The following is a 267,278-nucleotide window of genomic DNA, read 5'->3' as shown; positions in this document are numbered from 1 at the left end:
TTAGAGTGTAAGGCAACACTAAGGTCCCCTGCGACTATAGCCATTTATGGTTCCAAAGAGCGTTATACTTAGAAATCTGAATCCTTGGGAGGTAAGATAGAAGCCTCTGGATGGAGGAGGGAGGCATTGTGGGTAGCGCCTGGAGTCAGGGTCTGTCTCCTTTGGGGCCGCTCCACAGCTGAAGTGCTCTGGGGAGGTGTCACTGCACTAGTTTTGTACTGGACACAGTAAGAAGGGCAGAAATTAAATCAGAGCCACTGGAAAGTTAACACTGGAAAGGATTTTTAAGTTTATTAAGCTTTATCCTTCAGGTCAGTATTCTTGCCTCTGAATTAAGGCAATTGATGCCCAGAGAAGTAAATGGACTTAACCACCTCCGAGGTGTGTTGGGAACCACCTCAGAAACTGTGTGAAGCTGAGAATAGCATATAAAGCTTGCCCTGGAGCCAAGGCATATCACCCAATACCAGGAATGAATTCTCTATTGGTATTTTGCAGTTGTTGCTACAATAAACATTATGATGAAAAACAAGAACACAGAAGGTAAGAATCACCAGAGTTGTCTCTGTGTGTGTGTGTGTGTGTGTGTGTGTGTGCACGCACCCATGTGTGTATGTAACCAGCTGATGCAATTCCCATTGGCACAAATTAAGTTTAATTTAGAACTTGAGCTTGCTATGCAGAGGCCAATGTGATACACCCTTCTGTATAGCAGAATGTTTTCTCTAATAAAATAATATTTCTATCAAGACAAGTAACCCTATGGCATTCCAACTTACTCTTTATATCAAATGACTTCCCTGGGAGGTCTGCCTGTAAGGCAGGTGTGAGTTTGTCTGCCTGCGGGCTCTCTGGGGCACTAGCAGCAGAAGCCGCATTTCTACTCTGTATTTCTTAGTTTCCAGGAGCAACGCCCCTGCTCAAGGAGCCTGACAAGCCCCACCAGAAGGGAGATGGCTTTCACACCAGAGAGAAGGCCAAGGACAAGAACACTCCAGCCCAGAACCGGCTGAGTTTGTACCAAAGTGAGCTCATGGGTCATACTGACCCACACTTTCTCTTAACATGGCAGCCACCCAAGCCTGGCTAGTCTTAGGGCTTTGGCATCCATAGCCTATCAGCTGAGGGGAAACCTTTACTATTTCCAGGAGACTCTTTGCCATCATTTGACTGAATTGCACTTCAGGCATCTGGGACCCATGCTTCTGGAAGCAACAGGCATCTGGTGCCACACAGCTCTGCACACAGATCCACATCTACCTTAGCTGGAAATATGATACTCAGTACATATCTACATATAGAAACTCTCAGAAACTACAGGAGAGAAATAGTGTCAGCAAGAACTGTGCAGAAAGAACTGTGTAGAATGAGAAAGAGAAACGTTAGGTCTGCATTCTCTCACTGACTTGTTATGTGACTTGGCCTCCCTGGTCTTACATTTCTGTGTGTCCCTGAAGTTGCTAGAATTGTGCCACATGTGTGTTAAGTTTCCTCTCTGCCCTAGCAATTTGTGGGCCCACAATTCTCAACATACCTATAGCTCCAGTGAAGGTAGGATTTTCCTCTCCAAAACCCCCCTAGAGCCTCAGAAACATATGCAAAGAGCAAGTCTCTGTTTTCCCAGTGAAGAGATACTGCTATGCCCATAATTTTTCCTTACTAAAGATTTCCTGAATAAAAAAAGGACTGGTGGTTATCTAGAATCCTTCTCAAATTTTTAAATGACCAGAGCTATAAAATAACCACCCCCTAACCCAGACAGCTCTAGGTTATATTTTTGCCAAGCAACGTGTCTTCCAAGTTTTTTCTGACTTTAAGTAAACTCAGCAGGGCTTACAAAAGAAAGATGCATAAATGTGGAAACCCACCCCTGTTTTCACACTTTAAGGCCAGCCTACTGGGTTAATTGCTTAGCATGGCTTTCAAGGTCCCCCATGATCTGGTCTCAATCTAATTCACCAAGCATAGTTCCCACCACCTTACCCTTTCCCAACCCCCTGACTGATGCTTCCTCTCTTCTCCCAGAATAGACTCTAGAATCCCATCTCTTCCTTTGTTCCTGATGCCTCTTCCACCTGAAATGACTTAATCCTGTCTTTGAATTGGACCTGGAAGAAACACCAGATTTGATAGGTAGATGTGAGGTATAGGATAGCGAGAAGGTAGACAGAGGGAGTCATTTTGAAGTACAGCTCACCCTTGGACAACATGGGGGTTTACCCAGCCTGGTATGCTTACTCCCCTGTACTGGGTCCCAGGCAGGGAGTCCCTAGGTTCTCTGTAGCAACCCACCTTTCCATCCCACAGCATTTATAAGATTGCTAGCGTTTACTGAGCGCTTAGGGTAGGCCAAGCAGGCACCCTCTTAAAGGTTTGCATTTTATCCTCACATCAACCCTATAAAGTAGGCTTTTGTTTTGCTGCTTTTTATGGGTGAGTCAAATAAGCCTTGAAAGGGTTCAACAACTTGTCCGGGGTCACTTGGCCAGCAGGTGGTAAAGGAGGTATTTGAACCTGGGCAGTGCCTGCTCTCTCAACCACTGTGTCATGTGATAGTAAATGTTGAATAAATGTCAGTCATTATTATATCATCTGGGAGTTGAAATGGGCTTTAAAGGTCATCTAGATCAACTGTGAATCCCAAAGAAAGAATCTTCTCTTCAACCTTGTCTGCATTTACAGCTTCTGCTTAAATTCCTTCTCCTACAGTCAACTGACTACTTCATAACCTGCTTGATTTTGACAAAGCAATGCCTTTCATTAAACTCTTGGTTTCAATGAGGTGAGCCATCTGTTTCCTGTTTTATCCATACAGTGACCTTGGGTTTGCCTTCTAGCTCCATATGAACTAAGTGCTACACCCCACCCCACCCACCCTCTTCATGGCACTCTTTGGACCCTTAAAGGCAGCAGCTATTACAGTCCTTGGGGCTTTCCCAACCTCATCTCAAGCCTCAGAAATGACTTTGTGACTAAACTTTCATTAAATTCAGGATGCTGAAGTTATGGGGTCTCCAGGGAACACTTCCATACCTGTAGCTTCCTGCCATCTTCGAGGTATTAATTCATGAAGACATCTCTGGGGAAAGGCCTCTTGGGCTTCACTTCCACTCCATTCTATCCCCTCTATGCTTTATCCCAAGTCTTTAAAAGACATTTACTTTGAGAAAGCAGCACTTCTCTAGGCACAATAATTTGGGGCTTGAAGACCAGCACAGACTCCAAAGTACAGTTGACCCTTGTCAACGTGGGTTTGACCTGCATGGGTTCATTTACATGCAAATTTTTTTAAAGATTTATTTATTTGAGAGAGAAAGAGAGCAGGCACTGCTCATGGGGCAGGAGGGGAAGGGCGGGACAGAGGGAGAGAATCTTGAGCAGACTCCCCCGTGAGCGCAGAGCCCAATGCAGGGCTCCATCTCAGGACCCTGAGACCATGGCTTGAGCTGAAATCAAGAGTCAGTCGCTTAACCGACTGCGCCACCCAGGCGCCCCACAAATTTTTTTGATAAGTTTAAATACTATACATGTATTTTTTCTTCCTTGTGATTTTATTAAAACATTTTCTCTTTTCTAGTTTACTTTATTGGAAGAATACAGTATGTAATACATATAACATACAAATGTGTTATTTAACTACGTTACCAGAAGTTCTTCTGGTCAACAGTAGTCTATTAGTAGATAAGTTTTGGGGGAGTCAAAAGTTATACATGAATTTTTGACTGGGCAGGGGATCAGCACCCTTAACCCCCATGTTGTCCAAGGGTGAACTGTACTTCAAAATGACTCCCTCTGTCTACCTTCTCACTATCCTATACCTCACATCTACCGATCAAATCTGGTGTTTCTTCCAGGTCCAATTCAAAGCTACCTCCCCTGGAGAGATTTCCCAGATCCTCCTCTGAGGATGTCTCCCTTCTTAATCTTTTTCTTAATCTTTCATTATTTTGGTCATTATTACTTTTTACCTTGTATGAAGAACAAATCCATGTATGATCCTCTGTCTCATTCATCACTGTGGCTAGAGAATGGAGTGTACTGGGTGGATGGTTCTAAAGCACCCGCTTTTTTTTTTTTTAAGTAGGCTCCACACTAGGTGTGGAGCCCAGTGTGGGGCTTGAACTCAAGAGACTAAGACCTGAGCTGAGATCAAGAGTCAGATGCTTAACCACCTGAGCCACCTGAGTGCCCTTAAAAGACCCATATTATGTATATCCCCAGATATGACTCAGACCTCCACCCCAGATTTTTCCAGAGATGCTCCCATCCCTCAGCTGGGAATATTAAAAATGTTGATGGCTCACTGGGAATTGCCCTTCACAGTAGACTCCCCAAGGCCAATGACTGGCTGATTCAAGGATCCAAAGGCCTGCCTCCCTTGCCTGATTTGGGAAAACTCTGAAGGCTATCTCAGTTCCTGAGCTTACTTTAGGATCAGCTGAGCTTCATTTGCAACCATATGGTGTGACAGTATCTTGTCTATCCAATCCTGCCTTCCTCGCCTCCCTATAGGCATAACTCCCAAGCACATTTCCCAGTAAACTGTGCATGCAGCTCTGTCTCTGAGCCTGTTTCCAGGAAATTCAATCTGAGGCACCCTTAGACTCTACACGGGGTCACTGCTGCCCTGCACCTGGTGCATCCCACCTTCTTTAACAAGCCTCAACAAGTAAACACGGATCCAAGGGGATCTGATATAAGACATGAGGTCAAATGCTGCAAGGAAAGGAGCTGCAGGAAGAGCTTCACCGCCCAAGAGGCTCCAGGACTATGAGGACCTAGAACTGCAGACCCCAACAGCCCCTCCATGACTTGGGATGGAGAACAAGGGGAAGATTTAAAGATGTCCACCATGTCATCCTCAGCAGGGGCTACAGAAACTGAAAAGGATAAGGGGAAATAGGGAGAGGAAGATGCAGAGGGAGGGAGGGCAAGTGGAGGGGAAGAAAGAGGAAAGAGAGAGTGTGTGGAATAGTGAAGGACTGGAGAGAGAGGCAAGGGAGCCACGGGAAGAAAGAAAGAGCTGGAGAGAAAAGAAAGAAAGTAGATCATTCTAAAGTAGCCTTTGATTCCTATTGTAACTTCTTTTAAATCTGTGCTCATTTTACATCTTTAGAATATTACTGTCCTTTTTTGTGGCTTGTTTTTTTAGATCCCATTAGGATTGGGCTTATATTTTCCTTTGGCTTAATTTGATTTGTTATCCTATTTGCTCGGATTTCACAGAAATCCATGAAGGTTCAATGTTTTCCAGCAGACAGGTGGCCTGGATTCCCCTCATTCAGATCACACCCTGGATGGAAGTGACTATCCCACAGACAAGCATCAGGAGTGACTCACCCAGACTAAGAAGGAATCCTTCATTTCTTCCACTGCCTCCTTGTGAAGACGAGATGAATTTGGACTACCTTACAACCATTCATTAAACAGAGCCACAGTAAAAAGAAGCATAATCGAAAATGGCATTGAAACTTAATTTATGTTTTTACTGACATCTTTCCGAGAGAGGCCCAATGGGGAATTACATTGTATAACATGAAACAGAGTATCCTAAACTTCCTTGCCACCATCCACTTCCCACTTATCATAGCAGCTATTCCTCTAAAACATTTTTTTTTCCCTCCCAAACTACACAGAAACCCATCCCTTGCTGGCTTTCCTAAGGACCTCTCCCCCCGCAAAAAAACTTGTTGACTTACTAATTCTCCCCACCCTTTACTTCTGTTGCACAACTAAGGCAAGGGGTAGGAGGGAGGAGCAGGGCAGAGCTGTCTCAGGAAACCAAGCCCTTGAGTGCCCTGCACCCAGGGTCTGGTTTTCTGTCTGGCTGATTTTACGTCTTGTACCAGAAGAAATTAGCACAGACTCTCCTTCTATTTTCCTCCCACCTGGGGAACTGCCGCAGCGGTAGATGTGGTGTCTTAGAGGTGGGGAGTTTTCATGGCCTGGAGAGAGGAATTGGGTAGACGAATGTCAAATCTGCTCCCTGGCATCATTATGACCCTCCTCGAGGTAGTTTCACAGGTCAAAGTGAAAAGTTCGTCATTTTAAGCCCCTCCACATCTCACTTGGTGGGAAACTTCCCAGGCACTGACAAATGGTGCATCAGCATCCTTAATTCCCAGGGCTGTGGCAATCGTGTCCTATCTGAGACAGCCGTAGTTTACAAGGGGCAGTCGGCTGGCAGCAGGAAGGGTAGACTGAAATGAGAAACAGCAGAGTGGCCATCAGAAGGGCATGGCTGCAGTCCATTCCAGGTAGGACACAGCAGGAAGCACAGTAGTTTAAGAGCATGCGCTTTGGAATCAGAGACAAGGCTGAAATCAGGGCTCCGCTGCTTACCAGGAGTGTAGCTTTGAAAAGATTTGTAACCTCCGAAGACTTGTTTCCTCATTTGGCTGATTTGGGATGGGGACGAGATAATGGTCCCTGCCCCCCAGGCTACTGGTAAGGATGAATGAGATAAATACTGTGGACACTTGAAAGATGCGGCGGTTAGAGGCATCAATGGCTGTGCAGTCAAAAATCCACATGTAACTTTTGACTCCCCAAAACTTAACTACTCATAGCCTATTGTTGATTGGAAGCCTCACCGATAACATTAACAGTCAATTAACGCATATTTGGTATGTTACATGTATTCTATACTGCATGTATCCTGACAATAATGTAAGGTAGAGAAAAGAAAATGCTATGAAGAAAATCATAAGGAAGAGAAAATACATTTACAGTACTGTAGTGTATTTATATATATAAAAATATATCTGTACATAAGTGGACCCACACAGTTCAAACCCATGTCACTCAAGGGGGTCCACTGCATATGGAAGTTTTACATTTACCTTTAAAACCTTGATCTGAAACGAGTAGTGGGTAGAAAAAGGGAGAGCTGTCTTCAGGGTAAATGTCAACATAAGCACAGTAATCCAGATCTAAGCTTTGGGCAGAGAGACAGCAGAATCGACCCAGGTTCCCAGAGGAAGGCTGGGCAAGCAGCAATAGATCTGTGACTTCTCCAGACTATAGCAAATGAAAGTCTGCATCCTCTCTGGAAGAAAGAATCCTGAATTCAGATGGGGGATGGACTGAAGAGAAGATTGCAAAGCACTGCCCTCAGGGAATGGGTTTCCACTTGGCCCTCAAGGCCATCAGGGACCAGGCCTGGAAGGCTGCAATCCCATGAAAGAATCCTGGATGAGGCAGATGTAGCTGCTCCCTGTGCTCTGATCCTGGGCAACTGACCTCAATGTCTCCTTCTAAGGCAGCCCCACCGGCCAAAACTTGGACTACCCAGCCTCTTCTATACAGCTAACTGGTACAGAAGTACGCGTTAGCTTGGGGTCAGGCTTTATTTTCTGTTGCTATGTTTTTTCTTCTTTTTTGGAAATGTTGCCAGTGATTCATATAGTTTCATTCCAGAAGACCTGGATTCAAGCATTAGGATGTAAGTGGACATCTGGCATGATTCAACCTTGCCTTTAGGTCTGCTTATAATTAGGAAAAGATACAACTATGTGGTAGGTATGTGGATGGGCTTCCATTTCTATATAAGTTGGTACACATATATTAATTCACGTGACAGATCTCACACTGACGGCCAACTTAGATCTCAGTCCGGTATTATTCTCCTGTATGTTCATTCCTTGTTGTTATTGTTGTTACCCTGTAACTTGAATATTGTTTAATATGTTGTAAGACATTGTAGAGTTTCTCTCAAGCTGTTAAAAATGGTAATGTACAAATGTGAATAGACACTTATCTATAATATGGGTAAGTTTTGTTTCGCCTATAATAGATGTTTATAAAAACAAGTGAGGGGACAATTGGTTTTTTTGTTTCCTTTTATTTTCCTCCCTCCCCCCCCCCCCGCCTTTTTTTGCTTGCACAGGTTGCACTATTGAAAAATTGAGATTGTATAAACCTGGTCAAAATCTCCAAGATACCACAGTCTTTTAGATGTCTAATAAAAAGTTATTATACTAAAAATAAAAAAGTCTCAGTCCGATATTATATGAAAATGCATTAGGTGTTTATATGACAAAGACTTGATGCTATGGTCCACATGGGTCCATCTCCCCAGGGCATTATGTCCAAGATGCATACTACAAGAGCCAAATAAGTAATTATAGAAGAATTTTATTCACTTGCTTTTCCGAAAGGAGACAGAAGTGATCAAAGTCACAAGCTATAGCAGATGCCTCCCATTTCTGTTTCTTCCCTCTACTTCCTCCCTTCCGTATCCTCTAGCCCTTGCTACCCTCACTTGCTACCCCTACTTCCCCCCACGTTGCCCTCCTGCAGCCACTGTGGCTTCATCTTGCTTACCTCCCATCCCTCTAGCTTTCTCCCTAGGTGGCTTCTCTCTGCCCTAAAATCCTTCTTGACCCATTCTTACAAAAGGCTAGAAACTGGTCTGGCAATGTCAAGTTTAGGGTGTGAAGGGTAGGGAAAGCATGGGGGAGAGGCAAAGATGGTGTTCTCTTCCATGGGGCAAGAGAGAAATATATGGATAATCCCTGATTAATATTAATTTTCATGGAGTGCCTGGGTGGTTCAATTGGTTAAGTGTCTGCCTTCGGCTCAGGTCATGATCACAGGGCCCTTCTCAGCCGAGAGTCTGCTTCTCCCTCTCCCTCTGCCCCTCTCCCCACTCATGCACTCTTTCTCTCTCTCTCAGATAAATAAACAAAATCTTTAAAATATATATATATTAATTTTCACAACAGAGTCATATGTCTGTAAATGATAGATATACATACAAATTTATTTTATTCAGTGCCCTGTAAAGCATTATTAAAATAATGAAAATAAAAATTAATTTGTGCCCTTTCCTGAAAAAGAGTTTAAAGTGGCTTTCAGAGATGCACAAAATATAACAATATGTTCTACATTTTAAAATAGCCAAAAATATGTGACAAAATAATACATGCATTTCTCTTTGACCCAGCAATTCCATGTTTAGGAATCTGTGTCTTAAATATACTGGGAAAAATTGAAAATAAGGTACACAAAAACTCTTTATTGCAATGTTATTTGTAGCCGCCAAAGATTGAAAACAACGTAAATCCCTATTTATAAGGTACTAGATGAATAAAATATGGAATATTGCCCAATGGTGGATGTTGAACGAAGGAAGGAGGATTATCTCCATAAGCTGCTGCAAAGTAATTTCCAGGATAGACTCTTTAAAAACAGGAAGGAAAAAGAAAAAAAACCAAGAGCAGACTGCATATAGAATTTGCTGCCTTTGATCTAAGGATGAGAGATAAATATTTGCATGTATTAAAAATTGGAAGGATAAATAAAAAACCAAAAAGAAAATCTTCCTATCAAAGAAGGAGGGAACACAATGGATCAATCACGAAAAGAAAGGCAACAAGACATTATGTACCTCCGGATGTCATGGTCTACTAACTGTACAACACTAACTATGGAATATTTATCAAAAAAGTTAAACCCAAATCCAATCTGGCTTCCAGATAGTCTAGAGGAACTACAGGGTAAGAGGGAGTATCTCAAAAAGCACCACAGGACGCTATCGGCAAAATCCAAAATGGGGAAAATTTGAAAATGTGAAAAACAAGACACATTTTTCTTTTCCAAATACATAAATGGCAAAGGAAAAATAAGAGGAAGGGGGACTATTATAAATTAAAAGAGATTTGAGATCTACAACCAAATGTGATATGTAGACCTTCTTCGGATACTGGATGAATCAAATAGACTATAAAAAGTCATATTTGTTTATTTATTTATTTACTTACTTAATTTTTTTTTTTTTGATCTTGTGAGCAGGGGGAGGGGGGCAGCGAAAGAGAGAATCTTAAGCAGGCTCCATGCCCAGTGCAGAGCCCGACATGGGGCTCAATCCGACCCTGAGATCATGACCTGAGCCAAAATCAAGAGTCAGATGCTTAACTGACTGAGCCATCCAGGCACCCCTAAAAAGACATATTTAAGATAACATGGAAAATTTGATTACAGACTGACTTAGCTAATTCTGAGGGATTATTAATAATTTTTTTAGATGTGATAATGTCATTGTGGATTTTTAAGAACTTGCCCAACCAGGGGTGGGGGGTGGGAAATGGGTAAAACAGGTGATGGGGATTAAAGAGTACACTTATCATGATAAGCACTGAGTAATGTGTAGAACTGTTGAATCACTATATTGTTGAATCAGTAGATACCTCATACTAATATAACACTGTATGTTAACTGTATTGGAATTAAAATTAAAAAATCAAAAAATCAAAAAAAAGAACTTGTGCAAGTTTTTTAGAGACACACTCTGAAGTATATAAGGGTGAAAAGGCATGATATTTAGGACTTGCTTCAAAATCCCCCAGCCATGAACAAAAAAATAAATAAATAAAAGGAATCAACGAGTAATGTCTTCATAACTTTAGTCTGGGGGATAGATACATGGAGGCTTATTGTGCCGTTCTCTCCACTTTAAAGTATGTTAGAAATTTCATACTAAAAATCTTAAATCAGTGAAAACAAAAGCAGAGGGTAAGTAAGAGAAAGACCGTAACTAAGATGGATCCAGAACTAAAGTTCGTGCACAAAGGAATTCCATATACTCTTACACACGTGTTGCCAGAGTGGCCACAGGACTGGTAGCCACCAATGTGAAAAAGGAAACAGGAGTAGCAAGAAGGTTCTCAGCATCTATACAGCAAAAACAAACAAGACTTTCAGGTACAGTGCCTTCCTGATGCCGAGTCCTAAGCAAAACCTCTCCTATGGGCCTTCATTAGAGAGCCACTGAGAGATGCCCTGAAAAGCACCGTCCTCAACAACACGTTCAAAACAAACCCAGGAAGGCTTCCCTGGGGCCGTGACTGACCTCCCGGGTCTGCTCCTCACCATTGAGCTCTCTTAGTTCTATGAGACTCTGCCCCTCAAAAACGCGTAGGGCTCAGGTGATGGTAGCAGTGTAAGATGGATCAACGGCTCCTTTCCCTCCATTTGCTCTGAAATGCTCTGGACCAGGGATTGCTCTCTGTGCTCCCCCACTGGGGGGAGCTCCTTGAAGAGCCTGTCATTGGTCCTCTGCACGTCCTCTGAAGGAATACATGAGGACTCCCTTACCACGGGGCCCCTGCAAGGGCTCAGCTGCTCCGTGCTATTGATGTTACAGTGGGTTCCAAACTGAGCTCTGGTGCAAATAGGTTGAACATGCTCCTTACCTCAGGTAACTTGTCCAGCCAGATTGTCTATTTTTAAAAAGAAAATTAAGATTCTACCTGTCACTACGGAATTCAAATCGAAATGGACACGTTTTCACCAAACTTGGATGGCATGTTTGGAATCAGCTGATCTGAATTAGAAGCTGAGTGGTCTATCTAAAAGTCACAAAGGGCCCTGAGTGACAGGGAGAAGAAACAGTCATCCTTCAGGGTAGCTGAAGCAGGAGTACAGTGAAAGACCATGATGAATATTAATCTGGAGAAGCATGCCATGCATGCAAAGACTATGGCACGGAAGGCAGTAGCTTCACTCAAAACGACAGCAGCAATGTGGGAGCAAGGATCTATTTATTTCGGGATGACGCTGGAGAAGGCAGCTGGAGCCAAACGCTTCACTTCCTGAATATGACCTCCCTGTCCACACCATCCTTTGACTCCTTCACTGCTTCCTTAGACAAGGAAATTGGCGTCCTGGCAGGTAAAGTGACCAGCCAATGTTCTAGAGCCACTACAAGGCAAAACTGGGATGCAGTCCCTGTTCCCCCGACTCTAAGCACAAAACCCTGCCTGAAACCGAGACGGTTCTGGAAAGAGAGGGCATGAGAAGCAATAAAAGTCAGGAGGGGGAGAAAGGCTGTACAAGGCAGAAGAGGTTGAAGGGCATCCTATACTCTGTCAACTCCCAAGCTATGAAAAAGCCTCAGCAGCATTCCCCGGGGATCGCGATCAGGGATGCTTCCAGAAGGGGTAGGAAAAGGGCCACAGATAAGAGTAGCACAAGGCTACTCCAACTCCCTAAGTTGGACCCAATGATGTCACCTACCTTGTCCACTTTTTCCCATATCAGTCCTGAATCCACCTGCCATTGGCATTCTGCTGGGATGGATAGGCTGAGGCAGCTGAGGGCTTGGCACTCTAATTTATCTGCCACCCTAGAATCCATCCAGAGCATTCCCATCCTCTAGAGTTGACTGAGGGCTCTGGACAGTGTATACCGGAGACAAACTATGAGGGGATAATCAGCAGTCTCTGCCACAGTCCCTGCGTGAGATCCCAGGTCATCCTCACTCCAATAAGATTTTAGATGCAGCTACACATGTATAATTGAACGATGCACTTAGAAATCCCTAGCCTGTTGCATTTATTTAGAGAATTGGGCACAAATAGAGTCAAAAGCCTTCATTATTTCCAGGGGCCACTTGTGTATTATGACCTTGCATCAACTAAATACAGTTTGGTCATTCTCAGCTTCAACAACTAAAAAGAAAATGGCTATTTATGTGATGGTTAATTTTTTTGTTAATTATTTAAGTGACAGTTAACTTACCCCAATGGTTAACTGAATATCTAAATATTTGGTCAAACATTATTCTGGGGGTTTCTGTGACACATAACTGACTGAACCACCCAGGCGCCCCTCTGAATGCCATTTGGATGAAAATCTACAAACATTTCAGTAACTACACTGGTCAGCTAAGCCTTATTCCAAAACATATTAAAGCAGTTTCTAAGAATAATATTTCAATAAATAAACAGAAGAAAAGTTTACATCAAATAGGTGAGATAATGTGGTCAAAAAGAAATTAAGAATGAAAAGATGAAACAAATCTGAATGTTATTAAATTTCTATTTTAAAAAGGAAATCACGCACAAAATCGCAGCCATTGGTACTCTCTCCTGAGCCAAGCCAACACTCTGGATGATCCTGCGTACCTGGTTAGTACTCGGTCTGCTAATGGTGCATAATCTTGGCGGGCTTTGTGTTTCTACTTAACTTTTAAGCCATTTAGAGGCAAAACAGATTCCTTTAAAACTTTTCAGTGATTTCCTCCCAGCAAACCACAGAGGCATTTTTAAAACTCTTTTGGGGGGGGACCTACCTTTAGTGTTGGCAGATATAAATTCAAAAGGCAGGGAGCCCCCTGAAATATTAATCAATCTTTAGTAAGCTCAGCTTCCTGTGAGCATGGATTGCATTTCTTGAAAACTTTTTGACTGTTTGAACTCACAATTTCTACATCTCCCCTCCCTGTTCTTAATGCAGTCTTTCCCAACCAAGCTTCCATTGCATCACCCTTACTAAGATCATTCTTGCCAAGGTCACCAGTGACTCCCATTCTGGAAAAACCCATGGTCAATTCTCAATTCTCATTTTACTTGGCTTCTCAATAGCATTTTTTGGCAGTTTATTACTTTCCTTCTTTAACTTTTTTTTTTTTAAGATTTATTTATTTGAGAGAGAGAGAGCACACATAAGCGAACTCTAGTGGGAAGGGCAGAGAGAGAAGAGAGAATCTCAAGCAGACTCCTCACTGAGCTTGGAGCTCTACACAGGGCTCGATCTCATGACCCTGAGATCACGACCTGAGCCGAAACCAAGAGTCAGACACTTAACTGACGGTGCCACCCAAGTGCCCCTTAAAGTATTTTAAAAAATAGTCTTCTGAGATGCTAAACCCTCTCGGTTTCCCTTCCACCACACTGGCCACTCCTGCTATTTCCTTTGCTGGCCCCACTTCCTCCTCCAGCTGTCTAAATGGTGAGTGTCCCAGAGCCCAGGCCTCAGCCTTCTCTTCTACCCTCACTCCTTATGCAATCTCATTCCGTTCCATTTCTCCCACGATGACTCCCAGATGGATACCTCTGCCCCCAATCTCACTGCAAGACTTAGGTACCACTGTCCACGGGACCTGCCCACTCGGACGTGCAATAAGCATCTCAAAGTTCATACGCCCCACTAGACCTAAAGATGCACCCCTCCCCTGACTACTCTGACCTCCACCCCTCCACTGCCAGCTAAGGCCAAACCAGGAGTCCTCCTGGACTCCTATTTCCCTCATTCCACATCCACATGTCCTGGAGGCTCTGTCATCAAACTACAGCCTGAATGTGACCACTTCTCACAATCTTCACCATTTCACCCAGTCCAAAACTATCCCATTTCCAGCTGGAATTTTTGCAATAGTTTTCTATCTTACCACCTTGCTTCTACTTTCATCCCCTTAGAATCAATTTTTCTGCCCGGCGGCCAGAGTGATCATTTCAAAATATAAATTAGATCATATCACTCAAACTCTCCAGTGGATTTCCATCCCTCTCAGAGGAGAGTCCAATTTTCTCACCACACCTACCATGTCCTGCCATCTCTCCATCTCACCTCCTGCAGTTCCCAAGTCTTTCTCCTCTGCTCTCATCACACCCACCTCCTCACTGTGCTTCAAACACACCAAGCTCTTCCCCACCTCAACACTTCTGCCCTTACTCCTCCCTTTACCTGTGCTCTTCCCCCGGACCTTCACAGAGCTTGCTTTGTTACTTCATGCCCATCTGGGCCTGTCACCGGCTCTGAGTGGCTCTCCATGGGCCCGTCCCTTACCCTCCATTTCTTTCCCATTCATTTGTCTCCTTTTTAGTACTTCTCCCTAACTGGCAGTATATTGCAATAGTTATTTCATCATTTACTTATTGGATTCATTCAGTTTTGTAATCTAGTGTCTAGAACAATCTGGGACTCAGCAAACATCAGGTAAACAAAAGAATGAAATACCCATTGAAATGAACTTCCCCAGCCTGTTTTCAAAGGAGGACTTGATGCCTGAATAATAATATTGTATAAGATATTCTTTTAAAAAAAACATTCTTTTGGGCCTTCTGAACCCCTCCAACTCTATCTTGACGAACCTATCTACACCAAATTCCTTTCTGTCCTGGTGACCCAAACCTCAAGTAGGAGCTCACCTTGGTGCAGGTTAGAAAAAAAAAAAAAGTTTCTCCCTCGTTAGAGCTCTTTGCAGCTGAGTCGCGTGCTCTCCCCAGCCCCTAGGTGTAATTTGAGCAGCTGGCCTGATGAAACTCCAGCTGGTTTTTGCAGCCCTTTGTTTCCATTTCAAGGAGTGAGAAAGGATACACCTGATGATGTTGTTATGGTGGCAGTAAGGCACCAGGGGGCAGCAAATCCAGTTCTTAAGTTTTAAAGGCGAAACAGGTGTTCTGACACCTACAATTTGTTGTTCAACAGATAGGATAAATGTCAGCACGTGCATACAATGGGTGCTAGGCAGCAATGAAAACGAATGACCTACAAGCAGAACACGGATGAATCTTACAAACATGATACTTTGTGAAGGATGCAAGACACGGAAGAATATATATGGTATGATTCCATGTACTTAACATTCAAAAATGGGCAAAACCAAACTATATTGTTTAGGAAGCATACATGGGCGGTCCAGCTGTAAAGAAAATCAAAGAAATGATAGCCACAAAAGTGAGACTCCGAGGACAGGTGCCCGTGGTCAGAGTAGCCCACACTGGAGGCTACCAGTCCTGGCGATAATCTGTTTTTTCACCTCCGCAGGAGTTACACTGGTGCCCAATTCATAACTATTTACTAAGCTTTACCTTAGTGGCTTGTGCCTTCTTTGAACATATGTTTACATTTCCTATTAAAGGTGTTTTCAATGAAAAGAAAGGGAAAGAACGTTAGGAAAGTGAGCAAAAAGAGAGAGATGCACAGAGACAGGGCAGAAATGTAAGGTCCAAGAGATAAAGTAGCAAAGAGAAGATTGGTTCGATAGGAAGAGAAGAGAGATGCTGAGAAGGGGGATGAAAGAGAGAAAGAGCGAGAGATGGGAAGAAAGAGAAAGAACCAGGGAAGTCCAGAAAGAAATGTTTAAAGGAAGACATGTGAGGGAGAATAAGGAAGTAATGAAGGTGAGGAGGAGAGAGGAGAATAAAGAAAGAGATCAAAGATGAAGGCAGAAACAGACAGTGAAGAGGGTTACAGACAGAAAAACGGAAAAGATGCAGAGAGTTATGGGGAGGACCATTCAAACAGGAAATCCAGAAGGACAGGGGACATGCACTCTGGCCAGGTTAGGGGTTGGCGGTGGCCCCAGGACCTCAGGGAGGCTCCACCTTGCAGTGGACAGCAACCAGAATATGATAATGGCCTGGAAAGATGCCAGGAGACCTCAGTGTCAGGAAGACTTCTTCATCTGTCTCATAGGCGGCTGTGAAAAGCAGGGCCAGGGCCCAAGCAGGAATGATGATCTTCGATATCCATCAAAAGTATAGACTCAAGACTTCAAAGTGCCCATCTTACTGGGAAGTTTTATGTAAACTCTACCAGGACTCTCTCCTTGCCTATTTTCAGGTTTTGTCTGTAACTTCCCTCCACCTCTCCCCCATCCCTGCTCACAGGAGTCCCGGGCCTCAGTGAGCATGTTGGACACACTGCTGATACCATAGAGACACTCATGGTCTCCAAGTTGGGGTAACAGGTGGGACAGCCTAGGGCACTTCCCATCCTACTGCTCAGAGAAAGACGTTCACTCAAAATTATACCATGAGTAGGTAAATTGATCAGTTAAGCAGGGACTTCAGTTACCCTTCTCAGCACCTTATCACTGCTTGCTTTTTCAGCAACAAAGATTTCTAAGGTTTGGAAAAATTCAAGTGTTATCAGGAAATGGAGTCTAAGAATGCCATTTTTACTTCTGATCTAACCCTGCCTCCTCTCCTTAGCCAACCGTGCCTTTCCCACATAGGGAATTTAACTAAAGGCACAATTCTGGAGACCCAAATCCCAAATCTGATTTGTTTTGAGAGGCCTTTCTCCTAGAGGAATCTAATTATAATTCTAGCTAAAATTCAAACCTTGGCTTCAGTCACCAAAGAACAGATTGGTCAAGGAGTGAGAGCAGAGGTGCTCCCAGGGGAGACAGCCCATGTGTTCTCTAGGGCCATCTGGAGCTTTGTGAGGAGCCAGATGAGGACGTGCTGCCCTGAGCAGGAAGTGGGGCTTCCGTTGGAACCAGAAGTGTGAGAAACTGGAACCCAACTACCATCCGCTGAGGCGGGCACATGGGACCTGGGTCTGCCAAGGTGTCCTGGCCAAGATGCTCTTTGGGGTCCACACTTTTAGCACCCCTTCCACTCAAACTTCATAGAAACACAGAAAGGTATATAAGGATCAAGTCATCATCTGTAACAGCCCTGGGCCACAAGGAATGATGTCGTCAGTGGAGCAGAAACTTGAAGACATTTTTTTTCAGGGGATGGTGTGGCTAAGATGAGATTGAGAAACATCTTGATCAACGAGTCAGCTGGAAAAAGGCTTGTTCATAAATGCTAGAGAAAAATGAGTGAGTGGGAGTCCTGCCAGCATCTGCAAAGCCACCAAGGAGAGCGGGGCAGCTGGGGGAAGGGCAGGCCCTGGGCAGCTGGGGTCTGGCAGGGAAAGATGAAATAGAACAAAGTCGTGGCAAGCAACAAACTACTCACTGCAAAAGTGGTTGTAAAACACTGTAGGTTATATAATAATTCTTGAGAGATAACGTACACAATGCAAAAAAAATTAATAATCTGTATAACGGAACAACCGCAGGTGAGCTTTACTGAGTAACCATATACAAATTCTACGCTAGGGGCTTTATGTGCATTATCTCATTCAATCCTGATACAACACCTGTACAATATAGCAGATCCCAGATTTATATCCATTTAAAGGATAAAGAAGCCGAGGCTTAAAGAGAACTTGACCAGAATTAGATGGCACCAAAATGTTACCCAGGCTGGTCTGACCCTGAAGCCCAGGCTTTAAATCACTACAGGATGTTTCCTCTCATGTGATTCCAGTGAAAACTAAAGAGTCTGGGACATGGGCAGAGTTCTGTGCTAGGAGACCTGTGTTTTATGAACTACCCTGACTCAAACGCACCATGTGATATTGTTCTTGGTTTTCCCACATGAAAACGTGGTGTGATTAGAGCACATGGTCTTTAAAATCCCTTCCAGCTCAGTTTGTGAAATTGACCCCTGGAGATTCTTTCTCCAGGAGTGACATTGCAGGTTTTTGTTTTGTCGTGTTGCTTTTTTAAAGGTTCACAGTTGATGGATGATGACAAACAAGAAAGTGCTATGAGATCCTGATCACAGATAATTCTCACTTTGGTATTTTTCATTCAGGACAATTAAACACAATGATGTGTGTAAAGCACCTGAATTACTGTAGTCACTTAATGATTTTTTTTGTTTTGCGTTCTGATGCCAACAATAAACTAAGCTTCAGAAAAACTCACGTTGTTTTACACACCTTTGTATCCTTCCCACCTAACACATGCCCTGGCATATAACTTGTTTGTTGTGTGTGCTCAAATGAACTGTACAAAGACTATCAGAGAGAGGAAGATATGGAATTCTTGGAAGCAAAGAAGATAGACACAGGAAAAGAGAAATGGAGATAAGAAAGAAACAAAAGCAAGGAAATAAAACTAAAAAGAAAAAAATGGAAGAAGAGGATCGATGTGGAGGGAGGAGAAAGAGAAAGTGAAGAACATCCCTTGGTGACAATTGGGCAATTCAGGCCAGCACCTGCTACTCAGCAGTGAGACTGGCGTTCCATGGACCTTACAAGGCATAAGCTGCCAGGCTGAGGCTTCTGGCTGAGACATGGCACTACAGTGAGTGATGGGGCAGGAGGCAACTTTGAGAAGGATCATAGGGGTGTGTTGTGGACTGAAGAGCTCATAACCATCTATCACCTTTGGGGACTTAATAAAAACCCTCTTGAGCCTAGCCTACTTTCTTCAAGCTTCATTTAATTTCAGCACCTTATTCCTAGGCAATAAACTCTGCTTGTCACAACCATACCATCATACTGCTGGGGCACCAGAGATCTCAGCCCTGGCTCCCTTGAGCATATTGTGAAATACAAGCTTAGTGAAGGCTCAGGGGCCATCCCATTGGATAGAGAAGTTTGCTTCAAGATACAGTGCAAGTAGGTTGGATTGATTAATGAATGTATCACCTAACCAGTCCCTTTCACACCCTTTCTGCTGTATACCTGGACGTTATATCCTCCCAAGGGAACGCTTGGGAGCCCACTGCCTTGATGAACTAAACATGGTGCTGATGTCAGAACCTCTACCTTGAATTAGTGGATATCTGGGCAAATTGTAAATGGGCTACACTAACTCATTAAAAGCAATGAGCATGGAAAATGGGGGGAAAGCTTAGACAGAACAACTTGATGACTCAGTGACATCAGGTGGGGTAGGACCATTCTGAGTACAACTATTTGTCATGTGTCCTGGGAAATGGGGGTCGAGTAGAAGATGGAATGAAAATAAAAACATTATTTCACTAGTCATGCTGTTAAATGCTGAGGCACAGCATCATAGTCATGGTATCCAATGACCAAATGTAGCACACAGGGAGAGGGGCCCTCTCCCCCATGGAATGCCATAGAGCTTTGGTACATGAGAGCTTCACTGCGTGAAGTCCCAGTGGTAGCCATGCTACCCAGGAGAACAGCAGCAATGCCCAGTGGGTCAAAATGGTACCTAATGGGAAATGGGGTTCCTGAGAAAAGGTAGTAGTGTCCAGAAGAAAGCAAGTAGCAAAGGCATCCAGCAATGAGGATAGTGTGCAGCTGAAGAGTGGCAATGCAGAATCATGAATTTAATGAAAGGAACACAACTACATGAATGTCAGCAGAGCATGTGATTGGCAGCTAGAGCAATGTCCCACAGTAGAGAACCAGGACAGAAACAGGAAAACACAGCTGCCCTGACAACTCCCAGAGATGATTGTTGGCAAGTAGTTCCTTTATTAAAATGATACCGGAATCCCCAAAATGGCCAGAGGGAGAAGAACCTGCTCTTTGGGAGACACAGTGGACCCTGCCTATGGTTATCATTCCTTGAGATCCGCCATCTGCGTTGGTCAGGAGCTAGCAGCCAACTCGCAACCATGAGGAAAAGGCCAAAAGCATCACATGACTGCTTACCCCGATGTGACTGAGCCTTGACTTCCCTCCAGACTTTTGTGAGAACATTAACTCCAGTTTCTTCAAGCCCGTGGTGGACTAGTTTATGTTACAATTAAAAACATGCTGTTTCCACCCTGGAAAATAACTGAAAGGAATTATACCTTAGAACATATAACTCCAACATATACCCTCTCTCAGAGAACACAAACCCCAACCCATCTTCATTCTTCTTTTTATTGGGCCCTCTGTCAGCTACTGACCTTGTTGGTGTTGGTGGCCATCTATTACCAATCACCCCAAAATACCTCAAGCATAAGACTCCCTGGAGTTCAGATCCAAAAGACAGGGAGCTAAAATAAAAGTGAAGTAGACCTACATTCCAGGGATAATTTGTTGAGGGAGGGTGGGAATTTGGTTATTTATTTATTTATTTATTTCATAAAGAGGAGAGAGACATGCACAGCTTCCATCACCCATAGAGAGGGAGCAGTTGAAAACACAGAATTCCAAGGGAGTGAATGATGGTATTAGATAAAGGGATTTTTTTTTTTTTTTTTTTTTTTTGGAACAGGAGAACAAGTTCTTTGTCCTAGAAAAAAAGGAAGTGATAACAAAGTTTCAGATGTGCAGGCAGGACACTAAAGGAGTTAAGTTGAAGAGAAAGTTCTACGAAAAGGGAGGATGGAGGTTTGGGGAGAAGTAATGATTTTTGGAAAGACCTTTGTTGGGAATGGAGGAGTAGCCGGTTGGGAAAGGGTGAGGAGGCCACCAGCAGGACTTGCCCCAAGCTTCCATATAATCAAATTAGACTTCTGCTTTGAAATGGCAGCAGTCTGAATACTTGCTTTTACTTCCACTCCCTTCCCACACCACAAAAAACAAAACAAAATAACTTTTTTAAATACGAAAATCCATAAGCACAGAAAAAATGGGAAGTGAGACTACAGATGTCAGGAGAATTTTTTTTTTTTAAGATTTTGTTTATTTATTTGAGAGGGAGAGAGAGAGAGAGAGAGAGCACAAGAGCAAGCAGAGGGAGAAGCAGACTCCCAGCCGAGCAGGGAGCCTGATGCGGGGCTCAATCCCAGAACCCTGGGATCATGACCTGAGTCGAATGTGGACACTTAACCAACTGAGCCACCCAGGCACCCCACATCAGGAGAATTTAATACAGTTCGGGGAAAACAGAGTTAGTTGGATGAATATTCAAAGAAATTAAATTGTCTGGAGGTAAAACTGGAAGTAAAAAGCCTGCAGATAAAAGCAGAATGCCTCACTCACCTGAGGAATCAGCACCACCTGGAAGGTTGTCAGAAGTGCAAATACTTTAGTCCCACCACAAACCTACCACATAAGAGTCTCTGGGGGTGGGGCCCAGATATCTGTGATTCAAAAAGTTTTTCAGGTGAGGTTTATACATGCTGAGTCTGAAAAACATTGCAATAAGCAGGGTGTTAAAGCCCAGAGGCTGAGGAATTGTAAGCATCTGCTATCTCTGAGGACAGGGCTTCAGAGGCTACACCCCAAAAGACTAGCTGAAAGTCTGTTTGAAGAGGGGTTAGAACCCCAGGTTTTTTCTTTCTGTTCAAGCAGCCAGATGACCATACAAACAAGAGGTTTGCTTTTGGAAGATGATGTAGCAGGTGGACTTGAAGCAGATGGACCATAAATGGCCAGGAGTAAGAATGAGTCCACACACTCCAAACAGGGAGATTATAGAAAAGCCTGTTTATTAAAGTGGCTTCTTCTGCCTCTTGGCTTTCAAAACATTGGAAATCAAGATTAGCATTCCCTCCCTGCCCAAGCAGGAGATGGGAGAATTCATCTATAGGTAAACTGAGTAGCCTACAGACACTTACATGATGGGGTAACCCCCCCACCCCAAAACGATTGGGTCTCTTGCAGCCCATCCACCCTGCAGTGAAGCCCATCACCCTACAAGCCCCACCAAGGCACTTCCAGTTGGCATGGTAGTGCTCTTTTAAATGTAAAGAAGCAGCCAAAGATCACAAGACATTTGAAGAAAGAATATAATGATAATGTAACATTGTATGTCAATGGTACTTCAATTTTAAAAAAAGAATAATGCCAAAGACACAAAAGCAGACCAAAAAGAAAAAAGAAAAAAGAAAAGAAAAGGAATGCTAAGGAAAGACAGATAGTGCAGGAAGCAGAAAAAATAAGCCTCAAAACTATAATCATTGTAGAGGCTGCTTTTAGGCAACCGTCTTGAGCCATGGAAACCTGAGTAGGGTCAAAGGGCTGAACACACACAGGCCCATTAAGGGACCCACCTCAAAATAGCCATAGGCCCCCGCTGACCAATGGGCTACTTAAAACCAGGTAGAGGTACCAAATGAAGGAAAATTTCATAAGTTCCCATACCACCTCACTCCCCCACTTAACTATAGCCCCACACCACCTCCTCCTGGCAGACAGTCTGTCTTTTGCTGTCCTGCTGGCTGATCCCTTGCCGTGTATTCAAGGAACTTCTATCTCCTTTGCTCTGCCTTGGGTGAATCCTTTCACTGTCTGTGCTGCCGGCTTCCGCACAATCAGGTCATCCCACAATTAATGACCTCTGAAAGCTCAGAAAAGATGTTGCATACGTGAAACATGAAAACTATAAAAAGAGTACTCAGAAGAAAAAGAAGAGTTGTTAGAAATTTTAAGTCATTAGGTGAAATTAAAATTGCAAGAAAAGAATTGAAAGGTAAAGTTGAGATTTCTAAGAAATCAGAACAATAGCAACAAAAAAGCAAAGAGAACATAGAAAAAACAAAGAAATCAGAAGATCAATCCAAAAGATTCCATTTCTTGAGGAAACTCCATACTGCTTTTCATATCAGCTATATCACCAACAGTATGCAAGGGCTCTAATTTCTCACCAATACTTGTTGCCTTTTGTTTTTTTGTTTTGTTTTGTTTTTTTTATAATAGCCATCCCGATAGGCTTAAGATAGTATCACATAGCATTTTTTAAAGATTTTATTTATTTATTTATTTGAGACAGAGAGAGAGAGCGAGAAAGAGAGAGAGGTGGGAGGGGCAGAAGGAGAAGGAGAAGCAGACTCTCCACTGAGTGTGGAGCCCGATGTGGGGCTCGATCCCAGGACCCTGAGATCATGACCCAAGCCAAAGGTGGACACTTAACCTACTGAGCCACCCAGGTACCCCAGTATCACATTGCATTTTTAATTTGCATTTCCCTAATGATTAATGATGTTAAACTTTTTTAAAAAATATATTTGTTGGCCAACTTATGTTTTCTTTGGTAAAATATGGATTTAAGCTCTCAGCCTATTTTTAATCAGATTATTAGGGGCATTTTGCTAATTAGCTGTAGGAGTTACTTATATATATTGAAGAGTTACCTACCATATGATTCACCAGTCCCACTTCTGAATATTTATTCTAAAGAATTGAAATCAGGACCTCAAAGACATACTAGCACTCCTATGTTCACCACCACACTATTCACAACAGCCAAGAAATGGAAATGACCTTAAAGTCCATTGGTGAATGAATGAATAAAGAAAATGTGGTGTATACGCACAATGAAATACAACTCAACCTTAAAAAAGATGGAAAATCTGCAATATGTGACAACATGGATGAACCTTGAGAACATTATGCTAAGCGAAATAAGCCAGTTACAGAATAACAAATACTGCATGATTCCACTTATTTGAAGTATCTAAAATAGTCAAATTCACAGAATCAAAGAGTGGAATGGTGGTTGCCAGGAGCTGGGGAGGAGGAAATGGGGAGATACTAATCAAAAGGCATAAAGTTTCAGTTAAGCAAGATGAATAAGCTCTAGTGTTCTAATGTTAAGTGTTCTTACCACAGTAAAATAAATTTAATCCAAGAGAGTCAATATCTGATTAATAAAAGTTCCCAAAAGAGAAAGTTATAAAAAGAAATAATTTCCCAGAACTGAAAAATATGAATTTCTTAATTTAAGTGATCCACCAAATTGTGGTTCGTTAACTCTAAAAAGAACCACAATAAGACATTATTATGAAATTTCAGAACAGCTTATAATAAAGAAAAGATAATAAAATTTCCCAGAGATGGGAAAAGGAAGTTACAGACACAAGTTCAAGAATCAGATACGCATCAAATTTCTCCACAACAGCTCTAGAAGTTAGCAGATGGAGTAAGGCCTTCAACATTCTGAGATAAAATTATTTCCAACCTAGACGTCTATACCCAGCCAATATTCTAATTAAAATGAGGGAAGAATAGAGATATTTTCTGACATATAATGTCTCAGAATACTGTTTTCCTCTTCTGCATTCATGCTTAGCAAACTACTGGTGGAGGTGTTTTACACCAAAATAAGAGAATAAATCAAGAATAGATAAGAACAAATCAAAGAGGAAGGCCCGAGCACATAGGAAACAGAGGATCTGACGCAGAAGAAATAGGAAGAGAATTCTTAGTTTGATGACACCGGGAAATCTATTGCCCTAAGAAGCAGCCAAGGAAGATTCTGAAGAGGAGAAATCTCTTCGGGACAAGCAGATTGTGGGGCTTTGCTTCCCATGTCGGAATCTAAAATGTCTTTGTATGGTTTCATTTCAGGTATTTTCAGGAGGTAGGAAATGTTGAAGTCCATTACTGGAAGAAGATTTGGGCTACATCAAGTTCATTTCTGAGGACAGGGGATTTTTAGGGGGCTCACAAAGGAGATGGGAGCTAGGGAGACAACAAAGGTTGAGATAACATGTGTCACACAAGGGAGAGGGGACCTGGGAAAAATCATCCTTTATCTCTTTAGGCTATAACTAGAACTATGTATCTGGTTAGAAGGGCTCATTGTTAGGACAAAGGTCAAAGAAGATTCACCATACTAGATATTCAAAAGGTAATATCCAGTAAGATAAATATTCACCTCTGGAAAATCTCTCTGGCCACATTTCCCCCACATACCGCTGTCTCTGCCTGCATCAAAACAAGTCTCCATCAAGTTCTCGTGGCTGGAAGCTGGAAACTGCAATTGACAAAACTCCAACAAAGTAAGAATTTAGTTAGAAGACCTCTGGCTTGAAGATGGGGCTTGAGGTTTCCATTTCTTCCTTTTCTTGGAAATCATCCTAAAGCAACCAGCAGAACAAGAAGCAGAAATGCAAACTCTTCCTTCCAAGAAACAGGGAGATTGCTGAAACATCTAGTCACAAAACTGGAGAAAGTAGGAAGGGTTAGGAAAAGCACTGGAAATACGTGAAGAATATGGCAGAAAGTGGAAAGGGGGCTACAGAGCCCAGAAAGAGAGCATCAAGTACATTTTCAAAGGGTAAGAGCACACTCCGCAAAACCGAAATCTTTTGTTTATTAACTGAGGGATATAGTGCGCACACAATGGCAGGTTCCCTGGCCCCCGCTTTTGATGTGAAAAGTGGAGGAGGCAAGGTTGAATTATACAGACAAGACATAATTTTACCTAAGAGTCTACCCAGGTGGTTGCGGGAGAAGAGAGACTTGCAAAGTGAAAAGCCATATAGCAGCCATTTTCTATTACTGGGGAGAATAAAAGCCTGTCAAAACTCATACCTAAAACTCAGCTTCAAAAGAAAATATCTGCTCACTTAAAACACAGGTGTGGCCCCACCTCCACGTGAACCTCCCGCAAATATCTGCATAGGAAAAACTTACCACGGACTCAAAAATAAGGTTACCAATAGGAACTGCAAAAGATCTGTGCAAAGATCCTATAAAAACAAACATATTCTGTTTGTTTATCATTTATGATAAATGTTATATATATATATAAATGTTTAACATTTATCAGGAAAAAAATAGTTGCTTTGAACAACTTGAAAATTATTTAATTTTTAAAAATCCTGTAAAAGAAGATTTGATTTGCAAAACTGAAAGGACACACCATGACACAGGACAGAGGGATACACACACATACCGTCACAAAGCTACTAAACTTCAAAGGCAAAGAATCCCTCCGGGAGCTATGCAAAAATGTTAAGTCATTTACAAGGAAAAAAAAATAAGGCTGACCTCAGATTTCCCTAAGGCAAATTCCCATACCAAACAATAGTGGAGCAATGTTTATAATGCCCTCAAGAAGATAAATTGTAACCAAGGAATATTTTACTCACTCAAAATGCCATTCAAGTATAAAGGCAAGAAATGAACACTTTGAATATCTGATGAGCCCTTCTTGTAGAAAACACTGGAAGATGAAGTTGCCTCAGCCAAGAAATAAATGAAAAAATCACAGGTTTAGCACTGAGATTGAAGATACTTTGCTGTTACATGAAGATAGAGCAAATGCGGGGATTATGGTAACAATGCGGAAAGAAAATATAGCCATGTCGAAAACCGACCTCTGTGCTTCTGAGCTGAAATAGGTTATTGCCAGGCAAAGGAGGCTGCAGCAGGCTAATGCCTGCAAGATTGCAAGCCCGCCTGGGGTAAACAGGCTGAGGGGTTTTACAGGAAAAAGCAGGATCTGAGTGGTTTCAGTAGGAAGCTGGTAGTGCTGCTGGCAGAGTCTGCCATGTCTTCAAAGGTGGTCTCAGTGTCCTTACTAAGTTAATACACTGAGGTCAGCAAGATGTCAATATCAATACCAAGTTCCTGGAACAAAGGATTTTCTACAGAAAAACAGGTGAAGGAGAAGGAGAGGCTTCAAGAATGTGGAAGAGAAAAATGTGTTCAGTTTAAAGTCAAGCCTTGCTGAAGCACAAGAGTGTCCATCTTAATTTCCGTCCATCTTTACGGTTCTATAGTGTATAATTCTTACCATATGGAAAGGACATACCTAGCAGATTTGAGAAAAGAATTTGGAGAATAAGTAGGTACTAATGAACACTGAATTCACTCATCCTTTATAGTCAGGGGTCAAAAGATATCGTTGGAAGCTGAGAAATCAAGTAAAAATAATGGAAATTTATTTAGCAATACAAAGGTAAATGCTAAGAAAGATAGCAATTAAAATTGAATGGAGGCATGAGGGGGAAGAGAAAGGAAATATACTAATTTGTAACTGCACACAGTGGGGAGTTAATAGATTCTGTCTAAACAGATGAAAGATTAAAAGTTTTATCCTAAGTTATGTTTATAACTGTACTCTTTAGATCAATGATAAATACTTCCAAAGTATTAGACTACACATGCACACTCAAAAAAGAGTACAAAACTTACTGCATAGTAGATAGTAAAACCAAAAACATAAGATAGAATAGGATCATAGAATTAACCTAAACATATCACTGATAGCCAGTGGTGTGCTAGCAAATGCTTAACAACTGTCCTTGGGAAAACAAAACACCCTAACTTGTAGCTTTTGCTGATTTCCATGGTGTGCGTACTCCTACTATTACTGATGGGAGAGTCTGCACTGTGTGAATGGAGGTCTTTGTCCTTGGATTCCCCATGAGAAGATTTTCGTGGGGATCCACGCTGGAATAAAGACAGCCAGAAGGAAAGTAGCAACCACAAAGCAGGTTATTAAAGCGAAAGTACATTCTCCAGGTTGGAAAAAAACAGGGCTGGCTCTACTCCCAGTCTAGGAACTCCAAATGAATTGGGATTGGGTATTTGTTGCATCTCTCTGGGCCAAGAGGAGCTGTGACATACAGTGGGATGGTCTCTGATAGAGGCTGCTTCCCATCATTTGGGGGACTCTTCCCACAGGTTGGGAGGGGAGTTGTTGACCCTACAAGGTTTGCACCTGAACCATCATGGCAGCCTTTCTCCATGGGGGGTGGGGACGGGCTGGTACCCAAAATGTAAATGCATTATAATGAGCCTAGGGGTTACCCTGGGGCAGAAGTAGAAGAGGAGCATGCATGCTCTGCACCTGGGGCTCTTGATCTGTCAGCGCCAGTGTCTTGGAAGCCACAAGGTCAGGATGTTGTGCACCTGGGCTTCCATTGTGTAACCTATTTACCACTGTCCTAGCCTCCAGCTCAGGTCTCGATCATTCCCCTTCAAGGACTTAGGTCGGCCTCAGGGTGTTCCTTCCACCGCTCTTGTCTAGCTTCTACCTAAAACTCCCATGGCCAATTTCGAGCTACAGATCTGATACCACTTAATGTGGAGTTAGAAACTTGTGAGTTGGTATGAGAGGCTCCAGCACACCACGGCTGATCGCAGTAAATTTAAATCTGCTAAGAAGACTTTCATATCAGATTACAAAGCAGAACCAACTTAATATTGTATACAGGAGATCTTAAAAAAAAAATGGGGTTTGAAACTGAAAATAAAATGGTGGGAAATGTATACTAGGCAAAGACAAAAACACCAACAGGGAGAGAGATCACTATCATATCATATAAGATGAATTTAAAGAAAATGGTATCAAACGAGATGTCTCAGAGTGCTTTATGATGACAAGGTGTACAAATAAATGGAAAAATAATAATTATGAATATCTGTGCACCAAGTAACATTACATCAATATCCATAAATAAAAATTGCAGGAGTTATTAGGAGAAATAGATTAAAAATGCATGAGTAAAGGGATGCCTGGCTGGCTCAGTCAGTTAAGCATCCAACTCTTGATTTTGGCTCAGGTCATGATCTCAGGGTCGTGGGACCAAGCCCGAGGCTCTGTGCTGGGCATGGAGCCTGATTAAGATTGTCTCTCTCCCTCCACCCCTCCCATCACGTGTGCACTCGTGCACTCCCTCTCTTAAAAAAAAAAAAAAAAAAATGCATTAGTAAAAAGAGACTTTATTAATCTCAGTTTAGGATCTCTAAGTGAATAAATATAAAGAAAGATGTAGAAGTAGCTTAATAATGTATTCTTATATTTTATATCAAATTAAACTTCTTGGAAAAAATACACCTCACCTTCTTTCCAAGAAACCACAAAAAGAAAGAGTCATGAAAATTGATTACATATTAGACCTCAAGAAAACATCAAGGAACTTTTTAAATAAATACTACAGACAGCAATCTCTGATGACAAAGAATAAAAACCATATGTTTATAATAAAATTTGAAAACAAAATTCTCCTACCACCTGGGAATTTTATTTTTATAATTTTTAAACAATTCTTGAGTCAAACAGGAATTCAAAACTAAAATTGCTGAATGTATTAAAACGAATAATTATCACATTTCATATCAGAATCCATGGGCTATAACTATGGCAGTGTTCAGAAGAAATTGTACACACTAATTACATTAATAAAAGAAAAATAATTTTATTTTTAAAATTTTTAAAAATTTTTTTAAAGATTTTTATTTATTTGACAGAGAGAGAGTCAGTGAGAGAGAGAACACAAGCAGGGGGAGTGGGAGAGGGAGCCCAATGCAGGAATCGATCCCAGAACCCTGGAATCATGATCCGAGCAGAAGGCAGATGCTCAAAAACTGAGCCACCCAGGTGCCCCTGAAAAAAGAATTTTAAAAATTGAAATAAGCATCCAACTTTAGAAGTTAGAAAAAAAGCAATAAAATAAATAGAAGGAAAGTAGAGGAATAATAAAGGAAAAAGTAGATATTTTGAATTATGAATTTGAAATCAGGAAAAAAAAGTCAGAGTATTTTTTAAAGGTCCCAAAATTGGGCTTTGCAGGGCAGGTAGGAAGCAATAAAATATCATATGATTTCACTCCTATGTGGAATTTAAGAAACAAAATGAACAAGCAAAGGGGAAAAAATAAGAGAGAGAGAAAGTAAGAAATAGACTCTTAATTACAGAGAACAATCTGATGGTTATCGGGGGAGGGATGGGTTAAATAGGGAATGGGGATTAAGGAATGTACTTGTCATGATGAGCACAGGGTGATGTATGGAAGTGTTGAATCACTATATTGTACACCTGAAACTATATAACACTATGCTAACTAAATGGAATTAAAATAAAAACTTTTAAAAAAGGAAAAAATTTTTTTAAAGATTTTATTTGTTTATTTGACAGAGAGAGAGTGTGTAAGAGCAGAGGGGAGGAGCAGAGGGAGAGGGAGAAGCAGGCTCCCTGCTGAGCAAGGAGCCCCATGTGGGACTCGATCCCAGGACCCTGGGATCATGACCTGAGCCGAAGGCAGACGCTTAACCAACTGAGCCACCCAGGAAAGGAAAAATACAATTATATAAAATGAGATATAATTTTGATTTAATTGAGATATAATTGAGAGGAAATCAGTGCAGACATTGTGAATCTGACACATAAGAGAATACTTTGATAAACTCTATGCAACTAAATTTGAAAACCTGGATGAAATATATAATGTTCCAATAAAAATAATTTTATTAAAATGTAACTCACCAAAATTGGTATAAATAGATCAGTTACTATGGAATTTATGTATGTATGTATGTATGTATGTATGTATGTATATATGTATGTATTTTCAAGAAAAGAGGCAGAGGGAGAGAGAGAATTCTAAGCAGGCTCCATGCCCAGTGCAGAGCCCAAAACAGGGTTCAATCTCACTGCCTGGAAATCATGACCTGAGCAGAAATCAAGAGTCGGACACTTAGCTGCCTGAGCCACCCAGGCGCCCCACTATGGAATATATTTAAAATTTATCAAAGACGTATGTTCTGCAAAATACTATGTCCAAACAGTTTCACATGGGACTTTTTAACCTGAAAAAGCAGGTGATCCCAATGTTATCTGTACTGTTCTAGAGTATAAAAAAAGAGGGGGTTTCCATTTTGGAACTATTTGCCCCCAAAAAAGACAGCATAGAGGAAAAAAAAAAAAACAACTCTAGAATAAGCTCATGCATGAATACAGACATAAATTCTAAATTAAAAAGTAGCAAACAAAGCAACATATTAAGAGCCAAATATGATATGACCAAACATGGTTCATTCTAGGAGTAAAAGACAGATTCAATATTGGAAAATCTGTTTAAATAAATTGCCATATCAGATTTCAATATATAAATATATTACCATTCCCTTAGACACTGACAAGTGTTAGAAAAAATTCAATACCTGTTCTGTTAAAACTTTTAAACTGTAAGCAGTAGGTACATCAGTAACATGATAAAACATATTTATCTCAATCTCCAAACCAACATTTATACTAAATGAAGATAGAACAAAAATCAATGGCATTCCTATACACCAACAACAAGACAGAAGAGAGACAAATCAAGGAGTCGATCCCATTTACAACTGCACCCCAAACCATAAGAAGCTTAGGAATAAATTTAACCAAAGAGGCAAAGGATCTGTACTCAGAAAACTATAAAATACTCAGGAAAGAAATTGAAGAAGACACAAAGAAATGGAAAAACGTTCCATGCTCATGGATTGGAAGAACAAACATTGTGAAGATGTCAATGCTACCTAGAGCCATCTACACATTCAATGCAATCCCCATCAAAATACCATCCACTTTCTTCAGAGAAATGGAACAAATAATCCCAAAATTTGTATGGAACCAGAAGAGACCCCGAATAGCCAGAGGAATATTGAAAAAGAAAAGCAAAGCTGGCGGTATCACAATTCCGGACTTCAAGCTCTATTACAAAGCTGTCGTCATCAAGACATTACAGTACTGGCACAAAAACAGACACATAGATCAATGGAACAGAATCAAGAGCCCAGAAATGGACCCTCAACTCTATGGTCAACTCATCTTTGACAAAGCGGGAAAGAATGTCCAATGGAAAAAAGACAGTCTCTTCAACAAATGGTGTTGGGAAAATTGGACAGCCACCTGCAGAAGAATGAACCTGGACCATTTCCTTACAGCACACACAAAAATAGACTCCAAATGGTTGAAAGACCTAAACGTGAGACAGGAGTCCATCAAAATCCTAAAGGAGAACACAGGCAGCAACCTCTTCGACCTCAGCTGCAGCAACTTCTTCCTAGAAACATCGCCAAAGGCAAGGGAAGCCAGGGCAAAAATGAACTATTGGGATTTCATCAAGATCAAAAGCTTTTGCACAGCAAAAGAAACAGTCCACAAAACCAAAAGACAACCGACAGAATGGGAGAAAATATTTGCAAAGGACATCTCAGATAAAGGGCTAGTATCCAAAATCTATAAAGAACTTATCAAACTCAACACCCAAAGAACAAATGATCCAATCAAGAAATGGGCAGAAGACATGAACAGACCTTTTTCCAAAGAAGACATCCAAATGGCCAACAGACACATGAAAAAGTGCTCAACATCGCTCAGCATCAGGGAAATCCAAATTAAAACCTCAATGAGATACCACCTCACACCCGTCAGAATGGCTAAAATTAACAAGTCAGGAAACGACAGATGTTGGTGGGGATGTGGAGAAAGGGGAACCCTCCTACACTGTTGGTGGGAATGCAAGCTGGTGCAACCACTCTGGAAAACAGTATGGAGGTCCCTCAAACAGTTGAAAATAGAGCTACCATACGATCCAGTAATTGTACCACTGGGTATTTACCCCAAAGATACAAATGTAGGGATCCGAAGGGGTACGTACACCCCAATGTTTATAGCAGCAATGTCCACAATAGTCAAACTGTGGAAAGAGCCAAGATGTCCATTGACAGATGAATGGATAAAGAAGAGGTGGTATATATACACAATGGAATATTATGCAGCCATCAAAAGGAATGAGATCTTGCCATTTGCAATGACGTGGATGGAACTGGAGGGTGTTATGCTGAGTGAAATAAGTCAATCAGAGAAAGACATATATCATATGACCTCACTGATATGAGGAATTCTTAATCTCAGGAAACAAACTGAGGGTTGCTGGAGTGGTGGGGGGGTGGGAGGGATGGGGTGGCTGGGTGATAGACATTGGGGAGGGTATGTGCTATGGTGAGCACTGTGAATTGTACAAGACTGATGAATCACGGATCTGTACTTCTGAAACAAATAATGCAATATATGTTAAGAAAAAAGAAAAAGAACAAGATAGCAGGAGGGGAAGAATGAAGGGGAGTAAGTTGGAGGGGGAGACAAACCATGAGAGACGACGGACTCTGAAAAACAAACTGAGGGTTCTAGAGGGGAGGGGGGTGGGGGGATGGGTTAGCCTGGTGATGGGTATTAAAGAGGGCACATTCTGCATGGAGCACTGGGTGTTATGCACAAACAATGAATCATGGAACACTACATCAAAAACTAATGATGTAATGTATGGTGATTAACATAACAATAAAAAATTATTAAAAAAATAATTGAAGATAGATTAGAAACATCCTCATTAAAATCAATAAGATACAAATGTAAATACAATAGCACTGGATAAAATTTCATCTTACAAGCTGTACAACAGTATATCAGGGTAACAATGGAAAGAAATACAAGTTAAGTATTTTATTGTATTATCTTGAGTAATTATATTTTTTGAGAAGAACCAATGACACAGTGAGAGATGTCCAAAAATAAACTGCAGTCAATCTAATTTTCATTACTATGTACGAATGCATCCCAAAAGAAAATGCATGATAATGAAGTTTGGCTGTTCACCTATTTAAGTGTTTAAGGGATTCAAAGATGATAGATTATCTGAAACTAATACAATGTTACATGCCAATTATATCTCAATTAAAAAATAAACATTTTTACGTGATTCATGTTGCTATAATAATTCCATATATATCCCTTTTAATGATTGCATAAAATAACATTCAGAGAAGATACCTAAAATGTTACATTTTGGGAATAAGGATAAGGATATTTAAGTTCATTAGTATAAATAATGCTATAGGAGCGCCTGGGTGGCTCAGTCGGTTAAGTGTCTGACTCTTGATTTTGGCTCAGGTCATGATCTCAAGGTTGTGAGATCGAGCCCCAAGTCAGGCTTCATGCTCAAAGTTAAAAAAAAAAAAAAAAAAAGATGGTGGAAGTCTAGCTGCTGCTGGAGTGATTGCACAACCATAAACAAACAAACAAAAAATGAATGCTAAGTCTCACACCTTAAACAAAAATTAGCTCAAACAGGTCAGAAACTTGAATGAAACTATAAAACTTTTAGAAAAAAGTAGAAAATCTTCAAGATCTAGGCTGGGCAAAGAGTTTTAGACTTAACACAAAACACCACCCATAAAAGATAAAATCATTAAATTGGACATTAACAAAGTTAAAAAATTTGCTCTCTGAAAGACTATTAAGAAGATAAAAAGACAGGCTACAGAATGGGACAAAATATTTACGAAACACATACCTGACAAGGAACTAATATTTAGGATATATAAACAAATCTCGGCAGAGTTAAAATAGGGAGAGTTTGGTAAAAGGATAAAAACATTCAGTTATGAGATGTATAAGGTCTGAGAATCTAAAGTGTAACACGTGTCTCTAGTTGATAACATTGTGTTGTATCACTGGCATATGCTACGCATAGAACTTAGATGTTCTCACACACACAAAAGGTAAATATGTGATGGATGCATTTACTGGAAGGGGGAATCTTTCACAATGTATACATATGTTAAATCATCACATTATACACTTTATCTTACAATTTTATTTGTCAGTTATACCATAGTAAAGCTGGGGGGGTGTCCAAACAGTAAAACAAAAACAAAACAAAACAAAACAAAACAAAAAATCGCACACAATCCAATAAAGAGACATTTCACTGAAGAGGATACATGGATTGCAAATGAGCACATGAAAAGATGTTCAATGTCATTAGCCAATTGGGAAATATTAAGAACTTAAAATGACAATGAGATATCACTAAATACCTACCAGAATAACTAAAATAAAAAATAGTGGCAGCACCAAATGCTGGAGAGGATTTGGAGAAATTGGTTCACTCATAACTTGTTGGTGGGCATACAAAATGGTACAGAAGCTTGGCAGTTTCTGAAAAACTGAACATGCAACTGCCATGCAACCCAGCAAATTGCATTTCTGGGCATTTATTCCAGCAAAATGAAGAATCCCAGTCACACAGAAACCTATACACAAAAGTTGACAGCAATTTTATTCATAAAAGCCCAATACTGGAATCTGTCCAGATGTCCTTCAGTAAGTGAATAGTTAAACTGTGGTATATCCGTCATGAAATACTACTCAGCAAGAAAAAGGTGCAAACTACTGATGTAGGAAACAACTGGGATTAATCTCCAGAGAATTATGCTGAGTAAAAAATGCCATTTTCAAAAGGTTACATACCAACTGCTTCCATTTATATTACAATCCTGAAATGAGATTTCCCCCAAAATTATAGAAATAGAAAACAGATTAATAGTTATCAGGGATTAAGAATGGGGTGGGGACAGGTGGAAAGTGGGTATACTATTAAGGGGCAATGTGAGGGCTTCTACTGGTGATGGAATGTTCTGTATCTTTTTTTTTTTAAAGATTTTATTTATTTATTTGACAGAGACACAGCGAGAGAGGGAACACAAGCAGGGGGAGTGGGAGAGGGAGAAGCAGGCTTCCCACCTAGCAGGGAGCCCGATGCGGGGCTCAATCCCAGGACCCTGGGATCATGACCTGAGCCGAAGGCAGATGCTTAACGACTGAGCCACCCAGGCGCCCCAGAATGTTCTGTATCTTGACTACATCAATCTCACTATCCTAGTTGTGATATTATAGTGTAGTTTTATAAAATATGACCTTTGGGGAAAACTGGGTAAATGGCACAGATCTCTGCATTATTTCTTATAACTACTCGTGAATGTACATTTATCTCAAAATCCAAAATTTAATTTTTAAAAATTTGATACAGAATATTTTTCCCCTCGATAATTACTGACAATGGATATAGTGGAGTTGTTCATGTTTGATGCACACATTATTTCAAGAAAAAAAATTTTTAAAAACATCATATTCCAATGTCATTACTTGAATGTCAGCTGCAGTTGGGTAGTAATATGTAGCATCAATTGTTTGCATTATTCTTCAAGTCACCAAGACTCTAAAAAAATCACAACCAATGAGCCTTCTAGAATACAGTATTATGAATTTCCTTAAATGATATTTTTAAATCTCACATTAACAAGGAATAAGAGTTTGGATATTGTAGCCTGCACACAGAAATCAGAGAGGTCTGTAAAGAAAACTGTTTTTAAAATATTCACTACTTGAGGGGCACCTGGGTGGCTCAGTCGGTTAAGCCCCCGACTCTTGATTTCGGCTCAGGTCATGACCTCAGGGTGGTGGGATCCAGCCCCACATAGGGTTCCACGCTCAGTGGAGTCTGCTTGAGATTCTCCTCCCTCTGCTCCTCCCCCAGCTCATGCACCCTCTCTCTCTCTCTAAATTAAATAAATAAAATCTTTAAAAAAATATTAAAGGGCGCCTGGGTGGCTCAGTTGGTTAAGCGACTGCCTTTGGCTCAGGTCATGATCCTGAAGTCCCTGAATCAAGTCCCGCATCAGGTTCCCTGATCGGCAGGGAGTCTGCTTCTCGCTCTGACCCTTCCCCCTCTCATGTGCTCTCTCTCTCACTCTCTCTCAAATAAATAAATAAAATCTTTTTAAAAATTTTTAAAAAATAAATAAATAATAAAAATATATTAAAAAGTCACTATTTAAATATGTTTGCTATTTGAAATGGCTGGGGAATGCTTGTTTCCATCAAAGAAGTAAAAAATGTAAATACTGTGAAATTGACATATATTTCAAATGCATTTGAAAGTTAAAGTCCTTCTTAAACAGATAATTACTGACAGTGGATATAGCAGAGTTGATAATTACTGACAATGGATATAGCGGAAGAAAATAAAATCAATCTCCCTAAAATGAAAGAATTACGGTGGTATTTATCAAGAAATTTGTATTGCATTAACCCCATTTACCAACATCTTTCAAAAATTTCTATCTTTGCATGAATTAAATAACATAGGCTTAAAGACAGATTTGGAAATATACTGACACTGACTATGATGGTTATATTTAAAGATCTCTGTGATTAATCCGTTTGTGATTATGTAAAACAGCATCAGGATAATGTAGGTAGGTCAGATACCCGTTTCACTGTTGCATGATTTAATCCGTGTGAAGAGGAAACGTTTTAGATCTAATTCAAACTTTTACATCCACTTATTTGGAAAGAAGGTACACTTTTATAATAGTACCTCCAACTATATATTTGTTTTGAAACAGATTTCAATTGCAGTTACTGCAAAGGTGAACAAGAGGTAAACTGCTAATCTGTAATGGATTTGACATTCCTTTCAATTTAGAACTAAATTAACACAGATGTTGCATTAATAGGAATCGTATTAATTTATCAATACTGTTTTCAAATAAAGTGAGTCGTTTAAAGTTTAGTTGCGTAAGAAATCCGTTTTACGAAATTGGCATCTTGACTCGGGGCTGTAAGTAAATTGAGAGCAAGGAAGAAACGGAGCTAAGAGGGCACCCGCGCGCTCTGGGAGCCCGGCAGTTGTTCGTGGAAAGGGCGACCCCTGGAGGCCATGGCCGTTCCTCGCTCGTTGGCCCACTGGTCTCTGGCCCGCACCTGCCAAGGAAAGCGAATCTTTTTCTCGTTTATCCAACATGAGTATGACGCCAAGCTGCGTGCCAAGCGCCAGGAGCGTACCGCGGCAAGACAGAGTACTAAGGAAGAGTAGGGATGCGAAAGCCGGCGCAGGTACGAGCCATCCCGGAATCCGCCCAAACCCACAGCCGACCCCAGGTTCGGCTAGGAGCTTGGCGCGGCGCGCGGCCGGGGGCAGGGCTTGCCGCCCGGGGGCGGGACCTGTCGCCCGGGGAAACCACTGGTGGGCAGCGCGCGCGCGGCCAGGCCCGGGTTTCCGTTGAGCGACTGCCGGTAGACGCCCTGAACGGTTGCCTCCCCACGGACGCCAGTGGCGGGAAAGGGGTCTCTGAGGCTCCGGGCACCGAGGTCCCTGCGAATGCGACCAGGGGCAGTGGCGAGTCCCCGGTCGCCCTTTTCGACGCTGCGGCGGGCTGCAGCGACAGTGGCTATGGTTCGGGTTGGTTGCGACCGGCCCGGGTGGGCCTCGGGGCCCGGTGACCGACCGGTCTTTGCCCGCCCCAGTCCCCTACAGCTGGAGGTGGGCGTCTCCCCCCCTGGGGGAGAGGCGGAAGTGCGGGCGCGGGTATGCAAAGTCCCCTCCCCTCGCCTCGGCCCGGTCCGCAGCCCGAAGCCGGGCCGCCGCTCCCACCAGCTCCCACGGAGGGAGCTCCCGGAATTCCCTCCCTGGCAGCGCCTGTTTGTGGCTTGGAGAGGGGAAAGTTGACTCTGAAGTAGCCTCGAAGGGACTCCTGCTCAGGCCTGGAGTCACGTTGCAGGTGTCAGTCTGTTGTTACCCAACTTGGGGTCCCAGAAGCTTGACCTTACGAATACCCGGGATACTCAGTGGTTTAATCAGCAAAGGCAAGTCTTACGCACCTCCTTGATCCCCTCACTACTTTTTCCCGGAGGGTTCTCACTGGCCTCAATACCTCTTCCTCAGTGAATTCTTTTTTTTTTTTTTAAGATTGAGAGAGACAGAATGAGAGATAGCACGAGAGGGAAGAGGGTCAGAGGGAGAAGCAGACTCCCTGCTGAGCAGGGAGCCCGATGTGGGACTCGATCCCAGGACTCCAGGATCATGACCCGAGCCGAAGGCAGTCGCTCAACCAACCGAGCCACCCAGGCGCCCCCTCAGTGAATTCTAGTACACATGATTTTGGAGTCTCCTTTAAGGTTCAGGTGCTCAGGGACAGACTAGGTAATGTCACCGCTTGCTTCCTCCAGGGACAGAAGCCTCTACTGGCACCAGCTTCACAGAGGTCCAGCCCGTGCAGTCACAAAAGGCTCCATGCTCAGAAGGAGGGCCTTGCACTTGTTTAAATGATCTGCAGTCACAGTTCGAAGTTCTTAATTTTTTTTTAAAGATTTTATTTATTTATTTGATACAGAGAGAGATAGAGAGAGAGAGCGCGCGCAAGCGGGGAGAGAGGGAGAGGGAGAAGCAGGCTTCCCGATGAGCAGGGAGCCGGACACGGGGCTGGATCCCAGGACCCTGGGATCACGCCCTGAGCTGAAGGCAGACGCTTAACCAACTGAGCCACCCAGGTGCCCCGAAAGGCCCCATATTTTCTCTTGTCCACTGGGCCCAACTCTCATCTTTTCCTGAAGGCCTTTGATAAAATTCAATTATATAAAATACAGTTAAAAGGGATTCTTCTCTAGACCACTCAGTAGCTACTAAGACATCAAGAGACAGAGGAGGGATGATTCTATTGACTAAACTTACAGTTGTTGGAATCATGAGACCTTTCTGATCCAGTGCTCACCCCCCCACCCCTCATATTTCAGGGCCTTTGAAGAATATGCAGAATGTGAAAGTACCACACTTCTGAAGGCAACAATGTTTAGTACCTTGCCCAAGGATAGAAGCAGGTGAGAAATCAGCTGTATTAATGGGTGCTCTGGGATTACTTTCACAGATGTCCTCGAAAGGCTGGTGCAGGTGTGGTGGGGATGGGGGAGGACACTTCAGGAAGGAAGCTGAGAGGCTCTATAGCTGTGCTGTCCAGTACCATAGCCACAAACTACAAGTGGCTATTATGCACTTAAAATGAGGCAAGTCTAAAATAAGATGTGCTTCACTCATCATCTGGAAAATGCAAATCAACACTATAATCAACAAAACACCTCGCACCTGTCAGAATGGCTAAAATCAACAACACAAGAAACAACAGGTGTTGGTGAGGCTGTGCAGAAAGGGGAACCCTCTTGCATTGTTGGTGGGAACGCAAACTGGTGCAGCCATGATAGAAAACAGTATGGAGTTGCGCAAAAAGTTAAAAGTAGAATTACCCTATGACCCAGCAATTGCACTATTAGGTATTTACCCAAAGAATACAAAAATACTAATTCAAAGGGATACATACACCCCAGTGTTTATAGCAGTTTTATCTACAATAGCCAAATTATGTAAACACCCCAGGGTCCATCGACTGATGAATGTATAAGGAAGATGTGGTGTGTGTGTGTATACACACACACACACACACACACACACACACAATGGGATACTACTCAGCGATAAAAAAGTACAAAATTTTACCATTTGCAATGACATGGATGGAGCTAGAGAGTATTATGCTAAGTGAAATAAGTCAGAGAAAGACAAATACCATATGATTTCACTCACATGTGGAATTTAAGAAACAAAACAAATGAGCAAAGGGGGCGGGGAAAGGAGGCAAACCAAGAAACAGACTCGAGAACAAACTGCTGGTTACCAAAGCGGAGGTGGGTGGGGGAATGGGTGAAACAGGTGATGGGGATTAAAGAGGGCACTTGTGATGAGCACCACGTAATGTACGGAAGTGTTGAATCACTATATTATACACCTGAAACTAATATTACACTGTAGATTAACTGGAATTTAAATACAAACTTAAAAATATAGATGTTAACAGGAGTCTTTAAAAAAATAAAGATGTGCTATAAGTGTAAAATGGACACCAGATCACTAGATTTAATGTCTTGTTTCTTAAAGTAAAATATTCTATTTTTATGTTGATTACATGCTGAAATAATATTTTGAATATATTGAGTTAAATAAAATATGTTAAAATTAATTTCACCTGTTCCTTTTTATCTTTCAATGTGAATACTAGAAATTTTATATATGTTGTTCACATTATGTTTCTTTTGGAGAGCACTCTTCTAAAGATTTCAGAGTATTGAAAACGACTTAAAATGTTCAGAAAAATTGCTTCTCCCCAAAAAACTCACATTGCCCTTCCTCTCCCAAAGAATATGCCTGTGTAGTCGAGAACTGCAGAATTATTATAGTCACTTGTACAGGAAAGTCTCAAACTTCTGTCCACTCTTGCCACTGGAACCAATTCAGATGCTGGCAGAACTGTTTCTACTGCTTTGTCTGTTTGTCTTGTTTTGTAGAAGTAAACTATAGAGAATGCAGAGAAGGGCAGGAAGAAGTAAGCAAGGGAAGGTCACTGCACCAGCCTTAGCTCTACAGTATTATATTGTTACAAATTGTGGGATTACAGCAGCCGTGGCCTGACTCCTCCTTGTCAGTCATGCCACCTTAGAAAAATAATTAGCTTTGGTGAAGAAATTGCCTGGTGCACTGGTCTGAAGTATAGGTAGAAGCAGAAAATTATCTGTATTTAAGTTCTCACTTGAGCAGCCTCCTTCAGTTATGGAAAATACAAGACACTGGGTGGACTCCAGTATCTTCAGTGTTTTGAATGTCTCTTAAAAGCAATGTGGTAAGTGAAGATGTCAGCTCTAAATCAATGTGTATTGGAAGCTAGTCCTAACCCAGTCCTCCTAGAGCCTCTAGTGCTCTGGAAAGTGGCCCTAGTGTGGGAATGTGAGTGAGGCGGGAGGAGGGGGTGGGGAGGACTGGTGCCTTGGAGGGAATAACTTGGAATTCTGGACTTCCTGCAATTTCCAGTAGGTTGAAGCTCAAGCATTTCTCCTGGCACCTAATAAGACATATATCAAATCAGTGTACACTAAGAAGAGCTAGTTTGATCTTGTCATGATCTTGACTTTAGGCAGTGAAGGCATCTTGACCTGTAGTCTTTCTTGTTAGAAGTTTTTAAACTACAAATTCAATGTCTTTAGTAGACATAGAACTCTTCAGGTTATGTATTTAAGTGAGTCTTAGTCATTTGTGTCTTGAAAGGAGTTTGTGTATTTCATCTAAGTTTCAAATTTATGGGCATGCAGTTGTTTGTGATATTGTCATACTCTTTTAACGTCCAAGACCTGTAGTGATGGCCCCTTTTTCATTTCATTGCTTTGGTACTTTGTCTTTTTCTCTTTTTTATCAGTCAGGCTACAACAATCTGGTACTGTTGACATTTTGGGCTGAATAATTATTTATTGTACAGGGTTCACCTTTCTAGGATGTAGGATGTCCAGCAACATTCCTGGCCTTTATACCCACTAGATGCCAGTAGCACTGTATCTTTATCCCTACCCCCACCCCAACTGTAACAATCAAAAATGTCTCAACATTGCCAAATGTCTCCTGAGAGGCAGAATTACTTACTCCTGGTTGAGAACCACTGCGTTAGGCTACCAATTATCTTTTGGAGCAATTAAAAAAAAAATAAGAACAACTATATCTTTTGTACTTTACTTTCATTTTAACTATTTCTGGAAATCTTCATTTCTTTGTGTAGATGCCAGTTCTGTTTAGTATCATGTTCTTTCTGTTGAAGGAAGTTGTTTTGACCCTTATTTTAGTGCAGGTCTGTTGATAATAAATTTTCTTGGTTTTGTTTGTTTTTTGGTTTTTTGTCTGTCTTTTGAAGTCTACTTTTCCATCATATCTGAAAGATATATTCCCCAGGGCACAATATTCTGCATTAACAGTATTTTTCCTTTAGTGTTTTATAGTTATTACTCCACTGTATTCTAAGTTGCATAGTTTCTAAGTCAGCTGTAATTCTTTGTTTCTCTGTACTGTATCTTTTTCTCTGTGGCTACCTTCAAGATTTTCTCTTTAACTTTGACTTTTCAGCAGTTTGAATACAATATGTGGGAGTGTGTATTTTTTGGTGTTTTTTCTGCTTGGGAATCTGAGCTTCTTGTACGTGGTTTGGTATAATTTATTATTTTTGGAAGATTCAGCCATTCTTCAAATGTTTCTTCTGTTATCTCTCTCTCCTTCTTAAATTCCAAATACACTTTTATTACACTGTTTGATATTTCCTACAACACTTGAACACTTACTTGGATTTTCTTGCCACTTTTTTATCTTTGTATTTTAGTTGGGTAATTTCTATTATAGAGCTTCAATTCATGCTTTCCAAGTTCATGCTGTACCAAATGTACTGACTGGCTTTTTGAAGGTATTCTTCATCTCTGTTACTGTGTTTTCTGTTAGCATTTCCATCTGACATAGTTTCTATCTCTACTGAAATTTTCTATCTGATCATTCCTGTTATCCACCTTTAATATGTGTGATTAATATATTAATTAATGCTATTTTAAATCCCTCTCATAGTTCCAACACTTAGGTTATCTCTGAGCCTCATTCTGTTGGTTGATCTCTCTCTTAACAATGGGTTGTTTATCTTTTTCTTTTTTTATGTGTCTCATAATTTTCTATCCAGTGCTAGGCATCTTGTATAAAACAGTAGAAATTAAGATAATGTATGAGTCAAATAAGCATGTTTCTTCTTCTGCTAGGTCAGTAATGTGGAGTGTTGAATTAGTCAGTAGTAGAGCTCGGTTTGGGTTTTATTGTTCTCCCTTCAGTACACCATTGATTTCAATTTCCTGTGGTGTTACCTTATACTTAAAGTGTGGGCTGGAATGCTGCAGGGATTTTCTCAATATTCCTTTTCCACTCTCAGCTTCTAGCCTTCCTTTCAACCTGCACCAAAAGGGCCTCTCTCCATGCCTTTGCCTTTCCCTCTGCTTGTAACCTGCTGCTTGATAGCTTGGTGGTAGTGGGAACCAGAGGACCAGTCATCTTGGTCCAGGCTCTCTTAAGCAAGCCTTATATGTTTGGGCCTTCAAAGTGGGGCTTCCTCAGTCCCTCAGTCTCCCTATGCCAGACAAAATTCTACCTTGCATCTTTGATGAGTCTTGAGAAGATGAGTCTTCTGATTCCTGTAATCGTATTGACATGAGATCTTGGGCCCAAGACCATTTCCTGTCCCTCCTTTCCCAGGGACAGAAGCTCTTTGTCCTCGCTCACTGCTACTCTTACCCAATATCAAGGGCCCTTTACCTGAGCCCTGGAGGCAACAGAGTCTGCTGCCCCTTTCCCAGTGGCTTGAAGCTATCATTCATAGGAAAGGGATGGCAGGACTTGGGCGTTTTCCACAGTGGGAGCTTACTCTCCTCCAGCAAGGCCTTGCCCTCCAAGGGTGGTGCTCTGTGGTATCTTCCTTGTCCCCACTTTTTCTCATCAGCACCCAGTGAGAAGATGGAGAAGAGGCTGTAAGTGGAAACAAGCTCCTTTGTGGTCTGAGGCTCTCAGGGATCATAAACTTTCATCCTTTTCCCCAGTTGGCCTTTAGCAATTTGTTAACAATTTTAGCTGAATTCTTAGCACCTTGTATGGTACTTGATGTCTCTTCTTCAGTGCTCACATCCTATCTTCTTGGTGGGGGCCAGTCTTTCCTTGGAGCTCAGGCTACTTGCTTGGTCTATGACCCTTGCTAGGAGGTCCAACCATCCCAATTTGTGTGGTACTGAGGAGTTTCCCAAGACATGGGACTTACAGAACTAAAATGAGGAAAAGTCCAGTTGTTTACCCTAACCTCAGCTCTCCAACAGGTTTAAGGAAAGATTTTCTATAGTTTTTCTAGTTGTTTAGGTAAGAGTGATGTTCTTTCTAGGTCTCTGCATCCTAGGTAGAAGCCAAATTAGTGAAATACACATGTTGAATGTGAACAAAAATTGTTCTTGAGATAGTAAAAAGCCATATTGGGTAAACATCTGTTTCTTACTAAGGCAGACGGATTTTTGTGAAATTTTCCCTAAAATAGAGAATAAGCGAAATTAGTTTAGTCTCTGCCATTCTTTTGTCTGTCAACAACAGATTTATCCTATTATCTAAATAAACTCCAGCTGAAGAGGTAGATTCTCACCTATTCTTCCTATAACTCTACTCAACATTCAGCTAGCACTAGATTTGGATTTTACTTCCAGCAGGTGAGTAGCTCCTGTAGATTTTTTAGTGAAACCAAAAAAAAAAAAAAAAAGTCTTGATCCCCTTTTGTGGAGGAGGAATAAGGCTGAGTACAGCAATAGGCTTTCAAAAGAATAGTGACCACCTTTGGGTAAATGTGTATGTATGTGTACACATGTGTGTATAATTTTGCTATCAACTGTCTGGAAACATACTTGATTTACATTGCCATTGGTGGTATATCTGGTCTTGTGGTTTTTATTTCAGATATCAAGGGAGCCGGGGAGTGTTTGTGACCCCTCCAGCCAGCACTAATGGTAATAAGGTAGGCAGCCTCAAGGCAATGCTTTAGATTTTGTGTGATGATGAAGGCTCTTTCATTTGCTCAGTTATTCCTTGGAGTATCCAAGAGAAATACTTACAGCTGTTCAAGGAGCTTGTAGGCTGTATATATGATATCTTCCTATTAAAATTGTCAATAGTTTGATTAGTATAAGAAATATGGCACAGAAATCTTAAGGCCAGGAGCATGTATAATCTCAACAGCTGTGGGGTTTATATGGCAGTGGATATCATAGCTAAGATGTATAGTGTTTATCATGTGTCAAGCATTGTCCTAAGAGTTTTACATCTATCAACATATTGAATCCTCACACATAGAAACTTCATAACAATCCAGGGGCACCTGGGTGGCTCAGTCAGTTAAGTGTCTGCCTTCAGCTCAGGTCATGACCCCAAGATCCTGGGATCGACGTCCGTGTTGGGCTCCCTGCTCAGTGGGGAGCCTGCTTCTCCCTCTCCCTCTGCCATTCCCCGTGCTTGTGCTCTCTTGCTCTCTCAAATAAAATCTTAAAAAAAAAGAAAAGAAGCTTCATAACAATCCTAGGACATTAGGTATTATTATCTACATATTACAGATTAGGAAAATGAGGAATGAAGAAGTTTGGTAATGTGTTCAGGTCACACTGAACAAATGATGACTTAAGCTCATGTAGTCTGTTCCCAGAGTTCTTTTAACCACTATGACAAAGACAAAGAAGAGGTCAAGATTTCAGCTTTCAGGAGGGTATATAGTAGTGTGGGAGCTGTGTATAGGTCGACAAAAAAACCTTTCAAATAACATTTTGATTTTAGGTTATGTACCAAGCAGAGATGTATGGAAAGCTAAAAGAGGACATGCTAAGGAGGAGGATTCAAAAAATGATAAAGTGATGTTTCGTACTCACTACAAGTCAACAAAGTATGAATTACACCGACAGGTGTGGTCGAATATTTGATTTAAACTTCACGTAATACAGATAACCCAGTACTGGGGAAATGCTGCAAAAACAACTTGCAGGAAGATCTCTACTTCTCTTCAGGAGATACTTGGATACTTGCCGTTTCAAAATTGAAGATGACTTAGATGCTACTTGCCATATGGAAGAAATTGAGGCTGTGAAAAGTTTTATCAGTTCCACTTATGATTAAGTGACTGAGAATAAAACCAGTGAATGGTAGGTAAAAGAACTTTGGTTTAAAGGTGACGACATGGACCTTATCAACTCACATGAAGCACAGTGAGATTCACAAATGACTAGAAAATTCCATAACCCTCCAAACCAATCCTTGTAATCAGAGGACACCCAGGGGAGCAGGGCAGTCGACAGGTACATCCACAACTTTGGTGAAGTCTGTTGGCAGGGACTCTGACTTTCTCGAAAAAGTAGGATGCTTTGAGGGCTTGTGATTGGTTTTTCAGGTCAAGTGATTATTATAAGAAAATATTGTTTATGACTAGGGATGGGATGAAATCTTTAACCTAACCTAAGAGCAAATCACCAAAATCCTCTCTATACCTACTGGATGACCTACATGACTTTATACAGCTCTTAATAGGCACTCATTGACATGTGAATTTGATATTCTCATGGAGGCAAAAATAATCTGAGAGTAAGATGAGAGTACTCAGATTGTATTGAAAGGTATAATAATGTGGAAATTCTGTAGGATGTTTTCTTAAAGCTGATTTTGACCAGGGACGAAAATGTTTAGAGTGTTGGTAATCTAGTATAGCTGATAGCCCTTAATAAAAGGATGTTATATTTGCTTTAATATAGTACTTGTCCTCCAGACAAGTGAAAGAATTTAACAACCTCAGCTACATTATGATAATCTGGAGTTTTCTACTCAAAAGAATTGAGTGAGGATGTACTTTTGAAGGGCCAATTCAGTACTTAAGGCATTGTCAACAATGAGTAGAAAGGGGAGCACTGTTCTACTAGGATCAGCTCTACTCCAAAACTGTGGTTATGCCTCTCTCTCTCTCTCTCTCTTTTTTTTTTTTAATGAGTATTACTTTCTAAATTGAAATGATCCCACAAAACACTTGGTTTGAGGCTTGGTGAAGGATGCCTTGTAGATAACAGATGCAGAGGACATTGGATTGGAGTGTTTAGTGAATGTGGCTACTCAGGTCTCCCCAGCCGTTACTGGGACAGGTGTTTAGGCTGGTGACACTCAGGTTCTGCCTGCCCAGGATGGAGAAGCTTTCCAAGCCTCTAATATCCCCAACTACATTGTCCCAAAATTCTAGTATATTACATGGTTACAAAAACTGCCTTTCACAAGCCAGATCATCTGGATCTCTAACCTTCAGGATCCAGGAATGATCCTTGCTAAGCTACCAACATTATCTTGCTACATTGCCTACAGTTGATATAATAATGACTAGGCATCTTACACAGTCATATTTTGATGTTGTAAGAAAGAGGAAGTTGTGAGGGGCATATGAATTCAGGTCTGCAATGGTCAGAGGTATAGTGGGAGTTAAGCAGAGCACTCTGGTCAGTTCTTACCACATAAATGGGCAGGTATGTCTGGGTGTTGAAGGTGTTTGTGACCACTCTCATGGTACTTATGGGCCTAACAAAACTCAACTGCATGTTTTTTCCATGGTCTCAGTAGTTTGCCACACCTGGCTTTGGGAACCATTTGGTTGTTCAGATTCCTGTCTGGAACATCACAAGGCCTAGACAGCCACTGACTAGTTGCCAGAGTCGGAAACTCTGCTGTTATAATTGTTTCCTCACAGAGTAATGGTGAGGGCTTGTGTAATAGGATATGTTGGTGCTATGAATCAAAAATGGCAAGTATTAACTTGTGTAACAGTTGTAACAAAAAGTATTTTGTATAAATATAAGAAACCTGAGTAGGAACTTAAAAGTGCAATCTGCACTGATCAACTTAATTTGGTGCCTCTCAACCTTTTTTTTTTTTTCATAGTTCCCCTTCCCACAAAGAGATTTTCTCTTAAAGTGTTCACAGATTTAAGGCCAAATGATGAATATTGCTTTTCCCCCATAGGTGAGGATTAATAAAAAGAGTAGGAAGGATCTTACTGTTACTACAGGCAGTACTAGGTATTTTGTTTTCAGGTTGTATTTGGAGAGAAGCAAGCATCTTTGCCTCTTTAGAGTAGGAAGTTCAGACTGGTAAAAGGTAGTATCTTCTCTCTTTTTTTTAACTTAGGGGAAAAATTAAAGTAACTTTTTACATTGGGCACTTTTTCTTGTTAAAAGTTTAAGGTGATGGTTGTTTATTTTTGCAGGTATTTTTACAAAGAACTAAGATTATAAGCAGTGTCATATATCTGGGTTTTTTAAACAACTTTTTAAACAGGGTTTTTAGAAACTTAGACTAAATTATTCTTGTCTTGAGTTTTAAAGCTATTTAATTTTGTGAGCTAATTACATTAGGAACTAAAGTGAAGTAGGTAATGGCTTGGAACTTTGCCACCTTTTACACTTTCTACTTTGGGAGTTGATTATAAATGAGGGTGGTGGGATGAAGGTGGATAGAATTAGTGCAGTGGCATTGGACTTCGATAATTGAATGGAAAAAGGACAGCCATTGATCTCATCATGCTTTAAAATATAAACCTATAACTTAATTATTACACTGTGTAACCACCGCTGAGATCAAGAAAGAGAAGATTGCCAGCCTTCCGCATGTTGCTTCCAAATTACAACCCTTCTCCCCATAGGTAACCACTATTCTGACCTGTAGAGTAATTCCTTTTTTTATAGCAGTGTTCCTCATCTGGCATGAGCATCATCTGGGAACTTGTTAGAAATGCAAATTCTTGGGCCCTTCCCGAGACCTAACACACTTATACATTTTTGTGTGGGGGATGAATATTTATGTAATTAAAGTCTACAGCAGTGATTCTCAAGCTTTAGCATGTATGAGAATGACTTGGATGGCCTATTAAAACGGAGGTGCTGGGGCCTACACCTAGAGTTTTTGATGATCTCTTTCTGGTTGTCTCTGGTTGTCTGTTTTATTCACTGATTCTAATTTTCTTATGTGCTGGGCATGTTTGACTCTGTGCAAGTCATTGCACTTGAAATGTTACTTTGCTGGAATAACTGTGAGGCCTATAATGCAAGTACTTTGCTCCAAAGAGTGTTTGCATTTGCTTCTGCCAGGCACCTGGGGGCACTATCAGTCTGGGAACGCCTGTTCAAAGTTTGATTTTTTCTGGACAACTCCAGGGATTCTTACTTATGTTTTAATTCTCTTTAGATTATCCCAGTTCTTGTTCCCTTCACTCTGAGATCCCGGAACCCAGATTGTTGTAGGGGAAAGCCTCGTATCAGATTCCCCAACTCGTTGGGATCCAGAGTTTGTCCCTTTCTGTACCCTGAAAGGCCATGAAAATGGAGGGTCTGAGTGTCTGGGATTAGCTAGTACTCTCAGGTAGAAAGTGGCTTCTGGCTTGTTCACCTCTCTAGATTCTTGACTTCTCTTTACTTTTGGCCTGGTAATTCCTTACTATTCTGTAATCTCTTTGACGCTTTTGAAAAGATTATTTTAAATATATTTTATCCAGTTTTTATAGTCGTTTTCAGTTACAGGACTGATGTGAACAACCTGAACCACCTTTACCAGAAGGGAAATCTGGGAAATAAATTATTAATGCATAGGATTTTTTCAAAATACTGTGGTTTTTCAAAACATTAAAACATCTATGGATATATATATCCTTAAAAAACTTTTGTTTTTAGCTTACAGCTTCTCCCAGACATGGGACACACAAGATGGTTTTGGTATAAGAACTCTCCTTATGGAAAGATTCCCAGGGTTGCATATTTATGACCTTTAACCACTCCAAAAGGCTCTGATATTTCTGGTGGGTTCCAAGGAATGCTTACCACAACTTCAGAAAGCCTGACAAAATGCGGAGATGTGCCTAGTACAGGATCCATTTGCAGTTTATGGGTTTATTTTTGCCTGTAGCTCTAACCAGTCTGGACACACCAGATTTAGGAAGCATAGATGGCTTACACTTTTATCCCTAAGGTGGTTTCTGTCTGGGATAACATGTGGAATGCCCCAAACTTTATTTACTGTCAAGTTCTAAGCACTTGATAGATGATATTTTAACCACCTCCTTCTCTCCCCCAAAAGTGTGTCATATCATCTTTTTTTCCTGTTTGACGCCTGTCATGTTGCTCCCTTGAGATAGGCAAGATTCTCAAAGAGAAAATACCCCTTCCCAACCCGTTGCTGACGAATCAGAATACATTCTTTCCAGATAGGAATGATTCTGTTATATTTATCTTTAGATATCTTTTGAAGGGGACTGGAGATGGAAGACACTAATGCTACACACGTGCATTTGGAAGGTAAACTGGTAGGCTTTCCAGATGTCAGAGATTGTTAGTAATATGGTGAGACACTTTATCTTGAATACTCTCACTGATGCTTGATGATTAGGATGCGTAGCAATCCGTGTAGGCTAGGTTTGGGGCAGGAACGAACGGACTCTGAGAGCTATTTGTAGAGTCCCCTAAGGATACTTGACAGTCATGAAGGTCAGGACCCCCTGAAGGTGGTGAGGGTTAGTTGTAGTGGAGCACACAACCTCTTTAAGTTGTGTGTCGGGATAGATGCCAGAATTTAATCCTGATGGTAGCAAGCGTGAGCGTATCTCACATATAGGCTATCACCCAACTAGTTAGAGCAGAGAATGCCTTAAGGCAGTAGAGCACATGCTGCTCCCCAGTACCTTTCTCTGCCTTTCTTTTCCCTCCCTGAGATGTGCCCAAAATCTATGCATAGGCTTATGGTACTAATGCAGGATGGGAGTCCCACCAGGTCAGAGGGACACTGAGTCTCCTCAGTCTGTGTTTTTCTTTATCAGTTTAGAGGATGATGTCATCGATATCTAAATCAGTAAACCTGGATTCTTGTTACCCTGTTGCTGGACCTAAAGTTCATGTTTTGTGTATAGACTTTCAAACTGTACCCCAGTACGTAGGAACTCTCCAGTTCAGAGCTACAAATAATGGGCATGTGTGTGGGAGGTGGGTGCTTTCCGTATAACACAGGGGCTTTCCAACCGTGAGATTTCTCAAGTTACAATACTTAAAAAGTCATGACCCAGCACAATCCACCCCTTAGTTGATAACTTTTATATGGGCCAACACATTGATCTCCAGACCAATATGATGCCATCATTTATTATTTTCACACAATTCATCCCTTAAAAATAGAAATAGTGCTGTCACAAATAATAAACTTCCTTATTATAATTCCTACTTTACTAAAAGGTGTGGAGAACTAGGACCACATGAAGTCCACTCAGTTGTTGTTTTGTGTTGTTTTTAAAGATTTTATTTATTTGACAGAGAGAGAGACACAGTGAGAGCAGAAACACAAGCAGGGGGAGTGGGAGAGGGGGAAGCAGGCTTCCCGTGGAGCAGGGAGCCTGATGCAGAGCTCAATCCCAGGACCCTGGGATCATGACCTGAGCCGAAGGCAGACGCTTAACGACTGAGCCACCCAGGCGCCACCGAGACCACCGTATATCTTATGGCTACAGTTTCTTCAGCATTATTGTTGCATAGCTGGTCACCTATAGCTGTGTCACAGATCTTTGAAGTAGCCCTGAACTTTGGAAATTATATACTCCATTCTGTTCCTGAGTATATAATTCCAATAGGGATTTGTGGGAGCTATTTAATGACTCCCAGTGATGGGATAGTTAGTTCCAAGTAGCATCTCCCCCTGTATTCCTCAGGCAGCCATTGGTGTACATGCAGCCCTCATATCCAGTAAGTGGGAGAATTAGGAGTAGACCTGCACTTTTTCCCAAAACCAAGTCCAATTTTTGGTACTTGATATGGGTATTATAATATAGGACTGTTATGAGCATCCTTGATATCTGGTGCTGGTGTCTAATCCCTTTAGCTCAGACTCAGAGAAAACATATTTAGATAGGGTGGGACTATGCCTTAGGACAACAGGAGCCAGGGAGTCTCAGGGTTTGGGAATGGATCATCTCTCTCATGGGTCCAGTTAAATGATCAGGTACGATCAACCCTGTTCCAAGTGATAGAGATTTGATAAGTATAATGTTCACGAACCCCACATATATTTTCTCTCTTAACTGCGGTAGAGCCTTCCATTTATTATTACTTTTAAGCTTAGTCTTTGCATAGGCTATCCAAGTTCTGGATTTTGCCTGGCTTTTTACTCAGTACCATGATTTCCCATCCCTCAATTGTTCTAGAATAAAGTATGTATCTCCAACCATTGGGATATGTATTTTTCTGTATCTGAAGCCTCTACACTAATCAGATAACTTGGCATAGAGCCAAATAAGCAATTTAATATTTTCCTGAGAAAAGTCAATTACCACGGGTGTTATGAATCACCTGAGATGTCTAGGGCAATGACCGTGATCATTCCTTCAAGGTAAAACTATGGCCGATGTTTTTTGTACTAAAATGAGGACTGTTGGCTTATTGGCTGTAACCTTATTTGAACTGGTATTATAGTTAGCCCTTCCATAATTAATCTTCAGTGTCTTCAGTGCAGGTAGCAGAGACCTCTTTGAGTTTCTTTCAAAAAGTTTCCATGCAGAGTTACCTCCAGCTATAGCAATATGTGATTGGCATTGAAATTTTGGGCAATACCTGGTCAGAGCTCCAAGCCAAAGAGTCCCCAGAAGAGAGCACTCTACTCACCTTCCTCACTGGGAACTAATACCTGGAATAGTACAATACACATCTTTGTATTACTGAACTTCTTTGTCTTACTACAATAAAGTTTTCTTTGAGAAGACTTTCAAATGAGGATGACTCCCAGAACGTGGCCAATACAACCACTGTTCTCAAGGGAGGAGATGGTAGACTCATTGGTTTGGCAGCAACTCAGTCCAGTTCTTCCCCTGCATCTTTCCAAGTTTGTTTCTGAAGTGGTTGGAGCCAAGTAGCCACCGTAGAAATTGTTATAGAAGGGATGGTGAAGTCCTATACAAAGAATAGAACAGGGTCAGCTAGATGCTTTCTATAGGTGGCTAAAGTCATCATTCAGTCAACCTAGGATGAACTGTGATCGGTAGCTTAAGGTTCTTTTTTGTGTGAGGAGAAAAGGAGAGGATGGGGCAGAGATAGTAGAGTGTATCTTCCCTATTTTATTATCCATTCAGTATTTTCAGGCCTGTTATCTCTGTTAGCCTATAGACTCCTGCAAGGTTACTTGTGACTTGGTGTTCATGAAACATTTGTGTCTCAACCACACCCCACTCTGTACCCCACCTTCCATACCCACAGGTCTGTTACTTGCACATAAAGCCTCCTGTTCCCAAGTGTTCTCAGTAGAGGAAGTGTCCTTATTTGGGGTCATGGGCCTCCTCTTTAGGGGCATTTGTCTCAGGACTGTCTGCAGTTTGGATATAGGTTTGAAGGGCAGACAGTATGGTTGACAAACTCTATTATTTCTCTTGGTGTTTCCTTACCATGACCATTTATGGGTTGCCCATCAATTTTGGGCTTTTTTTCAGTCTTATCTTTTAATAGCTAGACCAATAGGTCTTTCTACTGAGAACCTCCTTTTTACATTTCCCCCCATTTTCTTCTGTTATTTTGGGAGCTGAAGTTCTCAGAAGTCTTCCTCAGCCATCTTTTCCAAAATTGTGCATAGGAAAGACTGCTAGTTATCTACCCCTCTATTCATTCTTCTTTTCTTCTTTATTAACAGAGCCCTGATTTGCATGGAGCGTATTTGCAATGCGCTCAGCTAAAAAAAAATGACATTGTCCATCCTCCGCTACCAATAAGGATGACACAGTGTGACACAGCTCTTGTCAATGAGGGGTAACTGAATGTGTTGAGAGGGGTTTCTAGTAAAGATCCTTAAAAGGGGGTAACTTCAGGGACATGTGCCCTTTTGCTCTTCTTTCTTCACCTTCTTCCTGCCTGTTTTCTTAGAGGAGATGTTGTACATAGAACAGTCATCTTGCTGCAATATGACCATGTGAGAAAAGCCAAGTGAGGAGCCTGGGTTACATCTGAAAAGGCTGGGTTATTAACAGGGAGGATAGGCGCTGTGTGTGAAGTCACACTGCATAATTTTTGCACACTCTCACCACCCCTGCCACCTTAGGTTGTAAAAACATCCCTTTGTCACCCAGATCCAGACTACTCCTATATCTCTAACACTGTTTACAGTAAGACTGTGCAGCTACTGGTTACTCTCACCATCTGAGACATATTTTTTAATACCTAAATCCTTTAAAAATAGCTGTTGGTACCTCTTTGCCTCAAGTTCAAAACTTGACATTTCTTGTGAATGAAAGGCCTAAGATCCTCCAGTGGAGTATGGTATACAATTTGAAAACAATTCAGTTGACAGCAAGTTAGTTACCCTTGACAATTAGATTTTAAAAATTAATATCCACAGAAACTGGCTTTTAAAATGGTAGTAATATAAATGTACCATGAGATGGTTTTATAACACATTACCCATTTTAAATGTATAGATCCATATTTTAAGTTTTGTGGAAGTGAATTACTCTCTTTTTAGATTCCTTTTTATTTTCAGCCAGTCATTCTAGCTTTGTATTATTTGTAATAGTAAAACATTGGAACAGGTTTAAGACCTACAAATATTAAGGGTTATTGCAACAACTTAACAAAGTTCCAAAACAGTTGTGTATTAGTTAATTGTGGTCACAAAATAGAATCTACAAGTGCCTCAGTTTACAGAAAGATCATTTCTGTATGTACATATATATAATATCAAGCTGTTACTGTTTTTTTTCCTAGATAAATGGGATAGATAATATAGTCTGAGTGTTCTATTTAATTTTTCTGTAATGAGCTGATGTTAACTTTTTCTGCATAAGAATAATTTTTTAAAAATGAAAAGACGTCCTTTTGATGGCCATTGAACAAGAGAAACAGAAGAGTGTTGCTGAGAAATGCAGAGCATTCAGGAACAGCAGGGGCCAAGGGATGCCTGCTTTTGCTGCTCAGACACCACAGCCGACAGCCCAGACTGCTCCAAGCTCATGAACTGCCCCTGAGCTGCTTGTAGGACCTGCGGGGACACGAGCCCTGGCTGTGACGCCAGAGATGCTCTCTCTTGTCTGCCTTTACTTCCTCGTGGTGCCTTGCCCCATCCCATGTTAACGTGTCTTTCCGATACTTAAAAAGTGTGCTTTCATTTATTCAAGAAACACTAGAATTGGGGTTATATGCCAAACCCCTGAGTAATGCTGAGACCATCCCAGTGAAGCCAAACAGACCTCCATGGAATTAGTGTATAGTAGGGGGATGGACGCAAACCAGATCATCCCAATGTATAGAATGGGATAATGGCTATGAAAGAATAGGCTGCTGGGAGGTTGAGTTACTGGACAAGTGGGGAGACCCTCGTTACCTTGTGCATTCAGAACTCCCACCTAAGCTCAGAACTGTCGGAGGGGAAAGTGCAGGTATGTGACAGTTAACGGTGAGGGGAACAGGTATCCTGGGCAGAGGAAACAGCATGTGTGAGGACCTCCAGATGCTGTGAACCTTATTGCCCCAGTGAAGGGAGCGAGAGGACGGTGGCCCCAGTAGAGAAAGTGAGGAGGATGGGTAGATGAGTTTGCAGAGGTGAGTAGAGGCCAAATCACACGGGACTTTGTAAATTAGGATAGGATTTTGTCTTTTTTCCTAAGCAGTCACACCATTGAAAGGTTTTGAGCTGAAAAATACCTGAATCAGGTTAGTTTTCACACTGGCTGTGGTCCCAGAAATGGCTTGGAGGAAGAGACCAGCAAGGGATTGGAAAGAACAATGATCAGGAAAGGGCCGGTCATTTCTATAGCTACTCTATTTAAATGAGGCGATTGCAGAATCTGGCCAAGTGTTTGTAACCTTGACTGACCACTAGTTAGCATTCTCTGCTCTTGAAATGGCTGCCCCTCTGCTTCGCTCCTCCCTGTATGGGTTCCCACGTTTGCCATAGACAAACTTTTGGACAGTGGTCATGTCTGAGTTATGAGGTAAATTCTTTGCTCTTCCCATAGTATTGAAGCCACAGCTATGAAAACAAGTAATAAATAATGGGTGCTTACTAGGAGCCACGCCCTGTAATAGACACTGGCATATGGAGTGAGTAAAGGGTCCCTTCTCTCGTGGAACTTACTGGACTGGGAGCAAATATTAAATCTTGCAAGTATGATTACAAACTGTGAGATGATCATGTCAACTTGTCTTGTTAGCCACTAACAGAAATCTTAAGGTAGCACTCTTCATGGCTCCCCGACCCAGGGCTGCCTGGTATAATTGTGCATTTGGAGTGTTGCACAGAGATGCCTGGCCAAGGGAGCTAACAGGGTTGAAAACTCTGCCAGAATTTCCCTTGTCAACCCAAACCCTTGTGCAAGGCTACAGCTGCCCAGAGGAAAGAAAGGTACCTTGTTCTTTTGTACCAAAGTGTCCTAGAGGTCAGCACGCTCTTCCTCTCATATTAGAAGGGAATTCCTACTCTCAAGATGGAATGACAGGCTCTAGCTTGTAAACATGTAGCTGCCTTGAGCACAGAAATGTATCTGAGGTGAATGTCATAAGCATGAGTGGGTGCCATTATAAGCTAAGAAAGAATGGAGTCTAAAGAAGGCCTAGGACATAGATATTTTTTAGGACCTAATTTTTTAAAACCAATCCTGCATCGGCAAGACTTGGATCAGTGTTACACAGAGCTAAGACAAGTGGGGAAAGACAACCTAGTGGCGGGACCGTGGAGGAAATAGCTGGTGGTACATCAGGAGGGTAGTTGTACGGGGTGATGGACTGTGTGCTCATCACACTGGGGGAAGTTGTGGGAGAGGAAAGGGGACCTATCTATAAAATCATGTATTGGGGGGCACCTGGGTGGCTCAGTTGGTTAAGCATCTGCCTTCAGCTCAGGTCATGATCCCAGGGTCCTGGGATCAGGTCCCACATCAGGCTCCCCTTGCTCTGTGGGGAGCCTGCTTCTCCCTCTGCCTCTGCCTGCCACTCCCCCTGCTTGTGCTCTCTCCCTCTGCCAAATAAATAAATAAAATCTTTTAAAAAATCATGTGTTGGTTTCTGTTTGCTGAGCCTGGCTAATTAAACGAAGCTTCACTCCCCTAATATTAACATTTTGGTCTCAGTTTTGAAATCATAGACTCTCAGCTTATGGGAGTGGTTCTGCATCTGGGAAGAATCCTGCTGGAATAAACCCAGAAACAAAAAGCAAAGGACGAGAAGCCAGGTATTCTGGAGTCTTGGCTCTTCCTAATAGTTGTATGATCTTGGACAGGTGGAGCAAACCTCTCTGAGTCTTAATTGTTTCATCTGAAAATAGGAGGCTGCCTTCCTTGCTGGGTTATAAGCCTCAAAAGATACTGAGATAAAACTTTGTAAACTAAAAGCATACTTTTTGTCATGAAATGCCAAGTTTCAAAGTTTCAGAGGCCTGACCCTGAGCTGGGTTGAGCTGCCTGGGTTGGCTGAGCCTCTGCCTTGGAGTGGTCCATTTCTGAGGACGGGTCTGGGCTCATCTGTCTTCTGGCTGTGTCAAGGGTTTGGGTTACACTCTAGCATTGATGCCTGAAAAAATTTTGTCATACAGACCCAAGACAATAGTTTATTTCCTGATTCAGGCAGGTTATGTTCTGACCATTGGACATCTGTCTCCTAATGGAATCTGGGGTCAGTTGAGATCTTTTTTCCTTTAATGGGGACTGTAGAATCAAGGTAACTCTCAGGCACCAGCACCACCCTTAACAGATGCATTAGAGACCCCTCGCCCCTTGGTTGCTAGTTTGTTGGGCATTGCAACCCACACAGGACTGGTTCACTGCTCCTCAGGCTCAGTCCCTCACTTGCCCTCCCTCTAACAGATACTTTGAGTTAGTGATGATCATAGAAAACAGTGGCAAAGGTAAGTAGAAGCGTCTACATCAGCCTTTTATCCCCCTCTCTGGTGGTCATTACTGAAACAATAGCAGCCAAAATGAAGTTTGATCCCTCTAACTTCTCACTAGAGCAAGAACCCTAAAAGGCATTTCAGTGCACCTTCCCACATGCACAGGAAGATTGCTTTCCCCTCTTTCCAAGTTGTTAAGATGGAATATAATGTTCAATCCATGCCCATCCATAAGGATGTTGAGTTCAGTTTGTGTGAGGATACTATGAAGGTCAGCAAATTGGCCAGGTGGTCCAGGTGAGAGGAAACGTGTCATCCACTATGAACAAGTACAGCAGAAGGCTAATAACACCACTGTGCATGTGGTTATTCATGTAGCAAGGTGGTTATCACCAGGCCAAAACTACAAAAAGATCCTTGAAAGCAAAGCCAAACAGAAGGAAAATATCTCAGTGGTCTTTGTGAAAACCCACAGGGAGGTTTCTTTGTCTTCACACCAAAAATGATTTTGATTCTCATGAATGACAGCTTTATTTCATGGAAATCTTGATCTTGTAACAGATCAAGTTCCCCATTTTCATGGGCTGCTCTGATCCCCAGAGCACACATATGACAGAAAAATATGCAAAAGATGTGAACAGATCACACACACAGCAAAAGATATAAAAATAGCCTATAAACATAGGAAAAGATATCCAGTCTTACTCAGAGAAATGAAAATTAAAATCACAAATACCATTTCTCACCTTTCAGATTGGGAAGAATTGCATCGTATAATATTCTGATGCAAAGTTATGAGGAGACTGCTAACCCTCATATGTTGTGGGTAAAAATGCAAACCAGTAAAATCATTGTGGAGGAAATTTGACAGTGTTTAACAAAATGACATAATCATTTACCTTTTGAGCCAGCAATTTCACTTCTGGGAATGTACCCACTTGTGGGAATCTATATCTCCAGCAATATGACAATATGTGTCATGAGAATATTCACTGTGGCCCTGTTTGTAATTGCAATACTGAGAACAACCTATCAGCTCAGGAAATTTAAAATGACTATGATTAATATGCTAAGGGCCCTAAGGGGTAAAATAGCATGCAAGAAGAGATGGGCAATGTAAGCAGAGAGATGGAAATCCTAAGAAAGAACCAAAAAGAAATACTTGCAATCAAAAACACTGTAACAGAAATGAAAAAAAACAAAACAAAACCTTTGGTGGGCTTATTAGTAGACTGGACACAGATGAAGAATCCCTGAGCTTGAGAATATACCAATAGAAATCTCCCAAAACTGCAAAGCAAAGAGAACAAAAACTGAAAAAAGCAGAATAGAATATCCAAGGACTGTGTGATAGTACAAAAGTTGTAACATACATATAATGCACATGTCAGAAGGAGAAAAGAGAAAGGAACAGAAGGAATATATGAAACATTAATGACAGAATTTCCCCCAAATAAGTGTCAGGCACTAACCACAGATCCACAAAGTCTAGAGAATACCAAGTAGGATAAATTTTTAAAACCTACTCTACCTTGGCATATCATTTTAAATTACAGAAAATCAAAGATAAAAAATCCTGAAAGAAGCCAGAAGACAATCTACAAAATTGCAACTTTTCTTGAACTCACTAGATAGTTAAGGTTACAGGACAGCTGGTTATTCTAACTCTAATGAAATACAGGAGTCTCTAAAAAGAGACCAGACACAAACACTGACTCACTTATAGAAAAGCACAGGAAGAATATGGGGTCAGATCATAAGCAGGGAAGAAGGTTTCAGCTAACACGTTTATCCAGTTGCTAAGGTCTGAATGTGAATGTGGGATAATCTGAGAGAACAGGATCCCGAGAAGAGAATCTGAGAGATAATCTGAGAGAACAGAAATAAGGGATTTCATACTTGCAGGCTTTTCTCGATGGACCCCCACAAGGTATTCATTCACAAAGAAGTCTCGTTGGAAGTGCAGGGGGCTAGAGGAGAAAGTATCCTTGTGGTACAGGCCTGGAGGAGGGGAGCAGTCTCTGTTGCAGGAAAGGCAGGAAGCCTTGTCTGGAAATGCAAAACCGCTGGGCCAAGGGCAGCATCCCTATGACTCTCAGAGCATAGGTGAAGACTGATTATGGCTGGGAGGAGCAGGAAGAAAAAAAGTCCTCATGGGCTCAGACCAACAAAGGTCTCCTACTGCTGGGGGAGGACAGGGTCACTGAGGTCTCAGAGGCGTAGGGCCTGCCTAAGACTGAGGTGGGACCAAGGCATCCTGCCCCAACTAGGCAACCAAGCACCGGTTGTAAGAAGCATTTGCCATCTACCTCTAGGGGAGGAGCAAGAGGGTGGAGAGACATCCTTGGAAATGCAGGCAAAGGCAAACAGTCAAGGCCTAAAGCTAGGAGTGGAACAGGAACATTGAGAAAAAGGTAAACCTGTCCCAGCATAAGTACAGGGGAACACTAGAATTGGAAGCCATTGGTGAACTGAAACTAAATATAGAAAACAAAACAAAACAAAACAAAACCAAGGAGTGCCTGGGTGGCTCAGTCGGTTAAGCGTCTGCCTTCAGCTCAGGTCATGATCCTGGAGTGCTGGGATTGAGCCCCACATTGGGCTCTGCACTCAACTGGGGAGCCTGCTTCTCCCTCTCCCTTGGCCCCTCCCCACTCATTTTTTCTCTCTCTAAATTGACTCACCCTCCCACAATACTTACGGCCTAGCAGAAGAAGAGTGCCCAATTCCAGGCATAAATACTATTTACCTCAGTCATTACTGTCCTACACATAATGTCTGCCTTTCAACCAAAATAAAAAATACACACAAAAAGGGGAAGATATAAAAATATAATCCATTGTCAGCCAGAGTAAGCAGCAGAACCAGACTATATGATTCACATGTTGGAATTATAACTTAAATAATATGGTGAAGACTCTAGTGGAAAAGGTGGAAAACGTGTGAATGGGGGGGGGAGTTTTAGCAGAGAGATGGAAACTATAAAAAAGCATCAAATAGAAATAATATAACAGACAAAATATATATTACATTTATGGTAAAAATATAGCAAACAAGGAATAGAAGAAAGCTATTTCTTCTGTGATAAAGATATCTACAGAGAACCTACAGCATCATACTTAACCAGTGAAAGATTGACTGCTTTGCTGATAAGTCAGAAATGAAGTAAGGATGTTTACTCCCAAAACCCTATTCAACATCAAACTGAGTTCAATAAGATAAGAAAAAGTGACTTTATACATATTGAAAAGAAAGAAATAAAAACTGTTTCTATTCACAGATGAATGATTTTCTATATAGAAAACCCCCAAATTCTACAAAACAGATACTGGGACTCATAAGTGAAGGTATCAAACCACAAGATACATGGTCAATATAAAAAATCAATTAAGTTCTATATCATAAAAGTCAGTGATTAGAAATGTAATTTTTTAAAATAGTACCATTTATAAATAATACACTATACATGAAATATTTGAGTATAAATCTAACAAAATATGTGTAGGACTGTATGCTGGAAACTACAAAACAGATGAAAGAAAGCAAAGCCCTAAGTAAATGGAGATAGATTGGAAACCTCAATGTTGCTAAATGTCATTGCTCTCCAAATTGACCTAAAGATTAAACACAATTCTAATCAGAAACATGATACTTGTTATATATAGACAAGTAGATTGTAAAATTTATATGGAAGTGCACAGGACCTAGAATACCCAGAACAATTCTGAAAAACAACAGTGTTGAAGCACTTGTATTTCCTGATTTTGATACTTACTGGGAAGCCACAGTAATTAAGCCACAGTGGGCTCAGTGAAAAAACAGACACGTAGAGGGCAGGAATAAGATAGCTTTATTAGCTTATTCTGGAGTTGAAAATTTCAGATTCATCTTTTCAGCTTTCTGGTAGATCCTTTCAGTTTGTAGATTGGTGTTTCTTTTATTTCTTCAGGTATAGCTGTTCCATATTTTATATTTCTTCTTTAAGGACTCCAAGTTTACCCATGTTGCTTTGCTTGTCTTCTGTGTCAACGGTTTCCTTCCTGCCCCTTTTTACTTTGCTGTTTCATTTAATGTCTTGGCTGTTTGCTTGTATTTCTTTAGTGCCACTTACTAAATTTACATTTGAGCCTGTTCTGCCTTGGGTGCTGTAGCGGGTCGAGTGGTGGCCCCCCCCCCCCCCCAAAAAAGATAGGTCCACTCAAAGACTGTCAATGTGACTTTTTTGGGAAAGGAGTTTTTGCAGTTGTAATAATGGTATAGATTTCGAGATGAGATCATCGCAGATGACCTGGGTGGGCTCTAATTCCAATGGCAAGTGTCCTTAGAAAAGAAAAGGGGAGCAAACATAGAAAAGAAGAGAATGTGAAGTCGGAGGCAGAGATGACAGTGATGCAGTTACAAACCAAAAAGCCCAGGGATTGCTGGCAGCCACCAGAAGCGAGGACAGAGCTCCAGAAGGAACCTGCCTTGCTGACATCTTGATGGCAGACTTCCAACCTCTAGAATGGCCAGAGAATCCATTTCTGCTGCTTCCAGTCACCCAGCCTGTGGTGATTTGTTCGGGCAGCCCTAGGAAACTAACACACTTAACTTCTTAAAATTGACTCTTCAGGGCCTCTTCAGTGGCTCAGTCGGTTAAGCATCTGACTCTAGATTTTGGTTCAGGTCATGATCTCAGGGTCGTGAGATCCAGCCCTGCGTCCAGCCCCACACTGGGCTCTGCACTGGGCGTGAAGCCTGCTTAAGACTCCTTCTCCCTCTGCCCCTCCCCACCCACTCTTTCTCCAAAAAAAAAAAAAAAAGAAAAGAAAAGAAAAATTTACTCTTCAATCCTGAGATGATTTTTCTTTTGTTCTATTTATTTCTTGAGTTCAAGCAACTCTCTTAATTTCTTCCCGTTCTTTTTCCAAATCCTTTTATGTTTTTAATTTCTGATTATAGGCAGGTTTTTTTTATTAATTTTTTATTGTTATGTTAATCACCATATATTACATCATTAGTTTTTGGTGCAGTGTTCCATGATTCATTGTTTGTTCATAACACCCAGTGCTCCATGCAGAACGTGCCCTCCTCAATACCCATCACCAGGCTAACCCATCCCCCTACCCCCCTCCCCTCTAGAACCCTCAGTTTGTTTTTCAGAGTCCATCATCTCTCATGGTTCGTCTCCCCCTCTGACATACTCCCTTTTTCTTCCTCTCCTGTTATCTTCTTCTTTTTCTTTTTTCTTAAAATATGTTGCGTTATTTGTTTCAGAAGTACAGAACTGTGATTCAACAGTCTTGCACAATTCACAGCGTTCACCGTAGCACATACCCTCCCCAATGTCTATCACCCAGCCACCCCATCCCTCCCACCCCAACCACTCCAGTAACACTCAGTTTCTTTCCTGAGATTAAGAATTCCTCATATCAGTGAGGTCATGTGATACATGTCTTTCTCTGATTGACTTATTTCACTCAGCATAACACCCTCCAGTTCCATCCACGTCGTTGCAAATGGCAAGATCTCATTCCTTTTGATGGCTGCATAATATTCCATTGTGTATATATACCACCTCTTCTTTATCCATTCATCTGTCGATGGGCATCTTGGCTCTTTCCACAGTTTGGCTATGGTGGACATTGCTGCTATAAACATTGGGGTACACGTACCCCTTTGGGTCCCTACATTTGTATCTTTGTGGTAAATACCCAGTAGTGCAATTGCTGGATCGAACGGTAGCTCTAATTTCAACTGTTTGAGGAACCTCCATACTGTTTTCCAGAGAGGTTGCACCAGCTTGCATTCCCACCAACAGTGTAGGAGGGTTCCCCTTTCTCCACATCCCCGCCAACATCTGTCGTTCCCTGACTTGTTAATTTTAGCCATTCTGACGGGTGTGAGGTGGTATCTCATTGAGGTTTTGATTTGGATTTCCCTGATGCCAAGCGATGTTGAGCACTTTTTCATGTGCCTGTTGGCCATTTGGATGTCTTCTTTGGAGAAATGTCTGTTCATGTCTTCTGCCCATTTCTTGATTGGATTATTTGTTCTTTGGGTGTTGAGTTTGATAAGTTCTTTATAGATTTTGGATACTAGCCCTTTATCTGATATGTCATTTGCAAATATTTTCTCCCATTCTGTCGGTTGTCTTTTGGTTTTGTGGACTGTTTCTTTTGCTGTGCAAAAGCTTTTTATCTTGATGAAATCCCAATAGTTCATTTTTGCCCTGGCTTCCGGTGCCTTTGGCGATGTTTCTAGGAAGAAGTTGCTGCGGCTAAGGTCGAAAAGGTTGCTACCTGTGTTCTCCTTTAGGATTTTGATGGACTCCTGTCTCACGTTTAGGTCTTTCAACCATTTGGAGTCTATTTTTGTGTGTGGTGTAAGGAAATGGTCCAGTTTCATTCTTCTGCATGTGGCTGTCCAATTTTCCCAACACCATTTGTTGAAGAGACTGTCTCTTTTCCATTGGACATTCTTTCCTGCTTTGTCAAAGATAAGTTGACCATAGAGTTGAGGGTCCATTTCTGGGCTCTCGATTCTGTTCCATTGATCGATGTCTCTGTTTTTGTGCCAGTACCATACTGTCTTGATGATGACAGCTTTGTAATAGAGCTGGAAGTCCGGAATTGTGATGCCGCCAGCTTTGCTTTTCTTTTTCAGTATTCCTCTGGCTATTCTGGGTCTCTTCTGGTTCCATATAAATTTTAGGATTATTTGTTCCATTTCTTTGAAAAAAGTGGATGGTATTTTGATGGGGATTGCATTGAATGTGTAGATTGCTCTAGGTAGCATTGACATCTTCACAATGTTGATTCTCCCAATCCATGAGCATGGAACGTTTTTCCATTTCTTTGTGTCTTCTTCAATTTCTTTCATGAGTATTTTATAGTTTTCTGAGTACAGATCCTTTGCCTCTTTGGTTAGATTTATTCCTAGGTATCTTATGGTTTTGGGTGCAATTGTAAATGGGATCGACTCCTTGATTTGTCTCTCTTCTGTCTTGTTGTTGGTGTATAGGAATGCCACTGATTTCTGTGCATTGATTTTATATCCTGCTACTTTACTGAATTCCTGTATGAGTTCTAGCAGTTTTGGGGTGGAGTCTTTTGGGTTTTCCACATACAGTATCATATCATCTGCAAAGAGTGAGAGTTTGACTTCCTCTTTGCCGATTTGGATGCCTTTGATTTCTTTTTGTTGTCTGATTGCTGTGGCTAGGACTTCTAATACTATGTTGAATAGCAGTGGTGAGAGTGGACATCCCTGCCGCGTTCCTGACCTTAGGGGAAAAGCTCTCAGCCTTTCCCCATTGAGAATGATATTCGCTGTAGGTTTTTCATAGATGGCTTTTATGATATTGAGGTATGTACCCTCTATCCCTATACTCTGAAGAGTTTTGATCAAGAAAGGATGTTGTACTTTGTCAAATGCTTTTTCTGCATCTATTGAGAGGATCATATGATTCTTGCTCTTTCTTTTGTTAATGTATTGTATCACGTTGATTGATTTGCGGATGTTGAACCAGCCTTGCAGCCCAGGAATAAATCCCACTTGGTCCTGGTGAATAATCCTTTTAATGTACTGTTGGATCCTATTGGCTAGTATTTTGGTGAGAATTTTTACATCCATGTTCATCAAGGATATTGGTCTGTAATTCTCTTTTTTGATGGGGTCTTTGTCTGGTTTTGGGATCAAGGTAATGCTGGCCTCATAAAATGAGTTTGGAAGTTTCCCTTCCATTTCTATTTTTTGGAACAGTTTCAGGAGAATAGGTATTAATTCTTCTTGAAATGTCTGATAGAATTCCCCTGGGAAGCCATCTGGCCCTGGGCTTTTGTTTCTTGGGAGATTTTTGATGACTGTTTCAATTTCCTTAGTGGTTATAGGTCTGTTCAGGTTTTCTATTTCTTCCTGGTTCAATTTTGGTAGTTGATACCTCTCTAGGAATGCACCCATTTCTTCCAGGTTATCTAATTTGCTGGCATAGAGTTGCTCATAATATGTTCTTATAATTGTTTGTATTTCTTTGGTGTTGGTTGTGACCTCTCCTCTTTCATTCATGATTTTGTTGATTTGGGTCATTTCTCTTTTCTTTTTGATCAGTCTGGCCAGGGGTTTATCAATCTTGTTAATTCTTTCAAAGAACCAGCTCCTAGTTTCGTTGATCTGTTCTACTGTTCTTTTGGTTTCTAGTTCATTGATTTCTGCTCTGATCTTTATTATTTCTCTTCTCCTGCTGGGTTTAGGCTTTATTTGCTGTTCTTTCTCCAGCTCCTTTAGGTGTAGGGTTAGGTTGTGTATTTGAGACCTTTCTTGTTTCTTGAGAAAGGCTTGTATTGCTATATACTTTCCTCTCAGGACTGCCTTTGCTGTATCCCAAAGATTTTGAACAGTTGTGTTTTCATTTTCATTGGTTTCCATGAATTTTTTTAATTCTTCTTTAATTTCTTGGTTGACCCATTCATTCTTTAGTAGGATGCTCTTTAGCCTCCATGTATTTGAGTTCTTTCCGACTTTCCTCTTGTGATTGACTTCTAGTTTCAAAGCATTGTGGTCTGAAAATATGCAGGGAATGATCCCAATCTTTTGGTACTGATTGAGACCTGATTTGTGACCTAGGATGTGATCAATTCTGGAGAATGTTCCATGGGCACTAGAGAAGAATGTGTATTCCTTTGCTTTGGGATGGAATGTTCTAAATATGTCTGTGAAGTCCATTTGGTCCAGTGTGTCACTTAAAGTCTTTATTTCCTTGTTGATCTTTTGCTTAGATGATCTGTCCATTTCAGTCAGGGGGGTGTTAAAGTCCCCCAATTTATTGTATTGTTGTCAATGTGTTTCTTTGCTTTTGTTATTAATTGCCTTATATAATTGGCTGCTCCCATGTTCGGGGCATAGATATTTACAATTGTTAGATCTTCTTGTTGGATAGACCCTTTAAGTAGGATATAGTGTCCTTCTTCATCTCTTATTACAGTCTTTGTTTTAAAATCTAGTTTGTCTGATATAAGGATTGCCACCCCAGCTTTCTTTTGGTGTCCATTAGCATGGTAAATGGTTTTCCACCCCCTCACTTTCAATCTGGGGGTGTCTTTGGGTCTAAAATGAGTCTCTTGCAGACAGCATATGGATGGGTCTTGTTTTTTAATCCAATCTGATAGCCTGTGTCTTTTGATTGGGGCATTTAGCCCATTTACATTCAGGGTAACTATTGAAAGGTATGAATTTAGTGCCATTGTATTACCTGTAAGGTGACTGTTAACTGTCTGTTGTCTGTGTTCGTTTCTGCTCTTTGCTGCTTTTAGGTTCTCTCTTTGCTTAGAGGACCCCTCTCAATATTTCTTGGAGGGCTGGTTTCGTGTTTGCAAATTCCTTTAGTTTTTGTTTGTTCTGGAAGCTTTTTATCTCTCCTTCTATTTTCAATGATAGCCTAGCTGGATATAGTATTCTTGGCTGCATATTTTTCTCGTTTAGTGCTCTGAAGATATCTTGCCAGTCCTTTCTGGCCTGCCAGGTCTCTGTGGATAGGTCTGTTGCCAATCTAATGTTTCTACCATTGTAGGTTACATATCTCTTCTCCCGAGCTGCTTTCAGGATTTTCTCTTTGTCTCTGAGACTCGTAAGTTTTACTATTAGATGTCGGGGTGTTGACCTATTATTATTGATTTTGAGAGGGGTTCTCTGTGCCTCCTGGATTTTAATGCCTGTTTCCTTCCTCACATTAGGGAAGTTCTCTGCTATAATTTGCTCCAATATACCTTCTGCCCCTCTCTCTCTCTCTTCTTCTTCTGGGATCCCAATTATTCTAATGTTGTTTCGTCTTATCGTATCACTTATCTCTCGAATTCTGCCCTCGTGATCCTGTAGTTGTTTCTCTCTCTTTTTCTCAGCCTCTTTATTTTCCATCATTTGGTCTTCTATATCGCTGATTCTCTCTTCTGCCTCATTTATCCTAGCATTTAGTGCCCCCATTTTTGATTGCACCTCATCAATAGCCTTTTTGATTTCGATTTGGTTAGATTTTAGTTCTTTTATTTCTCCAGAAAGGGTTTCTCTAATAACTTCCATGCTTTTTTCAAGCCCAGCTAGTATCTTTAAAGTCATGATTCTGAACTCTAGGTCCGACATCATACTAATGTCCGTATTGAGTAGGTCCCTGGCTGACGGTACTACCTCTTGTTCTTTTTGCTGAGGTGATTTCTTTCGTCTTGTCATTTTGTCCAGAGGAGAATAGATGAATGAGAGAACAAAATGCTAACAGGTTTACAACGTCCCCAGCAAATATACTGTATACAAATCAGAAAAGACCTGAAACCAGGGGAAAAGAAAGGGAAAGAAAGAAAAAAGAAAGAGAAAAAGAAAAAAAAAAAAGAGAAAAAAAAAGATAAAAACAAAAACAAAACAATACAAAAAAGGCAGAATGTGATCAAATATGATCAGGCTAGTGCATAGATCAGTGCCACACACTAGATTTTGGGCGTATTTTGGTCTGTTAGAAAAAAGTGCCTCCTAAAATTTTAAAGGAAGAAAGACATATATGTACAAAATAAGGGTTGATACAATGAAGGGATGGAAGATGACTGTAAAGATGAAAATTATAAAAGATTTTATAAAAGGACTTGGTAAGATAAGTTGTTTGAAAAAAGAAAGAAGATTTAAGAAAAAAAAAAAGGAAAAGGGAGAGAATGTGATCAGGCAGGAGACTAGAACAAAGCCATACACTAGTGATTTAGGGTATATTTTGATCTGTTAGAAGAAACTGTACCTCAAAATTTTAAAGAGAGAACAACTTATATATATATGCCAAAAATAAGGGTAACTACTATGAAGGGATAAAATATGACTCTAAAAATGAAAAATAAAAAATGTTTTGTTTTTTTTAAAAAAAGGGATTTATAAGATATTGGTTGAAAAAGGGAAAAAGAAAAATAAAAAAAAAACAGTCAACAAAAATTAACTTTGATGAAATAATGAATCATGGTAAAAAAAAAAAAAAAAAAGCCATGAATCTATGTGCAGTATTCCCCTAGCGCTGGAGTTCTCCTATTCTCCTTGATCGATCAACTTGGTCTTGGCTTGCTGGCTGTTTGTGTTGATCTTCTGGGGGAGGGGCCTGTTGCTGTGGTTCCCAAATGTCTTTGCCGGAGGCGGAATTGCCCCGCCCTTGTCAGTCCGGGCTAAGGAAGCTGCTCCGGTTTGCTCTCAGGAGCTTTTGTTCCCTGCAAGCTCTCGGTACAGCTTTGGAGGACCAGGGCAGAAATGGTGGCCTCCCAATCTCCACTCGGAGGAGCTGAGAACTCGGGGCCCCGCTCCTCAGTGCACCCCCAGAGAAAAGCAGTCACTCCCGTGTCCCCGGTCTCCAGCCGCACTCCGTGCTCACCCGGCCTGTGACCGAGCGTTTCTATCTCTGGCACCCGACCCCGTGTGGAGTCTCCAAACCCAGCAGATCCCTGCAGTGCGTTCCCGCACCGCTCCTCCCCGGGAAGGAAGGGGAGTCTCCCCGGATCTGCTGCTTGTTGGGTCCCTGCTGGGGGAGCCGTGCCCCGACTGGGCCGCGGATCACAGTTTATGGCAACCCCGAGCTGAGAGCCTGCGACTCTGCTCCGTATCTGCAGCCGGCTTCCCTGCTCTGATACCTGGGAGCTCTGGCGCACTCAGGCACCCCCGGTCTCTCTGTGACCCCCAAGGGTCCTGAGACCACACTGTCCCGGGAGGATTCCACCCCCCGCTTAGCCACTGCAGCGACGTCCCTCCGCCGAGCCAACTTCTAAAAGGTCCGATTTTGTGCTCCGCGGCTCTATCACTTGCCAGAAGCGGCCGGCGGAGGCCCCCTCCCCCACCGTCTATCCTCCCGAATATCGCCTCGGATTCACTTCTCCGCACGCCCTACCTTCCAGTAAGTGGTCGCTTCTCTGTTCAGAGAGTTTTTGCTACTCTCCTGTTCGATCTCCTGTTGAGTTCGTAGGTGTTCAGAATGGTTTGATCCCTATTCAGCTGAATTCCTGAGACCAGACGAAATCTAGGTCTCCTACTCCTCCGCCATGTTGCTCCGCCTCCTATAGGCAGTTTTTTATATCTCCAAGTACTTTTTGAGGTTATTTAGTTTGGTCTTTTCTTCTGCTTCATGGCTGTTTTATGTTGTTTGGATTTGTTTGTTTTGTTTGTTTTCTATCTCCCTTGGAATGGTGGAGGATTTTATCACTTGAGATGTATTAATTCTCTTTTTCTTTACCTTTAAGTGAATTTGCATAGATTTATTTCATTTTCTTCAATTCTTTTTGTGGATTTGGGGTGGTTTACAAGAATCTGGGTTTAACGGTGCCTTCTTCTGTCAATATGTGGCAAAGTACAGCTTTTTAATGTTTGTTTTTGGTGGTTAGGGAGAGATTGTCTTCCATGTGAAATCCAAGCCTGTGGTGTGCGCTGAAGAATATAAACTTTTATCTTAAGGCCCTCACCTTTCCAATTCTGTGTGGTTGAAACGTATTGCCTTTCTCAGGAGGAGCTTCCAAAAGCATACAGCATTCTTGCATTACCCCAAGTGCTCACCTCACATTTCCTTATACGGGACACTTTCTTGGAACCATCCCCACCTTCACTCCCTGCTTCCCTCTCTCTTTCTAGAAACCACTGTTTTGGTATTTCCCACAAAAACAAGAAAATGTAAACCAAGAAGGAACAGTTAGGGGCAGCAGAGAGGAATAGAATTCAAAGAGCAGAGAAGGGCAAAGGGAGTTCCTGAGAGGAAGATGAAATGAAGTCCCAGGACAGTATTGTTTAGTGTAGGATTAGAAATTGCCAGCTCTGGAGGGGCGGTTCCCCCACAGGCCCCCCTCAAAACATGAAGGTAGTATCTAATATTTATAAGTAAATATATTGAGAAAAGTTTTATAGTTCTGTCAGAATCGGGGGATAAACTAGTGATACTACAAAAGAACACTAAGCAAGCAACAACAACAAATGTGAGGCGCCTGGGTGGCTCAGTTGGGTAAGGATCCGACTCTTGATCTCAGCTCAGGTCCTGATCGCAGGGTTGTGAGTTCAAGCCTTGCATTGGGCTCCACACTGGACATGGAGCCTACTTAAAACAAACAAACAACAACAAAAAAAATTAACTCTGGCATAGGAAGAATTTAAAAGAAAGAAAATGTAACCATGAAATATGGCTCACCTAATAACATTTATATAACAAAAAAATGCAATTATTGAATATTGATTTAACCAAACATGGTACTATTAGTATTATATCAGGAGTGGGATCCAGAAGTATGTATGGGTGAAGGGTGAGTTGTAAGATAGCTAAGTTTTCATCTTCCATTGTAGAAAATAAATTTTTTAAAGATTTTATTTATTCATCTGAGAGAGAGAGAGAGAGAGAGAGCTAGAGAGAGAGCATGAACAGTGGGGAGAGGGAGAAGCAGGCTCCCCGCTGACATGGGGCTCCATTCCAGGACCCTGGGATCACAACCCAAGCCGAAGGCAGACACCCAACCAACTGAGCCACCCAGGCGCCCCTGTAGAAAATAATTTCTAAACTGAAAAATAAAAATTAGGATCAAGCTTAGGAAGCACTGATGTCACATTCTTCTGCCTCTGTCCTCCATACTAGGTACCTTTACTCACATACCTAAGCTCCCTTGAAGGCAAATTCCCCTCCACCTTCTCTACATCACACTGTACTCTTAAGAGTCAAATCAGGTCCCATGTTCTTCTGAAAGTCACCCCCGTTTGCTTGAACAGAAGTGGGCCCTGAGCTCTCATAGTCATAATTTATTACACTTTTCTGGCACCTCATATTTTGTTTTATATTATTAGATAGCAATGATTTGGAACTTGCAGCAAATGCTGAGCCCTCAGAGGAGGCAGGGGAATAATAAACATTCAATAGGTACAGACATCCAAGAGAGGAAACAGCATCTTACTTACTATACTTACTATACTCACTTGCCTACTTACTATAGAGTGAGGGATGGGAACAAAAAGGGGCTGGCAAGGGCTGGGGAGCAGAGGAATAAGGCCAAGGTGTTTCGCATTACCCCTTCAAAATAAGTTTCCTAGAAGAGGCCTTGAAACAGACATGGAGAGAGGAGTAAGCAAGAGTAAATGTTTGAGATATTTGTGTCTTTGCTCTCTGGTTTTTTTCCTCCAGCCTAACAAGGGTTCTGGAGGAAATTACTAAAGAATCTCAGCTACTGTGTTAACCTAATTCATTCCCCCAGAGCCTTCTGTGTGCCAGTCACTACTGATAGCCCCACCAGATGTCATGGTGATGCCCTTGTTAATACAATAATTGGAGTCACAAGTTTACTTCCTCTCCATAAATCTACTCCGTCTGACCTCATCCAGCCACTCCATCTCACTCATGATCTCTTGATTTTCTGCGTATTTCTTTCTGGATCACTGTGGAGTAGACAGAAGGGGGCCCTGCCCGGATGCCCTCAGAGTCCTTTTACCACTGGGTCTCCATCCCCCAGCTTCTGCATGCTTGGCAGTGAACAGCCAGCACCTATGACCTTCACAGGCTTTCTCTCCTAGGCAGTGGGGCTGCCCATCCTTACTGAGAGCGGGAGGTGCCTGGGTGTTCTACATCTACCTTCAACCCGCCCCCCCGCCCCACACACACACAGCTTCTTTGTTGTGAAACGAACAGGTGAACAAACTGAGGAGCCAGTTACTCCCAGAGTTATCTACAATTCAGGTTGAAGGTGGCCCTTCGCCAGAAATTGCAGCCTTGCTTAGCCTCTTCGCTGTCCTGCTTCTGCCACTTCCTTACTAGTTCCCTCCTTAACAAGTCACTAGCACCTGAATCCTTGACTCACGGAGAATCCAATTTAAGACAGTTGGTACAGAAGTGGTCCTAGGAAGCATACTCTAAGGATGAGATTCTGGAGTTGGATCATATACTGGCCAGAAGAAAATGACTCCGTGCTCGTGGTCTAGGCCCTGACCCCTGTAGCATTTGCAGTTACTAACACTTTCACCTGGGGTTAACTCGGGCAGTACACAGGTAGAAGGGAATGTGTTAGCTTATTCATTCTCTTCAGCATTTGACAGGTAAAAGGTAAACCATAATTATGACTACCCCAGAATTTGCTGTCACTGGGCATCCTTGATACATTAAAGAAAGGCCTGCCACCTGCAGCATAGAATTATATACCACTAAAACAAAGACAATAAACAGCTCCTAGCATGGTACTGAGCCCTGATAGAGACAGAGGACCCGCTCTTAGGAAATTAAGTAACTCTGGGACCAGAGCTGCCTATCTTGAGCTGAGAGTTGTCAGAATTACCAAGCCGTAATGTTGGGTAGGCCCAGCAACAAGCCATTGTGTGACATAAGTGGTACGTTCTGGGATGTTGCTGGAGCTGGTACAGAGGACACAAATAATCTGTGAAGAAAGTCAGCTCAGTTTTACTCATTACTCATCACCAGTACACCAATAACTTCTCTGCTAACAACTATGGTATCATGGGGGAGTTCCTCTGATCAGCCAACAAAGGAGGAAAATAACCAGGTCTGATTCATGGATGGACTGAGTATGTTGGTTTAAGCCCCAAATCAACCATGGACCATGTGTTAATCCAAACTCAAGGGGGCCCTGAGAGACAGTGGTAAGGAAAAATTCCCCAAATGGACAGAGTTTGGACATTGCATCTGGTCATCTACCTTATATGGAGAGAGAAGTGGCCTGTGGTAAGGATATGTACATAGAGAGATTCATGGACAGCAGTGAATGGCTTGGCTGATTGGCAAGGGGCCTAGAAGGAGAAAGATGGGAAAATCAGGAATAAAGCAGTCTGGAGAGGAAGCACAGATGAACCTATAAGAGTGGGCTCAAAATGTGAGCGTCTTTGTACCACATGTTTCATGCCCACCAGTAAGCATCCCTGCAAGAGAGGCATACCACAAGCTGGACAGAGTGACTCTTCCAATGGATGTCAGTTTGCCTCATTCTTGGCCATATCCATGTTTGTACAATAGGTTCATGAACAAAGCAGCCATGAAGGCAGTGGTAAAGACACACTACTTATGGGCCCATAGCTCCCTTTCACGCAGGTGGACCTAACTGCTGGCATTGCTAAATGTCTGACTTTTCAGAAACAGAAACCAACACTGAGTCCAAATATAGTGCTAGCTCTCAAGAACAATGAGTCAACTTAGTGAAAAGTTGATTACACTGGACCCTGTCCACTCTGAAACGGGAAGCGTTTTTCTTGATTGGGTTTGATGTATATTCCAGGAATGGACTTGCCTTTCCTGCCCCCAGGCCTCAGTTCACTAGCCAAGGGCCCAGAGAGCATCTGATTTACCAGCATGAAATACTGCATAACAATCCTCTGAATGTATGTCCATGGGCACAAAACTGTAGGATCCATTAGTCCTACCACATACTGTATCATCCAGAGGCTGCTGACCTAATAGAGTATTGAATTGGCCTCTTAAAGGCGTGGCTGAAGTGGCAGCTTGGAGAGGATACCCTGTGAGGATTGGAGTCTGTGTAATCATTGGGTAGAACATAGGAGTCTGGCAGTCGACTGGTAGAAGTAGGAAATGACCCCCATTACCATCACTCCCCCTTAAAGAATGTGTACTTCTTGTTCCTGCAGACTTAGGCTCTGTGGGTCTAAAGGTCCTGATTCCCAGGGGAGGTATGCTCCACCAGGGAATATATTAAGCATCCCATTAAACTTAAAGCTATGGCTACCGTCTGGTTATTGCCAGTAAACCAAAAGATACATAAATGAGTTGCCGTACTATCAGGGGAATTGACTCTGAGGAGGTAGAACTATGCTTCATAATGAAGGTGGGGAGGAATATGTTTGGTGTTCAGGTGGCTCATTGGGATATCCCTTGGTACTCCCATGGCCAGGATTAAGTGTGAATGGGTAGCTTCAGAGCCATGGCCTAATAAAGGCATGGTAACCAGGAGCTCAGAACCCCGAGGTTGAAGGTCTGGGTCATCTCACCAGGCTAGCCACCTAGACTACAAGAAGTGGTAGCTGAGGGCAAGGGTGGAATCTAGAACAGGAAGCAGCAGAGAAAAATGACAAATATTACTTACAGTCTCAAGACTAACTGCAGTAGTGAGGGCTGTGGCTTCTTAACACAATCTCATAAGCTTTCCCCCCAAAACTTTCACATCCTTGCCAATACCACTTGTTAGTTCTAACGTTTTTGATGAGAGCTTTTCTAGCTTTTGTGACTTTGACTTGCATTTCCCTGATGATTAGTGATGTTGAGCGCTTTTTTACGTACATATTCTTGGCCATTTGTATGTTTTCTTTGGAAAAATATCTATTTAGTTGCTTTTCCCTCTGACCATTTTTTAATTGGATTGTTGGTTTGCTATTGATTTATATGAGTTCTTTATATATTTTGGATTTTTAAGTCCTTATCAGACACAGGATTTGTAAATATTTTCTCCATTCTGTAGGTTGCCTCTTCATTTTGTTGTTTCTTTGCTATGCAGAAGCTTTTTGGTTCAATGTATTTCTATTTGTTTGTTTTTGCTTTTGTTGCTTGTGGTTTTGGTGTCATCTCCAAAAAATCATTGCCAAGACCAGTGTTAAAGATATTATTCATGTGAATTTTTTTCCTATGAGTTTTGTGGTTTCAGTTCTTATGTTTAATTTAAATCTGTGGTCCATTTCGAGTTAATTTTTGTGAATGGTGTAAGGTAGGGCTCCAATTTCATTCTTCTACATGTGGTTATCCAGTTTTCCCTGCTCCATTTATTGAAGAAACTATCCTCTCCCCACTGTATATCTTCTAGGCAGCACATAGTTGGGTCTCGTCTTTTTATCCATCCACCACCTGATGTCTTTTGATTGAAGAATTCAATCCATTTACCTTTAGAGTAATTATTGATAGTAAAGACTAATGTCATTGTATTCTTTTCTAGCTGTTCTGTAGTTTCTTTGTCCCTCTCTTCATTTCTAGCTGTGTTCCTTTATGAATTTATGATTTTCCTTAGTGGTATGCTCTGATTTTCTGCCCTTTATCTTCTGTGATTCTACTATAGGTTTTTGTTTTGCGGTTACTGTGAGGAACCACACTGGCAAATCCATGTTTGGTTCTTTTTTGTGTTTTCTATCTCTTTGCCGAACTTCTTATTTTGTTTTTGTATTGTCTTCCTGATATCATGAAATTGTTTATCTGTGTTCTCTTTCAGCTCTCTGAGAATTTTTAGAACAATTATTTTGAATTCTTGGTCAGACAATTCTTGAATCTCCATTCTTTGGGACCAGTGACTAGTGGCTTACTGTATTCCTTTAGTGGAGTCATGTTTCCTTTATTCTTAAGGATTCCTGAAGCCCGATGTAGGTGTCTGTACATTGGAAGAAGCACAGACTTTAGGGACAGCCTTTGGTAAGGGAAGACTTTCACTTGCAGGTGGGGGCGTGCTGGAGTACGCTGTGTCCCCAGGTCTAGTAGTGCAGGGCTCCAGCTATGGGAGCGTGTGGCAATACCAGGTCCTGGGGGAGGCATAACGTCTCTTCAGCTCAGGCCACCAGAGTCCCTAGCATCAACAACTCTGTGTCCTTGGTGAGGACCCGGAGGAGGGTTCGTAATGGCTGCAACAGCTGTTGTGATCTTCAGCGGCACCTCCAGGTTCAGCAGCTGGGGGCCAGAGCTGGTGGTGTGCACACACTCAGCTGTGGGGGCCAGCTGCAGGTGTCTCGGTAATGGCAGGAGCCAGTTGCAGACATACATATCCAGGGCAGGCAGCAAGGGCTGGGGACAACCACAGGCTCATGGCAGCTACGGAGGCCCTAGATGTCAACATGATTTTCTGTTGTGCAGCCTCCTACTGCATGTGTGTACTTCAGTGGAGGCTGGGGACAGGGGTCGGGCCGGGGTATGCAGATACACAGTTGGAGGGGCTAGCTCCAGCTTAGTACAGTGGTGCAGGCCAGTGACAGAACACACGGCCTGATCTGGGCCCATAAGCAGCAGTGGCGTTCCTGGCCAGCAGCATGCTTTCCCATGGCTGCACAGTCTCTGTGGGTGTGCACACTGCAGTAAAGGCTGGTGATGGCTGGCTGGTGAGCAGCATGCAAGGCAACAGTTGGAGAGTCTGGCCCTGAGTGCACACATAGCAGTGGCGGCGGCGGAGGGGTGTGTGTGTGTGTGTGTGTGTGTGTGTGGTCAGCCATGAAGATCTAGGCTGGTATTTTGCTGTGATGCAGCCACAGAGGCCCAAGCTGGCTGCCAGTGTGGTTCCCAGGCTCTGGCAGGGGCAGGGAGGGGGCGGTGATGGAGCAGGAGGGACTCAGGCAGCTGGCATCAGCGAACCCAAATACCCGTAGGGCGAAAGGCGGTGAAATATGCAGGGGTCTGGCAGCTGAACCGGCCATTGGCTCTTTCTTTGGTGGTGAAAGCGGCTGGGTCTGTCTGTGGAGCGGGTCACTGTGAGCCACACTTGCTCCTGCTGCATGGCTGCTATCCATAGCCACTGCTTTCCTTTTTGTTCCTGGCCATCGCCGTGCAGCTCAGTTTTGCCTGTCTGGTGGGGTGAAACTGAAGCGGGTCTTTTCTCTGGTACCTTGAAAGGATGAAGAAGCTGGTTGTTCAGCCTGCTTTTCCTTTCCTGACCAGAGGAGCGCTCTCTAGCTGGGAAGTTCCCCGTTGGCACTGAGCACGCGGGGAGGCGGGGCCATGCAGGCAGAATGAAGTTGCCTTCCTTCTCGTGCAGTTATGCTCAGGTTTTTGTCGTCGTTGTTGTTCCACTGTGTTGCTAACATTTCTTGTTGGTCCCCAGAGCTGGTTGGTTTTTTTTTTTTTTTTTTTTCATAGCTAACTGTCTAATTTTGATCTTCATGTGGGGACATGAGCTGTGGTCTCCTATGTCACCATTTTGGTGATGTCACTCTCCTTGTCATTATCATTGTCATTATAATCTTTGTAACTTCATCATATGGCACCAGGACTGGGCATAATGTATATACATTAGTATTTGTCAGTTGGGTAAATGGATGGATGGATGGATGGACGGACGGACGGATGGACGGACAGGGGAAGAAATTTATTTAAACAAATATTTTTTAAAAATTCTAAAAGAAGAGGGTGCAAAGAGATAGCTGGCAGGATTAGTGGGCACTAGATTGAAAGAGTTTATAAAGAACTTCAGGTCTGAACTAGAGAGTCTGTGCTGAGTTGGGCAATACTAGAAACTTCAGTGTAAGGATACACTTAGAAAGTGTTCCTACTCTTGAGTGGCCTGGCAGTGTTGGTGTCCTCCCAGCTGGTAAACATGGAACACTGCTATGTGGCTTCTGATGGAATTTACCATGGTCTGATAGGAAATAACTCACATGAGCGAGACTGAAGGGAAAAAAGCTGAGACTAGTAACTGCTGGCCAAGTAGAGCAGACAGTGAGATCAGCATGGCCGCCACGGGCCAAACCACTAACTCCCCTCTCTTGGTCAGTAAGCACTGCCTGGAGCATTAGAATCACCACCTACGGTTGGATTATTTTAGTATAAAAGTGGCTACTCGGGGTTTCTCTGTGTTTTTACTTTCATCTAGAACTCTCGGTTGAATACTGCTTTATTACTTAATTCCTGGGACCACACACTCTCCCTGCGCAGTACGTTCCAGGAACAGGAGGTTTCCTCTTTGGGAAATAGGGATTCGTGTAAAGACCTAGCGGATATTTCCCTCTTGATCTCCTTCCACAGAGATTCAAAAGGGCTCACAGCCTTTGTCTCAACATGAGCGGCAGAATTTAAGACTTCCAGCCATTTTCATGTCTGTGCCTGAGATTGATCCTTTCCATTCATCCAGTCACGCTCCGATAGACTTTTGGCAAGTGGGTTTCAGAGTGTCCCAGTGAAGAAATTTATGTAACTTTTCCCCACCTGTTTTCAGGCTCCTTCAGTCTTTCTTTGGGAAGAGGGAAAAATAAACATCTGAGGCAGCACAGTGAGAGCTTTGGGCAATGCCAGGGCCTGAGGCTACCGTTCTGGCCCTGTTGGTTCAGCTGCGCAGGCCCACCTGTAGGCTGCCCCAGAGCAGAGAGGTTGTCCCACACCTCATCACCACAGAAAGACAGACCGGATCTCATGTCTGGAAAGAGGGGGTCTCTTCTGTAGCTAAAGACTTGAAAAAGTTCAGTGACTCCAAATAACCACACTAGTGCGCAGCCCCCACTATCTTGCTGTCCCCGGTCCCCTTCCCGGCTGACCTAGGTATGCACCTCACACCCTCCACAAGGACCTCTCTATCAGAGGCTGTTCTTGTTTCCCCAAACCTTGCTTCATGCCTTGACCTTGGCCCTTTCACTGAAGCTCCAGCTCCCTCAAATCTCGGCCCAAATAGGACAGTGAGGCGTTGGTCTGAAGTGGACCTTTGTGGCAGCCATCACTTTCCTCATCTTGTTTCTTCTATGAACACTGGTGCCAGGCACCAGCCATTCTTGCTGCCTCTCCTTACCACCATACTCACTGCTGTGCATGCCACACTGGGTTTTCAATTTCCTATAGGTATTGCAGGGAATCTGAACTTAGAGTGTTTTCTCATACCAGCACCACAGTCCTCTCGTTCTAATTCCATAACAGAGCAATAGAACAATCCGTGTCCCTTTCCCCTCCTGTTGTGACCCCTTGAACTTGAGCCAGGCCTGATAAGCCTAGAAAGACAGACTGCTCCCCCAGGCCTGGGCCTGTGGGAGCAATTTGTATGACCGTATAAAATAATTCATGGTTAGCCCAGCAAGAGTCCACTTTCAAAATTATGTTTGGCTGGCAGATGTTGGGCCTTCACTGCTTTAGGGAAAGGGGAACTTGAACTAAAAGGCGAAGAAAGACATAGAAGGTAATCTTGGGATTTGGAGTTTTCAAGGGTCCAGATATGGGATTAGGGTGCTTTAAGGGATTTTTTAGGAGAAATTTTAATTGTGTGTGCTTTTTGCCTTCTATACTAACTTTTGAACCTTACAACTAGATAGGAATGTGATTCTACCGTGCAGTTTTAGAAAGAAAAACATTTTTATTCCTAGAATTTTATACTGAGGCAATTTGTTTTTCATGAAAACAGAAAGACATTTTCAGATATGTAAGGACTTGTGTATCCTTGAAACAAGTTTTTGAAGATGTACTGCAACAGAATGATAAATGGAGCAAAGAAAGAGCATCAAGATTGGGGATATTACTGTATAAAATAATTTTTGCTGAGTAATTAATCAATTTAAAATAGAAATGTTCCTTAAAATACATTGTAACTCTGGTTCTTAAACTGAATGATGTCATCAAAAATTATTCTCCAAACAATAATATTCTGAATCTGAAATCCTAATTTTTAAAATTTTATTTAAATTCAATCAATTAACATATAATGTATTATTTGTTTCACAGGTAGAGTTCAGTGATTCATCAGTCTTATATAATACCCAGTGCTCATTACATCAAATGCCCTCCTTAATGCCCATCACCCAGTTACCCCATCCCCCCACCCACCTCACCTCCAGCAACCGACCCTCAGTTTGTTTCCTATAGTTAAGAGTCTCTTATGGTTTGTCTCCCTCTCTGATTTCATCTTATTTTATTTTTCCCTCCCTTCCTCTATGATCCTCTGTTTTGTTTCTTAAATTCCATATGTGAGTGAAATCATATGATAATTGTCCTTCTCTGATTGACTTATTTCTTTTTTTTTTTTAAAGATTTTATTTATTTATTTGAGAAAGAGAGAATGAGAGATAGAGAGCATGAGAGGGAAGAGGGTGAGAGGGAGAAGCAGACTCCCTGCTGAACAGGGAGCCCGATGTGGGACTCGATCCTGGGACTCCAGGATCATGACCTGAGCCGAAGGCAGTCGTTTAACCAACTGAGCCACCCAGGCACCCTTGATTGACTTATTTCACTTAGCATAATACCCTCTAGTTCCATCCACATCATTGCAAATGGTAAGATTTCATTTTTTTTTTGATGGCTGAGTAATATTCTATTGTGTATATATACCACATCTTTTCTTTTAAGATGTTATTTATTTATTTGACAGAGAGAGACATATCAAGAGAGGGAACACAAGCAGGGAGAGTGGGAGAGGGAGAAGCAGGCTTCCTGCCAAGCAGGGAGCTCCAGTGTGGGGCTCAGTCCCGGAACCCTGGGATCACAACCCGAACCGAAGGCAGACACTTAACAACTGAGCCACCCCGGTGCCCCTATACCACATCTTCTTTATCCATTCATCTGTCAATGGACATCTGGGCTCTTTCTATAGTTTGGCTATTATGGACATTGCTGCCATAAACATTGAGGTGCAGGTGCCCTACATTTGTATCTTTGGGGTAAATACCTAGTAGTGCAATTGTTGGGGTGTAGGGCTAAAATCCTAATGTTAACAAAGATTAAGGATAGGGAATAGAGAATAAAAGTTTGTCAAGCTTATCTTATTTATATAGAAATATAAGATGTTTCATTTCTGGCTCTGACAAGGAGTGAAATATGGGTTAAAGTGCTTTTGCAAAACTTTGAGTAGAATGAAATATAGGATATGTACTACACTATATCAAATGTATATTATATAAAGCTCTGAAAAAAGATAAAAGGAAAAACCTATATAATAAAAAGAGAAAACAAAAGAAATAGTTGGAAGTATAAAAACAGAATGAAAGAAGGTGACAGTTAAAGATAACAATCATGGTACATTAAAATGAGTTTAAATTAAATTAAAATCTCCCTACTAAAAGGCTAACATTCTGGGGCACCCGGGTTGCTCAATTGGTTAAGCATCTGACTTCGGCTCAGGTCATGATCTCAGCGTTCTGGGATTGAGCCCCGCATCAGGCTCCACGCTTAGTGGGGAGTCTGCTTCTCCCTCTCCCTCTGCCCCTTCCCCTGCTCCTGTTCTCTCTCTCTCTCTCTCTCAAATATAATCTTAAAAAAATAAAAAGAAAAAAAATAAAAAGCTAACATTCTAAGTTGGAAAACAAAATCTAATAATGTGTTGGTTTTAAGAAACACACTTAAAACCAAATGAGACCCCAAAAAAACCCTTATAAGCAAAAGGATGGTCATGAGTATAGCAGATCTTTTTAACAAAAGGCACTGGGGCAACCGGATGTCCACATACCCCAAAAAATGAAGTTGGACTCCTTGCCTTGTACCTACCCCAGAACTAATTTAAAATGGATCATCGACCTAAATGTGAGAAATAAAGCTATAAAGCTCTTAGAAAAAAAAAATGGAAATAAATCTTAATGACCTTAGGTTAGGCAGTTTTATTAGATATGATACCAAAAGCACAAGAAACAAAAGAAAAATAAGCTTTATAAAAATCAAAAATTTGTGTGCTTTAAATGATACCGTTAAGAAAGTGAAAGATAGACCACAGAATGGGAGAAATATTGGCAAATCATATATCCAACAAGGGACTTGTATCCAGAATTATATAAAGAACTCTAAAAAAGCTCAATTATAAAAAGACAGATTAACCCATTTTTTTTAATGGGCAAAAGTTCTGAATAGATATTTCTCCAAAAAGATATACAAATAGCTGATAAGCACTTGAATAGATACACGGGGTGATGTCATCTAGATGGCAGCACAGGTCATTCCTTATTTCAGTCTCCCTCACAAGAAGACCAAGTAGCAACTATTCATAGACAAGACACTATTGTGAAAATCCCAGAACCCAGGGATGAGAATGGGGCACTCTCTGGGGCCACAGAGACCAAAAAGGACCACCACATTAGAAGGGTTAGAAGAGTTGGGGTGCTTAGGTGGCTCAGTCGGTTGTGTGTCTGACTCTTGCTTTTGGCTGAGATCATGATCTCTCGGTCATGGGATCAAGCGCTGCATCAGGCAGCGCAGAGTCTGCTTCAGATTCTCTCTCCCTCTCTCTCCTTTCAGCTCATGCTCTCTCTCTCTCTCAAATAAGTAAAATCTTTTTTAAAAAATCTTTTAAAAAGAAGGTAAGAAGAGCCTTACCCTTCACTGTAAATCATTACCCCTCCCCCAGCTGGTACCATGCTACACTGAATGGGTGCCACTGGGTCTCTGATTTCTGCAGTGGGCAACGAGAGCCCAAGGTGGACATCTACCTCCCCCAGCATTATGGGATGCTTCCCAGGGGGTCCACTTGGAGTCCACCTCTAGGGGATCACTGGGGAAATCTGCAGAGCTCAATCACCAGGTATCAGATAGAGGTGAAGAAGGGGACGGAGCCTACCACCGCCAGTGCTCAGGTCTTGATGGATCTCATTTCTGCTTGCAGCAGCACTCAAACAGAGATCCTAGCCAGTGGCTCTGCCCATCTATCTTCAGAACCAGGTTGGTGGCCCTGTTTGGCCAGGGAGCTCAGTTGACTGTTCTGCCTGATTTGAGTCCCCATTCGAGGCCATACTGACTGTGGAGCCTGTTCTGTTCTGCCGGGGTGGGTGGGGAAACAGATTTGCTGCCCCACTCAGCTGCTGAGCACAGCCTCCAGTCTCACCTATCCAGGAAGCCTTGCTGAAGAACTGGGGCAACTATAGAGCTCATCCTCCAAATCTGATTGGGCAGGGAGCCAAGCCAGCCACCCTGTCCAGCTATTAAGCATAGCCTCTGACCCTGCATAACCAGGGAGCCTGAACAGTGACCCTGAGCAGGCTCAGAGCCCAGCCTGTGGTCCTGCCAAGCCATGGAGCCCAGACTTACAGTCCCAGCCAGCAGCAGACTCCAGCCTCTGGCCCTGCCTGATTGCTGAACACAACCTGCAGCCTTACACAGGCAGGAAGCCCAGATGGTGAATAGACTGGATCACAGAGTGATATCGGGCAGCTCAGCCTGATGAAGGAACCCAGGCAGCAGCTCTGGCTGACCACAGAGCACAGTCTCTTGCCCTACCAGCGGCAGGATGTAGCTGGAGGCCCCTCCCAACTACAGAACCCGGCCAGCAACCTTGCTTTCACATGGCTGGCAAGTCTCTGTTGGCTGTTGACAAGAGGCCTCCATTCTCAGGACTTCTCCACAGGACTGCTGGAGTGTCCTTCTGACGTGATGGTTGGCTTGTCCTAGAGCAAGTGATCCAAATGAGCGCAAGGTGGAAGCCACCATGTCTTTGTGACCTAACCTCAGAAGTAATACAGTCATTTCCTCAGTATCCTACGGGTAACACAGATCAGCACTCTTCAGTGTGGGAAGGGATTTCCTAAGGACATGAATACAAGGAGGTGAGGGTCATTGGGGGTCATTTTGAAGCCTGGCTATGACAGTCTGCCTGATTGATCCTAACTCTGCCACATGCACAATAAATTCACTGCTTCCAGATCCTTCTTGCTCCCCCCACGCCACACGTGCATCCCTCTACCGGATCGGTGGAGCACAGCTGCAGCCTGCCAGGTCACAGGTTCTAGTCTACAGCCCTGACTGATCACAAAGCACAGTCTGGGGCCCTGTCCAGAGTCCGCCTGAATGCAGAGGAGAGCCAGCAGAACCATCCTATCAGGGGGCACAGCCTGATAGCACAACCAACCAGGAGAGATCATGGAGTCTGGCCTGTAGTGCTGCCCCACCACAGAGTCCAATCAGTGACACCACCCTGCCAGGGTGAGACCGCAGAGCCCAGCCAGTGGCACCACCCCTGACGTCAGAGCCGTGTAAGAGAACCGTCTTGGAAGGAGACCGGTGAGCCCCCAGTTAAGCCCTCAGATGGCTGTAGCCCTGGCTGCCATCTTAACTGCAATCTGTGAGAGACCCCAAGCCAGAAGCAACTAGCTAAGCTACTCCCCAATTCCCGACTCATGGGCACCGTGTGAATAAATGTTTACTGTTGTTTTAAGTTGCTAACCTTTGAGCCATTTGTTAGATAGCTAATATAACTAATAACACATCTTCGTTTTCTAGGTTTTTACTAATTTCTATGGAGAAACAGAAAGGAATAACAAAACAATAAACCAGAAAAAGTCACAAAGTTTCTAGCAATCTAATAGTGCTGCCTTTGGTTTATTCCCTGGGCTGTCTTTTCTGATTTTCTAAGACTATTCCAGAAGTTCCTCTAAGATGATTCTGAGAGTCTTCTAGCCACAATTTCTGAGAGAAGACTACTTATCCTACCTATTGCCCACCTCTGAAGGTAGTCAGAGATGATGACATATGCTTATATGTGCAGTTATTTGGGGGGGGGGAACAAGTGTAAAGAAACTGCATGTCCAATTCTAAGGAAAATTGTATAAATTACAACACATTTTTACGGTAGAATATCATGCGCCCATTACAAAGCATAATTACAAAGAGATCCTTACTGTTCTGGAGACACTTTTATGATGTATTTTTAAATTTAAAAAAAGCAGGATGTGATCTTATATGTATGCATATTTTGTGTGTGTGTATGTGTGTGGATATATATGTTTATACTGTATTTTATAAATAGAATTGGGAACTGCTAGCGGGGGTTATTTTTGGATGATAGGATGCAGCTGACCTTTTCCCCTACATGCTTTTGACAGTGAATATGTACTACTATTATAATCAGAAAAAGCGCTTACAGAAAAAAGGGGGGATCCTGCCCGTCCCTCAAGAGTGTCACCCATTAAGATTACCCAAATCTGTGTCAAAATCAATCTTTTTCTATAACTTCGTTATTGTTCCTTTCTGTGTACGATCCCATTTCTTCTTATTTGCATTTGCATGGCATCTTTCCCCTATGCAGTTATAAATGCATGCCCAACCACAGAAGTGTACCACCTAGGTTTAGCACTCCGGATGGTGGCCTCACTGCTCTCTCCTGAGCATGGCACTGCACATAGGCGGGGCAGGCCCGTTCTCCCAGGCTCTGTGGTTCTTTTGTCACTGTCTCCCAGTACCACTCAGTGGAGGTGCGCCCTGTGGACTCACTGGACTGAACAGAAGTCCTCTTCCCATTAGAAACTTGTTGTCCGGTCAATCCTGAAAAGGACTGGCTGGTGGCATAAATGCATCGGATGGTGGGATTTTGTGGGCACCGATAAGGCCTTTTCCTCTTTCCTGCCACTGATGTCATTATCCCAGCCCACAGGGATGAATGTTCTGGGCTGGAAAAGTGGAAAGTGACCCTGGGGCAATAAGGCACTCCCTGTCACATCACCGCTCGTCCGGAAAGGCTGCCCTGAGGCTCACAAGGCAAGAGGAAACCAGGGCCACACCAGAGGCCAGAAGCTAGGAGTAGGTGGGGGCGGCAGTCGGGGAGTCCAGGTGCACCCCTCCCCCTGCCTGCTCCCGGCTCCAGAACCAGTACCGGTGTGGGTGTGGGCTCAGCACATTGTCAGGGTGCGAAGTCTTCTGTAAGAACAAAGGGCCTAAGAGTTGGGCTTTGCTCAGTGAGGAGAGCTACTGGTGAGGTATATGTGGGGGTGGCAGACGAATCTCTCACTCGAATGGCCTTTCCCTTTGTGGCCTGGCTCTCGCAAGTGGCTGGTGAGCTAAGGAGGAGCCAGGGCCCCATTCTTTCTCCCTCATGCCCAACATAAACAAAAAAGTAGCGGATTAACTAGAGCCGGAAGTCAAGGAAAGGCAGCGTGAGGAGGCTGCAGAAGTTCCCCTCCAGACGCAGATAGAGGGGTGCAGCCCACCTCGCTCACCAGCTGAGAGGACCTTACAGAGATTTAGGGCCACTGTAAATGTGGCCAACACAAATCTCAGTTCCCAAACTGGCTGAAATCTATTTTTCCGTCACTTCTATTCTGGGTTGCCTCTCCCCTGGGATCCAGACAAAATCCAATGTCCGCTGACAGGGCATTCCATCTGAGTTCCAGGGGCTGACAGCACTAAAGCACTGGGTGCTGGCGTCGGAAGGAAATACAAGCATTCCTCGTTTTGCTGTGCTTCACTTTATTGCACTTTGTGGATGCTGCATTTTTAAAGAAGTGAAGGTTTGTGGCAACCCTGCGTCAAGCAAGTCTCTTGGCACTTTTCCCAACAGCATTTGCTCACTTCCTGTCTCTGGGTCACATTTTAGTAATTCTCGCCACATTTCAAAGTTTTTCATGATTATATTTGAAATCCTGCAATTTCATGATAAAACCTGAATGGATGAGGAGTTGCTTCTCATGGAGGAGCAAAGAAAGTGGTTGCTTGAGACGGAATCCACTCCTGGTGAAAAGGCAGTGAAAATTGTAGAAATGACAACAAAGCCTTTAGAATATTACATCAACTTAGTCAATAAAGCGGCGGCAGCTTTACAGAGGATTGACTCCAAATTTGAAAGAAGTTCTGCTGTGGGTAAAATGTATCAAACAAGATTGCATGCTACAGAGAAACTGTTCCTGAAAGGAAGAGTCAATAGATGTGGCAAACTTCATGGCTTTTTTTTTTTTTTTCTTTTTCTTTCTTGAGGAAGGGAGGGGGGGAGGGAGAGGGAGAGAATCTTAAGTAGACTCTGTGCTGAGCATGAGTGCAGAGCCTGATGTGGGGCTCGATCCCACAACCCTGAGATCATGACTAGAGCCGAAATCAAGAGTCAGATACTTAACCGACTGAGCCGCGCAAGTGCCCCACATCGTTGTCTTATTTTAAGAAATTGTGCAGCCACCCCAACCTTCAGCCACCACCACCCTGACCAGTCAGCAGCCAGAAACATCCAGGCAAGACCCTCCACTTATGACTCACTGAAAGCTGATGACAGATAGCATTTTTTAGCAGGAAGATATTTTTTGATTAAGGTATATGCATGGTTTTTGTAGACACAATGCTATTGCACACTTAAATAGACTACAGTGTAGTGTAGTGTGGTGTAGGGGGACATATTTAAGTCATAATGGGAGGCACACAGCTCACAGAGAAAAGGAATTCTCCTTTCTCTCCTATTCCTGCTTCTCGGGATTTTTATCCAAATATTTTGGCTGTTCCCTTGGGATATCATTCCCTTAAGGGTTTTTAGGCTTTTGGAAACCAAGGTAAAAAGACCTTCCTTCCGTTCGCTTTCTGCCCTACTGCATCCCTTCCCTGAGGTGTTGGACAAACAACTTAGTCATTTGAATCTAAGCAAGAGCAAAAGGAAGAAAAACCAATCGGTCAATATCTCAAAGATGCTACCTGCCACATAAGTGACCATTCTTCTTCCTGGAGTACTGCGGAGAAGCTAGCAGGTAGCAGGGGAGGATTAGTGGCTTTGGGATTCCAGTTGTGTCTTCCTTGGAGATAAAAGTTGAGAAGGGAACAGTCATTCCCTTAGCAAGTAAGAAGAGAGGGAGCAGCTTTTTAAAAACACATTTATTTTAAAATTTTACATCATCTTTGGGTAATTCAGAATTCGATTAGGCATGTTTCAGACACTTCTGAGATCGAGGTCTCCAAACCAAGGTGGATAGCTTATGTGACTGAAGGATTGGGGGATCTCATGATATGGGATGAAGAGATGGCTACTGACAAAGACACAGCCCCCTTGGGACGGGGACTTTCCTGCAGCACTCAATCACCATTTTTATATTATCTGTTGCAAATATGAAACCTCTCACCAGACCAACAATAATATCCCTGTCTTATTTGCATTTTACTAGTTTCCATATAGAGAGAACACAGAATTAAAGTTCTGTAGACCCAGAATCACACTTAAATTAATCTGATCCCTTATATTAATAATAACAATTAAAAGCTAGCAACTACCCAGTGTAGTTTCAGTGTCCACACCAACGCCTATCTCCTGCTGGTGGAATGCCGCCTTCCTCTCAATGTGTGTGATTCAAAGATTGCAATGAGTGTGTCAAATCAGAACCTAAAGCAAGCTGGGAATTCATAGGCCCAGATCAGTGGAAAAGATTCCCTCCACACAGCAGGAAGCAACCCAAGTGCTTGGCCCATTCCCAAGCAGAAAGGCCAGAGCTGCAAGGAGTGGGCGCGGGGTTGGGGGGGGACACTTTTGCACCTGCACTCTCCATTGCCTCGGATGATTTCCTGGATGTTCCAGGCAGGGTAGTTGTTGTCTCCCAGTAGCATAGTTAATTCCCTGATGACAGGACCCCGTCTCTGGCCTCCCTCAAGGCAAGATCCTGCCCAGGTGTGAGCGTGGAACAGGTCCTTAGTAAAGGGAGGAAGGCAGGGAGCGAGGGAGGGGAGGAAGGAGAGAGAGGGAGGAAGGAAACCACCATGTACTGAGCACCTGCTATGGGCCAAGTACAGAACCAGGACAGGTGTTTCATGTAACCCTTACAACAGCCCTGTGAGGTAGGATTATCACCCCCATTTTACAGATGTGGAAACAGAGTCTCAGGAAAATTTGCTCATGGGGGCATGACTAGTATATACGGGAACATCAGCCCTCCCCGGGGCTCCTGCTACTGCCTATATAAGCCAAGGGTTTGGCAGCACATGAGCACTCCAGCTCCCAGACGACTGGTCTAGAGCTCAAGCTTAAGAGGCCCTTGAGCACATGGACCTAGGAGCCCTGGCTCTACAGCATTATTTTGTGACCTTGAGTGAATCCTTTATCTTCTCCTCACCAGGGCCCAGACCAGTCCAGTGTGGTTCTCCACTGGAGAAGGGGGGGTAGCAAAACTACCCAGGAAGCATGTTTGTACACCACAGGGGGAGGGCCTCTGTCTGGAGACTCTGATATTGCACCCTTGCTGGAGGGGTGGAGGCCATGGCCGTCTGAGAAACCTTGTGAGAATCAGTTATGATCTCTAAGGTTCTGACTTCTGAGAGCAACTTTAAATTCTAGGGAACCACATCCCCACTCCCTGAGAGACATTCCGCAAAAGGCCCATGAAGGTGAAAGAAATCATCGGATCAGGATACTTTTAAAGTACAAAATGCTTAAAAGTAATTTGAAAGAGGGAAAAAATCTACTGCTTTAAAGGGGAAAACAAGAATGGCAGCTAGGAGGGGGTGGGGCGGGCATTAACAGGGAAGCAGTGGACAAGGTGTGCGAACCCAGCTGCAGCCAAGGGTCCGGCCAGGCCGAGCACGGACAAATCTGGTTTTTGGCATCTGGCTTGCCAGGTGTCTGCCACGGGGCTGTGCTCAGACAGGGGAAGTGGTTTCCTTAGAAAATAATGAGCCTCGAAGTTCAGGCAGACCTTAGAAAATAAATATGGGCAATAAAGGCAGAAAGGAAAACACAATTCAGATGACTCAAACGTCTGCTTGACATGTTTCTCCAATCCTCTAAAATCTCCACAGCGCAGCTCAGCGAAGCCCTCTCCAACCCACAGATACAGCAAATGCGTGGCCCCTCCGAGCATGCAAGCCCACAGCACGGCAACTCAGCCTCTCCACCAACCCCCACCCCCACCCCCCCCGCTGGCTGTGAACTGAGTGCACTGAATCTTCCATCTCTCTCCCACTGAACTGTGAGCAACCAGAGGATGGAGACCGTGCCCTTTTGTGGCTCTCTTCTCCATATGGAGAGGATGTGGGTTCATCAAGACCCTTTGCGCATAAGCACCCAGGCTAAGGACCCGCCAAACCAGCTAGAGTGATTGGAATGCCACGTCTCTCAGGGGCATGGACCTTGGGACCAACTTTGTTCTGGAGGAATCAAGCATGTTTCCTACGCCCCACACCACTTACTGGCTCCCCAGAGCCACCCTATATGCGGGCACAATCATAATTTGGGAGAATTTCTTTCATACATGAAATCAGTGTCTAGGTGCAGATTTCGAGCAATAGAGAGTACTGGTTTGTGAGAATAACATCATTCTGATGGGGAAAACAGCCCAGCTTTGGCAGCCCTGGTGGGAAAGGTGATGTGGAAAGAATGCTAGGTGTGTGTGTATGTGTGTGTGGCGGGAGGCTTTGGGCTCGCACACCTCTGCAACTACGGGGTAGGCTGGACCTGGCTGGACCTGGCTGCTTGCTGTTGGGACTCCTGCAGCCTGAGGCTTTTCTTGACAGAAGGCCCACCGTGCAGGCTGGATTGTTCAGGAACGTGATCTGCCCAGACTTGGTGGAGAAGGGCTAGGGGACCTGACCAGGGAGCCCATGTTCAGCAGCGAATTCTCCGGAAGCCAGGCAGTGTAGCTTTTCCCAGCAGGTAAATGTCCTCGTCTGTGCCTTGGTTGAGGTGCTTCACCAGATTCTTCTCAAAGAGGAGTGGGTGGTAGGCGCCCATTGTGCAGGCACTGTCAAAGAACTTCTGGTAGTAGTAGCACACGTCGGTCTTGCGCTTGGATGGGAGGAACTCGTAAATATCCACTTGGTCACATAGCGTCATCATGATGATGATACCTGAAGAGGAGAGCAGAGGTAAGTTCTCCGGACAACCTACCCCCGCACCCTGGAGTTCTGCCCTCGTGAGTCCAGCAGCTCAGGAACCCAAATCTGGGGAGAGGTCTATCTGGAGTTTCTATTTATTACCGTGATTCCCAATCTGAGCCTGGCCAGTAAGCCAGTCCAGCAGGCTGTTCCTCGGGGTGTGAGGCTGCTGAGCCCTGTGCATCTGTGAACCCCCAGCACCTAGGTCAGGGGCTGATGCATGGCAGCTTCTCCCTAAACACTAGAGGACTGAAGGGCTCCATCCATCGGTCACTGGGTTCATCAGTGTGAATAAGCTAAATGAAGAGAGAGGACAAGATGACTCAGGAGATAGTACCATCACATGTACATAGTACTTTCTAGCACTTTTATATCCTGCAGGAGCCTTGCAGATGGCGCTGACTGGTAGTTGTTGTTTCTTACAGTGCTTAGGAGAAACAGTGTGGGCAGGGAGACTGTCCTTCCCTCAGCCGGGAGGAGGGCGGTCAGCGGGAGGAGCCTGCCTGCTCTGTGTTGATGGGCTCTGCTAGTTCTGGCAGGAGACGGAGCAGAGGCAGTGAGACCAGGTTGGTGTTCTCAGGGAGGCGGCACAGAACTCTGTGCTGGAGACACAGGGGCAGTGTGTCAACAACCCCCAACAAGAGGCAGGAGACTCCTGCGATACCCACACCTGTCCCCACCTGGCTCAAGCACCTCAAGCAGGATATGTCCCTCTCTGGGCCTCAGGTTCTCCATCTGCCCCAAGGGGTGATCCACCCACTCCTCCTACCACCCAGGCTGTTGCTAGGATACAATCAGATCATGGTTCTCAGACCCCTTCTGACAACCATAAATATAGGGAAAGTTGAGGATGAAGCAGTCCTCACTAAGAGCTGAAACTGTAAACTGCTAGCAGCAACTTTGTTCCAGAGAAATTGGATATGGGAAGAGCCCTCTCTGGCTACCCCTGGTCCAGTGGGGGAGACAACGCACCTCTGCAACTCAACTGGTGAAGGCTCGACAGAAGTGGCTTCTAGAAATTTCAGGAGGGAGCACTTCCTATGGGAGAGGTCCCAAGTAAACCTCCTGGTGGCACTGGTGTGGGGCCCGGCAGGGGCCATGGCCATGAGGGATGGGCGAGGGGAGGGCTGGTGGGAACGGGACAATAGGGCGGTGGGAAAGTGCTCCCCAGGATGTTTTTCCAACTATTCCTGCTCCAAAGGGCTCCGGGAAGAGCCCCAAATGCACACATACAAAAGCTGAAGGAAAAGGTACGAAGACTTGCTACTGAGATGGCCCCCATCCCTTTCTCTACGGAGTGCCCCTGACAGTAAACACTCACTTGTTCATGCACTCAGGGGGCAGTTACCACAGGGCTATCCTGTGCCGCACCCAGAAGATTGCACTAAGAGACTCTTTACAATAGAGAACCGAGGGTTGCAGGAGGGGAGGTGGGTGGGGGATGGGCTAGATGAGGGATGGGCATTAAGGAGGGCACTTGATGTGATGAGCCCTGGGTGCTGTATGTAAGTGATGAATCATCAAATTCTACTCCTGACACCAATATTATACCATATATTAACTAACTAGAATTTAAATAAAAATTTGAAAAAATATATAAAATTTAAAAAGAAAGAAGAAGAAGAAGAATGCAATAAACTCAGTCCCCATCCTGAGGGAGTTTGCATCCCAGGAGGAGGGAGCTTCCCTTCCATGTGTTCAAGAAGAAAGTCCGAAGCCAGCATTCAGGACCCTCTGGACTCAGGCCCCAGCCCAACTACACCTGCTCCCTCAGCTCCATTCATGACCCTCAAACCCAGGAAAGCTTTGCCACTCATTCTTCTCTCAGGGCCAGGACTAGGGTACTCACTGGGTTCAACAGATTTTTGAAATTCTGAATAAAGTATTATTGATTCTTGCTTTGTCCTCAGATGCCAGTATGGCTCAGCATAACATTATCACTGATCCTATCTTTACTTAAAATTTTGATACTTCATTCAGGATAAAATCTTGCATTAATTGTGGTTTTTAAAAGATATTGTATTAATATTATTTAGCTTGTTACTGAAGTTTTTGGTGTCCCCTTAAATGGTGCACCTGAGGAAAGTGCCTCCCTTGCCTCATCTTCCAAATCCCAGCCCTGCTCTTCCTGTTTTCCTGCCCCCTCCCCAAGCCAAATCTGCCCCTCACCCAGGCCTGGCCCAATGCCACTCCTCCACTGAGCTCTCTGACAGCACCCCAGAAGGGGTGCTCTTTCCTGGCACAACCGGGTGGCTGCGCCCTCCTGGCTTCGGACACCTGACTGAACTCCCCCACCAAACACCCTAAAGGAGAAGGAGTCTATCTTATTGATCTCTGGATCTTAGCTAGAACTTGGCACAGCGTAGAAATACAGCCAAAACCTGGCAATTGTTTGGTGAACAAAGGAATGAAAGAATGAACGAAAGCCCATTCTCTAATCTCTTCTAGAAACAAACACTAGAGGTCTTTCCCTAGATACGGACTCACCAAGCATCCCAGAGGATGGGGGGTTGGGCTGAATCTCCTCTGGGGAGACTTCCTGAATGATGTCCCACAGCTCCCAAGGCATCTGGGGCTTGAGGATGTAAAAGGGCTGGTCGGGATGCAGCTTTCGGTAGCTCTTATAGTTCTCGAAGAAACTGTAGTCGGGGCTCTGGTACCACTGAAAGAGAAGGAAACGGTCTTCTCAAGGAAAGGGACGTGCCTCGGAGCCCCTTCCTCAGAGCAGGTTCCAGACTTCTCCATGTCACTGCTCTCACTTACTAGCAGAGGGGACCCAGCATGTGGCCTATGCTCACAGGGAATTTTGAGCTTGGTGACCCTGGTACAGCTTCAGACTTCAGGATCATGGACTCTGGGAATGCTATCAGAGCTCAAAGGGGCCCTTGGCACCATCTAATCCCACCTCCCATTTTTAAAGGGCTGAGACCTGGGGCACAGCTTGCCACATCTATGGGCTGGGAGCCCCTGTCCTGCCCCAGGCACGCTTGAGTTCTAAGTGAGCTGTTCTAAAACCGTGGAGGCGGAGGTGGCGAGGGTGCCAGCGATCACCAGAGCCTGTCAGCTCTTGGTGGGTCTGACTTCAGAAGCCAGCATCCCCAGGGCGGTGCGCTCCATCCTTCGGCCCTGACGCCGTGCTCCTGAGGCACTGCAGCCCCATCAGGGAGAGGCCGGCTGACATGCATGACAAACAGCAAGAGCGCCATTCCGGAGAGGCCTTGAAGCAAGCAGGCCTGAGACTCCCGTCCCCTTCCTGAAAGAGAGCCCTCCGCTTGGCAGACCAAGTTCTGGGACAGGCGACTTCCCCTCTCCGCATTCTAGTCTCCTCACCTGTAAAGGGCAAGGGCCATGCCTCTACCTACTTCCCTATGTTGTTATGAGTGAAATGGGAAGAATTCTGGAAACCGGAAGTAGGTCAAGCATGATGATTCTGTCCTAGGAATGAGTGGCACTGTCTATTCCTGCTGATCTGCCTCAGAAATAATTGTATGAGATGGACACAACCCCACCCCAGGCGGTGAGAAATCCAGCCACTGTTACTCCTGCCCCATACCATCATTAGGAGAGAAAAACATGGCCCTGCGGGGCAGAGCACAGAGGGCACTGGTATCAGACAGGAATACTTCTGCGCTGCTAGTCTGGATGAAGTGTGTTCCCTCAAACAGAAAGAGCCAGTCCTCACGGGTGGCCCAGGTCGGCCATGACGTTCAAAACCCAGGAACTCGGGAACGTCCATAGGCAAACAGAAGACTCGTTCCCTATTTCCCGTGGACACCCACTTACCTTTGGGATATCTGAATGGTAAACAGATGGGTCCCACACAATTAGGATTCCCTCGTTGTACAGACTGTCTTTGAGGAAGCGCCCTTCAGTGGTGACCAGCTGCAGGAAGAAACAGACAAACTGTCACCCGGATGTTGACATGTAAACGTTCTTCATGGAGTAATAACTGACAGGTGGCAAGTACCACCCGAGGTGCTTCATTTCAGTGATCCATGAGATGAGCTGTCAGATGTTCACCTTAAAAAGCACATGTTGCCCAGGGGGAAACTGAGAGAAATAAATGGCAGAAACGAAATCAAGAACTGCTTGAAAATAAAAGCAAGAATCACAATAATCGCTCCCCGCCTCGACCCCTCACCATCACGAGGTGGAGACGTAATATCAGTATCACTGTTATATCTCAAGAACAACTAGGTACATCCCAGAGAACAGCAACTTGCCACGAGCCTCTGAGCTACCCCACCCCCTCACGCCTCCCCCAAAGGCAGGAAGGCCCTGGAAGCCTGAACAATACAATCCCACTTTCTCAGGATATCTTTGAGACATGAACTATTAGCGGTGGGCCCACCATGGCTGGGGATCATTTGGTTGTACCGGGTGCTAAGGAGTCCCCAGGGAGTCACAGGGTGCCAGCGTGAATACGGCCATGAGATGAGTGAGGTAAACCTTTCTGTTTACCTCAACACATGGCCATCTAAAATAAAGATTCCCTGAAATAAAAATTTCCCAGCCTCTCTTACAGCTAAGTCTGGCCACGTGATAAAATTCTGGCCAAGGGTGTGTGAGCAAGTGTGACTTCCAGGAAGTGTCCTTAGAGGCAGAGTCATGCCTTTCCTTGTTCATTCCTCCCTCCTGCTGGCTGAAAGTGGATGTGATGGGTGGAGCTGGAGCCGTCATCTTGGACCATGAAGTTGAAGTCACATGATTGAACGGCAAATGCACAAAGTAGTAGGAGCCCCGGGTTCCTGACACACTGGAACACCATAGCAGCTCTGGAATGTCCACCCTTGGACTTCTTTTACATGAGATAGAAATACATTTTTATCTTGTTAACCTTGTGTTGAGGGGTGGGCAGAGTGTTGCTGTCACTAACAGCCGAACCTAATTCTACTTAGTACCATGAGGAGCTTGTCTGGGAATTGCAGGTTGTCCAGTGCAGCTAGGATACAGAGGGAGAGCTAGAAGGTGTTAGAAAAATGTAGGCAGGGGCCATGCCAGGGAGCTTAGAGTTTTTTCAGTAGGTTATGGGGCCGGTGACCGCTTTTAAGTGAGAAGGATATAAACTGACCAGAGTTCTGGAATCTCTCGAGTTTGAGAGAAAGGGAGGCCAGGAAGAAGCTGCCGTTGCAGCCTAAGAAATGATGGAGAAGGAACGAAGCTCAGGGGCTCCCACTGTCAGCTGTAGACCTGCAGACTCACTGGGTGTTGAGAGGGAAGCAAAGGGGGTTAAAGGTGACTCCTAGACCTCGGGCCATTTCCTAAAATGAGAATGTGGAAAGAAAAGCAACTGGCATGTGCCTGTGGGGGTGAGGTGGGGATGTGAAGTTCAAGGTTGAGACAACTGGCCTGAAGGCCCACAGCTGAGGGGCCACAGGATCGAGGAGCGTCCTCGGACGTTAAGTGCGATCCTCTGTCCGTGGGCAGCACTGGAACCCCCGGCAGAGGCATTCAGTGCTGCAGTCCAAAGAAAGAGTGGGCATCCCGGCAGATGGGGCTTTGCAGGACAGACACGATGGAGCTGGGGACAGGGAGGCCCAGGGAGCGGTGCGCACCCTTCCGAGACAGAATTCTACAACTTTGTTCCCTATTCCTACTCCACTCCATGCCCCTCAGAGCAGCTGGTATATTGAGAGCCTGAGTTTTTTCTTGAGCCATGCTTCTTTCTCCACAGAGTACCGATGCCGAGCGATGTTTGTGCACTTGAGAGAATTAGAGATAACTGGAATTTTTAAAACATCTCCTGCTCCTCTCCAGTCATCTGCTTAGTATAGAAGAAGGAGGCCAGTGGCAGCGAGCTCTGCTAAGACTTTCCCAGCATCTGTGGTTTCACAGGCCTCAGAAATCCCAAGAGAGCTGCTCAAAAGTCTTCTCCTTTCTGACAACGGAGAACAACAATGATAGTACCAGATGCCATCTGATGATGTTTATTCCAAGCCAGGTACGTTCATACATTATCTCAGCTCATCTTTGCAACCGCTCCAGGGGGGAATTATGAATATGCTCATCTTATAAATAAGGCAATGAACTCAGAGATGCTAAGAAACTCACCCAAGCCATACGGCTAGTAAGCAGGGGGTCTGAACTGGAGCCCCCTTCTGTCTGACTCCAGAGTCCGCACCTCTGACCTACGTCGTGCACTGCCTCCCACAAAGTGGGCAGGGTGGGTCAGCCGTGGGTCTCGGGAGGAGATGCCAAAGAAAGCGGTTGATGAGGGAGACAGACATGTCATGAGAATGTTGCTTCTTGTCTGAGTCATAGCAAGTCATGGCTGGAAGATCCTCGAGGGGCTGGACCCAAGTCTGTCATTTTCAGATGCGTAAACTGAGGTCCACAGAGAAGAGAGACTTATCCCAGGCTTCCGAGTGAGCTTGAGACAGAGCCAGAACCAGAGTCTAGAGGTTGGCTCCTCCCCAGTGTTCTTTGTTACCCCCCCAGGGCTGTATTCCAAAACCACCAAGGCATTTGAGTGAGCACCCTAGTGGGGCCTGGGTCACCCTCGGTTCTCACCATACATGGTGGGGAAGTGGCTGTTCACTCGAGCTACTTGATGAAGCAAATGACAAAGCATGAAACTGAGAAGAGGTGAAGGCAAGGGCTAGTTTATCCCGAGGTGGAAGAGAAAGTGACCACAGCTGGGACCTGTGCGGGGACAGGGGAGAAGCTAGCAAGCACCCCTTGAGCTTAAATGGACACGGCTCTGAACTTTCCAGACTCATTCTGGTGGCCCTTACGTGAGATGTAAAGATTTCCTCAAACACAAGAGAGCCTCAAAACTGCTTGGGGAAGTGTGGCAGTGCTCTGCGTCTGACTCGCTCTGTGGTCTTAGGAGGGTTGCTTGCCCTCTCCAGGCTAATGTGCCTCATTTATAGGACAGAACCGCCCTGAAAGGCCCAGCTTGCGCGGCCAGCCATGCCTGGACAGCATCTCCATCTGCCATTTTCCCCAACTTTAGCACAAGGCACTGGGGAGAGATCAAGGTCTTCTCAAATGCCCCTGTACTTAACCTCGTGCAGAGTCTTCGCTGAGATCAGGGCAGATCCCAGGAGCCTCGTGATGAGGAAAGTCGGTCATTGCCACGGCACCTGAGCCACAAGGAACCCCTGCCAGGAAAAGGCTACACCAGGGAGATGGGGTGGTGCTGTTATATAAACCTGTTTATAAAGTCATCTCTCCAGTCACAAAGCAAGAAATGCTCACAGCAGAAAGAAAAGACAAGAATATACACATCTGTATATATATATATATATATATATATATGTATAAGAATAAGAAAACAACCATCAATCATTGCATTTGTCAGATATCGCCTGTATGAATATGTTGGTCTTTTTTCTTCCCAAATCTTTTTTTCCCTCTCAGTTATGGGCTGAACTGTGCCCCCCTTCCCCCCTACCAAAATTCCTATGTTGAAACCCTAACCCCCTATGTGATTATATTGGAGATAGGGCCTTCAGTGAGATAATTAAGGTTAAATGAGGTCACAAGGATGGGTACCTAATATGATAAGATTGCTATCTTTATAAGAAAAGGAAGAGACACCAAAGATCTCTCTCTCTTTTCCATCTTTCACACGGAAAGGCCATGTGAAGATGCAGAGAGAAGGTGGCCATCCACAGGCCAGGAAGAGAGCCCTTATCAGAAACCAACCTTGATGGCACCTTGATCTTGTACCTCTGGCCTCCAGAATTGTGAGAAAATAAATCTCTGTTGTATAAGCCACCCCATCTGTGGTATTTTGTATTTTGTTATGGCAGGCATAGGAAACTAATATACCCCACGTGTGTGTTTGTGTGTGTAGATACTGGTAACTCTAGAGTCTAGACTTAGTTGCTTTGTTAAACTCACACAACATTCAAAGTCTATGTCTTCCCATTTATCCCTCACAATATTCCCCAGCTCCGAACAGGGCATGAAAAGGAAGCTCTAAGAAGTTACCTAACAAGCCCAGGATCACACAGCGAGGAAGGGACAGAGCTAGGATACAAATCAAGGCCTGTCTGATCTCTTCCCACTGTACCAGACAACCTTCATTCAAAACAGTAAGGGATGACGAAAGAGTCTGTGTTCTAGTGCCAGACTTTGCCAGAGTTACAAGGCTAGTTAGTGCTATAGGAAGACAAACAAGGGGTGGTCGAGGTCCTGAGTAGATATGAAAAATGAAGGCCGGGCCACGGTAAACCAGACCTGGACAGGATGCAGGTGCTCTAACTGAGAGAAGGGCACCTCAAGTGGAAAGCCACCACAAACCCCAAATCAGAGGGGCCTATAATTCTACCCGGCCTCCCAGGAAGTCATCAAAAGAACGATGAAGTGTAAGAAGAAGTAGTGTTGGAAACTGCTTAAATGTCCAAGCAGAAGAGGTTACGAGAATGATCTATGAAACTTAGCTACCAAGGAGTACCATGCAGCTATGACAAAGAAGGAGGAAGATCTCTACGAGCTGATAGGGAGTAATTTCGAGAAGATACTGGGGGAAAACAGTGCAAAAGAGCATATAGAGCCCACTGAACTACATTCTGTGTGAGAAACAAGGGGAATTGAGAAAGCATATGTACATCTATTTATCTTTTATTTATTTATTTATTTATTTATTTAACTGACAGAGAGAGAGAGAGAGAGAGACAGCTAGAGAAAGAACACAAGCAGGAGGAGTGGGAGAGGGAGAAACAGGCTTCCCGCCAAGCAGGGAGCCTGATGCGGGGCTCAATCCCAGGACCCCAGGATCACGACCCGAGCTGAAGGCAGCCGCTTAACCAACTGAGGCACCCAGGTGCCCCGTACATCTATTTATCGTGACTGACACAAATACAGAAGGACAAATCAGAACACAGTGCAGGTGGCTACCTACCAAGGGTGGCGATGGAATCGGGTGGCAGGAATTTAGGAGGGAGTTAACACTTCTCTGGGTATGCCTTTCTGGATAGTTTTGAATTTGGGAAACATGTTAATATTCTGCATAATTTAAAAAGAAGAAGGAAAAGAAAACCCGAAAACTGAAACAAAATGGATACAACTGAATTTCAAATGAATTCAACAATCTCAGTGGAGAGAAACAGAAGGACGAATCCAGGTAACTTAGGGATACATTATGTGACTACATAACCTCAGTCTCGGGCAGGGTGTTGGGGAAAACTGCAAACCCAACCTCAACTCTCTCTGGTGGGCTTGCTGTATGGAGAGATGTGCAAAGCAATTTCAAACTATCTTAGGGGTATTACCAATGCGAGCAAATAAATAAACGGATGAAGGTGTTAGAAGCAGGATTCTCACTGTGAGAGAAGGGGGAATGCAAATACAGAATGGGGAAGGCAAGGGATACCTCATGTGGACAGACTGAACTCGGTCGGGGCCTGTCATTTCTAAAACAGGCATATCTGCATGTATATGCATGTGTCTACGCACGCACGCAGGCATATGTATGTATATAGTAAGTACTCGAATGCACGTGTACATGTACTGTGTGTGGACAGGTATACACATGTGCATATACATGCTCTATTTCTTAGCTCTCCCTACTGTAAGGGCCAAGAAGCAAAGATACCTCAGTAGGCATGAACCACCTAGCACCCAGATCTTGGTTTCTAATATCAACTTTTATTTAAAAGAGCCAAGACTCCTTGGAAAAAATGACATATCCCAGAGCTAAGGGAGGTTAGCATGAGGAAATAAAACTTTCCTCGGTATCTCAGTGCTCCTGCAAAAAGGCCTGGACTCCTACTAAACTCTTCATATACCATCAGAATAAACTCTGTAGCTATTTGTCTAGTTAATTGCTCTGCTCTGGTTCAAAACCTAATGAAACTTCTCTTACCTCCCCAAGAAGCCAAATGGTTATAGCCCAGACGACATCTCAAGGTTAATATAGAGATATGCTAAGAGGCCAGGAAGGCTGGTGCAGGAGGAAAGGAGCCCAGGAACTTACAGACATCTCTAGTATCACATCTGAGTGTGTTTATATTCTAAAGGGCTGGAGTAAGAAGGGGGCCCTTTTAGAAGGGGTAGAGGACAGCCACCTCCTGCCTTTATAAGAGGTGTGTGTGTCATGGAGGAGGGGGGATCACTTACTTTTTGTCCCTTGCCTATGGGGTATCTGGCTAGGCATGTAGGATAATTGATATGGCTCTCAGGGCATTGCCCTGGGAGGAGGAGCTTGGGCAAAGAGGGACTAGCACATTCATTATCTACTGTAAAGTATTAAATAAGAAATAGGTCTCTGATCCAGAACACTGTGTATACATACGTTCGGATAAAACTAATAAAGATGAAACATTTAAAATGTGACAGATAAGAAAAAAATTAACTGGAATATCCTGTTATGCCAGTAGATACCAGAGTGTTAAAAAAAAAAAAAATGATGAGAGCCAGCATCAAGGAACTCCCACTGGCCAAGTGTAAGACAATTTGAACGCCAAAGTAATTCAGAACAGTGATGAATTACAAACCATTGAAGAAACAGGAATCCATGAGTTCTTACCAATAATAAATGGAGAAAGAAAGGAGGGGAGGGTGGGAGGAAATAAATGGAGGAGGAGAAGGAAGGGCTCTCGCTCACAGTAGAACTCTGAGCGCCAGCCCAATGACGCAGAGCAGGGGGAGCTATAGTGAGAAGACCACCATTTTGTAACCATCCTAGTAAAGACTGGTTCAGGCAAAAATGAGCCAGGAGTGCTAAATATAGGAGGAGATTTTGATGAGGAGCAGAACAGTGGCACAGTGTTAAAGTGTTCACCCACAGACTATAAGGGAAAGATAATAACTATAAAAGTGGAGAAATCAGACAATACTTTATCCAGGTGATCAAAATTAAAATCAGCTGAGGGGCAGACAGACATTGGAGGCCTCCTGATGTGATGCTCTTAGGAGGACCCAACATCCCAGCCAGGAAGGTATGAACTGAATTTCATATTGGGTAAGCATCGGACAAACCCCGAATTATGTATTTTTTTTGAAGGACTTTATTCTTCAAAAATGCCAGTGCCTTAAAAGACAAAGAAAGGCTATGGAAATATTCCAGATGAAAGGAGACGAGACGGGCACAACAACTAAATGCACTACCTGATCCTGGACTAGATCTTGTACGGAAAGAAAAAAAAAATATATGCCATAAAAGATATTATTAGGTCAGTTAGCAAGCACATCCTTCTCACATGCAAAATAGATTAATTCCACCCAACCTCCCCGATGTCTCAATTCATTCCAGCATCAACTCTAAAGTCGGAAGTCTTAAGTCTCATGTGAATATTGTCTAAAGCAGGTAAGAGTGAGACAGTTCATCCTAAAGCAAAACTCTTCTCCAGCTGTGAACCTATGAAACCAGAAAAGCTGTGTACTTCCGAAATAGAGTGGTGGGATGGCATAGGATAGGCATTCCCATTCCAAAAGGGAGAAATCGGAAGGAAGAGAGAGGTGACAGGTCCCGAGAAAGTCCAAAACCTAGAAAAGTAAATACCACTAGATGTTAAGGCTTGAAAAGAATCCTCTTTGTTTCAGTGCTGTGCCCTCTGGACCCACGGGGGTAGTGGTCCCACCTCTGCGGCTCTGGCAGGCCGCAGTCACACCCCCAAGGCCCTGAGCAGCTACCATCCAGCCTATTAAAACCAAGGCCCGCCTCCCACCTTTGAAACCAAGGATGCAACCTTGGTGATTTCTGAATCACCTTTGGGGTCATGCTTTTCCTGTCGTGAAGAACAACACCCAGTCATAGCCCAAGAGCTCTATAGCCCTGTCCTATGGGACCTAAGAGGCATACAGCCTTCCCCTACTTTGTCCTGTATCCTTCCCCTTCAGCTCAAGCTCACAGCGCTTCTGCTGGGAAGGCTGAGTAGGTCTGTGGTTCACACCGTTGCTGATCTCCTTATCAAATGGCTTTTGGGGCCACCCCTTCATTTTCTCTTCAGAACAAGCTTTCTCATTTTTTTGCCATAGAGATAAGCCGAGAATTTTCCAGATCTTTAGTTCTGTTTCCTTTTCGCTAAACAATTCCTTTTTAATTCATTTGTCTCTTCTCACATCTCAATGCAGTCAGGAGAAACCAAGCCAGTCCTTCAACACTTTGCTTAGAAATCACCTCACGTAAATCATCCAATTTCTTTGCTCACAAGTTCTACCTCCCACAGAACAATAGAACTCAGTTCAGCCAAAATCTCTGTCACTTTATAACAAAGATCACTCTCCATTGTTCAAGAACATGTTCCTCATTTCCATCTGAGACCCCACCAGAAGGGCCTTTGTTATCCATGTTTCCGCCGACATTCTGTTCACAATTATTTACATATTCTCTAAAAAGACAGAAGCTCTCTTTCCAGCTCTCCTCTACTCTTTTTGAGCCCTCACCAGAATTTCCCTTAGCGTCTATATTTCTAGCATGTCCTTCAAGACTCCAGCTTCTACCAATTACCCAGTTCCAAAGTCACTCCACATGGTTAGGTTTTTATCATAGTAAAACTCCTCCTCTCAGAACCCAAAAATCTTAGCTCAGGCTGCTATGACAAAATACCATAGACTGGGTGGCTTAAACGACAGACATTTACTTCTTACGGTTCTGGAGGCTGAATAAGTCCAAGGTCAAGGTGCCCGCACATTTGGTTCCTGGTGAGGGTGCTCGTCTTGGCTTGTAGATGGCCGCCTTCCTCACATAGCAGACATCATGGGGGGACTCACACTCAAGACCTCATCTAACTATATTTATCTCCCAAAGACCCCATTTCCAAATACAATCACATTGAAGGTTAGAGCTTCAACATATGAATTGGGGCTGGGGGTGGGGACATAAATTTTCTGCCCATAATAAGTATTTAGGAATTAATGTCTACAATATATACAACTTGCTCTCAAATGAAAAAATATTACAAAGAATGAACAGAGCAGATAATACAGCAATGGGGTAAAATGAAAAAATAGTAAGTGCATCTGGATAAAGCATATACGGGCATTCTTCGTATTAGACATTATTGCAACTTTTCTGAAAGTATTAAAGTATTTCCAAATAACAAGCTCAAAAAAATTTTTTAAAGAGTTTGGAGGCAGTCCGTCCACTGAGTGAGCAGAAGTTTCTCTAGATATTCAACATTTATTGCACATTTACTATGCAATGGGCACTGGTCCTGGCACATGGGCGTATGAGTGAACAAAACAGACGAACACACCTCCTCTCGGAGACCAGACGTCATGGTGGCAGAGCCAGGCAAAAAGTGAGATGGGCAACTAGGATGATGGGAGTGAGAGATGTGCACGGGGATGGTGCCGGCAGAGAGCCAGGGAGGAGCCTAGCCCAGCTGTGAGGAGGCCTTCGTCCTGCCCTGGGCCTGCCATGACCCTCTGGGCATTGTGTGGGCCATCTTCTCTTCCCAGGCCTGGGTTGTGTCGCTTGGAAAATGAAATGACCCGAGGAGACCCTGGGCTCCGCAAGGGCAGGGAGCATGTCTGTCTCTGTTTTACTGCTGTTGTGGGCTGCTCAATTCCAGCTCCCTACATAGAGGCTGGCACAGGGCAGGTGACTAAATAAGAACTTCTGGAATGAATTCATGGCTTGTTGATCTTCAAAGTCCTTTCAAGCTCTGTGAATTCCAGTACTGCTTGAATCACCACAAAGGATGTCCTATCACATCAGACATCACGTCAGATTCTACAGACATTAAAAGGATAATGAGGGAAATAAGTAAATCTTTTACAAAAAGATAATGAGGGAGTATTATGAACAAGTTATGCCAATAAATTCAATGACTTAGAAGAAATGAACAAATTCCTTGAAGGACACAAATTTCCAAAGCTCGGTCAGAAAGGAACAGGTAACACGAACAGCCCTAAATCTATTAAAGAAATTGAATTTGTAGCTAAAAAACTTCCCACCAGGTAAATTATAGGCCTAGAAGGCTTTACTGGCAACTCTACCAAACATTCAGAAAAAGAGAAATACCAATTCTATAGAAACTCTTCCAGAAAATTGGCAAACCAACCTCCATCCAAATCCCACCTCTCTCTCGTCCTTTCTGCCCTCCCCTGAGCAAGTCACTCAGACTCTGTGAACCTTGGTGTCCTCACAGAAAGTGGTGCTTGGTAATCACACCTCACAGCATTGTCCTAGAGGTCCCGTAGGATAAGATACGTATGGGCCTCAGACAGAAGAAGTATTGAACAAGTGGCACCAGCTATGGTCTCAGGATAAGCCCCAGGGAGTGATCTGAGAATGTGCCGGTTGAAGTCCAATCAGGACACCCTGTTTGCCATGCACGGGACGTGGGCTTTCTCTCCCCGACCTGGAAGAGAGCTTCTTAGGTAAACCTACGTGGCCTTAAATGAAATCTTTGCGGGATGGAGATTTACCTCTTCACTCACCACCTGGAAGAGATGCCTAAGAAGGGGGTATAGCCTCCCAAACCCAAGAGATTTTTTAGGGCTCCATGCTCCCTCTTCTCGATTGCTGCCACCTACCAATCTGGAGGTCATACCCACTCTTTCCGAAGTCACGCTCTCCAGCCCCAAAGTGGTCCGCACGGCCTGGAAATCCTGCTCCGTTCCTCTGGCTGGCTCCTTCCTCTGCTCCCCTCACGCCAAACCTTCTTTGCTCAAACCTCCTCTACAGAAACCCCTCTTCCCCTCAGCCTCCTGACGAAACGCCTCCCTTTCTCTACATCCTACTCTGCGGAGAAAACAGCAGCCCTTCCATCCTTCCACTACAAACGGCCTCCAGCACACCTTTCCTAGCCTTCCTCCCTTCTGACTCCCTCCCGTGGGGCTTGATCCTTGGTGCGGCTTTGGATCAATCCCTCCTCCCCATCACTTACTTATTGTCCCTTCTCTTCAGTATATTCAGTTTCTCCATCGACTGGTTTCTCCTCATTGACTTAAAAAAAAATGTTATGGTGGTAAAACACGCATAACAGAAAATGTACCATATCCACCATTTTGAAGTGTACAGCTCAGTGGCATTAAGTACATTCATGCTGTTATACAACCATCACCACCATACCCATACATGTCCAGAACCTCTTCATCTACCCAAACTGGAGCTCTCTAACCATTAAATGATAATTCCTCACCACCCCCAGGCCCCAGAAACCACTGTTCTACTTTTCTGTCTACGAATCGGACTCCTCCAGGAACCTCAGGTAAGTACACCCGTACAGTATGTGCCCTCTTGTGACTGTCTTCCCACTGACTTTTAAACGTACTCAATTCTCTCCAATCTAAAAAAAAATGAAAAGAACAGAAAAGGGCCCTGGGACCCTCGACTCTCTATGGCTCTTGCCCTACTGCTCTTCTGCCCTTCAGAGCTAGCCTTCTTGAAAGAACTATCTGCACTGGCCTTCCCCACGCACTCTTCGCCCTACGCCCCGGTGTGGCTTCTGGCTTCGCAGCTCTCCCAGGCAGCTGCTGCTGAAGGTCACGGGTGGCCTCCCTCTTGCCGAAGAGAGAACAGTGCTTTTCGGCCTCACCTCGGTGCTGACTACCCCCCTCTTCCTGTGTTTGTTACCCAAAGCCCCTGCGTAGAATTTCTGTCTACACGCTGTCCCTCATGCTCTCATTCGGCCCCGCCATCTCATTGCCTCACAGATACAGACGACTGGCAAATTCTGCCCTCCAGCCCAGAGCTCTCCACGGAACTCCAGCCCCCTCTGTACAGCTGCCTACTTGACATCTCTTCACAGGTATCCACGGGGCAGCTCAGATCAACGCTATCCAGAACCCCAGTTTTTATCCCGCCCTCCGTCTGACCCTAGCCCGCACAAGCCAAAACGTCTTCAAGCACTTGCAATCCCAGGGACTCCTGCCGGCCAGCCACATGAGCCAGCAACCCAGTAGCACCGGCGGCCCCTCTCCCTTCACCCCTCGCCGCAGCCCCGCGAACGCCTCTGGACCACACACGCCAAATAGCTCTCAAATGCAGTCCGTTCTCACATTCACCCTCATTTCTCGTCTGCAGCAACTGCCAGTCTTTCCCTGCAAGAGCTTCCTAACTGTGTCTCTCCGTGGGCCACAGGGCGGATGCCAGCAACGTTTGCAGAGTGCAAGTCTGATCGTGCCACAGAGAATATCCCCTGACCATGGCGCCAGGACGTGGCTCCCCCTTACCTTCAGCCTCTGTGTTCACCACAATCCCCCCCACCCCGTGCACCCCCCTGCCCCCGGGGCCCTGGCCTGCCCCCTCCCACACGTGGCCTCACCTAGGCTGTTGTCTCTTCAGGAGAGACCCTAGCCCGTCTCATCCTCCACGCCTACACGGCTGTCTCATCTCCTCAAGGCTCCTGACGTCCCTGACATGGGCTCTGGGAGCACCTTGATCCTGTCCTTTGTAGTTCTCCGTTGCAACTCTCTATCTCTCTGCGTGAGGATTGATTGTGGCCGTAGGCGGTGAGCCACGAAGGGGCCCAGCCTGCCGGGCTCCCCACTGTATCCCCCAAACCCATCTCAGTGTCGGCCCACATGAACGTAAGAACAGCTATCCTCCATGACGTACGTGCCGGGTTCTAGCTGCTCTGCATGGTCTTCTCGCTCATTCCTCCTAACAACCTTGTGCTGTGGAGAAGGTACTGCTATTCTCCCCTCTCCACACATGAACAAATGGAGGCATAAGTAACTGATGCAAGATCATTTAGCCATTAAGAGGCAGAGCCAGGGTTTCAACCCTAGGCAGGCTTACTGCAGATCTATGTACTGACTACCACATTCTACTCGGTCCTGTCCATATTTGTGAAAGGGGTGGAGGGAGGGAGGCAAAGGTGGATTCAGGAACCACAGAAGTAGAGGTTACACTGTAGCACTTCCTGAGGTGCTCTCCAGCTCCAGGATTTCTCTGGGGCACGAAAAGGAAAAGGAGAAAGAAGGGAAAGCTCATCCCACCTCCTCTGCCTGATTTTCTAGACTTGCCAGAGTCCAAGCAGCCACGAAGCTCCAGCCTCATCTCCCTCTATAGGGCAACACAAATCCATCCCCACCCCCACACCGGCCATACCTGTTTGGATGTCCCCCTCATTTCCCATGAGTCTCTGTCCTGCCAATACCACTTCTTAGAATGCCTCCCTATTACTATTTCTCCAAATCCCGCCCATATCTCAAAGTCTAGCTCTGGTGCCATGTCCTCCAGAGAGTCTCTTGCTGACCAATCTATTTCTTTTAATCTGCCCTCTTATAGTTTATAATAAAAGTAATATAAAAGCCCAAAATATAAGGTTGAATAATAAATAGCAATTGAAAGCACACAGAGTCCACTGAGGATATTACAATGACAGAAAGTGCTATCATTATCAAGGGATTTGAGAAAGAACAGAAAACAAGATGGCATCCACTTGCAAAGAAGTTAAGTTGATCAATCCAAGTTCCTTCATACAAAGGTTCCTAGGACTGTGGGCCTCAGATGGAAAGTGGGCCATGCAAGAAGCAGCTTCGGCCCAGCTGGTGAGTTCCTGAGGGGCAGGCAGTGAAGAGATCTGAGAGAAACAGAAGTGGAGCCTTATGGCAGAGGAGTGGAGAAATGCGGGTGTATTGGAACAGTACTGAAAGGGCACTTAGGATCACTCCCAGGATGTGCTCCATGCCCGTGGAGTCCTAGGCAATGTACAGAGATTACACATTGACATAAAAACACCTGAGGTTTATGTGTTTACACAGAAAACAATAAACCTCGGTGGTCATGAGTGAGGTGAATGGCTTTGCAGACCTCTCACGCTAGTTTTGATATATGTGTCATCCAGTTTTGTTTTTGTTTTTTACCACTAATTAAAATCTATTAACAGAACTTTGTGGCAAGAGTATTCCTCAAGTCCCCATTAGTTCTGAGAAATCAGCGTGTACTACCTGGAAATACTTCAGGAAACTAATTCTCTAGGGCAATTCATGAGGCAATACGTGAATCCGAGCGCCATGTAACACATCATCATCTAGTGATGATGTGTTACAATACTTGTATACTATTTTACAGCTTATCAAACACGCCCACATTCATTGCTTCTCTTACTTTCCCCAGCATTCCTCACTCTGATATTCTCTGCCATGCTGTCCCTCACGCAATAGTCCAGATAAAACCTGGCAGCTATGGGGACAGCAGAACTCTCCTTTCTTGGGGCACTGGACACCTCTGTTAATGCCACCTAATGCCACAGGGGCTTTATCACGAACACGTCCCCAGGTTGGGTCTTGGACTCCAGGACTCAGGAAGGTCATGGGACTTAATTAACTTGGCGGCTCTGATGTGTTTCCAGCAGGTGGGGTCTACATTAGAGCCCACACTGTGGTCCTTCTCTCACTCCAGATCTGCACAGAAGAAATTTTACCTGAGAGTTCATCAGGCGAATGGTGGTTTTCGTGCCCACATCTTGTTGGAAACTGGCTGTGGGCGCCCCATTAAACCTCAGGACTGCATCATGATCATCTATAAACCACAAGGAAACAGAAAAGAGGTGATGAGCACCAGCAACATGCAGGAACAGAGGAAGGTCTGGAGGGAGAGAGGGCAGGAAGAAGGGGAGGGGCAAGAGAATCATACTTCCCAGTCTCTATCCCATCATGGTCCCCATCGGAGGGGAAAGGGTCATATTTGTACGGGGCAATCTGGCAGTTTGTAGACAGATGACCCACTGTCCGCCTGGCCCCTGCAGAAGCTAACGAGGCTCATATTGGGCATCCCTGAAATCCCTTCCCATGACTCCAGTGTGCCTTAGCACAGCAGAGAGGTGCCCGGGGCTGGTGTGCTGCCTCACGTGGAATAGCAATCCCAGCCACCAAACGAGCAGCCCAAATATTCTCTCGGTATTACCAGTAGGTCATACTTCCATCCCCGTCAGGAAAAGGAAGAAGCGACCATAAGCTCAGTGTCACCCACAAGTGCAATGTCCCCACAGCACTCGGAGAAGCTTGCAGTGCTCAGCAAATGGGAGGGATTTACTATGGTTTCCAAGACAACTCCCTAAGTGTACCATTAGGAACCTGAGGCCCAGGAAGGGTCACAAGCCCGGGTGCTGACAGAGGTAGAAAAGGAGGTCATAGATCAAAACTGAATCCCACATTTTCTGTCGAAAAAGAAGAACTCTTTGTCAGAAACAATGTCCTAAATCCAGGCAAGATCAAACAGACCATGTTTTTAAAAATCCATTTACTCCCTGGCTCTAGGTCCCTGTCCCGTAGCTGTTTCAGCAGAGTTTGAAAGACTTGGAGTAGTTTCTTTATGTGGCACTGACCAATCTTCTGGGGGAGAGAACTAATGACTTTTAAGATCTAGCTCAACCTTGAGCCAATGTCCTAGGAGCTCATCCCAACCTGACTTGATCAAGCAAGTTTGAGGCTCACCACTGACATCTGCACAAGGTTTGGAGGTCAGCCCAATTTTCTGTTGTTCTAGTTCCCTCCCTGTGGGAAATTTATTTGGGGTGGCTCAATTCAAGATGATCTGAAAAAAGAATACTCACAGAATTAAGGGATGAAAGCCTCCCTCTTTATTTCATTTCTAACATAGGTTTTGAACCTCAGGAATCTAGACATATCTAATCTAGTCACAAAAATAACCCTATCTCAATCCTAGGGCAAATTTCATCAAGATGGTTTGAAAATTATATGAGATGTGCAGAGTCCAAACTTTATCAGCTTACAGGGCAGGCACCCTGAACTTCAAAGAGGGCAGAAGGCACACCTTTACACAACTCAGATTGCAACACGTTTGTCAGTATCGGTCACTGGCTTCAAAAGTAACCCAGCAGTAATCACACCAGAAATGCAGATCCATCAGAAACGTCCCTCGGTCAGCTTCCCCATTTCACAGGTGAGCAAATTATTAGTGTGGGCATCCCAGGACCACCACATGACAAAGTCAGATGGAGTCACTAAGAATCAAAGTCACTGAATAAAAGGACTATTTACAATGTTGTAGGTAGGATTTCAAGAAATCAACAAGGAACGGCCAATACCCCGGGGTCGGTTGCAGAAGTGGCCCCTACTACCCCCCACATCTGATGTGGCCAGAAGAGCAGGGGCCCTGAACTGAAGATGGCCACCTGTCGGGAGTGGTGGCCCTGAGGGGAACACGGCTCCTGCTAACGTCCAGCCGGCAAGAAGGGAATCAATACCCCATCCGCTCTTTCGTCCCTCCCTCTGACTTCTCGGCCTGAGGGAAGAGAGAGAGAGAGAGAGAGAGAGAGCAGGCCTCAGACAGAGAGGCTGCTTGAAAGGGGCTAAACTTTGAGCCGAGGGAAAGTAGCAGCCCATGGGTATTCTGCAAGGAGAGAGCTGGGGGGGACAAACACCCCGACTTCACTCTCCTCCTTCTCAGTTTTGGAGCAGCACTTCTGTTGTCTGGCCCCACATAAAAGCCAGAGGGCCAGGAAGCCCAGTTCACACGGTCCCAGATTCAATCTCCCAGGGCACAGAGTCCAACAGAAAAGGGAGGAGCGTGGGTTTGTAGGCATAACGGAGAACACCCAGCACAGGAGGCTGACGATCCCTCCTTGGTATTGACCATAAGAAAAGAAAATGCTTTTGTTCACTAAACAAATACTGATTAAGCCCCTCCTCCCCATCAGGCACAGTTCTAGGTGCCAGAGACAATGGCCGTGAACAAGAAAGACAAGGTCCTTGCTCTCAGAGATTTTGCAATCTACAGCAAGGAGCAAGCCAATAAATACAACCACCGACACTTGAGGTAATGACAGACTGTGGCTGATGCTATGGCACAAATAAACTAAGCGGTGTGACAGAGATGCTGAGGGAATGTCCTCTGGAGAGAGTGACGATTCAGGACACACCTCGGAGCTGAACCCAAAGGAGGGCCGAGCATGGGAAGGGTTCAGGGAAGTATATTCCAGCCAGAGGATGCGGCACTGTCGGGACCCCAACGGCAATAAGGACCCGGCTGGAGACAAGTGAGTGAGGGCAAGAAAAAGAAAAGACGTAGCTACAAAAGCTGGCAGGAACCAGGCCACACAGGCTGTGGAGGCCAGGTATGAAGTTTGGACTTTATTCTAAGAAAGAAAAGAATCAGTCGAAGAAGAAAACTTTCAAACAGGCCACTAAGTTCAGAAAGAAAGAGGAGAGCATCCTTGTTGGCCAAACTGTCCTTTGCTATTGAAGGCGGAAGAAGTTCTGAAATCAAATGGGCCTCCAGGAAATCACCAGGAGAAATCCACAGCTCCCAGGAGCCTGGCAAACGAGCCTTTGCAAGGGGAAGGCTGCAGAAAACAGGGGCCACCACTTCGGTTGAACTTAGAATTAGAGGACAGGAAAAGACACAAATTAGAAAATGCAGAAATAAATGCACCATGATAGGCACAGGACATAACTGCATGCCTAGATTACTCAACAGAATTGGCTCCTTAGTGAATTCATCAATACACCAAAACCCACTGCCTCTGGGTATAGTAACTCTAAATAGCTGGAAATTGTTATGAAAGAAATTTTATCACAATTTAGACCAAGTTTTTTTTACATTTTCAAAGTAGCTTAATGAATCATATAATCATATTTGGAAGGCTATATTCTGGTCCTGGTTAGGTAAACTCGATATAATATAGATCCGGGCCGGGAAATTATGGCCTGAAGGCCAAATCTGGCCTATTCTCTGTTTTTGTAAACAAAGTTTTACCGGAACATAGCCAGGCCCATTCATTTACTATGGTCTAGTTTGCTTTTGCATGAAGACGGCCGAGCTGAGGAGCTGTGAGAGACACTGTATGGCCTCAAAACCACAAATATTTGCTGCCTGGCCCTTCACAGGAAATGTTCGCTGACCCCTGATATAAACAATCATACTTTCTGAGCTCCACAACCCAAGGATGTCTTCTCAGTCCTCACTCTGCACAAGAACTCCATCTGCCCCAAATCTGCCCAAACTCCACTCCGCTTGCCTTCCATCATATAGCAAACACCTGCTTCTCCCTGGGCCTTCTCACTGGCCTTCTGAATGTCTCCGCCTTCCCTGTGCTTTACCCTGTCTATTAAATGTACACTTTCCCCAGCCTTTCTCCTCAGCCCTCTCTCCTGGACTGCACCTGTCACCTCGGGACAAATGATTCCTCAATTTCATCTCCTCCTGCCTGACCCTTCCCTGGAATCAAATACCCAACTGCATAGATATCTACTCAGGGAAATCCACAAATACTTGAGATTCAGCACCTCCGACACAGCACCTGTACTCCTCCAGAAGCATGCTCCCCTGTAATATGAGATCGCCTGCTTCCAGGCTAGAAACCCTGGCTCCCGCCTGTCACTCAAGGTCATTTCTAGTTAGACACCAATTTCTGTCTCTTCTCAAATCAAACTCGTTCTTTCCACCACCACGATCACCGCTCAAACAGGCCTGGCACTTCTCACCCGGAAGTGGCAGTAATCTCTAATAAGAGATTACATAGCGGTCCCCATAGACAAGGGGGTTCAGAGAAATGAGAAATCTCTCCAAAACACACATGATCCTATCACTTGCTCGCTCAAAACCCTTCTAGGACTCCTGGCTTAAAGAATGAAACCCAAAGTCTTGATTGTGACCGTCCACATTCTGTAGGAGCTGACCCCTGCCTACCTTTCTGGCCTTAGTCAGCCCCCTTCACCCTGCAGGGTCCCACACACTCTGCACTTTTCCCCCACGCAGGCTTTGCTTCTTGCTTTTGCCTCAACTCCGAATGCGCTTCTCCTTCCCTGTAGGAGAGCAAGCAAGCAAGAATATCATGGGATTTTTTTTTAACCTGACAAGGGATTCATCACACCAGAAATTTTATTATAAAGCCATAACCACAGGCGCAAGAACAGAGGGGATGAGCATGTGGGCCTTGGAGTCGAAAGCCCCAGTTTCAAGTCCTAGTCCACTATTTACCAGCTGTATGATCTCTGAGACTCAACACTTAGCTCGCCAGTTCACTGGGAACAATAATCGTCCCCATATCACAGAATTCCTGGGAGGATTCAAAGGCAAGGCACGCTAGGCTCACAGCAGGTGCACGGTAAGCATTACTCCTGTCGGTCATAATGTTTTTCAAATACACTACTGTTTGACCTGAAAACTCAAACCAATCTAAGATACCTTACGGGTACATGTATCAAAAATAATTGAAAATGGCCGTGCCCACCGCTGGCTGGCTTGAGAGACTGCTGGAGACACAGTACATTATTACAATCCCTCCAGTAAACAGTTTTGCAGTGGACAAAAAAGAGCCACAAAACTTATCTTACTTTGGTCTAGCCCCACAGCTGTGGATATTTCCCCTTTAGGCAGTTAAGTCATCTGCGCAAAAACCCTGTTAGCAGTACAGCTTTAAGAGCAAACAACTTAAAGCCATCCAATATGCTCAATAGTCAGCAATAAGCGGGACAAATTCCAGGTATAGTGGAAAGGCCGTGCGCCTGGGATGCTGCCTGATAGTCCCAGGCCTTCAGCAAAGGGCCTTCCCCGTCTCTTTCCCCTTTGTATTCTAAGCTCCTGCTCCATAAGGTTGAAAGCTCCATGAATGAATACAAGAATGAATGAATTCCTTAAAACATCTGTTGGACTAAATGCCCAGGGGAATGCCCTATTGAAAGGGCAGAACACCAGAAGTCCAACATGCAATGTTCATTACATCTCAAGAGCAAAGTCTTTCTAGGGAAATACATACTTGAAATTCTAACTGTAGTCTAGAGAAAAAGATTATTTTACTGTGTATGTACATCACTCCAAACTTTCATGGAGTGCATCAAGACTGTAGTTCCGATTCATAGAAGTATCAGGCTCTGCTGGAAACCGTAACCCAGTTCTGGCCAGGCTGTCAGTGATGAGTTTACAGGAAGAAGAGGATCCGCTAGCACCTGGGATATTCGAAACATTACTGTTATAGAGCAAAAATCAGGAAGAAAGAAAGGAATTTAGTTCCATTACGAGTGAACAAAAACTAGTCACACTGAGCTTCTAGAAAACAAAGTCCAAAAGAAACCAAAAAGGCAAAAGCAAAAGTTGGAGTGGGGCCAGTTATCTTGGCAGCCTTTATTAGTGAGTGCTGCCTATTTGGGAAGGCACAGAATGTGATCTCACCACTTCTTCCTGCTCCAGAGAATCCAATTTGGGTCCTCTCTCCTGTTCTTCCTTTGAGAGCCTGTGGTTGGTTTCAGACCATTTTTCCTGGCAGTCACAGGAAGGGAATAAAACAGGAGACGTATGACCTTACCTGCTCCAATACCTTCCAGAGCCTGCGAGAAGAGCAAGGCTTTCTGTGCTCTCCTTCCTTTAGCTTGATTCATTTCACAATAATGGAAAACACATTCTCTCAAAATAAGGATACTAGGGAGCCCTAAGCCCAAAGCCCTAAGCTTTGTGTTGTACACATGTTTACAAACATGTGTACACTCCTACAGAATGTGGACGGTCACAATCAAGACTTTGGGTTTCATTCTTTAAGCCAGGAGTCCTAGAAGGGTTTTGAGCGAGCAAGTGATGGGATCATGTGTGTTTTGGAGAGATTTCTCATTTCTCTGAACCCCCTTGTCTATGGGGACTGCTATGTAATCTCTTATTAGAGATTACTGCCACTTCCATCTTTGTTAACTGTGAAGGATTTAAAAAAAAAGCAAGTTGATATATTCTGACCAGTGACTTTTAGCCTTTTTTGGGTCACAGACACCTCTGAGAATAATCGACTGGAAGCTATGGACTTTTTCTCTGGAAAAATGTACAGACTGACTTACCGCACACACACGCACACTGTATGCACACCTAATCCACAGGGATTTTGCACACAGCTTTAGGGATTCGTGAACCCCCTAAAGTTGGTCCACAGTCCCCACGTTAAGAATTCCTACTCTAATTAATGATCCTCAAACAGAAAGCCTGAAAATTATTCAGGTAGTTGAAGCCAAGAGACACAATTAATCCTCAACTAGCCAGTAAAATTACAGAGTTTAAGGACCAGAAGAGACAGGAGAAATCGGTGCTTCTATTATTTTTAAAAGTCAGTTTCCAGTGTGGTGCCTACGGGTAGTGGCAGAACTCACTTTTCCAACAATATCTTCTGTAGAACAGCACTATTCTTTTTCAAAGATTTTGTTTATTCATTTGAGACACAGAGATACAGAGAGAGAGCACGAGCAGGGGGAGAGGGAGAAGCAGGCTCCCGGCTGAGCAGGGAGCCCGATATGGGGCTCGATCCCAGGATCCCGGGATCACGACCCGAGCTGAAGGCAGACACTTAACCATCTGAGCCACCCAGGCGCCCCAGAAGAGCACTATTTAAAACAGAGAAAAGCAAAGCTGTTCTCACTGATAAAGATGCCGGGAGCCTGGATGGATCCCCACCCGTTCGGCTGCCCCCAGGGTACCTCTCAGTCACGTGAGAAGCCTGCAAAACACTGAGGTGGGCCCACTGTGCTAGGTCACAAGCGCTACTTGGGCCGCTCCTTTCCAGTCCCAACCACACACCCGGCCCCAGAGGAGCAGCGCTAACACCCCAGAACCCACCTATTTCTCGGCCCAGCTGGGAGGACTTCAGCGATCCGGCTGATGAGACAACAGCACACCTGCCCCATGGCCCAGCCTTGGTCCTGATGTTCTCCTTGGGCAGGAAACCCTCCCATTCAGAGGTGTTGAAGGGAAAATCTGTGGCCTCTACCATGGAGACATTCACATGGTCCCGGAGGTGGCAGTGCAGGGCCTCTGCGCTGAACTTGACACCTGGCCCTGGCCCCTTATAGGACACTTTGTACTTGTTCATATTCAGATAATTCCTCCAGATCTTCTGCAGCCTGGGGATGAGGTTTTTGGAAGAGCTGTCCTTGTTCCATACCTGGAAGGAGACCTCAGGCTTGGCCTTGGCTGGGCCCCGGGGACTGCTGAGGGCCTGGCGGCCCCTGGGGGACTTCTGGGTGCTGCTCAAAGTCACAGCCTGTTTCTCCAGACCTCTCAACAGCTGGAATTCCTTTGTTTCCAACTTAAGGGAATCATAGTAACTCCCTTTCTTCTTCTCCTTCCACACGCAGATGACTGCAAACAGGAGAAAGGCCAGCACGCAGCAGCTGAACTTTTTCTTCAGGTTGGTGTGAATCATAATGAAAGATGTGTTCAGAGCAGCCACTCTGTTCTGAGCAGAAAACAAGCCTAGAAAAGGTAGGATGAGGCAAAAAAAAAAAAAAAAAAAAAAAAAAAAAACACCAAAAACCAAAAACCAAAAAAACCCGATATGAACAAAATCTAAAAGCAGTGACAGGCAAGAGGTGGGGTGATGAGCTGGGCAATGGAGTCAGAGTGAGGAGACTCACTTCCAGCCTTTGGTCTACCTCCCACCAGGCCTGCAGCCTGCAACAACTTGAAGTAAACATTCCGCCTCAGTTTGGGCTTTGAATGTAGACAGCAGTCCTCCGACGCTCCCCTTTTCCTCTCCGAGCCATGAACACTTTCTGTATTCTCCTGCCGTTCCTTTTTACACCCTGACTCTTAGTTTTGTGTTGTCTTGCTGTAGCTCCCTGACTGCACCCTGAGCTTGGTGAGGTCAGGAACCATAGCTTACACACCGCTGGACTCCTGGGGCCCTATGCTGTGTGTTCAATGAACACATGCATGCTTGAAAAACTAGGAGAACACTAGGAGGAAAAAGAAGAGCAGGATGACTGGTCTACCTCGCAAGAATCCAAACTGCCTACCATCCTAAGGGGCCCTGCATCCTTTTAAAATTGCCAGACCTCTGTCCACAGACAGTGCCATAGACCTGTGGCGCATCTCTCTAAGGGCTGTGATGTTGGACTCCTGCTTGAGAAGAAAACCAATGGTTAGCTTACAGCATAACACCCGGCTTCACAGAGTACCCTGCAAGAGCACTATCAAGTGGCAGGAAGCTGCCTCACCTTGTGGTAAAGGAGAGGAAATCTTGGTAAGACAGCAGACACGTGACAAATTAAGGAGATAAAAGCAAAGATGCATCAAGTATGTAAGGGGTTATTTCACCTAATTTCTCCATAGACCAGGGCCCCGCTACGCACAGCTCCAGCCGGCACCATGTATGTACGTGATAGTCTAGTAGGAAGGGCATCCCCCGAGCTGTGCAGAGAGGCCTGACCACCACTAGCCAGGAAGGTGTTACAATCTCCGTATCTATAGATTAGTGGCCTAAGGCTCTGAGAGGTTAAGAGAAGTGCCTAGGATCACAAAGCTGAGTAAATGATAGCACTAAAGTTCAAATCCAAGAGCACTTGATTCCATAATCCATGTCCTTTTCAGCATAAGCATGCACAGAACTGCTGACCGTCCTGGCAAAAGGATTTTTTTACAAAAATAGAGCCTCATAGTCCCCTTTATATCTGGGTAAAGCCCTACTTTGTTTTCCCAGAATTTATTGCATAACTGAATGGAAGATGGAAGTACTTTGAACTCAAACAATGTCTGTATCTTCTGGAAAACATTAAATTCTTTCTTAATAATTGGGTTTATTTACCTTAGTGAGTCTAAGCAATCACCCCTGGGGTTTTGCCAACCCACTAGGGATCCATAGTTCCTTCCTATGGAGCCCAGTGCTAAGGATATCCGGGACAAGGGGTAAAAGTACTGGACTAGGGATTCACGAAACCTGGGTCTCCCCCCATTCGTGGTGACTTTGGACAAGTCACTAAACCTGTCTCTACCTAGGTTTTCTGCAGAATAATCTCTCTCTCACTCACGGAGTGCTGGGATGACCAGCAGAAATGGTATTTGAACTAAGTCATTCCAAAGGCACAGGAAGTGTTCTGAACAGAGACCAGAGAGTAACCCCTTTGGCTGGAGGTCATGTGGAGGCAGTGTGGGACAGGGAGAGATGGCAGAGTGGAACACTGGCCATGACTCATCAACCCGAGCTCACGTCCTCATCTGAGACTCTTTAATGTAAGTGACATCCAGACCATTCCTGGAATCTATGGGCAGACCAAATCGTGCTTCTTACCACCCCGGACTTCAGGAACGGGTGGCTCTGGGGAGAATGGGCGCTTGCCTTGAGCTGCAGAATGTGGGAAGTGACAGAATGTACACAGAGGGAGAAAAATTCGGACGTGTGGTCATGAAATGGGGGAGGGGGGTTTGTGGCAGGTCAGAAAACTGATCCCATGGCTATGAGAGCTAAAGAACTCAAGAAGAAGGGAATGGAGCATTTAAGAAGTGCCTACAATATGGTAGGCACTTTAGCTGCAATGTCGGATTTCGTATTCACTGCAACACTATGGCATAGTATCCACAGCCCCACTGGAGAAAATGAAAACACTGAGGCTTAGCAGAGTTACAGGGCTTCCCCAAGGTCAACAGGTCAGTCAGTGCCAGAACCAGATTCCAACCCAGGTCTGTCTGACTCTAAAAGTTCATGGTCTTTCCACTAAAAGACAGGCATCTGTATTAAAAGACAGTGAAAAGTCAGCATTGACCAAACAGGACTCAGAAATGAGGGGCTCTGCAGGAACAAGTCAATCAGCCGGGCAATCCCAGAAAAACCCCCTTGGCCATGGGCATGCCCCAGCCCTCACCCTCGGGCACTGTTTTCCCCTCAGGCGGCCCCTTCACAGTAACAGCCTTACGAGACCCAGAACACCCCTGTCATGTAAGCAGAGCAAATTGTATTGGCTCCATTTATAGTTGAAAAAACTCAGGTTTTATATCTATCGATTTATTACTTATTTATATGATCTCCAAAGTTGCACAAGTGATTTGGAAGTGGTGCAGTTCAGAGTCGGGACTTAACTTTTCTGGTATATGCGTGAAATGAGACAGGAGGTAAGGAGGCGGGACCCGATTCACCGTGTAAGAACTAAGGCTCGGAAGGGGATGGTGGTCACCTTCCTGGCAGCACCTATACTCCAAGGTTGAGGGTCCCAGAAAAGAAAAGCTCTTCCAGAGAGCCCTGAACAAGAGTCCTGCCACCTTAAGACAGCCTTAGCCTTCAAGGTCATGGCCCTGGCACACTCATCTGAAAGCTCACCTTGGGGCTCCCCAGGTGTCCTGACACCACCCTCTGTTAAGGCTACAAGTCCACTCTCTGGCTGGAGCTTCTGCTCATAGACAACAGAGAGCTCCAAGACCCTTTATCCCCTCTCCAACTTCTCTAAAGAGACAGGGACTGAGGTGGTTCCCTCTAAGCAGCCCGAACAGAAGGAAGGGAGTAGTAAATTTTTCTCCCCTAATTCTTTGGGAAAACATATCAAGCTTTGGATTTTCCAGATGTCTTAGCCTCTGGGCCTTTGCACTGCTGTCGTCTCTCCCTTGTCCACTTGCCTGGCAAACAGACAGGGTTAACTTTCTGCTTCCGGCCTCCCATGGAGCACCCGCTCCTCCTTCATTTCTAGTGTTTAGCAATGCTCGCTTTTCCTGCTGACCCTGCTAGAGGGGACCTCCTCCTGGCTCATGCCTGAAACCCCAGCATCCAGCACAGTCCCCAAAATTGACTGGGTTTTCAATAAAGCATTACTGAACTGATGCGACTGTATCAATAAATCCTTACTACCCCCACTGGATTTCTAGAAGAATCCAGTCCCACCTACATTGTCACCTATAAAGAAAAAGCCAACCCTGAAGCAACAGAAAGAAAATTTCAAAGTAAGGTTCCTGCCCTGGTTTACTCATCACTACATGCCCAGTACCAAAGGCAGGGCTTGGAACAAAGTAGGTGCTCAAAAAGGGTGGACTGAATCACAGAATAACTTCAAATCTCACACTTCCCATTTATAGACACAGCGAAACCACCTATCCCCACCCCTCACTGAATCAGAACCAAATACATGAAGACAATAGTGAAGCTGTAGTCAGACCTCGAGACGCTGACTCCTGGCCAGCACACTCTACCGCCCCATTTTTTAATTAGGAATGTACCCTTTCGCTGCCCCCATAGCCCATGCCTCCAGGTATTCCTTACCTGCTTTTGGCTAATCCCCCTGGGGCTGCAGGCCCTTCAGGTCCTTAGGAACCAGTGCTAGTCTCCATGGGAGGAATGTTTGCTTTATTGGGTCTAGAGGCCAAGGCTCATTTTTCTCCGGATGATCGAAAAACATCTGCAAAGGCCAAAAAAAAAAAAAAAAAAACAAAGAAGAGGTAAGAGCTGGTTTCCAGCAGGGGCAGGGTTAAAGATTAACAAGGCAGACAGGCCCCTCTGCAAGTTTCCTGGCCTCCACTACAGCTCAATCCAGGAAGCCTGGAGAGCTCATAAAAAGAAACACAGAGACAAGAGCCCATTATAGGTGCTGTGCTCAGGGTCGTGAATAGCAGAGAAGGCATAGAAATAGCCTGATACTAGATAAGAACATGCTAGAAGGATAAAGCAGGCACCACAGACCAATCTAGGAAGAAAGGATTGTTCGGTCACTGGTTACACAAATAGTAATTTGGGGAGAGAAGATTCAGATCACCCCTGAATACACTCTAGACAATTATTTATTATCAAAGAACACTTTATGATATGTGAAATTTCAATCAGTATAATGCTAACTGGAAAAAAATAAGTTGCCAAAGTTGTATAGAGTTGTATATAATATTCTAATCAAATCCAAAAATTTTTTTCTTCAATGTACATGTAAAAAAGAGAAAGGACTAGAAACAAAACAAAATAAGGTAAGCCTGGATGGTAAAATAATGAATGTTTTCATGTTTTACAGTTTCTTGTATATTCCAAAATTTCTAAAATGTATATGCATTACTCTTGGTGTTAGAAAAAAGATTATAAAAATATAATTTTAGAAAGCTGAAAACAGAATTCTATGTTTGTCAGCTCTTCTGATGGAATGTAGAAAAATAGTAAAAGAAAACTTCGATAGAGTCACTTGCAAGAAAACTCCCACTTGTCTCCAAGAAAATGATGTAATTAAAAGGACAAAAAGAGTCCAGCTGCACAAAGGGTAAAGAGAGTCAAAGCTTCTCAAAATAAACAGGCCCCTCGTGAATGGACAAATCACAACATTGAAAACATAAGTAACTGGCATATAAAATTATGGTGAATCTTGAGAGAAGCCCAAATAGGACAACTGGCATGTTAAGATGCCAGTTTATAGAATTTACCTGAGGCAGCAGTTTTCAAAATGATAATACTCATTACTGCCCTGGTTATAATACAATTGGTATATTTTGAGAGAGCAAGTAGAAATTAACTTAACCTTTTTAGAAAGTAACCAGGTCAAAGAATTAAGAGCTTTTGACTTGCAGGAAATAAGACAATAAATAATTGAAAGGAGAAAAACAGGATGTATCTCGGTGTCTTTGCAGGTAGAGGACTCCCAACCTTTCACAGTTGTGGTGGGGTTTGGAGGAGGGTCAGCGGGATAAAGAATGAGTTTTATAAAGCCACATGCACATGCACGAAGAAAAATAGTTTTCAGCTGGGAGATCTCTAATGGTGAAAACCTACGGCTAACAACTAAGGCCTCAGCAAAAGGGAAATAGTTAAACTAGGGTACATCCACCTGATAGAGAGAATACACACACACACACACACACACACACACATATAACAATATTAATTAATTTAAAATATATAAGGTAATAACATATATCAATAATTGTGTGTGAATTTATGTAGCAATCGGGGGGAAAATTCTTCAAATATTAAAACAAAAAGAGTGCAACAGAGAACGTTATCTGTGCATACATCATTGTGACGAAAAGTTACTCAAGTCCAAATATCTAGAAAAAATGTATGTGATAGAGACCTGAAAACAGTTGAGGAACAAGCTGAGAGAGGACTTCTCATCTCTCAGTCTGACTTCCTTTATTGTGCTCCTTATGTTAGTGGAGTAATGAAGGCGAAACTGTTAGGGACAATATTGAAAATACCTTGTGTATCAACTCCATACCCGCTGTCGGGCTGGTCTCCAAGGCTGTCCTAAGAGATGCAGCATTCACAGAGCGCAGAGGAAGCCACGGTGGCCACAGCTGGCTCCCTCCCACGACCGAGGGAGAGGCCCCCGCCCGGCAGGCCTGGGGCTCAGACTGGCGGGTGGGCAGGTGTGGGCAGGCCCTAGGCCTGTCTGACAGGGCAAAAGTGAGAGGTGTCGTGGTGATCTTTGTCAAAAACTCAGGGCTCTCCTCATCCATTCAAAGCACTAGCTCCCAGGCAGACTCCCGGGAGAGTCCGAAAATATCTCTGACAGCCCTACCCTTTGCCCTGTCATGGATGTTGCCTTTGTGGCATGAGTTTGCAATTACGTGGGCATTCATATTATTATTTGGTTACCATCTGCCTCCTCTACTAAAAATGGAAACTCTTTCCATAAAAAAGCTTGTCAGCCTTCTTCGCTACTATCTGCAGGGCCTAGAGGAGTATATGGCAGGTGGCAGATAATAATTGTTTGTGGAGTGAATGAAGGATCAGCAGCTCTTAAGAGGTCTGTGCTTTCCTCAGGCATCACTGATGGAAAAGGTTCTTTCTTGGCACCCTCATAAGGAACACCGCGGGAAGCCCGCTGCTCTGTAGATGACGCCTCTTGTTTATGCTGGTTCGCATCCCCCAGTAAGTAAGCTGCTGGGGCGTGCGACTTTGGTTTGAGTTCAGTGCCCAGATAGCAGAGGAGTGCAGCTAACGCAGATCTTCCTCCCCCTACCAATCACATCTGCTCAGAACAACCTGCCCTCCTAGGAGATAGCAACCACTCCCTGCTCTTGATTTCTAAAAACCGACGAGCTGAAAGAAAGTAGCACAACTGTTGATGTACATCTATGGTAGGTGATGAGAGTCTTCCAGAAACAGTCACTGCTGCTCATGAGATTGCAGCCCTGGTGAACTTCAACCCACTGCAGAAGTTATAACAGAGTCCTCAATCCTCCAGGTGAGAAACTTGAGCAGTCATGACCATAACAGCTACCGTTTATTTAGCACTAGCTATGTGCTCAGCACTGACTAGCTTCAGGGTTGAGGGTCAGAGCTCTGGGATTAGACAGATCGGGGCAAGAGTCCAAACTGTCTCTCACCAGTTACATGACCTCCCGCAAGCTACTCAATCCTCTAAGACTCAGCTTCTTTATGTGTAAAATGGGAATAATAATAAAAGAGCCACACTCGTAGGACTGTTTAAATAATCAAGTAAGGTAATACACCCAAAGGGATCACAACAGGGCTTGTGACAAAAATTATACGCATCATTTCATTTGCTTCTCACCAGGCCCTACCCTGTGTGTACCATTACTGTCCCAAATTACAAATAGGGAAACTAAAATAGGGAAGAGGAGTGACTTTCTCAGCATTAACTCAGTTATGGCACTCCAGATGCCCTGTGCTCTTTCATCTTTTGCTGCCCTGCAAGGAAATTCCTCCCGACGAAAGGTTCTTTCCTACCCTGTTCACATGGGGTCACACCCACTCAGCACCTGCACCGTCCCCAGCACCAGCTCAAGTGCCCCTGGGCTCGGCTCTGAACACTTTCTTGACTCCACGGAGGTCAGCACGACCCCATTGTGCCCGTTCTGGCTCTCGGGACACTATGTGACACTTATCTGCTTGCAGATGGGATATCCCACCCAGACTGACGGTTCCTTTCAGGTTTATTTCTGGCCGCTCTACATCTAGCCAGGTTCTAAGCCAGAAGAGGGACATGCTCGGTCACGTCTGAATGACAGAATGAAGCTAGCTCTGATACCACTGCCCCATCCCCCATATCCTTCAACTGCTACACCCACACTCACTCACACACCCATCACCTTTGGTTGCTAGAATCCCCTTGGCAGCCCTGTCGCTGCAGATGTTCATTTTGTCTATTGGGTACACTGAGTGACAAGGGATTTATCATCTCCCGGGGGCACACAGAGCTATGTGAACAGCTCTGCCCCTTAGAAGGTCTTAAAATGAAGAGAAATCCCTCCCCCCTGCCCTGTAAAAATAAATCCAGTGGGTTAAGCGCTGAGACACGAAGAGCCTGTGCTCAGTGCCGAGAACCTCACGTGCACCAACTCATTTCATCCTCGCACAACCCCGTGCAAACGCCGCCGCCTGCTACCTGCCTTGGTGAAGTCATTTCCCCTCCACCAGGACACTCTTCTTCATTCCTTGAATATCTTCACACCTGGCTCACTATAATCCTCCGCACACTATTTCTGCCCCGTCTTTGGGGATATCAACATCCACATTCAGAACCATTCCAGTCCCCTGGTCTCTCAGTTCTTTGTTCTCCTCTACTCCAAAAATGGCGACTTTAGCCACTCACCCCCAACGTCGTATCTCTGATCTTATCATTTTCAAAAAATAACTCCACAGTCTTGATTTCAGGCACCACCACCCTCAATCACCGCTCCTATCTTTGTAGTTTAGCCCGACTAGTACCGACCTCCAACTATCTTCCTGTGGTTGCTCCTACCACCTTCTCACTGTCTCCCACTTCCTTCATGTCCTCACTTCCCTTCCTACCCAGCTTCAACTCCATGGTCGGTCATTCAGTTGGCCTCTCTCAACACACAATGTTGGATAAATCCCAATCCTGGTTAAATCCAACTCTCTGTCCTCCCCTACACCTGCAAGTATACAGCTGCATGGCTAAAGAAATCACAAAATAATACTTAGGGATTTCACTTCAAGTTCATGATCACTAACTGCAAGCAGCTCCTTCATGCTTTCTAGAAATCACATGTTACTTTTCTGGTCAATTCACCCGCCAGTTTCCTAGAGGACTATCTGACTTTCTCCCCGTGAAAAGTCCCCTCATCATCCCCTTCCCTTGATGAACTTGCTACTTATTCATATGGAAAAAGGAAGCTATCAGAATAGAATTACCACACACACAACATACCTTTGTACCACAGCTACTCATCATACTTGCATTCATGCCCAAATGACCTCTTGTTGCTACGGATGAATTGGCTGCACCCAACACATGGAATACCCAACATTTGTTCATCTAGGTCCTGTATACTCTTGTCTACTTAAGGATATTCTTCTACAAAATCTCCCCTTTTTCTTCTGCATCATATGTAGCCCTCTTTCAAAGATCATGCTTATCAGCACACAGACAAGCTATTGTTTTTCCTATCTTAAACACACACACACACACACACACACACATACACACACACACACACAACACCTCTCTTAAGGCAGACACCACCTGACCCTGATCAGTCTTAGCCTCACTAAGAGTGGGACACCTAAACAGTATGTGCCTTCTGATGTGCGGCGACATGAAGCATACAGCACCACCTCTGAAAAATTCTCACCTGAAATGTTTAATCTGTATATAATTAAGACTTTATGTGTAATCCCAGTTTTTAGAAAACACAGGAGAAAGAAGAACAAGTTACAGGACACCACAGAGAAGTTATAAGACAAATCCAGAAAGCAGGGCACTCTACAGAACAACTGATCTAGTTTCAACAGGTCAATGGGCAGGAAAAACAAATGGCTTCAAAGACAAAAATATCACATGCAATGTGCAGACTTTGCTTGAACCCTGATTTGAACAACACACCACTGGGGATAAATGGGGATATTTGCATATAGATTTGGTATTATATGATACTAAGAAATCATTATTAATTTTGTTAGGTATAACAATAAGTCTTATTACATAATCTGGTTATGTTGGTTTTTGGTGGTAGTTTTTTTTTTTTTTTTTTTTTTTTAAGTCCCATGCAGGTGAAGTGGTTAGAGATGAAATCTACTTTAGCACACTTCGGCCAAAACATAGATGAAGCAAATATGAAAAAATGCAATGTCATATAAAAAAACATGTTCAAATTAAGCTATGTAAGGAATAAAGAGTGATTTGCAGACTCTTTTTGGACAATATCATTTGGGAGTGGGCAGAGTTTGAAAGAGCTTGAGAAGAAAGTATAGGAGACAATTTTTCTGTTTTGCTGAAGGAATTCGCTGCAAAAGATACAGGACTTTACAGCAGTCACAGATTTAGCCATGGCACGAGTTCTAAGGAAGTTTCATTTCCCTGTCCCTCCTGCGCAACTTCTTGACCTCATCTTAACTCCCAGCTCCTGCATTCTTTCCTTTGCAGTAAAACTCCTTGAAAGAACTGTGTGCAGTCAGTGTTTCCAATTTCCCTCTTCCCATTTGCACTGGAATGCACCCCAACAAGCCTCTCCCATCTCTAGGAAACTGCTCTTTTTCAAGCTCACCAAAGACCTTCATGACTCCCGTGTTGCTAAATAAATGGTCAGTGCTCGGTCTTCATCTTGCTCAGCTCATCAGCAGTATTTTACCAAGTTGGTCATTTCCTCCTTCTGGCTTCCAAAACCCACACTCACTCTCCTAGTTTTTCTCCACCTTCCTGGTCATCCCTCAGTAGTCTCCATTGCTCATTCCTCCTCATCTCCCCCATCTCTGTGCACCAAAGTGACCCTAGATTCTATCCTCTGTTCTATCGACACTCGTTTACTGGTTGTGAGCACCCTGGGTGGTCTGCTTCCCTCCACCCAGCCTGTCATTTGCACTCAGTACATGTTTGCCGACAGGTACTGAAATGAGTTGAGAAAGCAGGTTCTGTCCGTGAGTTTCTATGGAAAGGACCTTCTTAAGAATTTAAAAACAGGGCGCCTGGGTGGCTCAGTCATTAAGCGTCTGCCTTCGGCTCAGGTCATGATCCCAGGGTCCTGGGATCGAGCCCCGCATCGGGCTCCCTGCTCAGCGGTAAGCCAGCTTCTCCCTCTCCCACTCCCCCTGCTTGTGTTCCTTCTCTTGCTGTGTCTCCCTCTGTCAAATAAATAAAATCTTAAAAAAAAAAAAAAGAATTTAGGGCCACTGGGTGGCTCAGTTGGTTAAGCGACTGCCTTCGGCTCAGGTCATGATCCTGGAGTCCCGGGATCGAGTCCCACATCGGGCTCCCTGCTCGGCAGGGCGTCAGCTTCTCCCTCTGACCCTCTTCCCTCTCGTGCTCTCTATCTCTCATTCTCTCTCTCTCAAATAAATAAATAAAATCTTTACAAAAAATAAAAAAATGAAAAAATATAAATAAATTATTTAATTAATGAGAAGTTAAAAACAGCAACAACAACAAAAAAAGCCGGCTGGGGATGGGGGTGTAGACTAAAACACTGCACTCACTTGACCATCTCTCTAACCTCTATTATCCGTGAGTGGAAGCAGCATTGCACAGAGCATTCATTGGTGGTCAGACTGAGTACATCGCGATGACCGAGTGACTCGTTGAACTGCAGATTCCTGACTTCTCCCTCAGTTGTTCTGACCCAAGCAGTCTGGGACGGGGCTCAGAGAGGGGCATTTAGCAAGCATCCAAGTGACACTGATGTAAGTGGTCCCCCCTGCACACCACGCTCTGGGAAACGGGGCACCATTCCTCAAAGCGAGATCTGCAGTTTGGGGCTAGTTTGAGAAAGCTTTCTCAAGATCCGGCATGAGAAGAGGACAGATAGCAAATGTAATCCTCTTTTACACTAATTTGAAAGAGTAATTTTATGCCTATTGAATCTAACAATCACTTTAAAAATAAGGCTTATATTTTAAATGTCCTTCATTTCACTATTCCAATAAATCCTTTTCATTGTATTTTAGAAACTACTGATGTGTGACAGGTTGTGGGGGGAAAACCTGATTCTTCATGGACAGTTTGCGAAGCCCTGGCTTTGGAGAAAGAGTTCAATGCTCTGTCATCTCAAAACCCCAGATTCAAATTCTGGCTTTTCTATCTGTCCATTAGAGGAGGATAGGCCAGTTCGTCAACTTCTATAAGCCTGGTGTCTTCATCTGTAAAGGATGGATAATAATACCTTAAAATTTGCCCCTGCAGGGTTGTGGTGACAATTTAATGATAGACTTTATCACTTCGTTGCAGCTAATAATTAGTGAGCTTTTACCGTGTGCTAAGTGCTTTCCATATGGTAAAGCTCCTGTAATTTGGCAAAGCTCCTTTAATTCCTGCAGCAACGAGTGCCTGAGGCAGATTCTGCTATCAGCCACTTCCACAGTCCCCAGCGAGGTGATCCAGGCTGCTGACTCACTCCCAGCCCTTAGCTCCTGAGTTCTATCAGCGGGAGCCAGCATAGGTCAAAAAATTAATAGTTATGTCAAATATTTCCGACAAGCCACAATTTTGCTCAAGTTAGAAACATGTTAAGCAACAGGAAACCAACTTGTAGTTGATCAACCTGCAGAGAGAGTGAAAGGAAGCCAGGAGAGATTTCAGTGTCTAGGGGTAGCTGGGTTTGCCAGTGTTTACCTGAGGGCAAGCCCAGCCTCTGAGCTAATGGTAAGGGAGAGGGAAATCCTGCCCAGATCAAAGCCCTGAAGATAAAGGGGCTTTCATTCCTGCTTGCCCCAACTGTTCCAGACCCAGGCTGCAAAAACTCTCTTAACAGAGATTAGATCTTTTCCCAGCCAGGCAGGCACTGATGGAGAAGGAAGGCCTGAGTACATTTCCCTGAGGTTTTCGAAAAGCATGAGGACAGAACTCGGTGGGGGGTACTGAGTCCCCGCCACAGATGGTGCAGCTGCTCTGTGGTTTCTGACCAGAGCCAGCCACTCCAAACAGATGAGGAGAGCTCTGAACTCAGGATGAACAGAGCCACAGCAAAGGGAAGTCATGGGCCATTTGCTACTGTCTTCAACCTTGTGCCTTCCATGGTTGTATATTTGTAGAAATATTTGCCTTCCCATTTGACAGGTATCTGGCTGAAAGGAGGCACTTCGCACCCTACCGGCTTCCTCCCTGGCTGATGCCCACTGCCCAGTACAAGCACTCAGAGCCCCAGCCCGAGCCGGTATCTTGCCCAGTCTTACCACACCATGAACCACCGTGCACTCCACTCCACCAGTCAGAGTTGAGCCAAGAAAGAAGGAGCAGAAAAGCCTATAAGGCGGGTTGAACAAGCACTGCACGCCTCCCAAGCAACAGGCCCACCCCTTTTTTCTTCAACCCACACCCAGCAGAGAAGCAGAGAGAACAGAAAATGGGCCTCCCTCCTCCTCAGGAAGTGGGACTGTTTCACCTCCTCTTAATATTTAAAAAAGAATGATGTTTATATGATAGCAGTTTTTACACATACAAATAGGTATAGGGAGTAACACAATGAACTTGATTTCAGAACCCAGCTCCAAAGAGTACCAACAACTTGCCAACTTGATGTGTTCCCCTCCCCCTCTTCCTTCTCTGGTGTAATTAAAAAAAGCAAATGTCAGCCCTCGAATCCGTCTCCATCACCAGCTCTTCTCCATTGGTGTTCCATGAGAAAATGAAGCCCTGATGTCCTACGACATCCATTTATGTCATAAATGAACTTACCTCGATGGCATCCAGGACGGTATTAGCTATGTGCCATCCTTGGGGGACGTGGGACCAGAGGCCCTCAAATAATTTTCTTTGGAGCTTAATTCTCTATAATATGCCACACACACCCTGGGTTCTGCCAAAAAATACATGAGGATATATATAGAACCACGGTGCCATTAATACCCAATCCACGTTCCAATTTTTACCAGTTCTCCCAAAATTTACACGAAATTCCTTAAATGAGGATCCAAACATTTTGTGTGGATGATATACCACTCTCAACTTTCTTTTAATTTATAGTAGTTCCCCACACCCTTATTTTCCTTTTTTTAGGACATATATTTGTGGAAGAAATGAAGTCGTCTGACCCATGGAATGTGCCTCGTACTGAATCTGGTGGAGGATCTCCTTATGGTATTGTTTAACTTACTCCTCTCTGCTCTAGTGTTTCCTGTAAATGGAGTGTGAGATTTCAAGGCTTATTGAGATTCCGTGGTTTCAAGTGTAATGGTTCTCCCAAGTTTTTTATATGTAGGAGGGTCTAAGTCCTGGTTGTCTAGGGGAGTTCAGGGTAAGGGACATGAGCAGAGAGGCCTGAGCTCCTCCACTTTGCAGCAGTCCCAGAGTCCGTGAGAACAACATGCACAAATACTTAAGAGAGAGGGGCTCATTCATGCTTCCAGTGCTTATTGCCTACCGCTATCCAACCGCAGATATGGCCGTGCAGAAATCAGCCAGAAATCCCACACCCCCCAGAACTTGCCTTCCAGTGAGGGCAACAGTGAAAGAGTAAAACAAAATAAATATGTACGTGATGCTTTGCGGATGGATAACTGCCATGCGGAAAATTAAAGCAGGGAAGATGGAATAGGGACAGCCAGGGTGTATGAGGGCAGGGAGATCAGTGTTAAATTGGATGGTCCAAAAGCTTCACTGAGAAAAAGGCATTTGAGCAAAGACTAGAGGGAGGTGAAAGAGGGGTCACACAGATTTCTGAAAGAAGGCGAATCCAGGTGAACGGAACAGCAAAATCCCTGGGCAGGGGCAGGAATGACCTGTTTCAAGAACAGCATGGAGGCCAGAAACAGAGGAGGTGAAGAGAAGGGTAGCAGCCGATGAGGCCAGGAAGCGTTGGGAGCCAGATCACCTAGGGCCTTTGACTGGTGTAGGAGTCTAGCTTTCACTCCGAAGAAGGCTTGGCTGACTTAGGTTTGAAAGGGATCATTCTGGCTACTGTGCCGAGAATCAAGAGCTGTACATAGCAGGGGGCAGGAAGTTAAAAAAAAAAAAAGAAGAAGAAGACTTTTCGAAAGGTTATTGCAACAATCCAGGTTAAAAAGGCCACGAGCCATCTACTAAGCTCCTTCCTGGGTGCTAGCAGTTTAGAAATGTTACCAAACTGAATCCTTACCAGCACCCTATGGGGTGGGCTATTAAGAATCCTCTTTTATAAACAAAAAGGAAGCTCTAAGAGTTTAAGCCATTTGCTCAAGATGTCATTGCCAATGGTCAAACTAGATGATTCTAACCCCCCAAACTGCTCGTGCGACCCAACATATGTCTCTCTACTCAGGGCCCTTCAAAGGGCTCCTAAGAGCCTGGCTGCTTTCAACTGCCATGGCTGGTCACCATCTTGGGCCTTCTGGCGACACATCTTTACTCTGCCCTGATCACCATCTCCTTAACCCCTCAGTGTGCAAACCTCATCCTCCTCTGTACCTTAGAAACTAAATTTTCTGTCCCTAGAGACCCTGAATCCCTACTGCCCCCAGAGGGTACCTTAGTGAACCACAATGCCTCTGAGAAGCAGTCCAATTGTCCTGGCTTCCAGAAGCCTTCACCTTGATGGGCTCCCCTTTCTTCACTTGTGCCGCCTGGGCTGCCACTTAATCTCATAATGACTCCCCTTCCTGTTTCTCCTGTCAAGGATGGCTGGCTGCCCCACCAAAACTGTGATCCTTCTGCCATTACAGAGTTGTGGCTGAAAGTGGCGGCCCAGCCAGGGATTACATTTTCCAGGAAGTGCACATGCACGCACATACACACCCTGCATCTAGGTGAGACCAGTGGACTACGAAAAGTGAGCAAAAATACCAAGTGCAGCTAGCATTACCCCAACAGAGCTTCTTAGTAGAGACTTCCTGAATTTTTATTTCTACTATCTAGGAACAACAGCAGAATTCTCAGCAATATATTCTTCCATCATCCACACAGATCTCTCCTCACATCAGCACTTCCCTAGCAGAGGGAAGTAACAGGAGCTCCCCTTAATGTAGTCAAAGCCAGAGGTTCCTGAATTCTTCCACACCAAGGACACCTTGTATTTGTTTCCTCCTGCTATGATTGCCAGGTTTTAAAAGATGCTATCAGCCAAAGTTAATTAAGAATTTGAGTTCTTGTTTGTTATCAAATGAACAGAGATACTGCTGCCAATAAGAGATTCTGATCAGCATGAGATTGTCATTGTTATCACAATCAGTTGGTAAAATTCCAGCATGATACAAAGAAACTGGATAATTTCCTCGGTCTGTATGGGGTTTTTCGTTTTTTTGTTTTTTGTTTTTTTTTAAATAAATGTGCTTCTGCTCTCTGGCTTTTTGAAATACTCCAAGCGTCTGGTGGGTCTCTGGAGACCCTGGGCAAGGAATTCTGGTTTGTATGGCCCGAAACTTACCCCCAGTAAAATCATACCTTTCTGATCCCAGCTGGCCTCCTGAAAAACAGGTTTCACTGGTTGGCTAGATATGTAGGGTGCTTAAAAAAACTACCCACAACTGCCCCCAACTAGGCAGAATTAAGGCATTCTTATCTGGAAGCATCTGGCCCCCAAGTGTGTAAAGCTCAGGAGCACAGCAATATCAAACCAGAATTTTATTTACAGCAGATCAAACAGATACAGGTGCCCCACCATCCTCTCAGGGCCCAGCAGCTGAAGCAGGTGGCAGTTACCTCAGAAAGACACCCCCTCCCCACCTCCGGGACTGAAGAGTAGACCTGTTACAACCCAGCAGAGGAACTAGGGGGTCCAGGATTCTCGCTGAAGAGCAGAGGAGGACCAAATGACAACACAAGAGGGAAAGAGTTCTACCGAAAGGCCACAGATTAAGAATTTTCTCTTAAATCCTGATAATGAGGGTCTGATGACCTACATCTTTTCGTCAGAACCAGTTGAACTGTGTCTTTAATGAGAACAAGGATATCGGCTCATGTTGTCTTAAACATAATTTTCTCCAGGAATTCCTGGGCCAGAGATCGTGCCAAGGACTGTTTGTTTTCCCCTTCCATCTTGATTTTTACCTGACTGGACCGGAGGATGTCAGGCCAGAGTTCTTGATATTTCCCAAAGGTCAAAGTCACTGCCGTGAGCTGCCACTCCTTAAGGCCACTGAAGTGGCAACTGTTTACCTTGCTCACCTAAGCAAATTGATCTCTTTCCTAGGTCCAGCCCAAGGCCAGCTGGCCCACCATACAAAGAGAAAAGGGAAGAGAATGTAGAGGAGAAGGGGTTTGATCGAGACTGTCCTCAGAGGAGCACCCTACCCCTTTACGGTCCCATAACCATAAAGGACAGTGTAGGTGAAAGGAACCACGGGGGCACTCGGTATTTCTCTATATTACCTGGGCCTTAACATCACCTAGGAAGCATCTAAAAATATAGATGCCCCACACTGCCCTCGGTAGATTCTGATTTAATTGCTCCAGACCAATAAACAATAGAGTCATTGAAGAATGTGAAGTGGGAGAGAGCCATGTTGGCTCAGCCGAGGGTGAACGTGGGTGGTGGGTCAACAACATGGCCTCAAGCACATGAAGTCCTTGCTTATCACAGGCTCCTCCACTACCCGGGAGTCCGCTGCCCCTTCATGGCCCGGAGTTCCGGAGGAGGTGGCAGGGCCTTGGCCTCAGTCCAGGTCTTTGAGAATTTCAGGCCAGACCGTTGTCAGTTCTGGGCCACCAGCTCCAAGGGGAGATGTGAATAATTCACATCTGTTATGAGGTCAGGGGGAGTCAGGACTACCAGAGAGAGCGCTAACTGCCCTTGCCTCAACGTGCGTCTTTCACCTTTCTTTCCCCTCAGCTGTGATCCTGACTTCAGTCACCAGATGACACAGGCAGCAATGTGACTGAAGATTAATCTTGTGGGCGCAGGACTGTGCTCCATTCAGGGCAGTCCCAGACAAGGGCTCGCACTCAACTTGCACTCCTGGAGGAATGGTCCTTCTCCCTAGAGGACAAGGGCTGGTTTTCTGAAGTTTTCTACATTCACTTCCCTCCCCACCACCCATACACAAAGACCACTTTATATCTGCACCTAGCTGGTGCTTAATGGAGCATGCTGACCAGTGGAAGGCTTGGTTATTTTTCTTCAGGGGCCAGATCCACAGATCTCAGCACTCACTAGTTCATCACACCCTCAACCCTCCCTACTCGTCATTCCCTCCCTTCATTTCAGGGATCCCAGGGCATACCCATTCCCGGCCCATTTCCACAGAGGAAGCTTCCTAGACTCTCCAGGATGGAGCGCTCCTCCTGTGTGGGGCTCCACCGCGCTCCTGACCTAAGTGAATGTTGTCTTATAGGCTCCTCCAGGTGCTGTGGAAGGAGTCGAATCTTATTCTTCCAATTGGATGGGGCTCTATGGGGATAGAGTTCACCAACACGCTTTCTGCTGCTTCAGTACTGCCAGGCACAAGGTATACAAGTGGTACGCAATATCAGACTGGGGCCCACCGCCAGGGCTTATAATATGTGTGTTGGGTGGGGGAAAGGTGGTTAATTTTTAAATAGGGCAATGATTTCAGACTTGAACCGAAATCATCAATGAACATGAAGTGCCTACTGGGTGTGTATCCCCGCACAGAGAGAGAGAGAGAGAGGGAGAGTGAAGTCACCGTGGCTCCTTCTGGGGGCTTCCTATGTGCCAGGTGCTGTACTAAACCTGAACACAGAAGAGTTCATTCAACCCTAACTGCCATCCTCTGAGGTTGGCATGGTTATCACTTCCATTTCCCAGAGAAGGAAGCTGAATTTTAAAGAGGTTGAAGGGCTTTGACTAGTAAATGGAAGGGCCAAAACTGGAATCCAGCACTGTCTGACTCAAAAGACCATGGTATTAAAGACTGTATTCCAGTGGTCATCTTGTTTGGCCTGTGACTCTCTCGGCCACAGGCGTGCCCACCCAACCCCGGAAGCAAATGACTTCAGTTATGAGGAAATCAGTAGTGTTGAGTTCAAAGCCCAGTGCACACTTAGGATGCTAGATACTTGATATGGTGAATTGGATCTTTCAGCAGCCCTGGATGGTTGCTGTTATTACAGTGGACCTTTGGCATTTACGGAGTCAACATTTGAAATTGTAACTATTGGAGAACAACCCCAAAGTTCCTAAACATAAAACAAGCTGATTTTGCTCATGAATAAAGATAAAGTATGTGCACAGAAAGCTGGCCAGAGCCAGTCCCTTAGTATGTGAGAGAGCTCATCCCCAGGCCATGACCCAGGGCACAGGGGCGTGGGCTCTGTGCCCTCCATGCACTAGAAGGTGATACAAGTAACTCCTTGTGAACTACAGTTCCCAAAGAAATAAGGCTGCTAGTCCATGTGAAGGAAAGTTTATACTCCATGATGAATTTCTGGTAACAGATTTATAAATGCCTATAGCCCTATATTCATGAAATCAGTTAAGAGACAGAAATCATTTAAATTGTTCAATTATGCATGACTGCATATGCGGGAGAAATTTTGTGCTCTGGTAGCATGTGCATCAGTCCCTTATCTGTCAGATGAAAATGAATGCCTCACCTTAGGGATGTTGTCAATAAATGAGAACTTGGTCACAATGATGAAGAGGATGCTGATTAAGAATTCTCAAAGATCTCTTGGGGCACCTGGGTGGCTCAGTCAGTTGAGCATCCGACTCTTGATTTCAGCTCAGGGCATGATCTGAGGATGGTGGGATCAAGCCCCGAGTCGGGCTCCACACTCAGCACCAAGTCTGCTTGAGATTCCCTCTCCCTCTCTTTGTGCCACACCCCCACCCCACTCTCTGTCTCTAAATAAATAAATATCTTTTTTAAAAAAAGAGAATTCTCAAAGATCTCAACAGAACACCCTCATGAATATCGAGTCTACTGTTGCAACACTTTATAGAAGAGGCACGTGAGGCTGAGAAAGTTATGTAACCTGCCCGGGGAATGTTTGGCCCTAAACCCTGTGAGCTTTCCTCCCTACAGCCCATTGGCAAGACAGCAAAAAAGTTGTCAACCGCCGCATGTTGACCCAATCAACGAATGCGACTTAGGAGGATGGAGGGGAAAGGAGGGGTGTGGGGGAAGGGAGAGAGCTGTACCTGGGCTCCCCACCGTCCCTCCCATCCACCCTACCCCCACCTCCCTGACCACTGCTGCTCTGGATGTGGCAAAGCTGTGAGCTTACCTTCGGACCACATCTATTCAGATCAATTAATTCAACCAAGATGACGGTAACTCTGAGCTTAGAACAGTAGGCCCACAGTAACTGCCACTCCCCTGCTCTCTAGACGCTAAGTCTTAAATACCATGAGAAATCAGACAAGGACCCAAATACCTAATGCACTCTTTACTTTGTCTGTCTCCCCCCACCCCCAACACACATACACACAGCCCCAGATAGTGAGCACCTGAACCAGCTAGTTACCTCAATGTTGCCAGGGCCAAGGTCAATGCCTGTGGCTTGACTTCATGTGCCAAAAGAGTGAACATGTTCTTCTGGCAAAGAAGGGGCTCAAGAATCTTAGCCCAGGAGTAGGGACCTACATCCCAGCTGGGATCAAAGCGTCCATAGATGGGGAAAGCCTGGAGGATAGGAGAGAAACAGCATGGAGGTGGGCGAGGGCAGGGCACCAGGGCACAGAGAGAGGGTCAAGTCAGCCCAAGCAGGTGCGCGAAGCTGAGCAGCAGGAGGGGACCCTGAAAGGGAGAATGGGGCCTCAGCCTGTGGCACTGTGAGTTGCTGTGGAAGAGTCTGGCGATTATCAGGCACATAGTAGAGAGCAGATAAGCTTCAGAGCAGGGGAGGGAAGTGATGAGCGAGCAGGGACTGTCCAAGGTCAGCAGGAGGAGGGTCACAACACCCCCCTCCACTCCCTGAAAGTAAGCAGCCAACAAACTAGTAACAGCAGCTGCCTCTTGGCCACCTACCACATGCCACATCTGAGGCCAAATACCTGCTGAATCTTCAAAATAACCCCCCAAGGCAGGTAATTGTTGAACGCAGAAACTGAGCCTCAGAGAGGCTGCGAGACGTGCCCACAAGCATCCTACTCGTAGAAGGCAGAGCCAGGACCTCAACTCAGATTTGACTCAAGGCCCACCGGCCAGGAAAACCTGGGTGCAGCCCCCAGTGCAGATGGGACGAGGACCAAGCCTGAGATGAGGAAGACACTCAGATGGGACCTGATTTGGGAGGGTGGTGCCAAATTTCATCGGAACCCAGCTTTGCAGTCAAACGAATCTAGACTTGGATCCCAGCTGCATTACTCATCCCTGTGGGATCTCAGGCAAACGTGGTATGAGCGCTCCAGGTCTCAGGGTCCTCCTTTGTAAAATGTATGCAAAACCACCTACCTCCCAGGACTGCTGTAAGGGTTGGAAGTAAGGACCATGCTTAATAACTGGTGGCTTGTAGACCTGCACCCGGGCAGGAGCAGGGGAGGGGGCACAGGACGGGGCAGCCTGGCTTCCCTGTTGTGGGTGGAGGAAGTCTTCATTTGCGAGAGGAGATGAACTTCCTGGGAGTGTCATGAATCAATATTTGTCTTTTGGCTGAATGCAGGACCTCGATGTTCATCTCGACAAAGCCGACATCTGCCGCTTTCAGTGTTAACTCCTTCAAACACTGCCGCACAGCCAAGAGAAGCAGAAGTGGGGACCCTCGGGAAGCCAGAGCCAAGGGAGTGGTACGAGGAAGGCTGAACTCCTGGAAAACTCTGAAACCAGGTCCCAGCCTAGTGGCCCCTAGCTGTCCACCCAAATCACTGCGTGTCCTTGCAAGGCACGTATCCTCTGGAGCCTCTGTTTGCTCACAAGAAAAGGAGCTGAACAATCCTTACTTCACAGGGCTACAGTGAAGCCCAAGGGAGAAAACAGAGGAGAAGGAACTTTCCAGCACACAGATGAAACTATTATTTTAACTCTAAGACCATGTGTCACTTCATCACCTCTATAAAGCCATTGGAAATAAAGCTTATAGGTAAAGCACCTGCCCATTTCAGAGAGGAAAAAGAAACACTGTTTAAGGAACATCTACTTGAGACACTCAAGATTTCTTCTTAAATTAAAGCATCCTTCGATTATGAACGGAGGTGACTTATAACTGTTAGAAGAACCACTTCTCTGTGATCGTACACATGAAACATAAAGCTATTCAATGCCCACAGGTTTGTGCCCCCAGAGCCCTCTGCAGACCCCACGGTGTGGGGGGGGGGTGACGGGAGCGGGGAGGGGGGCGGGGAAGTTCTGCTCTCATTCCCATGGAGCAGAGGGCGCTGCCCGGGGCAGGAAAACCCAGTAGAGCCCAATTCTCACAAGAAAGCCTGCTGTCCTTTCTCTGGATTTTCCCTCAATTCAGAAAATGGTCCAAACTCACTCTCCATCCCAACCTTACCCTTAGGTCTCTTGCAGCTGCACTGGGCCCTGAGAAGAAAACAGGAAGTCAGTGAAGTGGTCCCAGGGCGAAACCAGGGGAGGCGGGGAGCCCTGAGGTCTGGGCACCCAACCTTGATTTCAGGAGAAATACTTCTCTGCCCACTCAACAGCATCCGTGCTCTGAGCTGAGTGTGGTAGGGTGTTCTGGCCTTCTTGCTTGGTGTTGAAATAACCTAAAGGGTTCTCATCAACTCCCCACCTCCCACCAATCAAAAGCTGTAAATAGAGAAGGAATATGTTGGGTTCTCTCTTAGTCCGCGAGCCAGAGTCTTCTTTTCTGTTTCAGCTGGTCTCACCTTTCTGGAAGGGATATGTGTGTGTGTGTGTGTGTGTGTGTGTGTGTGTGTGTGTGTGTGTGTGTGTTTAGTAAGAACAAGCCCAATTTAGGGGCTCTGGGCCTAGGTATAGAGAAACAGTGTGAGGAAGATGAAGGACCAGGGAGGGGGCAGGGAGTTGAGGCGAAGACCCTCCACTTGGCTGGCTCGCCCCGGAAAGATCACGTTCCAGGTCTGATTTCTGCTCCAAAGAATAAGATGAGACACTGCTAAACACATCCACCTGAGGTTCACCCCAAGTTCTGAACCAAGCAAGGCAATGTGCATTTCCACTGACCCAGATAAATACGATTAGCAGTCAGTCAGAATTCCTGCCTCCAAGCTCACCCAACTCCCCAGCATGGACTTCCTGGCTTACGATAACTGCCTCCATCTCCCAGCCATGACTCAAAGACAAGGGAGACTGCAAAGAACGAAAGGTAAAGAGACAGTGACTCAAACAGGAGCAGCAATTCCTGCAGGGGCCTTCCCTGTGGCGGGGGGGGGGGGGGACCCCAGTTCTGAGCATGGGACAGCAGCAGGTCCTTTTATCATATCCCAATCCTCAGCTTCCTAAGGACAATGACAGCTCCCATCTCCCGATGGGCACAGGGCGCCAGGCTGGCCCCTGTGAATCTCTAGCACCTTGCCTTCATGGAGCCTGGCAGCCTGCTCTAGGTCTTCCCTGAAGACATCTGAGCCACAGAGAGGCTGAGGTTGTAGAGCCAGCAGCCAGTAAGGGACAGAGCCAGGATGAGAACCCAGGGCTCCTTGTGTCTAGTCTCCTCTTACCTTCAAAGTGGGGAATGAAGAAAGGGCAACAAGTGTCTTCTTTTTTTCTACTCTCCTCCCCTGCTCCCTCCCTGAAAGGATAGGAACCAATTCAGTGTCAGGCTGGGGAATTCAATGTCACTGGAAACCAAAGAAAGACACATGAAAACAGTAAGCTACCACCTTCCCCCCCGCCTCTATCAAATTAATAGAGGCTGCAAATATATATGACATAGAGCTGCTCCTGGCAGCTCTTATAAACCTCTTGTATGGAAACCACATACAATATCTCCTCTGAAGGACGATTTGGCAAAATGTGTCAAAGCATCAAAATATCCATTCTCTTTTAACTCAGTAGTCACATCTGAAAAAGTTAATAATCAGAGATGCTGTCAAAGACTGTAGTTCCAACTCTGCCCACAGGTAACCTGAAACAACCTCAATTTACAACAATAGAGGAAGACCTAAATGTTATGGAATGTCCACAGGATGGGATATGATTAAATCATTAAAAATCACATCCATGAAGATTTCTTAAAGCTTTTTAATGAACAATTGCATACATATAGAAAACTACGGAAAGTAGTAAATGGAACCATCAAGTACCCGTTACCCAGCATCTGCAATGATCAATTTATGGCCAATTTGGGGGTTTTTTTGTTTTGTTTTCTAACGTTTACTTATTTATTTGAGAGAGAGAGCATGAGCATGAGTTGCGAGAGGGAGAGACTCTTCAAGCAGACTCCCCACTGAGCGCGGAGCCTGCCACAGGGCTCGATCTCATGACCCATGAGATCTTGACCTGAGCCAAAACCAAGAGTCGGGCGCTTAACCGACTGAGCCACCCAGGTGCCCCAATTTATGGCCACTCTTATCTCATCCATATCCACCGAGTACCCCACCTTGGGTTTTGGAAGCAAATCGCAGACACCACAGCACTGCATCCATGAGTATGTCAGTACGTATTTCTAAAATGTACTTGTTTTAAAAACAACTAAAATATCATTATCAAGCCTAATAAAACTTTCAGTAATTAAGGTTTCTAAACAAAAAAAGTGTTTATAATACAATGTGAATTGATAAAGAATATTATAAAACCATATATGCTATAATCTTTGTTGAAAGAAAGAGAGGGGGAGGGAGGGAAGAGAAAAAGAAATGCTATTCATAGAGAAAATAACTTGAAGGAACCATATCCAAAATGCTGCCAGTAGTATACAGTTATCCCTGTGTCGTGGCGTTAGAGAGGATTTTTGGTTACTTTTGTATCTTTGTCTAGTTTCACTAACAGGCATCTATGGTGTTAGATACCTACTTATCATTTCTCTTATTCTTCTTTCATTCAAGTTCAAAGTTTCCCACTGGTATCATTTCCCTTCAGCCTGAAAAACTTCTGTTAGCAGTGAAGAGCAGGGCTGCTAGAAATGAAGTTTCTGGAGTTTCCTTCACCTGAGATCTTTATTTTTCCTTCACTCCTAAAAGATATTTTTTCTGGATATAAAATTCTGAGTTGATAGGTCTTTTCTTCCAGTACTTTCAAGATGTTATTCCACTGTCCCTGGCCCACATGGCCAGAAATGAGAAGTCTGCAGTTGTTTTAATAGGTTTGCCTATTAAATAGGAAATGTGTCTTATTTCCCCGGCTGCCCTCATATTTTTTCACCTTCTGGGCTGGGACTCCAATAACATGAATTTTCAATTTGTTGATGTTGTCCCATGGTATTCTAAGATGCTGTTCATCTTTTCCCAATAAAAAAAATGTACATTTACAAATATAAAATACTGCATAATTTCTATTGATCTATTTTCAAGTTCATGGATTTTTTTCTTCCTCTGTCATCTCTTTTCTGTCACTAAGCCCATACAATGAATTTATTACTTCAGATGTCATCTTTTCAGTTCTAAAATTTTCATTGGGTTATTTTTGTATAGTTTCTATTTTTCTGCTGATAATTTCTATCTTTCCATTCATTTCAAGAGTGAAGAATGGTTATAACAGCTACTGTACTTCTGTCTCGTAATTCCACCATCTGAGTCATCTCAGGGTTAGCACCTATTATGGTCTTTTCCCTTGAGTATTATTCAGATTTTCCTGGCTCTTTTTATACTGAGAAAATTTGGATTGTATCCTGGACTTCTGAATAATATATTATGAGACTGAATCCTGCTAAAATTCTCTGGAAAAAAAAGTTGATATTTTTGTTTATTTATTTAATGGGCAATTAACCCACTTAGGTTCAGATTGAAAATTCTGCCTCATCTTTTGCGACTGGTGGCTTTGCTGCCAGTTTGGGTTTCAAATGCTTCGCTAGGCTAATTGGGTCTGCCTGTCACATAGGCAACTCAGGGCTCATTCAGGACCTGGGTAGTGTTAATGTCATAGTCAAGTACTCCAAACTTTTGCTGTGCTTCTTTGCACCTATTCCATGCATGCACACCTTGGAGCAGGCCCATGACTTATACCAATCCATGCACAGAGTGAATGGGGCCCTTTTTCCAGCTCTGTTCTCTCAGGGATTTCCTCCCACTCCCTGGTGGCTCCTTTGCCGGGTTCTTCGGGCTGGAAAGATGGGGCTGTCTCAGAGTTTTAGGCTCCCACACCATCGTGCAATCCCACATGACAAAGGCCATTGTGGGTCATCGTCCAAGTTCCGGGTCCAGTATCCTGTCCGTGTACTCTCAGGGCTCTCATGTAGTCGCTTTTGCATTCTGTCCAGTTTTTTAGTTGTAAACAGAGGGAGGTTATAGTTGGATTACATCATCTTAGCTGGTACTGCTGCCCTTCCTTCTCAGCAATTTTTACCTCTCAAAATTTCACTCATCTCTCCAAAGCTCCATTAAAATACCATTTCCTTCCAAGAAGGTGTCCTTCTTCTCCTAGCTAGAAAACCTTTCCTCTTCCTCTATCTTAGCGAAGATTCAGATTTGGCAATATTGAGACTCAAAGCCAAATCTTTTCAGGACCATCTTTGTTCAAAGATCTGGGTTCAGGGACATGGCTGGAATGAAATCAAACCCAACCAAGAAGCCTCATGGTGGTCAGGAGAATAGGTTTCGCCTAAAACCCAGCTTTGCTAATGGCTGGATGTGTGACTTTAGGCAGGTCACTTAATTCTATGTATCTCAGTTTCCTCATCTATGGAATGGAAATAACAATACCACAGAGAATTGTTGTGAAGATTAATTAGGTTAATAGTTAGAAAGCACCTAGAATAATGCCATACTGTAGGTGTAAGAGATTATCACTCTCTCACAGGTTCCCATAACTTTGCACAGCAGATGAGGTAACCCTCCACAGGGAAAAAGAAAGAACAGACAGAACGAGTTCTAGCTCCACCTCTTACTATGCCCTGAAAGGGACTGTAATTATTTTGGTAAATGCTTAAAAGAGCACAATTTGTGTGCCTGGGTGAATCTTCTAAGAAGCCGCATGGCAGAATGAAAGGATAATTGCCTAAGGCGGGTTAGGAGATCTGGCTTCCAGAACTGGGTCTCCCTTGGGTCTGGCTTTTCTGTTCTAAATCACAACTACATAGGGTGGTGACTGGTTTATCTGCACATGGCTGACAAAGTCAACCTTTGTAAAAGGCAAATGGAATTGGGTCATTTCTTAATTTGCCCTCCAATGCCTTCCTGATACACACATAATAAAGTGCAAATTTTTCAGACTATTGCCGCAGAGCTTTTGTGATTTTTATTGCTGTTGTCATTATCTGTAACCTCACCTTCTGCAACTCCCTCACAGCCCTCACATTCCAACTGGACTAAACTAAAGTTCACCGGTCCCACCTCACCATTTCCCCTTCGCCCCACTGCTGTCAGCCTTGAGCTCAAATACTTCTCCCTGCCCTCTTGTCAAATATGTTAAATGCCTCCTTTTTTATGCCAACTCCTCAAGGACTTCCGAGAGGTTTCCCCACTGCTTGGTTTGGCCCTCCCTCCCTTGTGTACTAGAGCTCTCCGTACACACTCTGGTAGCACTTTCCAGTAGATGGCAATCACTTATTTTATAGGTCCTTCTCTCCCTCACTGCACCAGTGTTTATCAAAAATACGTATTTTACATGAGTTGGTCTCAAAATCAATTCAGAGCATCACTACCAGCTTTTTAAAAAATAGAATAAATTGTGTGTGTGTGTGTGAGAGGGAGAGAGAGAGAGAAAGTTCTATTTTTCTGGAGAACTCTAACACATTGATATAGCCTCAATGCATTCTCAGTCAAAATCCCCACCGTTATTTTGTAGACACTGAGAAGCTAAGTCTAATATTTATAAGGAAATCCAAAGGACCTAGAATAGCAAAAGCAATCTTACATGAACAAAGTTAAAGGACTTACATTACCAAACTTATTATAAAAACCACAGTAATTGAGACAATGTGTTATTGGTGTAAGGACAGACAACTAAATCAAGGAAAAAAACACAAAATCCCCTAAATGGGCCCAGACATATATAGTAACAATTTTTTCAGCGATACCAATGAAATTCAATGGAGAAAGGAAAATCTTCTTAATAAATTGTTCTGAAATGTCTGGATATTTATGCAGGAAAAAAAAGTGACCTTCGACCTCTACTTCACTTTAGCCATACAATTGATTTGAGAAGGATCTTGGACCGATATGTGTAAGTTTAAACGATAACACTTCCAGAAGCAAATATAGGAGAGTATCTTCATGAACCTGGAGCAGACAAAGATACCTTAGGGCACAAAAGGCACTAAATAACAAAAGGAAAAATAATGGTTAAGTAGAGGTTCATCACATTTAAAGTCTAATTTGTTTGAAAGTGGCCCCGACAACTAACCTGAGTTCTTACTGTGAAAAAGACAAAAGAGGCCCAGAAACAACCATCTCAGGACAACACGTACCCAAGATGTTCCAGGGCCTCACACAAGGGTAACAGCATCATATTTCACCAGTGCGGTAGGCCCAGAGTTAAGAAGCATTTAAGAGAACAAGATAAGGTCTTTGTCACTGGAAGATCAGAGTGTCGCTAGGAGATAAGACTCACTCAGGACGTACAGTGCTACTGAACTATGCAATTCTGACCTGTAATCTACAATAACTCAGACAAAGAAGAGAACAGGCTGGGGTGCAGGAGACACCTTGAGGATATGAAACAGAAGGGAACTGAGAAAGCATCTCATTGCTTCTCCCCATCCCATTTTTAGAGATGAGAAAACAGGCCCACTGGCATAGAGGAGGCCATATCACTAGTCTACAACAGAGCCAAACTGGAACTCAGATTTCTTAGCTCCTGCTCAAATTCTCCTCTTTTCACTGTGTCATGCTGCTGACTTCAGTAGGTGGCCAGGCTTCATGGGAGATGTCGGGGATTTGCATTAGTCCTTAAATGTGAGGATTTGAGACACTATCTGTGAAGCTCCCGGTACAACGCCCTGCATACAGTTAGGTGTTCAGTAGAGAATACTGTTGTTACATTAGATTGGACTTCCCAGATGAGCAGTGACAAAGCAGAAGGCCCCACAGCCAACATTTCTAGGCAAAGCGCATTTCACCCCGAGATTAGTCCTACACCTGCCCGGCACCCCTTTCCACCAGTTACTGCTGCTCAAGGAAAGCCAGCAAGGATCGCTCTGGCTCTTCTCTAACTCACACGGCATGAGGACTGAAGAAGGAAACACCCATCCTTTCTGTGATATGCCCAGAGTTCAGATCTTGCCCAAGAAACAGGAAGGCTAACACATTGGACACGAACACACCACAGAAGCAGCCTCACCCCGAATCTTTGGCCCAGGTCAATGGCACAGATGGGAACTGGTAAGATGCTGAAAAGAAGAGGCTGCTTAGGGATGAGAACTAGCTGGGATGAAGGAACAAACCAATGCCTCACAAGCTGTAAGGCCGCATAAGCAAAGGGAAGTCCTAGGTTTTTCCAAACAAACACTACTGCATTCATTTGTCCTCTGCCCAAGCAGAAAACGGCACTTGGCCTTCCGCTTGCCTTACTTTGCAAATCCACCTGCCATTGTCAATACACACACCTTCTAGCATCACGGGCAGATTTTTGCAAGTTCATGCATTCAGCCAACAAATACTTACAGAGGGCTACGCTGTTCGGGCCCGGTGGTAGGTGACATGGATCCAACAGGGACTGGGGCCCAGTACCAGGTAATAAGGATCCAACGGTGACTCAGGCTCAGGGCTGGGTGACAAGGGTAAGAACAAGACAAGGATGACTATAGCAGGGCTCTGCCTCCGAGGGAGAAAGACGGTGAGAAAGAGTCACAGCTGCACAGCAGGCTACCGGGAGGGGAGGCCAGCCACCCAGTCCGGATGGCTCGGGGAGGTTGCCTGGGGGAGACATCTCAACTCAGACAGGAAGATAAGGAGGAATTAGACAGACAGGAGCAGGGGATGGGTGGCCTGTGCTCAAGTGCCCCTTTGGTCATGCCTTTGCATTTCCTAAAGAACGTGCCTCTTACTTTTTCATCCAGACCAATTTCATCTGAGCGTAATGAAACACTCGGTACCTTCCATAAACCTGACAGCTTCTTTTGATGCCAACCGTGGGGAGAAGCCACTAAATTACTAAGTATATGAAGTGTCCCTCTGTCTTTGTGAAATTAGGTACTTGCTAACCTTAAAAACAAGATTTTATTAAAACCTGTTAAAAGCTTCAGGGACGTGAAATGTTGCTTTCCTCCTACCTACAACGTAGACATAAAAACGCACCAGAACAACAAACATGGTCAAAATCTCAGAGCTCATTACCACAGACCAGAAGAAGAGGATAAAGCTCCCCCTTCTGCGGGGCAGAAAATAAAAATTTAAAAAACAATGTTTTTCTCTGGGCTCCTTGGAGGCAGGGGCTTTTATGTGCCGAGCTCTGTGCTATACATCATTTCACTAAAACCCCCGAACACCTCTGTGAGGCAGGTTCTATCATCCCATTTTACACAGCAAGTGGCTCAAGAAGAGAAAGGTTAAGGGATTTGCCCAAAGTAGGCATCTAGAAAGTGTTGGGACTGAGATTCGAACCCACATTTACAAGCTTCAGTGAGTACTAATTATGAGCCAAGCACTGCTCTTAGTTTTTCTCAAGGATTAACACATTTCACGCTCCTGGCAACCTTATAGGGAGACTGCCGTTGTCCCCATTTTAGATGAAAAATGAGTCCATGAGAGATTAAATAACATGCCCACCCCCACACATCTCTCTGCCTCCAAAGCCTGCAACAGATCCACATGCAGTAGGGAGGTGTGGAGGGAAACAGGAAGGTCAGCCCTTTGCTGTGGGCTACATCCAGTTCAGGATGGAGCTCCATTCTCTTTTTCTTCCCTTCTGGGAAACTGAGGCTGAATTTTGGGGAGTGCTGTGTCCCGACGTGAAGGTGGTGGGTACTGGGGCTTGGCCCTCACCATCAGTCCACAAAGGAAAACTGTTTCACCATCTGACCTCGAGGAAGGCCCGCCAGCACTGATGGTGGCCTCGCCTATCCCTCTGGACAGTGATGTCAGTGGTGTTCCAAGAGGCATGTGAGGAAGTCAGGACACACAAACACTTGGCACATGTCTACCTTTGTTAAATTTGGCAAAACTTTGAGGAAATTTTCATACTCGGTGCTCGTGATTTTGTGGCAAAAATGGTGTGGAAACATGTGCTGTCCACCTTGAACTTGTACAGTGCTGTCTGTCAAGTATATCGCAATAAAACTGGTAGGAAAAAAGACAGAAGCAATATTTCAGAACAACCAACCCGTTTAAAAATGTTTGCAGCTTTCTGGCCTAGAATTCAAATGATAGGTTATTTACCGTAAAGAAAGAGTTTTAGGGGCACCTGGGTGGTACAGTCGGTTAAGGGTCTGACTCCTGGTTGCAGCTCACATCATGATCTTAGGGTCATGGGAGCAAGCCCTGTGTAGGGCTCCAAGCTTAGCGTGAGTCTGCTTGGGATTCTCTCTCTCCTTCTCCCTCTGCCCCTCCTGTTTGTACTCAAACTCTCTCTCTCTCAAATAAATAAATAAATGAATAAATAAATAAATTTTTAAAGAAAGTTTTAAGTTTAAATTATAATTATTATTTATAAACACAATTATATTTCATTACATTACATTTAAGTGCAATTAAATTATATTTAAATGTAATTAAAATAATTCATAAATATATTTATAAATCTTAATGATCAGATTGTATAATCTAATTACAAAAGATAGAAACCTAGGCATGAGGTTGCAGGCTAGAGCATTAACAATCTCAATATCCAGCCATAGAAACAGGCAAATTATACATAGAATTCAGTGATATCCTGAGGCCATTAACATACCACACACATTATAAAGACAGAAAAATGTTTATGGTAAAGGGAGAAACAAAATAAACTCCATCCACGCTAAAATTATAATTATAGTAAAAACCTTTTTTTTTCCCCCCACAAATGGAAAAATGGATGATGGCAAGGGAACACTGTGAAATGAACACTAATATGCCAGAATGTCAGGAATTAAAAAGTGTGTCGTTACTGCTGTTGTAATGTTTGTGGCTAAAACAAGAAAAACAAACTTAGAACCCACTTGATTGCCCACAAGGCAGGCACATGGCCCTCCTAACTCAGTGTCCCCTCCGTTAGACTATCGTAGTCTTCCAGGAAAGGCACAGAACTCAGATAAAACACAGGCTCCCCTGCCTTAGCCCAGGGAGGGCAAACACATTTGCTTGGCATTTCACAACCTGGCCCTCCTGAGCTCTCTCTGCGAGTTATAACCTGAGCCTTCCCGTAACAGGCTCGCCACGTAGGGAAAGGAGTCCCTCAACTTCCGCTCTTGGCGTTTGAAGACGACCGTTCCCTTTACTCTCCTGTGAGCCTTCAGCCATCTCCTCAGAAGCAAGTCTAACAATGGTTTGGAAATTGGCTACCCCTGCTCTGGCCCACCCCCCCCCCTTGTCCACCGCACACAATACTATCAACACCAGCAGCAAGGCAAACCCTCCGGGGTAATATCACCACATCAAGACCATTGCTCATTTCCACCTATTCAATTCCATCATCCTTCCAGGCTCAGATCAAGCACAGGGGGAAGAGGAGGGACAGACCTGGGTCACAGCCCAGCTCTCACTTTCCAGCTTTGTGACCCCAGGCAAGTTACATAACCTCTCTGGGCTCATTTCCTCAGCCCTTAGGTGGTACTGTAATTGTTGTAATATACGAGAAATCAGCAAAACACAACTTCTCCTGGTACAGGAGTCACAAGGCACACGTGCTATGGAGCCCTAGCAGGGTGACTAAGCCATACTGAGATGCATCGTACATGTGAACTATACGGAAAAACAGAATGTAAGAGTGTTGGATTGATAACTTTTATGTCGGTTGCATAATAAAGTAAATAATATTTTGTAGATATTGAGTTAAATAAAATATATTAAAGTAAACTTCATCTTTTAATTTTACTTTTGTAATGTGACTATTACCCAATTTAAAATTACATATATGGCCCACGTTTGTGGCTTGCTCTCCATTTCCACTGAACACGGTTAACTGTTCGATGTAAGTCCTTTCTCCTCCCCATTCACTGGCCACACAGAGGCTCATGCCCAGCATCGTTTAAAGTCATTTGTCACATCTATGGTTCCAGGTTGAGTCCTTTCTCCTTCCCAGGCTCCAGGTTACCAACCTGAGACAGGTGACAAAAAGTAGAAAGGAAACCAGCTTTAGCATCAGAAAACTGAGCCCCAGTCCTGGCTCTACCATTACTAATTAAGTAGCCCTCAGCATGCCATTTCACTCCACGGGGCCACAGTTTTGTCATTTACAAAACGGAGGGTAATGATATCATGTTCATGGCATGAGAGAATGCAAGTGGAAGGCACTAGATAAACCGTCAAGGACTGCAGAGGTCAGGATTAAGTAGTACAATCTGCACAGCAGGAAGGGGGCTGCCGCCCAGCCCGCCTCCTCTGGTATTCTCTGCCTACCATTTTATACTATCACTTCACTATTTTCCATGTCTCCTGTCTCTAAAAACAAGTCTCCCTGAGAGCCCGCCTCCTCCTTCTCACAAGTCCCCCAGCATAACCAAAGCAGAGTGCGAACAGGCAGATCCCCTCAAACCTCCACACAAACGGAGTGTGCCCTGTGTCCCAGGCATTAGGTGTGGTGGTGGGGATGGCCTTGCAAGAAACCTGACAATACAGTATGGACCGTGCTTGTAATGGAGGAATCGAGTAAGTATAAGTGCACCAGGGACCAAGAGCAGGGTGCCCCTTACCTGGGAGAAACAGAGAAGCATGGTGGCAGGCAGACGTAGGAAATGGCCAACAGGAAGGACTCTTTCTGACATGCGCAAAACAGAAGGGGCTGAAAGCATGAATGAGCATGGAAGGCTATGGCATTTAATCCAAAGTAAACATCGGCATATGTCGAACAATGGGCCGCCTAACAATATCGATCTTATCATGAGAGGCCCCTGGGTTAAGAGGTCCTTTCAGCACATGGAACACGATGGCCTTTCTGACTTTGCTACTTCAGCTTCTCCCAGCTCGCCCCACAGGCCCCCTGGGGACGTATGTAATCCGCTGTTACAGGCTGAACTACCACCTGTGGCAACGGCATAAACTTCAGCTTTGTGCACTGAGGCTTGTGAGAGCAAAAGCCCCTGTCTCAAAACATCCTGTTCCTATTTTTAGCCAGGAAATATACCTCCTCACCATCTACCTACCTCCTCCCGGGGCCAACAAGTGTGAAAAGCACAAACCTACACCATCCTGTGGGGGGCAAGGGGGGCTTCTCTATGTCAGTTTGGTATTCAAATATTTCAAGAAGAAAATAATCTCAAGTCACATTTTCATTCAAGAATAAAAAGACAAAAGATCAGGAAGTGGGTGATTCTAAGAGGGAATGGTTGAGCAATGAGAGGAGATAGGGCCCATGAGGAGGTGGTCTCAGCGGCCTTGGTGTCCACCTCTGCTTGTATGGATAGTGGGGCCACACCTTACCAACGGCTAGTTACAAAACCAGTGCCAGGCCCTAATTCCTCCTCCCTCAGGAAACTACTGATTACAAGCATTTTAGGAATTTAAAAAATCATATCAACCTATTGCAATGTAAGGACTGTATTTGGATCCTGATTTGAATAAACAAACTGCTTTTTTTTTTTTTTAAGTAATCTCTACACCTAACGCGGGGCTCGAACTCATGACCCTGGGATTAAGAGTTGCAGGCTCTACCTACTGAGCCAGCCAGATGCCCCAAAAGAATCCCAAGGGATCTTTTAAACATACACTGAAACATGTATTTAATACAGATAAAATGAAAAAATCAACAGCTGAATTAGAAGTCAGGTAAAATAAGATCTTATTTTGTGTGGATAATCCCACGCAGTAAATGAAAGTTAAATGAAAAGTCCTCTTACTTTGAATCACCCATAAAATAAAACACATGGTTATAACAAAACACTGCTTATACAACCCCGAATGCTCACACAGAAGTTCATTCACTGAACCTAACAACACAGCAGGGTTATCATCCTGCCCCAGAGCAGATGACAATTTTTTTCCTCTGGGTAACAGAAGAAGTAATTATCTTGAGTTTAGCTCCACGTAGCGTGAGAAAGACAAACACCGGGATCAGACCCTGTACAAAGATGCTCACTCCTCGGAGACCAAGGGAAAGTCGGATTCACGGCTCTCGCCCTGCCCTGGTACGGGTCTTAGATTTATATGACTGAGTGGCTATCAGAACAGTGGGCATGATTTCAATTATTCTTTCTCTCTGACTCTCTCCCTTTTTTTTTAAAGATTTTTTTTATGTATTTATTCATGAGAGACAGAGGGAGAGAGAGGGAGAGAGAGAGAGAGAGAGAGAGAGAGAGAGAAGCAGAGGGAGAAGCAGGCTCCCAAGGAGCAGGGAGCCCGATGTGGGACTCGATCCCAGGACCCTGGGATCATGACCTGAGCCGAAGGCAGACGCTTAACCATCTGAGCCACCCAGGCGCCCTGACTCTCTCCCTTTTTAAAAATGTGCTAAGTGGACAGAGTTACACTGACATGCTGGTATGTTGCTTCTCTGAGGTTGCTTCTGGTGTCAGAGTCACTATTTAGGAAAAGAAGATAATCACCTCTGAACACATAGAAATATAGGGACAGTAAGAAGCATGCGGTGTTCAGGTGACACAGACAGCCCTTGGGGAGGCGGCATAGCCATGTCGTCCTATATGTAGCCACATGGCAAGCAGAGAGCCTATTATCATGTCACGATCATCATTATGTATCACTGAAGCCCCATTCTACGCTAGGTGCTTTCCATTTTATCTTCAGTCTTCTGAAAAACTCTGTGGGTTATTTTACAGGTGAGGAAGCTGAAGCTCAGAGTGAGTGATTTCCCAAAGGCCACACAGCAAAAAGGGGACATAACCAAGATTCTAGTCCTGCTTCCAAGCCTAGCCCTTTCTAGCATGGTGATACCCCTGCACACACATGAGGCCTTTGAGCACAGCTCTTTAACTAGACCCCTTTATTTTCTAAAATGTTTTAAAAGGAAAAAACAAAAACAGAAGCAAAATCCTGTTGTCAAACTGAAAAGCCGAGAAAACGCACTCTGTGATCCATGAGATGACTTCTGCACATTTACAGCCCTGTTTAGTCTCACTTCCGATTTCTTTGGCTGCCATTATGTCCTCCCTTGGATCCATCTGACACACTGAAGAGAACAGAACAGGAAATAACTCTTTTGTTTGGAATGATAGAAATTCAGGTGATCCCAGAATCCCCCCAACCTCAAAAGAAGATGTCCCTTATGACAATTTTTTTTCTTTAAACTTCAAACCCATTGGGTTGTCATGGCAACTTAATAACTGAGTCAGACTGGCCATTCATGAAAGTGAACTGACAAAGGACGTGCTCTGTCCAAAGGCCAGCCACGCAGTGACTTAGGCACCCCACAGGGAATTTGACCCCGGAATAGATCCCTTTGTGAACTTGCTACTGCAATTCTTCATGCAACAGTTTATCAAGTGCCTACAAAGGGAGATGCCCATCCCAGGCTAAGGGCTGTGGGGCACATGGACACCCAAGTCAGACTGCCAACCCATAGGTAGCTCCAGGCATCAGGGGGAGTGGGTATGGGCTCAAACAGCCATCTGCTATCACAGGAGCCTATCCTTTGCCATCCTCAAGAGATTAGAGGGATGGGTGGTTCTGGAGAGTTTAGTAAAGGATATGTCTCACAAGTGCTGACCGGCAATCAGAATCCTCTAACAGAGAATAATAGTGGACTGTGGGTGACTTAAGGGCAAGGAACATGTCTAATTTGCCTGTATATTTTCACAAAAGTAGGCCCCAGATATTTGTTTTGGGTTTCTCCAATCGTGGTCAGGTACTATATTTACCATGTTGAAAGATATTTAGGGTTGAATACTGAAACTGTTCTCAGGTGTCATGACAGATTCCGAAAGGCTACTTGAGGAACTAGATTCCTGCCCTCAGAATTGATTTGGCCATATCAGGGGTCAGCTGGAGATGAGGGAGATGATAGAATGATACCCACAAGGCCTCTCAAAGGGTGGGAACCACTGATATCCTAAAAGATCATGGACAGGCCACCCTCTGTCTTCAGAAGGGAGGGGAGGTGGCTGGGTGTGGAAGCCCCCTCTGGCTTCTATTGTGAGCAGAGGCCAAGCTCTATGACTCAGTGGAACTCATTTCTGCCCATAAACTCAATGCCCCCCACCCCTGGGAGCAGTGGAATCATGGGAGCAAAAGCAGTTAAGATGAATATGGATCATCACAGAAGGCATCAGGGCAGCTCATACCCCTGCCCAGTACAGGATGAGGCCATCAGGCAAGTAACTCATGCTTCTAAGGGACCCCAGTCACAAGAACACACACCTTCACAGGTGAGAAGGGGAAGACTGAGGAGGCCTGGGGAGGCCTGAGGAGATAATCCTAGGTCTCTATCAGGCCACCCAGGGAGGAGTCACAGGTGTTCTTTGACTTAACGTGTGAGAAGAACCAGTAAGTCTGATGTAAAGAGCATGTTGAATATGAGGGAATTTTGTACAGGTGCCAAAGTCTCCCTGACCCCCAGTCTGAGTTAGGAGCCCCTCCCTTGTGTCCCTACAGCACCCCTCTCACGGCTTCTGTATCCATCTTCTCGGCTAGGGTGTGACCTTCCAGAGCACAGAAACCATCTGAGACTTTTCTGCCACACTGCTAGGTCCAGACTGGGTCCTAGGCAATGACTTCTACATACTTTGAATGCATGAACTGTGAATGAGGTACCTATAGGAGAATCACACTCCGCCCAAGAGAAAATAAAGGCCTGACCTGACTGAAAAGCCAAATCAAAACAAGTCCAGAAGAGGGCAACCAACTAGATCCTACCTGCCTCTCCCATACTATAAACTAACAGTTTCGATGGAAATGTCTAGATCACACACACACAAAAAAAAAGAGAGAGAGAGAATTAGTCAGTTACCACTAGGTGCATAGGGTAGGAGCCTGGCATGAAGATTCATACCAGTACTGTGAAACTCTGTCCAGCTCTTTGCAGAGGACCTAAAAGCAGGGGCAGAGAAGGTGGGGAGGCAGGCAACCATGACAGGAAGTGATGGAGAACTCACTGGGCCAAGTATGTGAGTCAGCTGGTTCCAGATAAAGTCAGAACCTGGTGTGTATTATTGGAATTTTTAGAGGAAAGCAGGAAACACCAAGCTGTGGGAAAGGATTGCAATGGTTTAAGAGAGAGGGACTTGGTTCTTCATTCCAAGTAGCCACTCACGGGGTAGTTGAATACAGTGGTCAGTCCTGATGCCAAACAATACATCATTATAGGGGCGCTGGGATGGCTCAGTGGGCTGGGTGGTTGACTCGATTTTAGCTCAGGTCATGATCTCAGGGACCTGGGATAGAGCCCCATGTTGGGTTCCATGCTCAGTGTGGAGTCTGCTTGAGATTCTCTCTCTCTCTCTCTCTCTCCCCCTTTGCCCCCCCACTCTTTCTCTCTCTCTCTCTCTCTCTCAAATAAATAAAGAAATCTTTAAAAAAAAAATACATCATCCTAAATATCAACACCACTGACCGAATGTGAATTATGTGTCAGGTGCTGTGTGAGGCAGTTTGTCTCTCTCCAATTATCATTATGACCCTGCAAGGTAAATTCAAGTCACCTACCTTTATAGATGAGTACCTTTACAGGAAGAGCTAAGCCCCTTGCCCAAGGTCATGCATGCAGCTAGAACAAGGCTAGAATTCAAACCCAACTCCAAAGCCGATGTTTGCAGCACAAGAAGAAAGATCACCCCTACAAATAAGGGTAGAGAAGGGAAGGTTTCCTATGAAGAAATAAGGTTGGACCTGGAAGGATGTGTAGGATGTGGACAGCTGGAACAGTGCTGGAAGGACATCCAGGAGGTCCTGACGGTCCCTGAGATCCCGTGAGAGAAGATGCTCAAATTCAAGTGCCCTGCAGTCATGCTACTATTTTTCAAATAGTAAATGCTACCCGATGGGCACTTTGGGGTTCTAATTTTTATTCATCACAGAGAAAGTCAAATACATACAGGAAGATTTCGGTCATTAGCTCTTCATCAAAGGCTCAAGCGTTCTACACTGCTTCCTCCCATCAAATCACCAACACTGTTACAAACACAGCATACGGGGTGGCCTACAGCACAACATCACAGTCAAAAATGACCTTAGTGGACAGTCAGGTGGTCAACCTGCCCCCTAATGAACGAACAAACTGCCCCCTCAACAGCAACAAAAAATGACCGGCCAGCCAGCATCTTCTTTCATACTTGTAATTTTGAAAATCTCTTCTTCCAAGGCAGCCCAGCCACAGACAGCCAAATATTAATTCTGAAAAACTTTTTACTTACATTGGGCTGCACTCCTCCCCGCACCTCTTACCTTCCACCTGCTTGTTCTAATTCTATTCTCTAGAGGAAAACACATGTCTGTTCTTTTTTTCATAGGGAAATCCTTTAAGACTTTTATACTCCCCTAAACTTTCCCTTGTTCAGGTTAAAGATTCTCCTTCTTTGAACCATTCCTTCAATAATATGGCCTCTGAACTCTGAACCTTTCCACTTACCCACCTCGGGGCCCACTCTCTTTTGTCCACATCACCCTGAACAGAAATAAACACAGTTTCCAGGTGTGGCCTGACTAGTATAGAATAGGAAACTGACTACACCTCTAAAATGTAAATATTAAGAATTTCTAGTTAGTTTTTAGCAGTCTCATGCTAATGACCCTCAGTTGAGCGCCACTGAAATCAAGCTCATTAGCCTTTTTTCCAAGTCCTCCTCTCCAGCCACACCCAGTTGGGCTGCCTTACTTGTGCCATCAGTATTTGGAGCTCACACACGATCCTCCATTTACCCTGGTGCCTTCTTTCTTTCTACAGTTAGCTCCTCTCCTAGCCTGTGAAGCTTATCCAGAACTTTGTGGCACATACAACATTTGCTACCACAAATGATGGCTATAAATCATCAATAAATCAGCAAGCCCTCTCTATGTATTCCGCTAAATCTTGGGTTAGAGTTGAAGACAGGCACTATCCTCCTGATATCAATTAGCATTCATTAGTGATGGCCACAGAAGCAGTACCTCTGAGCCAACTGAAACATCATGCAATCTACGTCTTCCATCTTGTTCCTGAGAATAAAAGCCGCCAGTTATTGAGGATACAAAGATGCTTATTGTCGGGTAGAAGAGTTCTAAAGTTAACTATCATCATAATGAACATGTCTTTTGATATGATCTCACATGTCTGCCCTTGAGGGGATACTTGGGATGGTCTTTAAAATGGAGGTTATGGGACCGTACACAAGTTTCATGGTGCAGACACCACAAAGAACAGCTAAACTAAGGTACAAGAGGTTGTGCGGGACTGCCAACTGGGAAAGATGTTATCTTTTGTAACAAGACATTATAGATAGAGAGAAGCTACAGTGCTTTCCAATATGAGCCCTAAATTGAAGAGTCTAAAGTTGTGGAACTCTATGCCTCATGTCTCAGAGTGAGAAGCAGCAGAGGGCTAAATGTATTTAATAATTAATAATTTCCTTAAGTATCATAGTTTTCACTTATCAAGTACTACCATATGCGATGCGTCTACATAGAACATTTCAGTTATTGCCTGATGCTCATGGTTCAAAATTATGCCTTTTGAAAATTTAAATTCTATTTCTCTCTCCCTTAATTTTTCCCATTCTCTAGAAGACAAGACTGCCAATAGCACTTCAGCAAAAATATTTATGAGTTTTCTCAGGGCCCTGGTAATTCATTCAGTCGACTCACCACCCCTTTGCTAAGTATTTCTCAAGATTTTCCTGAGAATAAGACACTGGGCCGGGCACTAGGGACTCTGGCTGACTTCAAGCTGCTCCATTTCTTACATTGGTCTCTTTTTAGCCATAGGCTTCAATTTTCTTTCCCTGGGGCTCGTTCTATCCTCTCTCCCCTTTGTTGGCTGTGAGACCTTGGGTAGGTTACGAAAAATAATGATTTAATGCCCTTCACCTAATGAGGATGGATGTAAGGTGCACAAGGGGCTAGCATAGCTCCAGGCACATAGGATATTTAATAAATATTAGGGATTTTTTTCTTTCTTTCAGTCTTTCCTATGCAGCCTGCCAATCTGTCTCTTTTCAGAGAAGACAGAAGTTAAAGAGGAGTCAAATCGTTCTCCTCTCTCCCAGGACATCTCTGAACTTTAGGTCATTTGCCACCACTAGGGAATTAAGCTGGCATGCTTTGCATGTCACATTTTTAAAAGGAAAAAGAAGAAGAAAAGAAGAAGGAGGAGGAGGAGGAGGAGGAGGAGAAGAAGAAGAAAAAAGACTTTGGTTCTGGATATATTTCTTTTTTTTTAAATTTTTTATTGTTATGTTAATCACCATACATTACATCATTAGTTCTTGATGTAGTGTTCCATGATTCATTGTTTGTGCATAACACCCAGTGCTCCACGCAGAACGTGCCCTCTTTAATACCCATCACCAGGCTAACCCATCCCCCCACCCCCCTCCCCTCTAGAACCCTCAGTTTGTTTTTCAGAGTCCATCGTCTCTCATGGTTCGTCTCCCCCTCTGACTTACTCCCCTTCATTCTTCCCCTCCTGCTATCTTCTTCTTTTTCTTTTTTCTTAACATATGTTGCATTATTTGTTTCAGAAGTACAGATCTGTGATTCAACAGTCTCGCACAATTCACAGCGCTCACCATAGCACATACCCTCCCCAATGTCTGTCACCCAGCCACCCCATCCCTCCCACCCCCCACCACTCCAGCAACCCTCAGTTTGTTTCCTGAGATTAAGAATTCCTCATATCAGTGAGGTCATATGATACGTGTCTTTCTCTGATTGACTTATTTCACTCAGCATAACACCCTCCAGTTCTATCCACGTCCTTGCAAATGGCAAGATCTCATTCCTTTTGATGGCTGCATAATATTCCACTGTGTATATATACCACATCTTCTTTATCCATTCATCGGTCGATGGACATCTTGGCTCTTTCCACGGTTTGGCTATTGTGGACATTGCTGCTATAAACATCGGGGTGCACGTACCCCTTCGGATCCCTACATTTGTATCTTTGGGGTAAATACCCAGTAGTGCAATTGCTGGATTGTATGGTAGCTCTATTTTCAACTGTTTGAGGAACCTCCATACTGTTTTCCAGAGTGGTTGCACCAGCTTGCATTCCCACCAACAGTGTAGGAGGGTTGCCCTTTCTCCGCATCCCCGCCGACATCTGTCGTTTCCTGACTTGTTAATTTTAGCCATTCTGAATGGTGTGAGGTGGCATCTCATTGAGGTTTTGATTTGGATTTCCCTGATGCCGAGCGATGTTGAGCAGGTTCTGGATATATTTCAAGTCATGGTTCCTTTCCTGACACTATTCTTTTTATGAAATCCAAAGGAAGCAAGCTCAGAACACTGAAATCCAGAGAGGCAGCACAACTTGGTGTGAGATGAAGCTGGTTCAATGCCAGGCTCCGACCAACAGTCAACAGATCTTTCTGCCCCGCCCCCCGGTCAACCCTTTGTTCCACTTATTTCCCTGGCATTACCATCAGCTTTGGTCTGAGCGTTTGAGTCCACCTCCCCTCCACACTCAAATTCATATGTTGAAATCTTAACCCCCAGAGGCATAGGTATTAGGAGGCCATGAGGTCATGAGGGTGGAGCCTTCATGAATGGGATTACTGCTCTTATAAGAGAGGGCCCCAGAGAGCTCCCAGTGCCCCTTCCACCATGCGAGAACACGGTGAGAAGGCGCCAGCTCCAAACCAGGAAGTGAGCTTTCACTGGAATGTCACCATGCTGGCATCTTGACAGCCTCCAGAGCTGTGAAGAATAAGTTTCTGTTGTCCAAGCCACCCAGTCTGGTATTTGGTTACAGCAGCCTGAATGGACGAAGACACCATCATATCCTTTACATGCATGTGGAACTGCTTACCAACTTGTCATTCTCATCATTCAAATGCGTCACCTGAAGATTTACCTCTTAGAAACATGGCACCTGAGCCATAAACAAACCCAACATATAACCAAAGAGAGCCGCTCGAAGTGCTAAGGAGGGTGTAGCTTCAGGGAGAGAAATGCCACAAGCCAACAGTCAGTGGGTCAAAAAGCAATCTCCCTACATTAGACATTCCTGTTATTTTGTTGTTGCTGCTGATGCAGGGACTGGTCATAGTTCATATTGTATTCAATGAATATTTACTGTGGACCCACTGTGGGCCAGGCAGGGTGCTGGGGGGCTGGATTGAGTAGCAGCTCCTTGGCAAGGACAAGATATAATTTGCACTATGTTCTGTCTGTCAGTCTGGATATTATTAGCTTACTGTGTGTCACTTCCTCACTCAAGTACCCACCCACACCCCAAAGATCGTGTTTTGCAGCTAAAAACAAGTCCTTCAAACAAATCACTTCCTCAAACAGCCATTTAATCTCTCCTTCCTCATAGCAGGGCTTTCTGAGTTACTTACACTTTCCCACTTTCCACTTGTTGCTCACATAATTGAACTTGGTGCACATCATTCCGCTGAAACTGCATTTCTAATTGTGAAATCTGAAGGTTCCTCTCCAGTGCCTACCTTGTGAGGCCTCTCCGGGTCTCCTTCTTCAAACTCCCTCCTTCTAAAGTCTAATAGGCATACTTCCCATTTCCCTCCTCCCTTTCCATCTCAGCCTCCTCTGGTGAGCAGCTTCCAGAGCAGCGCTGAAATGCCCACATCCCCAGGGATCCAGCTTCAGCAGGGCCTCCACTCACTCTATACCCCCTTACACACAGACGATTCCTGCATCCATGTGGCCAGCCCCCTCTGGCATCACCCTCGAACTCCAGACCACATCTTTTTAAAAACCATTTTTAAACTGAACACCTGCACAGAAACTTTGCACTCTACAGTTACTCATTTTCTTAAATGCATGAGCCACTATGTCCTCAGCAAAAATCTTAGTGCCTTAGGACAGAGCAGTGAATAAACCAGATGAAGATCACTGCCCTTAGAGGGCAGAGTGAAGCACCAAAAAAACCCATAAATGCAAAAAATTATTTAGTATCTTAAAGGATACTAAGTGCTATGGGAAACGAAGCAGAGCAGAGCATGGGAACGGGAGGATCAGAAGTGTGGGGCTGAGGCAAGTTTCCATTTTAAAGAGGTCAGAGTAGGCCTCATTGAGAAGAGAACATTCCAGCAAAGAATTACAGGTAGTGAAGGAGTGAGCCCCTCAGTATCTCAGGAAGACCATTTGAGGCAGAGCCCCAAGGCAGGAGTACATGGGTGTGTACTGGCCAGAAGACAAGGTACAAGGGGAAGGAGATCCCAGAGGGACACAGACACTCCCACCCCTCAGGTGGAGGGGTGGTGGAAGAGATCAGCTGGTGCCTAACAGGTCATGCTAAGGACCGTGGCTGTTATTCTAAGCAAAAGTGAGAGGCACTGCAAGGGTTTGGCAAAAAAAGCAACCTGATCTGACTCCATGTTGCCAGGACTGCTCAGGCTGCCATGTGGGGATAGGGAGAGGGGTCAAAGGTAAAAGCAGGTAGACCATCAGGAGATCCCTGGAGAGATCCCAGTGCCAGACGCCCATAGCTTGGAGCGGAAAGTTGCAGTGGAGGTGGTGAGAAGGAATACATTTCAGGTGTGCTCTGAAACTCAAGTCTGATGGATTTGATGTGAGTGGGAGAGAAAGGTCAAGGGTCATGCCAAGGTTTGGGGCGCAAGCAGCTGGAAGGATGGTACTACTCTGAGTAGAAAATGGGAGAGGAAAGAAGAGCAGAAGTTCGGTTTGGGGTATCCTGAGTTTGAGATCAGACCGTCAAGTAGAGTGCAAATAGGCGGCCCGAGGCGGAGTCAGAGGGCAGGAGAAAGGTCCAGGCTGGAGATATAAATTTGGGAGCAATGGGCACTGAGGGCCCTTTGGAGGTTCTGGAGCAGTTGGTTGAGTTGTTCTAGGGTGTCTGCTCTGAAGCAAGAGTTCCTGGGTTTAAACCAGACTCTAGCACTTTTCAGCTGTGTGATCTTCAACAAGCCACTCAACTGCTCTGAGCATGTCTCCTCACCTATAAAATGGAGAAAATGAAAGTACCTACCTCTTCGGGGGCTTTATGGGTGAAAAACAGAGCAATTCATGTTAACTAGCGCCCCCCTCTCCCGCCACACACGCACACACACGCACAGTAATCAGCACGCAAGCTACGTTAGCAGTTATAACCCTCCTCACTCTCTTCGGCTTTTACTATCTCCCTAAGCCCAGGATCTTCGACTTTTCCTTCTTTCTTACCCCTTATTCAACCCATTCCTCTCCCCAAGTGCTCCCGGATCACTTGCCCATCCTGGTGCCTCACTGCCCCTAGAACAAGCCCTTAAACGTTCTATTTCTATTCTCAACATGCTTCTTAAATCGGTCTCCATCTCTCTTTTCTCATTATTTCTCATCTGAGCTCCCAATAAATTTTACTTAACCTCAATTATAGCTCAAATCAAATTAAAATATAGTTTTAGTTTGCTTCTGTGTCTCTTTTCCCTTAAAACTGTAAGCATTTCAACCACTAAGTCATAATTAGCTCCATATCCCTAGTTCCTTCTGTCCAGGGCACAGACCATGGTAAGTATCTAATAAACATCAGTTGATCAAGTGAAAAAAAACAATTTCATTGGCTGCTATTACCTGCTAAACACTGAAATGAAAATACAATCATCACTAACTCCCCATAGACTGCAATCCCTGCCCGTAAGGAGTTTTGAGAGACAAACTTAGCACACCTGAGGCTGAATAAATGCAATGAGACCACTATAATAAGAAGGCAAGCGGTATAATATGGACTTTATTTATATAAGGCACTCCAAGAAAAAGACACCACCTTGGCTAGATTAGAAATGAAGACAGAGACTATTATTGGAATGGCTGGCTATAGCCAGAAGCTTTCAAAAAGGAAAGAGGGGAGCAGGGTTTTTATTTTTTTTTATTTTTTTTTAAAGATTTTATTTATGTATTTGACACAGAGAGAGAGACAGTGAGAGAGGGAACACAAGCAGGGGGAGCGGGAGAGGGAGAGGCAGGCTCCCCGCAGAGCAGGGAGCCTGATGCGGGGCTCGATCCCAGGACCCTGGGATCATGACCTGAGCCGAAGGCAGACGCGTAATGACTGAGCCACTCAGGTGCCCCGGGAGCAGGGTTTTTAAATAGAAGGTGGGGAAGTGAGGCTGGTCACTCGGGGCCTTGTCAGTGGTCAGAGAGATAACAGAAGAGCAAAAGGGCAGTGCATGAGAGCACACACCTCAAGATGGAGGCCAAAGAATCTTCGGGAAGAAAAGATGTCCAATAGGCAGTCATAAAGGGGAGTGTGGTGAAAGACCCTCCATCTTGACAGGAGTATGCACGTGATATAGAGCCAAAAAGTACAATCTGTTCAAGAAAAACAGAGCTTGAGTTGGAGAGAGCCCTCAAATTCCCTCACCTCTCTTGGGGGATTTTTGTGTCTCTAACACAACAGATCCATATACTAGAAATGCAATTTCCTTGTGTTTGGCCGACAGAGATGGGGGCCCAGATGGTCTCCTTATCCAGGTTAATACCGGTATCCCTTGTCTCAAGCTCCAGGTTGATTCAATGATACACAGCTCATGCTCCCTTCTTCCTACTTCATCTTCCAGTTGTCGTCATTCATGAGCAGTCAGATTCCTGGCCCTCAACATCCTTGCCCCAGAGCCCAGCAGTGTGCACACACACACTCCCCAACAACCCCGGCAGTGATGGAGCCTCCTGGAGGGTCATGAGGGACCGGAAATCTCTCTCTGTTGCCATCACCAAGATATGACTAGAGGAAGGTCACGGTTATCCCCATTCATAAAGGTTAGCAATGCCTTCAAATGTGAACGCAGGGATCAGCCATCCCTTTGATGCACTCTGAATGTAGCTTTGTGCTCTATTACCAGTGAGGGCAACCAATCCCTAACTTACCTCCTCATGTAGAGAAGCTAATCTTCCTATCATTCCAATGAGACAGAAATGGTGTAGGCATAATAAGTTCTAATTTGTGAGTCACACAGACATAGGTCTGAAGTCCTAGCCCATCGCTTATTAACTCTGTCACCTAGGGCAACTCAGCTGAATTCTCGGAGTCTTGCTTATTCATCTGTAAAACAGGGACAGAGTTACCTATATCACAGGGCTGCTGCACAGATTAAATGAAAAAAGATATATAAACCACCAATACACAACCAGTGTTCAAAGCTATTACCATGGCTCTTAGAAATGAAAGTATCCAATGCAATTATTCGGTGGGTTTCCATCAACTTTTAGCAGGGTCTTATAGATGCTCTTGGTCTCTAGGAAAGTGGTTGTTGAGTTTTGTCATCGAAGCTGAGGTTGAAAACAGGGTAGAGGTCAAGCTTTTCTCCAGGCTCTGATGGGATAATATTCCCTATGTTCTATAATTTAGATGCCCACAAGATGGGCCTTAAGAACTTAAAACCAAAGGCAAGACCCAGACATATGGAGAAGAGATAGACATCAGTTCACCATCAAACCCTAGGGAAAATGAAGTATTCTCTGTCCTCACAGCAGGGGACTGAGAGTCTGGAGACTCAAAAGCTACAGTAGAAACTGCAGCACAGGTTTCCCGGGGCACAAAGCAGGGAGTGATGGTCCCAAGATACCTACTCACTCTGGCCTCTGCCATCCCTGCCTTCCTGCTTTACCTCCCGGAGTTGGGATCCATCCGGAATTTGCATAGCTGCACCACCCCACCTCCACTGGAATATTAACATGCCAAAGCCAGGAACAACTCCTCAGTGCATGCGGGCACAGGGCAGATGCTGACCAGGCACCGGGTCCTCAAAGAGCGGACCTCTCGACGAGCACACTTGACACATGGTGTCACCGATTGCTTGAACACGAATAGGGACCTTTGAAGGCAGCTCATTCCATTTGCAGATGGTTTGGAGTTCAGAGGTTTAGAATGTAGACTCCCTGATCCAGAATCTACTTCCCTTACCTTCTATCTTTAAGATCTAGTTGTAGGACTAGTGAGCTTTTAAAAGATAAGAAGCTCAGGGGGCGGAGCAACATGGCAGAGGAGTAGGAGACCTGGATTTCGTCTGGTCTCAGGAATTCAGCTGAATAGGGATCAAACCATTCTGAACACCTACGAACTCAACAGGAGATCGAAGAGAAGAATAGCAACAACTCTCTGAACAGAGAAGCGACCACTTACTGGAAGGTAGGTCGTGCGGAGAAGTGAATCCGAGGCGATATTCGGGAGGATAGACGGCGGGGGAGGGGGCCTCCGTCGGCCGCTTCTGGCAAGTGATAGAGCCGCGGAGCACAAAATCGGAACTTTTAGAAGTCGGCTCCGATGAGGGACATCGCTCCAGTGGCTAAGCGGGGGGTGGAACCCTCCTGGGACAGTGTGGTCTCAGGACCCTCGGGGTCACAGAAAGACCGGGGGTGCCTGAGTGCGGCAGAGCTCCCAGGTATCAGCGCGGGGAAGCCGGTTGCAGAGACGGAGCCGAGGCGCGGGCTCTCAGCTCGGGGTTGCCATAAACTGTGATCCGCAGCCCAGTCGGGCCACTGCTCCTCCAGCAGGGACCCAACAAGCGGCAGAGCCGGGGAGACTCCCCTTCCTCCCCCGGGAGGAGCGGCGCGGGAGCGCACCGCAGGGATCTGGTGGGTTTGGAGACTCCACACGGAGTCGGGTGGAAGAGATAGAAACCCTCGGTCACAGGCCAGGTGAGCACGGAGTGCGGCCGGAGACCGGGGACACGGGAGTGACTGCTTTTCGCTGGGGGCGCACTGAGGAGCGGGGCCCCGAGTTCTCAGCTCCTCTGGGCGGAGATTAGGAGGCCACCATTTTCACTCTCGTCCTCCAAAGCTGTACCGAGAGCTTGCAGGGAACAAAAGCACCTGAGAGCAAACCCGAGCAGATTCCTTAGCCCGGATGACAAGGATGGGGCAATTCCGCCCCCCGCAAAGACATTTTGGAAACCACGGTAACAGGCCCCTACCCCAGAAAATCAGCGCGAACAGCCAGCAAGCCAAGACCAAGTTTACCGATCAAGGAGAACAGGAGAACTCCAGCGCTAGGGGAATACTGCACATAGAATTCATGGCTTTTTTACCATGATTCATTAGTTTTTCAAAGTTAATTTTTTTAACGGCTTTTTCTTTTTTGAATTTTCTTTTTCCCTTTTTCAACCTACATCTTATCAATCCCTTTTTAAAAAAAACTTTTTTTATTTTTCATTTTTAGAATCATATTTTATCCCTTCATAGTAGTTACCCTTATTTTTGGCATATATATATAGTTGTTCTCTCTTTAAAATTTTGAGATACAGTTTCTTCTAACAGATCAAAATATACCCTAAATCACTAGTGTATGGCTTTGTTCTAGTCTCCTGCCTGATCACATTCTCTCCCTTTTATTTTTCTTTTCTTCTTTGTTTTTAAATCTTCTTCTTTCTTTTTTCAAACAACTTCTTATCTTATCAATTCCTTTTATAAAATCTTTTATAATTTTCATCTTTACATTCATCTTCCATCCCTTCATTGTATCAACCCTTATTTTGTACATATATAAGTCTTTCTTCCTTTAAAATATTAGGAGGCACTTTCTTCTAACAGACCAAAATACGCCCAAAATCTAGTGTGTGGCACTGATCTATGCACTAGCCTGATCATATTTGATCATATTCTATTTTTTTTGTTTGGTCTGTTTTTGTTTGTTTTTATCTTTTTCTTTTTCTTTTTTCTCTTTCTTTTTTCTTTCTTTCCCTTTCCTTTCCCCTGGTTTCAGGTCTTTTCTGATTTGTATAGAGTATATTCGCTGGGGACGTTGTTAACCTGTTAGCATTTTCTCCTCTCATTCATCTAGTCTCCTCTGGACAAAATGACAAGACGAAAGAAATCACGTCAGCAAAAAGAACAAGAGGTAGTACCCTCTGCCAGGGGCATACTCAGTATGGACATTAGTACGATGTCGGACCTAGAGTTCAGAATCATGACTTTAACAATACTAGCTGGGCTTGAAAAAAGCATGGAAGTTATTAGAGAAACCCTTTCTGGAGAAATAAAAGAACTAGAATCTAACCAAGTCAAAATCAAAAAGGCTATTGATGAGGTGCAATCAAAAATGGGGGCACTAACTGCTACAATAAATGAGGCAGAAGAGAGAATCAGCGATATAGAAGACAAAATGATGGAAAATAAAGAGGCTGAGAAAAAGAGAGATAAACAACTACAGGATCACGAGGGCAGAATTCGAGAGATAAGCGATACGATAAGACGAAACAACATTAGAATAATTGGGATCCCAGAAGAAGAAGAAAGAGAGAGGAGAGGCAGAAGGTATATTGGAGCAAATAATAGCAGAGAACTTCCCTAACGTGGGGAAGGAAACAGGCATCAAAATCCAGGAGGCACAGAGAACCCCTCTCAAAATCAATAAAAATAGGTCAACACCCTGACATCTAATAGTAAAACTTACGAGTCTCAGAGACAAAGAGAAAATCCTGAAAGCAGCTCGGGAGAAGATATGTAACCTATAATGGTAGAAACATTAGACTGGCAACAGACCTATCCACAGAGACCTGGCAGGCCAAAAAGGACTGGCATGATATCTTCAGAGCACTAAACGAGAAAAATATGCAGCCAAGAATACTATATCCAGCTAGGCTGTCATTGAAAATAGAAGGAGAGATAAAAAGCTTCCAGGACAAACAAAAACTAAAGGAATTTGCAGACATGAAACCAGCCCTCCAAGAAATATTGAAAGGGGTCCTCTAAGCAAAGAGAGAGCCTAAAAGCAGCATAGATCAGAAAGGAACACACACAATATACAGTAACAGTCACCTTACAGGCAATACAATGGCACTAAATTCATACCTTTCAATAGTTACCCTGAATGTAAATGGGCTCAATGCCCCAATCAAAAGACACAAGCTATCAGATTGGATTAAAAAACAAGAACCATCAATATGCTGTCTGCAAGAGACTCATTTTAGACCCAAAGACACCCCCAGATTGAAAGTGAGGGGGTGGAAAACCATTTACCATGCTAATGGACACCAAAAGAAAGCTGGGGTGGCAATCCTTATATCAGACAAATTAGATTTTAAAACAAAGACTGGAATAAGAGATGAAGAAGGACACTATACCCTACTTAAAGGGTCTATCCAACAAGAAGATCTAACAATTGTAAATATCTATGTCCCTAACATGGGAGCAGCCAATTATATAAGGCAATTAATAACAAAAGCAAAGAAACACATTGACAACAATACAATAATAGTGGGGGACTTTAACACCCCCCTGACTGAAATGGACAGATCATCTAAGCAAAAGATCAACAAGGAAATAAAGACTTTAAGTGACACACTGGACCAAATGGACTTCACAGACATATTCAGAACATTCCATCCCAAAGCAATGCAATACACATTCTTCTCTAGTGCCCATGGAACATTATCCAGAATTGATCACATCCTAGGTCACAAATCAGGTCTCAACCACTACCAAAAGATTGGGATTATTCCCTGCAGATTTTCAGACCACAATGCTTTGAAACTAGAACTCAATCACAAGAGGAAAGTCGGAAAGAACTCAAATACATGGAGGCTAAAGAGCATCCTACTAAAGAATGAATGGATCAACCAGGAAATAAAAGAAGAATTTAAAAAATTCATGGAAACCAATGAAAATGAAAACACAACTGTTCAAAATCTTTGGGATACAGCAAAGGCAGTCCTGAGAGGAAAGTATATAGCAATACAAGCCTTTCTCAAGAAACAAGAGAGGTCTCAAATACACAAACTAACCCTACACCTAAAGGAGCTGGAGAAAGAACAGCAAATAAAGCCTACACCCAGCAGGAGAAGAGAAATCATAAAGATCAGAGCAGAAATCAATGAAATAGAAACCAAAAGAACAGCAGAACAGATCAACGGAACTAGGAGCTGGTTCTTTGAAAGAATTAACAAGATTGATAAACCCCTGGCCAGAATGATCAAAAAGAAAAGAGAAATGACCCAAATCAACAAAATCATGAATGAAAGGGGAGAGATCACAACCAACACCAAAGAAATACAAACAATTATAAGAACATATTATGAGCAACTCTATGCCAGCAAATTAGATAACCGGGAAGAAATGGGTGCATTCCTAGAGATGTATCAACTACCAAAATTGAACCAGGAAGAAATAGAACACCTGAACAGACCTATAACCACTAAGGAAATTGAAACAGTCATCAAAAATCTCCCAAGAAACAAAAGCCCAGGGCCAGATGGCTTCCCAGGGGAATTCTATCAGACATTTCAAGAAGAATTAATACCTATTCTCCTGAAACTGTTCCAAAAAATAGAAATGGAAGGAAAACTTCCAAACTCATTTTAAGAGGCCACCATTACCTTGATCCCTAAACCAGACAAAGACCCCATCAAAAAGGAGAATTACAGACCAATATCCTTGATGAACATGGATGCAAAAATTCTCACCAAAATACTAGCCAATAGGATCCAACAGTACATTAAGAGGATTATTCACCATGACCAAGTGGGATTTATCCCTGGGCTGCAAGGTTGGTTCAACATCCGCAAATCAATCAACGTGATACAATATATTAACAAAGGAAAGAACCAGAATCATACGATCCTCTCAATAGATGCAGAAGAAGCATTTGACAAAGTACAGCATCCTTTCTTGATCAAAACTCTTCAGAGTATAGGGATAGAGGGTACATACCTCAATATCATAAAAGCCATCTATGAAAAACCTACAGCGAATATCATTCTCAATGGGGAAAAGCTGAGAGCTTTTCCCCTAAGGTCAGGAACGCGGCAGGGATGTCCACTCTCACCACTGCTGTTCAACATAGTATTAGAAGTCCTAGCCACAGCAATCAGACAACAAAAAGAAATCAAAGCATCCAAATCGGCAAAGAGGAAGTGAAACTCTCACTCTTTGCAGATGATGTGATACTGTATGTGGAAAACCCAAAAGACTCCACCCCAAAACTGCTAAAACTCATACAGGAATTCAGTCAAGTAGCAGGATGTAAAATCAATGCACAGAAATCAGTGGCATTCCTATACAGCAACAAGACAGAAGAGAGACAAATCAAGGAGTCGATCCCATTTACAATTGCACCCCAAACCATAAGATACCTAGGAATAAATTTAACCAAAGAGGCAAAGGATCTGTACTCAGAAAACTATAAAATACTCATGAAAGAAATTGAAGAAGACACAAAGAAATGGAAAAACATTCCATGCTTATGGATTGGAAGAACAAACATTGTGAAGAAGTCAATGCTACCTAGAGCCATCTACACATTCAATGCAATCCCCATCAAAATACCATCCACTTTTTTCAAAGAAATGGAACAAATAATCCTAAAATTTGTATGGAACCAGAAGACACCCCGAATAGCCAGAGGAATATTGAAAAAGAAAAGCAAAGCTGGCGGCATCACAATTCCGGACTTCCAGCTCTATTACAAAGCTGTCATCAGCAAGACAGTATGGTACTGGCACAAAAACAGACACATAGATCAGTGGAACAGAATAGAGAGCCCAGAAATGGACCCTCAACTCTATGGTCAACTCATCTTTGACAAAGCAGGAAAGAATGTCCAATGGAAAAAAGATAGTCTCTTCAACAAATGGTGTTGGGAAAATTGGACAGCCACATGCAGAAGAATGAAACTGGACCATTTCCTTACACCACACACAAAAATAGACTCCAAATGGTTGAAAGACCTAAACGTGAGACAGGAGTCCATCAACATCCTAAAGGAGAACACAGGTAGCAACCTCTTCGACCTCAGCCGCAGCAACTTCTTCCTAGAAACATTGCCAAAGGCAAGGGAAGCAAGGGCAAAAATGAACTATTGGGATTTCATCAAGATCAAAAGCTTTTGCACAGCAAAAGAAACAGTCCACAAAACCAAAAGACAACCGACAGAATGGGAGAAAATATTTGCAAATGACATATCAGATAAAGGGCTAGTATCCAAAATCTATAAAGAACTTATGAAACTCAACACCCAAAGAACAAATAATCCAATCAAGAAATGGGCAGAAGACAGGAACAGACATTTTTCCAAAGACATCCAAATGGCCAACAGACACATGAAAAAGTGCTCAACATCGCTGGGCATCAGGGAAATCCAAATCAAAACCTCAATGAGATACCACCTCACACCCGTCAGAATGGCTAAAATTAACAAGTCAGGAAACGACAGATGTTGGCGGGGATGCGGAGAAAGGGCAACACTCCTACACTGTTGGTGGGAATGCAAGCTGGTGCAACCACTCTGGAAAACAGTATGGAGGTTCCTCAAACAGTTGAAAATAGAGCTACCATACGATCCAGCAATTGCACTACTGGGTATTTACCACAAAGATACAATTGTAGGGATCCAAAGGGGTACGTGCACCCCGATGTTTATAGCAGCAATGTCCACAATAGCCAAACTGTGGAAAGAGCCAAGATGTCCATCGACCGATGAATGGATAAAGAAGATGTGGTATATATACACAATGGAATATTATGCTGCTATCAAAAGGAATCAGATCTTGCCATTTGCCACGACGTGGATGGAACTGGAGGGTGTTATGCTGAGTGAAATAAGTCAATCAGAGAAAGACGTGTATCATATGACCTCACTGATATGAGGAATTCTTTTTTTTTTTTTTTTTTTTTTTTTTTTTTTTTTGAGGAATTCTTAATCTCAGGAAACAAACTGAGGGTTGCTGGAGTGGTGGGGGGGTGGGAGGGATGGGGTGGCTGAGTGACAGACACTGGGGAGTGTATGTGCCATGGTGAGTGCTGTGAATTGTGCAAGACTGTTGAATCACAGATCTGTACTTCTGAAACAAATAATGTAATATATGTTAAGAAAAAAAAGAAGAAGATAGCAGGAGGGGAAGAATGAAGGGGAGTAAGTCAGAGGGGGAGACGAACCATGAGAGAGGATGGACTCTGAAAAACAAACTGAGGGTTCTAGAGGGGAGGGGGGTGGGGAATGGGTTAGCCTGGTGATGGGTATTAAAGAGGGCACGTTCTGCGTGGAGCACTGGGTGTTATGCACAAACAATGAATCATGGAACACTACATCAAGAACTAATGATATAATATATGGTGATTAGCATAACAATAAAAAGGGGGGGGGAAGATGAGAAGCTCGGGCACCTGGGTGGCTCAATTGGTTAAGCCACTGCCTTCGGTTCAGGTCATGATCCTGGAGTCCCGGGATCAATCCCTGCTCAGCCGGCAGTCTGCTTCTCCCTCTGACCATCTTCCCTCTCATGCTCCCTATCTCTCATTCTCTCTCTCTCAAATAAATAAATAAAATCTTTAAAAAAAAAAAGATGAGAATCTCTTCACAGTAGTATATCCTTTCCGTCAATTCATGTCGTAATACTCACAGCCAATACGTATCGAGGGCCAACCAGGTGGCACACCTTACAGGCAGGAAAGTGCACTACTATGTTCCCTAACTTGCCAGATCCTAACATCATCCTGGGTACTTGTTACCAACTCTGCTCCCCAGCCGCAACCCCGCCCCCCCCCAAAAAAAGCAGGCTGCCTCAAAATCTAATACACAGCCTGGGAACTGCGTCTTCAACAAGAGCCCCAGGTGATCCTTAGGATCGCGCAGACTGGAGACTGGTGACATAGTAGATCAGGTAGGACCGGGTGTAGGACACCCAGGTCCACTGATTCTATCATTTCCTCACTATGGGACCTTGGGCAGCTTGTGGAGCCTCTCTGAACCTCAGTTAAGGATCTGTGATTTCAGAATGATAAGAGCATATACCTGCAGGATAACTCAGAGGAATAAATAGATGTCTTAGCACACAGCCTCCCCGTTGTGGCATCATCACTCGTCCTAATAACCCTGTAAAATCACATCCCTAATGGACCTAGAGGATATAATACTAAGTGAAATAAGTCAGTCGGAGAAAGAAAAATATCATATGATCTCACTCATGTGTGGAATTTAAGAAACAGAACAAATGAACAAAGAAAAAAGAAACCAAGAAACAGAATCTTAACTATAGAGAACAAACTGATGGTTAACAGGGTGGGGGTGGGTGGGAGAATGGGAGAAATAGGTGATGGGGATTAGGAGTACACTGATCCTGTTGAGCACTGAGTCATGTAGACAACTGTTGAATCACTATATTGTAAACCTGAAACTAATAACACTGTATGTTAACAATACTGGAAATAAATTTTTTAAAAAAATTAAAAATTAAATAAAAACAGCAACCCTAGTATTTTTGCTCAGTGCTACACAATCTGCAGTTGAAGTTTCTGAGACCAGGATTTAAACTCAAATCTTACCGTGGGTAAAGGCCTAAGTTCCTACAGCCAGCAGTAGGGGAAGGAGGAATTAAACAGGGGGGAGGCCTAGGGCCACAGAATGACCTCCATATCCAGGTCTGGCTCCAAATTCTTGCCTGGACCCGGCTCATACTGCATCCTCAGGAGCAGCCATCAGGCAGGAGCTCTGGCCAGCAAGATGCCCCCAGCATCACAGTAAGGAAACAAAGTTTGCCTTGTACTTTCTTCTGCCTCTGATCCTGCTCCTCTCCTGAGTACCACCCCCATTCCTCTTCCTTGGGGGATCATCCAGAATCCCCACTTCTGCTCCAGGTCTGCACCCAGCCCAGCCCTAGGGAGCTCCCCTCCTGGGAGGCAGGCTGGGTGTACAGTTGGAGAGGCTGGCCTGGGGAACAGGGTAGGCTGTGTTTCATTCCACAACTTCGAAGCCTGGTGATGTCTCTTCACCCTGGGAGGCCCCCTCTCTGCTGCAGGGCTCATTTGCAATAGTGCTCTTAGCACAGTACCTGGCTCACCCGTCAACTCATCAATAGCACCCGATCCTTGGCCCATCACCTCCCACTGCGACCTTGTACTTAAAGTGGAGCCACCTGTGATTCACACATTAGCACATAGTTCATTAATGAGCCCCCATTCATTTGTTCACACAAATATGCACCAAATATAGGTGCTACAGAGATAAACAGGGTCCAGCCCCTCCCCCTGGAGCCTTAGAGGAAGAGAAAGACCCATAAAATGATGGGTGTAAATCCATGTAAGGCATTCAGAACTAAAGCCTGGGGTGGTACCAACTCCATTAGGAGTTGATAATGTTCCTCCTGGGTTCCGAAGGATGAATAGGAGTTTAACAGGCACAAAAAGGCATACCCAACAGAGAGAATGGTAGTCCAAAGGCTTAGCCATGGAAGAAGGCCCACTGTAGTCAAGGAATGGTGAGAAGCTATGAGGGATGAGGGTGCATGAGGGCTTGCAGTGATGGAAAATGGGATTCAGCGTCTGCTCCAGATGTAGTGTTTCTAGCCCCAATTCATCCTGCAAGAAACTGGGACTGGTAGAGGTTTCCTAAGCGAGCAAGGAATGTTATGATTTTCTCTAAACTCAGTGTTGAGCAACTGGTCCTAAAAAGGGCTTTGATGGGATGTGAAGAGGAGCCATTTCAGTTGAGAGAGGAAAAGGTGCCAGAGACCATCTTTCCTCACCCCTGTGACCTCCGGTCCACCAACCGCTGACCTGGCGGGTCCCAAACTCTAGTCAAGTCCCCACGGGAACACCAAGCTCCAGAAATCGGATTTCCATGTTTACAGAGTGATGGGAAGAGAGGGTAGGAAACACGGTTGGGACCAGCTGCAAGGGTAACCTGCAGGTGAGCCGGAGAGATGTCAGTTTGCGTCTGGTGGCTCACAGCGTCCTGAAAGGAGCCTGACAGACCTGGGTTCTGATCCCACCCTGCACCCCTTACTGCCTGCATGACCTCGGGTTATGCATTTGATCTCTCCCAGGCTGTTTTCTCATCCATTAAATGGAGAGCCACCCCACCTCAAAGACTGTTCTGAGGGTTTGTTTCAAGTGGCCAGCATGGTGTCCTCTGTGAGGAACGAGGGACCTCTAGATATTACTGAACTGATTAACGGCCTCACTTTTATCTTGTGGAGGAAGGAGACGTCCGACGAAAAGACTTCAAATAGAACGGGCCCCACGGAGCACAGGATGGAATCAGCCCCCACCCCCACCCCCCCAGACACGCGCTGGGCTGTGGTGAATTCCCAGGGGAGGCCCTAATCGGTCCCTTCCAAGTTGCTTTCTGCCCCTCCTTGGCTGTTCGCAGTTTCTGTCCGAGCAGATCGCATTTCCCACCTGAGCCAGCGGCCCCGAGGCCTGTGGCCCGTGCAGCCGGACGGCTCCGCAGGCTCACATGACAAGCTGGCAGGGCGCGGCTGTTCCTGGCAAGGACATGAATAATACAGGCCTTTTTCCGCAAACTCTGACAAACATTCTGAAGTGACAAGTAAAAACGCTGGATCCAAATTCTCACCGGGGCTGAGGGCAGAAGAGGCCAAAACAACTCGCCTTTATCAGGTCTCAATCATGGAAGTGAATCAGAGCTCTGCTGGGGGAGTGGGGGCCAAAGGAAACTACTGGTGATAAATGCCAAGAAATGCAAGGAAATCTCGGGGGGGGGGGGGCGGGGGGCTAGGGTGGGGAGTGGTTAAGCTCCTTGCAGAACAAACCGCCTATACTGCCTGAAGGCCATGTCGGTGGAATGTTCCAGAATCCCAGGGGCACAGAGAAAGGAGCCCATGTGACTTGCTGGCTAGGGAGTGAATGGGGCCATGATTTCATCTCCACAACAGCCGGAAATCACTGCGACCACCACAGGCAGCCCAGAGAGCCCTGTGACAGGAGACCTTATGAAGAGCCGGCCCACGGCCCCTTCCGAGCAGGGGTACAAGTGGGGTGGGGCTTAACAGGATTCTGTCTCCTTCGTCTGTACTACAGCAGCACCAAAACCAGGGCCAGTAGCAAGGCTTGGTTAGTCTGAATGACTGAAGAAAGACGTGGTGTGGAGAAAGAACACAGGCTTTGGACGCAGGAGCGCCTGTCAGTAACTCTGCGGATTTAAGCAAGTTCTCTCTGAGCCTCAGTCCCTTCGTCAGGCAAATGGGGTGATGACATGTACTTGGAAAGGTTCTTAAAGAATTAAAATAATGAATGTAAAAGCCCCTTAAAATGGTGCTTGGTAGGTAGCAGGCACTCAATAAAGTGACTTCTCAGACTAGTCTTCAAATATCTTGAGACCTTCAGTATCAACTCTTCCTAATTCTTATGGAGGCAGGGGGAGACTGGGAGGAGTCAAAAGAGAATGTAAAACGGAAGATGATGAACCAAAGGAAAGTACAGGGAGACCTCTAATGTCACACCTGCCTGTGTGGCCTTGGAAAGTCACATATTTCTGTGGATCTCAGAACTTTCTACGGGTCTCAGAACTTCCTGTGGTAAGATGGGGCTAGAGTTGATCGGTGCTCTTCAAACTGTGCTTCAGGAACCCTAGAGAGTCCGTGGAGACCCTGAGGGGCTGTCTTGGGGGTGGGGAGGAGAGAGACACGCAGGCCCTCACACAGCTTCAGGAAGCTTCCCATGGAAGGCTTCCTTCTGAAGAAACAGTTCCGCACCCTATCCTGAGCCCGTTGAAAATCAATGCTTTGTCTAACATCACCAGTGTCCTCCCAAAGACCAGTTCTCTCCAGGAACCTAGTCCAGGGCTAAGGTAAGGTAAGGGAGGTATCTAGAGTGCAAAATTTAAGGGGGCCCGCACCCTCGGGGTCATGTGAGTACAGGGTTGGCATCTGAGTGTGCCTCCTTAAGTTCGGCACCTGACGCACCTGGCTTGCCTGGCCACTACCAGCCCTGAGTCCCCAGCCCTTCTTCAGTGCCCGTCTTTGGCATTTGGCACTTCCCTCTCTGGAAATTTCTCACCATTACCTTCTATGGCACTGCCTTCTGCAGGTGATGTTCTGCTTTCCGGCTCCTCTCCTTCCTCCTGGGCAAGAAGAATGGGATAGAGAAGTGGAGGGGGGAAAAGCATGGAGAAGACAGTGTGGGGAGGGGCTGTCGGGTCTGGTTGTGAAAAAGCGGAGTGTGAGGGGTTAGTTGAAGTGCAAGAGGCAGGTGGGCAAGGTAGAGAAGCAGCCGGGACAGGGAGATGTTCTCCTCTCCCCTGACAGAATCTTCTTTCCCATCCACTTCTTCCTTCCTCGCCCCACTGGCCGGGCCAAAGTCAGGTCCACATCACCTGATATTAGGTCCCTCCCAGTAGCCTGCTGAACCATACCTGCTTCCCATCTTTCTCGACATGCAAGACTATGCCCCAAGTCCAGCTCTGAACAATTATGCCCCTCCTTGGAGACAAAAGATGGCATCTTCCATGTTTGCTCCACTAAGCCCAAATTCCTCACTCGCATCCCACCCCCAAGCCTCCAAACAACACTCCACCACATGCAAATGCGCCCCTAAGCCATGGATGACCAAATGCACCACTGCTCCCTGAATTCACCTGAGCCCCCTGCCCTGACTTTGATCCTGCTCTTTTCTTCCTCCAGGAACCCTCCCCGCTCACCCCAATTCCCCCAGTGGAATCTTTGCAATGAAAACAGCACACGTCCTCTCCTCTCTTTGCAGGTCCTGCATCCAGACTTCCCAAAGCCTAGAGCTGTTTGCAGATGTTGGAGAGTACACTTTCCTCCTTCTGCTCAGCCAGTATTTTCAATATGTCAATATTGCAAAAGCAAGGCCCTTGCCTTGTTCTCAGTGACGAGCCACGGGGTGGAAAGCAAACACCCGGCCTGCTGAGATCCACGCCTGAGACAGGCTACACCGAACAGTGCGCCTTCAACCACAGGAGAACTGCCCTCTCCACCATTTCTCTCTTCCGCTTTGCACCTAGCCCAGCTGCGGGCTCCAGCGGGCACTCCGTAAATACTAATTGAATTAATTAATGAGATCCTCCTGCTGGGAGCACAGAACTAACTCCAGAAAAAGTAATTACGGAATGATTTCCATACAAAAATAATTTTCTTGCCTTTTCCATGTGAAGATGAACGACCCCTCCAATGATAAAAAAAAATGTTCTAAAGCTGGATTGTGATGATGGTGGCATAACTCAGTACATGAACTACAAGTCCCTGCATTTACACTTAAAGGAACTTAATTTCATGAAATATAAATTGTACCTCAGTAAAGTTGTTTTAAAAAACTGTGTGATTTCATGGTGGCATACTCCATTTGGCTGAGGAATAAGCTGAGTCACGAGCACACTTAACAATGACATGTAACCCAGCCTGTAAGTTGTGGCTCTGAGCTCAGCGTTAGTCCCCATGGGTCAGCAGCAGCTGTCCATGTTTGGGTCTGGGGAACGTCCCAGAATAGTGTGACTTGTCGGGGTGGGGAGAACACCAGGGTGGCCAGGGTTCAGGTCAGTCGACAATCAGGACACCGTGTCAAGTGAACTGATCCTACAGAACATTCCACATGGGCCTCTTGAGTGGATCAAGCTAAAGAATCTGACCCAGATCAGAATCGCTCCCCTGAGGAAGTGTCCTCCGGCCTCAGCCTGTGGCTCACTCACACGGTATCCGTGAGCTTCCTCCACAGCAAATCCACGGTTCATGATGTCACACTCAACTGGGCTATTATTTAATTAATATTTGTCTCTCTCTGTAGACCATATGCTATGTGAGGTCAAGGATCCAGCTCTTAGGCTCCCGGGGCCTATTACAGAAGCAAGCGCATGGTAGAGGGTCATGAAAGAGTTGACTGAGGGGTGCCTGGGTGGCTCAGATGGCTAAGCGTCTGACTTCAGCTCAGGTCATGATCTCGGGGTCCTGGGATCGAGCCCTGCATCGGGCTTCCTGCTCTGCTGGGAGCCTGCCTCTCCCTCTGCCTCTCCCTCTGCTGCTCCCCCTGCTCGTGCTCTTACTCTCTGTCAAATAAATAAATAAAATAAAATAAAATAAAAAAAAGAGTTGACTGAATGCTGAAGGAGTGAGTGGACCCTCTTCACCGACTAAATTAAGACAAGGGACACACACCCATTTTCTTTCAGGGTAGCACGCCAGGCAGCTGGATATTTAAGATTGGAAAGGGCCCCATGGAGAGGAGAAGAGGGAACCAACGTTCTCCAGGGCAATTCACAACACTGCCCCCACGTAGCCTCACCACAATCTAGACACTAGATATGGTTATTGTCCTATTTATGGGTGGAAAGGGAGATTTTGCAAGCAGAAACCAGATCTGCCAGGCCAGAAAGGCCAAGCTCTTTCCCAGTCATCCCAGTCGCTTCAGTGCAAGCTCCAGGTTATCACGGCACAGGCAGGTGGTTGAGCGTCTGAGGGCCAGTGAGGTGGCCCACGCCATCTTCCTCCAGCCTTTGCCTGCAGTGTGCGTGAGCCAGGTCTGGGTGCACAGCAGGTTCATGGAACAGAATCATGTCTCCACAAGACTGTGGTGCAGAGCCTGAGCCTCACTCACACCTGGACAGCAGCCCATGCTCTGTGCAGGCCTCCAAGGAACTCCCCTTTTCCCCTGGGAAAGCACTTCCCAGCTATTCCATTTCCCACCGCCACATCACGAAGAGCTGACGCCTCAGAGAACACCCACGGCATGCGTTCCTCCTCCCTCTCGTTCCCAAGGGGAGAGCCTGAGCCTGAAGTTTCGGACAGCAAGGTGCGTACCACACAAGGAGCTACCTGCCATCACAGAGATGGTATAACACAATGAAGGTGAGGATGGACTTGGGTGTCCATCCGGGTTGAAGTCCCAACTTACTCACCACGTACTAGCTGTGACACCTCCCGGGCCCTAGTTTCCTCATTTGTCAAGTGGGGTATTAATAGTCTTAACTCTTAGGGTTGCTGTGGGCATTAAATGAGTTCCTACGTAAAAAGCACTCGGTACCTGGCACAGAATAAATGCTATAGAATTGTTAGCTACCATGATGATTTTTCCCAGCACATTAAAGCTGCCCCTCTGTCTGTAAGTGAAGGAACAGAAGATGCTGAGCATAAGGAAGGCCTGAGGCGATGGCAGATTCCCTTGGCATTTCAGGCCTCCAAACACTGAGAAAATAGCCATCCTGGCCTAAGTCCAGAGGCTTCTTTATCTCAGCTGCCAGTAAGGACAGATGTTTGCATACTGGCACCAGGGAGGGACAGGGTGGAGAGAGAGAACTTACCCCACAGCAGAGTAAAAAAAACAACAAAAATCAACACTCACAGGTTGTTTGCTCATCTGTGGTAAAAAACAAACAAAACAAACAAACAAAAAACTTCCTTGGAAAAATACGCAGCTCTAGAAAATACCACTTTCCTGGAGCCACCCAGGACAATGAAGAAGGATCTCCTAGAACTAGCTCATTAGGTCAAAGGACAAAGAAGTCAGACTTCAGGGCAGCTCCAGAAATGAAGGAGGGGGTTATCAGCACAAGGTCCTCCTGCTTCTCACATTTAAAAGGCTGGGGTCTAGATTCATACAGCCAGACCTGAAGGTGCACAAAGGGTAAGAGTCACACAACCAGCCATCAGAGAAATGCAAATTAAGACCATAATGAGACACCACTGCCCACCTATAAGAACAGCTAACATGAACATATGACCGTACCAAATGCTGGCAAGGAGGTGGACAAAGTGGATCTCTCCCACTCCCACTTCTGGTGGGAGTGCTAAATGGTACAGCCACTCTAAAAAACAATTTGGCAGTTCCTTAAAAAATTAAAACTATGCTTGCCATACAACTCAGCAATTGCACGGCTGGGCATTTATCCCGGAAAAACAAAACTTTATGTCTACACAAAAACCTGTACAAAATTGTTTGTGGCAGCTTTATTTGTAATAGTCAGAAACTGGAAACGACCAAAACGTCCTTCAAAAAAGGTCAGTGATGAAACTAGTGCATCTATCCCATGAAATGCCACTCAGCAACAAAAAAGAGCAAACTACTGATAAATTCAACTACCTGGATGGATCTGAAGTGTATGATGATGACTGAAAACAAGCCAGTCTCTGAAGGGTGCATATCGTAGGTCTCTATTTACAGAACATTCTCAAAAGGACAAAATTATAGAGATGCAACACAGACGGGAGGGGCCGCAGCAGTGTGACCATGAAAGGGTGGCAGGAGGGAGATCTTTCTGGTGATGGACCAGTCTACCTCAGGATCACAGTAGTGGTTCTGCTAATCCACCCATGTGAGAAAATGACATAGAAACATACACACATTGTACCAATCTCACATTCCTGGTTTTGATACTGTATTATAATTATGTAAGATGAAGCCATTGGAACAAACTAAACGAAGGATGCACTGGACATCTCTGTACTATCTTTGCAAGTCCCAGTGAATCTGCAATTGTTTCAAAATAAAACATGAAAAAAGAGAGGTGCACAGGCTACCGGCAGGGCAGCTGGGCTTCCAGCCCACATCCTTCTCCAAAATCGTAGTCCTCCAATTAGATAAGTATAATTTCACATGCAGCATGATATTTCATACTGCCATGCCTCTGCACGTACAAACTTCTACCCAGACTGCCCTCCCTCCACCTAGCTAACTTTTCATTTCCTTTACAGCCCAATTCACATACCTTCACCTCCTAGAAGCTTCCCTGACATCCTGTGCTAAGATTACTGATCTTTCAGCGTGTCTGGGTGGCACAGTTGATTGAGTGTCCGACTCTTGGTTTTGGCTCAGGTCATGATCTCACAGTTCTGAGATCGAGTCCCACATCTGGCTCCATGCACAGAGTCTGCTTGGGATTCTCTCTGCCTTTGCCCTTCCCCCTCCATGCTCTCTAGTGCACACTCTCTCTCAAATAAATAAATCTTAAAAAAAAAAAATTACTTATCATTCTTTGTACTTCCCTGTACATACGTTCTCAACTGAATTGTGATTATTAGTTTATGTATCTCACCACACGCAAGCCTCGGAATTGGAAAATATATTTTCAAACTTCTCCAACAAAGGACTTGTTTGTAGAGTATACAAAGAACCCAACTCAATCATAAGAAGATAAACAAATCTTATTCTTTAAATGAGCATTTCTTTAAGGAAATGCAAATAAAATCACAAGATATCACCACAGACCTACTAAAATAGCTAAAATGTATAAGACTTACCATACCAAGTGCTGGCAAGGAAATGGAGCAATAGGAACTCTCATGGAGTAATGTAAAATGGTACAACCACTCTAGAAAACAATTTGGCAACTTTTTTTTTTTTAAAGATTTTATTTATTTATTTGACAGAGAGATAGAGCCAGAGAGCACAAGTGGAGGGAATGGCAGAGGCAGAGGGAGAAGCAGGCTCCCCACCCAGCAAGGAGCCCTACGCGGGGCCCGATCCCAGGACCCTGGGATCATGACCTGAGCCAAAGGCAGACGCTTAACCATCTGAGCCACCTGGGTGCCCCAATTTGGCAGCTTCTTAAAATGTGAAACGTACACCTACCGTAGGACCCAGCCATTGTACTCTTAGGGGTTGGGGCGGGAAAAAGAGTTCACAGGTCCCCCCCAAAATTTTTTTAACAAATGCTTGCATTGGCTTTATTTTAATAGCCAAAAATTGGGAACCACCCAAACGTCTGTTAGTAGATAAATGGATAAACAGATAGTGGTTTTTCCTTACAGTAGGGTGCTATTCAGCAATAAAGTAATGAGCTATTCATACACACAACATGGATGAATGTCAGATAATTAAGGAGTATTCTTGTTGTGATGAGCACCAGGTTCACGTATGGAAGTGTTGAATCACTGTATTGTACACCTGAAACTAATAATACACTGTATGTTAACTAACTGGAATTTAAATAAAAACTTTTAAAAAATAAAAATAATAAAACCTTTAAAAAATTGTGCTGAGAGTAAGAAGAGCATGTGCTGTGTTATGCTATTTATATAAAGTTCTAGAAAAATGCAAACTAATCTATAGTGATAGAAAGCAGGTTATGGTTTGCCTGGGAATGGGAGGCAGGCTGGGAGGAGGGAGGGATAAGGCAAAGGAGGAAACTTTGGGGGGTAATGGTTATGTTCATGAACTTGACTGTAGGGAGAATTTCATGAGTGTATACATATGTCAGAACTCATCAAGCTGTGAGGTTTCAATATGTTGTCTGTCAATTAGACCTCAGTAGAGCTGTATGAAAAAAAAAGAAAAGAATGGGCACCATTCATCAGGCATCTACTTTGTGGGAAGAGCATTATATAAATAATTATTAATCTTCACTCAAGGTAGGGGTTACTCAGCCCATCTTACATATGAGGAAACTGAGTCAGAAAGGCCAGGTAGTCACGCTACTACGGCCAAACGAGGCTCAAACCCAGTTCAAATGTCCTCAAAGCTGGGGCACTTGTCTCTGTATTGTGAGGTCTTCCAACAATGGTGAACTTCCAGTAAGAAGCCAGAAATGATGCCCCCTGGCTTCAACAAGACCTCTAGGATGTGAACAGAGGAGGATGAAGGGCTGGCAACATTGAGATGCCAGGGGATCTGTGGCATCATTGAAAGGACACCCTCTCCCTTCTGGGCTGCCATTGCCACAAATTCCTCCAAGGCCCAAACCCAGCCCATCACAGGTTTTGGGCCAGACAGGCCAAGGCAGGAAGTGGGCTGTACCTGTCTCTGGAACATCCTTCCCTGGGCAGCTAGAGTGGCTGGGTGGGCAGGACCCTGGTCAGACACTCAGGAGAACAGACTCCATTTCCACTTGTCATAGACAAGGCCCTTCCCCTTTCTGGGCCTCCATTTCCTTAGATGGAAGACGTGAAGGCCAACCAACCAGCTTTCCAAGGACCTCTTTCAGCCCCGATTCACATTCCAAGCACCCTGCTGAAGTGAGCTTTTCCTCCTCCTGACGTTGATAAGGGCCAGAGAGGAAAAGGCTTCTTGATTATCTACAAAACTGTCCACCCCGCTCCCCCACCCCCAACCCCAGCTTCACAGTCAAAGACACTTGGCAGTGCCAAACCAAATCTTTCCCTCTGCCACTCTGCCTCCTCCCCCCAGCCCTACCTTCTGCAATAATCTTCCAAAGACCCCGGCCCGCTATTGCTGCTTTGCTCCCTCATTAGCAGGGTGAGCCCTTGGACACACAGACAATTTCTCCCTTTAGAATTCTTGGAGACGATGTATGGTTATGGGCTCATATATGTCGTATACAGTCACGATGTAGGAGCGTTCCTCCCCTTGTCCCTTGTTGTGCCTGTATGCTCAAGGCCGAGCCAGAATCTCTTGCCCAAACAGGCCAGGATATGTGGCTCGGTACACAATCTCTGTGAAGCTGAATTAAATCCCTCTTGCCAGAGGAATAATCACTTACCCAAACATGGAGGAAAACCAAACAGATCCATCTCAGTATGTTCCCCTGGCAAGAGCACCAGGAGTCCAGAGGCTAAGAAGGCCTCTGCTTCCAGATGACTCAGAGACCTGGGGCCAACAGCACCCCAACTCACCTCCCGGGGTGTCACATGAGTGGAGGGGACTATGCTAAAGAACTCTACGGACCTCCCAGCTCTGACGCTATCTTACTGTAGACTGAAGAGTCCTCGGGGTCTGAAAGGAACAGTGTGGCCTTTTGTGAAGCCCCAAGCACTGCCACCGCAGCTGTTCACAGAGCGGCAGAGATGGAATGAGGTACCCCAAGGGAAGGGACTCCGCTTGTTAGAACTGCATTTGGGAACCCCCGCCCATGTAGGCACCGACTTGCTGCAAAGAGCACCCACTAATTCTGAGAAGCTGTGGAGTCCCAGCCAGGCTCAGCTTACATCTCGGTTGCTTGTGGACTCTGCCATCTTGGTCAAGTCTCTTTACCTCTGCGAGAGACTCCATTTCCACATTGGCCTCGTGAGAACAGAAAAACCTACCCTGTTAGGTCATTGCCGAGTTCAGTGAGATCCCACAAACAGAGCACGAAGCACGGTGCCTAGAGCCATGACTAAGCCTTCCCTACCCTTCCCTGCCCTTCCTCATACACATACCTAAAAGTCCTCAGAATTAAATCTGCCCAGCTGGTTTCACTGACCTGGAAAACAAAACCCCTGAAGAGGAAGGGGTCTTAATTCCAAGCACACCAGGGGACCACTGCATGAATTGCATGGGGGCTGGGGCAGCAGCTACTGGGGTGGGGTCTGAGAAGGGTAGAGGCAGGGCTGGCCCTGGAGACCATCCACCATGTCCTCTTGCCAGTCACATACAAGGGCTCAGTGGTCAGGAGGCTTCCTGAGCAGTGCTGCATTCCACCAGCCTCCTTCTCTGCCTCCCCAGGAGCAAGTACCTTCCCCCTCAGCCACGAACAGTCACCAGCAGTGTGACCTGGCTTCTTAAAATGAGGGTGTAGGACCAAATGGCCCCTCTAGTCCTTTCCACCTTTTTAAATTTTTCTGAACTACAATTCTACAAGGTGAACTGATGCTTAACTGATAGCCCCAGCTTCTCCCCATCCCCTCCTCCAGGATGCATGAAGGGGGCGAGGGGGGCAGGGAACCCAAAAGTTCTGAAAGTAGAGGGGGAAGGGCCGAGGCTAGGGCTCCATTATGCTAATTTAATTAGCTCTAATCTGCCCACAGCGGGGCCTTGAAGAAAGAGGCTTTTGTTTAAATTTCACATTTGGCAGGAAGTGCTCCTTCTCCTCCCCCCTCCCACCCCCCAGTGGAGTTTAAGAGTCAAAAGCTCTAATTTCAGTCCTGGCTCTCACATCTAGCAGCGCTGGGGCTTCCTTTTCACACTTCTTTGACGACTCCTTGATTTTTCCAGGAAGGAAATATGTCCCAGATGTCTGTCAGTAAAAGGAGAGTTTTTATCTACCCTTATAAAAGGGCGTCAGTAATTCACAGATTCCCCAAGAAGCGAGCGACAAGGCAGGGAAAGGCCAGCGGACTTCCCTCCACTGATAAACCAAAGGTTTACCAATCAACTAAACCCCCTCCCATGGGCAGGGAGCTTCACGACTATCTTACAGGATAATAAGAACAGAAATCTCCCTCTTGTTCATACATCCAACCAATGCTTACTGAGTACCTACTCTTCCCAGGAGAGGAGGGAGAAGGGTGTGTGTGGGGGCGGGGGGAGTGACTTGCTTCATGCCTCCCAGCCTGATGGTGGCACAGCAAGCCTGTAATCTGAATCTCCAAAACCAAAAGGCCCTGGTTTGTAGCACTGGCTAATTTCCGCGCTGTAAACTTCCCCACCATGGCCAATTTCCGGCTATCAACAACGTTTAACAAGCAGTTTGCAAAATTCCTGAATATTTAAAAATCAGCTCTCTGAAAGCCTCCGGACTAGAAGCGAATTCTCCTGGCTCCTAATTGAGTGTTCTTTCTGCCTCACCCCTCTACCTCCTGGCAGGAGGAGTCAATGTGCTATGGGGGCTGAAAGAGGAACCTTCATGAAACCTACCTGAAGGATTGTTAACAGTGGTTGGATTTCAGGCATATTTTATTTTCTTCCACGTCCGCATTTTCCCAAATATCTTATGAGCACATATTACCTTTACAATCAGAACTTACCTGGGTAATAAGTCATTTTTTAGTGAGCTGAGTGGAATGCTTTGCTATCACCTCCCCACATAATTTCTGTCTTTCTGTCACCCTTGGGCATGAGAGAGAAAGAGAGAATTTCCTAGGAGCCCAACTTCCCTGGCAGAACAGAGCAGGTGCACCTAAGTTCAGCCGTACACCTGAATCTAGTGCAGTCTTACATGGAGGACAAATTCGTGCCCTTTGGAGTTCAAATTTCACTAGCAATCGAGAAAATACAACTTCCTGTCCAAAAGCCATGCTCTAAAAAATCAAAGGCTCTCCAGCCATCAAATGACCTTGCCCCCCAATGCGCAGAGGTGGAAGCAGATGGTTTGACTGTATCAGAAACAACTGCTCCTTCTCCCTGAGGCTTAGAGAAAGAGGTTTCCCCAGATGAGGAGGACTTCCGCCCTCTTAGATGCCCCCAAGCTGGGATTCAAGCGGTCTTACCTCAGTGCTGGGACACAGGCCTGGCACCCGGGCTTGGGCCCGCTCAAGGAGGCCAGTTCATTTCAGCTGGGCTCCAGGATCTCACTGCTCCTCCCTCTCTGCACAACAGGCTCTATGTTGCCTGCAGAGAGGAGAAAAAAATAAATAAATAAATAAATAAACCGCAGGCACACAAAGAAAAGTTGCAGACGGAGCACCAGAAGCGCGTGTATGTTAACACATGCAGGAGGGTTAGTACCCTTCCTCCTCCCACGCCCCGCCCTGGTCACTCCTGACCCTTTGGAGCCCCTTCCAGAATGACAGCCCCACCTGAGAGAGCCGGGCCGCTTTCCCAGGGCTCAAACCACCCATCTGTTCGCCCAGACCTACCCCTCCTGCAGCAGCACAATTTCAGTGAGCTGTAGGTGAAGCAAAGCAAACTCTACCACAGTCCCTTAGTCCCGTGCTCCTCGCTGTTATTAGTAAGGAAAGCAAGAGAAAGAAAACTACAGTTGTGGCCCCAAGTTTCGTGTTTAGATAAGGCTTATGGATAGCTGGTTTCAATCAACCAATATATCATCACACTTGCCCCGTCTCCCTGTGACCGATAGTATAGTGTGTGTAATGTTACAAATGTGAATTCAACTCCTGATTTATTTTGAGAGAATTTTTAACGGAAACTAAGTTTCCAACCCCTATATTGTTATAGCTGCCTGGGTGGATGGCATTTGTTTTTCAAGTAACTGTTGGTCTTCCGAATGTCAAAGAAATTTATGTCCCATCTAGAAATTTTAGAAAATAGAGTTCAGTAAGAAGGAAAAAAATTACCTATTCTTCTCTCTCCAGGATAACTACAGATAACACACCCTTCCTGGTTTTATTTGGTGATCTGGAGTTTTTACAAAGATGCAAGAAAGCGAGGCATGGCTTAGTGCAATGTTATCATCGGTCTTCTGCAGGGGCTACGGAACCTGTCCCTCAGTGGCCAGACCAGAACTGTCACCCCACCCCCAAGGGCTGGCCGTTACCAGTGTTTTTTTGTTAACTACAAATAGTCCGTAAAACTAAATCTTGGGGGAAATCCATGGTTATTTCCTTAAGACCCAGTCAAAGAGTTTCCAAATGTCTCAGGCTTGGCCTGCTGCCTCCAGGACTTCTGTGCTATATAAACTGCTCCAGGCACTGGCGAGAGGTGCCCCAGTGCTCCAGGCCTGGCCTCCCCTCCCTCCCCTCTGCCCAGCCCCTCCCTCACCCACATCCTCGCTCACCACATGTAACATTTCCAATGCAAATGAGCACCCAGTGCCAGCAGTCTGGGTCATCAATTGTTGTGTTCCCATTCAGCTCAGCCCAAGTCGAAGACCTGACGATTAAACGAGCTCCCCTAATCAAGCTTAGGGAGGGGGTGTGTGAGAAGGAACTGGAAGGAGGAAAAGGTGAGAAATGCCCGGCGGAACAGAGAGGCGTGGTAACACACAAGTGTGGTGTCCAGGAGGAAGAGACTCTGAGAAGCCATGAGAAACAACAGTCAGGCCACGAGAGTGCAGACCCCAAGAGGAAGTACCACCAGATGAAAGCGGAAGTGAAGTGAGCCACTGAGGGTATGGAAATGTCAAGGTCTTGCAAGGATTCAGGGTGAGCAGAACAAAGGACAAAGGCATCAGGTGACACGAGAAAATTAAAAGCCACTTGCTGCATTTGGGCACTTTGCCTCTGTCTATAATTAATGCCGATAAAACACCAGGGGCCAAATACACGGTGCAGAGACTGGGTCGGGCTGGGAAGAGATCTCTACATGAAATGCAGCCGAGCTGGGGCCCACCTGGGAGCCTGCCCGTAACCAGCCTTCCCCAGGGAACAGGACCAAGGTGCTCCCAGGGTTGGGGGACTAGGGCACCGCTGACTCACCGGAGGGAGGCTTCCTCTCTCCATCTCTCTCTAGCTAGCCTCTCTTTTCCCTCCTTTGGCTCCAGGCCAAACCTTCAGTGAGACATGGGTAGTTCTCCACATAATCTGTCTAAACAGACTTCATGGATTTCTGTGGCCCTGTGACCCAGGCAAAGACCCTGGGAAGCCAAGCCTCATGCCCCTTCCCAGCTGACCAGCCCCCCTGCCTCTCCACCCCATGCACCCTACACTCCAGCCACAGCAATCTGCAGACCACTGAGGGAATGTGGGGTTCCATCCGTGCTTTTTAAAGCCTTTGGCAGATGGCTTGCAGACCTCCAATATCGCTCAAATAGGCAAGTCATTCTACCTGTCTCCCTGCTACCCAACCATATTCACACCTGGGCCTCCCCTGATGGACAAAGGGTGGAACTTGGACTTAAAAGCAACTCACCTAAATAAGGGAGCTGGACCAATCAGATACTTTCAAAATTGCAACTATGAAAAAAGACTACAGCCAGCTAGTGGTGGACCCTCAACCTTCAAGGGAAGGTAGTAGGGGTGTTAGGAGAAGTGAATGCCATGCACAAGATCAAGTGATGGGGCCACGGGGCCCTGAAGAAGGAGAGGAAGCTGGCCCACAAAGAGAACAGGGCAGAGGTCCAGGGAGAGGCAGACAGGAAACTGTGCAGTCCCAGAGAGAGCAGATGCTTGGTGATGTTCTAGAAACTGCAAAGCTCATCTGTACTTCCTCCTTTTTATTCCTATAAGCATCCCCTGAATCCCTTCCAGAAACCCCTGAAGAGCTAGGTTTAGAGCGGCTCTGGGGTCCCAGCAGCTCCAGCTCACTGAAGTCTTCCAGGGCGGGGACTGAGAGCAGAGGTGCTCCCCCACCATCACCCAGTGCGCGGCTCTGTGCTTGGGCTCTGGCCATCCATTGTGGCTGCTCAAAAGCCCTTTTTTTTTTTTTTTAACTTCCTTCCCAAGTTTATGGCTAGATTTTTGACAGATGAGGCAACTTGATGGGATAGACTTGGATTGCAAGTACAACTTGTACTTTGCAGAAACATGAGAAATAAACAATAACAGAGCAGTAATAACAGACAGTAGATTTTTCTGTTTTACAGTTTTGCTATTAAGTGGCTTATACTTACTCCTCCTATCACCAGACCAGTGTGACCCATTCAGCGGACCACAGAGGCCCCTTGCATTCCCTTGCCCCTGAGCCACCTATATACTCATGGGCTTCCTTGCAGTTTTAATACAGCACCCACTGAATTGATGGCCCCCTGTAAGCTGTAGGTGTTCTGCTCCCCGACCTCCCTCCAATTCCACAAGGGTCACTGGCTTGACATCTAGATTTGGCTTCACCACTTGTTCTCCTGTGGCCTAACCAGCCTATGTTCTACTCCATGCCTTCCTCATGCTTGGGGCCTGTTCTCTGCCCCATCACTTCCTGCCCTCACTCCTGCCTGCACTATTCCCTCACCTGAGAGCCCCTGGCAGCTCCTAGCTAAGGTCCTCCATCAGCCCCCAAAGCATCAGAAGAAGATTCTAAGGAAGAAAGCAGACAAATGAGAGGCTGCCTTGGCCTCATTAACGCCCTCACACCTCATGTAGGTGTTTCCTTCAGATATACAAGGTGTGGGCGCTGACCACAGACCAGAGCCAGGATTTAGAGAGCCCACCAAGAACCAAAGAACCCAAAGAAGTTCATAGAATGAGCCAAGCACATACACCATAAGAATTTCATGGCCCGGGGCGCCTGGGTGGCTCAGTCGTTAAGCGTCTGCCTTCGGCTCAGGTCATGGTCCCAGGGTCCTGGGATCCAGCCCCGCATCGGGCTCCCTGCTCGGCGGGAAGCCTGCTTCTCCCTCTCCCACTCCGCCTGCTTGTGTTCCCTCTCTCGCTGTCTCTCTCTCTCTGTCAAATAAATAAATAAAATCTTAAAAAAAAAAAAATTTCATGGCCCAGCATCCCCTGATGTAAGCGTCCCCCAAACAAGGACCATTACTGATGGACTTGGTTTTGAGTCAGAGAATGGGTCAGCCTCTCCCAGGGGTAGGGTTCGGGCCCCAGGGCCCTGGCTTAGATGAAGGATCGCCATAAGGCGTACAGGAGCCTTGGGGTAAAAGATAACCCTGTTAACCCTGATTCCATTATTCCACATTATCTGGAATGTGAGCGGCTGCTCTGATTGTTTGGATATGGAAGCTAAATTAGCTAAGAGCTTTTATCGATCCTTGTACATAAAATTTTCCAGGGTCTGGGTCTCTACAAATTTGCTGAGCTCTACAGTCAGATCAGAAGACACTGCACCCAAAATACAATGAGAATTTCTGCTAAAATCAGAAGACTTCCTGGATTATTTCTGCCTTCCCCTTCCTTCCGAGCTCTTGTTCCTTCTGGAAGGTTCATCTGTAGGGCCCAGACCCAACATTATAGGGCTTCTATACCAGACCAAGGGCTAACCACAATGTTCCTTTATTTTTTTTTTTTAATTTAAATGTTTTTGGCAACTACTGTGTGCCAGGCACTTACTTTACTAAATTATTCATTTATTCCTCACACAATCCTATGAGGCAAGGAGTGTTTTCTCCATTTTCAGATGAGGAAAAGGGCTTAAGTAACTAGCCGGGGCCCAAAGCTGGGAAGAGATGAAGCCCGAATTCTACCCACTGGCCTGCCTCCCCAAGGCTTTCTTCCCTCAGTGTTAGGACAGAGCTCCACCAAGCTCTCTCAACAAAAGCCAGAATTAAGGAGGAGTTCAACACTGAATACTTGGGCTCTGACAAGAAAGGAAATGGTGTAAAGAATTTATTTCCAGAGAACCAGAAAAAGGAAGTTCTTCTGCCACTGCCGTATGCAAAACCCCAAAGAAGGGAGCTCCTGCTCATTTCTTTCACTGTGTTGTTTAACATGTTGTCGGCGGCAAACAATCCCTCAGTTTTGACTGTGCCTATTCGAGCTGCCAATCTGGATATACGTGGAGACACACAGGCCCTTTCTATAGTCAGAACCATACACATGACTTCAGGCCTTGCCCCGCTCCTGCAGACTCCTAATCCCCGCTGCCCAAATGCAACAACTTTTAGCTCTTTGATCTAATTCTAGAAGGATCCCCGTGTATCTAAATAGCATACTTACATGGCCTTTTGTTTTCAATATTAGATATTATTCATTACTTCCTATTGTGGAAAATGAGAATTTAGCTTGCTTTTACCACCATCCCACGTACCTCTTCTACTTCTCCTAATATAAACCTTTTTTTTATTATTAAGTCAACACTAGATGTTACATTATTATGACCAGATAAATGATTGTTCACAGCCAAGCTCTGTGGTGTGCTCTGGTTCATTCCTTTCCTGTATATTCCTTCATTGTCCTTTCTGGAGTCCATTAGTGTCTCTCTTGTTTATTTGTTTAATCTTCTACACACCTATCACTAATTTAGCCCTCACTTTGCCAACTTTTCTTTTTTTTCTTGAATCTCTCCCTTCTGGAATCTTCGGTCCTCCTACTCCAACCTGAGCTGATTGTTCTCCAGGCTTAAAGGAAAACTCCTTTTCTTCTGTCTTAATTTACCACCCTAATTTTGAAGGAAAATATCTAGAGTCGCTTCCTCAGAAAGGATGTACGGGAATTACAATTGAGATTTCTTATATTGGAAAATGCCATCATTCTTCCCTCACGTTTGATTAATAATTTGTCTGAATATAAATTCTCAGTTGGAAATAAATCCCTCTCACAACTTTAAAGGTAGGGCTCCATTGCCTTCTAGTTTCCAGTGCTGCCATAGAATCAGATTTCTATTCTTCTATGTGATCAGTTTAGGATTTTTTTTTCATGTCTTCAAGCTTTGCTTCTGGTTTGTGTGGGGTTTTTTCCACAATGATGTGCTTTGATGTGTGTCTTTTTTCATTCATAGCACTGGGCATTCAAGTGAGTTTTTTCATCTAGAAGCCTATGTTCCTCAGTTCTCAAAATTTTCCTTGTATTATCTCTTTGATAACTCTTCCGCTCCATTGTCTCTATTCCCCTTTTTCTGTATGTCCTCCTATTCAGATGTCGAACTTCTTAGAATGATCCTTTCTTATTTTTCCTTGCATAGCCACCCCCCCCTTTTTTTTTTGGTTTCTAACCTTTCTCCAAGGCTTCTTCAACTTTATATTCAAAACCCTCTACTGATTCATTGATTTCTATCATACTTTTTAATTTCCAAGGGTTCTTTCTTATCCTCTGAATACTCCTTTTGTTGCACACTGTCTTTATTTTATTACTGTGCTATCTTGTCTTGTGTCCAGGACACCAGTAATTACAGTTTTTGTGAAGTTTGCTTCTCTCCCCAGCACTGTCTCTATTTCTTGAGAGTTTCTTTTTATGTGATTGTCTTTTGTTTCTTTTTGGTTTCTGTGTTTTATGTTTCAAACTTTTCTCAAGTATCTGGAGATACTGAGCAGTCTTTTTACATTTAGAAGTGAGACCCTAAAAGCCGACCAGAAACTCCATGTACATGGGCAGAGTTGCTGGTCCAGTGGCTTACCAGAGGAGGGTTGAGGGTAATCACTCCATTTTATTTGAAGAACTCTCTAAAGGCTAGTGAAGCAAAAGCAAAAATGAACTTTTGGGACGTCATCAAGATAAAAAGCTTCTGCACAGCAAAGGAAACAGTCAACAAAACAAAGAGGCAACCCACAGAGTGGGAGAAGATATTTGCAAATGACACTACAGACAAAGCGCTGATTTCCAAGATCTATAAAGAACTTCTCAAACTCAACACCCAAAACCAAATAATCAAGTCAAAACATGGGCAGAACACATGAGCAGACACTTCTCCAAAGAAGACATACAAATGGCTAACAGACACCTGAAAAAATGTTCATCATCCTTAGCCATCAGGGAAATTCAAACCAAAACCACATTGAGATACCACCTTACACCAGTTAGAATGGCCAAAATTGACAAGGCAAGAAACAACAAATGTTGGAGAGGGTGTGGAGAAAAAGGAACCTTCTTACACTGCTGGTGGGAATGCAAGCTGGTACAGCCACTTTGGAAAACAGTGTGGAGGTGCCTCAGAAAATTAAAAATAGAGCTACCCTATGACCCAGCAATTGCACTACTGGGTATTTATCCCAAAGACACAGATGTAGTGAAAAGAAGGGCCATATGCACCCCCATGTTCATAGCGGCAATGTCCACAATAGCCAAACTGTGGAAGGAGCCGAGATGCCCTTCAGCAGATGAATGGATAAAGAAGATGTGGTCCGTATATACAAGGGAATATCACTCAGCCAACAGAAAGGATGAATACCCAACTTTTACATCAACACGGATGGGACTGGAGGAGATTATGCTAAGGGAAATAAGTCAAGCAGAGAAAGTCAATTATCATATGGTTTCACTTATTTGTGGAACATAAGGAATAGTATGGAGGACATTAGGAGAAGGAAGGGAAAAATGAAGGGGGGAAATCGGAGGGAGAGATGAACCATGAGAGATGATGGACTCTGAAAAACAAACTGAGGGTTCTAGAGGGGAGGGGGGTGAGGGGATGGGTTAGCCCGGTGATGGGTATTAAGGAGGGCACATACTGCATGGAGCACTGGGTGTTATAAGGAAACAATGGATTGTGGATCACTACATCAAAAACTAATGATGTATTGTATGGTGACTAACATAACATAATAAAATTAAATTAAATTAAAAGAAAAAAAGAAAGGAGAAAGAAAGAAAGAAAGAAAGAAAGAAAGAAAGAAAGAAAGAAAGAAAGAAAGAAAGAAAGAAAGAAAGAAAGAAAGAGAAAAAAAGAAAGAAAGAAAAAGAACTCTAAATATCAATATCTGTAGGCCTTTTCTCTTGGACTATTAAGTTTATGCAGAAAGACCCCTCTAATGTCGTGAATAGAGAAAGGGGGAGATAACCCTAGCTTCTAGCACTGTGGTAACCACAAAAAAGGAAGATGGGGAGACAGTTTCACTGTCCAATATATAGACTTTTATTCATTCCCTGTTTTAGAAAGGTTTCTCGCACTCGCCCTTCTCAGGTTGGCCTGCTGTGTGCCTGATCTTAATCGGGTCTTAAATTTGAGTTTGTTCCTGGAAAGATCCTTAGAAGAAGTTTTAGTTACCAGGAAAATTAAAAAAAAAACAAAAACAAAACCAAAAAAAAAAAAAAACTTGTTTTCCAGGCATAGTTTCAAAGGCCAGACATTTAGGAAAGCATTAACACAGGTCCATAATCACTTATCAGGCATCTCCGAGGCCTGCTAAGTGTCAGAATTCAGAATGCTTTCATATTTTGGAAAAGTGGTATGCGGCCTACACACTATATTGCCTAACACCTGCAGCTGGGGCAGGGCAGCTCTTCATAATGAGAGCGAGTAATATTTCTGCCGCAGAACAAATGCATGTTTATGCTAAGTAGGTTACAGATTTATAAATAGCGTCACATTAGTCCGGGACAGGTTTTGCCACCAAACAGGTTAAAAATAAAACTTGGTTTTTACAGATTTTTGGATTTGGAAACTGTAGATCAGATATAGTGTGTGCGTTTCGTATGCACCTCCTACACCTCCAGTCACACTTGGGGCATATTCACAGGGATTTTGTCACTCTGTGGGTCTGCCTGCTTGCAATGAGAGGTGGAAAAAAATGAGGCAAGTTGGAATGGGGGCGGTTAGGGGAGGCCAGGCTCAAGAGGGAGAGCGTCTAGTCGCTTGGAAAGTGTGCGTCCTGGTTCTATCCTAGCAAGCCCTGTTACTTTGAAAAAGCTACTTAACTTCCCTGAGCCTCGGTGTCCTCATCTATAAACGTTGGGTAATTCCAACTTATTCTGAAGTGTTTATGTGAGGATTAACTTAAATTCAGCCAACAACTATGTATTTTGCCCACTATTCCTAAGGCATTGCTCTGGGTCCTAGGAAAATAATTACGAACAAAAGAGATCAAAGTCCCCGCCCTCATAGAAACAACTTCCCAGTGAGAAGAGACACAGAGTAAATACGCCAGGTGGCCATATATGCCACCGAAGAACAACAGGCAGGATAAAGGGGGAAGAGTCAGCGGGATGCAGATTATCTTATATATAAGATGGTCAGAACAACCTTTCAAATAAGGTGACGGTTAGTTAGAAACCTGAATTCAGGAGGGCGCCTGGGAGCCTCAGTCGTTGGGCGTCTGCCTTCGGCTCAGGTCATGATCCCAGGGTCCTGGGATCGAGCCCCGCATCGGGCTCCCTGCTCAGCGGGAAGCCTGCTTCTCCCTCTCCCGCTCCCCCTGCTTGTGTTCCCTCGCTGTGTCTCTCTCTGTCAAATAAATAAATAAAATCTTAAAAAAAAAGAAAGAAAGAAAGAAAGAAAGAAAGAAACCTGAATTCAGGAAAAGAAAGGGAACACAAGGAGAGTGTATGAAGGAAGGGTGTTCCAACTGAGTGGAACAGCAGTGCAAAGGCTCTGAGTAAAAAATAAAAAAGAAATGTGATTTATGTTTAAGGGACATGAAGTAATACAGAATAAAGGGACAGAAAATTATAGGAGCTGAAGTCTATGAGGTCCTGAGGACCGAATCCTGCAGAACCTTGTAGACCCTTCAAAGAACTTTGGCTCTAAGTGAAATGGGGAGCCCTTGTTGGTTTCTGAACAGAAAAATGACATCATACTACATCTTTTAACGTGATCAATCTAGTTGCTGTTTTGAGGAGACCACAGGAGCAGGAATGTAAGTAGAAGACCCAGTTATGAAGCTATTCTAAAAATTAAAAGCAGAGATTGATCTGTCCTTGACCAGCATGAATTTAGTGGATCAAACAAGTAGTCAGTTCCTTGATTTACTTTACAAGTGCAGCTGAGATGGTTTGCTGATAGCCTGGATGCAGCATGAGAAAAGGAGAGTCAAGAGTGACTCCATAGTCTGAAGCCCCAGCAACTGGAAAGATGAAGCTGTCTTCTCCTAAAGTGGGGAATGGAGGTTTTCGAGGTAAAAGCAGTTCAGTCTTGGACTTGTCATCATTGCGATGTTTATTTGACACCCAAGGAAATGCGGTAACTGAATATAAGAGTATGGCATTCAGGGAAAGGTCTGTGATAGAGCTATAACTTGAGGGTTGTTGACATATGGATGGTAGGAGATCACCAGGGAGTGAGGAGACAGAGAAGAGGTCAAGTCCAAGGGCTGCTCCCTGAGGTGCTCCAAAGTGAACAAGTGAAGATGAGCTAACAAAAGAAACTGAGGAGAAGCCAGTGACAGAAGACGAGAACCAAAGGGTGTGCTATTCCAGAAGCCAAGAGAAAACACTTTGTCAAGAGAAATGGAAGAACCAACCAATCAAACGCTGCTGATAAATCAAGAGAGGGACTGAGATTTGACCATTGGGATTGACAACATGGAGGTCACTGGTGAACCTGACAGGTGTGGTTTTTGTGGAGTGATGGAGGCAAAGTACTCATTCGACTGGGCTTAAGTCAGGAGAGAAGAGGAATTACAGGGAGCAAATGATTCTTTCAAGGAACAAAGAAATGAGGCAGCAGCTAGCGGGGTAGATGAGGTCAGGGGAAGAAGTGCATGTGCATATGCGTGTGGGTGCGTTTCAGTGGGAGAAAAACAACAGCCACAGATAGACAGATGGGGCAGGCAGATGGGAATGGGCCAGCAGAGAGAGAGAAACATTGGAAAGAGAAGGGAATATTGCTGGAGTCATGTCCTTAATTAAGTAAGGGAATAGGACACAGCACACAAGTGGAGGGGTCGGTCTTAAATAGGAGCAGAAAGAATTCATCATCCACAGTAACAGGCAGAAAGTAGAATTTATGGGCGTACATTTGGTGGCGGAAAGAAGGTGTGAAAGTTCTCTGATTGCCATTACTTTCTCAGGTAAGTGGGAAACAAGGTTCTGAAAGTAAGGATGGGAGGTTTGAAGACCGAGAAAGAGGTATGAACGGTCACCTAGATCAGAGAAAATGGCAGTGGTTCTCAGCCAAGACTGCCCATTGGAATCAACAGCCGAGCTTTAAAAAAGGGTTGAGATGTCCAGGTCCACTCCATGAAGACTCTGAATTCATTCGTTCTAGGTGGCATTCAGGTTGCAGTACCTTTTATGATCTCCCCCAGGTAATGCTAATGGAAGCCAGAGTTGAGAACCACTGGACCCAGGGAATGGAGAAAGATGGCCTGACAATGCCCAAGTCCACTTAAGGATCATGATGGTGAATTAGAGCGGGAGCCATCAGGACAGCGGTCTGCTTCTCTACCGTGGCATTCAGCTGGGGGCAGCAGGCGTGGTTGGGGGGAGTGAGCTGGAGGTAATCAGGGTTATGTGAGATCCCTGTAAGGTGCACACCATAAGAGTCCAGTAAATGAAAGCTGTTACGTTTATTTTTATCACCAGCAAAGTGAAGTAAACTATCCTTGTAGCAAACATCAAATATAATTTTGTTTTTATCTCATCCAAATGATTCACTCAATTTGTATCTATCACGGGTTTTGAAGTCATTTGCAAGTAACTAAAATCACAAATGTCTATCCCGAAATGTTAATGTTAAGGAGGTGCCCTGTGGTTCTTTGCTTGTGACCCTGAGCACTGGCATTCACCAGTCACCCCTCCCACCCAGCCTCTCCGAGTCTCAACGTGACAACAGTTTTGCGCCAAAGTTTTGTGAAGCCTGCATTTCAGGGGTTCCATATTTGTAATTCCTGTCTGGTGATCTGTGCTACTCCCTCTGGGAAGGTCCACCCTTGATCCTAGCCCTGAACCTGGAGAGATCTCTGTGGTGATAGGTGCCATCTCAACACCCCCTCCCCGAGCCAGTCTTGGCTAGGACCCTGTCCATGTCTACCCAACTGCTGGAAAAAGACTGCATACTCTATCCTGAGCCTAAACTGTGTGAACTCGAATGCCAGCAGGGGATAGAAGCCCTGTGGGCTCCCCTGCAGGTCCCCCACTGTCCCCTATTGTCAGCTCCTGCTGGCCCTTATCAGTGGATCTCATGCCAAATCCCGGGTGTGAACTGCCTTCTACCCTACCCTAACTGCCCAGGCAACCCCTCCCCAACCCCCCGTGGGGATCTCACCTGGTCCTCTCTGGGCCCGCCCGGCCCCTGCCTTTTGCTCCATCAGCAACATGTGCAGCTCCCATGCATCTGCATCCTGACTGTACCCCCACCTCTCCTCCTAGACAGAGGCTCCTCCAGGAAGGGGCTGGACCTCACGTAGCTTCCGATCCACAGTGCCTAGCAGAGTGCCAGGCCCATGGCCAATAACTGAAAATCACTATGACATTAAAAATAACCACCACTTATTATCACTAATTACATGCTGGTACTAGGTTAAGCACTACCCAGGACTCACACCAATGCTGTCAGGTAGCAATGATTAATACAGATTACAGATGAGAAACTGAGGGTCAGAGAAGGTGAGTTCCTGAGTTCAGACAGTGAAGTAAGTGGCCAGAAGAAGAAGAAGAAAAAGAAGAAGTAGAGGCATATCTGGAATTAAATCCGAGTTTATCTGGCTGCACAGCATGTGGTGTTTTTCACAACATGACAGGGTTTTCTGAGAAAGAGGACCCTGCAGATGGTAATGGGGAAGCCAGGGAGTTGCCTCCCAGCCCCCACTCTGGGTGCCACCTGGACAGTCCCGGAGACAAGAGCAGTACTCTCCAAGTGCAGAAGCATGTCCCTGGGAAGTGCCTTTCATCCATCTCCTCCTTACCTGATCTTTGCTCTCCTCTGGATTTATAGGCCAGAATGAAATGTTCATTGTGTAGAGCAAAAAAGGAACCACCACAAGCCCTCTGGCAGGAAGCGTCTTCTGGGGATTTATTCCCTACACTGTCATTAACCACCCCCAGCTCAGGCCCCGGGCCAGCATCCTCGCAACACCAGACAATTGACAAAGGCTGTCTGCTTGGATAAATGAGGGTCCAACACAACTGCTTTTGTCAGAGCTCCCTCAATGCCCTGCCCCCTTCTTACCTGGGACAAATTCCTATGACCCTGGTTCCCAACAGGATAAGAAAAAGAAGAGCAAGGTCCTAAACATGACTCCACCTGCCCTAGGGCTCAGCTCCACGGATCAGCCCAGAGAACATTTGCTATTTCATCTTGCTGCTTGGGTCTCACTTCCGAGGCCAGAAGTGACCGGTGAAAAAGGACTGCCCTGAGCGTCCCCCACCTGGGCTCCTGCATCTCCCACTGTGCTCTCACACCTTGACCTTCCCTAGAAAGCACCTGCTCAAGCTCACTGGGGTTGACTGCATCCTGGTCTCAGGGGGCAGAGGGCAAGCCCAGGGAGGGCTGGGCACCGTGCTGGGCCTGGGCTGTGCTGAGAGCCCAGTCAGCATCCTGCCATCCAGGGGGCCACTGTCTAACATAGCTGACTTCACGTAACAACAGGAGTACAGTGTCCGAGATGAAAGGTCTTCTCTTTGCTGAAGGTGCCAGCAATTGAAGGGGCCCATCCTGAACTAGCGGAGTTAAAAAGCCTGTGTCAACATAGTCGAGAGACAAGTAGGATGAAGAAATTGGTTTCTTCAGCAGTAACGAGTAGCTTCGTTCTCTCTAAAACCACCCATCACCCTCCACACAACGCACACAACAGGACTTTTGGACACCACCCCCACCCCCCACCGCCCCCAGTGGCACGGTAGGCCCCACTCCAGAACCTCAAACAATCCCAATCCTTCCTGGGGCAAAATGTGAGTTGCCTTAGGCCACACTAGCTCAGTCCTGAGGTCTGGCTACCAGCCCACCCTGATGTATTGTGTTGGAGACCAATTTCTCTGAGGCCAGGGCCCTGCCTTGTTCTCATCAGCACTCCTGAAAAGTAAAGCCTGCTCCAGAGGCCCCTGGCATCTCTGCCCCTCCTGTCCCTTTTCCAGACCACAAGCCTCTACCAGGCGGACCTGGCAGGGCCTGCTCACTTGGCAGCTGCGACATTCCGTCCCGTGGCCTGGCGTGTCTGGGACACCCTCCTCTGCCCTGGATAACTCACCACGCTGTTCACAGCTGCCCCGCCTCGCTCAGCTCTGGCCCAGACTTTGCCAGCAACCAGGAAGGCAGGCAGGAGACCCAGACAGAGGACCTGCCTCCCTCCCTCTCTACCGCCTCCCCTCATAGCCCCCAGCTGCTTGTCTGAGTCAGGAGAGCGCAGCTTCTTGCCTGGTGACCAAGTGGTTTGGGGCAAGACTGCAGGGAACATGTCCGTGACTGTGGGAGTTTTTATGGACACCTGTGGGTGCTCGAACAGATGTCTCTAAGTTCTCAGAAGGGCAAGGGGTGTGCCCACAATAACAAACCGTTCTGTGTGGCTCTTTTATTCTTTGTCATCTTTTCACATCTATGATCTCATTTGAACATGAAAACAAATCTGAGGGTAGGCAGCCCCACAACTATTATCCCCTTTTATGGATAAGGAAATTAGTGTTAGGACTAAGTACCTTGAGGCTACAAACAACTACCGTCTGGGCCATAATTAGGCTCTTATATTTACCTGAAATTTACATGGAAAAGAGATTTATTTATATTTCATAAGTCTCCATGTAGGTAAAATATATGAAGTATAGTTATCTAGAAAGTCTTTAACTATAAAAAATATTTTTTATATTTATTTTTATTTTTATATTTTATGTTGCACAAAGGTGGCCGCTTCTGGTCTTCTGTGCACCACAAATGATAGCGTGGTAGAAAAACCAGGGGCTTTGGCATGCAGGCAGCTCAGGGGGTTCAAGCCACAGTCTCCTATTGTGCAACTGCAGGCAAATAAATCTCTCTCTCTTAACCTCAAGTTTCTCCATCTGTACCATAGGGATAATTATGCCCATTCTCTAATAGGGCTGCTGGGCAGCCTAGAGATACGGTCCGTCATACCTGGCACGCCGGGCCAGGGATGCTCTTCCCCCATTCTCCACCCATCAGAACTCTCCATTCTTCAGCATCCAGTTCAAACTCTATCTCCTTGGTGAAACATTCCTCTTCAACCTCTGGGCCCCGCCACCCACTGAGTCATCTGGTTTACAGTGTCTCATTCTGCCTAGAGTTCATTGTTCATGTAACCGACTCGCGAACTTCCCCGTGAAAACACAATGTCCTCTTCATCCATTGCATCTGCCCCTGCTCCCCAACCCTGAGCATCAGTATTCAACAATACCTTTTTTTTAAGATTTTATTTATTTGAGAGAGATAGAGAGAGAGAGAGGGAGGGAGGGAACGTGAGGGGGGGGCAGACAGAGAGGGACAAGCAGACTCTGTGCTGAGCAGGGAGCCCCACACGGGGTTCTATGTCAAGACCCTGAGATCATGACCTGAGCTGCCACCAAGGGTCGGACCCTTAACCGACTGAGCCACCCAGGTGCCCCAACAATACCTTTTGATAGCCTAACACAAAATTATACAGAACTAAAAGCCACCCAAGATCCCACTATCCAGAAAAAAAAAATAGATTAATATCACTCCTTACATGTCTCTACATTGACATGTGGATAGAAGCGTGGAGGAGGGCAGCATGCATGAAACAAGGATGGCTGAAATGCTTGATAAAATAGCTATTTTTTTTATTTTTAAATTGTATTTTATTTCCATTCTACAGAAAAGGAAAATTTTAAAAAAGCTGGACTTCTCATAAATGTTTCTCCACCAAAACAGATATTATTTCCTTAAAGATCCTTCCAAGTTCAAGAAAAGAATGAGTTGAAATGTTGGAGCCATGACTTTGTCTCTTTAGACAGTCTGAGAGCGGGAAGGTTAGCACACAGGCGTGCTCCGCAACCTCCCCCAGCCATCCACTTCCCGCACTTCCTTGCTACTTCTCACATTCAATTCCTTAGCCTTCCTGCCAACCCTTGCTTCACTTCTCTCTATTTGAGTAGATTAAGGGCTCACACGCTCTCTTTCTCTAAAATAAATAAATAAATAATCTTTTCTTTTTTTTTTTTAAAGGAGGGGGCTCACAAAATGACCCTTAACCATGCATGCCTTCCTAAGTGCACTTGGGATCCATCCTTTTCATCAGCAAGTAGGTTTTCCCAAGAAGTGCTCCTATATGCTATATTCCCTGAGTTCTTGCACACATGAGAACTGGCCACCTGCCTTATCCTGGGGGAGTGAGTTACTTCAGGGCAGAAGTTTTCAGTGACACTGCCTTTCCCTCAGAGCCCTGTGAATATTTCTTCTCCATGTTCTCAAGTTTTCTCCTGTTGCTGATCAAGCCTGAGGCCAACAGGACTTTCTGCTCTGCACATAGACAAATGGGTCCCAATATCCATTTTCCAAGACCTTCCTGAAACCAGAGTTTTCAGAGGGGGCCCAGCCCCCCAGCTGGAGATGTTCTCCCAGCCGCCTTTACACTCAGGTGTGTCCACGTTTTGGTCAACAGACCACGAGCAGAAGTGACGTGTGTCTCTGCAGATGCCCCAGTTACCGTTCTGAGAGATCACCTCCGGAGGACTTTTAGATCTCTGATTTTCTCTGATTAATTTCCTTATTGTTCTCGGCATATGCTGTGATTCTCCTCAAGCCTTCCCTCTCGAACAATTTAGTTTTTTTAGTAACTTTTCCATAGTGATGTCTGTATCGTCATTTGTTTCCTTATTCTTTATTTCATTCCATAGTTTGATCATCTTGTCTCTGAGCTCTCCATTGGTTACTTTTCAAAAAACTTTACTTGAATGCTTGAATGGATACTGTCTCTCCAACCCAAGAGCCAACTCCAAGCCAGAAATTAGCTTGGGAGATGGGGAGAATAGGCCAATGGGATCCCATTTTTCACTGCGAGAGACAGAATAATTTTACTCATAGGTCATCTGTGAGTCATCCATCTTCCTGATCCTACTCATTCTTAAAGGAACAGCTCAAGACCCACCTGTTCCAGACTCTTCCAGCCCAGACTGATTGCTCCTTCTCCAGTCCCCAACGGTTTATTGGAACTAAACATTCACAGGTAATGCTTGGGCTACAAAGTGAACCTGGAACTTTTGAGAAAGGGCATGAATCTTCATCTCCCTTTTCGTATATGGTTAGGCACATAAAGGTTTTCTTTGAAGACTTCTGGAGTACTGATTTTCTGAATGAAAAGGAGGGCAAAAACTAGAACCAATACTCAGAGGAAGGCTTCAACACCAGCCCCACTAGTCCCAATTTAACTATATGTTGGAAAACACTATGACGCAGGTGGAAGGAAGAAGATTCAGCAGGATATTATCCTTAAAAGATCAAAAGAGAAGGAACAAGCACCTTAGCCAGCAAGCGAGACCTTCCCAGCCTGCCTCTGCAGGCACTGTCATGGGAGCTGAGTAGGCCTACATTCAAGGACAAGCACCTCAATTTGTCCCCTAGTGCTGAACCTCCTTCAGCCTTTGATTCCTCACCTACTAGATGGGGATGATAATGGTACATATCCCACATAGGGAAGTTACGAAAATTATAGGTAATGCAGGTAATGGTCCAGCCCCGTCCCCACCACTTCCTGACCTCCGCGCTCGTTTCCAGAAACACCAACCTGCTAGTGGTTCCCCCCACATGCAGCGAGCCATGTTTTACCCCACACTTTTGCTCCCTCACCCCTTCTCCTTCAAGTGCCCTTTCCTTGGAGGCTAACGGCTCCTGCCCTCCAAGACCCAGCTTTAGGTGTCACCTGCCCCGGAAAGCTTTCTCAAACTCCCTACACCTTCTTCCCCACTTCATGACATTTATCACACAGTATCGCAACTAACATCTGCATGCCCTCCTCCAACTGAAGAACAGAACTATGGGAATGTTGGGGTCTCTGTTCTAAAAATGCACATTGTACACAGGCTACAGTGGACATTCAAAGTTTGTTGAATGAACGAACAAAGCAAGGGCTCTAAGAGGAAGAGGGTGACACAGGAAGTCTGTCTGCCGCTGACCTCCAAGGCCCTGCTCGTTACACTGAATGCGTGTGTGCGTGTTATCTACAACATGTGCCCTTTATGTAAATATTCCTAATGCCTTGCACAATGACTAGCACATAATCGGCACTCAATAACTATTTGATGAATAAATTAATGTATAATAAATTCCAAAAGAGAAGAAACTGTTTGAGAGCCTAGAACCACAGGTGCAAGGTAAGCCCTTCACCGTGCCTATACCGAGTTGCATTTACAAGCTAAAGGCATGTGAGGGAGCCAAGCAGTGGTAACCCCCAATCTGTGGCCATACTCACCACCAGTGGGTTTATGCCCAGTCATAACAAGATAATGAGTCAGGTGGATATCCCAGCTTTAAAGGGCAAGCAAAAAGTTTTTTAAAAGGGCAAACCAGGATTGACACAAACTCTTACCAAAAAGGGGAATGAGAAAATGCTATCCACACATGACTCTCCCATGAATTCTTTCCTTCATATGTTCTCAGGGGAAAGATAGAAAACTTCCATCGGTCCCTCTAGGGAGAAATTCGGCCAAGCCCCCAGTGAAACTCGGAATTGAACCACTGTCTCAGACTCAAAGGACTTAGAATTATTAGCAGTGGAAAAACCTGTAACGTAACACAGAGAAAAAGCTACGCCCCATACCAGGCTCTGTCCTTAGCAGCAGTGGAATTTTGGGTGAGTCTCTATCCTTCTCTGAAGCTCAGTTTTCTCATCTGCAAAATGGAGCTAATGATACCAAGACACGGAGTGTCGCTATGAGGACTGGATGAGAAAACATACACAGTGCTTCATCAGGGCCAGGAGCACAGCAAAATCCCAGAACACGGTAAACTTGCTACGCTGCCCTCACCAAGACTCAACTAACACTTAAGTCCAAGAGGCTCTTCCTCATCCTCAGGAAAGAAAGGGACAAGCATTAAATATAAATATGGTGGATGCTGTCAACTCTAGCCCGGAGGACCTTCAAGAGGTTGCAAAGGGTAGTGTGTTGCTAAAATTAAAGCCGAATGACATCTCATCACTGTGCTAGGGAAACCAGGAGATGGATGCAGATTTAGAAAGACTGTAATGAAAAAAAAATTTACAATCATCCTCCTGGGACATGTAGTTCTTTTCTGGTTGCCAGATTTCCTGGTCATCTAAAGTGTATGTGATATATTTATTACTGTGGAAATAATTTGTGAATATAAAGTCAAGTAGGCTGAAGCCAAGGACAGAACGGGAGGAGGGTTGCCAAGATCCAGGGGAAACAATGGTTAAGCCTCCTTTGAAAGCGTCCATTTGTTTTCCACCTTTACAAAGCAGGTGAGAGCTGCTCCGGTTACGTCCCCTATAACGTGCCCCAACCCCGCAGTCCTACTTTGCCTCGTTCTGCTACCCGCCCCAGGGTCATTGACTCCCAAGGTCGGAAGGGGCCTTCTTTGCAGGCATTTGGGTCAACCGGGTCTGCAAAGCAGGAATCTTCTGATGGCAGACAAGTTCACGGGCAACGTTTGCGTGAATGCTCCACCCCGCCCCCCGACAGGGAGTTCGCTGCCCTGTGACATAGCTTGTTCCATGGTTGGACAGCTCTGCTGAGTAAGCTGTTCCTTATCTGCCATGCCACCATGTCTCCCCCAACCTATGTTGGTTCTCCCTTCCACGGCAACCACCCAGGGGGCTTCTGATCCTTTCTCCACGTGAAGAAGGTGCCTCTTCTTATTCCCTGCAGGCTAGAAAGCCCAGTTTCCGCATTCATCCCACTTTCAATAGGGTGGCTTAAGCTTCTGTCTTCCAAGTAGCCCCTCTCTGGGTGTGCTGCATTTTACCATGATCTGTATTGGAGCCAGCGAAACAGAACACTCCAGATGGGTCTGATCAGGCAGAGCCGAGGAGCACTGGGGTACTCCCTCCTCCAAGCCTGATACCAAATACTCCTCTCCTTCCCTTCTCCCTCCTCCATCCCTCTCTCTCCAGTTCCAGGCCTCCCCCTGGGTCTCTCCTGGGGGCGGCGGGGGGGGGGGGGGGGGGGGGGGGGGGGGCGGTCCTGGGAACAGAAACAAACTTGGAGGGGCCGGTGCCGGGGACAGTGCAAGGAGGAGGAGAAGGTGATGACGCAGCTCAGTGTCTTGCCCTTGCAGCCTCGGGCACCCAAGCAGGCAGGCTTCTCCAAAAATAACCTTGTCCAAACAGTCAGCCTCTTAGTAATTTCCCAGGAGCCCTTTGTTCCAGCTTTCCAGGGTGTGGTCCTCAGTGTCCCTGTGCCCATCCCTTCCCTCGCCACCCTTCCCAGAGCTTAATGAGTTGGCTTAAACTGACATTTACAACCATTGTTCCATATGTCAAGGGTCTAAATACACTTCAAAATATATTTTTATGGAACATTTTTATGGTTAAATAAACATCATCGTATGGAGTGTAATGCAGCTACGAGAAAAATATCTGCATACACTGATAGGGAAAGAGCTCCAATACGTACAGTAAAGTGAAAAATGCAGGTTTGCAAAGGGGCAGTTATAATGGAATTTATTTACTGAGGTTTTTTTTTAAGACTTCCATTTATTTATTTGAGAGAGAAAGAGAAATCATGCATGAGAGCGCGAGCACAAGCGGGGAGAGCGGCAGGCAGAGGGAGAGGGAGAAGCAGGCTCCCCGCTGAGCAGGGAGCCTGACGTGGGGCTCGATCCCAGGACCTTGGGATCATGACCTGAGCCGAAGGCAGACGCCCAACGACTGAACCACCCAGGCTCCCCTATTTACTGAATTTTTAGAATGTATCTGCATATAACCATGGAATACACACATAAATGTATATACCAAAGGGGCTGAAGGACCCACAAAGTGCAAACAGATCCCACTTCAGAGAGAAGTGGGATCAAGGAAAATGGCAAAAAGTGAGGGGGTTCATTTTTTACCCTGTTTGAATACTGAAACAGATTTCATTTACTACGTGTATAGAGAAACCCCCTGACCCTGGGTCTACATGTCCCCCTTTGTCATTGATCATCTCAGAGCTGGAAGGGGCCTGGAGAGCTAAGAGTTGGGTCCCTGAGGTGGGGTGCCCAGGGTGGCATGCATCTTGCCTAACACACAGCTAGCTAGCGACAGCTGGAGACCACAAGGCATAGTGCTGACAGAGTGGGACCCCCAGAGGATTAAAGAGAGGGCTTCAACTTAATTACTAAAACAAACCAACTTTCTTCTTTCAGTTGAGTCAGAAATCCCTACTTGGGTGAACAGCCAGAGAGAAGAAACCAAGCTCACGGAGCCTGGAGGGAACGGGGTCTCAGGCAGGGCCTGTCTCTCGGCACAGCTAGAAGACACCCTCCCTTCTCTGGGCCTCCTTGCCCTCATCTACAAATCAGAGGGAAAGGCTAAGTAAGAGGGGACGAGGCGAGATTCACGGGCACGGGGTGACCTGTGGGCCAGGTGCCCATCTGAGCAAGCAGCCCGTTCTCAGAATGAGACGGGCAGCAACACTCCCTGAACGCCTCCTGGGCGGTGGGGCTGTCGTCTGGGGCCTTAAATCCATACGGAAACTCTGCCTCTCAGGAAGGGAAGGCTGGAGTCCAGCCTGACTCGGGTCCACCTAACATCGCGCTGCTTGGGCTAGCACGTGGATGACCTCATTCAATACTTGGCCAAACTTTTACAAATGTGCTCAAAAGCATACCACTGGTAAAGGGTGGGAACATTCTGCAAAATGAAGGCTCCTGACTCTAAATTCAGTGCTCCTTCTAACCTGTCAGTTTGGGATGCAGCAGAGCCTCCTCACTTGAGTAGTAACACTTCAGACGTTCTCTGGTTGGCTCCCTCTCCCTCTGACACAAACACACACACACACACACACACACACACACACACACACACACTGTCTCATAACAGTGACAACAGAGACAGGCTCCAAGAGCAGGACCACTCAATGTCTCAGATATGCATCATGCTAATAAGATGTCTGGGATATGCTTCCAAGTTATCTGGGGCAGACTGTGGGGCTATAGGTCAGCGATGAATTTTGATAATTGTTGAAGATAAGTGATTGTTCACAGGGCTTCATTACACTAGTCTTTCTACTTTTGTATGTTTGAAATTGTCCTTAAGAAGACTTTTTGGGGGTTTAGTGGGTTAAGCATCCGACTCTTGACCTCACCTCAGGTCTTGATCTCAGGGTCATGAGTTCACACCCCGCACTGGGCTCCACACCGGGCAGCCTACTTAAAAAAAGAAGAAGAAGAAGGGGGAGGAGGAGAAGGAGAAGGGGGAAAAGACTTTTTTTATAATGCGTCATGCAAGTGGATCGTTTCCCTCTCAATTTGTCACCTGGCAGGTAGTCCCATTTTAATGAATTTTCTGCTCCCCTCAGCACAGAAAGCCATACAATGGTCTGCTATCATTTTAAGAAAAAATATTAGAGCCAAAGTTTCTGCATGTTGTGAAAAATCTCAATTATAACAATAATAACTCACTTACTGAGTGCTGCCTATATACCTGTCACTGCACTGGACCCTTTAGCTATGATTCCATGTAATCCTTACAATGGCCCAGTGAAGTAAGGGCTTTGCTACCCATTTTATAGAGAAGGAAACTGAAGTTCACTGAGCTTAAACTAGCTTGTCCACCTGTGATAAATGATGAGCAAGAATTCAAATCCTTCATCACAAGAAAAAAAAATTCTGTATATGTGGTGATGGATTATTTTTTAAGATTTTTTAATTTATTTATGAGAAAGAGAGAGCACACGTGCAAAGGAAGGAGCAGAGGGAGTGAGACAAGCAGACTCCATGCCCAGCATGGAACCTGACGTGGGGTTCCATCTCACGACCCAAGATCATGACCTGATCCGAAACCAAGAGTCAGATGCTTAACTAGACATTGTGGTGATCATTTCACAATATACACAAATGTCCAAATCACTAAATTGTACACCTGAAACTAATATAATGTTGTATATCAATTATACCTCGGTAAAAACTAATCAAATCCTCAATTACTTGTGCTCTTAATTTCTACTGCTCCCACAATATGTAATACTTCAGTACTTTAAGACTTTATATGTAATTGGGACTAAATCTATGAGGGTTTTTTTTTTAAGATTTTATTTATTTATTTGAGAGAAAGAGATAGCAACAGAGATAGTGAGAGAGAGCATGAGCGGGCAGAGAGAGGAAGAAGCAGACTCCCTGCTGAGCAGGGAGCCCGACGCGGGACTCGATCCCGGGACTCCAGGATCATGACCTGAGCTGAAGGCAGTCGCTTAACCAACTGAGCCACCCAGGCGCCTCTGGACCATGAGCTTCTTTAAAGCTGAACTCTTCTCAGGGCGCCTGGGTGGCTCAGTTGGTTAAGCGACTGCCTTCGGCTCAGGTCATGATCCTGGAGTCCCGGGATCGAGTCCCGCGTCGGGCTCCCTGCTCAGCAGGGAGTCTGCTTCTCCCTCTGACCCTCTTCCCTCTCGTGCTCTCTCTCATTCTCTCTCTGTCAAATAAATAAATAAAATCTTAAAAAAAAAAGATTAAAAAAAGCTGAACTCTTCTCATACATCTTTGGTTTAGCATGGGCACTCAAATATGTGAGGACTGAATTAGGAAATGACTAAGGAGTTGCTGACTTAATACCTGCAGAAACTGTTCAAGTTGTTGGAGGTTACAAGAGCAGGACGAGAACCCAAGGTCACATGTAGGACACTTGCCCCTTCACCTTATACTTTAAACTTTTTCTAAAATAAAAAAATTACATAAAAATGGCTGGAGTTCGAGGGCACCTGGATGGCTCAGTAGGTTAAGCATCTGACTCTTGGTTTCCGCACAGGTCATGATCTGAGTGTCATAAATGGAGACCTGTGTCAGGCTCCGTGCTGGGCGTGAAGCCTGCTTAAGATTCTCTCGCTCTCTCTCCCCCTCCACCCTCATGTGACTGTGGTCTCTCTCTCTTAAAAAAAAAAAAAAAAAAAAATCGCTGGAGTTTGAACACTTGAGGCAGGTTGGGCTAGGGAGAAGATGCTGGAGGCTCCTTCCTCTACAGGCCCTCACTGAAATATCACTGGAATGATCAGATCCCATGGGTCACGTGACCTGGGACGTGGGGAGCAGCTGATACGGGTGATAAATGAAAGAGGCAGCTTTAATGCTGATGTAGACCATGACATGTATATCTGAGAAGGTTATGCAAGAAAGGCAAGAGATAACTGTACATACAGCATGTTCTCAACCATTTAGAGAAAACAAATCCATTGAAAAGAAAAAAAAAAAAAAACAGTGGGAAAATTGCCAAATGTTAACAGTGGTTACCTTTGAATGATGGAATATTTTTCTGTTTCTCTATACTTTTTTGTACTTTCCAAATTATCCTCAATGGGCATACTTGATTTTTATAATCAGAACAATAAACAAAATTTATTTTTTTAAAGATATTATTTATTCATGAGAGACAGACAGACAGAGAGAGGGAGGGAGGCAGAGGGAGAAGCAGGCTCCCCAAGGGGCAGGGAGCCCAATGCGGGACTCGATCCAGGACCCTGGGATCATGACCTGAGCCGAAGGCAGACACTTAACCATCTGAGCCACCCAGGTGCCCCGAATAAATAAAATTTAAATCACCAAACGGATTCTGAAGGCTACCCTGAACCCTACCCATTACCCTAGTAATGACTTTGAAACTGCATTGCTTACAATGTCACTGTTACAGATAAGACTATTAAAAAGTCCATCTATTGGAACCAGAATGCTATCATGTCATTTCAGTATACATGCATACAAACAAGAATAAGGTGTTTTTCCCCAACTCAGTTTTTGGTTTGATTCATAACCCACCCCCACACCCCCACAGGTCAATATTGAGATAAATTAGATCTATTTTCGGTGGGTTTCTGAGGACAATTTCTAAAGGGAGATCCAAACATGTTTTGAGCAAGGGTGATAGGGCAAAGAACGGATCTGCTTCTTTGTTACTCCAGGTCAGCATAGGACCCCACCCCGAGCCTGCCTGCTCGTCGGTAAACATGGAATGAATAGAATGGGATCACTTTAGACCGCATAACTTGGGCATGAAGGTTATGGTTTTGCTTTTTATTTGTTTTTTTACTAGGTTTATTTACCTTAGAATCACACGTTCTTCACAACTTTACAATTTGGCAGACGTTCACACTTCTTTGCTCACTAGATAGGGTCTCCCAAGCCTGCCAAGAGCTCTGAGCAGTCATTAGCCTGTGTCACGTGACTTGATACCCAAAACAAGTCCAGGAGACACATACCCATTCTTCCCCTCACAATATACAATCCTATCCTCAAGGAACCCAGGAGAGAAGGGTTGACTCAACCCCGCTCCTCTGATTCCAAGGCCTAAGCATCTTCCATCCCACTAGTACAGCCTGTGCAGAGACTGGGCAGGAAGGACTTTCACTGTACAAGGGAGGAAACTACAGCCAAGGAAGATAAGTAGCACAAAAAGCTAAGTGGGGTCTCTGTCTTCCGACTTCTTGCTGCCTTTTGCTTTATGAGGATACTCAAAGCAGCTCCCTACTGGGCAAGCAAGCAATAGACTGGGGAACATGGAGGAGGCCAGGACAAGGGGAAAGTAAACCATTTAGTAGACACTAAGGAAAACTGATCCCTGATGATGACTGTTAATGCTCCTTACCATAGCGACCATTGGGATCCATGGCTTTGTTTAATAACCGACACCTATTTAAATCCCTAAGGAATTCATTCTCCGACTTAAAGGGTGTTGTTATAACAACCATCATAACTTTGACTTTACTCTGGGGTACCAACAACAACTCTTTTATGCAAAAGGAGACACTAAAAGCAGACACCTGGCTGCATGTCTCTGGGCCTCAGTTTTCCCATCTGGAAAAGAAAAGGGTCTGGCCGGGGGGATTTCAGAAGTTCCTTATAAGGCGGGCATCCTGATAAAACTTTACTCAAGTGCCCTGTGGCAAGACCACAAAAATGAAACCCTCTAGAACCCCTAGGAAAAGAAACAAGTGTAGCCAGGAGATAACAGGGACGGGAGGAAACAGCACACTAGCTTTGGGGAAACCCAGACCTGAAGTGTTTTTTTGGTTTTCCAACTTCTCCTCTGCCAAACATAAAAATAGGCAGCTGCTTCCGTGGAACTCTCAAAAAGAATTTAATTAAATAAAATCAATGAAAACAATGCTTTGTTCTCCCACAAGTGGCTCAGGAGTAGCCCCCTTAGAGACACTCTCTTCCCTGCGGGGCCAATGTCAACAGCCCAATGCTTGGGCCCAAACAAAGGCCTCCTGGCACAGGGATGAGAGGCAAAACATCTAAGTCCCCACAGTTGGCCCTATTCCAGTCTGAGGGGAAAAGGGCAGCAATGAGAGAAAAATAACTAAGCTTATGAAAGGCTAGGAGAAGAGTCAAGAACGACTAAATCTGTCTTTTCTCAAATGAATAAAGAGCTCTTGAAAGGGATAATGGAAGGGTGCTGCCTTCAATCTGAATTACTTTCTTTGTTTAACTCTGTTCTGCCTATGGTCACGGACTTTTACACCAACCCCAGAATCCTGGTTTCGCCTCTGGTTGCTGGCAAGGCCTGGGGGCAGCGTGCGAGTTGAGAGACCCGGACTCAAATCCTCTCTCTTTCCGATGTCACTTGGTTTCAACTCGGAGAAGTGGCTGCACCTTCCAGGTCTCCATTTCCAGCTTGTAAAATAAGAGGGTTCACTAGATCCCCTCTGGATCCTCAGCAGCAGAGGTGTAGGGCTGAAGGCCCTCCAGTTCTCCCCAGGGACAGGTTTAATTTCCAGAGGTCTTGGCGGCCGAATGGCTGGGCAGGTCCTCTGGCAGCGGTGCCTCGGCTCCTGTACACGCCTACCGCCCACTCCCACGACCTGAGGGGCTTGCTTCTGCACCAACACCATCACCTGTGAGGCCGATTCACCCTCCCACCCACGTCACCACTGCCGGAACAGGCCTGATTAACTAAAATCTGCCAAGCTGAGCAGAGCATATGTAAGCAAAGAAAAAGCAAAACAAACAAGAGCCCTCTCCTCGCTGGACCTCAGAATTTCTCTCAAACTGATAGAACTGAAGATACGAGCGACCCTCCCCCAGAACCAGAGGCCTCAGCTAGCCTTGCGTGTAAAAACACATAACAAGCCCCAAGCCAAAAGGGGCCAATGATCCCCGGCATGGCTAGACGCAAGGAAAGGACCTACAAGGCAAAGAGCAAGCAAGAGGCCAAGAAGACCGAAAGCGCGCTGGGCGCTGTTTAAATTGGACCGTTCTTTCTGCAGGCTGGGGAGGCGCTCGCCATCTCCCAGCAGGGCCAGTCGCCAGAGTGCAGGGACAATGGTGCGCTAGGCACCGTCTTTTTTGGGGGGGGAGGGGAGCCCATGGACCCTTAATTCAAACCCGGGTCTTTAAGACGTGCGGTGGAAGTGAGGGGCCTGTCCTGGTCGCATCAAGTAATGCACCACGGCCGGGGACAGGCTCTTGGCCTGGGGTAAGCTTTGTAACTGCTTTCGTGTTTCGCTTCCCCCTTTTATAGTCCGGCAGTTTGGTCTGACGGCCAAGTGGTACCTTTTCAATGTCTCCGTCGTCCTCCTCCGGCAAGAGGCGCCCCGAGCGCCGCTCCCTCCCCCGCGGCTTGAGACAATGGCCCGGTTGCGCCGGGCGGCCCTGGCAGGGCCAGCGAGGCGCGGGGATCCCGCGGCGGAGCGCACGTGCGTTTGTTATGGTGCCTGAGCCCCCACCCGCCCCCCGCAGGCCTCAGTTTCCCGGTCCGCAAATCCAGCTGCGGGAATACGCAGGACCCCGGAGTCTGCGAGGCGTCCCACACCTCACCGACGGTGCGGTGGGGAAAGCCGGGCTCCCGGGGGCCGAGCGCACGTGGGTTTGTTGTGGGTCCGCAGGCTCGCGGAGCCCGGGGGAAGCCAGGGCGGTCCCTGGGCCGGGACCAGCACAGCGACACCCCGGCCCAAATGGTGGCCGGCCCGCGGGCGAGACGGCTGAGGCGGCGCAGGGCACCGGCTCCGCGCGCCCCGCCGCCCCGCTCCCCTCCCGCGCCCCTTTGCACGCCTCCACCCGGGCCCCGGGCCGCACCGCCGCCCCGCGCACCCCTACTCACTCGCTGCGCGCCCGGTCGCCCGGGCTGCGGCGGCTCCGCCCGCTCCGCGCCCCCGCCGGCCGGCAGCCGCTCCCTTTGTTAGCGCCGGGCAGTGCCCCAGGCGTCTTCCCCAGCCTGGCCCTGCCCTGCGCTCCCCGCCCCCAGGTGCCGCCCGACTCCGCTCCCCGCCGCGGCTGGGAGCCCGGCGCCAGGTCCCGGCAGGAGGGTCTGCTGGGGACGAGTGGGGGACCGGGGCCGAGGGTGGAGGGGACGGCGAAGGAGGGGAGAAGAGCGCGGCAGAGGGGCGGGGGAAGCGACGGTCTCTGTTATGCAAATAGTCGGGCCGACGGGGTGGGTCCCCGGTCACACGGCGCCCCAAACCCCCTGACGTGGCCCTCCGGGGGTCGCTAGTAAGCGGGCCTCCGGACGAGGGGTGCCTGGTGAGCGCACTGCGTGATGCTGGGCCCCTGCCTCCGGCTGAGGAGGCCGGACGGAGAAACAGGGGGAGGGGCGAGGCGGCTGGGCCGGGACCCCCGGGACCCCCGGGACCCCCAAATGCTGGCTCACCTCCCCACTCCGTAGATCCCGGAGGATTCAATCCCACACTCTCTCGGGCTTTTCAAGCGGGAACTATAAATCCTGGCTCTGCCACCGACAGACTGCATGACCCTGAGCAAGTCACTTAACCTCTCTGAATTATTCTTATGTAGAATATGAAAACACAAAATCTCTTTCCCGGGGTTTGACAAGAACCTCCCGACATCAGGCCTGGCAGGCACTAGGTGCTTTGGAACACCGCAAATACAAAAGGGGCGTGTGGCCCCAGCCTGCAGACAGCTACCTGAGGCCTCAGGTAGGGTGGTGAAGGAGCGAGCTTCCTTCCTTTCACTGAGGCTGATCTGGGGCTTCTTAGGGGGCGGTGGTGAGAGGAAACCGCAGATTGAGCAAGAGTCACAGCTGCATACTAACCATCCCTTTGTGGCCCAAGGGCCACTTAGACAGAAAACCACCCTACAGGAGGGCCAGAAGCAGCCTTGGGCCGCCACTCCAGTTCCCCGAGACAGGATGTGACTACCAATGGCAGGAATCATCGACCAAATGTATTTTGAGCATGCACTTGGCACCAGGCTCTGTGCTTGGAGGGAAGGGCAGAGTGGAAGGTAGTCTGGGTCCTCTGGGGACACAACGTGGGGGGAACACTACCAGTGCTTGAAGCCCAGACACAGAACTCTCTCCAAATCTAGGTGACCACTCCCCATCACAACTTGAGAAAGGGCAGCTCACATCCTCACCTCAACTCCATCGCCCTTCTTCCAAATATCGCTTCCTCCCTTCCCAGATCCTAGACCCCTTCTGCTATGCTGCTGGCCCTTCCCAGTTCCTGAGGTAGCATTACGGCTCAGTACAAAGAGCTCCAGTTGGACGAGGTGCCAAGCAGAATGAATTTCGATCTCTATGACCAACTAGCTGTGGATTGGTTTGAGTTCCTCAACATCTGAGTCTCTTTGAACCTCTTTCCTCTTCTGTAAGGTGGAGATACTAATGACAGTGTTGTTTTCAGGATTATGTGAAACCAGGATTATGTGAAATCTCTATGAAGCCTTTAGCTTGGTATCTGGCATATAGAAGGTGCTCGTAACAGTAAAATGTATGAGTGAATGAGTGGAAGTAGACAAACTCATAAGACTCTTTCTGGGAGGATGCCATATTGAAGATTTCGACTTTATGCTCAGAAAATTGGAAACTCTTAAAAGATTTTATGCAGGGGCATGGCATACATCCTTGTGTTTTATACTGATTTTTCTGACAGCTTACTGGAAAATGGATGGCAGGAGCAGAGACTATGAGCATAGAGCATAGAGCCCAGCTTGCAAGCTGCCATCCGGGGAGATATAATAGGAACTGAGGCAATGACAGCAGGAATGAAAAAAAGACATGCAAATAATGCCTACCATTTGGGAAGCAAAAGCGCTTTGCCTTACTATATTGTCTGTCCTGATCAAAAGATACGTGATGGCCTTAGCCTCATTGTCTGGATGAGAAAGTTGAAGTCACCAAGAAAAATGGAAGAGCTGGAATTTGAACCCTCTTCCACATTAATGGAGAGCCTCAATCATTTCCTTCCTCAGTATCACTTTTGTGTCAACACTACTCAGAACCAACAACAAGGGGGCAGTTGGCTGGCTCAGTCAAAAGAGCATGTGACTCTTGATCTGGGGGTGATGAGTTCGAGCCCCACAACTATAGAGATTACTAAAAATAAATACATACACTTAAAAAAAATGAAGAACAAGAAAGAGAGGAGAGGCTTTTCTAGAAGGTTCTCTAGTCCCTGTTCCACAGTATTCTTTACAAGGAGAACTACAGCCAAATTATGGAGAAAACAAAGGAAGAGGCTCACTCTGGGTTCCTACAGGACCCTGATGATCAGAGATGACATGAAACACCCAAGAAGTTTCTGGGGCTATGAGGCAGATGAATGGGCATGTAGGGAAGATGCCCCTGGAAGATGTCCAGGGTGGGAGCAGCTGTGGAGCCCTTCCCTTTTGGGGCCACTCCCTCCAGGTTGCAGCTGGGGCCTTCTGACCTGTGAGAGGCAGGAGGTAAATGGTCCTGTCCTTCCCAGCCTGTCAAGGAGGCTTCCCCATGCCTTGTCTCCGGGGCTCCTGCCTTGACAGGCTGTTTTTCACTGAAGTACAGATAACTAATTTCCCTCTGGACACTATCTCCCCATGAACTCACCCTCTGCTCATGAATAATATTTTAGGTAATGCCTTTCTTGGTCATCATTTTAGGCAGTTTACTGGCTAATACAAATAATGCCCTACTTTATAATGTTCATTTGCAACAATCCACTCACAGTGTTTTCATAGCACTCTTGAATCGGGGGCGGTGCTATTACACAGCCTCGTAGGGAATAAAGAAAACACAGGCAGTTGAAAATATCCCCCCAAACCCTCCTTCCTCATCCCAATCCAGATGCTCACGTGGAACATTTGACGGCCCCCCGCAGTTCTTCTTTGCACACCTTCAGCACCCATTGTCCAATATAAGGGTGGGCTCAGGGTTAAAGGAACCGCCCTGTGGTCTGTCTGCACCCCCTACCTTGGGCCTCAGTGCTCTCGGCTTCAAGGATAAAGGGACCTATATGCAGCTAAGTCTATGGAACCCAAGTCAGAAAACAGAAATAGAGTCACAGCATCTCTAGGAGAACAACACTAGGGGACAGAGGCTGGACACTAGAGACAGGCCCCATGGGAGGACCACAGCCACAGCACAGGGAAGTGGCTAGCCCGACCGTGCCTAGTACAGCAAGCAGTATGGCCCCAAGACCCCAGAGTATGATATGGGCATAGTGTGAGCAGGCATGGTCGCAGAAATGGACGTGTTGTGTGGGTACAGAAGTCGTTGGACTGTGCTTTGCCCAATCAGTTTCAGTGTCCAGCCCTGTCCTAGGAGATATGAGGAGAAACCAAGTCTCAATTATCAAATCATTTATGTTTTAGCCAAGTATCTTTTGGTTCATAATAATAATAATTGCCATCTACTGAACATCTACTGTGTGCAAGGCAATCTACGTGCATGTTCTCGTTCAATCCTCACTTGGCGGAGGGGGTATCATTCTAGAAACCTGGGGCACCCAAGTCCTCTTAGGCTACTCCTCCTGTTCTTGCCTTAAGGCCAATCTTAGCATGAAATTAATGTATGGGATGCAAGGGGGTGGCTACAAATCTCATTCCAAGACCATGAAAAAGTGAGAGAGGTCTTTCCTGCAGGTTTCTTAAGGAGACAAAATGGGGTCACACCAAACATTAAGATGCAAGGCTTCCTAGATACCTGCTTACAACATCCCTTTCTCTGATGTTCTACTCCTGACATCACCTTCTCACATTTCTCCACCTGCCTCCTCAGCATCCCGCACCCTCCCGTGATGCTCCTCTAGCTCCCTCCCACCTCCCAAGCCCTTCCCTCTAGAGGTCTCCCTTAATTTGAAGTAGCCTCTCTCTGTGACTCCAAAAGGTATGAGAAAAAGAGTGGGAAGCTGCAAAAAAATAAAGACAATGCACATGAACATAGATCTTTACGTTTACAAATGGCTTACATATACATTACCCCACTTGAGCCCTTTGCAGACTCACAATAGCCTGTGAGGTGGGTATGGCTCCTTATCATCCCCATTTACAGATGAGAAAACTGAGGCTCAGAGGTAAAGCGAGTTGCCTAAAGCCCATCAGTGAGTGTTGAGCCATGCCCTGAAACCAAGGCCTCCTTCCTTCGTACCACAGGTGGCCCAGGGCTTCAAAATCCTAGAAGGGCACATTAAAATGTCAGTTACACTTCACACATTGCTGCCTGCCCCAACTGCTGCCCTGGGGCCCCGGGGCAGGACTCAGAAGCTATGCTCAGGAGACCACATTCACTAGCAATGGAAGGAAGGGTGGGGGCAAAAGGACTCCGAAATCAAAGATGCTTGTAATAAATTCCCTCAAAAAGATCCAGGAAACTGGCTTCTCTCAAGGGACTTCTATCAGCACCAAAGTGGAAGCTGCCTCCTGTGTATTTATTACGGGTGGATGACCTTCAGAACACCTGTGGTAATAGTTAGACTTTGTGCAAGAGAGTATATGGGGCAGTGAAACATCTCTGAAATTAACAAATGTTTGAGGGGGAAAGGGATCAGTATATGATGCCTGTTGGTGATGTCTCCCAAAGCTGCCTCTGTAGGGTCTCATGTTTTTAAAAAGCTATTGTTAATAGTTGTTCTACTTTTACAGATCAAGTTTGCTTTAGGAAATTTAGAAAAGACATACAGGTCTAAAGAAGCAAAGGGGAATTATTGTCAGCCCATCAGCCACAGGCAGAATTAACCTTTTGGCCTATTTTCTTCTAGTTATTTGCTATATATTTTTCTTCTAGTTATTTGCTATATATTTTTCTACAACTTTCCATAGTTGAAATCATAATCTATATAAATGATATCCAGGTTTTTTTTTCCCCATGGACAGCATAACATAAGCATTTCCTATATGTATGTCATAATAAAGTTATTCATTCACTTCAGCCCTTGTTAGATGCAAAGCTAACATTCTTAGGCAAGTTGTTAGTGGTGTATTGTACCATTTGTTGGCTGTACGAGAGACAGTTTAGGGACTAAGGGTATTTACTGACTTGAGTCAGGCCGCCTGGGTTTGAATCCTGATTCTGCCACATCCTAGTTGTGTGACCTTGGACAAGTTAATTAACTTCTCTGGCTCCATCTCCTAACCTATAAAATGAGAATAGTAGTATCTACCTCGCAAACTGGTTCTAAAGATGAAATGAGTTAATTACATGAAAAGTGCTTAGAATAACAGATGTCATGGTAAGCACTAAGTAGTAGCTATTAGCAATATATGGTGTATGTGGTTGCATCATAAATTATTCAACTATTCTCCTGCAACTGGACATTAAGGTTGCTTTCAATTCTTCCACTATGATAAATAGCTCTATAAACCATTGACTGCATGCATCAGGGGAGGAAAGGTAGATTGAGACTCTGCTGTGAAAACATTTGAGTGCCAAGATAAGGATTAAGAATTAAGAAATTCAGGATAAACAACCCAGGAGAAAAACTCACCTTGGAAGGAGGCATCCAATCAACTTGAAGAGATGACATTTAATTCTACGTGGCAAACATGTGTTGAGCTCTGTGGGCCAGAAATGGTCTAGGCCAGGTCAGGAAACACCGAGATGAACAGGGGACACCAAGACGAACAAGAGACAGACAGGCTCGACTCCCCAGGACCTTTAGTCAGTTATGAAAATGTCATACTGTTATGTCCGGGAGTAAATTTTCACGGAGACATATTTCTACATTATCACCTATGTGGACAGGGATTACAAAACACCCCATTTCAAATAACCAATAAAGTAGAAAGTACAAACTTCGCCAGTCCTCCCGTCATGCCTCATTGAGGAGGCTTGGTCAAGAATGCCTGTTTCTTGGGGCGCCTGGGTGGCTCAGTCAGTTAAGCGTCTGCCTTCGGCTCAGGTCATGATCCCGGAATCTTGGGATCGAGTCCCGCATCGGGCTCCCTGCTCAGTGGGGAGTCTGCTTCTCCCTCTGACCCTCTTCCCACTCGTGCTTTCTCTCTCACTTGCTTTCTCTCTCTCTCAAATAAATAAAATCTTTAAAAGAAAAAATGCTTGTTTCTCAGAAGTATTGTGACACTAGAGAGGGCATTCCTGAAGCTCTTCGTATAGTGTCTGGTACATGGCAAAGGCTCAAAAAACGAAGAGCTGATAGTTACTGAGCACTTGCCAAGTGCCAGGCACTATGTTAAATACTCTTCAACCATTCCGTCGTGGAACACTTGCAGCAACCCCATTAGGTAGAGACGATCAGTTTTATTGTTCATGTTTTATAGATGAGGAAACAAAGAAGTAAGTGACTTGACCAGGGTCACACAAGGAATAAGTGGTGAAGCTGGATTCTTAACCAAGGCATTTGATTCATTACAGCAACCCTATAGTCAGAGTTGAATTCTGGTGGTTTAGACGTTCAAGGGATCACGTCCTTGCTTACTGTGCTTCACGAGCTTCTCCCCAAAGAGAACTCACGTTTCATGAGAGAAGCTACACGGCACAGAGTGCCCCAATCTCTGAGTCAGCAGGCCTGACTTCTACCGCCAACATTCACGATTCAGACTGCAGAAATCAGATCAGGTACTTCCCCCGCTGCTACTCAGTGAAATGAGGGCAGTTGGACTAAATTAGTTGTTTCCCAACCGAGCGGACCTTTCAAATCACATGCAGAAATCATTTAACATATAAATTCTATCCCCCTCCAACATTCCAGTGACTCAGGGGTCAGACCTTGGATATCTGTAATTGTTAGCATGGTCCCCAGGCAGCGTTAATGATGGGCAGGATTGGCAGACGAGTCCACGAGGTTTCACCCAAGGCTCTTTCTAACTTGTCCCCAGAGAAGTTCCTCCAACAGAATAAAAAGCCACCCACCGTGCCTAAGCACAGCAGTGCTCCATGATGAGGGGAGCCCTCTCTCCCAATATCACCCTGAGTGGGGGACCCTCTGCCAACGGATTGTGAGCTTTGAATGGCTCAGACATGGCTGCAGCCTCAGCCACATTCTTGTTGACCATCATCACCAATAGTTTTTTTTAAGATTTTATTTATTTATTAGAGAGAGATAAGAGAGAAAGAGAGCACGAGCACAAGCATGGGGAAGTAGAGCGAGAAGCAGACTCCCCGCCGAGTGGGGAGCCCGACGTGGGGCTCGATCCCAGGATCCCGGGATCATGACCTGAGCCGAAGGCAGACGCCTAACGACCGAGCCACCCAGGCGCTCCCGTCATCTCCAATAGTTAATGGGCCACCAAGGGCCGGACAATAACCTTTGGGAAGGGCCGTATTTCCCCATCACCGGCATAGCTCCTAAAGGTCAAATGTCTTCTGGAAAGCGGCATGAGCTTTCCAGCCCCTCCTTGTGTCAGGTACAACACAAAACCTTCGGCAGCTTCTCAGGAGAAAGCTGAGTGCACAGCTGCAGCATTATCCTGCTGGGAGTTGGTGCGGGCATTCGCGATATGAATTAACCCATAGCCAGCTCTGCTAAGGTCTAAGTGTGCGCACAATCAGACAGGCATTTGAGGAGCACTGACAAGGCTCAGTGCAGGAAGGAGCCCCTGAACAATGCCACATTATCCATTACAGTCTTCCTTCACTGATAACATAAAGTGCTCAACTGTCAAGTTCAATTAGCAAGCAGGTGGTCTATAAGGAGAATAACAGCCTGTACCTGTCAACCGAAATGGCTCAGAGCGCTGCAGAGTCATGGCCTGAAGGCCTCAAAATGACTCCATCCAGAAGTCCGGGACACCAGGGCAGGCCCACTTGGGCCGAAAATTTGTGTGTGTTCTTGAGGGTTTGGAGGAGGGGGAGTACAGATGCTTGTACTAAATATACACCCTTGTAGTAAAAGGGTTGTATCAAATCAGCTTGGGGTCCTATCAAATGAGCTGCAAATCCAGGGAACAAGGGATACCATCTATCACACCTCTTTGGCCAGTTCCTCTGTGAGGTCTTTCTCAAACTCGCAGAAAGGATGGAGAGTAGGAAACTTATTTCCTTGCCCAAAATAGACACCAAGTTCCTAAGTTCACATTCAGAGGGAACTAACTATACAGGAGAGATTTTTTATCTGAAGAATCTGGGCTTCATCTGATGGTTGGGTTAAGAAGAAAGGGGCACAGTGCACCTGCTTGATTTTAATCTACCCCCTTTAAAATGTGTTCCTCACTTAGAGGACTCCCAAGGTGCTTTGCTGCATATCTTTCAACTGATCTCTATTTTGCAGATAAATCAGCTGGGGCCTAGAGACTCAAATGGGCTGGCAAAGATGACCTAGCTAATAAGGGGCAAAGTTTGGACTAGAGCCTACATCTTCTGATTCTGTTATAGATGCTAATAAGGGGCCACAGGGCAGCTCGGAAAGTATAGAGAGAACCAGAGACTTAAAAAGCAGAAACTGCTGTGGACCAGCCCCCCCTAATGAGACCCCTGAGAGGCATCAGGTCCTGCTCATTATTTTCCAATTTTCAGAGTGGTCAGGGATCATTAGGCTGGTTTTCAGCCTGTCTCTTCAAAGGGCTAGGGAAAACATAGAAAGTGATAAATGGAGATGGTAGAGAATGGCCAGATGCCTGGTGGAATGTTATTGTTTCTGCTGGGAAGAAGGAAGTCTCTCATCTGTGTGAGGCTAGACCCCTGATGGTACATTTCCTTCACCTCAGCGTTTTTTGGCGTAGAGGGTGAGGTGGCCTTTCTACTTTGGAGATCTCGTGAGCTAGAAGAAATCATAATTCTCACTTTATTGATGACTGAGGTGAAATGGAGCATGTTAAGATTAGGATCTGGATCTTCCAGAATGATCTGAGAGATAATAATGACTTCCTCAAATTACTCAAACAGGCAACTAAACTATGCCGGAGTAAATCCTCACAAAGAACCAAAGCGTGTGTGTCATTAACAGCCTTTACAGAGGAGATAACTAAGGCTTAGGGGTTTGAATAATTGGCCAGAGGCCATGTGCCTTGTAACTGGCAGAGCTGAGGATCGAACTGACGTGTACATGACTTCAAAGCCACTCTTTAACCACACTGCTCATCATCAGTTTTTCCTTGGAGGCAAAGTGATGTGAGGTTGGCCTGACTCACCTCCCCATTATCTCTGCCGCTAGCACTTGCTTATACTTTTTCCGTTCTCTGAAATATCCCCTTTGTCTCGCTCTGCCTGCATGAACACAACCCCTCCTCTACAGTTGAATTCAACCCCGAGCTTCTTCAGGAAGCCTTGAGTCCAAAACCCTTTCTTCCTTCTCTAAAGTGTTAGAAACACTTGCAGAATTTCCCAGGACTGTTTTTTTTTTTTTTTTCATTCATTAAATATCAACTAAATGAGGTTGGGTTTTTTAATACACTTTCAAATAAATATGCATCAGATATTTCATAGAAGCATGGCTTTACATGAATCAATCCACAAATCAGGACAAAATTTCCTTTAACAGATTCAGAGATGTGAATTGATTCAGTTCAGAATCTTCTTCTAAGCCATTCCCCAAATTTGGACACAGAATCATAGAGATACGGAAGTGAGGGTCCCTCCTGGCTTTATCCATGGCCAGGAAACAGACTTGCTCCTCTTAGTTGACATTTTCCTCTCCGAGCCCCTCCAAGGTCTTTAATAAAATTCCAGAAAGGCCGTGCCTCGGGAGTGTCCTCTCCAGGAGGCTGGTGCCACAGCTCATTCCCTAAATGACTAATGAGCCAGGAGCTGTTTGTGTGGTGGTGGCATTTCAGCGGGCTTCGGGGTCAAGCAAAATGGAGTGTGACTCCTGCATTGCTCTGTACTAGCCGTGGCTTCAGGAAAGACCCTTAAACCCTCCAAGGCTATGAAGTGGGAGCACCATAGCGTTTGGAAGATCACAGTCAGGATCAGCAATAATGCTATTATGTGCGTCAAATAGGTACTCAAAAGAGGATAGCTATGATGATTATGAGATGTGACCCCAATCAAAAGGGGGCAGACAACTCACTTCCCTGGCACCAATTCTGAAAAAAACATAAATGCTTTTGGTGTTGCCTAAAATGCCTCCTTCTTCTCTTCCTTCTCTCTTCTTCTAATCCCTTTAAAAATTAAACATTGTAACTGCAATTACCTACTGTTTACATCCCTCCAAAATTCACATGTTGACAACCGAATGCCCCAGGTGATGGTACTCGGAGGTGGATCTTGGGGAGGTGATGAGGTCCTGAGGCCAAATCCCTCATGAATAGGATTCGTGCCCTTATAATAGCTGCCTGAGAAAGCTCCCTTGCCCCTTCCACCTCATGAGGACACAGCAAAAAAGATGACCATCTGCTAGCCCTTGCTAGACACTGAGGCTGCTGGTGCCGTAACTGTGGACTACTCAGCCTCTAGAACTGTGACAAATACATTACTGTTCTTTATAAGCCACCCAGCCTCTGATATTTTAGTTATAGCAGCCTGAACAGATTAAGAAGCCTACTTTATGAAATAGACACACATCCATGAGAAAACGGGCACTGCTTTTTAGCTTCTAAAAGATGGCTGCTCGTATCTGCCATATTGAAAAAGAAGCAACACAGAGACGACGTTCTCACATTTATTCTTAAAATGACGGGCCTTGGACTGGATCAGAGAACCAGAGGCCCCTTGTACCAGTGGTTGCTCATCACCATCTGAGAAAAACCTCAAGTATTACTGGAGATTTTACTACATTCGTAGAATGTCAAAGATTATCTCGTTTCCCTCATGAGGAAACAAGCACCAGACCGGTGGAGAAACCTCTCCTGTGTTGCCCAGGCACAGAGCCCATAGCAAAAGCAGATTTCTTTCACGCTTCCACCCATCAGTTTAAAGGCATTACTGAGTACCCCTCGCACACTAGCTCCTAGGGGTGCAGGGCAGCAGGAGCCAGGGCTCTAGCCCTGCAGGAGTTTACGGCGCAGCCATGACGGAACAGCTCAAGACTTTTACCATCCAGAGCCCAGTGGGGCAAACTCCACGGTACAAGAAGTACACTTGTTTTGTTCACTGTTCCATCCCCAGTCCTTAGAATAGTTCCACTGAGGCAGCACATATATTGTTAATGCAGTTAATTGACTCTGGAGCCACAGGGGCTGGAATTGAATCCCAGACCACCCAAAGAATAGCTGAGCAATCTTGGGCAAGTGACTTAATCTCTCTGTGCCTCAATTTTCCCATAGTAAAGCATGCATAGTACTATAAAGATGAAATGAGATAATCCATGGAAAGTAATTTAAAAAGTGCCAGCACAGGGTAAATGCTCAAAGGACATTAACCATAATTATTATTCTAAGCAATCACATGATTAGAGAAGAAATTAGTATTTGATGAGTGTATATATACATATATGTATGCATACTCGATATGCCACCAAGTGATATTTGATGAATAAATGAATGAACAATGGAATGAAGTGAATGAATGCAATTGGAGTCAGAGAAAGAAGGGATTTTTGCAGGCTGAAGCGCTGAGGGAAGGTGTCCTGGCAGAGGCCAAACCTGAGCCAGGCATTTAAGAAAGTATAGGATCGGGGCACCTGGGTGGCTCAGTCGTTAAGCGTCTGCCTTCGGCTCAGGTCATGATCCTGGGGTCCTGGGATCGAGCCCCGCATCGGGCTCCCTGCTCAGTGGGAAGCCTGCTTCTCCCTCTCCTCCCTGCTTGTGCTCTCTGTCATTATCTCTGTAGCTCTCTCTGTCAATGTCTCTCAAATAAATAAATAAAATCTTTAAATTACAAAAAAAGTGTAGGATCTGAGAAGGATGAAACAGAAAGAAGAGACAAAGGTTTATACTTCCAGAAGATCTCTCAGACAAAGACTGAAAAAGTGTTATTTTCTTCTGTAAAATACTGGAAACAGCCTAAATAGCCACTGAGGGAATCAAATACAACTTAGTAAATCTATAAAATAAATTACTTTTAATCCATTAAAATGATATTTTCAAACAATAGCGAGTAACAAATATGTTCAGATTATAAGAGTCAAAAAAACCACCACACATTATACATAGTATAATCTCAACTAAGGAAAAATATCCATTTGCATGTAAAAAGAGAGGAGTTTATCAAAGTGTTAGAAGGAAGGAATATGGATAATTTTGTCTCTTTAAATCTTTCCCAGTTTTTCAAACTGCCTACAATGGGTATGTATTATTTTAATAATTGTGTTTGGTTTTAGTTGTGATAAAATATAAAATTTGCCATTTTAATTATTTTTACACATCCAGTTCAATTAATAATATGTTCTGAAGTCTTGTATTTTTCTCAGGTGAACAAGATCCCCAGGCCCAGGGCCTTGTTCACACTGTCATCCTGTCAGAGTGGCCCCCAGATGCCGAGGGGAAACATGGCCACTGCTCGTGCCTGAACACCCCAACCAACCCCTTTGCCCTGGAAAACACCATTATGATTTTGGAGCATGTAACTGCCTGCTGAGGCTTGGCACTTTGACCCTCCCATGGGGAGAATTATTCCTCCCTAAAGTCAGAGTGTTAACAGGCTTGTCATGTCTGGACAACGAACGGCCTCCCCCGTCCCCAGGCCTCTTCATTTTATCTTCTGATACTGCTCCACAGAAATGCAACTTTCAGCCATTGCCTCCAGCCCTCACAAATGGGACGGGGGGGGGGGCGGGGGGGGGCGGGGAATTCCTCTCAGTCTCCAGAATCCCAAAAAGTTCCCCTGTGCCTCCTGGAAAGTATAAAAAATATGGATGTGGAGCCTCTTCACCTACTTCTGAAGGCTTGGCCTCATGCCGCAGCTTGCATAATGAATCATCTCATGAGTTAGAACACCTCGTGAAATAGAAGGCTGGCCAGAGGGAAGAGCTACCTGGCCTCAGGCCTGTGTGTCTGCTACATGCCCACGTCCAAGGGGAAAATGCTCATCTTGAAGTTGCTCCTCAGTTTCCCTACAATTCCACTACTTCTTTTTTTTTTAAGATTTATTTATTTATTTTGAGAGAGTGAGAATGAGAGAGAGAGAGAGAGAGTACATGAGAGGGGGGAGGGTCAGAGGGAGAAGCAGGCTCCCCACCGAGTGGGGAGCCCGATGTGGGACTCGATCCCGGGACTCCAGGATCATGACCTGAGCCGAAGGCAGTCGCCTAACCGACTGAGCCACCCAGGCGCCCCCAATTCCACTACTTCTTATATCCATTCTCTTCCTCTTCCGTTTTCATGAGTCTAATTTATTTATTCAGTGATCATTATTCGCCCCTTTCATATACCAGGGACTATGTCAGGGATGAGATACTGCCACCAAAGATAATGGCAACAATCTTATTAACTGCCAATAACTGTGCTGAAAAGCTCTACCTGCACTATCCCATTTAACCCTTATAACAAGTCCACAAAGAAGGAACCCTTCCCCCATTTTACAGATTACAGAGCTGAGGCTCAGGAGGAGTAAGACACTTGCACAGAAGCACTTCTGGGTAAAGGTGGTAAAATAACTCTAAATTAGAACATCTCTCTTTCCCAACATTTAACACAATAAACAGCAAAAGTAAAAACAGCACATGAAATTATCAGTAATTTCTACTAATAAGCACCTAACAGACCATGCTTTCCCACAGATAACAGCTATACACTCTGGATAAAATATGAATAACAACAACCTAAAGGCACAAGAGATAAACAGAAGCAAAAAGAATCTGGAGAGGAGTCAAATCTTAGAAGAATGTCATGGCAAGGAGTGAGTTACGTATTTATGTAGTTTTCAGCCTGTGAATAGGCTGAAGTCAGCATTATGTGGGTTGGCTAAAACTTAAATATTAAAAAGTCCACAGTCCTCCTGTCCTAAAGAACCAGAGGACAGAATATGCTGGAAAGCAAGAAGAAAGGGGAAATATGGGAAAGGAATGATCCAAAGAGAGGGAGCCCCAAATTCTGTGTGTAAACTCTGACCATGTTTCTGTCAGATCCCAAACCACTCAAGCATAAAGCAGACTCAAAGTAACCAAGCTGAAGACAGAGGAGATGAGTTAAGGTGGGTTACACCCCAAAGGGCAGCTTTGCAGTTTGGCTCCACCGAAGTTTATTTGCTTCCTAAACCAAAACATCAATGCTCTCAGAGGACTACAATAGGACCTAGAATCTCCATAACATCAAATTCCTAATGCCTAAGACATAATTCAAAATGAGTCAACATACAAAGAACCAGGGAATATAATTCAGGCTGAAAAGAAAAGACAATCAACTGATACCAACCCCAATATGATCCAGATGTTGCAATTAGATAAGGATTGTCAAGCAGCTATTACAATTATGCTCAGTGGGAGGAAGTCCAAGATGGTGGAGGAGTAGACCTTAATTTCGTCTGGTCCCAGGAATTCCACTAGGTAGCTATCAAATCATTCTGAACACCTGCAAACTCAACTGGAGATCTAAGGAAAGAATAGCTGCAACTCTACAAATAGAAAAGTGACCACTTTCTGCAAGAATGACAAGACAGAAAAACTCATCTCAAAAAAGAGAACAAGAAGCAGTACGGACTGCCAGGGACCTCATCAGTATGGACATTAGGAAGATGTCAGAACTAGAGCTCAGAATAACGATTCTAGAGATACTAGCTGGGCTCGAAAAAAGCATAAAAGACACTAGAGAATCCCTTTCTGGAGAAATTAAAGAACTAATATCTAACCAGGACGAAATCAAAAAGGCTATTAAGGAGAAGCAATAAAAAATGGAGGCTCTAACTACTAGGATAAATGAGGCAGAAGAGAGAATTAGTGATATAGAAGACAAATGATGGATAATAAAGAAGCTGAGAAAAAGAGAGATAAACAACTACTGGATCACAAGGGGAGAACTCGAGAGATAAGTGAGACCATAAAGTGAAACAATATTAGAATAATTGGGATCCCAGAAGAAGAAGGGGAGTGGTGCAGAGGGTATACTGGAGCAAATTATAGCAGAGAACTTCCCTAATCTGGGGAAGAAAACAGGTATTTAAGTCCAGGAGGCACAGAGAACCCCCTTCAAAATCAATAAAAATAGGTCAACACCTCCACATAAAACAGTGAAACTTGCAAATCTCAGAAACAAAGAGAAAATCCTGAAAACAGTTTGGGACAAGAGATCTGTAACCTACAAGGGTAAAAACATCGGATTGGCAGCCGACCTATCACAGAGACCTGGCCGACCAGAAAGGACTGGCATGGTATATTCAGGGTGCTACCAAACTGAAACAGGAAGAAATAGAAACCTTGAACAGAATAATAATCAGCAAGGAAATTGAAGCAGAAATCAAAAGTCTCCCAACAAACAAGAGCCCATTGCTAGATGGCTTCCCAGGGGAATTCTACCAAACATTTAAAGAAGAATTAACACCTATTCTTCTGAAGCTGTTTCAAAATAGAAATGGAAGGAAAACTTCCAAACTCTTTCTATGAGGCCAGCATTACCCTGATCCCAAAACCACACAAAGACCCCATCAAAAAGGAGAACAACCAGCGAATATCCCTGATGGACATGGATGCAAAAACTCTCACCAAGACACTAGCCAATAGGATCCAACAGTACATTAAAAGGATTATTCACCACAACAAAGTGGGATTTATTCCTGGGCTGCAAGGGTAGTTCAACACCTGCAAATCAATTAATGTGATACAATACATTAATAAAAGAAAGGAAAAGAAACATATGATCCTCTCAATAGATGCAGAAAAAGCATTTGACAAAGTACAGCATCCTTTCTTGATTAAAACTCTTCACAGTGTAGGGTTAGAGGGAACATACCTCAATATCATAAAAGAAATCTACGAAAAGCCCACAGCAAATATCATTCTCAATGGGGAAACCTGAGAGCTTTCCCCCTAAGGGGAATGTTCCTGACATGGCAAGGATGTCCACTATCACTACTGTTATTAGTATTAGAAGTCCTAGCCTCAGCAATCAGAAAACAAAAAGAAAAAGTCATCCAAATCAGCAAAGAAGTCAAACTCTCACTCTTCGCAGATGACATGATACTCTACTCAGGAAACTATAGAACACTCATGAAAGAAGTTGAGGAAGACACAAAGAAATGGAAAAATGTTCCATGCTCATGGATTGGAAGAACAAATATTGTTAAAATGTCTATGCTACCTAGAGCAATCTATACATTCAATGCAATCCCTATCAAAATACCATCAACTTTTTTCACACAGCTGGAACAAATAATCCTAAAATTTGTATGGAACCAGAAAAGACCCCAAATAGCCAATGGAATGTTGAAAACCAAAGCTGGTGGCATCACAATTCCAGACTTCAAGCTCTCTTACAAAGCTGTTATCATCAAGACAGCATGGTATTGGCACAAAAACAGACACATAGATCAGTGGAACAGAATAGAGAGCCCAGAAACGGACCCTCAACTCTATGGTCAACTAATCTTCGATAAAGCAGGAAAAAATATCCAATGGAAAAAGACAGTCTTTTCAACAAATGGTGTTGGGAAAATTGGACAGCCACATGTAGAAGAATGAAACTGGACCATTTTCTTAAACAATATACAAAAATAGACTCAAAATGGATGAAAGACCTAAATGTGAGACAGGAATCCATCAGAATCCTAGAGAACACAGGCAGCAATTTCAGTGACCTCAGCCACAGAAACTTCTTGCTAGACACGTCTCCAAAGGCAAGGGAAGCAAGGGCAAAATGAACTATTGGGACTTCATCAAGATAAAAAGCTTTTGCACAGCAAAGGAAAGAGTTTATAAAACCAAAAGACAACCAACAGAATGGGAGAAGATACTCACAAATGTCTTATCACATAAAGGGCTAGTATCCAAAATTTATAAAGAACTTATCAAACTCAACAACCAAAGAACAAATAATCCAGTCAAGAAATGGGCAAAAGACATGAACAAACATTTCTGCAAAGAAGACATCCAAATGGCCAACAGACACGTGAAAAAGTGCTCAACATCTCTCAGGCTGAGGGAAATCCAAATCAAAACCTCAATGAGATACCACCTCACACTCATCAGAATGGCTAAAATTAACAAGTCAGGAAACAACAGATGTTGGCAAGGATGCGGAGAAAGGGGAACCCTCCTACACTGTTGGTGGGAAGGCAAGCTGGTGCAGCCACTCTGGAAAACAGTATGGAGGTTCCTCAAAAAGTTGAAAACAGAACTACCCTGTGACCCAGCAATTGCACTACTGGGTATTTACCCCAAAGATACAAATGTGGCGATCTGAAGGGGCACCTGCACCCCAATGTTTAATAGCAGCAATGTTCACATAGCCAAACTATGGAAAGAGCCCAGATGTCCATCAACAGATGAATGAATAAAGAAGATGTGGTATATATATACAATGGAATATTATTCAGCCATCAGAAAAATGAAATCTTGTCATTTGCAACGGCGTGGATGGAACTAGAGGGTATTATGCTAAGCGAAATAGGTCAATCAGTGAAAGACAATTATCATATAATCTCACTGATATGTGGAATTTAAGAAACAAAAGAGAGGATCATAAACTTTATGCCATGAACGTTGAAAAGAAGGAACAAAGAAAGGAACAAAGAGTTCTGACATGGTGCCACGTGCATCATAATCTCATACTTCCTCCCCGAGAAGCCTTATGGAGGAAAACAGGTGTAATGGCAAAATCCTGGTAACATTCAGGAACTGGCCCACCCCTCTTCCCATTTGGAGAGAATATGACTGAGCAAATGAAAAGGCAGCCAGAGAAAAATCGCAAGGAAGCATTAGGGAGCAAAAGCCCCTGCACTCCATTGCAGGACTATGAGGGAATGACGAAGGGCACCCAGGGCTGGACAGTTTCCAGATCACTGTGCTAGGCTGGAGGCACATCCACTGGAGTGGTATACAGACCCAGCGGGGTGGCATGCATACTGCAACGGGACATTTTACTGGGTCTCAGAAAAGCACAGGTCCCCAGTCCCCCAGCCGAGCTGCATGCAGCCCTGTCCACTCCCCATGTCCTAAAACTACAGAAAAGCAGATAGCAGGCAACTCACCGCAGCCCACAAGCTGTAGTTCTGAGGGGGAGGCAACTAAGTTTTAAATAACACAGGAAGGGTTTCAAGAAGTCACCCATATTTTATATCAAACCAAATAATCCATGTTAGTCACAGGCTAAATAAAAAAAGAAACAGGACAGTAACTCAGAAAGTATTCCATACAGAGAAAAAAAATCAACCCTGTTTGGAAGAAAACCTAGCCCAAACCAACCAAGCAGCAAGATACTCTGAATACATCACTCTTCAGACATGTATTCTAATAAAGAAAATGACTTTATTTTTTAAGGATCTGTTTATTTATTTATTTATTTGAGAGAGAGAGAGTGCCAGGGAAGGGGCAAAGGGAGAGGGAGAAAAAATCTCAAGCAGATCCCCTGCTGAGTATGGAGCCCAACCCAGGGTTTGACCTCAGGACCCTGAGATCAGGACCTGAGCTTGAAACCACGAGTCAGAGGCTTAACCGACTGAGCCACACAGGCGCCCCAAGAATATGACTTTAACAAAATAAAAACACAAAGACGAAAGGATTAAATAACAGTGGGAGATTAAAAGGGAGATTACAGTGCCAAAGCGACAAAGTGTGTAGCCAAATCCTCATTCAGATCTAACAAATCACTTTGAAAAATAAACATGGACCAGAAGAGATACAGCTGAACATCAAGTTATTTTCACAGATGGAAGACTTGAGATAATCATAACGAATACTGAGGGAAAGGACATGAGATGCAAAGCAATTAAAGAATACATGAGAAAGACAATCTAACATAAAAATTCCTGATGTCTTGGAAGTGAAGATTTGCAACAATTAAGGAAAGAAACTGTAATATTGGAAAATGTGATAGAGAACAATTTCTCCAAAGTGTAAGAATTCAGGCTTCTAATCAAAAAGATATACTGTTTTCCAATAATATTGATAGAAAAAAAGAGATATTTAGATATATGTTTGTTAACTTAAATTGAAAGATTAGGGAAGGGATCTTGGAGCAAGACGGCGGAGGAGTAGGAGACCTGAATTTCGTCTGGTCTCAGGAATTCAGCTGAATAGGGATCAAACCATTCTGAACACCTACGAACTCAACAGGAGACCGAAGAAGAGAGTAGCAACAACTCTCTGAACAGAAAAGCGACCACTTTCTGGAAGGTAGGTCGTGCGGAGAAGTGAATCCGAGGCGATATTCGGGAGGATAGACAGCGGGGGAGGGGGCCTCCATCGGCCGCTTCTGGCAAGTGATAGAGCCGTGGAGCACAAAATCGGAACTTTTAGAAGTCGGCTCCGATGAGGGACATCGCTCCAGTGGCTAAGCGGGGGGTGGAACCCTCGCGGGACAGTGTGGTCTCAGGACCCTCAGGGTCACAGAAAGACCGGGGGTGCCTGAGTGCGGCAGAGCTCCCAGGTATTGGAGCGGGGAAGCCGGCTGCAGGGACGGAGCCGAGGCGCGGGCTCTCAGCTCGGGGTTGCCATACACTGTGATCCGCGGCCCAGTCGGGCCACTGCTCCTCCAGCAGGGACCCAACAAGCGGCAGGTCTGGGGAGACTCCCCTTCCTCCCCTGGGAGGAGCAGCGCGGGAGCGCACTGCAGGGATCTGTTGGGTTTGGAGACTCCACACGGGGTCAGGTGCCAGAGATAGAAACGCTCAGTCACAGGCCGGGTGAGCACGGAGTGCGGCTGGAGACCGGGGAGACGGGAGTGACTGTTTTTCTCTGGGGGCGCACTGAGGAGCGGGGCCCCGAGTTCTCAGCTCCTCCGGGTGGAGATTGGGAGGCCACCATTTTCACCCTGGTCCTCCAAAGCTGTACGGAGAGCTTGCAGGGAACAAAAGCTCCTGTGAGCAAACCGGAGCAGCTTGCTTAGCCCAGACTCACAAGGGCAGGGCAATTCCGCCTCCGTCAAAGACATTTGGGAACCACGGCAACAGGCCCCTCCCCCAGAAGATCAGCACGAACAGCCAGCAAGCCAAGACCAAGTTTACCGATCAAGGAGAACGGGAGAACTCCAGCGCTAGGGGAATACGGCACATAGAATTCATGGCTTTTTTTTTTTTAACCATGATTCATTAGTTTTTCAAAGTTAATTTTTTTAACTGTTTTTTTTAATTTTTCTTTTTCCCTTTTTCAACCACCATCTTATCAATCGCTTTTTTAAAAAAACATTTTTTATTTTTCATTTTTAGAGTCATATTTTATCCCTTCATAGTAGTTACCCTTATTTTTGGCATATATATATAAGTTGTTCTCTCTTTAAAATTTTGAGATACAGTTTCTTCTAACAGATCAAAATATACCCTATATCACTAGTGTATGGGTTTGTTCTAGTCTCCTGCCTGATCACATTCTCTCCCTTTCTTTTTTCTTTTTTTTTTAAATCTTCTTTCTTTTTTCAAACAACTTATCAATTCCGTTTATAAAATCTTTTATACTTTTCATCTTTACAGTCATCTTCCATCCCTTCATTATATCAACCCCTATATTGTACATATATAAGTCTTTCTTCCTTTAAAATTTTAGGAGGCACTTTTTTCTAACAGACCAAAATACGCCCAAAATCTAGTGTGTGGCACTGATCTATACACTAGCCTGATCATATTTGATCATATTTTGTTTTTTTTGTATTGTTCTGTTTTTGTTTTTATCTTTTTCTTTCTTTCTTTTTTCTTTCTTTTCTCTTTCTTTTTTCTTTCTTTCCCTTTCTTTTCCCCTGGTTTCAGGTCTTTTCTGATTTGTATAGAGTATATTCGCTGGGGACGTTGTTAACCTGTTAGCATTTTGTTCTCTCATTCATCTATTCTCCTCTGGACAAAATGACAAGACGAAAAAAATCACCTCAGCAAAAAGAACAAGAGGTAGTACCGTCAGCGAGGGACCTACTCAATACGGACATTAGTACGATGTTGGACCTAGAGTTCAGAACCATGACTTTAACGATACTAGCTGGGCTTGATAAAAGCGTGGAAGTTATTAGAGAAACCCTTTCTGGAGAAATAAAATAACTAAAATCTAATCAAGTCGAAATCAAAAAGGCTATTGATGAGGTGCAATCAAAAATGGGGGCACTAACTGCTAGGATAGATGAGGCAGAAGAGAGAATCAGCGATATAGAAGACCAAATGATGCAAAATAAAGAGGCTGAGAAAAAGAGAGAGAAACAACTACAGGATCACGAGGGCAGAATTCGAGAGATAAGCGATACGATAAGACGAAACAACATTAGAATAATTGGGATCCCAGAAGAAGAAGAAAGAGAGAGGAGAGGCAGAAGGTATATTGGAGCAAATAATAGCAGAGAACTTCCCTAACGTGGGGAAGGAAACAGGCATCAAAATCCAGGAGGCACAGAGAACCCCTCAAAATCAATAAAAATAGGTCAACACCCCGACATCTAATAGTAAAACTTACGAGTCTCAGAGACAAAGAGAAAATCCTGAAAGTAGCTCGGGAGAAGAGATATGTAACCTACAATGGTAGAAACATTAGATTGGCAACAGACCTATCCACAGAGACCTGGCAGGCCAGAAAGGACTGGCATGATATCTTCAGAGCACTAAACGAGAAAAATATGCAGCCAAGAATACTATATCCAGCTAGGCTGTCATTGAAAATTGAAGGAGAGATAAAAAGCTTCCAGGACAAACAAAAACTAAAGGAATTTGCAAACACGAAACCATCCCTACAAGAAATATTGAAAGGGGTCCTCTAAGCAAAGAGAGAGCCTAAAAGCAGCATAGATCAGAAAGGAACACACACTATATACAGTAACAGTCACCTTACAGGCAATACAATGGCACTAAATTCATACCTTTCAATAGTTACCCTGAATGTAAATGGGCTCAATGCCCCAATCAAAAGACACAGGCTATCAGATTGGATTAAAAAACAAGACCCATCAATATGCTGTCTGCAAGAGACTCATTTTAGACCCAAAGACACCCCCAGATTGAAAGTGAGGGGGTGGAAAACCATTTACCATGCTAATGGACACCAAAAGAAGGCTGGTGGCAATCCTTTTATCAGACAAATTAGATTTTAAAACAAAGACTGGAATAAGAGATGAAGAAGGACACTATATCCTACTTAAAGGGTCTATCCAACAAGAAGATCTAACAACTGTAAATATCTATGCCCCTAACATGGGAGCAGCCAATTATATAAGGCAATTAATAACAAAAGCAAAGAAACACATTGACAACAATACAATAAATTGGGGGACTTTAATACACCCCTGACTGAAATGGACAGATCATCTAAGCAAAAGATCAACAAGGAAATAAAGACTTTAAATGACACACTGGACCAAATGGACTTCACAGATATATTCGGAACATTCCATCCCAAAGTAACGGAATACACATTCTTCTCTAGTGCCCATGGGACATTCTCCAGAATTGATCACATCCTAGGTCACAAATCAGGTCTCAACTGCTACCAAAAGATTGGATTATTCCCTGCATATTTTCAGACCACAATGTTTTGAAACTAGAACTCAATCACAAGAGGAAAGTCGGAAAGAACTGAGATACATGGAGGCTAAAGAGCGTCCTACTAAAGAATGAATGGGTCAACCAGGAAATAAAAGAAGAATTAAAAAAATTCATGGAAACCAATGAAAATGAAAACACAACTGTTCAAAATCTTTGGGATACAGCAAAGGCAGTCCTGAGAGGAAAGTATATAGCAATACAAGCCTTTCTCAAGAAACAAGAAAGGTCTCAAATACACAACCTAACCCTACACCTAAAGGAGCTGGAGAAAAAACAGCAAATAAAGCCTACACCCAGCAGGAGAAGAGAAATCATAAAGATCAGAGCAGAAATCAATGAAATAGAAACCAAAAGAACAGTAGAACAGATCAACGAAACTAGGAGCTGGTTCTTTGAAAGAATTAACAAGATTGATAAACCCCTGGCCAGACTGATCAAAAAGAAAAGAGAAATGACCCAAATCAACAAAATCATGAATGAAAGGGGAGAGATCACAACCAACACCAAAGAAATACAAACAATTAAAAGAACATATTATGAGCAACTCTATGCCAGCAAATTAGATAACCGGGAAGAAATGGGTGCATTCCTAGAGATGTATCAACTACCAAAATTGAACCAGGAAGAAATAGAACACCTGAACAGACCTATAACCACTAAGGAAATTGAAGCAGTCATCAAAAATCTCCCAAGAAACAAAAGCCCAGGGCCAGATGGCTTCCCAGGGGAATTCTATCAGACATTTCAAGAAGAATTAATACCTATTCTCCTGAAACTGTTGCAAAAAATAGAAATGGAAGGAAAACGTCCAAACTCATTTTATGAGGCCACCATTACCTTGATCCCCAAACCAGACAAAGACCCCATCAAAAGGAGAATTACAGACCAATATCCTTGAATAACATGGATGCAAAAATTCTCACCAAAATACTAGCCAATAGGATTCAACAGTACATTAAGAGGATTATTCACCACAACCAAGTGGGATTTATCCCTGGGCTGCAAGGCTGGTTCAACATCTGCAAATAAATCAACGTGATACAATATATTAACAAAGGAAAGAACAAGAATTATACGATCCTCTCAATAGATGCAGAAGAAGCATTTGACAAAGTGCAGCATCCTTTCTTGATCAAAACTCTTCAGAGTATAGGGATAGAGGGTACATACCTCAATATCATAAAAGCCATCTATGAAAAACCTACAGCGAATATCATTCTCAATGGGGAAAAGCTGAGAGCTTTTCCCCTAAGGTCAGGAACGCGGCAGGGATGTCCACTCTCACCACTGCTATTCAATATAGTATTAGAAGTCCTAGCCACAGCAATCAGACAACAAAAAGAAATCAAAGCATCCAAATCGGCAAAGAGGAAGTGAAACTCTCACTCTTTGCAGATGATGTGATACTGTATGTGGAAAACCCAAAAGACTCCACCCCAAAACTGCTAGCACTCATACAGGAATTCAGTAAAGTAGCAGGATATAAAATCAATGCACAGAAATCAGTGGCATTCCTATACACCAACAAGAAGACAGAAGAGAGACAAATCAAGGAGTCGATCCCATTTACAATTGCACCCCAAACCATAAGATACCTAGGAATAAATTTAACCAAAGAGGCAAAGGATCTGTACTCAGAAAACTATAAAATACTCATGAAAGAAATCGAGGAAGACACAAAGAAATGGAAAAACGTTCCATGCTCATGGATTGGAAGAACAAACATTGTGAAGATGTCAATGCTACCTAGAGCCATCTACACATTCAATGCAATCCCCATCAAAATACCATCCACTTTTTTCAAAGAAATGGAACAAATAATCCTAAAATTTGTATGGAACCAGAAGAGACCCCGAATAGCCAGAGGAATATTGAAAAAGAAAAGCAAAGCTGGCGGCATCACAATTCCGGACTTCCAGCTCTATTACAAAGCTGTCATCATCAAGACAGTATGGTACTGGCACAAAAACAGACACATAGATCAGTGGAACAGAATAGAGAGCCCAGAAATGGACCCTCAACTCTATGGTCAACTCATCTTTGACAAAGCAGGAAAGAATGTCCAATGGAAAAAAGATAGTCTCTTCAACAAATGGTGTTGGGAAAATTGGACAGCCACATGCAGAAGAATGAAACTGGACCATTTCCTTACACCACACACAAAAATGCACTCCAAATGGTTGAAAGACCTAAACGTGAGACAGGAGTCCATCAACATTATAAAGGAGAACACAGGTAGCAACCTCTTCGACCTCAGCCGCAGCAACTTCTTCCTAGAAACATCGCCAAAGGCAAGGGAAGCCAGGGCAAAAATGAACTATTGGGATTTCATCAAGATCAAAAGCTTTTGCACAGCAAAAGAAACAGTCCACAAAACCAAAAGACAACCGACAGAATGGGAGAAAATATTTGCAAAGGACATCTCAGATAAAGGGCTAGTATCCAAAATCTATAAAGAACTTATCAAACTCAACACCCAAAGAACAAATAATCCAATCAAGAAATGAGCAGAAGACATGAACAGACCTTTTTCCAAAGAAGACATCCAAATGGCCAACAGACACATGAAAAAGTGCTCACCATCGCTCGGCATCAGGGAAATCCAAATCAAAACCTCAATGAGATACCACCTCACACCAGTCAGAATGGCTAAAATTAACAAGTCAGGAAATGACAGATGTTGGCGGGGATGCGGAGAAAGGGCAACCCTCCTACGCTGTTTGTGGGAATGCAAGCTGGTGCCACCACTCTGGAAAAGAGTATGGAGGTTCCTCAAACAGTTGAAAATAGAGCTACCATACGATCCAGCAATTGCACTACTGGGTATTTACCCCAAAGATACAAATGTAGGGATCCGAAGGGGTACGTGCACCCCGATGTTTATAGCAGCAATGTCCACAATAGCCAAACTGTGGAAAGAGCCAAAATGTCCATCGACCAATGAATGGATAAAGAAGATGTGGTATATATACACAGTGGAATATTATGCAGCCATCAAAAGGAATGAGATCTTGCCCTTTGCAACGACGTGGGTGGAACTGGAGGGTGTTATGCTGAGTGAAATAAGTCAATCAGAGAAAGACATGTATCATATGACCTCACTGATATGAGGAATTCTTAATCTCAGGAAACAAACTGAGGGTTGCTGGAGTGGTGGGGGGTGGGAGGGATGGGGTGGCTGGGTGGTAGACAATGGGTAGGGTATGTGCCATGGTGAGCACTGTGAATTGTGCAAGACTGTTGAATCACAGATCTGTACCTCTGAAACAAATAATACAACATATGTTAAGAAAAAAGAAAAAGAAGAAGATAGCAGGAGGGGAAGGATGAAGGGGAGTAAGTCGGAGGGGGAGACGAACCATGAGAGACGATGGACTCTGAAAAACAAACTGAGGGTTCTAGAGGGGAGGGGGGTGGGGGGATGGGTTAGCCTGGTGATGGGTATTAAAGAGGGCACGTTCTGCATGGAGCACTGGGTGTTATGCACAAACAATGAATCATGGAACACTACATCAAAAACTAATGATGTAATGTATGGTGATTAACATAACAATAAAAAATTTAAAAAAAAGAAAGATTAGGGAAAAAAAAGAATTCTTTAGACATCCAGGGAAAAAAAATCCAATCACCTAGAAGGGTGAAAAATCAGATTTTCCACTGCAGTGTTCAATGGAAGAGGAACGTGGAGTACTGTCTGCCAAGTTCCATGGGAAAGAAGTGACCCCAATATATTCCATCCCATAAAAATGTCATTCAAGTAGAAATGCAAAAGGCACACATTCTCAAATGAGCAAGAACTCAAGGAATGTAGCAGGCATGCACAAGCGCTTCTTGAACACACAAGCTCTACCTGATCAAGAGTTGAATCAGCATAAAACAACTCCGAAATAAAAATGTGGGGGCAAAAACCCTGGTGGTGAGCATGAAATCCATTTAAATATAGGCAAAGTTAAATAACGGGGAAGTGATGGAACAGAATGGTTATAACCTTTACAAAGAAGTAATATTGACAAGCAAAAACTGATAGGAGGGGAGAAAGATGTGGGAAGAAGTGCAAAGGTGCTAGTCTCCTATCTTCTAGCAAACCATTAGTTGGTGGGATCTAAAATCAAAATATGATGGTTTTAAAAGTATAGTAACTCCAACTTTTAATGGTTTTTATCATCCTTCCCCCCGCCACCCATCCTAGCCAGGAGCCAAATAACAAGGCATAATAGCAACCATTTATTGACATTTACTGTATGCTTATTGCCCTAAATTCTTTACAGATTAATTTATTTAATCCTGTCTGTAACCCCATTAAGTACAGTCTATTACTAGCCTCATTTTACAAAAGAGGAAATAAAACACAGAGAAGTTAGCTAATCACCCAAAGCTAACAAATCATGGAATCAGAATTCAAATCCCAACAGTCTGGCTCCCCAGCTCTTGTACTTAGTGCTCAGTGAGCACGGGAAGCAGCCAGAATGAGACATTTAGCTTCTATTTGTCTAAATGAACTGTGTGCATCCAAGCACAGTGCCTGCGTGGGTCGGTACGCACAGCTTGCTGGGCGCCGGCGAGGGTCCTGCTCTAAGAGGGGTTTAAAGGAACTACCCATATCCCTATGTCCCTTCTGGTAAAGAATCATTTATCTGAATTTCAGCAATCCCTTGAATTTCACTAGTTTGTTGTTGTTGTTGTATTTTTCTACTTCCAAACAAAAGAATATGGAATATCATCCTCTGGCTAGAAATTTCTGTTTATTGATGTATCATCCTAACATTCTGATCCACTTGGAAATATCTATAATCATGCTTACAAATAATAATTTTATTTATGAATGGTGGGATTTAGGGGTCATTTATTGCTTTCTCACTTGTACTTTTCTGTATAACATATATCACCTTGGTAAAAACAAATATTTTTGAGAAAAGAAAATGAGAAACTTGTTTACGTTCACATAGCTTAAAGCTGCGATGTGAACTCAAGTCTCATACACTTTAAGAACCATGCACTTAGAGCGTGTGGGTGGCTCAGTCAGTTAAGCATCTGCCTTTGGCTCAGGTCATGATCTCAGGGTCCTGGGATCCAATCAGGGTCCTGGGATCAAGACTTGTGGGGCTCCCTACTCAGTGGGGAGCCTGCTTCTCCCTCTGCCCCTCCCTCTTGCTCTTCTTCTCTCTCTCTCTCTCAAATAAATAAATACAATATTTAAAAAAAATAAGAACCATGCACTTGAGGTGCCTGAGTGTCTCAGTCAGTTAAGCGTCTATCTTCAGCTCAGATCTTGATCCCGGGGTCCTGGGATGGAGCCCTGCGTGGAGCTCCCTGCTTAGCGGGGAGTCTGCTTCTCTCTCTCCCTCTGCCCCTCCCCCAGCTTGTGCTCTCTCGCGCTCTCTCTCTCTATAATAAATTTTTAAAAAAACCCTTAAAAAAAAAAAGAACCATACACTTACCCACTTTTGTTATCTTACCTCCTATACCCTGGGTGTGGTTAAAGAACTCCAAATCTTAATGTGCATAATAGCTGCATATGCTAGAAATTATGGTGCGTTTAAAGCGCCAGACATCAAGTCCAGCAAATATAAGTAGGAAATAGGTATTTGTGATTATAATAATAGTAGTTACTATTATTCACTGATACTACATTATTAGAAATGTTATAATAGAACTGAGTACATGATGGTATGGAAACATAGAGGAGAAAATCCTGCTAATTCAAAAAGGTAGTCAAGGAAGTCTTCCTGGAAGAGGGAATAGAAAGTTGACTTTTAAAGAGTAAGGCTTAGCCAGGTAAGAGGGGAGAAGAGTAGGGCATTTCAGGCAAGAGAAAGCATGATGGATTAAAACAACTGGTGTGGTTGGATTGAATGTCATGTGGAAATGCAGCTGGGGAAGAGGTGGGAAAGGTAAGTCACTGTTAGATCTGAGATTACCTCCCATGTCACCCTATGCTAAGGAGTGGCACTTAAAAGTCAATGGGGACCCACTGAAGGGTTTGTTTGAAGCAGCAGAGTGTCCCAAGAACATATGCCTTTCTGAGAGCCCACTGGCTGCTATGGGGAGAACTGGTTGGAAGGAACGACTCTGGAGATGGACAACTGGTTCTGCTTATTGCAATTGTCCTCCTAAGAACTGATGGGCCCTAAGGCAGAGACAGACTCTCGGTGGAGAACTGATTAGGACAGCGGTTCTCAAAATGTGCTCCACAGACCACTAGGGGTCCTTGAAACTCTTTCAGGTGGGCTGCAAGGTCAAAACTATTTTTGCAGTACTATGAAGGCAATATTTGGCTTTTTCAACTGTGTTGACATTTGTACTAACAGTGCAAAAGCAATGAGGGGTAAAACTGCTGGTGCCTTAGCACAATTCAGAAGACACTGAAGTCCACTAATAGTCTTGCATCTTTCACATCCATCCATTCCTAGGGGGGGAAAAAGTCAATTCCTCTTCAAAATGTCCTTGATGAAGGAATAAAAATGATTAATTTCATTAAATCTCGGCCTTGAATACCCCCCTATTTAATACACTGTTTGATGTAGGAGGGATACATAAGCATCCCAGTCACAGAGAGAAATACAATTGTTGTCTCAAAGAAAAATACATTTGCAAGTGAGTTATGAGCTGCACTGACCACTTTTCTCATGGAACACCATTTTCACCTACGGGGGGGGAAAAGAACCGATTAAGGTTATTCACCACTGAATATTTAGGAGACATTTTCTTCAAAATGAACAAGTTGAGTCTGCCACTTGAAGGAAAACAACTTTTTCTTGGTTTTGTTGTGGTATTTTTTACTAGTTGTATTTGTTACCAGTAATGAAATCTGAATTTTCAAGCAAAAAGTAGAATTTGAGGGGTGCCTGGCTGGCTCAGTCAGTAGAGCATGTGACTCTTGATCTCAGGGTTGTGAGTTCAAGCCCCTTGAACTCTCTAGGTGTAGAGATTACTTAAAAATAAAATCTTTTTAAAAAAATTAGAATTTGGGGGGGTGCCTTGATTGGCACAGTTGGTTAAAGCATCCAACTCTCGGTTTCTGCTCAGGTTATGATCTTAGGGTCGTGAGATTGAGCCCCACATCTGGCTCTGCACTCAGCAAGGAGTCTGCTTGAGATTCTCTCCCTCTCCCTCTGCCCCTGTCTCTTCCCCTCTCCCCTGCGCGTGCTCTCTCTCTAAAAACAAATAAATAAATCTTAAAAATAAAATTAAAAATTAAAAAAATTAGAAATGGAAAACTTTTGCCCACCACTGTACTTACCAATTTCTTTTTTTTTTTTTAAGGTCTATACCCAATGTGGGGCTCGAACTCTCGACACCAAGATCAAGAGTCACATGCTCTGCCGACTGAGCCAGCCAGCTGCCCCTATATTTACCAGTTCTTAAAGATTTTTCAGATGAGGTGATAGCTATGGGTTGAACTGTGTCCCACCCAAAAGACATGTTGAAGTCCTGACGCCTGGTACCTGTAAATGTGACCTTATTTGAAAATAGGCTCTTTGCAAATGTAATCAATTTAAAACAGATCATACTAGATTAGAGTGGGCCATAACTCCAATCACTGTGTTCTTATAAGGAAAAAGTTTTGCATACATAAACACAAACACACACAGGGAATGGGGCCATGTAAAGATGGGGTAGACATTGAGGTTAAGTCAAGAAATGTCAAGGATTGCTACCAGCTACCAAAAGCTGGGAGATGGGCATGAAAGAGACTCGCCCTCAGTGCCTCAAGAAAAAAACCAACCCTGCCAAAACCTTAACTTCAAACCTCTAGCCTCCAGAAATAGGAGAGAATGAGTTTCTGTCATTTTAAGCCACACGGTGGGTGGTACTTTGTTACAGCAGCCCTAGGAGACTTACACAATGAGGGTAACACCACATGTCGCTATTTGATACTGTAGAGGAAAGTATGTCAGCGTTTGAAAGATATTCATAAGGCAGTGAACCAGGATTTCCAAAAGCCCAGTGTATAATATCATAAAATCATGCCTGTAAGAGAGCCATTCAAAGTGTCAAGTAGCCTGATACATTGTAATATAACACAGTACAAAGAGTTCCGTGTGAGGTCTCAGAACTCACATCCCAGCTGACCTTAAAGAAACCATCACTTGTGCTTTGATGTAGTATCAAAGGAAACGATCTACAATTAGTTGAAAAGGCTGCTTAAACCCCTCTCCCTCTTCCAACTACTTATCAGTCTAAGGCTGGATTTTCTCCACAGAGTTCAACCAAAATAATATATTGCAGCAGACTGAATATGCAGAAACAGCTATGATAATCCACCTGTTTTCTATTAAGCCAGTCATTAAGGAGATTTGCAAAAAGATAAAACAATGCAACTCTTCTCTCTCTTTTTTGCTTTGGAAATGGAATTATTTTCATAAAACATTTTATTCATGTTAATATGCGATGGGTCTATTATTTTCAATAAATATTTTAACATTTTTCTTTTAGTTTCTAATAGCATAAAAACATCTTTAAATATAGCTCATATAGATAGAAGCTTTGGGGGATCCTGGATGATTTTTAAGAGTCTACAAGAATCCAGAGGCCCAAAATTTTACTAGTTTACAAGGTAAAAACAGTAAGATTTAGCTAATGTTTGGTGGAGATCAAGAGAGCAGTCTTGGTCTCGTTCCAGAACTATTCTCCTGATGGGGATTATGACAAGAATAGGCTCTAAAGGAGAGAAGATGTTTCAGTCTTGGAAGTGTGGAGTGTAGGTTGCCTGAGGAACACTACTAGAACACCTCTATGAAAGGAGAGAATTTCCCTGAGAAGAGTGCTCAGGATGGACTCTAGGGTTACACCAACATTAAGGCATAGTGGGAGAGCCAGCTAGAAACCAGTCTGGGTCAGAAAAAGAGTATGGGGGAAGTGGGGAGAGAAACCTTGCAGGGAAGGATGTCATAGGAAGCAAGCAAGGCAGAATTTTCAACAAGGGAAGGGGTCAATAGCAGCAAAAACTCTAAAGATATTCAACAGGGTCATTACTGACCAGCTGAGAGCAGTTCTAGAGGAAGAAGTCAGATTGAGGAGGCAGCTGGTATGGTCCGCTCTTAAGTAACCAGCTGGAGGTCAGGCAGAAGTGACAAGAGTCCTAGTTTATGGTGGGTGAGAAAAAGACCAGAGGAGAAGCAGAAGTTCAAAATTCAGAGAAGGGAAGTATAAACAATAGTATGAGATTCCCCAAGAAGTCCAGAGGATAGGATTTTCTAGAGCTCAGGAGACAGTGGGGTATAGAAGGCAAGCCCGGGAGGGCTTTTGAACCAAACTATCTGATTCAAGTCTTACTGTTGGCATTTGCTTAAGGGATAGGGACTGAATGTTTGTGACCTCCCAAAAGTCATACCCAGAAACTCTAACCCCCTCCAATCCCCATTGTGATGGTATTTGGGGATGGGCCTTTGGGAGATAATTACATGAGTAAGGGTAGAGCCCTCTTGAATGGGATTAGTGCTTTTTAAAGAAGAGACCAGGGAGTTTGCTTCTCTCTCTCTCTCCCCCTGACTGTCCTTGCACCATGTGAAGATACAATGAGAAAACAGTTGTCTGCAAACCAAAGCAGGTTCTCACCAGACACCGAATCAATACCTTGATCCTGGACTTCCTAGCCTCAGAACGATGAGAAAGAAACATATGTTGTTTAAGTCACCCAGACTATGGCATTTTGTTCTAGCCGCAGGAGCTGAGACCCTAAATAAGGGATCGACAAGCTACTTAACTTCTCTGTGCCTTAACTTCCTCTTCTAGAAATACAGAGAGCAGTAGCATATACCTTAAAGAGTTGTTTACGAAGACAGCATGAGTTAACACACATCGAGAATTTAAAATTCTGCCTGCCAGATGGAACATACTTAACCAATCGCTGTCACGCTGGGACAGAAAGGATGGGAAAATGACAGGGTCCGTGGTCTGTCAAAGTCTGTGGGTTGGAGGGACAGAGCAGAGGTGGCTCCAGCCCAATATCCCTACTCTTTTCTGGAGTGCTTAGGAGGCAGCAGGTGGTCTAGTCCGAGTTTAAGGAAGGTGGCAAGATTCTAAAAGAGGATTCAGTGGGACATAAACACAAAATTGTTTTCTTCTTCAATCACTGTCATCAGCCACGGTCTTTTAATCCTCCCTTCCGGTTTATTAAAAGGTAGTTTAAAACCTCAAACTCACCTCTACAGGCTGGAGCTGAGGTTGTGACGATGGGCAGCACTTCCAAAGAGGGGCGGCCCGGCGGGAGAGGGAGAAGAGGAAATGTCGCTCTGCCTAACCCACCAGGGTCTTAACCCTCTCTGCGGTGGCAGCTGTCTCTCTGGTTAACACGGGCTGATACTGTCCTCTGTGTGGCAGATGTCCAAGTGCTAAGTCAGCCATGGACTCATATGAGAACTCTTCTGAGGGACACCAGATGGGAGCTTGCTCAACACCTCCACTACCCCCCGCCCCCCGCTGCTCACACCCAGAGCCTGGCCCTCTGATGGGTGACCTGGCCCCACACTCAGCCCTCCAAGGCCAGGTGCCCGCAAGGCGTGTCCACTTGACCCTCCCCATCACGAGCAGGATACTCCGCTGTTTGCCTTTGACAATCCCCCCATCTCCCCAACCCCCCCCTCCTCCTCAGGCTTGGGTGAGTGTGTAGGGGATTGTGGTGATCGCTGGGGTGGTGGAGCTGGTCCTCCCACCTCTCAGCTGGCCCCAGGAGGTGGCTGTGCCTACACAGGTGGCCTTCTTTACAAGGGGAGGGTGCCACTCCCTGCCGTCCTCAGTTGCGGCCCCGGAGTCTGACGCAACAGGGAAGCCCCCTCAGCCCAGGGGGCAGCGGGGGAGGTGCAGGCTGAGCTCAGAGCTCCACTAGATGAGCCGACAGAGGCAAACCCGGCCAGACCTCAAGCCACTGCTAATTCACGAGATCCTGAGGCTGAGGTGGATGGAGAGCCTTTGAGGAGTTTTGTGCAAGGGGCTAGCCTGATCAGATAGAGGTTTCAGAGCAATCTATCTGCTGGGGGTTCGGAAATTAGGAGCCCACAAAATGAATCCGGAGAGAGAGGGCAAGAGTGTGCGCTCAGAGTGATGGGAAGAGGAATGGCCCTTACAGAGTAAAGATGTGGGAGGGACAGGCCTTGGGGGCTCAGGGCCCTGCTGGCATATCTGGGCTCTGCCCACCAGTTAGAACACTCCTTCCTCCAAGAAGGGCACTAAAGCCAACGGATGGGCTCCCCTGGCCATGAACCTTCTTCTGTCTGTGTCTGCAGCTGGGCCTACCCCTCATCCTCTGACCCTTCATCACAGCTTGGGTTTTCTAGTGGACACTGTAATGGAGTGGGAGGGTGCACTCTTCTTTATTGGGGATTAACTCCTATAGAAGGAAGACAGAGGAGGCTGGACCAGGCTCGGGAACAAGGGGAAGCGCAATGCAAAACCTCCACGAACCTGGTGGGTGGCTCTGCAGTGAGGACTTCGTTGGACCTCAGATGGGGCACAGAGGTCCCTCACTTCACTCAGTCCCTCGTCACAGGCCGTGCAGGCAGGGTGTGACCACGCATGAGGCCCCTCTGGCACTGAGGCAGAGTCTGACAGAGCTGAGGGCTGCCCTCGCAGCCGGTCTAGACAGTGCATCTCCATGACAGCCACCCCTCACTCGCCTCCAGCTTTAGGGCTGCGGGGCTTTGGGTCAGGCCTGCACCTTCCAGCTTACCTCTTGCTCCTGGGCAGGATCTGACAGCCAGGAAGTTTGCCAGCAAGGCATTGGAGAAGGAAGCAGGAAGAACTTAAGTTTTGGAAATGCTCTTTATCTGTAATTGTAGCCCCAGGGCACCCATAATTAGGAAGGCAAATTTACTTCTAAAGAAACTGCAGAGCAATTCCCTGGTAAGAGACCTTTGGGGGACTTTTCTGCTGTGCGCAATCATATCTGACTCCCACCCACCCCCAGCCCCACCTGAAATAATTCTAAAATCAGGAGTGCTGACCATCAAGAAGATGGGGGCTTCTTGAGCCTTGGACATGCCCCTGCTCATCTGATTTGGGGCTAATACTGACCAGGTGTGCCCTTGCCCAGGGAAACGTGCATTAAACTAGAGGCAGGGTTTGAGGAGTAATTTGTATGATTACCTGCAAGTCTCTTTGAGGGTCATTTTAAAAACCCAGGGACTGGCATGCTGCCGGGTACCTAGCAGGAGTTTGTTTGTTGAAGGAAACTTCTCCACGAATCTGATTCTACCACGAAATGTATCTGGGATGAACACAGCTCTCAGTTAACCATCCTGTTGCCCTCACTCATTAAACTCCTGTTAAAGGGGAAAGCAGATTTTATTTTTAGGAAGATGGTGACTGAGAGAGGACGGACGAGAGGAGAACAGAGGAGTTTCCAGAAAGATAGCTTCTGATCTCACTTTATGACTGAAAGGCTTGCATAAAGGCTCTGGGGCTCTTGTTTAATTGTTGATAACCCTCAGCTAGCGACTTATCATTGATAAGTGTGCAAAATGAGCATTTGTTTTTAAAGATTTTATTTATTTGACAGAGAGAGACACAGCGAGAGAGGGAACACAAGCAGGGAGAGTGGGAGAGGGAGAAGCAGGCTTCCCGCGGAGCAGGGAGCCCGATGCGGGGCTCGATCCCAGGACCCTGGGATCACGACCTGAGCCGAAGGCAGAAGCCCAACGACTGAGCCACCCAGGCGCCCCCTGAGCACGTCCTTGATACCTAAATTACAAGGTGTTCTAAGCACTGAGGTAATAGGTAAAGTGCCTAGCCAGCCTGACACTTGAGGTGAGGTAACGCTCGTTCATCAGAAGAGGTTTGTGTTTCTCCACAGAGGAGGAATGGTAGGATAGAAGGGGCAATGAAGTCTGGAACAGAGCGGTCCTTTCCTCAGGCACAAAAGAAAGGCACATGCTTACCAGTCATTTATTCAGTCAGTCATTCAAAATATTTATTGAGTGCCTACTGTGTGCCGGGCCTGAGTCTAGGTGCTTGGGATCCATTTGTGAACAAGACAGGCAAAGATTTCTGCCCTCATGGAGTTTACGTTCCAGTGGAGAAGGCAGACAATTAATACATACAGTATATGAGGAGATGATGAATGCTTACAGGAAAAAAAAATAGAGCATGAAGGGAAATCAGGACTGAGGGAATGACGTGGGGTAGAGGGAGAGAGGCGGGTGTGAAGGTAAATAAAATGGCCGAGGTAGGTGGGGTGCCGGAGGAAGTGAGCCAGAAAAAAACCTTAGAGGTGAGGACCACGGGAGGTCGTGGGGGAAGCAGTCCTGGAGCTACAGCAGAGCATGGAGGCTTCCAGAGCAGGCCCTCCAGGGACAGCAGGGGGCCAGGGCGGCTGGGCCAGTGAGCAAGGGGCAGAGAACACAGAGGGGTCACTCTGAAGGACGACAGGCAGATCACACTGGCTTCGGAGCCGCTCTTGGCACTTTGCTTTCACTCTGGGTGAAACGGGAGCCTTTGCAGGGTTTTGAACAGAAGAATGACATTATCTAACTTTAAAGGGGTTATACTGGCTGTGATGGGAGACCCATGAGAAGAATTTCTACCCCACTCCATATGGTTGAGTCAAGGAATTTGTAAAGGAATCTGTTCCCAGACAGATAGGTACTCAGTTTATGTGGGGCAAGTCCCAGAAGGTGCTGGCTGGGATTGCATAAAGCAAGTGCTTTCCTCCTTAGAGAAACTCAAAAGGATGCAGATCCAGACCTTTCAGGCTTATTTTAATGTATAAACTGTTCATCTTCAGCAAAGAAAAGAAGAAATGTTTAAAATGCAGAAAAAAACAAGCTTGAGAGACAAACTTTTTCCTTTATTTTTACCTAAATTTTTAAATAGGTACTACCTGATGCTTCAAAGTTACAAAGGATGGAAGTGTGTCTTTTCCTTTACCTGTTGTCTGTCCAACACTTCCCTCCCATAGAAGCAAACATGATCATCATTGGCTACGTAGCCTCCTAAATGTGCATACAAGAGTACATGTGTACCTTATTGTTAGGGACTGAATTGTGTCACACCCCCCAAATTCATGTCAAAGTCCCAACCCCCAGTACCTCAGAACATGATTGCATTTGGAGGTAGGATCTTTAAGAGATAATTAAGGTTAAATGAGGTCATTAGGGTGGGCCCTAAAGCAATATAACTGGTGTCCTTATAAGAACAGGAGGCTAGATACAGACAGGAGGAAAGACCAGGAAAAAATACAGGGGGACAGTGCCAATCTGCAATCCAAGGAGAAAGGCCTCAGAAGAAATCAATCCTGGGACATCTTGACCTCACACTTGGAGGCCCCAGAACTGTGAGAAATAAATTTCTATTGTTTAAGGTAGTCAGTCTATGGTACTTTGTTACCATAGCTCTTAGCAAACTAACACACTTCTATATATCTTGGGGAGCAACATTTATATAGATATATAGATATATATATATAAAATTAACTGAATTTTGTTTCTCCCCAAAATTCACATGTTGAAATCTAACCCCCAAGGTGACAGTTTTGGGAAGAGGTGGGGGCCTTTGGGAGGTGATTAGGTCAAAAATAAGGGTGAAGCCCTCATGAATGGAATTAGTGTCCTTATAAGAAGAGGCCAGAGAGCTAGCCCACTCTTTCTGCCATGTGAGGACGCAATGAGAAGTCAGCAGTCTGCAACTTGGAACAGCGTTACCACCAGAACCTGGTCATGTCGGCACCCTGTTCTCAGACTTCCAGCCTCCAGAACTGTGAGCAATACATTTCTGTTTCTTATAAGCCACCCGGTCTGGGGTGCTTTGTTATAGCAGCCTGAACTGACTAAACTATAAATTTTTGTCCACAATTTTAACAGATTATATATACTATTATGTACTTTGCTCTTTTCATTTAAAACTGCATCTTAGGGACACCTGGGTGGCTCAGTCAGTTGAGCATTCAACTCTTGATTTCGGCTCAGGTCATGATCTCAGGGTTGTGAGATAAAGCCCCACAATCAGGTTCCGCACCCAGCACAGTCTGCTTAGGATTTTCTCTCTCCCTACCCCTCTGAGCTTCCCCCCACCCCCATTTGCTTGTGTGAGTGCGTGCATGTGCACTCTCTCTCTCTCTCTAAATAAATAAATAAAATCTTTTTAAAAAAATACAAATAAGACTGCATCTTAGAGAACACTCCAGGCCAGTGTACAAGGAGCTGCTTTATTCTTTTTAAAGACTCCAGAGTTTTCCACTACGTGGATTTTTTTTTTTAAAGTAGGCTCTACTCCCAACGTGGGGTTCGAACTCACAACCCTGAGATCAAGAGTCACATGTTCTACCAACTGAGCCAGCCAAGTGCCCCAGCATAGATGTTTAATAATTAATTTCACCCTTTCTTTATTAATGGGTATTCAAATTGTTTCAAAACTTTTGCTATTATAAAAATGCCACAATGAGTAATTTTGTATATAATATTTCTTATATGTGTATGATGTAAGTAGGATAGATTCTTTGAAGTAGAACCACTTGGCTGAAAATAAATGGATTTAAAATTTTGGCAGATATTGCCAAATCATCTTCCAAAAGCTACAAATGTACCCTCCAGTCAGCAAAAGTTTCTGTTTCTCCATAACATCACCCATATGTGGTGTCATAAAACTACTTGATTGTTGCCAACATAATGGGTGAAAAATAGTATCTTGTACTTATTATAGAAAAAGTTAAGTGACTTTTCCCATGTTTAGATATTTTATTGAACTTCAGAATTGAAATTTTCAGCATTTTTCTTCTCCCACCCTGCACTAATCTGACCCTAGTGTTTGTTTCTCTGTGGTATCTCAAATCCTGTTTTCCTGTACTATTGACCATTCTTAATACCACAGGGCACATCACCAAGGATGCTCACCATCACTGTGGTTGTCACCAGACACCCACAATCTAGCTCAGTCAGATGATATATAAACAAATATTTACAATTCTATAGCTACCTGGAGGAACCCAGGAGGGCTTCAAAGTTGAGGTGGTACTTGAAGAACTTATGAAAGTCGGCCAAGTAAGAAGCCATTCTAGGCAAATAAAAAGGCATAGAGTTTAAAACACTGCATACTTGGAACATCAAGTAGTCTGGTAGGGCATCTAACACAAGGTAAGGCAGAATGTGGTTGGACAGCCTCCTCTCCCTTGTACAGGTCTGTAAGTGGGGATAACCACACCTGCTGTGGTTGAGAGCTGGGCTACTCGCCGGCATCCGCAGGTGCCTCTAATTCTATGCCACTCCACTTTCTTCTCCTGGGTTCCTCTCTCCAAGCAACCTGCTTCTCGTAATTTTAAAATACCCGTGTCTTTTTTTCTGATTATAGTAGAAAAATCTTTAAAATTTTTTAAAGAAAATACTAACTCCCAGAAGTTTTATGGGAAATCTTTGTGAAGGTCTCCCTAAACACAGACACCCACACACACACACACACGTCTAATGTTGAATATATAGATTTCATATAAATTATATAATACTCTTCACTAAATGATTATGGAAATTTTTCATGCCAGTGAACATAGGACTACATTATTCTGATTACTGCCTACACGGTATTTTATTCTGTTAGAGCTACCAGAATTCATTGACTAATTCTCTTTTATGGGCACTTAGGCTATTATACAAACTTTGCTACAGTGAACACCCTTGTCTATTTATGTACATCAGGATTATTATATTTTTGGTATAATGATATTTTTTGCTTGATCAGTTGGCTGTTGGACTGACTTCCAACTAACCAGGTCTTCTCGTGAAAGGACAATTTCTAGTCATTGCCTAAACTCATTTGCCTCCCTCCTTTCTGGAATAATTTTCAACTTAAGAAATTTATTCCTCATCACATCTTCATCCCCGAATCTCCCAGGTTTGTCTCGTGTGGACTGGACAGCACCTCCCTCGCAGTGGGTAAAAATGGGAATGTTGCTAAGAAGATCATTGGTAATGTTTTCTGCCCTGAGTTTTTGTGAAGTTAGCATCTGAAAGGCTGCCCTTGGGCTCTTTGAAATGTAGATCTTTCATCTTGAGCCCCCAAAGACTTAAGGCTTCCCTCTAGGGTTGGTGGTGTACATTATAAAATAGCCCCTTTCATCTGCTATTCCACATAACTGACTTCAGTGTGTACATGAGGTTACTCTGCTGTCCTGCAGATTTCTGTCGTTGGAAAAAGTTACACTGAGTGTTTCATCTAGTCATTAAGGATATCGAGTCTACTTGATGTCATCAGTAATTGACATTTTGCTGAGTACAAGATCTACCCCTGTTGATCCTATTGTAAGTCACTATAAATCACCCCACCAATCTGAGCCTCAACTTCCTCATTTGTAAAAGAAGAAGGCTGGGCAAGAAGATCTCTCAAGTCCTTCGGCACTTAAGGCTGTACTGATGAATGGACTAAGCCAAATGAATGCAATGAGCATATTCCTGGAGGGCAATCTTCTTATGATTTAACTGGAAATCAGAGCAACAATTTATTACCTCAACAACAGCTCAGGACCACAGTGGCAGGAATGTTCCAAGGATATCTTGAGTAATCATGACAATAAACACAGTAGATGGGAGCTCTAAGGAGATAGATATTGAAGAGGTCAGAGGTAGCAAGGGAAGGGAAGCTTCAGCATATTTACAAGGAAGAAATTTTACCCTGAATCCTTGTCTCTGGTTACATCTGCAAGGTTTCAGGTTCCCCAGACTCTTCTCTTCAGTATACACTGTCCTCAGATCACCCTGTCCATATCTGAACTGTCAGTCTCTTTCCACCCTTCCCCCTACTCAGCAGACCTCCCCACCTTTATTGGGCTAGAAGTCACCTTGACCTTCGGATACAGTGAAGGAGTAAATAGAAGTATCAGCAGTTCCAGAGAGGAACCCGGGCATGTCAGTGCCTGACTGGAAGAAGCACTGTCACAGTCCTGTGGGGAGACAGCATGAGGGTGGGTGTTTATATTATTGCTACCATACCTCATATTATAGGCATTCATAGCCATACGAAGATTTCAGGAAGGAGAGCCCAGGAAAAAATGATAAATTACCAATGGGTATGGAATTCTGATTCCAACATCCAATTCTCAAGTTTTGATGTACAACCATCCTTCTCAAAGTGTCGGTCACTTCAGCGAAGCTCCTAAGAGTCAGTTCTGACCTATAAGGAACAAAAGTTTATTTTCTGCCTTGGTTTGATTTCCCTGCACTCTGGAGAACCTACCATTCCCTTTCACTGCCTGCCTCTCCCATTGGACCAGCTCTCCACTAGATTCACATGGAGTCCCACCCTGGAAACTTTGTATCATGTCCCTTGCAGGCCTGGTGTTTGTTCCAGCTAGTCAATGCTCTATAACATACCACCCCAAAACTTAGTGGCATAAGACATTTTATTATGCTCGCAGATTCCGGTGGATCATGAGTTTAAGATGCCCCACAATGTCTAGGGCCTCAGCTGAGACGACTCAGACATGTGGGAGTGACTCAAATGGCTGAGCACCGCAACAGATTGGGTTGGAGAGTTCACTTGCAGTACAGTTCCTCAACTCCTATGTCTGGCCACTTGGCTGGGATAGCTGGAAAGCTGGGCTCTGCTGGGACTCTCCACCAGAAGCCCTACACCCGGCCTCACCAGTATGGCAGGGCCATGTCAGACTTCAAAAGATACTTGGTTCCACCAATTCCTAAACCCACTGGGTGTTTCAGAGCACATAGTTAAATGCTCCTTTGCATTCTCCCTGCCAACTTAAGAGTAAATTTTCCAGTCCAAAAAATCAGTTACCATTCTTTTTCTGCCTTATAGATTTTCTTGCTACTGTCTACACTCCTATTTGTCCTTGTGCAAACATGGCTTTAAAAACGTTTTGCTATTGTTTTAGTGGAATTTGGAGAAAGAGCAGATATAGATATATATGTTAATCCCACCGTCTTTAATAAAAAATACTATGTTTTCTCCTAAAACATGTATGTATAATGATTGTGAGATTCATCAGACTGATGCTCATGGCATTAGGTGATTCAGTATCACTGTTTTATGCTACTCTACTGTTTGACGATACAACACTTTATCCATTCTTTTTTAATGAACGTTTGGATCATTCCCAAGTTTTGTTCTTAACACTACTATGAAAAGTCTTGCATGTGTCTCTTTGTACACCAGTATGAGAATTTCTCCTAAGAAAGAGCTAAAGAGGAAAAGAGTTTGGTTTATAAATTATCAGCCTCTTCAGCTTTGCCAGATAATGCCAGCTTGCTTCCTAAAGTGGTTGAATCAACATGTACTCCCATCAGCAGTGGATAAGATCTCTAGGGGCTTTGCACTTCCACTAAACTTTGGCAAAATCAGATTTTAAAATTTTTGCCAATATAGTGGGTTTCAAATAGTTTCTTACCCCCAAAGAAACATTGAATCATCAGAGATCTTTAGCGTACACTGAAAGCATTGCTTGTAAATTGCAAAAAACAAAAAAAAAAAAATCTCTTTACAACGGAGAGATCTAGCTATCACTTAGTTGAGTGACCAAATTTGGCACCACTAACAGTGGTACCATTTGATATTATGAGTCCCATGATATGATGCAGTATTAACTATATATATTTATCTATGAATAATTCTTGTCAAAGATATTAACCCCAATCTAATCAAGCCCTTGGCAAAATTTCCACATCACAAGAAGTAAAGGGAATTGAATGATAAGAGAAATGATACTATGGGGAAATAGACAAATCCAGAATATGGGACTCTCCCTATCTGGCTGGGTCCTTTAGCAAGTCAATATCATAGAGGAGGAAGAAAACAGTTTTTTATTAAGTGAGACTAAAATGATATAATAAAACATACACCTTGATTAAATCTTAATTGGGACAAAAGACTATAAAAGAGAAATTTGGGGATGAATTTTGGAATGCTTGGGAAAATTTGAAACTTGACTAGACAAAAAATGATATTAATGAATTCTTGTTAATTTACTCCGGTATAATAAATATAAATATTAATAAATTTAGTAATCAAAACAATATGATTATCAATTTAAGCTTACTCTAGGGTGTTTATACATATACAAATGTAACTAAAATTTGCCATATTTGCTTTAGCAATGGTTAGATCTAGTTAATGCACAGAGGATACACTGGGGATGATTACACTGTTCTTTCCATTTTGTGTGTGGGTTTGAAATTTTAAATATTATAATTTAGGAAAAGTATACCTTGTATTTTTTATTGTGAAACATGTATAACATAAAAATGACCATTTTGATCATTTTTAAGTGTATAGTTAAGTGGCATTGAGTACATTCACAGTGTTTACTGAGGTATAACCTTTTTAATCAAGCTCACTGGGGTATAACTTACATGCAAGAAAATGCACACATTTTAAGTATATGATGGAGCGAGTTTTGAAAAATGTATACTCCCGTGTAGCAACCACTGCTTCAAAAACAGATTGCCCTCAGGTGCCTTTGCCGTCCATCCTCCCTTGCCACCACCTATGCAGTAATCACTGTTTTGATTTCTATCATTATAAAATAGTTCAGTCTGATTTACACCTTCATATAAATGGAATCATACAGTATTTACATTTCTGGGTCAACATAACATTCACTCGACATAACATGTTTTAGATCGAGCTATGCTATTGCAAATACCAGAAATTTGTTCCTTTTAATTGCCAAGTGGTAGTTTATTGCATGACTGAATATACAACAGTATGGTTATCCATTTATCTGTAGTGGAAGATTTGGGTTATTTTCTGTTTGTGGCTATTATGAGTTATGGATAAATCAGAAATGAACATTTGTTGTGTTGGTCTCAGCTTATTGATAGTGATGTTCTTCACTAGGAATCTCCTGAGCCCACATTACTTGTAGGAAGCCCCCACAGATATTTTCCCAACCAGGGTCAGTGTTGTGCCTGGACCAGCCCCTGTGGTTCTTATTATAATTACAGGACACACTTGAGCAGAACCCATCAGGGAATTCTGGGGAACAAGATTTACTACTCACAGGTCCTGGAGGGTAAACAGCACACCCAAAGTCCACACAGCAAGGGAATTGGGGGGCAGCTGGGGTTGCAGGATGGAGAGAGAGAGAATAGGCCTGGGGCTCTGCCTTTATTAGGGTCCCAGGGTAAGGATGTCCAGAATTTCAAATGGTTCACTCTTTATTGGCTAATTTGAAGTATAGAGGGGAACTAGGGTATAGGAAGGGAGAAATGAGTCACTCAAATGGTCAGTTATTTAGTTACCCTGGGGCTTTCTGAGAGAACTTCATGGGTGCGGGCAGCCCAATTTTTTATCTGGTTGTTTTGCCAGCAGCTGTGTCATACAGCTGGTGATGTGTTTATTCAAGATGGAGGATTTTGAAATGGATGTCGTGGCCATCAAAAGCTTAAAGTCAGACACTTAAACTAAAATTAAAAAGCTTAATGTCAGAGACTTACATGACAACATTCACATACGACGCTTTTTGTAGCACTTTTCCTTTTCTCTGGGTTGTATGGTAAATGTATGTTTATTTTTTTTCTAATAAGAGGCTACTGAGCTGCTTTTCTATAGTGGTCATACAATTTTTACATTCCTAACAACAAAATCGGAGTGTTCCAGTTGCTCTATATTCTCAGCAACACTTGGCATTGTCAGGCTGTTTTAGCCATTCTGGTGCTTATGAAGTGGGTGTTCTTCATGATTTTCCTTTCTTTCTTTCTTACTTTCTTTCTTACTTTCTTTCTTTCTTTCTTTCTTTCTTTCTTTCTTTTCTTTTCTTTTCTTTTCTTTTCTTTTTATAGATGGGTGGGGGAGGGGCAGAGGGAGAGGAGAGAGAATCTTAGGCAGGATCCATGCCCAGCACAGAGCCCTAGGTGGGGCTCAACGTGGGGCTGGATCCCAGGACCTTGAGATCATGACCTGAGCCGAGACCAAAAGTTGGATGCTCAACTGACTGAGGCACCCAGGCACCCCCATGATTTTAACTTCTATTCCTCTTATATTAATGATGTTGAGTATATTTTCATGAACTTATTGGAGATTCATATATCTTTGTGAAGTATCTGTTCATATTTCGTCCCTTCTAAAAAAAATAAGGTTATTTGTCTTATTGAGTTGTGAGGGTTCTAATGTGTATGTCTAATTCTGGATTCTCTATTCTAATCTATTAATCTATATGACTGTCCTTCTATCAATACCACACTGTCTTGATTTCTATAGCCAAATAATAAGTCTTGAAATTTCCAACTTAGTCCTTTTTTACCAAAACTGTTTTGGCTATTCTAGGTCTTTTGCATTTCCAAATAAATTTTAGAATCAGCTTGTCAAATTCTACAAAAAGCCCAGGTGAGATCTTGGTGGAAATTAAATTGAATCTATAGATCAGTTTGAGAAGATTTGCCACCTTAACTCTATTGAAACTGCCGATCCATGAATGTGGTATACCTCACCATTTACTTAGATTTTTAAAATTTATCAACATGTTTGTAATTTTAAGGATTTATTTATTTATTTGAGAGAGAGAGAGTATGCATGTCCATGGGCATGAGTAGGGGGAGAGACAGAGGGAGAGAATCTTTCAAGGAGACTCCCCACTGAGCAGGGTCCAACATGGGGCTTGAACCCATGACCCATGAGATCATGACCTTAGCCAAAACCAAGAGTCAGATGCTTAACTTGCTGAGCCACCCAGGTGCTCTAACATGTTTTATGATTTTAAACATAGAGGCTTTAAATACTTTGATGTTATTACAAATTATATTTTTAAATGTCATCTCATTGTGGTTTTAGTTTTAATTTCCTAGATTACTAATAAGAATAGTAATCTTTTCATATATTAACCAATTATGTATTCTTTCATACTTTTGTTCAATTTTTATAGGACTAATTTTTAGTTCTTTATGTCTTCTGGATACTAATTCTTTGTCATCAATGATATGTGGTGTAAATAAATTCTTCCTACTTGTGGCTTGTCCCTTTTACCTTCTTTAGGGGTATTTTCTGATTAATAGAAGATTTTAATATTACTATGATAAGATTAAAAATATTTTTCTCCATCGTTTATGCTTTTTGAGTCTTGTTTATAAAATCCTTTCCTATCCACAAATTTTTTTTCTAAAAATTTAAAATTCTCTCTTTCATATTTAAGTCTCTAATTTTGTTAGAATAAACTTATGTGTATGATGCAAGGAAGGGATTCAATTTCATGGTTTTTAAAATCTATATAACCAATTATCCCAGCACCAGTTATTGGATTATCCAATATTTTCCCATTGATCTGTGAAGCAGCTTTCATTATGAATGAAATTTTCACACATTGTCTTAATTACTATCATTTTATAATAAGTCTTATTTCCTGGAAGGACAAATTCTCCAACCAGGTTCTTTTTTCAGAGAATCTTGACTCTTCTCAGCCCTTCACTCTTCTATAGCAATGTTAGAATCAGCCTGTCAAGTTCCATGAAAACATTTTTGGGATTGAAATCACATTGACTCTGTAGATCAATTTGAGATTTTTTTTAATAAAAATTTTTTTATGATTTTGATTTTTATAATACTCTCTCTCTCTCTCTGTGCACAAACCATGTCTTATTTTGATCTCGTCTTTTGATTTCCAGCAAGCAACCCAATGTCAGGCCCAGAGGAGAAACTCAACATATTTTGTTGAATGGATTATTAAAGAGTGGGGGTAAATCTACCTAAAATCTTTGATTGGTCTTCACCACTGCTTTGCTACCTGGTCGTCTTATTTGCAGTGCAACATCTCCAGGATTTCTCAACAAGGGTATGGTAGCTCGAAGTATATAGTATGAAGAAAGGGTAGGGATTTCCAGATGATTCCCACAGGAGCTTCTTGCAACATAGTATTTCTGTTGCCTACCTTTAGCCAGCCTTTGTGCATTACCTGTGTAGCAAGCCTGTCTCAGCAAGCATGACCAGTTCAGTTACTGTGTGTTTCATAGGAATTGAGGAAAGGATGGTTTGGGGGCTATCAAAACAATTTAAACAAAGCAAACGTTTTCCATTGTATTTAATATTCAGGAAAACTACCAGAATCACTTTTGTTTCCCCTGTTAGAAGAAGGTGACTAAGTAAGGTGTTCATCTGAACCCCATGACGAATTGAGCTTTTATAGGTTTTAATACAAGGCAGCTTTAAGAAAGGATTAGTAAAGTTATTCCATAGCATTTTACATCAATGAATATAGTTTGAATTCATCATCAGTTTTCCTACTAGACACTGAGTTGTGACATAATAATATAAACAATGTAACAAAAGCATTCAAAACAAACAAAAGAGACTTTTTTTGCATATCAGAAAAATAAGCTATCAAATTTATGATCACTTAGGAGAAGGTTCCTCCCCTAATAACATTGTTAGTGGCTCAGGAAAAATTACCACAACATAAAAGAGACAACAGAAATATATTCCCTTCCAAGCATTTCTAGCCTTCGACCTTAGAAATAAGCACTACACTAATTAGAAGCTACCAGACATTCTTCAGTGAGAAACATTTATTTCTCACTTAATCCTTTTACATTTAAGAAGAGGGGCTCAAGGGGCACCAGGGTGGCTCAGTCGGTTAAGCATCTGCCTTCAGTTCAGGTCATGATCTCTGGGTCCTGGATTAGAGCCCCGTGTTGGGCTCCCTGCTCAGCGAAAAGTCTGTTTCTGCCTCTGCCTCTGCCCCCCACTCATGCGCACGCTCTCTCTCTCTCTCTTTCTCTCTCTCTCTCAAATAAATTAAAATCTTTAAAAAAAAGAAGAAGAAGAAGAGACACTTAAATGTTGTTTTCCCACAGAGCTTTATAAAGAAACTTTCATGGAGAACTTTGGGTCCCTCAGTACCTTCTATCACTGCAGATGATCCTGTGGGAAGGGAATGGCCAGCAGGCTGAGGACCCCAGACATTCCACCTTCTAATTCTTGAACTTCCCATAACCCAGACAAATTCTAGGACTTCAGATTCTCTCATCATGGCAGGCTTACCAATTTCTCCTGCTTGATTTCATGTTTGATTTCAGGAAGATTTTGCTCAGAAACAGGAAATCATTAAGCAAGTGCTGACTTCGAGGGAAAACAGGGATATAAAAAGGATGTTTACCCAGTAGAGAAGGAAACCAGGCTCAGTGATTAACTGACAAAGGGAACTGGTGCCTCTGGTTAATATGGCTAACTGACTCTACTATAAATACTTCCTGTTCCTTTCTGAGAAACTAAAAGTGACCTGAAAATTTACTTGGATAGACTAAAAAGCAAATCAGAAACCTCATAACTGAAGAACCAGGCTCCTATCAACTGTGATCAACTCCTAAAATCTCTTCACAAACAGGCACCGGTCAGCCTTACAAGATATTTTCATAAGACTCATATAAATTCCAAATGCTTCACTCTCCGCTACCCACAATATCATCCCTCAATATATAAATAGCCCCATGTTAAAATAACTCAGAGTAGATTATGGAAATGTAAGATGATGAAATAAATTCATTAGAAGGCAGTAATTCTCAATACAGAGATAACATCCAAAGAGTCCCTTCAATGAAACAGATTTCATGGGAAGAAGTGGGCTTCTGTTAACATCAAGTATCCAATGGTGAAGGTCACAAATGAGTTTCCCTATTGAACTGATATACACACCATTTCTCAAGAGTACAGCCTTAGTGTGATAGGATAGAGACGTGTATAAATCCTACGTCTGTTCTCTGTGAGCAGAGGTTGAGATACCCACCTAACACACACTCACACTTCTCTTACCTGGCTCATCATACCCTCCAACTGAATGAAACAGCAAAAACTAGGCTGTGATTATGTCCTACATTTATAATTCTAATGTAGAAATATCTCTAGAATTGAGTCTTTCCTCCTCAACTCAATCACTCCTGCTTTTGTCTTCACTTGCTGGGACTCATAACAAAGAGCCTCTAATCTGGTCTTTCAACAGCAATAATGCCAGCAAGTGACCTTAATACAGTGCCAGTTTGATCGTATTCTCCTGCTTAAAAGATTTTTGTTGGTTTCCCGTCACCAAAGATGAAATCCAAACACTTTCCACCTACTAGTCTCTTTTCCTGAGCTTGCCACACCCAACTTCATCTCTGGTCTTTGCTCTTACATATATTTCTTTCCAGTCACAAAGAATTTCTCACCTTGCCTTATCAGCCTATTTATGCTTTTTTGACTTTGTGTCTGCTCTTCACTCCTTTTGGAATGTCCTCCCTTGCTCCTCAGTTTAATAAATTCCTTCTCATTTTTTTTAAAGATTTTATTTATTTATTTGACAGACAGAGATATAGCGAGAGAGGGAACACAAGCAGGGAGAGTGGGAGAGGGAGAAGCAGGCTTCCAGCAGAGCAGGGGACCCCTATGCAGTGCTCCATCCCAGGACCCTGGGACCATGACCTGAGCCAAAGGCAGACACTTAACAATTGAGCCACCCAGACGCCCCTCCTTCTCATTTTTTTAACACCTAGTTCAAATGTTATCCCCAAAGCACAGTGCACTTCCTGACCTTTGTGAGAGCCTAAAACCTTCTTAACTTTGAACCACATTTTATTATTTTTATAGAAACAATTATTACGATAAAGGGAAATTATGAGTTTATATGTCTATCTTCCCTCTAGGTAAGTGCTGTCCAGTAGAACTTTCTGGATGATGGTAATGTTCTTTTGTGTTGTCCAATAAGGTATATGTAGCTATTGGTACTTGAAATGTGGTTAGTATGACAGAAGAACCAAATTATTTTATTTTATTTTATTTTATTTTATTTGAATTTAACTTTAAAAAGCCACATGTGGCTAGTGGCTACAAGTTGGACAACACAGTTCTACTCTGTCCACCACAGATCCTGCCTAATAGTAGGTGATCAATACATTTTTGTTAAATGGCTAAATGGATGGATGGAAACAATATCAATATTTTACATTTCAAGACCACCTCTTGATTATACATGCCTTCTAGCCCGGAAGAATAGAAGGTTTCCCAAATGTATCTAGGAAGCACCTGAAAGTCATAGTACTCATTTCAGAACCCAGTGAAATTGATATATTTAATTTAATTATATGACTCAAGAATCAGGAAATGTTATATTATATCCCCAAAATCATACACGGAGTATTTTAAAGATCACTTCTTAGCAGGATAAACCCTCTAACCAAAATTATGAAAAACTTGAAACTGAGAGTTTGAATGAAAACACTTGATCTCAGAGGTGTTCTTCAACAATTACATGTTTATTTCCAGGACAGCATCCAGGAACTTGCTGTGCTCTGTCTTGAGAAAACAGGGATGGAGAACTGAGTTTATCTGACAGTTGACAGTGGAGGTGGGAAGATGGTTTCTAAAGGATAAGAAATGCTAGCAACAATAATAAATGACCCCAGACTTTTCATAACACAATAAATCTTAACAAAACAAAAGTTTATTTCTTGCACATGTCACAATCTGATGTAAGTTGGGGAGCTTTGTAAGGAGGCTCTCCTCCAAAGGTGGCTCAGGGAAGCAGGGTCCTTTCATCCTGTGACTCTCATTATTCATCATTAACATTTGGCCTCGGCACTCCCCGTGGAAGGAGAGTCCAGTGTTTGTGAAGGCACATTGGACACTTCATTACTTCAGCCTGGAAGTGATACCCATCTCTGCTCCTTTGGCCAGACCTAGTCATGGAGCCAACCTAACTACTGGGAAATACAGAGGAGCGTGCAAATATCAGGCCATTCCAGTAGTCCATGTCACAATGCTTAAGGCAATAGCCAAATCTATTAGAATTACCCTTAACAATCTTTTTTAAGAATTTTGAGTATACACAAAATAGTTGCCATCAGTAGCTATACTGAGTGAAAAATATCTATCCTTATAGAATGGATAATACTCAACCTCAGGAGAAACTCACATCTAAGAAAGATAAGTGAACAGCAAAGGAAACGACAGGTTCTCACTTCAGTTCTCATGTTCACTGCGGGAACCATAATTCCCTACACCTTTTGAAGCCATCTCTCTCGATAAATGCAGTTGTTTTTTTTTTTTTATGAGAATGCTCTATCATAGGAAAAGATGGGATGTAATGATACGTTCTTTTGTTAAATAGGGGAATCGGGACAAATCTTTATCTCATCTTTGATCAGGTTACTACTTACAAATATCTTCAATCTCTGTTACACCTGAGTTCCACCCAATGCTCCTTCTCTTCATGACTGAAGACAGGGAGTAAGCTCTTGCCTGGGCTGCTTCACAATTTCCAGTTCCAGAGAAAACACTCACTTGTTGAAAGCAATTTGGCATGCGGACATGTACAGCATTGTATTATTCCTCACAGTGTTACCCATCATGAAATTATTCTCTGAGAGAAAGTTTTCCAGGGTGGGAAAGCAACTCAATAGAACTTTTCATTTGAATACCAGAATTCGTGCTTCCTTTTTTTGTGGCTGTGATTTTGTCATGAGTAAGGAAGACAGTAAGATCTTTGTCTTCAGGATTCAGATGTAATGTATTCCTATTTACCAAAATAAATGTGCCTGCCAAGTAAACAAGACTATGAACCAGATAATATCTTCCTGCCAATAAGTCAAAAGGAATACGTGAATCTGAGAAAGAGCTGCTACTTCAGTTTTTTTTTCTACTTCAGCTCTTAACTGAGCCCTGACTCGCCCTTTGCTAGATCTCAGCTAGTCAAACTTAAGGGAATTTTCTACAAACTCAAATTAGGAAAACAGTTACGCTTTCATAAAGCCTGGGTTTTATAGTTTACTCTGTTAACAACATTGTTCAAACTCATCTGTGAGTCTGTGAGGCCTTCGCCTCATCTCCATCCCCCAGCTGTCATTAATAACTCAGCCAACCAGCCCAGCGTGGCGATTTCCAAGTTTTCTGGGCTCTGACACCATTCCCCAAAATAGTAAATAGGCATTTTGCCCCGTCTCTATACACATCTGCCAACATGTCTCATTTCTAGGTATAAATATTACTGCAAGAAATCACTGTGACATCCTGCTGTGGACTAAAGATTTGTGTCCCCTCCCCCAATTTCATTTATTATTGAAGCTTAATGGCTAATGTGTTGGCATTTGGAGGTGAGGACTTTGCAAGGTAATTAGGTAGAGCCCTCGTGAATGGGATCAGTGCCCTTATAAGAAGAGACCCGAGGAAGATGATCACTCTCTGTCCACCAAGTAAGACCCAGGCAGAAGACGGCCATCTGCAAACCAGGAAGAGAGTCTTCACCAGAACTGGACTGTGCTGGCACCCTGATCTTAGAATTCCCTGCCTCCAGACTGGGGAATAAATTTCTATTTTGTTAGTCACCCAGTCTATGATATTCTACTATAGCAGCCCAGGCTGACTAAGGAACATCCACATAATGGAACATTATACATCCATATTTTTTATATGTAATTTTTTTACATTTACAGGGGCACCTGGGTGGCTCAGTCAGTTAAGTGACGAACTCTTGATTTTGGCTCAGGTCATGATCTCAGGGTGGTGAGATCAAGCCCCACTGAGCATGGATTCTCTCCTTCTCCCTCTGCCCCTTCCCCGCCCCCCCCCCCCAATGCTCTGGTTGTCTCTAAAAAAAAAAAAAATCACATTTACAAACTATATTTTATGACATTCAACTTATCTGAGAACGCAGGGCAAACGCTGGGTATTCTTTATGGTCCCAATTTTTTTAACAACAAATTAACAACCTAAAATTTACAATGTCCAGAATTCAACCAAGCATTACCAGGTCTATGAAGAAGAAAAAACAGACTCCTAAGCAGAAGAAAAATTAATCACTATAAAACAGTGCAGAAATACCAGAGATGGTGGAGCAAGATAGCAAGGACATGAAAACAGCTATTATAAATATGCTTCATATTCTCAATGATATAAAGGAAAACCACATAATGAAATAAGAAATGCAAAGTATAAAAAACAAACATCTAGAAATTGGAAAATACAATAGCTGAAATGAAACTTTGTTTGTAGGTACTTTTGCCATAAGCATCTTTGCCACATTTTTGCTATAAGCCTTTTCAGCATATAACTAATTGGCCCTGAGGCAATTTTGCAGTAAAAGATAAAAAATTAAATGGTTGACAGTTTGCATATTATTAAGCAAAAGAAGCCAATCTGAGAAGGCTACCTACTACTGTATGATTCCAACTATATGGCATTCTGGAAATGGGAAAATTATGGAGACAGTAGAAAGATCAGTGATTGCCAGGATTTAGAGTCAAGGGATGATTAGGTGGAGCAGAGGATTTTTAGGGCAGTGAAAATACTCTATAGGATACTGTAGTGAATACATAACGAATGTTACATTTTTTTAAAAGGACGATAACAAATAATATTATACATTTGTCCAAACCCACAGAATATGCAACACCAAGGGTGAGCCCTAATGTAAACTATGAACTCTGCATAATAATGATGTGTCGATGTAAGTACATCAATTGTAACAAATGTACCACTCTGGTGGAGGATGTTAATTCGGGAGGCTGGGCAAGTGTAGCCGGGAGTATATGGGAATTCTCTGCACCTTCCTCTCAATTTTCTTTTAACAACATAAAGATTTGAGCAGGAACTTCACAACGGAATATATAGAAATACACATTATGCACATTTAAAAAAAATTTAACCTCATTTGTCATCAGGGAAATATACATCAAAACCAACATGAAATTTCACTTCACATTCACTAAAATAGCTAAAAGTAAAACAGAATGAAAATAATAAGTGTTGGCAAGGATGTGAAGCATCTGGAACTCTCAGAGGCTGCCAGTAGAAATATAAAATGGTACAGTTACTTTGGGAAAGACTTTGACAGCTTCTTTAAAAGTTAAATTTTCCCCTTACCATTTGGCCCATAAATTCTACTTCGAGGTATTTACTCAAGAAAAATAGCAACATATGCCCACAAAAAGAGCTGTACAAACTGCTCATAGCTGATTTTTTCATGATAGCCAAATACTGGAAAAACCCCAAATGTCCATCAATGGCTAAACAAATTGTGCTCCATCCATACAATGGAATACTACT

General features: G+C 44.3%; 1 protein-coding gene and 1 long non-coding RNA gene across 16 annotated transcripts; one reads left to right on the top strand and one right to left on the bottom strand.

Annotated features, from left to right (window-relative positions):
• Positions 1 to 39,127: 39,127 nt before the first annotated feature.
• LOC113916142 lies at positions 39,128 to 98,433 on the top strand. Of its 2 annotated transcripts, none has more exons than XR_003517847.1 (4): positions 39,128 to 39,211; positions 44,715 to 44,772; positions 96,473 to 96,739; positions 98,380 to 98,433. It is a non-coding gene; the product is annotated as an uncharacterized LOC113916142 (long non-coding RNA). The 2 variants fall into 2 exon arrangements; XR_003517848.1 differs by lacking the exon at positions 39,128 to 39,211 and adding an exon at positions 40,932 to 41,058.
• ST6GAL1 (ST6 beta-galactoside alpha-2,6-sialyltransferase 1) lies at positions 87,140 to 246,601 on the bottom strand. Of its 14 annotated transcripts, none has more exons than XM_027582048.2 (10): positions 213,810 to 214,049; positions 185,995 to 186,115; positions 149,090 to 149,292; positions 145,724 to 145,826; positions 120,603 to 120,738; positions 116,201 to 116,836; positions 109,071 to 109,168; positions 94,582 to 94,680; positions 93,286 to 93,460; positions 87,140 to 90,771 (listed from the first exon to the last, which is right to left on the bottom strand). In XM_027582048.2, the coding sequence occupies exons 6-10, from the start codon at positions 116,784 to 116,786 to the stop codon at positions 90,530 to 90,532; spliced, it is 1,200 nt and encodes a 399-aa protein (XP_027437849.1). In that variant the 5' UTR covers positions 116,787 to 116,836; positions 120,603 to 120,738; positions 145,724 to 145,826; positions 149,090 to 149,292; positions 185,995 to 186,115; positions 213,810 to 214,049; the 3' UTR covers positions 87,140 to 90,529. The 14 variants fall into 14 exon arrangements, with proteins under 14 accessions (XP_027437849.1, XP_027437843.1, XP_027437846.1 ...); XM_027582042.2 differs by lacking the exon at positions 149,090 to 149,292 and adding an exon at positions 139,685 to 139,755; XM_027582045.2 differs by lacking the exons at positions 149,090 to 149,292; positions 213,810 to 214,049 and adding an exon at positions 246,495 to 246,601.
• Between the last annotated feature and the right edge of the window lie 20,677 nt (positions 246,602 to 267,278).

The sequence above is a fragment of the Zalophus californianus genome, chromosome 1 (assembly GCF_009762305.2).
Source record: "Zalophus californianus isolate mZalCal1 chromosome 1, mZalCal1.pri.v2, whole genome shotgun sequence".
NCBI lineage: Eukaryota > Metazoa > Chordata > Mammalia > Carnivora > Otariidae > Zalophus > Zalophus californianus.
Note: the sequence above shows the minus strand (reverse complement) of the source record. Positions and strands in the feature narration are given on the sequence as shown.

Excerpts from the sequence above, each read along its gene's own strand:
- ST6GAL1 (XM_027582045.2), bottom strand. The coding sequence starts at position 116,786 with ATGATTCACACCAACCTGAAGAAAAAGTTCAGCTGCTGCGTGCTGGCC. Across the intron at positions 109,169-116,200 it reads CCAGCTGGGCCGAGAAATAG|ATGATCATGATGCAGTCCTG; the intron begins GTGGGTTCTGGG and ends TGTGGTTTATAG. Across the intron at positions 94,681-109,070 it reads TTCGCCTGATGAACTCTCAG|CTGGTCACCACTGAAGGGCG; the intron begins GTAAAATTTCTT and ends TTCTTCCTGCAG.